Below are 288,358 nucleotides of genomic sequence, written 5' to 3'. Positions count from 1 at the left end.
GGAGCCCCTATCTTATATATTTTTTAATGTTTATTTTATTTTTGAGAGAGAGAGAGAGAGAGAGAGAGAGAGCATAAGCCAGGGAGGGGCAGACAGGGCAGGGGACAGTGGATCCAAAGCAAGCTCCACGCTGACAGCAGCAAGCCTGATGTGGGGCTCAAACCCACGAGCTGCAAGATCATGACTGGGGCCAAAATCAGATGCTCAACTGATGGAACCACCCAAGCACCCCAGTTTTTATACCTTTTAGACAGAGACAATAAATTTGTGAAGAATTGAAAAGACAGGGGCGCCGGGGTGGCGCAGTCGGTTAAGCGTCCGACTTCAGCCAGGTCACGATCTCGCGGTCCGTGAGTTCGAGCCCCGCGTCAGGCTCTGGGCTGATGGCTCGGAGCCTGGAGCCTGTTTCCGATTCTGTGTCTCCCTCTCTCTCTGCCCCTCCCCTGTTCATGCTCTGTCTCTCTCTGTCCCAAAAATAAATACAAAACGTTGAAAAAAAAATTAAAAAAAAAAAAAAAGAATTGAAAAGACAAAGAAGTGTGGTCTCAGAGTAGCAAATTCATGAAGAAATAACTAGGTTTGTTTCTATAAACTTCTTGGCCCAGAATATCTTATCTCTGGCAATAAGAATCGTTTTCTACCCTCCAAATGCAAGGAGAGTATGCTTCACATGGGGAATTGTTTTCCACCTTTAGAGGGACAGAGGATCAGAGTCTCTTTCTTACACTGGTTGTTTCTTAAGTAACTTTAATTCAAAATAATCAAGATGCCAAAGTGGTGTATTTGGGGGCAGCGTGCCCCAAACCCTATCAAGTCTTGTGCAAGTATGAGGCCAGAAAATTTGCAGCAATCTTAAAAACCAGCCTAAGTAAGAGACTGATACAAGGAAGAGAACAGAGGCGAGAGAAGGGAAATGGAACTGGAGATACTTTAGGTCAACCCTGAAGCCCATCCCACCTCTGGATTTCTGATTTGGGAACCAAATGTTGTCCTTACTATTTCAGCCTATTTGAGTAAAGTTTTATGCTGCTTGCAGCCAAAATAATTCTAATTGACATATTCATCTAAATAGGTCCCTTACTGGCACCACATTCCAAGATATCTAGAACTGAATTCATCAAATTTTCTCCCAAACCTACTCCTCATTTTGTATTTCCACTGTTGCTTAATGGACTCATCATGGACATGATCACTTAAGCTAGAAATCAGTTATTTGGGATTTCTCTCTCTTTCACAACCATATTGTTCTGTAGTTTCTGCCTCCACAGTCTATCTCACCTCAGCTCCTTCTTTTCATCCCTTATTGTCATCTCCCATGGCCATCACCTGTGACCTACAATATTGTAATACTTCCTAACTGGAGTTTCCCAAGTTTTATCTTTCCTCTTCTTTCAATTCATTCAACACGTTTCTTTCTGCCGGTAACTTTTAAAGTAGAGATAGAGTGGGGAAAACATTTTTAAAAATAAAAAAAAATTGATGCCATAACTTTGCAGAAATTCCAATGAATTTCCATTACCTATAACAGCATTTTCTAAAATGTGTTCCACAGAACAATAGTCCTGGGGAAATATCAAAGAAAGGGTTTCGTGATCAAATACATTTAGGAATTTCATCTATGGGAGCCAAATTCTGAGATAGCTCTCAGTGATCCTTCCTGTCTCTGGGTACTTATTTCCTTCTGTGGTGCCCTCCCACACTGTATCAGGGTTGGTTTACATGAACACTAGAATATGGTAGAAGTCATGGTATGTCACTCCAAGGTTAGGTCATAAAGTCTAATCTCTCTGTTGGTCTTTCTTGGATCATTCATCATGGGGAAGCTAGTTGCCATTTCATGCAAAGAGGTCCATGTGGCAAAAAAACAAGGCCTTAAACTAACAGCTAGAATCTACTTGATGGGCTTATATTCTTTTTCTACTGGAGTGTTTAAAAGAACAATGGTGGAAGAGCCCTTTCCTCCTTACCAATGCAGATTAAGACAACAGACTCTGGTGAAATAGAGAAATAACTATTTACAAAGGAAACTATAATATACAAGAGGCAAGAGTTAACATATCATCTAACTTGAGCTTTCCTTTGCATTCCAGAAGGGAAAGCACCCAAAGACTTCATTTGGATAGAGACTTCATGGGGCCCTTCCCTTCATTCCGAAAAGAACAGTCCAGCCTCTTACCCCTGCCTCTTCAAGATAGTCCTACAACCCCATACTATCCTTGGGAGAAAACCTGTTCCTGCTCCTTCCATAGGAAAAGATTTCTCCCCCTGGAACTTTCTCCCTCCATCTGCCTCAGTCTGCCTATTATTTCAAAAAGGGACTGTAAGAGTAGAAAGAAGTCAGCACAAGTCACTATAAAAAGGCTGATAATATTGCATATCACTACTTACCTGCTTCTGTTAGGCAAGAATTTTTCACCAATGGGGTACCCAGTCTTATTGACTCTGGTCTCAAGTAATTTTCTGAACTTCAACTAAGTGAGCAGCAACACTGCCAGTCCCTTATTTATAAGGGTCATTTATAAGGTAAGTATGTCTCCGAAGGACTTGCATTAATGGTTTTTCCTGAAGATATCAAAGTCTAAATTCATACCGAAGAAAGAATGTGTCCTCTATTATCAAGACTCCCCATTGTGTTGGTTGCCTGGGTGGCTCAGTGGTTAAGCATATGACTTTGGCTCAGGTCATGATCTCCCAGTTCTTGAGTTCGAGTCCCATGTCAGGTGAGTTTGAGGCCTGAATTGGGTGAGCACAAGCCCTGCTTTGGATGAGCCCCACTTCCCTCTCTCTCTCTCTCTCACTCCCCCTTCTGGGATTCTCTTTCTCTCTTCCCTCGCTCAGTTGAGCCCTCTCTCTCTCAAAAATTAAGATATAAAACATGATTCTCTGAGAGTTCATAGTTTGATATAAGATTTATTATTGAGAAATTGTTTGGCCAGGTGTTCTAACCCTGCAGGCTAAACCTCAATTTGCTAAATGAGCCTCTTTGATTTCCTAGTCCTCAAAGCACAATTAATAAAATTTCCTCAGAGTCTTGAGCCATGATTTCCTGGGCTCTTAAGCATACAATATCTGATTTGGAAAAATATGTGATCTTTAATTCCTGTTTCCCTCCCTAAATCAATTTCAAAGATAGACTAATAGAAGTCAACCTCAAGATCCTCTTTAAAACTAGTTCAAATCCTAAGCAGCCAGCTCTATGCCATCTCCTCCTGGTTTTCCTTTAATTGCCAAGAATTAAAAGGTTCAGAAGGCGCTTTTTTTTTTCCAGAGAAAGAGAGAGAAAAAGAAAACAAAATTAACAACAATTGAATCTCAGCTATTGTGGAACCTAAAATCCCAAGATTTTAAGAAAAAGAAGGCTCTAGGGGCACCTGGCTGGCTCAGGAGAGCTCGGTAGAGCATGTGATTCAGGTTGTGAGTTTGAGCCCCATGTTGGACGCAGAGCTTACTTTAAAAAAAAAAAAAGAAAGAAAAAGAGCATCTAACCAAATAGTCCAGGCCAGTCTAGTTCTCCATCATTCAGATTCCCTTCAATTCCTTAGTAAGTCTCAACCAAGTGTTCAGACATAATCATCTAGTGAGGCATAAGCAGAACATTTGTCTACCCCCCTTCCTACCAACCAATACTGTCGAATAGTATTTGCACTTCCATGGTAACTCCAGCCCCGCCCCCCTTGTCCTCCCTCATTATGGATTTGATGCATTTCCAGTTTCTTTCTTGTAAGGTACAGTTGAGAGAAATAGGATGGCTGAGATTGGAAAGAAGAGCCAGTACAGACCTACAGAGCCACTGATTAATTATAATTAGACTTTTTCAAAGTAACATGATGGAGAGCCATGACATGGAAAATAGTTCCCATATATTATGTTGTACAAAATAAACTTGCTTTGACCTCATTTTCTTCTCATTATCCCTTTTTTTCCTTTATCACTTTTTGCAGGTTTTTGTTTCTGTCTTCTTTTTATTGGATTTACATTTTTCATTGTGTCCTTTATCTTGGCAGTTCTCCTTCCCACCACCACCCTTTTTTTTACACTGCTTAGTACACTGTAGAAATGTATATTTCTAAATTTGTTATACTGCACTTTTTGTTCTTGAATAGATACTGGGGAAGAGGAGTTCAGGATATGAGAAATTTGTGTTATGTTCATTTTCTGCCTCAGTAGAGAAATAGTGCCTTCTAGTGTTTGCAGTAACGTTTTGTATTTTCACCATTTCCATTCTGAAAAGTAAACCAATGCTTTTACTTTTTGTATTTCTCCTCTTTATTAAATATATTGATAATATTATCATTTTTAGTTTAGGGACTTAAAATTCAGTATCATAAAACATTTATTTAATGAGATGATGATATCCAACTAAGTAAAAGGATTAGAAAAAATGTATTTTACATAGTGCATTCCCCATTTAGCCGCCAGCAGTCACCAACAGGTGAGGAAACAAGTCACAAAATATGATTCATGATACTGCCAAGCCACAAATAAAGAACTGCAAAAATTCGATGCTTGAGGGCCCGTGAACAGGAAATGTTACAGAGAGGTTATTCAAACTTTCTATTGCTCAAGGCAACCCTTTCAGGAGTGATTTGATTGACATGTCTTCCTTGGTTCTGCTGCTCCTAAGTCACCTCTATTTCTCCTAGAACTGGCCATATTCTTTGGGAGAAGAGCTGTGCTCTCAGAGAAACAGATATATACCTTAAGAGATTCATCAGTTGTGAGAAGTTACCCATTGTCCAGTATTTCCCAACTTCCTATGGTTGGATAAGCCTTCCCTGAAATGGATTCTCACTTGTTAACTTTTACGAAAATGTGAGGATAAGTGTGTGCATGTGTGTATCCATGGTATTTTTTTTTTTTTACTGTTTTATTTATTTTTGAGACAGAGAGAGACAGAGCATGAGCAGGGGAGGGGCAAAGAGAGAGGGAGACACAGAATCCGAAGCAGGCTCCAGGCTCTGAGCTGTCAGCACAGAGCCTGACGCGGGGATCCAGCTCACAAACTGCGAGATCATGACCTGAGCAGAAGTTGGACGCTTAACCGACTGAGCCACCCAGGCGCCCCATCAATGGTATTTTATTGGGGTTCTCTAGATACACAGATACAGATATAGATATACAGATATCTATACATATATAGTTACATGTGTCTATATATGTATCTATATAAATACATATCCTAAGAGTTGTTTCTATATATTTATATATATATATATTTTTTAATTTTTTAATGTTTATTTATTTTTGGGAGACAGAGATAGAATACCAGCAGAGGAAGGTCAGAAAGAGAGACACAGAGTCTGAAGCAGGCTCGAGGCTCTGAGCTGTCAGCACAGAGTCTGACGCGCGACTTGAACCCAAGAACTGGGAGATCATGACCTGAGCCGAAGTCGGACGCTAACCAAATGAGCCACTCAGGCGTCCCTACATATTTCTATTTATAAAGAGATTTATTATAAGCAATTTGCTCATGCAATTAAGGGGGCTGACAAGACCCAACATCTGCAGGGTGAGTTAGCAATCCGGAGACTGGGGAGAGCCAATGGTAGGGTTCCAGTCCAAGTTCAAAGGCCTGAGAACCAGGAGAGCCAATTTTCATTTCCAATTCAAAGGCTGGCTGGCTTGAGACCTAGGAAGAGTTGATGTTTCAGTTTGAGTCTGCAGGCATAAAAAATTCTCCTTCACTTGAGAGAAAGTTAACCTTTTTGTTTTAGTCAAGTCCTTCAACTGATTGGATGAGAACCACCCACATTTGTGTGGGAATGTGCTTTACTTAGTCTATTGATTCAAATGCTAACCTCATAAGAAACACCTTCACAGATACACCCAAAATAATATTTTACCAAATATCTGAGCACCCCAAAACTCAATCAAGTAGATACATAAAATCACAGGTATTATCAACATATATAAATTAAAATACGTTTATTTCTTTGTCCTCCCTACTCTTTAAAATGTTTATAGTATCATTGTTCTAGAACAAATATATCGTTTCAGTATTTGTTATTTGAGTCTTATGAATTTCTTTTTCCAGTCTCTAAATGAGTTATTGTAGACAGTGTCTTTATTTCACAAATAACTGGAAAGAATAGGGTGATGATATTTATCGAGTACCAACCATTTATTTAGGATTAGCTATATACTTATACATTTAATTTTCACAGCAATCGACTGAAGTACGTAAGATTACTACCATTTTAGAGATGAAGAAGCTGAGACTCAGAGAGGTTAAGTAACTTGCCCCAAAGTGGTAGAATATGCCTCTAGAAGTAGAAACAAATCTTAAAATGTCATATTCTTTTCGGGCATGTGGGTAGCTCAGTCACTTAAGGGTCAGGACTCTTGATTTTGGCTCAGGTCATGATCTCACAGTTTGTGAGTTAGAGCCTTACTTGGGGCTCCATGCTGTCAGTGTGGAGCCTGCTTGGGATTCTCTCTCTGCCCTTTCCCTACATGTGTGCTCTCTTTCTCAAAATCAATAAAATAAACTTCAAAAAATGTCATATTCTTTCTACTCCAACTTATTATCATTAAAAAGCTATATGACTGAGGCAAACTAATTTTGTCAGGCCTCAGTTTTATTTGCAAAATGAGTACAAACTAGATGATTTCCTTTTCCTTTAAGATTTTATTCTTTAAGTAATTTCTGCACTCAGTGTAGGGCTCAAACTCACAACCTCAAGATTAAAAGTCATCTCTACCAACTGAGCCAGCCAGGCATCCCTGAACTAGAGGATTTCTTGGGTCTCAATTGTTAGAGTTCATGGCAGACATTTAAAATTATCTACCCAATATCCATTAGCCTATTCTTCCTTGCCAAAAGAATAGGGACAAATTCATTTAGCATACTTCTTTTGGCCTTTCACGTTTACCCTTATTCTTACCTGAATGCAGACATGATACTAAAAGAGAAACATCATGTCCCAATTCCTTGGTGTAATGTTTGTTTTCTACTGTTCTTCTAGATAATGATCTTTTCAACTTCATCCCAGGATCCAGTGTTGACCTTCAAAGTACAATGTGTCTACTCAAGGATAGAAGCAAAATGATTATAGTTGTGCCAAAATAAATATACATATATTTTAAAACCATAAGTTTTTCCTTAGTACAGGGAAAACTGTACTGATGTAATTTGGAAAATATAGAGAAATTGGAAATAAGAAAAAAATAGGAAGCCTATTATTCCTTAATCAAGAGAAAGAAGGGGTGCCTGGGTGTCTCAGTTGTTTAGGTGTCTGACTTGATTTTGGCTTAGGTCGTGATCTCATGGTTCGCAAGATCGAGCCCCACGCCAAGCTGTGCGCTGACAGCATGGAGCCTGCTTGGGATTCTCTCTCTCTCCCTTTCTCTCTCTGCCTCTCTCTTTCTCTCTTTCTCAAAAATAAACTTTAGAAAGAAGAAACCAGAAATTTTGCTGGTCATCGTGGAATAATCAAGTGTAAAACTGCAATAAACATATTCAGCAACTACTTTCAGACAGTGTACAATTAATTGCATAGACTGCAGTTTCTCAGAGAAAGAAAATTCATGAGGTGAGTCTCATGATTGACCAGCTCTCTGCCTAGGGAAAACTTCCTAACTTTAGTGCAGATAGCTTGAGTCTGAGCAGAGCATAGGAATCCTACTGAACTGAGGAGGCAAGCATGAGAATGTGTGGCCTCTGAGTTGACTAAAATCTCTGAGTTGGGGTGAAGCATTGGAAAGGAACAAACTGTACAGAAAGGGGGGTTCCAGATACATCTGTATCTATATCTAGCTATACCTATCTCTATCTATATCACTATATATATTTTGTTCCATTGATCTATACAGTGCTACATGCATATACATGCATATTTATACATATATATATAGAGAGAAAGATCTAGATCTAGGTATACAAATGTATATAGCTATATGTCTCCTGTCTATCAACACAGAAAAAGCATTTGGTAAAATAAAATAACCATTCATGACATAAATTTTCATCAAATTAAGAATAGAAATGTTCATAGTCTAAGTATAAATGTACAAAAACTACAGCTAGTAGCACACTTGTTGATGGACACAGGACTGCTTTCCCTCTAAGACTAGGCATAAAGATAGGATAGCCACATGCAACACATCTAGTATTATTGTATTAGAGGTCTTAGCTAATGTAACAAGGCAAGAAAAAAAGATACAGAGATTCAAAAGGAAAAAGTAAAACGGTTTCTTTTTTTTTTTTCTTTTTTTTTTTTAGTAAAACGGTTTCTATTCACAGATCACTTGATTGCTTGCTTGCATAGAGAATCTTAGGGAATATACCGAAAAAGTGCTATAATTAATAAACAAATTTAGTAAGGAAGCACAGTTAAAGAATCACTTGTATGTCAATATACTAGCAACAAACCACTGGGGGAAAAAATGTAATGCTATTTATAATAGCATTTTAAAATAACATAATTATTAAACTAAAAAAAAATATAACATAATTAGGAACAAATTTAACAAAAGGTATCCAAGGCTTCTTCACTGAAAAAAGGTAAAGCCTGGGCGCCTGGGTGGCGCAGTCGGTTGAGCGTCCGACTTCAGCCAGGTCACGATCTCGCGGTCCGTGAGTTCGAGCCCCGCGTCAGGCTCTGGGCTGATGGCTCGGAGCCTGGAGCCTGTTTCCGATTCTGTGTCTCCCTCTCTCTCTGCCCCTCCCCCGTTCATGCTCTGTCTCTCTCTGTCCCAAAAATAAATAAAAAACGTTGAAAAAAAAATAAAAAAAAAAAAATAAAAGATATTTGTATAGTGAACAGTCCCAAAAGAAAGATAAAGGGGCACCTGGGTGGCTGAGTCATTTAAGTGTCTGACTCTTGATTTCAGCTCAGGTCATAATCTGAGTTCATGGGATGGAGCCCCTTGTCAGGCTTAGCACTGACATCTAGAAGCCTGCTTGGGATTCTCTCTCTCCCTCTCTCTCTGCCCCTCCCAACCCCTGCCAGCCTCTCTCTTTCTTTCAAAATAAATAAATGAACTTAAAAAAAAAAAAAAAAAGAAAGAAAGAGATAGCATTTTCCTCTGGGACAGAGGGCAGATTTATTTGATCTGCAATATAGTAAGAAAATAATGTAGTAATGACACCTTCCAAGGCAAAAGTAGGGTGGTTTGCTTGCAGTCCATTATAAAAGATTGGGAGTTTTCCTAAGCTCAAAGTCCCTCAGCTGTGACACAAACCCATTACATATGTAGCACCCATCCACCTGAGTCTACCTCCATGCCACCCCTGTGGGATTTGGTGGGGGTGGGCATGAGAGCAAAGGAAATGTATGAACGTGAAGCTCATGCTGCCTGCTTACGCTGTGAGAAATAAAGTTCTCTATCTCTAACCTGGGTATCTTATGTCTTCTGCCGGATGCATGAACTGTGGCAGATTTTTAAGAGGGCAAAATCTGGAAAATGTAGTCCCAGTTTAGCTGAATCGACACAACACAAATCCACTGCAGAGAGACGAAGGGAGAGAGCAATGAGGGGGGTGGGGAGGAAGGAGTATGTGGTAAAATGTTAACAATTGGTAAATCCAGATGAAGGCTATGTGGGTATTCACAACACTATCTTTCTTTCTTTCTTTCTTTTAAATATGTAGTGATTTCTTTTTTTTTTAATTTATTTATTTAGAGAGAGAGAGGGAGAAAGCAAGTGAGCACAAATGGGAGAGGGGCAAAGAGAGAGGGAGAGAGAGAGAGAATCCCAAGCAGGCTCTGTGCTGTCAGTGCAGAGTCCAAAGCGGGGCTCGAACCCACAAACCATGAGATCATGACCTGAGCTGAAACCAAAAGTCAGATGCTTAACCAACTTAGCTTTCCAGGTGTCCCTACACTATTCTTTCAATTGAAATTTTACAAAGTAGAAAGTCAAAAGGGGAAAATCACCCAGACCGCTATACGAGACAGAAGAGTGGGAAGAGTTGAAGCAGGGATATTAGTTAGAAAATCTTAAACACAAACCACAAACCAGAAATCTAGGAGCCATTTGACCAACTTCCTTTCCCACATCTAAACTATTACCAGGTCACAGAGGCAATGTAATCTCCTCATCAGCTTAAATATTGACATAGTCTCTTTTTCACTACCAATACTTAGATTAGGGCAAGACTAATAAAACAGCCTCCTAATTGGGGGTCCTGCCTCCAGTCTAGCCCTCTACAAGCAATCCTCCATATTGCTGTCAGGATAATCTTCAAAGATCTTTTCTGACCATGTCATTTCCCCACTCAAAACCCTCTGCAGCCGGGACAAAATTCAATCTCCTTTACACAGCCTACATGAGATCATGATCTGCACCCCACACTTAACTTACACATGCATCAGAACAATGGTCACATCTTTGTTTCCCACGCACATCATCCTCTTGTACATGGTATATCTGCTGCCTGGAATGTCCTTTCCACCTTGGCTTCTTGCTGCGTACCTAGTCATCCTTTCATATTCGGTGACTGCGACATTCACTGGTGCTCTGAGACACTTTCCTAAACCTCACAGTAAGAATTTCCTCCTCTGAACTATTTCACAGCCTTGCACATGCTTCAGTTGTTTCACACAGCACACACTGTTATATTATTTATTGGCATGACTGTCTTCCCAACGAGGCCATGAGTGCCTTACAGGCAGAGACTGACTCATAGTTGTAATCCAATGCAAAAGACAGAGACGACATGTGGCAGGTGTTCTAGAACAGCTCATTGAAGCAAAGTGAAAATCCTGCCACTATAAGAGAATTTAGGAAAGGCAGAGAAAATATGAAATACTGAAAATGCCAAGCATAAACTTTGTGTGGCTGAATTCTAAGATGCCCACCCAAAGAGTCAGCTCTGAGTCACTTCTTTTGAAGTTTGAAAACACAGAAATGAAGCAACTGAATGTAGAATTTTAACCACTTACTTTGAAAGAAAAGGTTTCTTGCTAGCTATTTGAAGAAATACAAAATGATGGCAAATATCTTTTTAATAAAATATCTATGGAAATTCAAGTCAAGTATTAAAACATAAGGCTAGTTCACCTCCCCAGAGGGAATGAATAACTTGGAAGAGGGAAAATGGTATCAACAAAATTTCTATTGTTGTCTTTTTCCTGCATTATCATTTTGTACTTTTTTTTTTTTTTTTAATTTTTTTTTTCAACATTTTTTAATTTATTTTTGGGACAGAGAGAGACAGAGCATGAACGGGGGAGGGGCAGAGAGAGAGGGAGACACAGAATCGGAAACAGGCTCCAGGCTCCGAGCCATCAGCCCAGAGCCTGACGCGGGGCTCGAACTCACGGACCGCGAGATCGTGACCTGGCTGAAGTCGGACGCTTAACCGACTGCGCCACCCAGGCGCCCCCATTTTGTACTTTCTGAGAGATGGGACTCAATTTCTATTTCTACCATTTAAAAGGTCCTCCATAGTAATCTAAAAAAGCTAAACTCAAAGAAACAGGGAATAAAGTGGTGGTTGCTAGGGGCTGGGGGTTGGGTGGAGGAGGAAGTGGGGAAATATTGGTCAAAGGTACAAACTTCCAGTTATAAGATCGTCCAGTTCTAGGGGCTGATGTACAGAATGGTGATTATAGTCAATAATATCATATTATATGCTTGAGAGTTAAGAGAGTAGATCTTAAATGTCCTCACCACAAAAAAGAAATGGTAATTAAGTGACAGGATGGAGGTGTTAGCTAATTCTTCGGTGGCAATCATTTTGCAATATATAAGTGTTTGTACACCTTAAACTTATGCAATGTTATATGTCAGTTATATGCCAGTGAAGCTGGGGGGGAAAAGGTCTTCATTTTAACAATAAAGCTGTTGAATTACTGCCTGAAACTCTACATTTTAGAAGAAACGTTGTAAATAGGATACTTTATAGTTATTATGTTTATGTAGCAGAACAGCTCTAAAATGCTTTGAAATAGGCAAAATAATTTTTAAAGCAAGGTTTTGTACTAAACTGTCTATGATGTATTTTAATAAATTAATCTAAAAATACTACCTTGTAATAATAGTGTTCAACAGCACCAATACATAAAGGCAGTGTCAGGAAAATTGATGTCCTCAGCAAGAAGAACAAGGAACAGAAGGTGTAATGATAACAGATGACAGAGGACAAAGCAGAATTCATCAGCTCCTACTTGGCTTACATTTTCCATCACAAAGAATTATCCCCAAATTAAGAAAGGTAAGAGCTATATGTGAAAGACAGAATTTTATTCCAAGGCAGGTGAAGATGTAAGAAAGCATCCAGCCATTTACTGCAACTTCACCTCTCTGGTTTAGTGCCAGAACTTGAAATGTGGTGGTAACTTTGTTGGGAATCGGAGAGGTGCCAGAAGACTTGAGATGGACAAATGTCCTCATTTTCTAAAAGAAGAAACTATAAGCCTGTGAACACATTTTTTCCTTGGCGAAATTCTGGAATGGAAAATTAGACAAATGGTTTGTGAATCTCTAAAAAAGTGGTGAAAATAAGGCACAGCATGAATTCACTAAAAAATAAGTGGATCTAAATGAAGTGTTCTACATTTCTAATAGGGTCCCTACTCTCCCCAGTCTGACCCCTACAGGGTGATACAAGGGAAGAAGGCAGAACTCCAAGTGGGATGAGACTGAATTCCATTCCCAGCTCCCCCACTTGCCAAAAGTGAGACTTGGACACTCAGACTCTTGGAGCCTGTCTTGTAACCCAAATGTGACCGAGCTTCTTCAGGCTAGCTATGCTCTTACCCAGGGACTTACTTGACATCAATCTCACACATGGGGTCTTATTACAAAACAACAATGATTCAAACTTTGAAAGTATTGATAAATAATGGGTATTATGTTATACATGACACAGCAAAACTTCTTAAAAATCCCCTTATCTAGGGGCGCCTGGTGGTTCAGTTGGTTAAGCGTCGAACTTCAGCTCAGGTCATGATCTCACCCTCTGTGAGTTCAAGCCCTACATCAGGCAGCTCAGAGCTGCAACAATGGCAGCTCAGAGCCTGGAGCCTACTTTGGATCCTGTGTCTCCTCCTCTCTCTGCCCCTCCCCTGCTTGCACTCTCTCTCTTTCTCTCAAAAATAAAATAAAAACATTTTAAAAAAATCCCTTATCTAACCTCTTTCCCTAAAATTCTTCCTCTTGAGGGGTACCTGAGTGGCTCAGTCAATTATGCATCTGACTCTTTATATCCACTCAGGTCATGATTTCACAGTTCATGGGATCGAACCCCACATCAGGTTCTGTGCTGACAGCGTGGAGCCTGCTTTGGATTCTCTCTCCCTCCCTCCCTCCCTCTCTCTCTCTCTCTCTCAAAATAAATAAATAAGCATTTTAAAAAAGACAAATTATTAAAAAAAAATTCTTCCCCTTGAGAATCTACACTATCTCCTTCACTTCTAACTCTCTCAAAGCAAACAAACAAAAAACAAACAAAATTTAAAAAAACCCACTATGGTCTCCACAGCTTCTCCAGGTATGCTTCTGCTTTCCTACCAGTCGGTAAAATACCAGTATTTAGAAAAATGAATATGTAGTTAGCCTAAACCAGACCACACTTACATGTACCCTAGGGAGCCTGAATTCTATCACATCAAAAATTAAAATAATAATATCTATATCAGAGACTTTTGAAAGGACTAAACTAAAAGTTATATATGAAAAAGATTTGGGGGACACCTGGGTGGCTCAGTCAGTTAAGCATCCGACTTCAGCTCAGGTCATGATCTTGCAGTTTGTGAGTTTAAGCCCCACATCGGGCTCTATGCTGACAGCTCGAAGCCTGGAGACTGCTCTGGATTCTGTGTCTCCCTTTCTTTCTGCCCCTCCCCTGCTCACATTCTGTCTCTCTCTCTCTCTCTCTCTCTCAAAAATAAACATTAAAAAATTTTTTAAAAATTTTGCCTCATCACTCAATAATGAGTAGGCATTATTATTCATCACTACTCTCATTTCTGTAGAGAGCAGGAAAATGGTATGGACCTTGTAGATCCTTATTTTGTCAAGGCATTTGACAAATCTTCATGGACAAGGAGGGCTGGATGATAGTACAGTTTATTAGAAGTTGGAACAGTTTATACAAAGGTGAGATAGAAGTTTCTAGTCATTTGTTAAAGACCTCTATGGTTCTATCCTGTTAAATATTTTCATGAGCCATTTAACATAAAGGAGCATATTGGACACATGGTAATCAAATTTGTAGTTAATACAAAATGGGTGGTGATTCATAGATGACAAGTTTAATGACAAAATGAAGAATCTAGAAGATCTAAAAAGGCTGATACAAAAAGTAACTTAATATGTGTTAATGTAAAATTGAATTTCCCCCAATGGTTACCTCTCACATAATTATAGCACAATAACAAAACCAGGAATTTGACATCAGTACAAGGTGTGTGTATAATTCTATGTCACTTTGTTACATGGGTAGATTTGTGTAACCACTGCTACAATCAAATTCACTGGTGTTGACATTTTACCTTACTCCTTTTATGCCCCTTTATTCTCCTGAATTTGTAATATAATTGTTTTAAATATTTCTTCTACATACATTGAGAACCACATTAGACAGTGTTATAATTTTTGCTTCAATGGCCAAACATAGAAAACCCAAGACAAAGAAAGTCTATTGTATTTACCTATATTTTTGCTCTGTGTTCTTTCTCCTTGCATGATGTTACAAGATTCTTTATCATTTCCTTTCTGTTTAGAAGAGAACTTACTTTAGCCACTCTTTTGATGTAGGTCTAATTTGGTGAATCTGGTGTCATATTCTTTTAGTTTTCCTTCGCCTGTGAATGTTTTGATTGATTCTTCACTTCTGAAGGATATTGTCTCTGGATAGAGTTCTGGGTTGACAGTTCTCTTTCACAACTCCAAAAATGTTGTGCCATTTCCTTCTGGCCTCTGTGGTTTCTGATAAGAAGTCTGCTAATATTTCAATTGTTTTCTCCCTATAGGTAATATTTAATTTCTCTGAGTGCTTTCAAAATTTTCCTGTGTCTTCAGTTTTTAAAAGTTTACTATGAAGTGCCTTGACATGAAATTCTTTAAGTTTATCCTGTTTGGAGTTCAGTCAGTTTCTTGCATTGTTTATGAGTCTTTTGGTCTGTTTGCTTGTTTGTTTTGCCAAATTTGGGAACTTTACAGTTACTATTTCTTCAAATACTTTTTCAGCCCTGTTCTTCCTCTCTGTCCAGGACTCTGTAGATACGACTATTAGACTTTTTGTCATAGCCCCACAGTCCTCAAGATTCTGTTCATTTTTCTAAAAATCAATTTTCTCTCATTGTTCAGAGTGGTAATTTCTGTTTTTCTATCTTTAGGTTCACTGATTCTTTCATCTGTCCTCTCCATTATTCTGTTGAGCCTATCCATTAATATTTTTATTTTGGTTATTGAATATTCTAACTCTAAATTTCCATTTCGTTCCTTATATATCTTATTTCTTTCCTAAGACTTCGTTTCTTTGCAAAACTGTCTATTTTTTTAAAGCATGCTCATAATTGCTTATTGAAAGATATTTATGATATCTACTTTGCAATCCTTACAAAATAATCCTAACATCTGTGTCATTTTGGTGTTGGCGTCTGTTTTTTGTTTTGTTTTGTTTTGGTTTTTTTTGCATCTGTTGTTTTTTTTTTTCATTCTTTTTGAGATCATCTTGGGTTTTGGTATGAATGATTTTTTTATTGAAACCTGTGTATTTTGGGTGGTATAAGACTCCAGATCTCATTTATTTTTTAAATGTTTGTTTATTGTTGAGAGAGAGTGTGCACATGTATGTACGTGAGTGGGGGAGGGGTAGAGAGAGAGGGAGACAGAGAATCCCAAGTAGGCTCCATGCTGTGACCGCAGACCCAGACATGAGGCTCAAACCCACTAATCAGGAGATTGTGACTTGAGCCAAAATCAAGAGTAGAACGCTTAACTGACTAAGCTACCCAGGCGCCCGGACTCCAGATCTTATTTAGATTTTGTGTTTTAGCAGGCCTCCTCCACTCTGATGGGTAAAGAGGTGTGCTACCTCATTATTGCCAGGTAAGAGTGAAAGTGTTAGTTCTCTTCTATGATACCATGGGTGTAGGAAGGAGCATTTGATTACTGTTGAGTAGGGACAGGAGTTCTGGCTCCCTATGTGGCCTCCGCTGACACCATGGAGGTATTTATGGCATTGGTACCACTGACAGGTGGTGAAAGTCCTGACTCTATTAGGCCTATCCTGACACCAGTGACAAGGAGAAGGAGTGTTGTGGGTGAAGATGGAAGTCCAGGCTCCCCATATGGTCTCCACTGACATCACAGGGAATCCTATGCTCTTAACCACCAAGCAGAGATGAAAGTCATAGCTCTTCACTTGGCTTTCTCTGACACTTACCCAGGTAGGGGGATTGGGATGACTCATTGGGATGACTGGAAAAAGTGGAAAGGCTCCCCACGGGGCCTTTGCTGGTGATTGTGTGGGTGGAGCCACAGGTTGTTTTCTGTGATGTTTGCATAATGTAGAGCAGTTACTGTTTAAAGGGTTTTTTTGTCTAGCAAACTATTCCTTTCCTGGTCCTTTGGCTAGAAAGAACAGGCTTTTCTTGGGGACATTCTTTTTTAAATCAGTGTCCATTGGTAGTTCCAAGGTGCTGGTTTTTCTAATATCCAGTCTGGAATATATGCAGTGGAAAGAAAACCTGGGAACTCAGCACCATGTTATTCCTTTGTTCCTAACATCGTTAACTGGTCGACTTTCTCCTCTCCATGTATCCAGCAGTTTTAGTTGCACTCAGTGGAAGGAATAGGGAAAAGTACATCTATTCCATTTCTTCCTGGATGTAGAAGTCTATGCTAACTTTTAAAATCCTCTAACTTTTAAATACCTCCATCAATCTGAGGAGGTAACTACTATTATAGCCGTTTCAGATCTGGAAAGTGAGTACAGAGAGGTTAAGTCATTTGCCCAAGATCACCCAACTAGTAAATGGGGATATGAGATTAAACTGAAGCAGTCTGGTTTGAACCCATGCTCGTGACCACCACATGGGCTTCTGACAACCATTTGTTGATTGATCACTCCATTTTGGTCAAAGTATCATCACATTTAATTTTATTCATTAATTCAAAAAATATTTATTGAGCACCAATTATGAATCACTTTGTACTAGATATAAAGATACAACATAAAAAGACATGGTCCCTTGGGGCGCCTGGGTGGCTCAGTCGGTTGAGCTTCCAACTTCGCCTCAGGTCATGATCTCATGGTCTGTGAGTTCGAGCCCCGCGTTGGGCTCTGTGCTGACAGCTCAGAGCCTGGAGACTGCTTCAGATCCTGTGTCTCCCTCTCTCTCTGACCCTCCCCTGTTCATGCTCTGTCTCTCTCTGCCTCAAAAATAAATAAACGTTAAAAAAAAAATTTTTTTTAAAAAGACATGGTCCCTGGCCATAAGATGATTACAGTCTAGTAAAGGGCATAGAAATATGAATAAATAATCATAATAGAACATTATGAGTGCAATAGTAGATATATGTGGTAGATACGGTGGCTGCACAAAAGAAGACATGAGTCTGTTTGGAGAAGGAAGGAAAGCTTCACAGATGTTTAATTTGGATCTGGAAAGAATAGTATTTCAGTAAATGGATGAGGTAAAGAAGGAATTCCAAGCAGAGAGAACAACGTACACAAGGCATGAAAGCATGAAAATAGATAACATCGCATGGTTGGGAAGCAGAAAATAGAATGACATAGCTGTTGTTCATGGTGCATTGTTGTGGGGTAGAAGGTAGCATTTTTTTCCCCAAATTATCCTGACACTATTTATTAAATAGTTCATTATTTCTCTACCAATTTGAAATGCCACATGTACTGCATCCCAAATCTTTATGAACTGTTGAATCAGTCCATTCTATCTATACTACCTATTCAGAAAAATGTTTTGATTCTCAGCAGCTTTAAAGTATATTTTAATATCTAGTAGTGTCTTTCTTTTCCAAAGATTCTTAGATTTGGGATGAAATGGTTCAGCTGAGAAAAAAAAGTCCCCTTAGAATTTTAGTTGGAATAGCATTAAATTTATAAATTATTTTAGGAATAATTACTAAGTTGTTAATAATTTATGGGATAAGATGCGAAAATCATTAAAAATTTGAGTCTTCTAATAAAGAAATGTGTATTTTTTTGTCTTCTCAATAAAATTTCATGGTTTTTCTTAATGTGCTATGTAATTGTAGTGTTTATTGCTAATTATTTTAGTTTTATCTTGTGAAAACACAATTCTGAAATTGATTTTTTAAATTATTATCCAAATACATAGTGAACTCATGTCAAAGTTTTGTTTAATTCATTAATGAGAATATCAGTAAAATTCTGAGCTGTTTCAGAAAAGGAGAACTAGGGGTTCCTGGCTGGCTCAGTTAGTAGAGTGTGCGACTCTTGGTCTCAGGATGTGAGTGTAGAGATTACTTAAAAAAAAAATCTGGGGTGCCTGGGTGCCTCAGCTGGTTAAGCATCTGACTGTGGCTCAGGTCATAATCTCACGGTTCATGAGCTCGAGTCCTGTGTCAGGTTTTGTGTTGACAGAGAGGGGCCTGCTTGGGATTCTCTCTCTGCCCCTCCTCCACTTGTACTTTCTCTCTCAAAATAAATAAACATTAAAAAAATAAAATAAAACCTTTAAAAACAAAGGAAAAGGAGAACTAGAAACATACAGCTAGTGGAAAATGGAATGCTGAAATAAGAACACTAAATTAGATGCAAAAATGGTCAGTGTGCTAAAGGACAATAAAATATAATCTTGGGCTTATCCTCACTACCAACAGAAAAAAAAAATCATTGCACCCTATTCATTCCTATGCATTCAGTTCAACTATTACAGTAAAAAATCTGGTCCCTAATCAATTAATGGTCAGAGTTACAATTTCTGAGTCAGATCATCCTTGGGCAGCTTATTTTAAAATGCATTTCTTAAAATGCTGAAGCTCAGAATAGCCGACATAGTATGAAGAAGAAAAACAGGGGCACCTGGGTGGCTCAGTTGGTTAAGAGTCTGACTCTTGATTTAAGCTTGGGTCATGATCTCATGGTTTGTGAGATCAAGCCCCACATCAGACCCTGCGCTAACAGCTCGGAGCCTTCGTGGGATCCTCTCTCTCCCTCTCTCTCTGCGTCTCATCCCCCCTCTCAAAATAAATAACTAAACTTAAAAAAACAAACAACAACAAAAAAAACCAAACATAGTCTAACCATATACTTAGGATATAACCTAGCAATTAGTCTCTTAGGTATTTACCCAACACAGTTGAAAACTTATGTCCACATAAAAATCTGCAGGTGGATGTTTATAGAAGTTTTATTCATAATTGCCCCAAACGAGAAGCAACCAAGATGTTCTTTAGGAGGTGAATGGATAAACTATGGTACATCCACACAATGGAATGTTATTCAGTGATTAAAAGGAGATAGCTATCTGGGGCGCCTGGAAGGCTCAATCAGTTAAGGATCCAATTCTTGATTTCAGCTCAGGTCATGATCTCATGGTTTGTGGGATCGAGCCCCACAACAGGCTCTGTGCTGACAGCATGGAGCCTGCTTGGGATTCTCTCCCTCTCTCTCTGTTCCTCCCCAACTTGTGCTCTCTCTCTCTCTCTCTCTCTCAAAATAGGTAAACATTTAAAAAATTTTTTTTTAATTTTAAAAAGGAGATAGTTATCAAGCCAGGAAAAACCACAGAAGAATCTTAAATACATATTGTTTAATGAAAGAAGTCAGTTTGTAAAGGATACATACTGAGTGATTCCAACTACATGACAACATGGAAACAGTGAAAAGGAGACAGTGAAAAGATCAGTGGTTACCAGGGGTAGGAGAAAGAGGTGGAAGAGGGATTAATAGGTACACTACAGAGGAATTTTTAGGCAGTAAAACTCCTCTGTATGATACTGTAATGGTGGATACATGATATTGTGCATTTGTCAAAGCCCGTACACACAAAACCCCATATATACACAGAGTAAACTCTAATGTGAACTATGGACTTCAGTTAATAATGATGTATCAGGATGTCTGGGTGGCTTAGTTGGTTAAGCATCCAACTCTTGATTTTGGCTCAGGTCATGATCTTAAAGTTCATGAGAACTGTTTAGAACAGGTTTAGAGAAAATTCAGTAAATACTACGGAGAGTTCCCATATTACACTTTCCCCATCCCTCACAGTTTCTTCTACTATTAACATTTTGCACCAGTGTGGCACATTTGTTATCCTTGATGGACAAAATATCCTTTGCATTATTTCTTAAAGTTTATAGGGGCACCTGGATGGCTCAGTTGGTTGAGTGTCTGACTTCGGCTCAGGTCATGATCTCGCAGTTTGTGGGTTTGATCCCCACATTAGGGCTCTGTGCTGATAGCACAGAGCCTGCTCGTGATTCTCTCTCTCCCTCTCTCTCTTTCTCTCTCTCTCTGCTCCTCCCCCATATACACTGTCTCTGTCTCTCTCAAAATAAATAAATTAATTTTAAAAAATTCTCAAATACTCGTTATTTCTGGAGCAGTGGTTCTCAAATGTTTCCCTGTCCCAGAATCACCTGGAGGATTTATTAAAACATAGATTGCTAAACTCCAATTCACAGTTTCTGATTCAGTAGCTCTGGGACGAACACCAAGAATTTGCATTTCTTTTTTTTTTTTTTTTATTTAAAAAAAAATTTTTTTTTCAACTTTTTTTTTTTTAATTTTTGGGACAGAGAGAGACAGAGCATGAACGGGGGAGGGGCAGAGAGGGAGGGAGACACAGAATCGGAAACAGGCTCCAGGCTCCAAGCCATCAGCCCAGAGCCTGATGCGGGGCTCGAACTCACGGACCGCGAGATAGTGACCTGGCTGAAGTCGGACGCTTAACTGACTGTGCCACCCAGGCGCCCCAAGAATTTGCATTTCTAACAAGTTCCCAGGTGATGCTGATGCTACTGTGAACCACTGTTTAGAATAGCCTAACCTAAGTAGTCTTCCCCCTTCCAGTTCCTCTCCATTTCATTTCAGGTTACTGAGAGCTGCCAGTATCAATCTTTCTAAAATGCAGTTTCCATATATCACTACCTTAATAAAAAACCTTCAATAATTCCCTAATGCCTCAGATATAAAAACTCACACTCTTTTGCATAGCATCAGATAGGATTCTACAAACTTAAGAGAAACAGGTCATTTGATCCAAACAGTAGTTCCTTTTGGATTACAAATTAGTGTCTTTTTTTTTTTTTAATGTTTATTTATTTTCAAGAGACAGAGAGAGACCGAGCAAGAGCTGGGGAGGAGCACAAAGACCAGGAGAAACAGAATCTGAAGCAAGATCTAGGCTCTGAGTCATCAGCACAGAGCCCAATGTGGGGCTTGAACTCATGAGCTGTGAGATCATGACCTGAGCCGAAGTAGGATGCTCAACCAACTGAGCCACCCAGGCACCCCATCAATGTATCTTTTATTTCTTTTTAAATAACTGCTTTACTGAGGTGCAGTTTGTATACAATAAAATTTACATTAAAATTTTTGTTTTTATTTTGGAGAGAGAGAGCATGAGCGAGGGAGAGGGACAGAGGGAGAGAGAGAATCTTAAGCAGGCTCCATGAGTGTGGAGACTGACAGAAGGCTTGATCCCATGACCCTGGGATCATGGTGAACTGAGCTGAAATCAAGAGTCAGATGTTCAACTGACTAAGCCACCCAAGTACCCTCAAATTTACATTTATTTAGGAGTGATGAGGCTGGGGAGGCTATTGTTTTTTAAAATAACACCTTTATTGATATATAATTTATATACCATACAATTCACCTGTTTAATGTGAACAACTCCATTGTTTTTAGTATAGTCATAGAGTTGTGCAATCATCATCATAATCCATTTCAGAACATTCTCATCATCCCAAAAAGAAATTCTCAATTCCATGCCCGTTTGCAGTTACTTTCCATTCCTCCCTCCTTGCTTCCACCCCTCCCCTCCAGGCCTAGGCAACCAATAATTTATTTTCTGCTTGTATAAATTTATCTCTTCTCAATATTTCATATAAATGGAATAACACAATATATGGCCCTTTGTAACTAGTTTCTTTCACTTAGCATGATGTTTTTAAAGTTCGTCCATGTTGTAATATGTGTCAGTACTTCATTTCTTTTAATTGGTGAATAATATTCCATTGTATAGATATACCACATATTGTTTATCCATTCATCAGTTGATGGACATTTGCACTGTTCCCATTTTGGGGCTATTATGAATAATGTTACTATGAACTTTTGTGTATATACTGATTGGTATCTTAATATTTAAAATTAATTCCTAAAACCACAGCCTCTGAACTCCCAACACGTGTAATTTCTGTGCCACTTATTTTTATTTAATTGTGTTTTAAAATTTTAAGGTTTTTTTTTTAAGTTTATTTATTTATTTTAAGAGAGAGAGCGGCAGAGGAGCAGAGAGAATCTCAAGCAGGCTTCGTGCTGTCAGCTCAGAGCCCAACTCAGGGCTTGAACCCATGAACGCTGAGATCATGACCTGAGCCAAAATCAAGAGTTGAATGCTTAACTGACTGAGTCACCTAGGTGCCCCTATTTTATTTTATTTTTTTAAGGGAAATTTTTAATTTTTAGAGGAAGGGGTTGGTGTTAATTTATCTTTGAAAGAGAGAGACAGAGCATGAGTGGGGAGGAAGAACAGAGAGAGAGGGAGACACAGAATCTGAAGCAGACTCCATGCTCTGAGCCATCAGCCCAGAGCCTGACATGGGGCCCAAACTCAAGAACTGTGAGATCATGACCTGAGCCAAAGTCAGATGCTTAATAGACTGAGCCACTCAGGCATTATCTCTCTCTCTCTCTCTCTCTCTCTCTCTCTTTAATGTTTATGTATTTATTTTGAGAGAGAGAGAAAGAAAGTGGGAGAGGGGCAGAGAGAGAGGGAGAGAGAAAATTCTAAGTGGGCTCCACAATGTCAGTGCAGAGTCCGATGAAGGGCTCAATCTCATGAACTGTGAGATCATCAGCTAAGCTGAAATCAAGAGTTGGACACTTAACTGGCTGAGCTACCCACGTGCCCCAAGATTTTATTTTTAAGTAACCTCTACACTTAACATGAGGCTCAAACTTAGAACCCTGAGATCAAGAGTCACATACTTTACTGACTGAGCAATAAGGTGGCACTTATTTTTAAACTACCATATGCTATCTTGTATTTGTATGTATTTTAATGAGATATTCTACTTCCCCCAATAAATTGGTAGTTTCATGAGCAGAGTCCACATCTTATTCCTCTATGTATCTCTAACATCTAATATAGTTACTTGTATACTCATAAATGGTGATAATAGTGGCTTTTATTCAAAGGTAAGCTTTGCTTGGGAAGAAAGAGAAGAATAATCCTCTGCAGTTAAAATCTTGAGATGATCCCTCACATATATGGTCAAATAATTTTCAACAAGGGCCAAGACCATTCATTGGGGAAAAGACAATCTTTTCAACAAATCATGCTGTGAAAACTGACATCCACATGCAAAATAATGTAGTGGGACCTTACCTTATACCATATTCAAAGATTAACTTAAAATGGATCAAAGACCTAAAAGTAACAGCTAGGGGCGCATGGGTGGCTCAGTCGGTTAGGCGTCCGACTTCGGCTCAGGGCGTTTTCTCAGGGTTCATGAGTTCAAGCCCTGCGTCGGGCTCTGTGCTGACAGCTTAGGGCCTGGAGCCTGTTTCAGATTCTGTGTCTCCCCCTCTCTCTCTGCCCCTCCCCTGCTCACGCTCTGTCTCTCTTTCAAAAATAAAGATTTAAAATTTTTTTTTAAAAAGTAACAGTTAAAACTATAAAAGTCTTAGAAGAACTTTTTAAAATAAATAAATACTCCCTACAACTCAACAAAAACAAAACAAACAACCTGATTTAAAAATAAGCAAAAGAGGGGAGCCTGGGTGGCTCATTCAGTTGCGCACTCAACTCTTGATATTGGCTCAGGTCATGATCTTGCTGATTGTAGTATCAAGCCCCGCATCAAGATCCATGCTGAACATTGAGTCTGCTTAGGATTCTCTCTCCCTCTCTCTCTGCCCCTCCCCAATCCCATCTTTCTCTCTCTCTCTGTAGATAAGTAAATAAACATTTAAAAAAAATAAGCAAAAGACTGGGGTGCCTGGCTGGCTCAGTCAGAGAAGAATGAAATTCTTGATCTCTGGGTTGTGGGTTCAAGCCCCATGGTGGGTATAAGATTACTTAAAGAAAAATAAAATGTTATAAAAAAATAAGCAAAGGACTTAAATAGATATTTCTTCAAAGAAGGTATACAAATGGCCAATAAGCACATAAAAAGATGCTTGACATAACTAATCATTAGAGAAGTGCATATAAAAAGCACAGTGAGATACCACCTCACAGCTGTCATGATGGTTATGAACAAAGACACAAAGTAAGAAATGTTGGCAAGGATGTCGAGAAGTTGGAACCCTGTGCACTGCTGGTGGGAATGTAAAATGGTGCAGCTGCTGTGGATAATTTTGTGGTAGTTCCTTTAAAAATTAAGTGTGTTGGGGGGGCACCTGGGTGGCTCAGTTGGTTGAGAGTCCATCTTCGGCTCAGGTCATGATCTCACAGCTCGTGAGTTCGAGCCCTACGTGGGGCTCTGTGCTGATAGCTCAGAGCCTGGAGCCTGCTTTGGATTCTGTGTCTCCCTCTCTCTCTGCCCCTAACCCACTCACATTCTGTCTCTGTCTCTCTCAAAAATAAATAAATATTTAAAAAATTTTTAATAAATAAACACATTAATTAATTAATTAATTAATTAATTAATTAAATATGGGGGCGCCTGGGTGGCTCAGTCAGTTAAGTGTCTGATTCTTGATCTCAGTTCAGTTCATGATCTCATGGTTCATGGGATTGAGCCCCACATTGAACCCCACATTGGGTTCTGTGCTGACAGCATGGAGTGTTCTTGGAATTCTCTCTCCCCCACTGTGCTCTCTCTCTCTCTCAAAATAAATTAAAAATAAAAATTAAAAGTGCCTTTTTTAAAAAAAAATAAATACGGGGCACCTGGGTGGCTCAGTTGGCTGAGCATCCGACTTCAGCTCAGGTCATGATCTCACACCCTGTGTTGGGCTCTGTGCTGACGGCTCAGAGCCTGGAGCCTGCTTCGGATTCTGTGTCTCGCTCTCTCTCTGCCCCTTCCCCTGCTCACGCTCTGTCTCTCTCTGTCTCTCTGTTGGCGCCTCCCCGAAAAAAAATTTTTTTAAATTAAATATGGATAGGGCACCTGACTGACTCAGTTAGTAGAGCATGTGACTCTTGATCTTGGGGTTGTGGGTTCAGGCCTCACATTGGGGGTAGAGTTTACTTTAAAAAAAAAGTTAAAAAATTAAATATGGATTACCAAGTAGCCCAGTAATTTTACATCCAGGTACAGACTCACAAAATAATTGAAGCAGGGTCAAAGAGATAATTTGCACACATGTTCCTAGCGGCAGCCAAAAGATGAAAACAACTGAAGTGTCCATAGATAGATGATGAATAAACAAAATGTGCCATATATATACAATGGAATAATATTCAGTCTTAAAAAGGTAGGAAATTTTGACACATGCTACAACATGGATGAACCTTGGAAACATTACAAACGAAATAAGCGAGATACAAAATGACAAATATTGTATGATTCCATTTACTTGAGTACTTAGAATAGTGAACTTCACAGAGACAGAAAGTAGAATAGTGGATACCAGAGGCTGAAAGGAAGGAAGAATGAGAAATACAGAGTTTCAGTTTGGGATGATGAAAAAATTCCAGGTGGTGATGGTTACACAACAATGCGAAGATAATGCCTTGAACTCTACACTTAAAAATGGCTAAAATGGTAAATTTTATGTTATGCATATTTTACCACAACTTTTAAAAATAAAAAATAAAAGGCTTGGAGCACCTGGGTGGCTAGTTGATTAAATATCTGACTTCGGCTCAGGTCATGATCTCGTGGTTTTTGGGTTCGAGACCCGTGTTGGACTCTATGCTGACAGCTCAGAGCTTGCAGCCTGCTTTGAATTCTGTGTCTCCCTCTCTCTCTGCCCCTCCTTAACTTGCACGTACCCTCTCTCTCTCTCCCTTCCTCCCTCTCTCTCTCTCTCAAATAAATGAACATTAAAAAAAATTTAAAAATAAGAAAAAAATTAAAAGCTTGAGAAGAAGTGTTGTAAGGAAGCCTAGTGAGAGCCTGGTATAAACCCTTGGTACTTAGGTTTATATAATGACAGAAATCTAAAAACCTAATTATCTGGTGTAGAAAATAAGGTTTTATTGTTTTTTAAAAAATAATATTATTTATCAATAAGTGTGCTTAGACTACTTACTACTGCAGATATATTCAAAGCTCTAATTGTGGTAGTATCTAAGTGCTTTCCTGCACTTTTCAGATGGGAAATATGGGAATGTATGTTTCTTAATCAAATACACAAAATTGTGGAATAATAAATTATCAAATTTTTAAATTATGCTATTTAAACTATTTTTATTTAAAATTAACCTTCTGGGGTGGAGGGGAAAAAAGAAAATTAAAAACACAAAACTAACCTTCCTAATGTTAACTTAAAAATATATTATACTATTAGGTTAAAAATGTATAAGAATTCACAACATTGTTAATACATTGACATCATAAAAAGAAGGATAAGATGTAATTTGTAATTGCATCAAATCCTGAGCACAGTGCTTTTGCTGAGATGTTCACATGATAAGTCTTCCTCCTGCTACTTTGGATTATGCTTTTCATTACAGCTCTCTTACGCAGAGAAGCCTGGCCTCTGTAGGGTCTCCTGAGAGTGCCTAAGTCATGCTGCTCACTAGCTTCAGAGGGCACAGGGGGAATCATTTGCATAATGCTCCCCTAAATCTCTCGGAAGAGACACTAAAAGCTGGATCCTTCACCTTGGAAAGGAGCCATTCCCTGGGATGGTGCAGTTGAATGCTCAGCTACAGACATCTGCAAGTGGCTATGAATTTCTACTCCAGGAAGCACCAAGAAAGGGAAAGATATTTGTCTATTATTCATAGAGCAATACCTGAAGTGGTCACTTTCAGTTGGTCCTTCTGAATTAGGTCATCACCCTGGTGGGGAAAGTTGGAACACTGGCCTCCTCTAAGTAATCCTAATGCAGAGGCTACAGAACAGTAGAGACAGAGTGGCAACTTTCCTCAATAACAGCAATATCCAGGAAAGTAAGAAATAATGGTTATACCTTGGTATATCAGGCAGGGCCTTGGCAGGAAGCAGGTGGTTTATCAGAAGAGTTTGTTAAAGATACTATAAAAGTTACAGGAAGCTGACAAAGGCTAACAGTAAGGACCACATGGTACCTCCAGGTTTGAAAGGGTAAAGGGAGCAAGATTATCAGAATCCTGGAAGAGCAATAGCAGTAGCTATAGCTGAAAGGGAGCTCATGGACAGAAACTTTAGCCTTTGGTAGCCACTACGGCATTGGTGAGCCTTGGCCTCATCTCCTGCCAGAGCCTCCCATCCATTGACCACATTCAAGTGAAATCCAGAAGATAATGAAGTCTTATTGATGTGAAGACAATATTATAGATCATACTTTCAGGTTCTGGGGGCACAGAGTAAAGAATGTTGGAGAGTAGATTTGTAGAAAGCAAACAAAGACCAGCTGACCAACTTAATGAGGCTGATATGATTTATGAAATTCTGTATTCTAAATGAATAATAAATAATTGACATAATTGACATAATCAAGTAGGTAGAACTAGTTGTGGATTTTATTCAGTGGGAAGTTCATGGTCTTTGAGGTGACCAAAGGAAGGGGATTTTGAAGAGTGGCTTCTAAAGGATTAGGATCTTTTCACTGGAGCCCCAGAAATTCTAGGCTCTAAAATAAAGGACTCTGGTGTAGAGGACAGAAAGAAATTAACCAACTCAGCAAAAACAATTGAGATGGTCAGCAGAGGGTAGTCTATGGGAAAGGTGGATAGTGTCTTAAACATGAAGTATGAAGGCCCTGTAGCCTTGTCCCAGTTGTAGCTGCATATTCCTTGGAAAGAGTGAAATGATAAAGTCCTTCCCTTAAAAAGTCTCACCTATAGAACCTCTGCACCTAACAGGAAACAAATCAGTAACTTAAGACAAGGAAACATATTCTATGCTATTAAAATCAGCTTTCCACTCCATGCTGCAGATATCCTGAAAGCCATAATGGTGGGAGTTATGTTTTATTCTCTAAATTTAGAAAAATACAGTGTGCATTACAATCAATACTGTGGTGCCCACTGGCCTGGGGCTAACTTTAGAAGTTCGACTGTGGATCTAAATGCTGCTTTCCACTCTTGCTGCTAGAGCTCCTCACCCCAGCTGGGGCGGGTAGGGGAGAGAAGCTAACAAGATGGGAAGGGCAGAATTCAGTGAAAGAAAAAAGGCAAAATGACCTCAGAGTTATGACTGGGTGTTTCAAAAAAAAGTTAAATGAGAGGCTTGAGTAGAACAGGCAGTGATGAGAGAAAGAAAGGAAAAAAGCTGGCAAATACAAGGTCAGAAAAGAGCAGTAGGGAAAAAAAATTGCTCTGCCTTCTGAACAACAGGAAATTTAAATCTGAAGAGCAGTAATAGTAACTAGCAGGAATTACAAAAAGGAAGACTGGCTATTATTATCAGGAGTTAGCAAAGCACTATAATGCCTTACTTCATTTTTTTTTTTTTTTTTACGTGAATCAACACATCAAAACACATTGTTCTGTTAGACGTAATGGAAGAGTTACTAGATTAACTCCATTAATCTGAAACCAAGTTTACAAATTTCACATATATAACAAGTTTATGTAAATTATATATTCTTTTTTTTTTACAGGAACTTTTTTTAATTTTAATTTTAATTTTTAAATTTATATCCAAGTTAGTTAGCATATAGTGCAACAATGATTTCAGGAGTAGATTCCTTAATGCTCCTACCCATTTAGCCCATCCCCACCTCCCACAACCCCTTCAGTAACCCTCTGTTTGTTCTCTATATTTAAGAGTTTCTTATGTTTTGTCCCCCTCCCTGTTTTTATATTATTTTTGCTTCCGTTCCCTTATGTTCATCTGTTTTGTATATTAAAGTCCTCATATGAGTGAAGTCATATGCTTTTTGTCTTTCTCTAATTTCGCTTAGCATAATACCCTCTAGTTCCATCCACATACTTGCAAATGGCAAGATTTCTCTTTGATTGCTGAGTAATATTTCATTACATATATATGTATATATATATATGTACATATATATACATACACATCTTCTTTATCCATTCAACTGTCAATGGACATTTGGGTTCTTTCCATACTTCGGCTATTGTTGATAGTGCTGCTATAAACATTGGAGTGCATATGCCCTTTTGAAACAGCATACCTGTATCCCTTGGATAAATACATAGCAGTGCAATTGCTGGGTCATAGGGTAGTTCTATTTTTAGTTTTTTGAAGAACCTCAATGATGTTTTCCAGAGTGGCTGTACCGGTTTGCATTCCTACCAGCAGTGCGAAAGAGATCCTCTTTCTCCGTATCCTCGCCAAAATTGGTTGTTGCCTGAGTTGTTAATGTTAGCCATTCTGACAGGTGTGAGATGATATCTCATTGTCATTTTGATTTTATTTCCCTGATGATGAGTGATGTTGAGCAGTTTTTCATGTGCCAGTTGGTCATCTGGATGTCTTCTTTGGTGAAGTGTCTATTCATGTCTTTTGCCCATTTCTTCACTGGATTATTTGTTTTTTGGGTGTTGAGTTTGAGAAGTTCTTTATAGATTTTGGATACTAACCCTTTATCTGATATGTCAGTTGCAAATATCTTCTCCCATTCTGTCAGTTGCCTTTTAGTTTTGCTGATTGTTTCCCCCACTATGCAGAAGCTTTTTATTTTGATCAGGTCCCAATAGTTCATTTTTGCTTTTGTTTCCCTTTCCTCTGGAGACATGTTGAGTAAGAAGTTGCTGTGGCCAAGGTCAACGAGATTTTTGCCTGCTTTCTCCCCTAGGATTTTAATGGCTTCCTGTCTTACATTTAGGTCTTTCCTCCATTTTAAGTTTATTTTTGTGTATCATGTAAGAAAGTGGTCCAGGTTCATATTTCTGCATGTCCCTGTCCAGTTTTCCCAATGACATTTGCTGAAGAGACTATCTTTATTCCATTGGATATTCTTTCCCGCTATGCCAAAAATTAGTTGGCCATACGTTTGAGGGTCCATTTCTGGGTTCTTTATTCTGTTTCTCTGATCTGAGTGTCTGTTTTTGTGCCAGCACCATACTGTCTTGGTGATAACAGCTTTGTAATACAGCTTAAAGTCCGGAATTGTAATGCCTCCTGCTTTAGTTTTCTTTTTCAGGATTGCTTTGGCTATTTGGGGTCTTTTCTGGTTTTACACACATTTTAGGATTGCTTGTTCTAGCTCTGTGAAGAATGCTGGTGTTACTTTTTTTTTAATGTTTATTTATTTTTGACAGAGAGAGACAGAGACAGAACATGAGTGGGGGAGGGGCAGAAAGAGAGAAAGACACAGAATCTGAAGAGGCTCCAGGCTCTGAGCTGTCAGCACAGAGCCCGACGAGGGGCTCGAACTCACAAGCTGTGTGATCATGACCTGAGCCGAAGTCAGACGCTTAACCAACTGAGCCACCCAGGTGCCCCAAAATAGTGAGGGTTTTAGGGGCATCTAGATAATTCAGTTGGTTGAACATCTGACTCTTGATTTTGACTCAGGTCATGATCCCAGGGCTGTGGGATCAAGCCCCGTGTTGAACTCCCACCCCCACCGGCACTGAGCATGGAGCCTGCTTAAGATCCTCTCTCCCTTCCCACTCCCACCCCCACGTCGCACACACAAGCATGCACTCTCTCTCAAAAAAATAAAAAAATTGAGGATTCCAAACAGCATTATTTACATAAGCTAAACAATATTTGTTAGAAATTAAAACAAAATAAAACAAAACAAAGAAATTAAAACAAATTATTGGAACATATATTTAAACATATATTTAAAATAACTATAGGGGCGCCTGGGTGGCTCAGTGGGTTGAGTGGCCGACTTCGGCTCAGGTCATCATCTCGCGGTCCGTGAGTTCGAGCCCCGCGTCGGGCTCTGTGCTGATGGCTCAGAGCCTGGAGCCTGTTTCCGATTCTGTGTCTCCCTCTCTCTGACCCTCCCCCGTTCATGCTCTGTCTCTCTCTGTCTCAAAAATAAATAAACGTTAAAAAAAATTAAAATAACTATAATAAACCTATTACATACTTACATAAATATCTTTAGTGAGAAATAGGCTATATTTTCTAAGATAAAATCTCTTTAATGCCTGACTTAATAGAATGCAGCTGGATTTTCATATATGCTTTTGCATTCAGTATGTTGCATATATTGTTTTGGTTGAAGTATATGAAGAAAATCCAACCTCACACAGATATGTAGTTGGAAAGGGAAGAAATACTTTAATAACTTTTTCAGATATTTGTGGATCTTATTCTTCAGTACTACACTAAATCCAGGCAAGGGGTCCTTCCTCAAAGGTTAGTTGCAATGTGGAATCTGAAATATTACCAGTGAACTTTTTGTACTCTGTTATATTAAATCTACTGGTCTGTCTCAAACCTTGAACGGATGCTTTACCCATGCATGATTTTGTAACATCATGCCTTGGTCATTTGGAAAATATTGGTTCACCGACTTAGTGCGGATCTTCCAAATATGAACACATTTCATTGTACAATTAAAAGCATTCATATTTGTTACAATCACCACCAATTTAATCAGAAATATCTTTGGGGCGCCTGGGTGGCTCAGACAATTAGGCGTCTGACTTCTGCACAGGTCATGATCTCACGGTTCTTGAGTTCGAGTCCCGCGTGGGACTCTGTGCTGACAGCTCAGAGCCTGGAGCCTGCTTTTGGATTCTATGTGTCCCTCTCTCTCTGCCCCTCCCTCACTTGCTCTCTCTCTCTGTCTCTCTCTCTCAAAAATAAATAAACATAAAAAAAAAAGAACAGATGACTTCTAATTAAAAAAAAAAAAAAAAGAGGGGAGCCTGGGTGGCTCAGTCAGTTAAGCATCTGACTTCAGCTCAGGTCATGATCTCCCGGTTCCTGAGTTCGAGCCCTGCGTCGCACTCTGTGCTGACAGCTCAGAGCCTGGAGCCTGTTTCAGATTCTGTGTCTCTCTCTCTCTCTCTCTGACCTTCCCCCCTTCATGCTCTGTCTCTGTCTCAAAAATAAATAAATGTTAAAAAAAATTATTAAAAAAAAGAAATATCTTTAAGTGTATTGGGAAGCTGTCAAGTCACAATGGCAAATATATTTTCTAAAGCTCAAATTTTCAGTTGAAAGTTTAACTTTTATCATTGGCAAAAAGTTCTGCCAGTTATGTTCCTTGAAGTGACAGGCTTACCTAGTTCATTTTTGATAAAATATTGCCAAATACCCAACCCTTGATAAACATAGTTTGTCTCAATCATTATTTTAAGTAAAAATGGTATTCCATGGAAATAGTGTCTAATTTAGTTCACAACTCAACCAATTTCACAGATTTACCATGTGCCTTATGCAGAAGTGCTTTCTCTATCCTTCCCATAAATCACACAGAATATGAAGAAGGCATGTATTCAAAAGTTTAAGTTTAATAACATCAACATTTTCTGCTGCTTCATCAAAGGCATTCTAAAGTGAAACTGGTTAAAAAAAAAATAAAACAGGGTGGGGGTGGTGCCTGGCTGGCTCAGTTGGAAGAGCATGAAACTCTTGTTCTTGAGGTTGTAAGTTCAAGCCCCATGTTGAGTGTAGAGATTACTTAAAAATAAAATCTTGGGGTGCCTAGCTGGCTCAGTTGGTTCAGTGTCTGACTGTTGATTTTGGCTAACGTCATGATCTTATGGTTTATGGAATCAAGCATCAGGTTGAGCTCTGTGCTGACCACACAGAGCCTGCTTGGGATTCTCTCCCCCGCCAACCCCTCCCCAGCTCACTCTCTCTCTCAAACTAAATAAACATTAACAAATAAAATAAAATATTTTTTAAAAAGTGAAACTGGTATTTTTTTTTTAAAGTAAGTTCCATGCCCAATGTAGGGCTCAAACTCATGATCAAGAGTCTCATGCTCCACCGACTGAGCTAGCCAGGTGCCCCTAAAACTGGTATTTTTAACAGTGAGTGTATGATATTAATAAAATTATTACTAGTACAGTAATTGTTTTTGTCTACTATTGCTTTTATATCATCAGTGCAAATGTCAACACAGTATAAGGCAAATAATGCCTTAGTTGTACTAAGATTATAGTTTGGTCATTGCAGACTGACCCCTGAAAACATCTCAGGGGCCCCGACATTTCTGTGGATTACACTTTGAGATGAATTCTCCCTATCCCTGACAAAATGTAATTCCTGCAATTCCAGAGGTGTTCTGTTTCTTGTTCATTGATACACCTTTAGGGCCTAGATCATGCCTGGCACATAGTAGACACTCAATAAATAGTTGATTAATTAATTTTTAATGAAGTAACCAACCAGAACTACATCATAATAATGAAGAGTTTATAATCTGCATTACTGGAAACTCATTTTTTTTTTTTTAATTTTTTTAACGTTTATTTTTATTTTTGAGACAGAGAGAGACAGAGCGTGAACAGGGGAGGGGCAGAGAGAGAGGGAGACACAGAATCTGAAACAGGCTCCAGGCTCTGAGCTGTCAGCACAGAGCCTGACGCGGGGCTCGAACTCACAGACCGTGAGATCATGACCTGAGCCAAAGTCAGACGCTTAACCGACTGAGCCAGCCAGGCGGCCCTGGAAACTCATTTTTAAAAAATTAGTTTTGAATAGGTGAAATATACAAGAGGTTACATGGTGAAAGTCTCCCATTTTGCTTTCTCCAAGGCATTTAAGTTGCTTTCTCAGAGATAACCAATACTGTCAGTTTCTTATGCATTTTTCCAGTGATATTTTGAGGATTCACAAACATTATATACACAAGCATATTCATTTCTTCCCTCACATACATGGTAGTATACTGTACACAATATATCCTGCATAGTGCTTTTTAAAAAGTAAACTTTGGGGCGCCTGGGTGGCTCAGTCGGTTAAGCGGCCGACTTCAGCTCAGGTCATGATCTCATGGTCTGTGAGTTCGAGCCCCGCGTCGGGCTCTGTGCTGACCGCTCAGAGCCTGGAGCCTGTTTCAGATTCTGTGTCTCCCTCTCTCTCTGCCCTTCCCGTGTTCATGCTCTGTCTCTCTCTGTCTCAAAAATAAATAAGTGTTAAAAAAAAATTTTTAAAAAGTAAACTTTTTGTGGGGTGCCTGGGTGACTCAATCAGTTAAGTCTTCCACTCTTGGTTTAAGCTCAGATCATGATCTCACAGATCATGAGTTTGAGCCCCACATTGGGGTCTGCACTGATAGCGCAGAGCCTGCTTGGGCTTCTCTGTCTCCCTCTCTCTCTAGCCCTCCCCCATTCGCTCTCTATCTCTCTCTCAAAAAATAAAGAAATAACTATAAAAGTAAATTTTTTCTTTTGGAATAATTGTAGATTTATAGAAAAGTTTCAGAGATGCTTATGTACTCTTTACTTACTTCTACTAATGTTAAGTCTTACATAACCACAGTACCATGTCAAACTGAGAAATTAATATTGGTACAATACTATTAACTAAGTTACAGAATTTATTTAGATTTCACTAGTTAAGTCCTTTCAGTTCTAGGATCTAATTCAATACACCACATTGCATTTAGCACGGTGGTTTTTTTGTTTTTTGTTTTGTTTTGTTTTTTTACTTAAAATGTACTTTGGGAATTATCTCATATCAGTTAATATGCAGTTGCCTCATTTTCTGGAAGGACTGTCGAATGATTTTCTAGAAGTAGAATATCAGGATCAATGATTATGTGTATTTAAAAATTACCTAGCCTCTCTCCCCCAAAGAAATGACCATACTCTTCTAAGTAGACCGCTCTGTGATGAGTGCTGCCAAGTTTCTTTGAAGTCCAAGATTAAGATTAGGGACTGAATGAAGCTGATAAATGTAAAGTACTAAAACAGTTTTTGCACACTTCAAAATAATTACTTTTAGTGTACCAACACAAATACACATAAAAATTGCATGATTTACATTACACCAATAACTCATTGTACCATGACCCACATGTATAGCTGGTTCCTCTTAGGACCACTAGGGGGCTCTGCTAGAAGGGTTTTTATAATTTATGTTCGTCCACTCAGGGAAATGTTTCCAAATGATGCTTTAGAATTCTGACATCTTAAAACCTCAAAGACATCATATAGTCCAGCTTCCTTATTTTGCAGATGAGGAAACCAAGGTTGGCTAAGATAGCTAGCATGGAAGAGAGCTGGAATCAAAAATCCCCTCTAGGTTCGTGTGGCAGAAGTTCAAGAATTTCTTTTCCATGTGCCTCCACTTGAATGATTCACTGCTAATGGCTATTTCCTTACTGTTGCCATAACTTTAGTAATTTTTGCTAAGACTGTATTTGTGATATTGTTCTAGGATACTTTACTAATTGATTAGGTGAACGGAGTTCATGAAATGAAATAAAAACTTCTAAATAACCTTTTTTTAAGTTTAGAAAAAAATTTTTTAATTTTGTTTTATTATTGAGACAGAGAGAGACAGAGCATGAGCAGGGTAGGGTCAGAGAGAGAGGGAGACACAGAATGTGAAGCAGGCTCCAGGCTCTGAGCTGTCAGCACAGAGCCCCACGCGGGGTTCGAACTCACGAACTGGGAGATCATGACCTGAGCCGCAGTCGGACGCCCAACTGATTGAGCCACCCAGGCACCCCTAAATAACCTTTATTACTTATTTTGGAATGTTCTACTTAAAGTACCTCTCAGCACCAAAACCATATTGCTTACTGAAACCCTAGCAACCACTTTCAAATTGCCTTTCAAACTTACTTTCCACTTAAAACATTTTACTCTTATCTTCATTTGTTCATTCAATATTTATTGAGTGCTTACTAGTGCCAGACACCGTCGTAGGCCCAAGGCTTACAGAAGTAAAGCTGCCCTTTCCACGCCAGAAGCATGTATTTCTCCATTTTTCACTTTAATATACAAACTATTTTCACATGCTTTAGTGTAGTGGTTCTCCTAGTGTGGTCCCTGAGTCAGCAGCAGGGGCAGCAGCACTTGAGAACTTGTTAGAGATGCAGGCAGATTGTTAGGCCCACCCCCCACACTAGGGATGGGGTCCAGGAATTTTTTTCTTTTTTTAAGAAGCTCTTCAGGGACTCTGATGTACACTCATGGTTAGAAACTATTAAAAGTCGGGATTAATTATCTAAGTAGTTCAAAGATCAACATCTGACTTCTAAATCCATCTCAGGCATATCCAATGAGTACCGGTTTCAAATACACCTGCTGGGACCCAACAATGACCACTCTTAATTCAGTGATTTGTAGTACCTGGAATGATCGTAATAATACTGCCACCACAATGGCTTCGGAAGGAAAACGAGCGCAGTGGATTTTCTGGGCTTATACCAACAGCAAATGGGCCAGATCGAGTTCTGGAATGGTGTTTTTATAGACTAGACACAACCAGGCACATTAAGCCCGTGGGTTCTGGGACTGGCTGAGTCAGGACGGCGCTCACAGCCGAGTGGGGCCGCGTGAACCCGTTAGGTCGGGCTCAGCCTTCAGTCAAAGGCCACGGCTGGAAGCGGCGACCACACCACAGAGGCTCGAAGAGGGGCGGAGGCACAGGAGAGGACCCAAGAGGCCCGGGCAAGGCTGGCCAGCTCGGAAGCCGCACCCTCCTGGCCCCAGACGCCGGCAGGGCGGAGCCACGCGGCCGCAGCTCCAGCAGAGACGCGCTGCGCGGCGCGGCGCGGCGCGGCGCGGGCTAGCGTTTGAGGCGTATGGGGCTACAACGGGAGCGGCTGCGCCGCTCGGCCGGGTCAGCGTCTTGCGCATGCGCGGACCCGGCGCCATTTTGGTGGCCGGGCGCGGAGGTGATTCCACACTGAGGAGAGCGCGGCGGCCGGGGTGGCGGTGGCAGCGTTCGTGTGCTCGGGTGTGAGTCGCCGAGGGAGGAGGCGGTGGTGGAAGAGGTGGCGGCGGTGGCGGTGGTCGTAGCGGTGGCGGAGGAGGCGGGTACGAATCAGCTGCGGGCGGAGACATGGCCAACATCGCGGTGCAGCGAATCAAGCGGGAGTTCAAGGAGGTGCTGAAGAGCGAGGAGGTCAGAAATGAACTCCCGGACATCCCCCACCTCAGCCCAGGGTGGGAGGGTTCTTCCAGTAGCGACTTCAATGTCCCCGGTAACCCCTGGGTGGCCCTCCTTGCGGTCGCCCATCTGCCTGTGGGGAAGCAGCAGTCTCCCCCTGCTTCCGTCGCCTTCCCCTCCCCTCCCCGGGCCCTGGGATGGACCGTCTCGCGGGCGGGTGGTCTGGAGAGGAACACGGTTTGGGGGGCAGATGGAGAAGGGGGCACTTCTTGGAGGGGTGTGGGCTCTAGAGAGAGCCCTGAGGCTGTGGCAACAGCTGGAAGTGTGGCTGTAGGGTGTGGAGGGAGCAGGCCGAGCCTGAGAAAACCCGGGAAGTGGGTTGGGGGAAGGGGAAAGGTGGTAACTGGATCCGGAGAGCCGCGCTGCTCAAAGGCCCACACTTTTAAGGGTATTCTACATTATAGCCTGTTTGGCCTCCACTGTCCTTTCCTTAGGGAAGGAACGGTAAAGGATCTTAGGTGTTGATGAAAAGAGGACGATCAGAGTTACTCCTCTTAGTTCGGTGTTGGGAGAGAAGAGGAGACATAAGGAATACTATTTTATTTGAATGGGGGATAAGGGAATTTTCACCTGAGGTAGGAAATTAATTCCAAATTAGATTATCTCGTTTTCACGCTCTCCTCCCCCCCCCCCCCCCCCCCAATTCCTAGGCCTCTTTTCTGTTGACATCTAAACCTTTTTGACTGGGTGAAGGCAAGTTGCTTGGTGTATTAAAGGCATTTAAATATTTTTCGTTAGGAAAAAATAATGGAGAGTAGAAGTAGCTTATTTCAAAATACTGTTTACAAGTTACATATCAGAGTCTCTCTTAACACAATGCCTCTGTGACTGTTGGGTTGTGCCATGAAACTTCATTATGATGTCCCTCATAGTTAACTTCTTACTTTTGAAAAACAGCCCTATTTAAAACATGGGATTTCACCAGATATTAGTACATTATTATATCTCCTTATTGAGTAGGTTTATCCCAATGTAACCTGAAATTATTTAAAAAAAAATTTTTTTTTGTCTCAAGCTGTTTATGAGTCCTGAGGAATTTAAATACTTTAGTGTTGGCCATATTTATGTATATAACATATTCACAACATCCTAGTGATTTGACTCAAAACTATGCAATTATCAGTACAGTTTTTCATACCCAAATCAACAAGAATGTCAAGTTTTTCCTCCTTGGATTTGACAGAGATGAAAAAGTAATACTGAAATAGTTATTTTCAAGATGTCACATACCATTATAGAATGTATCATTGCTATTTGTATTTTTCTTATGTTGAACTTTGATAATCTCAAAGATTTGTGAAATTCAGCATTCTAAGTATGTGATGAGTAATTAACATAAATGATAACACTTGAGCTTTATATCTGTCACTGATTCTACAGTTATTATCTTTCCAATTAGACTTGGAGAATATAATTCTTTAAAATTACTTAAAAATAACAAATACTAGCAGATTTACTGGAGGTTGTAGTATATAAATAATGATCTGTTTTACAGAGCATGTGTATGAACTCTGACCTCTGTATTTGTTCAAGTGCCAAAACTCTGAATGGAAGGATGACTTTGTATTTTTTGTGATACAGTGCAGAAATAGGGTCATAAATGTCTGTACTGATAAACGTGAAACAATGATTCTAACTTTTTATTTGCAAGAAAATATATTCCAGCACAGTTGACATATATGTTCCTAGTGAAAGATTCATCTAATACTGTTGCCAACAGCCTAAAACATTTTTTCTATAAAGTTGTACATGCCTGAAACTTAATGTAAGACTTCTAATGCTTTATTTTTTATTACTTAAAAATGGTAAGTTGCTGCTTGTAATTCATATGGTCTCTTTGCTTTATATGAGGAGGCTTTCACCATATTTTTAGTACTTCCAATTAAAGCTTAAAAAAATCTTGTATTGCTCTCGTAATGCTTATTGTTAAAATAATACTGCTCTTTATATGTAAGGGATGATGAGGGCTGGCTTCAAGTAAGCATTATAGTTTTTCAGACGAAGAGAACAGGAAATGCAAACACAAATTATTTTAAGAAGAGTGCCTTTATAAATTTGGAAGGAAACTTCTTCCAGAAAAGAAGTTGCAAAGAACATTAAGGAAAGGGTCAAATAATTTAAACTGGATTATAACCAATAAATAGCTTTATTTTAACCAATATTGTATTTCATCCTATTTTAGTAGGCCCAGTTCTATAAGTGTATTATGTTGGTTTTTTATTTGGAGCTCTTTGAAGGACTTGTACAATCCACATGTTTCCTTATTACGTGTGTAAATGCAGTATTTTGAGCGTCTGGTCAAGTAATCAAGTATTTCATCATGTCATCTATGTAAATCTCCAGTTTTCAAAGTTTGTTTCATATACTTGTATTTACTAAGAATACTGACTGATTTAAGGGCTTTTTTTTTTTTTAAGTTCTTTTATAAAGATAGCTGGTATCTGCTGATTCTGACCTTAAGAAGTTATAAGTGGGCATTCTTGGAGTGTGTTAATTAAAATATAGCCTCCAAGATAAATCAAATGTGAAAAGCAAGGTGCAGAATAGTGTGGAGGAGGCCACTATTTGTGTTGGAAGAAGGGGGAAATACGTGTATTTGTCTCTGCAGGTGAAAGGATTAATGAGGAGAAATTGCTAAAATTAGTTATGTATAAAGGATTGCGGTGTCTGGGGTAACTGGCATCAAAGGATCCCTTTTGAATTTTGAGACATGCAAATATGTTATTTACTTAATAAATAAAGGCATCTAGGCCTTTTTTTCCTGGAGACTGTTTGGAAATCCATCCTTTTATGTGTCAGACATTAATTTTAAATCTGTGTGAATTTTAAGTAGTATTTCAAATTGCCAGGAATGGGAAATTGATTAAAGTACCTTTTATAGTTACTTTATGAGTCGAATTACATAAGTGTTGATTGTGAGGATATAATAAAACTATAATCTATATTCACAGATTGTGTTATTAATTATTGCTGTTAACAATAACCACTATTTGTAGAGTGGCTCTCAGTACCATTTATTTATGCATTATTGCTAATTTTCAAGAACAATTCTTTTTTTTTTTTTTTTTTTTAAATTTTTTTTTCAACGTTTTTTATTTATTTTTGGGACAGAGAGAGACAGAGCATGAACGGGGGAGGGGCAGAGAGAGAGGGAGACACAGAATCGGAAACAGGCTCCAGGCTCCGAGCCATCAGCCCAGAGCCTGACGCGGGGCTCGAACTCACGGACCGCGAGATCGTGACCTGGCTGAAGTCGGACGCGTAACCGACTGCGCCACCCAGGCGCCCCAAGAACAATTCTTTAAATTAGATTTCTTATTTCTTAGATGAGGAAATTGAGATTCAAAGAAGTTAGATAATTTGTCTGTAAACATACAGGTTTTGGGTTTGGATCTAGATCTCCTAGTTTCTATATTGTATCACACTGTCATGACTTTCCAAGGATAGGCATACTTTAATTATTTAAAAATAGTTGAGACTGGTTTGTGTTACTGGTTAAAAGGATTTAAACCAATCTAATAGTTTAAACATTAAAATAAGTGTTACCTGTAATTAAAGACTTACTTGCATTTCAATACGCAAAATCCTTTTAAATTTGAAGCTCAGTGAAGTAAAATGCCCTTAGGTCAATGCACGTACTGTTGTTTGTGTTATATATTACCTGTAGTTTTTTCATATTGTAGCTGCACTTTGCTAACATTCTTTTTAGGATTCCAATAGGGAATATTTAAATCTGTGGCATTAAAAATTGGTTTCATGAAAACTGTTACTGTGTAAGTTTTCTTTTAAGTGTTTAAATGGATTTTGTATTAAGTGTCATTTTAAATTTAATATATTTTATATATAGAGCTAGTAGGCAAATCTTTAGAAGTTAAAGTCTTGATTACTGTAGACCATAGTTCCTCATTTTTGGCACTGTTGACATTTTAGGCTGATAATGAATTCTTTGCTGTGGGTGGCTCTCTGAGTTGTAGGATGTTAAGCAGTATCCCTGGCTTCTATCACTGGTGGCCGGTAGCATAGCCAACCCTCTTCCCTACCCTCCCTGCCAGTTATAAACTAAAAATGTCTGCAGACTTTGCCAAATGTTGAGAACCACTGCTATAGAAAAAACTCTTTAGAAGAACGTTTCAGACTATTAACTATGTAAGATGTGTGGTATAATTTATTGAACGGATGAATGAACAGTAAAGGTACAAAAAAATGTTATAACATGGCTATTACTAGCTTTGAATGTTGTTTTGTTTTTAAGACTTTGAGTTTTTCCCTTTGTAAATTAATGATCATCTTTTTCTTGTAAACTTTTTCCTTTTTGATTTAAAGAGAAAGGTGAAATTCCCTGCTGAAAATGAATGTAACCAGAATTTGAACGATATTTTTAATAAGAGTACAAAAGTGGTTTGCTTTCACAGTTACATAAGTTACAGCTCTGTATAACTTAAATAGTGTGCGTTATGGGGTTCTCTGTGTGGATTGAGTGAGGAAAGCTTTTGATTGGGTAAAAAAAAAAAAAGGAGTCTGGTTCAATAATACTGTTTCGGTTGCATTTCTTGTTTTATTTCACTATTATAAAGATTTTGATCAGGCATAGCTTAAAATTTTTTTTTAATGTTTATTTATTTTTAAGAGAGAGACAGAGCATGAGTGGGGGAGGAGCAGAGAGAGGGGGAGACACAGAATCCAAAGCACGCTTCAGGCTCTATGCTGTCAGCACAGAGCCCGACGTGGGGCTCGAACCCACGAACCATGAGATCATGACCTGAGCTGAAGTCGAGCTCCCAACTGACTAAGCCACCCAGGCGCCTCTGATCAGGCATAGATTTAAATGCATAGGGGATTCCCTAGCATGTCACCGTTTTGTAAAGAATATGTGTTCTTATTTTCCAGTAAATAATGATATTAACAGTTATTGAGCATATTGACCATAGCCCCAAGAGACTTGGTTGGAGATAGATTAAAACTTAAATACAAAGGGTAAATGTTATGGGAGTTCTGAGGGTGTGTGTATGGAGGGAGGGTTTTTTTTTCTTTTTTTTTTTTAAGTTTTCATTTTAATTCCAGTTAGTTAACATACAGTGTTATCTTAGTTTCAGGTGTACAATATTGGAGGGAGGTTTTTGAGCTAGGGTCCAAAGGAAGGTTAAGACCTCAAATTTCAGAAGACAGTGCCAGAGGAATTACAGGAATACTGGAATTTATAAGTACATTTTTTTTTCTGTAGGCACCTGAATTGGAACTAGGGAGCAGAGATGATTGGCGAAAATTAGGCAAGAGACACATTTACATATTTTGAAAGATTGCATACACAGCCCTGATATACTGAAAACACGGTTGTGGAATTAATACCTAAGTATCTTCACTGTTATCTTTAGGAAAAAACACCTTTTTCATATCAAAGTAAAATTTAACAATAAGGTGTGACCAGCACCCAGATCAGATCTGAAACAATATTGTAAGCACCATAGGAACCCCCAACTGCCCCTTTCTAGTCACTTTCTGACTTGTTTTTTGAGAGAGCGATGGAGACAGAGCATGGGAACAGGGGAGCGGCAGAGAGAGAATCCCAAGCAGACTCTACACTGTCAGTGCAGAGCCCGATGCAGGGCTCAAACCCACAAACTGGGAGGTCATGATCTGAGCTGAAACCAAAGGTCAGACACTTAACCGACTGAGCCATCCAGGCGCCCCACTTTCCTGACTTCTAATAGCACAGATTAACTTTAAATATGTTTGAGTAAAAGAATAGACACAAGTGTATACTATATGTGTTTTAATTTTGAAGGTTTTCAAAAGATAACCTTTAAAATATTTGTTCAAAAAATATTTAGTGGTGTGTGTGTATATATATATATATATATACACATACACATACATAACGTGTACAACAGACTATTGGCAATGAAAAAGAATGAAGTCTTGCCATTTGCAACAATGCGGATGGAACTACAGTGTATTATGCTAAGTGAAGTGTCAGAAAGACAAATACATGATTTCACTCAAGTGGAATTTAAGAAACAAAACAGATGAACATAGGAGAAGAGAAGGGAAAAGAAGATAAAAACAGAGGGAGGCAAACCATGAGACTCTTAAATACAGAGAACAAGAAATTGAGGGTTACTGGAGGGGAGGTGGGTGGGGGGATGGGCATTAAGGAGGGCACTTCCTGGGATCAGTACTGGGTGTTGTATGTAAGTGAAGAATCACTGGGTTGTACTCCTGACACCAATACTACACTGTATGTTAATTTGAATTTAAATTAATAGTGTACTATATATATCTACTCATATATACTATATACTACATATAATAGTGTCTTAGAAAACATGTTAAAATGCATGGAGTATTAGAATTGAAAGACACCATACATCTAGGCCAAATTCCTCATCTATAAGATCAGGAAACAGGCCTAGAGAGAGATTGATTGTTGTTCAGTGACACACATCTGGTTAACGAACCCAGGATTTTTGCATACCAGTCCATTCCACCCTTTATATATGGTCACTTTACTGGACTTTTTTTTTAATGTTATTTTTGAGAGAGAGTGAGGAAGGGACAGAGAGAGGAGAGGAACAGAGGATCCGAAACAGGCTCTGTGCTGACAGCAGCGAGCCCAGTGGGCTCCAGCTCATGAACATGAGATCATGACCTGAGCCAAAGTCAGATGCTTAACCAACTGAGCCACCCAGGTGCCCTGGTACTGTTTTTTTTTCATGAATAATACTATAAATGCTAATAAAACTTCAAGTAAGAGTGACAATTTAATATTGGCTATTGTATTTAAGTATATCTTGCTTTTTTTTCCCCTCTCGGTGTTAGAACTTAAATTTGGGAGGAGGCAGAGATATTTCACTCCTTAAGCATGATACAGTAAATTTAGCTTAGTAATTAAGAGCATGGGCTTCAGAATTAGATTTGATTTGAGTCCTGGCTTTTCTACACTTAACCTGCAGCACTGACTCTGTATCTTAGTTTTCTTATTTGTAAGAATGTAGGAAGATTAAGAGCATCTGTACAGTGCTTAGATCAATGCCTAGGACATATAAATGAATAGCCTATAAGATACCAAAGTTAGTGATATGTTCATATTCTGCTTATTGTTGTTCTTGGATCCTTCAGTGGTGTAGTGATAGCTCTATGAGAATTTGCCTCAAGAAAAGATTTAAGATGAAGGAGCTTTAGTACTTCTGATAGTGATTCTTTGTCATCTGTGTGCAAACAACCTGTGGCCAAGGGGAATTCAGAAAAATATATCTGGGTTTTGTTCTCAAGGTGTTAATCTTTCTTTAGGAGACAGTTAAAAATTGGGGAAGAGTTTGTTAAAATGTGATCTTTTTAAGTGAAAAAGAAATACATTATTTGGAAGCCTTTCAGATAATACAGTGGATTATTTGGGATTTCTTGATATGGCTTTGGTTGCTTTGAACTGAACTAAGAAAACCAGATTCTAATTCTATGGTCTATGTAATCTTCAATCTCTTCGTAAAATTCCTAATTTATTTTAAATTTATTTATTTTTTTAAATTCCTAATTTAGGGGCTCCTGGGTGGCTCAGTCAGTTGAGCGTCCGACTTTGGCTCGGGGCACGATCTCGCGGTCCGTGAATTCGAGCCCCGCATCGGGCTCTGGGCTGATGGCTCAGAGCCTGGAGCCTGCTTCCGATTCTGTGTCTCCCTCTCTCTCTGCCCCTCCCCCATTCATGCTCTTTCTCTGTATCAAAAATAAATAAACATTAAAAAAAATTTTTTTTAATTCCTAATTTAAAATTGGGTCTTGGAAGCTAGAAAGTGGCAGTCACATCCATCTAACATCCGTGGTGGTCTCTTAGTAATTCTGAGATGAGAGACCTTCATTTCATCCAAAATTCTTGCCCTTTTTCTTCCTTTAGTTCTTTGTTTTTATTACAAATTTAAAATAATACCTATAATTGAATGCATGCTGTCTGCCATTTTATGTGTATGGCAGCCTTATGAGATTGGTGTTATTCTTGTTTTCCAGATTAGAAAATTGGAGCTCTGAAGAAACTAAATAATTTACTCAGTATCAAGCAATTTATTGGTGGAACAGGGGTTTGAAACTAGGTCTCTGACTCCCAAACATTTACTGATTAAGGTGTAAAAAAGAGTGTACAATCATATCTTCTGCTTGCTTCCTGCTCATTATTTTTAAAGATTTTTTTAAAATTATGGAATATTTTACACTTAGAAGTTTAGAAGACAGTCAGTCGGTGTGAACATCTTTTATGTCCATGGTATAGATTTAACAGATCTTAACTCTCTTATACTAGATTAACTTTTAACTCTCCCCTCTCCCCCAAGAAGTTAAACAAACATACAGATGAAGATCACTTTGTAACCTTTTCCCTATTCCATTCTTTTAGAAGTAATCACGTGCAGAAGATGGCCTATATCCTTTCCATTCATACTTTTGTTTTTACTATTGAAACCATAGTATTTTTGAGTGTAAAAATACTTTTTAGTGTTTTTTAAAAGTTTAAAAAATTTTTTTCATAGTTGACTAATATTCTATATCGGCAACTTTTCTTCTTAGCCTTTTTTTTTTTTTTTTTTTTTAGAATTTGTCCATGGCAATGCATATTGCTTTAGTTCTTTAAATTATGTAGAATTCCACATCAGGTTTTGTTTGTTTCTTTATTCATTCTCAATGGGCAGCATGAACTTTGAACATTTAGCCCTTTAAAAAAAGAGAAAAAGAAAAAATCAAGTATCATTATGTTTTCTTGGGCACATAAGAATTTTCCTAGGAAGTAGAATTGCAGGATCCGTGTGTGTTTTGCATCTTTTACATCACTGGGTGTTGCTTCATTGTTCTATGGATGATTGTATCATTACACTTCTCTAGTGGTGTATAGGTTCTGGTGACCTGACATTTGTAAGACTTAGATTTTTGTCAGGGCCCCTGGGTGGTTCAGTTGGTTAAGCGTCTGACTCTTGATTCCAACTGTTAATTTTGTCTCAGGTCATGATCTTGGGGTTTGAGAGATTGAGCCCCATGTGGGGCTCTGCTCTCATAGTGAAGAGCCCACTTAAGATTCGTTCTCTCTCTCTCCCTCCCTCTCCCCCCCTTCTCATACACACACACACACACACACACACACAGCATAAAAAAAAGGACTCAGATTTTTGTCAGTCTGATGGATGTGGAATTGTAGCTTATTCTAATTTTAATTTCCTTCACCGGTAGAGATATTAAGCATATTTTTGTGTTTATTGGCCATTAGGCGTTCTTTTGTGAAGTTAGTGTTTTCATTCCTTACCCATTTAAAAAAATTTGGATAGTTTGTATTTTTCTTATTGATTTGCAGAAATTCTTTATTTATATGTATTTACATTATGTGACTTTTTTTAACTTTTGTGCTCTTTTTTTTAAAATTGTGGTATGCTATACATGTAAAACTTAAACATCTTGTATATTTTTAAGTGTACAGTTTTAATGGCATTCGTTAACATTGTACAACCGTTACTACCATCCATTTCCAGAACTCATTTCATCTTGTAAAACTGTGAAATTCCCACCAAAAACTCTTTACTTCTTTGTTGCCCAGTCCTGGAATTCATCACTGTACTTTTTGTCTATGAATTTGACTATTACATGTTATTTGTCCTTTTATGACTGTCTTATTTTGCTTAACTTTGTCATATTATCTAACTGAAGTTTAATTTTTAAGTAGTCACATTTTTGGGGCGGTACCTCTGCCTCAGTTGAGTGTGCAACTCGATCTTGGGTGAGTTCAAGCCCCACATTGGGGGTAGAATTTACTTGAAAGAAAGCAAGAAGTCACATTTTTCTATCTTTTCCTATATGGTATGCTTTTCTGGTTTTCCTTGAATACTATCGTTTATTTTTTGTTTTTGAGAGATCACACATGCACTCGAGCAAGGGAAGGGGACAGAGGAGCAGAGGGGGAAAAAGAATCTTAAGCAGGCTCCCTGCCTAGTACAGAGCCCGACTCAGGGCTTGATCTCATGACCATTAGGTCATGACCTGAGCTGAAATCATGAGTTGGACACTTATCCAACTGAGTCACTCAGGGGCCCCTGTGTCACTACTCTTGGTAAGTTGATTTCTTCTCCCATTCTCCATTTATCTTCTAAGTCTTTGTTTCCTCTTTTACATTCCTTTTAAACACTCTAGGTCAGGTTTGCAAAGCTCAGATGGGCTATTTATAGTAAAACTGTTTGCTTATTTACACTTACTTCTCTGCAACCTCTGTTCAACCCTCCTAGTGCCACGCCACAGAATTTAATTTTTAAAATATGATCTTGTCGTTTTCCTTTAGGTTTTCTACTGCCCATTGTACAGTCAAAACTTGCATACTTTTGTTCTAGTCTATCTTTCCTGACCTATATCCTGTCAAGTCTCAACACAGTTGCATGCCTACATGTACCTCACTCACTCTCTCAGACCTTCAGCTACACTAAATTGCATACTGTTTAGTGCTGTGTCTGCCTGGGATAAGCTCTTACCTCCTCCTTTGCCTTTTGAAATTTACTTACCCTAAGATGCCTTTCCTCATAAATCTCTCATGAAAACACAGTTTACTTTTGTTCTCCAGTGTCACTTAGTCAGGATTTTGTTAGAGCAGTTACTGTGTTGGTAACTGTACATATGTTTTTCTGCTCCTACTCGATATCATTGAGCTCCTTGAGATACTTACTCATCTTTATTTCTTCACCTTGTATAGTGCCTGGAATGTAGTGTGGGCTTAGTAACATTTAAAATAAGCCACGGTGCTTGGATGGCTCAGTCAGTTGAGTGTTCAACTCAACTCAGGCCATGATCTTACGGGTCTTGAGTTCTAGCCCCACCTTAGGCTTTGTGCTGGCAGCATGGAGCCTGCTTGGATTCTCTGCCTCCCTCTCTCTCTGCCCCTCCCCTGCTCATGCTTACTCTTTCAAAAATAAACATTAAAAAAACATTTTAAGCCAAAAAAAACTTTGATAGGCACCTAATATTTTTTTGGAGCTGCTGTCCAAAGTGCAAAACCTTTGCATAGGTTTAGGGCAGGCCTGTTAACTCGGTTAATTATTTTCAGCCTTTTTGCAATTACATATTTTTCTAGTGATTACAAATGCAGGACTGGTATATGTAACCTTCTCTCAAGTGACTGGGTATTTTTAGGTTTCTTTGTTTTGTGTGGACTCTCCTATTTGGGATTGGCATACTCAAGTGTAGATTTCTGATACTATTGCTTTTCAGCAGTGATAATACATTTTGTGCTTCATTTTTCTTAAATCATTTTGTAGTAGTTCCTTTTTTCTTTAAATATATAGAATATACTGAAGTTTATGCATCTGTTGAACATTTGGTTATTTTCCAGCTTTTGCTGGTGTACATGGGTAAGAATTTGGGGTGTGTATCTTAGAGTCATTGGGTGTTTGAATGAGGTATTAGGTGGTTAGATGTGTCAGACATTGTATCTATAGGCTTGCTCATACTTTGGCTATATCCTTAGGTGTTTACTTAGGTGCTTTATCTCTATCTGCTGGCTCTTAGGAACTGTGAGTGTGAGTCATTGAAGGCAGAGACTTATCTTACATTTTCAGTTCTCCATTGTTTAGCACACTGCCAGGTAAGCAGGAAGCACTTGTTTTCCCACATGAGTTTAAGGACTTTTTTAAGTGCCAGGGAGCTCATCCCCAATCACTGTAAAAGTAATACTGCTTATTCTGATTCTGAGACTAGGGACTATAGTATATTGATAAAGGTGGCCTCTAGACCAAGTTGGGTTTCTGTTTAAGTGTTGATAATGTAGTCAGGTTGTGATTTGGGGTAATAGTCAAAGCCAAAAACTGGGAAATAAGATGGTGGAAAGGCAATCTATTTTTGTTTTATTCTGTAGTTTTCCCTGTTAAAGATTTCAAGGAGCATCTATTCAATATTATATATGACATCGTCTGTATCAGTGTGGGTTAACTCTTAAGTTTACATTTTCTCCACTTATTCAACAAATATTTATTGAATGCCACCTATGTTTGTTAGTAAGATATAGTCTATGCTATTATGGACTAAATTATGGTCTAGTAAGGCAGTGACACATTGACAATTGTATGTATGTTTGTTGAGTTTAAATAAGGAGAACTGTGGGGGTGAGGTAACCTAACCTCAGGGAAAGAGTTCCTTGGGAATAACCCTTAAACTGAAACTTGGGAGGATAAATTGGAATTAACTTAGTCATACATTAGGATCATCAATTCTTATATGCCTATAGAAAGCACTAATAATCATTATACAGTCAAGAATGTAGAACCATTTAATTACTTTTCCCTTTTAAATAGCCAATTTTTGTGAATACAAAAGTAACACTTGCTTATTGAATTTTGGAAAATACATAGAACTATAATAAAGTAAAAATTATGTGTAATCCTACCCCTGGGGATAATCCTTTTCTTATGTTCTTGTTTTGTTTGTGATATATTTTAGATATACAGAGAAACCTCTTAATTTTGGTTATTTCCTTCCATTGGTTTTTAATGTGTGTTCATATATACACGTATTTAGAAGTTTTTTGTTTTTTAAGCGAGGCTTTTTTTTAAATGTTTATTTTTTTTTAATTCTTTTATTATTTATTTTTGAGAGAGACAGGGTGTGAGCAGGGGAGGGGCAGAGAGAGATGGGGAGACACAAAACCGGAAGTAGCTCCAGGCTCCGAGCTGTCAGCACAGAGCCCAACATGGGGCTTGAACTCCCAAACCATGAGATCATGACCCGAGCTGGCTGAGCCACCCAGGTGCCCCTAATGTTTATTTTTGGGAGAGAGACTGAGACTGAGCGTGAGCGGGGGAGGGGCAGAGAGAGAGGGAGACACAAAATCCAAAGCAGGCTTCAGGCTCTTCTGCTGTCAGCATGACGTGGGGCTCAAACCTGTGGACCGTGAGATCATGTCCTGAGCTAAAGTTGGATGCTTAACCGACTGAGCCACCCAGGCACCCCCATATTTAGAAGCTTTTAAAAGACCTTTGAATATAATTCGAATTTGACTTGCATCCCAGATTTGTAATTTTTAATGTCTTTTAGTCATTTGAAGCTGTCTTTCTCTACTAGAGTCCCTACTCTTGAGAAGCTCTAAAGTAAGCATCATGGCTCCTCTTTGTATCATCAGTATCAACACGTCTTTAATTTAACAAATATTTGAAGGCTTCCTTTATGCTAGGTATTGCTATGTGCTGAGAATATAGTGATGAGTGGGGCAAGGTAAGACAGACAAGTGATAAAAGTGCGGAGAAATATGTTGTATAGATGAAATTAATTAGTTGGGTTTTTTTTAATGTGTATTTTGAGAGAGAGCATGTGTGCTCGCAGGTGGTATGCGCACTCGCAGGTGTGCGCACAGGTGTGAGGGGGCAGAGTGAGGGAGACGTTGAATCCCAAGCAGGCTCCATTCTGTCAGCGCAGTGAGATCATGACCTTAGCCTAAATCAAGAGTCAGATGCTTAATCGACTGAGCCATCCAGGAGCCCCTAACTGGTTGTTTTTGATTGTATGTTTAGAAAAGGCCTTTTCTAAGACTTTAGACTTAAATTGAGATCTTAATGATAAAGATTGTTTCTAGGGGAAGAAAATTCCAGATCAGAGGAAATAGTTAATACAAAACCCATAAAGTAGGAATGAGTTTGATATGTTTAAGCAAGCAAAAGGAGGTTATTGTAGCTGGAGTACTGTAGGTAAGAGGCAGAGAATGACGTAGGCAGGAGCCAGATGACATAAAACTTCTAGGCCCAAAGTAACAAGTTTGTATTTTAAGTGACTCTAAGAGCCATTTGAGGATTTAAAGAAAGAAAAGAACAAAATTTTTGTTTTTAAAAGACCACTTTGATGCCTTAAACTTCTGAGTAAGAAAAATAACGATTTGGGTGATGCCTGAATCCTCACTGCTAACGTGAGATGAGATGAATTTCTGAGTGGGTAAAGGTTGCCCCTAAGGTGACCTGCCTGTTTTGTGGGATCCTTGGGAGTCAGGATCTGCCTGTCCCCCCTTTAAAAAAAAAAAAAAGACCACTTTCGCTGCTGTGTGGAGAATGTATTAACCAAAGATGTAAGGAAGAAGGATTTAGGAGTTAGGGGTTGAGTTTGGCTGGATGTAACCAAAGAAATGGTAGTAGTGGGTTAAACAATAGGTAAAGTCAAGAGAGAAGTATCCTAGAGTTTCGTGGTTAGAGGTTTTAAGGTGTTAACAGACTACTAACTTTGAATTTACCAGTAGGAGTTTGACCCTTGTCCTTAAACTCTTCAAAATGCCTGGCAGAGGTTCAGACAACATTTCTGAATTTTCAGAAAGGGAAACGCATTACCTACATGTCCAGCTGAGTTCACCCTTTTTAAAGAGCTTTCTGAGAAATCCCATTCAGTGACTTCTGTTTTTATTTATTTTTTATCCAGGATTGTGTCATAATTTCTTGGTTTAAGGAAGACTAGGAAATGTTTTTAGCGGAGCACATTGTTCCCCAGTTAAAATCAGTGTTTCATTAGTAAGGAAAAAGAAAAGAAAATTGGTTAGGCATTTTGTCATGTGGGGGTGGGGAATAGCAGGAATGAACTTAGGAAGATTATTTGGGAAGCCTTTCTAGATAGCATAGGCAAGAGATGATTGTAGCTTGGGGTTATGATAGAATAGGAGGCTGAAGAGAAGTATTTGGAATATGTTTTAAAGGTAGGGTCACAAGAGCTTGCTGATGTTACAGATGAAAAGTGAAGAAATGAGAAAAACACCTAGACTTTTGTCTTTAGCAACCAGACAGATGATGCTGCTAATTTCTGAGATGAGAAAGAGTGGGAGGAGCACATTGAAATTGTCTGGGAAGATTAAGATTTTTGCTTTGTTCTTGTTAAGTTAAAGCTTAGACTGGATGACTTAAGTCTAGGAGAATTTAGTTAGAAAAGGAGGGAGTCTAGGACAAAGTCCTGGTTTTTGTCATGGACCCCTAGTATCTTTTGAAGTTGAGCCTAGAAGAAACAACAAAAGATAAGAACAGTGAACTATTAGTGATATATTAGGAAAACCAGGGAGTGTGGTATCATTGAAACCAAGAGAAGACAGAATTCCGAGTGTGGTCAACTTTATTATGGTGCTGAGTGGGAGAAATGACATTGAATTTGAGATGCAGTGATTATTGATGACCTTGACTGGAATATTTTCATTGGAATGCTGAAGACGGAGTTATGATTGGAGAGAGTTAGTAAAAGAAAATGAGATAAGGAGCTGACACCTTAGAAAGCTAAAGCAACTTTTTTAAGGCTTTGCTTTGACAGGAGCAGAGAAGAGGGGGAGCTGCAGAAGAATATGACTTCAGAGATCTTTCTCAAAAATAAAGAAGCATTTAAAAAAAATATAGAGAGAGACACAGAGCGAGAGTGGGGGAGGGGCAGAGAGAGGGAGACACATAATCCAAATCAGGCTCTAGGCTCTGAGCTGTCAGCACAGAGCCCGATGTGGGGCTCGAACCCACGAACTGTGAGATCATGACCTGAGCTGAAGTCAGACGCTTAACCGACTGAGCCATCCAGACGCCCCAGCTTCAGAGATCTTTAAAAAAAATTCTGAGGGGCACCTGGGTGGCTCAGTCAGTTAGTCCTGCAACTAACTCTTCATTTCTGCTCAGGTCATGATCTCACGGTTCATGGGTTCGAGCCCTGCATTGGGCTCTGCACTGACAGTTCAGAGCCTGCTTAGGATCCTCTCTGCCCCTCCCTGCTTGTGCTCTCTCTCTCTCAAAATAAATAAACTTAGGGATACCTGGGTGGCTCAGGCGGTTAAGCGTTCGACTTCAGCTCACATCATGATCTTACGGTACATGAGTTCGAGCCCTGCGTCGGGCTCTGTGCTGTCAGTTCAGAGCCTGGAGCCTGCTTCGGATTCTGTGTCTCCCTCTCTCTCTACCCCTCCCCCACTCACGTTCTATTTATATCAAAAAATGAATAAATGTTAAAAAAATTTAAAAATAATAAACTTAAAAATTGATATTGATTATATTTATGTGTTGATGGATGGGAGAAATTGATTATGCTAGAGAAAGGAGGAGTAATTGAATGTGTAACGTTCTTGAGAAGAACGGAGGGGTGGTATCACTAGCATAAATGGAGGAGCAAAGACACTTAGGGCAAATGTTAAGTTTTCATTTGGGATTTGTGGTCTTCACTTGAACATGAGACCAATTAATGATGGTTGTGTGTTATTGTCCCCAACCCCAGCAGTGCTGCTTCAGGCAGACACAGAAAGGATTTTTGTTTTTTGTTTTCAAGTTAATTGGGGAATAAGTTTAACTAGCAGTGGGGCTTTGCCTTATGAGTACCTCGAAGGAACAAAAGCACCAAGGTTTGCAAGGGAGTGATTGATAATGAGGGAGAGTGGTGATGTTCGATTAAGCCAGCTAGTAGCTGGGTTTGGAGTACTAAAGTGAACTTGATTTCAAGAATTTTGGAATCTGAGAAACTTGAAATGGATTTCAGAGAAGGTGCAATTTTGGTGATGACAAAATCGAGTGTATGGCCATGGGTTTAAGATCTTATGGTCTGTAAATATCAGAAGCACAGTCTTTGTTTCTTTGTTGTTTTTTGAGAATTTAGAAATGTACAAAGATGACACATGTAAGCAACAATCTCATCAGTCACAGATATCTGTTGCTATTACCATCCTTTTTTTCTTTATACCAAATCAATGTCTTGGTTACATACCAAGTATTGTTTTGTACTTTTTTCTCTTAATATATCTTGTATTTTCTGTGTGACATTAAATATTCTTTTAAAACGTTTACTTTTAGGGGTGCCTGGCTGGCTCAGTTGGTGGAGTATGCGACTCTTGATCTCGGGTTGTGAGTTTGAGCCCAAATTTGGGTGCAGAGATTACTTAAAAATAAGATCTTTACCTGGATAGCTCAGCGGGTTAAGTGCCCAATTCTTGATTTCAGCTTAGGTCATGATCTCATGGTTTGTGAGTTTGAGCCCCATGTTGGGCTCTGTGCTGATGGTGCAGAGCTTGGTTGGGATCCTCTGTCCTCTCTCTGCCTCTCCCCTGCTCATTCTCTTTCTCTCAAAAATAAACTTTTTAAAAAGTTTAAAAAAATATAGGGGTGCCTGGGTGGCTCAGTTGGTTAAGCATCTGACTTTGGCTCAGGTCACGATGTCACAGTTGGTGAGTTCCAGTCTTGTGTCAGGTTCTGTGCTGACTTGTGTCAGGCTCAGAGCCTGGAGCTTGCTTTGAATTCTGTGTCTCCCTCTCTCTCTGCCCTCCCCTGCTCACACTGTCTGTCTCTCTCAAAAAAAAGCCATTAAAAATTTAAGTAAAAATAAATAAAATCTTTAAAACAAAATGTTTACTGTTTAAATATTAAATAGTATTAAATGTTAATAGTAAGTTACATATTTAATATTTGGTATTGCCTGACTAAACCATCCTTTTTTTTATTATTATTATTTTTAAGTTTTATTTAAGTAATCTTTACACCCAACATGGGGCTCGAACTCCCAACCCCAAGATCAGGAGTTCTATGCTCTTCCCACAGAGCCAGCCAGGTGCCCCTAAACCATTCTTTTGTTGAACATTTAAAAGTTATTTTTTCCACTGTGTGTGTGTAGAGAGAGAAAATGGAATATCTTTACATAATTTTTATATGAGTTTATTTTCCTAAGATAGATTTCCTGGAAAAAAGTTACTGGGTCATAGTGTCTGAACTTTTCATATGCTTATGACCAAAGTGCTTCCCAGAAAGTTTGTTGTCAATTTCTGTAGTACTGGCACTGCATGAGGCAGCCCATTTCATCATATTCTCACCATTAATACAATCTTTTTTTAAAGTCAAATAGAAAAATCAATTGTCCAATTTTATTTTTTTATTTAACTTTTTATTAAGAAAACTTTTGGGGCACTTGGGTGGCTCAGTTAGTTGAGTCTGGCTTTAGCTTAGGTCCTGGTCTCGCAATTGTAGGTTCAAGCCCCACATCAGGCTCTGTGCTGACAGCTCGGAGCCTGGAGCCTGCTTCAGATTCTGTGTTTGTCTCTCTCTCTGCCCTACCCCCGTTGTGCTGTCTCAAAAATAAGTATTTTAAAAAATTTAAAAAATTTTTTCAAGTGGAAATTTGAAATATACTTACATTCTCACTACCTAGGTTGAACAATTGTTAATGTTGCTGTTATGAAGATAATTCACTACCAAAATCTTGAGCATATATCTCCTAAAAATAACATTCTTTTACGTAACCATGGTATCATTATCCTACCTAAGAAAATGTTAATTCCTTGATATCTAATATTCATATTACCTCAGGTAACTAAAAAATGTTTCATAGTTTTTTGGGGGGCGGAACAGGATCCACTTACAATTTACAAATTGCATATGGATGTAATTTTTAGTCTTTTAAAATTTACACTGGTTCTCCCCACACACCCTTCTTTTTTTTTCCTCTTTTTGACACTGAAAATCCTGGAGATTTCCTTATGGTGGTGCTTTTTATATTTCTTATAAACTGGGAGTTTATGTGTAAAGCTTTGACTAGGTTCAGTTAGACATTTTTGACAAGTATAGAATATAGTTCATACTGAGTCAATTTAATAGATCTGTAATAATATCAGGTTGTTTAGTGATGCTAGGTCAGTTGGATCTTGCCCGAGTCAGTTATTTCATTGGGGGTTGCAGAAATTTGGTTTTCCTAATTACCAATTTTACATTTGTATAGCTAATTATATATATATATGTATATATATATATATATATATATGTATAATACGTCTATATATTATATATACGTATATGCACACACAGTATTCTTTTAGAAATGAGTTTTCTGTCACCAACTGGAATGAAAATTATTATTAAAGATTTGGTATAATAGTCATCTCCACTGGCAATAAATGGTTTTCCCCTTTTTCTTTTTCTTTCTTTCTTTCTTTCTTTCTTTCTTTCTTTCTTTCTTTCTTTCTTTCTTTCTTTCTTTCTTTCTTTCTAAGTTCATTTATTTTGAGAGCTAGAGAGAGAGTGTGAGCAGGGGAGGGGCAGAGAGGGAGAGAGAGAGAATCTCAAGCAGGCTTGGCACTGTCGGGGCAGAGTCTGACTCAGGGCTCTAACAAACTGTGAGATCATCACCTGACCCCAAATCAAGAGGCGTTTAACCAACTGAGCCACCTAGGTGTCCCATCCTCTTTCTCTTTGTTTCTTATCAGTGTGTGGATGTCTTAGTCCACCTGTGTTACCATAACAAAATGTCATAGACTGGATGGCATAAACAAGAATTAATTTTCTGACAATTTTATTAGAGTTGGAGACTTCCAAGTCACAGCTTCAAAAGCAATTTGAGATTTGTTTCAGTTGTTTGAAATTTTTGTGGTTAAAATAACATTTATGCAAAATAAATTCATATTGAATTTTATGAAAGTGTTTGTGTTTAGGGGTGCCTGGGTGGCTCAGGGTGTCCAACTCTTGATTTCAGCTCAGGTCATGATCTCACAGTTCCTGTGATTGAGCCCCACCTTGGCTCTGTGCTGACAGTGTGGCACCTGCGTGGGATTCTTTCTTTCCCTCTTCGCCCCACCCCTGCTTGGTGCACAGGCACTCTCTCTCAAAGTAAATAAACTTTAAAAAAAAGTGTTTAGATGGAAGGATTACTCTAAGTGGTAGAAGTAATAGTATAGTTTGTCTTTCCCTTTTTTAAGAAAACTAATTTTGTCTCAATTTTAGATACATATTCTTTTTTTTTTTTTTAATTTTTTTTTCCAACGTTTTTTATTTATTTTTGGGACAGAGAGAGACAGAGCATGAATGGGGGAGGGGCAGAGAGAGAGGGAGACACAGAATCGGAAACAGGCTCCAGGCTCCGAGCCATCAGCCCAGAGCCTGACGCGGGGCTCGAACTCACGGACCGCGAGATCGTGACCTGGCTGAAGTCGGACGCTTAACCAACTGCGCCATCCAGACGCCCCTAGATACATATTCTTTGTCAAAGTAAAGGCTGTATTTGTCAGATTAAGGCATTTCCAGATACCTTTTTGATAAAAGTTTTCATGGAGTGAAGTCATTCTTGAATTCTTAGAATAAATCCCTCTTGGTCATAGTGAATAGTACTTGACATTTGTAATGGTATATTAACCAAGATTTTACTCAGAGTTGTATATCTTTTCGGTGAGACTTGCCTGTATTTGTTCAGAATTGTCCTGATTAAGTTTGGGGGCATCAAAGCCATATTTATTTTACAAAATGTGTTTATGATTGTTCTATCCATTTCATTGTTTTGAAACCATATGGGATTATTCTTTGTAAATTGGGGTGGATGTGTGTTTGAGAACCAGGTGGCTTTTTAGAGTGGTTGCTGAAAGGCATATTTTTTGTGAATTTTTCTTTTTCTGTGTTAATATTTTGTTCACATTCAAAATGTTTGTCAGTTTAGGTGTCTTTTAAAAAAACCTTTTCCGTAATACATCTCATTATTTATGATGTTATTAATGTGTAAGTAAACTGAGGGCGTGGTTTGCCTCAGTTTTTAGTTTCTTTTCTTTTTCCTGCCTTTAGTTTACCTATTCTTTGTCTTAACAGTTGAGCCTGTGACTTTTCAATTTTATTTTAGTTCCATGTTTCTCTTTCTTTTTGTTTCAGGTTTTTTTGTTTGTTTGTTTTTTACTTATTTATTTTTAGAGAGAGAGAATCTTAAGCCTCCATGCTCAGTGTGGAGTCCAAAGCAGGGTTCGATCCTACCATCCTGGGATCATGACCTGAGCCGAAATCAAGAGTGTATGCTCAACTGATTGAGACACCCAGGCACCACATGTTTGAGATCTTTAGTTTTGTTAGTTTTTCTTTTTTGCTGTCAGTACGTTTTATCATTTAAAGTTCCTTTGGCTTTGGGGCACCTGGGTGGCTCAGTCAGTTAAGCGTCCAACTTCGGCTCAGGTCATGATCTCACGGTTTGTGGGTTCGAGCCCTGCATCGGGCTCTGTGCTGACAGCTCGGATCCTGGAGCCTGCTTCTGATTCTGTGTCTCCCTCTGTCTGCCCCTCCCCTACTCACGCTGTCTGTCTCTCAAAAATAAATAAATGTAAAAAAAAAAAAAAAAATTAAAGTTCTTTTGGCTTTTTTTTTCTTAAAGCTTCTGTATTTTGAGAGAGAGAAAATCCCAAGCAGGCTCCACACTGTCAAGAGTTGGGTGCTTAACAGACTGAGCCACCCAGGTGTCCCTTAAAGTTCCTTTTTGACTTTTCTTAATGATACAGGAATTTGGGTGATTAAAAAAAAAAAGTTGTTTTAAATTAAGGATATAGTGTCATTGTGAAAAATTTTTTAGTACAGAAATAATACAGAGTAAAATTTTTTGATACTTACCCTTTCCTTCCTCCCCTGAGTCCTCATCTTCTCTTTCAGAGGGAACTTTCAACAATTTTTTTCTATGCATTTATATATTTAGTAAATACAGGAACTCTCAGTTTATGAATTTCCATAAATAACAAGGGTATAGCCACACTAAAAGCATTTTAGCTCTGTGTGTGATGATAGTTGTTGTAAAGGAAAGCTTGTGCAGTATCCCAAGATTTAAGAAGAGCAACTTTTTTCAAAGTTTTATTTAAGTAATCTCTATACCCTATGTGGGGCTTGAACTCAGTGACCCCAAGATCAGGAGTTGCATGCTTTCCAACTGAGCCAGCCAGGCGCCCCCAGAGTATTTTCGTTGCTCTGGAAATCCTGTGTCATCCTGTCCATCTCCCCACCACCACCACCACCACCACTGCTGACCTTTCTGCTATCTCCATAGTTTTTTTTTTTCCAGAATGGCCTATAATTGGAATTGCACAATATGTAGCCTTTTCAGATTGGCTGCTTTCACTTAATAATAGGCAGTTAAGCTTCCTCTGTATCTCTCCATGGCTTGATAGCTGTTTCTTTTTATTGCTGAATAATATTCCATTGTCTGGATTTACCACAGTTTATCTATTCATCTACAAGTATGTCTTGGTTGCCTCCAAGTTTTGGCAATCATGAATAAAGCTGCAATAAACATCCACATACAGGTTTTTGTGTGGACATAAGTTTTCAACTCCTTTTGGGTAAATAACCAGGGAGTATGATTGTTGTATTATATGGTAAGAGTATGTTTAGTTTCTTGAGGAACTAACATTGTGTCTTCCAGAGTCACTGTATAATTTTGTATTCCCACCAGCAATGATTAAGAGTTTCTGCTGCTCCACAGTTTGCCAGCATTTGGTCCAGATTTTGGCTATTCTATTAGGTGTGTAGCGGTATCTCATTTTTTCTTTATATTTGTTTTGAGAGAGAGCTCGGGCAAGCGGAGTGGCAGGGGGAGAATCTGTAGCAGGCTCAGTTCTGTGAGCATAGAGCCCAGTGTGGGGCTAGATCCCATGAACCATGAGATCATGACTGGAGACAAAATCAAGAAATCGAGTCAGATGCTTAACCCACTAGGCCACCCAGGTGCCTCATTATCTCATTGTTTTAATTTGCATTTCCCCCATGACATATGAAGTGGACCATCTTTTCATATGCTTATTTGCCATCTGTGTATCTTGCTTGGTGTGGTGTATGTTAAGGTCTTAGCTCATTTTTTAATTGTGTTGTTTGTGATTGTTGAGTTTTTACGAGTTTGTTGTGTATTTTGGGTAACAGTCCTTTATCATATGCATCTTTTGCAGATACTTTCTCCCAGTCCCTTTTTCCTTCATTCTCTTAAGATTATCTTTTGCAGATCAGTTTATTTTTAAGAAGTCCTACTTATCAATTATTTCTCTTATGGATTGTAGCTTTGATGTTAACATGTAAAAAGTCATAGCCATACCAAGTTTAATCTAGATTTCCCCATGTTATTTTCTAGTAGTTTTACACTTTTGTATTTTACATTTAGGTCTGTGATCCATTTTGAGTTAATTTTCTTTTTTTTTTTTTAAGTTTATTTATTTATTTTGAGAGAGAAAGAAGCCAAGCAGGGGAGGGGCAGAGAGGGAGAGAGAGGATCCCAAGCAGGCTCTGCACTGTCACCACAGAGCCCAATGTGGGGCTCGAACTCACGAACCATGAGATCATGACCTGAGCCAAAATCAAGTGAGACGCTTAACTGAGCCACCCAGGCACCCGGACCAATACCATGTCTTGATTACTGTAGCTTTATGCTAAGTCTTGAAGTTGGGTATTATCAGTCCTCTGTTTTTTTAGTTCTTTGATACCATTCATCAGAACTTGATGGTTTTCCTCATAGTTTTTGTTTTGTTTTGTTTTAATGTTTATTTTTAGAGACAGAGAGACAGCACAAGCAGGGAAGGGGCAGAGACAGAGGGAGACACAGAATCCATGAAGCAGGCTCCATCCAGTCTCTGAGGTGTCAGCACAGAGCCCGACAGGCTTGAACTCACAGCAAGATCATGACCTGAGCCAAAGTGGGATGCTCAACCAACGGAGCCACCCAGGCGCTCCACCTCATATAGTTCTTTTACATATTTTGTTAGATTTATACTTCAGTATTTTAGGTTTTTTGGTGCTAATGTTAAGTGGTATTGTGTTTTTAATTTCAGATTCCACTTGCTCATTGCTGATATATAGGAAAGTGATGGACTTTTGTATATTAATCTTATATCCTTTAACCTTGCTATAATTGCTTACTAGTTCTAGGAATTACTTTTGTCATTTCTTTCAGATTTTCTACATAGATGGTCATGTCATTTGTGAGCAAAGACAGTTTTATTTTCTCCTTCCTAATTTGTATGGCTTGTCTTTTTTTCTTATGGCATTAGCTAGAACTAGTATAATGTTGAAAAGGAATGGTTAGAGGGGATATCCTTGCCTTGTACCTGATCTTACTGAGAAAACTTTGAGTTTCTGACCATTCAATGTGATGTTAGCTGTAAGTTTTTTTGTAAATATTATTTATCAAATTGAGAAAGTTCCACTCTACTCCTAGTTTACTGAGTGTTTTTATTGTGAGTTGGTTTTGGATTTTGTGAAGTGTTTTTTTTTTGCATCTGTTGATATGAGTGTGGTTTTATTACTTTAGCATATTGATGTGGTTTATTACATTAATTGACTTTTGAATGTTGAACCAGCATATATACCCAGGATAAATCCCACTTGGTCATGGTGTACAATTGACCCTTGAACAACACAGGTTTGAACCACACAGGTCCACTTTTACATGGATTTTTTTTTTTTTAAGTTTGTTTGTTTAGAGAAAGAGAGCATGAGCAGGGGAGGAGCAGAGAGAGAGAGTGTGTGAATCACAAGCAGGCTCTGCACTGTCCACGTGGAGCCCAATGTGGGGCTCAAACTTCCGAACAAATCTCAAGATCATCACCTGACCTGAGATCAAGAGTCAGACCCCTTGACTGACACTTAACACTTAACTGACTGCACCACCCAGGTGCCCCTTGACTTTTTTCTCATACGTATATGCATTCAATGTGACTCTTCCTCAAAGCACTACTTTTATCACATCCTGCAAATTTTGATAAGTTGTCTTTTTTTGTTTTCCTTTAGTTTAAAATATTTTAAAACTTAAATTAAGGTGTCTTCTTATGTGTTATTTAGAAGTATGTTGCTTGTTTATATTTAATTTTTTATTTAAATTCTAGTTAACATATAGTGTGATATTGTTGTCAGGAGTAGAATTTAGTGATTCATCATTTACATACAACACCCAGTGCTCAACACAAGTGCCCTCCTTAATACCCATCACCCATTTAGCCCATCTCCAACCCAGCCTCCCTCCATCAACCCTCAGTTCTCTATTGTAGAGAGTCTCTTATGGTTTGTTTCCCTATTTTCCCCCCTTCCCATGTGTTCCTCTGTTTTATTTCTTATATTCCACATATAAGTGAAATCATATATTTGTCTTTCTCTGCCTGACTTATTTCACTTAATATAATACACTCTTTCATCAGTGTTGTTGCAGATGGCAAGATTTCATTCTTTTTGATGGTTGAGTAATATTTCATCGTGCATATATACCACATCTTAATCCATCAGTCGACAGATATTTGGGCTCTTTCCATAGTTTGGCTATTGTTGATAATGCTGCTAAAAACATTTGGCTACAGGTATCCCTTCAAATCTGTATTTTTATATCCTTTGGGTGAATACCTAGTACTGCAGTTGCTGGATCACAAAGTTCTATTTTTAACTTTTTGAGGAACCTCCATACTGTTTTCCAGAGTGGATATACCAGTTTGCATTCCCACCAACAGTGTGAGAGAGTTCCCTTTTCTCCACATCCTCACCAGTACTTGTTGTTTCTTTTATTGTTATTTTTAGTCATTCTGACAGGTGTGAGGTGGTATCTCATCATGGTTTTGATTTGTATTTCCCTGGTGTGTGATGTTGAGCATCTTTTCATGTGTTGTTAGTCATCTGGATGTCTTTGGAAAAATGTCTTTTCATGTCTTCTGCCCATTTCTTCACTGGATTATTTGTTTTTTGGGTGTTGAGTTTGATAAGTTCTTTATAGATTTTTGAATTCTGGCCCTTTATCAGATATGTTATTTGCAGATATCTTCTCCCATTCCATAGGCTGCCTTTTAGTTTGTTGATTGTTTCTTTTGCTGTACAGAAGCTTTTTATCTTGATGAAGTCCCAGTAGTTCGTTTTTGCTTTTGTTTCCCTTGCCTCCAGCAATGTGTCTAATAGGAAGTTGCTGTGGCCAAGGTCAAAGAGGCTGCTGCCTGTGTTCTCTAGGATTTTGATGGTTTCCTATCTCACATGCAGGTCTTTCATCCATTTTGAATTTATTTCTGGGTATGGTGTAAGGTAATGATCTCACAGTTCTTAGGATCAAGCCCCCCATGTTGGGCTTTGCACTTCTGTCTTATCTTTTATTGAGCATTTTATATGACTCCATAGTGGATTCATCTGTTTCTCATTATAGTTTTATTGTTATTGCCTGATGTATTTTGAAATTCGGTTCTTAATGCTCATTGACATCTATCATTATGCTTTTTATCCCTGGTAATCAATTCTTTCTTGCTTGCTTGCTTGCTTTCTTTCTTTCTTTCTTGCTTTCTTGCTTTCTTGCTTTCTTGCTTTCTAGCTTTCTAGCTTTCTAGCTTTCTAGCTTTATTTATTTAAGTTCTCTACACCCAACATGGGGGTCAGATTTATGACCTTGGGATCAAAAGTTGCATGCTCCTCCAGCTGAGGCCATCCAGGTGCCCCTATTCCTGGTAATTTTTCTTGCTCTGAAATCTACTTTGTCTGAAATTGAAATGACTACTCCAACTTTTTTTTGATTACTGTTAACATAGTGTATTTTTCTCCATCCCTTTATTTTTTCCAAAATTGTGATAAAATACACTTACCATTTTATTATTCACATTGTCGTGCAACTAATCTCCAGAATCTTTTCATCTTTCAAGATTGAAACTCTCTGTCTATTAAACAATAACTCTTTATCCTCCTCTTCCCCCAGTTTCTAGCAACTGCCTTTTTACTTTTTGTATCTGTAAGGGGACTCATACAATATTGTAGTTTAGTGACTGGCTTATTTCACTTAGCGTAACATCCTTAAGGTTCATCCATGTTGTAACATGTCAGACTTCTTTACTTTTTAAGGCTGAATAATATTCTATTACGGGTATGTACCACATTTTGTTTATTCATCTGTCAACAGACACTTGAGTTGCTTCTGCCTTTTGGGTTTATTGAATAACGCTGCCATGAAAGTGGGTGTGCAAATTATCTTGAGACCCTACTTTTTAAGCATGTACCTGGAAGTGGAATTGCTTGATCATATGGTAATTCCATTTTCAGTTTTTTGATGAACAACCATACTGTTTTCCATTGTGGCTGTGCTGTTTTACATTCCCACCAGCAGTGTACTAGGTTCTGGTTTCTCCACGTCCTTGCCAACACTTGTTATTTTCACCTTTTTTTTTTTTTTTTTAATAGTAGCCATCCTTGATAGATCTGTGTGTCTCATGACTTTGATTTGCATTTCTGTAATGCTGTTGAGCATCTTTTTATGTGCTTGTTGGCCATTTGTATATCTGTGGAAAATGTCTATTTAAGAACTTTACCCATTTTTTAAAGGGTTTTTTTTTGTGTGTGTTTTTAAAGTTTGTTTATTTTTTGAGAGAGGGGAAGGGGCAGAGAAGAAGAGAGAATCTTAAGCAAAGCTCCATGCTCAGCATGGAGCCCAATGTGGGGCTCAAACTCACGAACCATGAGATCAGGACCTGAGCCCAAATCAAGAGTCAGACACTTAACTGACTGAACCACCCAGGTACCCCTACCCATTTTTTAGTTGGGTTCATTTTTTGTTGATTTTAGGAGCTCTTTTATATATTCTAGATATTAATCACTTGTCATTTATATGATTCGTAAATATTTTCTTCCATTGTATAGGTTGCCTTTTGACTCTGTTGATTGTGCTCTTTGATGCACAGGAATTTTTCACTTTGATGTAGTTCCAGTTAATTTTTACTTTTGTTGCCGGTTTTGTTTGTGTCATATCCAAGAAATCATTGCCAAATCCAGTTGTCATGAAGCTTTTCTTTTATTTTTTTTTTCTTAGTTTTATAGTTTTACCATGCCTTTTCCTGTTAACATGTTTTTGCCTTTATGTATAAAAATGAGTTTTGGGACATCTAGGTGGCTCAGTTCGTTAGGCCTCTGACTCTTAATTTCAACTCAGGTAATGATCTCACAGTTCTTTTTTTTTTCTTTCAACTTTTTTTTTTTTTTTTTTTTAAATTTTTGGGACAGAGAGAGACATAGCATGAACGGGGGAGGGGCAGAGAGAGAGGGAGACACAGAACCGGAAACAGGCTCCAGGCTCCGAGCCATCAGCCCAGAGCCTGACGCGGGGCTCGAACTCACGGACCGCGAGATCGTGACCTGGCTGAAGTCGGACGCTTAACCGACTGTGCCACCCAGGCGCCCCAATGATCTCACAGTTCTTAGGATCAAGCCCCCATGTTGGGCTCTGCACTTCTGTCTTATCTTTTATTGAGCATTTTATATGACTCCATTGTTTCTTCTCTTAGCATATTATTTGTGCTTTTTTTAAAGTTTATTTATTTAGAGAGCACACATGAGCACACAAGCGGGGGAGAGGCAGAGAGAAAATCCCAAGCAGACTCCGCACTGACAGCATGGAGCCCCATGTGGGGTTGGAACCCACAAACCGTGAGATCATGACCTGAGCCAAAGTCAGGAGTTGGAGGTTTAACCGACTGAGCCACCCAGGTGCCCCCATTTGTGCTTGCTTGCTTTCTTTCTCTTTCTGTTCGTTCGTTCTTTCTTTCTTTCTTTCTTTCTTTCTTTCTTTCTTTCTTTCTTTCTTTCTTTCTTTCTTTCTTTCGTAGTTGCCTTTGAATTTGCCATATACGCTTATAAGTGCCCTTTCACATAACACTGTACTAGTTCACAGGTAGTACAAGTACTTGGTAACAAAATCTACATTTCCTCTCTCCTGTCCATTATAACATTTGGCATTCATTTCACTTACACATAAGGTTTAATCACCAGGTACTTCGTTGTTACTGTTTTGAACATAATTGATCTGTTAGATCAATTAAGAATAAGAAAAATCAAAGATTTTATTTTACCTTTTTCCTCTAATGCTCTTCCTTTCTTTATGTAAATTCTAAGTTTCTGATGTGTTTGTTTTTCCTACTTCTTGAAGAATCTCTTTTAATATCAGTTTTTTTTATGTTTATTTATTTTTGAGACAGAGAGAGACAGAGCATGAACGGGGGAGGGGCAGAGAGAGAGGGAGACACAGAATCGGAAGCAGGCTCCAGGCTCTGAGCCATCAGCCCAGAGCCCGACGCAGGGCTCGAACTCACGGACCACGAGATTGTGACCTGAGCTGAAGTCGGACGCTTAACCGACTGAGCCACCCAGGCGCCCCATGAAGAATCTCTTTTAATAGTTCTTGCAAGATAGGTCTGCTGGCAACAAATTTCCTATTTTTTTAAAAACTTTTTTAACGTTTATTTTTGAGAGAGAGAGAGACAGAGCACGAGCGGGGGAGGGGTACTGAGAGGGGAAGACACAGAATCTGAAGCAGGCTCCAGGCTCTGAGTTGTCAGCACAGAGCCTGACGCAGGGCTCAAACCCACGACAATGAGATCATGACCTGAGCCAAAGTCGAAGTCGGATGCTTAACCGACTGAGCCCCCGAGGCGCCCCTTCAATTTTTATTTGAGAAGTCTATTTATCTTTATGTCTGAAGAGTAATTTTGCAGGATATAGAATTTTACATTGGTGGGGCTTTTTGCTTTCAGCATTTTACGTTTATTTGTTTGTTTGTATGTATGTATATTTGTACTCAGTATCTTTGCTCCTTTATAGGCAAGGGGTTTGGTTGGTTGGTTGGTTGGTTTTCTGGCTCCTTTCAAGTTTTTCTCTGTTTTTGATTTTCTTGAGTTTGAACATGATATGCCTAGCTATGAATTTTGGTGGATTGATCCTGTTTTATGTGTTGTTGTTGTTTTTTAAGTTACTTATTTTGAGAGAATGTCTGTGAGCATGAGTGGGGGGGAGGGGCAGAGAATTGCAAGCAGGTTTTGTGCTGGATTTTAAGAACCTTGAGATTATGACTGAGCTGAAATCAAGAGTTGAACGCTTAACTGACTGAGCCACCAGATGCACCGGGATTGATCCTGTTTTATATTCTCTGAGTTTCTTGGATCTGTGATTTGGTGTTTGTCATTAATTTAGGGAAATTCTTAGTCACTATTGATTCAAATATTTCTTCTTTCCCTTTCTTCTCCTTCTGGTATTCCATTACTTGTATGTTACACCTTTGAGTATTCTGTTTTGTCTTTTTCATTTGCTTTTCCTTTGCATTTCAGTTTTGAGAGTTTCTATTGACATTTCTTTTAGCTCACGGATTCATTTTTAATTTTGTTACAATTTTTTTTTTAATTTCTAGCGTGTTCTTTTGATTCTTTCTTAGAGTTTCCATCTCTCTGCTAACATTACCCATCTGATTTGGATGTCAAATTTTTCCGTAATAGCACTTAGTATATTAATCACAATTTAAAATTTTTAGTCTGATTCTAGCGTTTCTGCCATCAGAGTCTTTTTTTTTTTTTTTTTTTAAGTATGCCTTATAATTCTTTTCTTGAAAGCCACACATGATGTACTGGGTAAAAGGAACTGAGGTAAAGAGGCCTTTGGTGTGAGACCTTCTGTCTGTCTGACCAGGGATTAGTCTCTGTTTGCTGATTGCTGTAGTGTAGATGTCAGAATCTAAAATCTCCTCTGATACCCTTGTTTTTGTCTCCCCTGTTGCCTTTGGGGTTCTTTAAAGACTTTTTTTTGTTTGTTTAGTTTGAGAGACAGAGAAGAGGAACAGAGAGAGGAGAGAGAATTTAAAGCAGGCTCTGCACTGTCAGCACAGAAGCCTATGTGGGTCTCAAACTCACAAACTGAGATTATGACCTGAGCTGGAACCAGAGCTGGATGCTCAACCAATTGAGCCACCCACCATCTTTAAGTAAGGTCTGAGACCTGCAGTTCTTTGAGTTATAACCCCTGTTATTGCACAGGAACCCTATTGATGTGGTGGCTGGGGGAGGGAAAGCACTTTATAGTCCTGTAATTGGGTCTCAGTCTTTTTAGCTGTGATTTTAAATGCTTCTCAGTCCCCTTCCGCCCTTAGATGTTACTGGAAGTCTGGAGGGATTTGGAATCGGATATTTTCCCTTAGCTTAGGTTGGTTAGATCTGTTAAAAAAAACTCTAGTTGGTTAGGGTCTGGTGAAAGTTTCTCTTGAGGAAAGGCCTTATTAGGCAGAATACCCTGGGTGTAGAGGCACCTGGGTGGCTCAGTTCGTTGGTCTGACTTTGCTCAGATCATGATCTCATGGTTTGTGAGCTCAAGCCCCACGTTGGGTTCTGTGCTGACAGCTCAGAGCCTGAAGCCTGCTTTAGATTCTGTGTCTCCCTCTCTCTCTGCCCCTCACCCATTCACACTTTGTCTCTCCCAAAGAATACCCTGGGCTTATTTCAAAATGGCTTCTTTCCCCTTCCTCCTGCCAGAAGCATGAGGGCATTTTCTCTTATCTTCACTGTGTAAACCTGGTAGGGATCCTGGAGGTAAAAACTCAACAAAAGTGGGAAGGCTCCTTGGGAGTTTTTCACTTTAAAATTCATCCTGATTGTGTCTCTAGCAGTTTGTCAGTTACAGTTTAGGTTTTCCTACCTGAGTAATGGTTCATGCAGAGATGCTTGTGAGCTTTTGCCCTGGTAAGTTTTGAATCTTATTTTCTGTCTTCTCAGTTTTGGGGGCAGCAGTTTGCCCTGAGACTTCAATTCTCTGGTGGATTTAAGAAGAGTTGTTGGGGGCGCCTGGGTGGCTCAGTTGGTTGGGCGTCGGACTTTGGCTCAGGTCATGATCTCATGGTCCGTGAGTTCAAGCCCTGCATCGGGCTCTGGGCTGACAGCTCAGAGCCTGGAGCCTGTTTCGGATTCTGTGTCTCCCTCTCTCTCTGACCCTCCCTTGCTCATGGTCTGTCTCTGTCTCAAAAATAAATAAATGTTAAAAAAAAAAAAAAAGAGTTGTTGATTTTCAGTTCCCTTTTTTCCTTCTGTAGGTGGGAGTGATGTCTTCCAAGTTTTTACATGTTGGATTGGAAACCAGAAGTATACTCATTTATTTTTGTTTGTAGTATTCTCTATTAAATTGCACCATAATTCCTGTGGACAACCCTCAGTTAATGGATACTTAGGTTATTGTTTTTCATTATATTTAATGTTTCAGTGATTACCATTATGGTTATATATTTTTTTCTACCTATAATGAAATTATTTTTTTACGCAGTTTCTAGGAGTGGTAATACTGGGTTAAAGAGTGTGACAAATTGTATGGTGTTAATACTTCTTGTATTGCCATTAAATGGGTTTCTGAGCTTTATTGGTATCCCTTCAACTTTAACTAGTATTGGATATTAAGAATTTTGACAGTTTAGGGGCACTTGGGTGGCTCAGTTGGTTAAGCATCTGACTTTGGCTCAGGTCATGACCTGGTTCATGAGTTCAAGCCCCACATTGGGCTCTGTGCTGACAGCACAGCACCTGCTTGGATCCTCTATCTCCCTCACTCTCTTCCCCTCCCCTGCTCGTGCATGCTCTCACTCTCAAAAATAAACATTAAAAAAAATTTTTTTGAAGAATTTTGCCAGTTTAGAAAATGAAAAATGTATGATAAGATTACTTTGCATGTGGATGTCCAACTGATCTAGCACTGTTTTTGTTGAAAATATATTTTTTTCTCTATCCAGTTGCCCCTTTGTCAAAGATTAGTTGACTACATAGGTATGAGCCTTTCTGAGTTTCCTATTCTGTACCATTGGTTTGTCTTTCCTCTTACCAATACAATGTTGTTGATTTTAGTAGCTTTATAGTAACCCTATCAGAAGTGGGATTTAATCCAGCCAAAAAATGGGAAAAGGAGTGACTGTTCTCATACAAGGTAAGGTGAAGTAGTGTACAAATGTGGCTGTGGATATCACCTTTGTTTTCATATTCTGATACGATTGTAAACATTAGAAAGTTTTAATCCAGGCATGTTTTAATTCTGGGCATGTATTTCTTTTATAAATTAGAGCTTGTTTAAGCCAGTTCTGGAATGTATGGAGCCCTTACTATGTGCTAGGTACTGAATTAAATTTAGACCCTGTTCTTAAATTCTCGCTCCCAGTAAGTGACTTTTAAAAGACTATTCTTGATCAGGATGATTATGTTAGGAATCACATCCCAGACTTAATTCCTGAAGATTGTTAAATAGTTCACACTAGTAGTGTGGGAAAAGGTTAGAATTTCATTGAGGATAGAAAAATGAGACCTACACAGCTTACATTCACATAACTTTCTCTTTGAAGTGTTCTTTATATGAGGTCAGTCATTTATTTTTTCATTCTGGATTTCACCCATTCTTCCCCATTCCATCTTGTTCATTACATTATCTGTCATCCTTTATTTTACTTGTTTTATTTGAAGATTTTATTTTTAGGGACACCTGGGTGGCTCAGTAAGTAGAGCATCTGACTTCTGCTCAGGTCATGATCTCAGATCATGATCTCTGTCAGCACAGAGCCCGCCTCGGATCCTGTGCCCCCCTCTCGCTCTGCCCTTCCCCCATTTGTATGTGCATATGTTATCTCTCTCAAAAATAAACATTTAAAAAAAAAGATTTTCTTTTTAAGTAATCTCTATACCCAATGTGGGACTCAAACTTCTAACCCTGGCATCAGCAGTCACATGATCTACTGACTGAGCCAGCTGGGTACCCCTGCCATCCTTTATTTTTACCCTCTCCCTCTCTACTATAGCTATCTCACTAGCATTTAAACTTACTATTTAATGGTTATGTTAAGAAAACTTGTCCTTCTACCCTCTTTCTCCAACTTCTGCTCTACTTCTCACTTACTCTTTATAACCAGAATTTGTTCTCTGTATGGTCTCCATTTCCTCACTTCTCATATACTACCCAATTATAGTGGATAAATTACCATTTGACTTTTGTAAGGACCATCAGTCTTTTTAACGTGTTTTGCAGAAAAAATTCTTTATGTGTTTAGTTTTCAAACAGTACCTTGGTCTCCCATTTACCCCAGATCCATAGTTCTTAGTTTTACTACGCTAAGCAAACCACTATTGCCAGTTTCTTATGTATGTTTCTGGAAGGTGTGTGTGTGTGTGTGTGTGTGTGTGTACACATTCAGGGCTTTCAATGTGAAGAAAATAACTATTTTGCTTATTTTTTCTTTATGCAGTCTTAAGAGTGATATTTGTAAAATCTAAAATTTCTTTGAGTAAGTGTAAAATAAAAATTCTAAATGATAAAATATTGTGTTATAGTGTAAATAAAAGTGTTTTTTTCTTTTTGGCATATATCAGGGCATCCTGTAACTGATGGTATCTTAGAGTCAGTGAAATAAAATGTGTATATCTTGGCTCACGAGTCATTTTTCAAACCCGGCTTCACTAATTATTAGCTCTGTGACCTCCTTGTATCTCAGATTCCTTATTGGTAAATACATAAAATTGTTAATGAGGGTTAAGCGAGTTATTACATGTAAGTCGAGATGCTACTTATAAGGTGTTACATAAGTATTAGCTATTATTATTATTACTGTGAGCAACATTAACTTACTCTCTCCTTAAACATTTTTCTTCCTTTGGTGCCAGTGATAACAGACTATCCTGATTTTTGCTGTCTTGCTCATCCTCATATCTTTAGCCCAGATCACTCCTGAACTCTAGACCTGAGTTTTCAACTATGTACTTGGCCCTTAGGATATTCAGTTCTCAACATGTCCAGAACTGAATTTTTTATTTTCCCTTTCCCCAAACTCTGACCTCCCAATTTCTTGTTTATCTTAGTTTAATTATACTATCATCTACTCAATGGAAAAAGCAAGCTGTAAGAGTGATCCTTGTTTCTTCTTTAAGAGGTTATACACTTTGTTTTAATAGCTTAGTCCTAGAACTCTTACCTCTCTTCTCTCTCTTAATTAATTTACTTCTTTTCATCTAAGTAGATTTTTCTCTCTGTTTCTGCTTTAATCTACCTCCAGGCTTTTTTCCTTCCCTATAGTTGGTTATTCTTTAAAAGAATCAAATCTCATTGTCAGGTTACAACTTTCAGTGTTTCTCATTGTTTTTCATGACCCTGCATAATCTGGCTCCTGCCTACCTTTTTTGCTTCATTTCTGCTCCTTTATTCTGTGTATTCTAGGCACATGGGTGGCTTTTCAATTCTTAAACATGCTAGGTCCTTTTTTGCTTCTGTTTTGTACAGGGTGGACTTTCTACTTGAAATGCCATCATTGGCTTTACCAGATTAAATCTTTTAATGGTAGTTTCCTCAGGGAAGCTTTTTCTTACTCTAAAGATTCCATCTTTGTTAAATATTACTCTCATGATATCCTGTACTTCATTTAATAATATTACAAATTATTGTTTAATACTTAAGAATAAAGGCTCTGTGGGAATAGGGTGGGTTAGAGAACATTTCTGGTCGATCATTTTTACCACTCAATCCCTGTTAGCCTTGTGAATAGTGTTAGCCTTATGAATAGGATACTCAGTAAAATATTCATGGGGTTAATATGTTCAGAACTTTTAAAAAAAAAATTTTTTTTTTTTAACGTTTATTTATTTTTGAGACAGAGAGAGACAGAGCATGAATGGGGGAGGGGCAGAGAGAGAGGGAGACACAGAATCGGAAGCAGGCTCCAGGCTCTGAGCCATCAGCCCAGAGCCCGACGCGGGGCTCGAACTCACAGACTGCGAGATTGTGACCTGAGCGAAGTCGGACGCTCAACCGACTGAGCCACCCAGGCGCCCCAACCTTTTTTTTTTTCTTAAGTGAGAGTGCTAGCAGGGGAGAGGAGCAGAGGGAAGAAGAGAGAGAATCTCAAGCATACTGAGCATGGAGCCCAGTGGATACTCAGTGCCATGACCCTGGGATCATGACCTGAGTTGAAATCAAGAGTTGGGTACTCAACCAACTGAGCTACTCAGGTGTCCCACTACTTGTGATTTGACTAGGACACAAATTAATAGTTTCTTTACTGGATATAAGAATTTATCTATAATTTTAGGGGTAATGTAGAGCTATATTGGTTTATCTAAATTTAGGTTGAAATTTTTAGAGTAAATTTTCCAGAGTAAATACAAGTAAGACTAATGTGACAAATTGTCCTTAAAAAACATACAGTATTTGCTTTCGTGGAAGTTTTCTGCTCCAACATCATTGTTAAAAGTCAACATATTACAGTGTTAAATGACTATACATTCAGCATTTACTATATGGCGGGCATTGTTTTATATACTGTATTAGTTCATTAAATTCCCCCATGAACTGTATGTAGTAGGTACTTTTATAATCCCCAGTTGACAGATGATGAAACTGAGGTACAGAATGGTTAATTAACTTGCTCAAGGTCACATAGTAAGTTTAAACAGGTTAAATAATAATGTACTTAGAGCTTGTTTATGTATGTATGTATGTATTTATGTATTTAGAGGCAGAGACCGTGTCAGTGGGGGAGAGACAGAGAGTGAGACAGAGAATCCCAAGCAGGCTCCACACCATCAGCACAGATCCCGATGTGGGGCTCGAACTCATGAAACCATTAGAACATGACCTGAGCCAAAACCAAGAGTCAGACACTTAACCAACTGAGTCACCCAGGTGCCCCTGTACTTAGAGCTTTTATGATAAAATCTTTGTTTTTAGTTTTTCCTACTAGAATGTAAGCTCCAAGTGGGCAGGGACTTAGTTTTGTTCACTAACGCTTGATATATCTTTCTGGCATATAGTAGAACCCAGGAATTATCTGAAAGAATTTTGTGATAATGGTATCAATTCACCAAAAGTCTTGGCCTTGGAAATCTATTAAAACTGCTTTAAGTCCGCACCATTGCAAATTGGCAGTAATGTTAATTTACCACATCCAAATTACGTTCAACATTATGTGCTATTTTGCATATTTTCTGTTATGTTTTAATCTTTACTAGGAACTGTAGTTCTATTCATCTCTTTTCCTTTTATCTGTTAGAAATGCATTGGAGCAGCAAAGGGACATCAGAAAAATCAAGACCAGCAGAGGTCCCACTGTGTGTTTAGTTGAGTTGGCAGAAGAAGGTATAGAAAAGCAGTTTTGCAGGTGTTCTCATAAAAAAATGTAGTACAGTGATAACACATTTCTTCAGGGTTTCATCCAAAAGCCTTAGCATTCCTGGTCATTAAAATGAATAACACACTGTTTTGTTATTTATTTTAAGAAACAACATTTCCATTCTTAGACTGGAAACACAACTGTGAAATAAATTTTATAAAATAAGGCTTTGAAAGCAAAGGTTTTTATAATTGATACTGTCACTTCTATCCACAATATTCTCATTTAAATTGGGTATGTATTCTCATTTTACAGTAATAAAATTGAGAGATACTAAGTGACTTTGCTGAATTAATGCCACAAGTAAGTGGTAGAACTAGGATTCAACTCACATCTGTCCGACTTCCATACTTTTTTAAATACTGTCATTTTTTACCATTTTCTATCTTCCTTACAATACTTGAGTCTTAAGTGGGATTTTAAGTTAGTTTGCTGAGGGCACTGGGATCAGAATTTTGGATTGTGGAATAAACTGGATATTAAACTGTGGAGGTAACGAAGGGTAATTGTTATGTGATGGAAAAAGTAAGCTGTGAAAAATCTGTCTTTAACTTTCCATTTTCTTTTTATCTTTGGTTATCTGCAGCTAAGGACCTTACTCTAGACCATATAGGATGCTTCTTTATAATGGATTCATCATGGTGATTGTATTTTTTTTAGCTAATTTAGTAAAATTTTCATACACTTATAGTGTACTTTCTCTAGAGAAAAGAAAGAAAAAAAAAGACCCATTTTCTTCTAATTATAATTTGGGGGTAATGAGGACAGAAATAGGACAGAGGTATACTAATAAAATTAGTAGTTTTTATTTAGCATTTTACTAACTCAAGAATTGGTGGCAATCCAGAAGGCCGCTTTTCTAATTTCTGTTACCTCCTCTTTTCCTCCCAAAACTTTAATCATGTCCTTTACTATCCTGACATTTTAGGGCTATTTACTTCTTTTTGGAAAGGGAGTACTGTGGGAAGCTATAAAGAACTTAGAAAGCATTGATGATGTGCAAGATCTAATTACTCTTATTTTACTTAGAACTGTCAGGGGAGAAATGGAAGTCCGTAGTTCTACTTGTGGCTTCTTAAATTGGTTATTGAAAGTGTATATGGCACCTCTGATTTTCATTTTAACATTATTCATTCCTGTGCATACTAGACGAAGTATTTTATCATTGGTAAAATTGTACATTTCATCTTCTGCAAATACCAAGCATGTTAATGATTTTTTAGGGCATAGGATAGAGTTTGCCATGGTATGTTTATAATTAATTTTAATTTTGGTATAAAATTAATTTCAGAAAAATATGAAATACTTTGATCCCAAATATTAGAAGGTTATTAAATAAACCTAATTGTAATGTTTTTAAAATGCATAAAGGTTTAAAATCTTATTAAAAGATAAGATTAATTAGGAGTCATGTGAAATCTTTTAACATTTGGGTTTTAAGTTACAGATTTTTTTCAGTACTTAACATTCTGTATTAAAACTGTTTAGCACAGCAAAAGAGTAAAAATGGTATTTTCTGTTGGAAGTTGGGGGAGGAAGGACCTTAAAACAGTAATTCTTACATTGTCATCCATTAACAAGTTTAAGAAGGTAGGTTTGAAATAAAAAAAATTTATTATTGAAATCTTGTGAGGCTTTTTCCATAAGAGCAGATATATTGTGTCACTTAGGTAACATGTTACTTAAGTAACAAAATATGAAGTCCTAACCAAAAAAATGAAAACATAACTGATATATTAAGGATTTATGTTTTTAACAATTGAGAAAAGGAGATTTGCCATATTAGGAATATAGACCTAGACTAGTAAAGTGTAGTGTAGATTAGAAAATATAAGTGGAGAGCTCGTTTGCAGATGAGTACTTTTGAACATGAATGTGAATTCCACTGGAGGGTTTTCTGAATCATTTGAAGGTCACCGTTGACTCAGAATGGATTGAGAAATTGAAATGATACTATAGATGTGAAAGGACTTAGAGAAATACAAAGTGGGAAGTAAATAGATGTAGATAAATTTAAAAGTCTGTTTTGAAAAGTAGGTAGTTGCCACTGAAGTAAACTAAGCAGTTTAGCTTAGTTTAAAACTAAGCAACTTAAATTGAAGAAGGCATTAGATGATTCTAGTGAGGCATTGATGCTTCAAGAATTTTCATGGAAAGGGAAATTAGATGCTTGGAGTTTTCACCATCTGGGTAGATGGTATATTATTTCAGTTAACCTAAACATCTAGAGTTGTGGTTAGTTCAATTGAGACTTTATACACTAAATGGCTTTTAGTGACCTTGAATTTTCTGTTTATATGTATAGAATCCATGTAACCTGGGTTGTAGTATAACAGCATTCATCTACAGATGAATAGATGGATCACTTTGGACTGAACATACATGAAATAGGCAAATGTAAAATAGGTGTCTGCTATTTTTGTCTAAACATTCCAGTAAAGTCAACAAGCCATTGTACTGTTCAGAGTAGTGTTATTTCATTAAAAACATTGAAGTGAAAAATTGTTAGCTTTTTGGTTTTAAATATTCTTAAAACTGGCTAATTAAATCCTAGAAAAGCACAGGCAATTATTTTTACTAGAGGAGATAATCAAGTTTATGAAAGAGGGTCTTCAAAATTTTTTATAGGTAATACTTTAAAATAGGCTTTTTTCTTGCTGATATGACTAACATTTATTTTCTGTTTATTTTTAAGACGAGCAAAAATCAAATTAAAGTAGATCTTGTAGATGAGAATTTTACAGAATTAAGAGGAGAAATAGCAGGACCTCCAGACACACCATATGAAGGCAAGTACTTTTTTCTGTATCAAAATATTGTGTGTATTAGAACTTGTCTGAAACATTAAATCAGAATAATCTTAAGCATCCTTAAACTACATGGAAGGTAACTTCATTTGGCTTAGGGTATTACAAGAATATTTAAATAATAATTTTAGGTATTTATATAGACTGATTTTTCTTACTGAATTTTAGCTAATTTTTTTCTTTCCCCAACATAGATTTAGTTAGGGCCAAATTACAGGTTATATAGTTAGAATTTAACAGGGGAAAACATCTAGCATGTCAAGCCTCTAATTTACATGGTTATCCTTCATATGGTATCTATAACAAACCTTGCCTTAAATTTCTGACTGATAAAATATTTATTAAAAAAGCTTCCCTCCCCTGTTTGTCATTTAGCATTTCATTCATTCATTCGTCTTCGTACAGGCTGTATTCCAAATATTTAATTTTCTTTATTCAGGAAAGCTTTGAGTGATCGTTTCAAGACACATAGAAAAGAAAGGAGGCAACTTTGCTGAACTTTGTGTTCACAGATTTAGTCTGTAGTTACTTTAGACAGTGGAATTGGGTGGTAAGATAGAAGGAAGCTTTATAGCTTTTTATTTCCTCATTAGGCAAACCTTCGGTAATGAATATTATTATAAATTTGGGTTATATAGCATAACCAAGGTTCTTGCATATAATAGGCACTCAAATGTATGGTTAACAGAAATCGTATAACAGAATTTGTAGTAGTAGCATTTATTGACTTCTTATTTTTAGAGCTTTACATGTATTTTCTCATTTAATCCTTGCAACAAACCTTATGAGGTAAGTAGTTATCATTGTTTCATAGATGAAGAAATTTAAGCTCAGAGAAGTAACTTGTTTAAGGTCACACATCTAAATGGCACATCTGGGATTTGAGTCCTAATAGCCTATGACTTCAAAGCCTATGTTTCTAATTACTTTCTGCTTTCGAATGAATGAAGATTGACTGAATATTGGAAGTGGTGGTTATGTCTATTTTGATTGGGGCAGTCTGTAATGAATAGTTAACCAGAAGTTATCAGAAAACCAAAAGTTATCAGAAAAATTCAATATTCTAGAATATCTTTCAATTTTCATTTAAATTTTTAAAGACCCTAGGATGTCTTTAGCATATTCTACCAAATCTTAAATAATAAAATTTTATTTTCTGTTTTATAGTTCATAATTGCCATTTCTTGACCTCATTTAGTTTTAGATTGTTTATTGAGTGCCTCCTATATGCCAGGCCTTGTCTGGATGCTTTCATGGATGTTATTCACTTAGTCCTTTTGGCAGTCATTAGGTGGAAAAGAGATCTTTCGTTGTCTTATAAAAATCAAGTTTATCTTAATAGTAGGTGTTGTATGTAATGATGCACTAGCTTCTTCTTAAAGGCAGGCATTATAAATATTCTTGAATTTTTTAGGTTGTTTAGGATAAAAGACAGTACGGCAGTAGCATTATCATTCTAGAACTCTTCCAGCAAACTGGTATTTATAAACAAGGCACCTCCTGAACCAAATTAAATAGGTAGAATGTTCATTATTCTCTTAGCAACCCTTAATAAAAGTAGATGAATTTTTAGAAATTGGATATAATACTCATTTGTAGTAATAATAAGTTATATGTATATATGTGTGTGTGTATATATATATGTATGTACATATATATACACACACACAAAACATACTCTTTATTAATTGGAAACAAGTTTGGTCATATTTAAGTTTATTTCTGCTGCTGCCACTAAGTGAGACATTAATGTTGATAAGACTGGTTGGTTTGTATTTTTGTTTGTTTTTTGATAGACTAGTTTTAATATGCTTTTTGTATAAATTGTATTCTTTTTATCATAAAACTATTGAAGAAAAGCACTGAATATTCAAGGGCATAAACTTAGACACTATTTTTGAGACATGAACATGAGGAGTATTTTGATAATATTTATTGCAGGGTTGATAGTTTTTGATAGTTTTTGTTTTGTCTTTTAAACCTCAATAGCTAAGGCAAGTGTTTCCATGTAGAATGTTAAAACGTTTAATCATCATTAACTAATGAGGCAACTATGTTGTGTTAGAAGTAATCAGATTGAAAAGTAGAATACCCATGGAAAAATTACTGTATTGCACATGTTATTTAACTCTCTTTTCTTCTTTTGCCTTAAGAGCTGAGTGGCAAAGGAGCAATTTAGTTCTTGAGCCTTTTTTCCTAAGAGGAGTTGTGAGTTTATGGAATAGTTGTTGATATTTTAAAAACCTTACCCCTTCCCTGTCTTCCTTTTAGATTAAGTTAAATTTAAAGATTATAAAGTTTTAATACCTAAAGCTGTTCTTAAAGAAATGATTTATAGCGAAAACTTTTAATATGAATAATGTAGTTATAAAGTTAGTTCTGTCACTCTGATATATTTATATATATCCAATAATATTATGATTAGTGCAGTGGTTATATGTTGAAAGTTGTCAGAAAATAAGGCAAGACAGAGCATATAAATGGCATGTAGAGTAAAAATAGGATTGGGAGACTCTAGTCCACTATTTACATAGTATATCTGGGCTCTCATGCCCCTAAGAGAGAGTTTTGGACATTCAAGAAGGAACAACTTTATATGAAAGGTTATAAAGACACCATAATCTAGAATTTATCAGAAAAAGTAAGATTCTTAGGAAAAAGAGCCTACACATTAATCAGGACAAATTTATTATACTTCTATTTGAAGCTAGCATTTGTAACTGTAAATATAAATATAAACAGGTGTATCTATATACACAAAACTTTCTCAGGTACTCTTCTCTTACCTATCCTTGTTTGTTTCTTTTGTTTTGACTACTTTCCTTTATGTTTATTTCACTGTTGCCATATGCTTTGTGATTTCAGGCACATGCATCAGTTCAACTCATGCATCAGTCATTATGGGATTCCATTAAAAAGAATTAGCAAGAAAAGGGCTTGAAGAAAGTGGTTACCAAGTGAATTGCTCTTTTGTTTTTCTCCCAGATCCACATTCATCTATTCTTAACAATGGAGGAAGTGGATTTGAGAAAATCCAAGATATACTGAGAATGGAATGTATGAAATTTTGAAGTTAATAATGCTAGTGCATAGTTTTTGTTTTATTTTACTTTCATTATAGAAAGTTTAAGATACATACAGAAGACAAATGGTATAATGAATCCTTGATATACTCCTAATCCAGCTTAAATAACTATCAACTCAGGGCCAGTCTTTGATCTTATCCATCCCTTGATTATTTTGATGCAAATCCTACGCATAGTTTCATATGTAAATACTTCGGTAGCACAGTTTTACTATGTTTTAGAATAATGAGTATTCTACATTAATGGGTCATAAAATCTTAGGATTAGAAGGTTCCTTAAAGTTAGGATTCAAATTCACCCTCTCATCTAGTGGAAGACTTCCTCTCCAGGGTTTTTTGAGAGACCATTATCTTCCCCTTGAATTACCCCAGTTAATGGGAAGCTAGATAAACTTCTTTAAAATACATATTTGGCTGCTAGTTGCTCAAGATAACTTCAAAACAGAAAGTTGCCTTCTGTTTATATATTACTGGTTAGAACCACCTCTTTTGTTGTGTTTAAATACCTATTTAGAGGAAGATAATAGCTTTTTGTCTTTATGCCTACCTGTTACTGTCGAATTTTATTTTTTAAATTTTAACAAGAAGTGTTGGCCTTTAATTTAGGGCACAAGTTAAAAGTTTGGGGCATTTCTGCATGTGAGAGAACCAGTTAGAAGTAGATTTTTTCAGTTTATGACATAACCATATGTCCTTTTTCTCTGTACCATCTCTGCCTTTATACCTCCTTACCGTTTTATTTTTTTTGTTTGTTTTTTTTTTAATTCCTTCCATATTGTTTGTTATTTAGCAACTCTTCTCAATGTGGACTAGAAGAAACAAAAGGAGACGGGACCTGTCCGTATTACCTAATTGTTCCAATGAAGCATTGGATTGTCTGTGGATTTAATGTATTCATCTATCTCCAGTCCTATTATTCACTGATAAGCTAATATAGTTATATAAAATGGCTATTTTATATGCTTTAAATAACCTTTAAAAACTAGTGTTTTTTTATTTCCTTTTTGGGTTTCAGTGTTAAAATGAATTTGTTGTAATTGAACATAAAGTAGTACATGTTTTGAGATGTATCACTGTATTTGGCTTCACAAATTTGACATGAGCAGCATTCTTAACTTTCTGTTTTCCCTGTTTTTTAGGAGGAAGATATCAGCTAGAAATAAAAATACCAGAAACATATCCATTTAATCCCCCTAAGGTATTGTAAGCCTATTTTTTGTGCATGAACTTCTAAAATTTTTTTTTACCCATTTAATTTATATTTTGGTGCTTACTAAGATTACAGCTTTTTGAGTTGTATGTGTAAATTTAGTGTGGACAAGATTTCAGGTAATGGCAGATGGTTTGCTTCTGGAATTAGAATGGAAAGCAAGCTTACTCAGAGACAGCTAGTAATGGCTCTAGACAGGAATAGGAGTTTCATCTGACAATGGCTTAAATTCTAGGTCTGGAAAAATTGGCAGTGTTTCCAAATTTAGCGAACCCTTATACAAATTCTTACTTGCCTTGAAGAAGTATTTTTTTAGGGAAGAATATATTCTGAATTCATTCAGTAGTTATTTGAATACTGTGTGCCAGTATAGCAATAAATAAGACATACTGTCCTTCCTTTCATGGAGCTCACATTCTAGCAGGAAAATAAAATTACGAACAAACAATTGTAACTGGTGAATGTTAAAAGACGAAACAGCCTGGGTCATGTATAACAAGGGGAACTGAATTAAAACTTATTTTTTCACTAAACAGCTTCCTTTATTTTATTTAAAAATTTTTTTTAATGTTTATTTTTGAGAGAGAGAGAGAGACAGAGCGACAGAGAGACAGAGAGACAGAGCGTGAGTAGGGGAGAGGCAGAGAGAGAGGGAGACACAGAATCTGAAGCAGGCTCCAGGCTCTGAGTGTCAGTACAGAGCCTGATGTGGGGCTTGAACTCACAAACTCTGCGAGATCATTACCTGAGCTGAAGTCAGACGCTTAACCAACTGAGCCACCCAGGTGCTCCTGAACAGCTTCCTTTTAATCTTTTGCTGTCATCACTTTAGTTAGGCATTCAACTTTATTACTTTTCCTGTTTTGCCTATTTAATCACCTTTCTATCTCTGCCACTCCTGTTCATTCTTTGCACTGCTGTAAATCTTCTTAAAGTTCAGTTTTGATGTTTCTTTTCTTTCTTTGTTAATAAAGTCTAAACTCCTTAGCTGGGCATTTAAAACCTTCTGCAGCTGGACCCCAATCATCATGTTCTGGAATTTATTCAACCTATTGGTTGTTCCCATTTAAGAAAAGACATGGTAATGGAAGTTCCAGGATGCGTTGGGGTCACCTACCGAGTTTGGAGCGTCTATTATTCTGTTGCTTATGTACATCTATTTTCTGATAACACCAGTTTGATTTTTTTTAATTGTCATAAAATACACATAAAATTTACCATTTTAACCATTTCTTTTTTTATGTCTTTTTTTTTTTTTTTTTTAATGTTTGAGAGAGGCAAGTGGGGGAGAGGCAAAGAGAGGGGACAGAGGATCCAAAGTAGGCTCTGTGTTGTCAGGCTTACAGCAGCGAGCCCATTGTGGGGCTCAAACTCATGAACTGTGAGATCATGAGCTAAGCCAAAGTGGGAAAGTCAACTGGGCACCCCCCATTTTAACCATTTCTAAGTGTAATTCAGTGGCATTAAATATAGTCACGTTGTTGTGCAGTCATCATTACCATCCCATTTCCAGAACTTTCTCATCTTAATCTGTTAAACAGTAACTCCCTATTACTTACCCCATGCCCACAGCTCCATAGGCAATGTTCTACTTTTTCTGTATGAATTTGACTATGTGAGGTACCTCAATTAAGTGGAATCACACAATATTTGTCCTTTTGTATCTAATTTCACTTCATATAATGTCTTCAAGGTTCATCCATATTACATACAGCATGTATCAGAATTTCATTCCTTTTTAAGGTTAAATAGTATTCCATTCATATATGCTACGTTAAAAAAAATTTTTTTTAACATTCATTTATTTTTGAGAAAGAGAGAGAGACAGTGCAAGCAGGAGAGGGGCAGAGAGGGAGACACAGAATCCAAAGCAATCTCCAAGCTCTGACCTATTGGCTGAGAGCTCATGACCTGAGCTGATGTTGGATGCTTAACTGTCTGAACCACCCAGGTGCCCCTATATATGCCACTTTTTTAACCATCAAGGAAGGAACATTTTGGTTGTTTCTACCATTTAAGCCTGGTTGATTCTTTTTTCTTGCTTTTTTTTTTTTCTAGTATAAAAGTAGTTTGCGCTTTTTGTAGAAATTTGAGAAAATTACATATTGAATTATTTTAAAAAACATTTTTCAATATTAGCACTTAGAGATGACCACGATTAAGTTTTCATCTTATATCTGTGACTTAATTTTCATCCTCATCCTGGTTACCCTCCACTGGTTTCAATCTAGGTTGCAGTGTTATCATTGGAATGAATAGTCACTTGAGGATACTTTAAATTGTTGAATACCATAAATTTAACAGAAGATTTTATTTTTTACTTTTTTTTTAAAGTTTATTTATTTATTTTGAGAGAGAGACAGCGTGAGTGGGAGAGGGGCAGAGAGAGAGGGGCAGAGAGAGAGGGAGGGAGGGAGGGAGGGAGGGAGAGAGAGAGAGAGAGAGAGAGAGAGAGAGAGAGACCGAGACCCAAGCAGGCTCCACGCTGCCAGTGCAGAGCCTGATGTGGGTCTCAGACTCCCAAAACCATGAGATCGTGACCTGCTGCCACTTAACTGACTGAGCCACCCATGTGCCCATAAACAGATGTTAAACGTTTAGTGATAAGGTTGCCCTCATAGCCTACAAAAACTTTTTAATGGAAACAAGGAGGAAGAAAGAAAGAAAAGACCTCAAAAGAGACTGCCCTCAACCACTATATTTTTTACCATTAAATAATGGCAGTAGCAGCTGTCACTTGGTTTGTGCCGAGAATTTTATATGCCTTTCCTGCGACAGTGTTTATAATAGTTCTAATAAATGAGGGAACTGAGGCCTAGAGGTTAAATAGAACGCAAATCCCATAAGGCCCAGTGTGCTCCACTTTTTTTTATCTTAATGAGGAAGGAGTGAGTCATAATCTCTAAAACAGTAAATATGACTCCACCAAGAACAAGAGCAATTCACTGAAGTTCAGATGTACTTCAGCCATTTAACTGGCTTTATGATTTATTTTAAGTAATCTCTGTGCCCAACGTGGGGATCAAACCACAATCCTGAGATCTAGAGTGGCGTGTTCCAAGTGAGCCAGCCAGTCATCTCTATCAAACATTTTTTCACATATTTGATACATCTGACATCAAGATACACCTTTCAGTGGATGTGATGTCATAATTTAATTGGCAGAGTTTTTTTCTTAGGGTACATAATCTAATGGTGTATTAAATAATTCATGGTACCTGAGATTTAATGAAATAGTAGTACTTAACAACTATGCCTACACAAAGTAAGCATTATGTAAATATTAGCATTAACCAGCGACTGCCACTCTAAAAGGCCCTTCTTGAAGCAGTCTGTTGGCTTCCCTCTGTGACATCATTTGAAAATTCAGCATTGACACTTAAATTTCCTGTATAAATTGACATTCTCATTCCTTGTTGGAGGGAATGTAAAATGTTGGAGTTGCTTTGGTACATAGTTTAGTCAAAATGGTTAATACAGGGTTAGCTTATTCTACTTTTAGGTATCTACCCAATAGAAGTGAAAACATCTGTCCACATAACTTGTACATAAATGTTCATACCAGCACTATTCATAATGACCCAAAAGTGGAAATGACATAGATGTCCATCAACTGAATGGATACACAAAATGTGGTAGGTTCATGCCATGGGATATTATTTGTGTTATAAAAATAAATGAAGTACTGATAATGTGGTACAAGATAGATGCACTTTGTAAACATCATGCTACATGAAAGAAGCCAGACACAAAAGGCCACACATTGTATGATTTCATTTATATGAAACATTGGAAGAAGCAAATCCATAGAGACAAAAAACAGATAGGTGGTTGCTTAAGACTGAGAATATGTGAAGAATGGGGAGTGACTGCTGATGGTTACATAGTTTCTCTGTGAATATGCTAAAAACCATGGGGTTGTGCACTTGAAATGGATAAATTGTGATCTCAGTGGAAGTGTTTATTTCCCTCTATAGTCTTATATAGCTCCAAAGTGATTGCGTAGCCCTGGCTCTGTTTCAGGCACTTGATATTTTATTTAATCATTGAAATCACTGTTTTATAAGTCCTTTTCTTATTAGCACAATGAAAAAAAAAGACTCATAATCTAAGAACAGAGTTCATGTTGCTCTTCAGACCACAACTGTCCTAATTCCAGCCATTGCATATTGGGGTACCTTCAAGATTTAGAAAAGTCTTCCTTCAATCATTCAAATGTGTTCCCTCTGGCTTCAACTGGTCAGTTGTAGTTATAATTTAGTATTATTTTAAATATGGTACTCATTTATGGCATTAAGCTTTCGCAGTAAATGTTAATGAACATATAAATGTGTTCTAGATATGTACCATATTGATTTGAATTTTTACTGATGGGTAAATATAACAAAGAATGGAGTTATATTTGTAAATTTCTGGCTGGATTATGTTCACATATGTTTAATATTGTGGGCTCATGCTTAATTTTAAGCCTCATGAGATAAAAGTATCAAAGGTAGCTGGCTAAATTCTCTTACTGTGCAGGTAAAATCGTCCAAGATTGAAACTTAGATTGAGGAGCGCCTGGTTGGCTCAGTCGGTTAAGCGGCCGACTTTGGCTCAGGTCATGATCTCGCAGTCCATGAGTTGGAGCCCCGCGTCGGGCTCTGTGCTGACAGCTCAGAGCCTGGAGCCTGTTTCGGATTCTGTGTCTCCCTCTCTCTGACCCTCCCCCGTTCATGCTTTGTCTCTCTCTGTCTCAAAAATAAATAAATGTTAAAAAATAAATAAAAAAAAGAAACTTAGATTGATAGCTTAATAGTGGTCACAGAGTATTTCTTATTTTTATTCTGCAATAAATTACTAACCTGAAGAGCAGAAAGTTTGCTTCTAGACGGAGGAGGTATATCTTTGAGTCAGCTGAATATAGTGTAAGAAGAATTTTATTCAATGCATACAATCAGTGTTATTTCTGGAGTGAACTATAATGAAAAAACTCATTAAATTAGGAAAACTCTAGCTCAGTGATTTGTCCAATTATGTATTGGAGATTAGGTTGTGAATTTTCCTCTTTCGCCTTGGCATTATAAACATAGTTTTTATATGTGAAATTAAGTATAAATACCATTGCTAATAACCTTTTAAAAAATTTTTTTTTTAATGTTTATTTTTGAGGGAGAGACAGACCATGAGCAGGGAAGGGACAGAGAGAGACACAGAATCTGAAGCAGGTTCCAGGCTCTGAGCTCTCAGCACAGAGCCCAACATGGGGCTTGAACTCACAAGCCATGAGATCATGACCTGAGCCAAAGTTGAATGCTTAACTGACTGAGCCACCCAGGCTCCTCTCATTGCTAATAATTTTTAATGGGTCTGCCCACCTGCACAGGCATATTTAAAATAAAATAGTATTTTCTTTTGTACAATAAGTTAGTTAAAGTTGGTTTAATATTGTTTTGTGATCAGGGTCAAATATGACTAAAGTAGGTCATGGTAAGTGTCATTGTATTGTTACTTTTATACTTCATCCCCTCCAAGTTTTTTTGACATTTTTGTTGATATATAACAGAGATGTTAGCACTATGGGAGAAAGTGACGAATATAGTAGATCTGAATTGTGTGTACAGAATAATAGGACAAAATTCTGGACACCTGTGGATACCATTGGTGATAGTAAGGCTTGAGAAAGATAAAGACATGAAAAATCTGAGAAAGGAGGTAGTTGATAAAGAATAACAAAGAAGAGAGGAATAGGGGAGAAAGTGGTAAACCACAGAAAAAACTACTAGAACATTTATTTACATCTATACTAGTGGATAATCAGTGTCCTATTGAAAAATTTTTTATTATATCATTTTTAAATTCAGAAGTATTTATTCTAACTGTAGGTTATAGTACAAGTAAGAGTTTAATAATTTCCTTGATCTTGCATATATGCATGTTTGTCTTCGTATGTCTATAGAGATCATGGTTTGAAGATGACTCTTTAAAAAGCAAGATACCTTAGATCACTTGCCTACACCATAAACATTCTGACAACTTCAGCAGTAATTTAAAATTAATTTTCCAATCTTGTTGAAAAGATTGAACCAACTTTTGTTTTAAAGTCACAAAATGCTATAATGTCCTTGAGTTACAGAAATTATGGCATCTGGTTATTTTATATCTTTAAAACATATCTGATTCATTACTTAAGGCTCTTTAATGACTTCTCATTCCCTTCATGTAAGCCCGCTTTCTGAAACCAACCTTAGCCTATCTCTCATGTCATCTTTTTTTTTTTTTTTTCAACGTTTTTTATTTATTTTTGGGACAGAGAGAGACAGAGCATGAACGGGGGAGGGGCAGAGAGAGAGGGAGGCACAGAAGTGGAAACAGGCTCCAGGCTCTGAGCCATCAGCCCAGAGCCTGACGCGGGGCTCGAACTCACGGACCGCGAGATCATGACCTGGCTGAAGTCGGACGCTTAACCGACTGCGCCACCCAGGCGCCCCTCATGTCATCTTAAAAAAATATATATATATTCAGTTTCAGAAGTCTGGCTTACATGAAGGGAATGAGAAATCATTAAAGAGCCTTAAGTAGAGTAGTGAATCAGATATGTTTTAAAGGTTACTCTTGGGTTTCAATGTGGAGAATGGATTTGAGGAAGCAAAACTGAAGGTAGTAAAGTAATTAGAATGTTTAGTAACCAAAGTGTAGAATGATGGTCTTGTTTAATGAGATTGTGATTCTGTGGATGTCATCTTTGAAAGCAATAAAATTATTTTAAGAACAAAAAAAGGATCAGGGCATGGAAAGAGCCCCTCAGTTTTAGGTATTTTGTTGAAGTGCTTTTCCAGCATATAAGTTAATGAGTAATTAAGTGAGGAAGTAGTAACAGGTAGTATAGGCAAATTGAATCACAAGGAGAAAAGTGGAAGCTATCTGTTTAGCTTCTTTCCATAAATAGCTTAGATTTGAAGCATATATTGATGAGTCAATTTTTGGAAAGTACTATAAGCTTGGCTTTTATAGTAATTAATCTATTAGGTGTAAAGGAGTTTTGACTCCGGTGACTATTGTAACCTGTTAGATAATAACAATAATAGGTTCCCTCCCCTCCCCCCAATAACAGTTGGTCCACCCCCCAAAAAAAAAAAAACCTCATAAGTAAGAGACGATGAACTACATTTCATTTCATGGTGATTTGTTAGAGATAGCATTTTCACTTTGTTGGTTTCTTACTCATCAGTGCTGAGACAAATAGGCAATTGGAGACTCAGAATCTGAAATGAGATTGTGTAAGTGTGTGTGTTGTTCTATTGCTGGCTAGTTTGATTTTGGATAAATTTTCTTTTTTTTTTTTTTTTTTTTCTTCATTTTATTTTAAAAAATTTTTAATGTTTATTTTTGAGAGAGAGAGAGTGTGAGTGGGGGAGGCTCAGAGACAAAAGGGAGACACAGAATCTGAAGTGGGCTCCAGGCTCTGAGCTGTCAGCACAGAGCCCAGCCTAGGGCTTGAACTCACGAATGGTAAGATCAGACCTGAGACAAAGTCAGATGCTCAACAGACTGAGCCATCCAGGCATCCCCTGGATAAATCTGTTAAACACTAAGCCTTAGTGTCTCCTCAGTGCCAGTATCTTCCAAATGTTTGTTGAATTATTTTTTTAAAAAGAAATTGAGGGGAAAAAAATGTTGCAAAATATTAGAAGCCATCTTACAGGTACTTACTACTTAAATGCTTCCAAGCACTGATTTTACTTACTTTGTCCTTCACACCTCTTCTGCATCCTACTTGACACTAAATAAATTGCCATTTACTATCTGTATTAATTTTGATTTTATATTACTTCATCTACCTAAGTGGATTTTAGTCTATGTTGTAGTTATTACAGCATGGAATATTATGCTAGGTAAATTATAAACACCTAATAATTGTTGGGTTTCTTTAGAGGCAGAACATTTATTAAAAGGTTTAAAAATAATGTATGTCAGTGACAACATTCAGCTTACTGAATGCTTTGTCTTCCACACCCCTCCCTTCAGGTAGGCAAAATGATGGTAATGTAAGTATGGACATTTTTTTTTAATATGAAGATTTCATTTTCCTGTAGTTCTATTTGAACTATATGTGTTTTATTTCTGTTACTTAAAAACTCAAGTGTGCTTTATATTCTAGGTCCGGTTTATCACTAAAATATGGCATCCTAATATTAGTTCCGTCACAGGGGCTATTTGTTTGGATATCCTGAAAGATCAATGGTAAGAGATTTTGAATTCACCTTCTCCCCTCTCTCATATGAATTCCAAACTATATTTAGAGTGTTACCTGTGTAATTGCCTCAGAACATAAGCATATATTATACTTTCTCCTATTTGGGCTGTAATTTTGAAACTTTATAAAGTCTCTTAAGTGCATAATCAAAAATGTGGTAGATTTGAGATCACAATCATTATTTAAATAGTGACTTATTAGGTAACGTTAGATACTAGCTCTTACATCTTGAAAAGCTTTGATTTCATTTATTTTGGTAAATTTAGTTCTTGCTATCTCTGAAAGATGTTTGTGAAAGACTAACATAATTAAATATTGAAGTAATCAGCTCTGACTTGGATGTAATATAGGCAACAAAAATATTGAAAGTTGTGTTAATTGGACAGAGTTAAGGTTCTCAGATTTGAAGAAGGGAGTGCCTTTGTAGGTGATATCTTCATTTGTATGGCACTTTATACTGCTTTCACATGTTTTGTCTGATCTGATTTTAGCACAGTGTTCTTACCCTTTAAATTCAAACCTAGCTCTGCCATTTACTGAACTGTCTTCCTGAGCAAATTACCTAGCTTTTGTGCCTTAGTTTCCTCATCTCACAAATAGGGTTAACACCTGCTTCATAAGGCTGTTAAAAGTATTACATGAATTGGTTTATGTAATTTTCTTAGAGTAGATCCTGGCATAGTCTAACAACATGGATGGAAAAAACTAAAACAAGTATAAAAAGACATTGGAGTGGGAGAAAACAGTAATAAGTTTATGTGTTTGATTTGTTAAGAAATGGAAAGAATAGAACCTGAACAGGATGAAACAGGAATGACAACATTTAGTGTTTGGATGATTTGGTTTATTTAGTAACTGGATAAACAGACAAGAGTTGTTGGTTTGGTTTTTCTACTCTTTTTTTTTTTTTTTTTTTTTCCAATATTTGTTTATTTTTGAGAGAGAGAGACGAACAGACAGACACACCATGAGTGGGGGAGGGGTAAAGAGACAGGGAAACACAGAATCCGAAGCAGGCTCCAGGCTCTGTGCTATCAGCACAGAGACTGATGTGGGGCTTGAACCCATGAATGGTGAGATCATGACCTGAGCCTAAGTCAGATGCTTAACCGACTGAGCCACCCAGGTGCGCCTTGTTTTTCTATTCTAATAGCACATCTGGGTAAAGCCGCCTCCCTCAGATCATCTCTTGGGATCTAGTTTCTTGATATATATTCCATACTGTTAAACATTGAGTAGTGTGGAATAGACCTAATCTGTCCTTCTTTTAATTTGTAGCTTTTTGCAATTTATAGGACTCAGTATTTTTATCCATAAAGTTATCTGAAAGGCCCAGGCCCCTTATAATAGCTCAGTCATTCAGTGGTACTAAGGAATATTTGCAGACATTGTACTTTTTATTCACTTGGTTTCTGGGATATTAGGTCTTCTATTTTCCCCTTTCCTATGTCCACTCCCAGACTCCTTGACTCCTTAACTAGTTTCTCCCTTTTCTCCTGGAGCTTTGCACATGACAGTACTTGAAAGCTAAGTCTTTACCTATGCTCCTCTTCATCTATACTCACTTTCTTGGTATGCTTATCTGATTTTATAACTTCACTTTTTAAATACCAGCAACTCATAAATTTATCTTTCTTGAACTCCAGGCTCATATCCTGCTACCTGCTTAACATCTTTACTTGACTATGTATATAGTAGACATCTCAAACGTAAACATGTTGAAAACTGAACTGATAATCCCCTAACCCAAAACCTGGTTCACCCCATCTAAGTTATTGACAGCTACATCCTTGCATTTGCTCTGGCCAAAACGTCCTCATGATCCTTGGTTCTTGTTTCTCTGGTACCCTGTATACCCTGTTTGCAAATTTTGTTGGTGAAACCACCAAAGTCTTATAAGCAGTTGCACTGCTACTAACTATCTGGCCCACATCACATTACTTCTTTCCTGGATGATTACAGTAGCCTGCCCCCCTGTTTGTAACTTTGCCCTACTCAGCAATTCTCAGCAGCTAGAATGATACACTCTCCTCCCTGTTCCCCCCGCCCCCCTTTTTAAAAACAAATAAAGCTCTAGACTGAAATTTTCCACCGACTTCCCTTTTTGCTCAGAGTTAAGCCAGCAGTACTACCACATCTGATTATCTCCCTATAGATAGTTGAAAGAAGATGGTGAATGTGTAGAGAGAGAACTTGAACTTTTGTACTGAAACGCTTTGTGTCAACTATTCTCATTTCCTTAGGCAGGTGTGAAGTAGCTAAATTTAGTCTCATTTCATATCTATATAATTGAAATGTTAAAAAATAATATCAGATAAAATAGGTGAGATTGGATATACATGGATAATCCTACCTACCCTCTCCCCCCCACCCCCCCATTTATTGAGGTATAATTGGCAGTCAGTGGATATTCATGTTTAGGCTTCAGAGCTGGAATTTGGTAAAGAAAACTACAAGATAGTAATCTTCAGAAAAATAAATTGAGTAAACATTGAATAATTTGGGATAGGTGTGCTAGAAGACAGTTTGTTAGTCTTGGTCTTTTATTAGTATATATGGATGGCGATTTACCTTTAATATTTAACAACTTAATGTTAGTATGGTTTATTTCTTAACTATACAATGTGTTGTATGAAGAAACTATTCTCTGGTGTTTTTCCACTGACGCCTATTCTGAATATAGGGGATAGGAGAAAATAACTACACATAAAAATTGCACTCAGTGAAACTGCCCTTCCAAAAGCCATAAACAGGCATTAAGAGAATATTTAGATGACTGATAAGCAATACTCAGTGTCATTAGTCATCAGGGAAATGCAGATTAAAATTATAATTAGATACTACTACACACTTATAAATAGTTCTCTTGCATTGATGGTAGGCATATGGTTCAACCACTCAACCAGCAGTATCTACCAAAGCTAAACATACACCTTTGATATGGCATAGCAAATCCACTCCTAGGTCTATATCCAAGAGAAATAAGTGCATGTCCACCAAAAGACTTGTACAGGAATATTTATAGCACATTTAGTCACACCATAACAACCCCATATATATATATATGTCTATGTAGATCCTATATATGTCTATATAGACATATATATATATATAGACACACAAATAACATGGATTATTCTCACAGGCATGTTGAGTGACAAAAGCCAGACGTAAAAGAGCATGTACTGTATAGCTTTTTATAAAATTTAAGATAAGCCAAAACTATGATAGAAATTAGGACAGTGGTAGGGGTAGATGAGGGTTGTGAAAGGGAGTTGCATGAGAAGGCTTTTTGGAGTGCTGGAAGTACTCTATATTTTGATCTAGGTGATGATTTCATGGGTGTTGTATACATATATAAAAATTCATCTAGCTGTATAACTCTGCTTATTATACTTTAATAAAAAATTAAAACAAAAAAGTTGCCATTTTTAAGTAGTTGTCAGTGTTTTAAATAAACATCGATTATGTTGATGGTCTTCTGGAAGACCGTTAATAGAAAATAACAGTCAACAATAGAGACAGTTCACATGGCTATTGTACATATTGAAGGCCTTACTCTGTATGCATGAATATATATTTTTAATTTTATTTAATTTTTTAAATTTATACCAAATCAGTTAGCATACATATAGTGCAACAATGACTTCAGGAGTAGATTCTTTAATGCCCCTTAACCCATTCCCCCTCCCACACCCCCTCCAGTAACCCTCTGTTTGTTCTCCATAATTAAGAGTCTCATGTTTTGTCCCCCCCGTTTTTATATTATTTTTGTTTCCCTTCCCTTATGTTCATCTGTTTTGTCTCTTAAAGTCCTCTTATAGTGAAGTCATATGATACTTGTCTTTCTCTAATTTCACTTAGCATAATACCCTCCAGTTCCATCCACCTAGTTGCAGATGGCAAGATTCCGTTCTTTTTGATTGCTGAGTAATAATCCATTATGTGTGTGTGTGCGTGTGTGTGTGTGTGTGTGTGTGTGTGTGTGTACAACCACACATACATATATATACATACAACCATATGTATGTATGTATATATATGTATGTATGTATAACCACATCTTCTTTATCCATTCATCCATCGATGGACATTTGGGCTCTTTCCATACTTTGGCTATTGTTTATAATGCTGCTATAAACATATGTCCCTGTATGCATGAATATTTAATTTGCCATCTTAACTGTGTTTCTGTGATCTGAGCAAAATTGATTTATTTAAGATAGATTTGTAAGGTATGTCAACCACTGATTATTAAAATTAGCTGACACAAGTTGAAATTTCATAATCCTGTTTACCTGTTAGGATTTGTTTTTTACATACTAAATCCTAAAAATCTCAATGCATTGTGTATTTAGTTAGTACTGTGTAAAACAATAAATGGAATGAAAGATTGTATGTTCAGTTGTATGCTTTTTTTCACATTACTATGTTTAGATTTAAAATTTAGAGCAGTCAAAAAATTCATATATTTCTTTACACTATCAAAGATGTTATAATTTCTATAGTACTTAGAGCCAGAAGACTAGGTTTTGTTTTGATAGTAATTTTATTACAACTAAATTAAAACAATGTCATTCTTTACCATTAATTTTCTTGTCTAGCTTTTTAAAACTTTATATTTAGAGTGGTTTTTTTCCTCTATCATTCATTTTTTAAAAATTTTTTATTGGAGGGGTGCACCTGGGTGTCTTAGTCAGTTAAGCATCTGACTTCAGCTCAGGTCATAATCTCGCAGTCTGTGAGTTCAAGCCCCACATCAGGCTCTGTGCTGACAGCTCAGGGCCTAGAGCCCGCTTCAGAATCTGTGTCTTCTCTCTCTGTCTTTCACTCTCTGCCTCTTCCCCAGTCACACTCTGTTTCTCTCTCTCTCTCTCTCAAAAATAAATATTAAAATTTTTATTTTGTATTGAAGTATAGTTGACATACAGTATTAGTTTCAAGCGTCATTTATGTTTATTTTTAGCTAATTTTTTTTTAATTAAAAAAATTTTTTTTAAGTTTATTTATTTTGAGAGAGACAGACAAATTGGCAAGTGGGAGAACGAGAGGGAGAGAGAGAATCCCAAGTAGGTACAGAGCCCAATGCAGGGCTCAAACCCACATAACTGTGAGATCATGACCTGAGCCAAAACCAAGAGTTGGTGCTCAACCGACTGAGCCACCCAGGCGCCCCTAGCTAATTAATTCTTAATGATTTATAAATACCTCCCCCAACATTTTATTATGAAAAATTTCAAGCATGCAGAAAACATAACGTTTTCTCTTTAAGATTGTTATGAATGAAGTCTAAGATTTTTTTCTTCCATATTGAGAGCAAACTATCCCTTCTAACATGTTCACCTTTAGGTCCTTAGTTTCTGGTTTTGAAAGTGGTCATTTCAGAGGTCTATTGTAGTAGTTTGTGTCTTCCCAATAAAGACAGTGGAAATAAAGGAAAAGTATTTTTAAGTATTTATATTAAGGACTTATGACTCTCAAAGAGAAGAGCTTCTCACTTTAAAAAATGTTTTTGAGGCTCCTACATGGCTCAGTCTTGAGGGTTCAACTCTTGATCTCAGCCCAGATCATGATCTCACGGTTTGTGAGATTGAGCCCTGTGTCGGATAACAGCACAGAGCCTGCTTGGGATCCTCTATCTCCCTCTCTGCCCCTCCTCCCACACATTCTCTCTCTATCGCTCTCGCTCTCTCTCAAAAACAATGTTTTTATACTGTAAAATGCATATGACATAAAATTTACCGTCTTGGTGTTTTTAATTGACCTATAACATGGTAATCTTAGCTGTTTAAAATAAGTATACAGATGAGTATTATTAAGTATATTCACATTGTTGTGCTACCAGTCCCCAGTCCCCAGGTTTGTTTTTTTTTTTATAAGACTTTATTTTTTTAGAGCAGTTCTAGGTTCACAGCAAAATTGAAAGAAAGGTATAGAAATTTCCCATATACTCCCTGCCCCCACACATGCATAGCCTCCCCCATTATCAACATCCTCCATCAGAATGGTACATTTGTTATGGTTGATGAACCTACATTGACCTATCCCAATCATAGTTTATATTTTGGTTCACTCTTAGTGTTGTCCATTCCGTGCATTTGAAGAAGTGTATGACATGTATCCATCATTGTGGTATACTGAGTACTTTCACTGTCCTAAAAATCCTCTGTGCTTTGACTCTTCATCCTTCTACCACACCCCCTCCCCACCCTTTCATGTTTTGAAACTGAAACTCTTCACCTCTACACTTATTTCCCATTCCTGTCTTGCTCCAGCCTATGGCAACCACCATTCTACTTCATGTCTCTGTGAATTTGGCTTTTCTAGGTACCTCATGAATCATAGTATTTGTCTTTTTATTCCTGGCTTCACTTATTAATTTAATGTCATCAGGATTCATCATGTTGTAGCATGGGTCTGATTTGTCTTTTTAAGGCTGAGTAATATTTCATTGTGTGTAGATAGATAAAGATCACATTTTCTTCATTCATGGGTTGATGGAAATGAGTTACTCTCACCTTCTGGCTATTGTGAGTAATACTTGTTATGAACATGGGTATACTAGTATCTAAGTCTCTGCTTTCAGTTATTTTGGGTCTGTATCTAGAAGTGGATTTGTTAGATCATATGGTAACTCTGTGTTTAGGTGTTTTTTTTTTGTTTGTTTTGTTTTTTGAAGAACTGCTATAGTGTTTTTTGTAATTGTTGCTCCATTTTGCATTCCCACCAACTATGCCCAAGGATTCCAGTGACTCTACATCTTCACCAGCAATTGTTATTTTTCTGTTTTGTTTGAGAGTAGCCATCCTAATGGATGTGAAGTAGTGTCTCATTGTTTGGTTTCCTTAACAATTAGTGATGTTAAGCATCTTTTCATGTGCTTATAAGCTATTTTTATATCTTCTGTGGAGAAATGTTTGTCCAGGTCCTTATTTTTTGAGTTTTTGTTGTTAACAGCAATTCTTTATATATTCCAAACATTAACCCTTTATCAGATATGATTTGCAAATATTTTCTCTCATTCTGTGGGTTGCCTTTCACTCTATTGATTTTATCCTTTGCACAGGTTTTTCTGTCTATACAGTTAACTTGGATGTAGTTACACCAGTTTCTCCAGTTTTCCTATTGTTGCCTGTGCTTTTGATATCCCATCCAAGAAATTCAACCCCAATTGTGAAGCTTTCCCCCTATGTTTTCTTCTAAGTGTTGTATGGTTTTAGCTCTTATACTTAGTTCTTTGATCCTTTTTTTTTTTTTTTAAGTTTTTTTAAATTTATTTTTGACAGAGAGCATGAGTGGGGGAGGGGCAGAGAGAGGGAGGGAGACACAGAGTTCTTTGATACATTTTGAATTAATGGTGTAAAGCAAGGGCCCAAATTCATTCTTTTGAAAGTTCATCAAGTTTTTTTTTAACATTTATTTATTTTTGAGAGAGAGAGAAAACTTGCAAGAGTGGGGGTGGGGGCAGAGAGAGAGGGAGACAGAGGATCTGAAGCAGGAAGCTCTGTGCTGACAGCAGAGAGCCCAACGTGGGGCTCGAACTCAAGAACCAGGAGATTGTGACTTGAGCTGAAGTCGGATGCTTAACCAACCAAGCCACCCAGGCGCCCCAAGAGCTCATCAAGTTTTAAAGAAAAATGTTTATTGCCTTGAGATAAAAATATAAATCTATCTATGTAATGTTATTAGGGTTTTGCTAAGATTTGTGAGATTTTTAAGTTTATTTATTTTGAGAGAGAGAGAGAGAGAGAGAGAGTGTGCAGGGTAGGGGCAGAGAGAGAGAATCCCAGGCAGGCTCTGCACTGTTAGTGTAGGGGCTGACATATGGGGCTCAGTCTCATGAACCATGAGATCATGACCTGAGCTGAGATCAAGAGTTGGATGCTTAATTGACTTAGCCACTCAGTTGCCCAATGATTTGTGAGATTTAGACGGCTTTTATTTTACATGTTTTCATTGTTTTTATTACAAGTTAAAATTATAGTGAGTTTAATAATTGTTTTAGTATGAAATATTCCTTTGAGTGAAGATTTATCTTTAATATTCAGATAACTTTCCTTGAAAGAAATAATTATATTAATTAAAAATTATGTAACTTAAGATTTTGTTTAATGTCACGGATTTTTTCACTGGTGTGCTTAAATAAGTTCAATGGAATATTAGAGTAGCCAGCTTAACTTTATATATCCTATTTCTGTGATAATTTGTATTTTTGTCTCTTCTGGATGATTTTCAGGTGATGGAGGTGAGCTTTATGCTGATACATGTAGGCAGCTTTTGATGTTCACGTACCTTTAAACATTCTCTTCAAAATTACCCAAATAGAGGGGCACATGGGTGGCTTAGTCAGTTAAGTGTCCAACTTTGGCTCAGGTCATGATCTCACAGGTTCATGAATTCAAGCCTCACATTGGCCTCTTCTGTCAGTGTGGAGCCCACTTCAGACCCTCTCTCCTTCTCTCTGCCTTTCCCCCAGTTGTGCGTGCACACACTCAAAAATAAACATTAAAAAATTTAATTACCCAAATAGACAATGAAAGTAGTGTATTTTTTTTAATGTTCATTTACTTTGAGACAGAGTGTGTGAGCAGTGGAAGGGCAGAGAAAGGGGGAAAGAGAGAATCCCAAGCTGTCAGCACAAAACCTGACTTGGGGCTCAATCTCACCAACTGTCAGATGATGGATGACCTGAGCCGAAATCAAGAGTTGGACACTTAACTGACTGAACCACCCAGGTGCCCCAAAAGTAGTGTACTTCTAATTAAGAAAGATTTCACCTTGTCACAGTGATAACGGCAGGACAAGAATGAACATTTAAGCGCTAAATACCGATTTTTATGCTTTGATTCCTGTCTTAAAAGAATATCCATTCTAAAGATGGTGTACCTGTTGGTTGAAAGTAACTTTTGTAAGCTCTTAGGAAATATAGAACCTTATTATTATTATTTTTTATGTTTATCTATTTTTGAGAGAGAGCACATGCAAGAGAGGGAGGGGCAGGAGGGGGGGAACAGAAGCAGGCTGTGCACTCTCAGTACAGAGCCCAGTGCGGGGCTCAGACTCAAAAGCCATGAGATCATGACCTGGGCCAAAGTCAGATGCTTAACTGATGAGCCACCCAGGTGCCCTGGAAGTTTAGAACCTTGGTTTAGAAAAACAATCTCCATTTTTCCAGCCCTGTTTCAGAATTAGAAATTTCCATTACATAACCATATATAGTGGTTTAAAAAGCTTTTAAAATCCTGTTCTCTTTAATGCTAGTTTAGCATTTCAGCTAACTTTTGTGTCATAACCAGTCTCTTCCTTTTCTGATTAAACTTCTCAAAAAGGTAGATTGAGAAATAAAAATTTTTATTCTGGTAGCATTTTTTTTTTAATTTTTTTTTTTTTAACGTTTATTTATTTTTGGGACAGAGAGAGACAGAGCATGAACGGGGGAGGGGCAGAGAGAGAGGAAGACACAGAATCAGAAGCAGGCTCCAGGCTCTGAGCCATCAGCCCAGAGCCTGACGCGGGGCTTGAACTCACGGACCGCGAGATTGTGACCTGAGCTGAAGTCGGACGCTTAACCGACTGAGCCACCCAGGCGCCCCTCTGGTAGCATTTTTGATGATTCATTTGTGATGCAATTTTTCTCTCATATATAAAATACAGAACTACAGTTTTGATATTGATTTTATTATATTGGTTTAGAGTAGCCCTTCTCAATTAGCTCAGGCTGTAATCCCTTAAAACAGTATTTCTCAAACATTAGGTTGCATCTGAATCACTTGGAGTGGGGTGCCTGAGTGGCTCAATCAGGTGAGCATCTGACTCTTGATTTTGGTTCAGGTCATGATCCCAGAGTCGTGGGATTGAGCCCCATGTCAGGCTCTGCACTGAGCTTGGGATTCTGTCTCCTTCCCCCTTGCTTGTGTACTTGCTCTCTCTCTAAAATAAATAAATAAAAGTTGTTTTAATTAAAAAAAAAGTGTTTTAAGATGTTAACTAAAAAAACATCACTTGGGGTACTTGTTAATCCTACCCTGGCATTTCTGATTCAGGAAGTCTGGGATGAGGCTGAGAATTTTCATTTCTTACAAGTTTCCCAGGTGATGTTGACACTACTGGTTGGTGAAACTACACTTTGTGGGATACAGTGCCTTAAGGCATCTATTGTTGGTTAAGGCCTCCATTATTGGTAATAAATTAACCTTTATTGTAATAGTCAAAGATGGTACCATTCTTGGGAAAATTGAGAAAATAGTCACTTGGTAATTTTCTCTGTTCCGTGGTTAAAATGAGGAACCCAGTTGAAAAAGATTGGATTAGAATGATCTAATTTGTGTGGTTAAAATGGGCTTATTATTTAATGCTCCTTCAACTTTTTAAATATTTCACTGTTGCATTTATTATATTTATGAATATTTCTATACTGGTCAGACAGCTTTTTTAACAGAAACACGAAGAATCCTTGCTGGTTATGTAGATACCATTTTTTTTTTTAATTTTTTTTTTTTTTTTTCAACGTTTTTTATTTATTTTTGGGACAGAGAGAGACAGAGCATGAACGGGGGAGGGGCAGAGAGAGAGGGAGACACAGAATCGGAAACAGGCTCCAGGCTCCGAGCCATCAGCCCAGAGCCTGACGCGGGGCTCGAACTCACGGACCGCGAGATCGTGACCTGGCTGAAGTCGGACGCTTAACCGACTGCGCCACCCAGGCGCCCCATAGATACCATTTTTTTAAATAAATACTTGCTTAAAAAATACATTTAGAAGCATGAATTTAGTGGTGATATATTTTAAGTAAACTTGGTCTGTTTCAGAATGTTATGGAGTGCTTTTAGGCTTTCTTGAAAATAAGGGATATTTGCTTGATGGTATCTTATATGTTTTTGGAGTGGCATTGAAAGAAAGTTACACATACTAGTTTATCACTTCATGTGTAGAGAAGTGGGTAGAAAATTAAGTCAGTGGATAAAGTTGACTAGAAGGATATTGCCAACAAAAAGAAAAGGCCAGTTCAGGACCCTTTGAATTGTCTTAAGAAATAGACTCCATTCATTTTAAAGTCAAGAAGAAGAAAAATATGGTAGGTAGATATATAAATTTCTACAGTTTAGCTACATGATTAAGATAAAATCTAAATTATTTTTATCTCCAGTTTTTATATTTTATTCAGGAAACATCCACTTTGGTTTTTGTCATGCAGTGTGTTCTTAACTGGAATATTTTCCTGTTTGAATTTTAGGGCAGCAGCAATGACTCTCCGCACGGTATTATTGTCATTGCAAGCCCTGTTGGCAGCTGCAGAACCAGATGATCCACAAGATGCAGTAGTAGCAAATCAGGTAAGGTAGCTGCTTTTACAAGACCTTCCTATACTTACCTATAATTCTTTACTACCATAGTGGTTTGCAGTGTTAACACATGAGCATAGTTCCATTGAAACTAAATTTGGAAATGGTTTTCTTTCTTGTGGTAAGATAATTTTTTCAGATATAATAGTGAAAACTTAATTTACTGATTTTTAAAATACTAATTTAATTGGATATGTGATAGATGCTTTTTTTAAAAAACACATCAGTGGAAATTTTCAAACGCACAATGTGAAAAGAATTACACAGTGAACACCCATAGTCCTGCCTACATCTGGATTCTGTGATTATTTACTGTACATGCTTTATCATGTGTGTATCCATCTCTGTCCTTCAGTTTAGTGATGATCCCTCCCCTGATGATCATTTTAACCAGCTCTTGCTATAGCTGAAGTGGCATGGTAAATGTTACCAAGGATCTTAACAGAGGACAGTAAATTACAAGTAAATAATGTTTTATTGCCACACCCCTTTGTTTACTTTCCAGCCACAAAGTGGCAGAGTTGAACAGTTGGAACAAAGACGGTATGGTCTGAAAATTGAAATAATTATCTGGTCTTTAGAGAAAGTTTGCCAACCTCTAAGCCATTAGGATTTACTGAGCTTTTTTTTTTCCCCCATCTAAAAATTTTTCTTCTCTTGACTTGAGATACAACACTCTCTTCATCTTGGTAGTTATAGTTGTTCCTTCTTAGTTTCTACAATTATTTCTCTTTTTCCTCCCTCTTAAATATGGTTCCTTGGTTTTGACACTGTTCCTTTTATTTTCCATTATATATGGTAACTTTGGTGATCATATCCATACTGATACAATCACCTGTAAGTTGAGAAAATGTTTAGGCTTTGACCTCTCTCTGAGCCCAAGAGCCTATTCAGAAACAGGATAGCCCTATATGAATGTTTCACTGATACCTCAGCACAGTATTCCCAAAACTGAACCTAGAATCTTAAATCCTGTGAACTTTCTATCTTTATATTATACTATCATCAATTTAAATGTCCACATCACAGACTTGGAATTTCTTTCTGTCTCCTTTTCTTTTGTTGATTCCATTCCCAGTATCTCTTTCATCATACTTCTCTGATTTGCCTTAGTTCACATTTTTAAAAATGTCTCCATTCGACTGCTCTTATACCTGCCCCTTCTTCGGCCTCTTCCTTCCCCCATCTTCTACATTGATACCAGTTAGCTTTGTAAAGTACAAATCTTATTTTACTTTACTACTAAAAACCTATTGGAAGCTCTGCTATTACCTACTTGGTAAATCCAGATTCTTTAGTTTGCAGAGCTTTTCCATGATTTGAACTGTCTACAAACCCAGCTTATCTCATCTAAATTCTTACTGTTCCTTGGATTCCTTGCCTTTTCAAGATGGGATTCATTTATACTGGTTATTTCCCCCAATTTGTCATGTTTCCTCTGCCTGAGGAAACTTTCCTCTTAGTAAAACCTGTTCCTTTCCCTTGAAAAGCTGTTCACTCCTTGTTTAATGTATATCCTTGTTAATATGGTCTGTTGTTTGTCTCAGAGTGCTTAGAATTAGGGTTTTACGTGCTACATATATACACTGTTCATTCCCTCTGGGTAGTCAAAACCATAGCTTGAGTCTCAGCTTTGAGTTCCTATTGGAGATCTGAGCCTCAAAGCCTGAAGTTGGTCTAAGCACTTTCTTCTTGTTCCTAAAAGAGTTCAATAATTTGACTTATTCTCTTATTAAGAATTAACATGGTAGAAACTAGGTTTTTCATTTTAATATACAGTAGAAGCTTATCAGTCTTAAAATATTCAATACTTTTAAAAGAAATATTAAAATGAATTGAATAGTTATTTTAAATTTATACGTCACTTGTTAAGTAATGTTGGCCTCAGAGTATTTGAGAATAAATTTATCTCATTCCAATGAGAATGGGAAGTATTACATTTTAAAAGTACTTTATGGTACTTTTAAGAGATAAGTTCATAAACCTTTCAAAACATGCTGTAAATCAGGGCACCTGCCTGGCTTGTTCGGTGGAACATGCGACTCTTGACCTCATGGTTGTAAATTCGAGCCCCAAGTTGGGTGTAGAGATTACTTAAAAATAAAATCTTTTTTTTTTCCTTTAAGTAGTTTCCATGCCCAACATGGGGCTTGAACTCAACCGCATGATCAAGAGTCCCATGCTCTCCAACTGACCCAGCCAGGTGTCCCCAAAATAAAATCTTTAAAAAAATAAACAGGCATTGCACATGGCATATCCTTAAATCACTGTATGCTAATACAGCTCTAGCAAAACAGTGAAGTCTAGTTGTATTCTGTCCTGAACTATGGTTAGTACAAAGGTCAGTTACATTTATTAGTGAATGTCCACCTAGTTTTAGAAGCAAATAATTCTGTTTAGCTGTATAATGTTTGACACTTCACGTCCAACTTCAGCTCTGGTCATCATCTGGAGGTTCATGGGTTCAAGCTCCACACTGGGCTTACACTGGCAGTGCAGAGCTTGCTTGGGATTCTCTCTTTGCCCTTCCCCTGTTTGTGCATGTGCTCTCTCTCAAAGTAAATAAACTTCAAAAAAGAAAAGAAAAGAAACAAGTTCTTAGGCAATTAAGTATTGAATACTACTAATGTATTGTCATGTCATTTGATTTTTTTCTCCATATAGTACAAACAAAATCCTGAAATGTTCAAACAGACAGCTCGACTTTGGGCACATGTGTATGCTGGAGCACCAGTTTCTAGTCCAGAATACACCAAAAAAATAGAAAACTTATGTGCTATGGGCTTTGATAGGGTAAGTATATAAAAGCATACTTATTTTGATACATTTATTGATTGACTTAAAATTGACTTAAAATTATTGCTGCAAATCCTTGGCTGACAAAAGTGTTTCAAAGATACTCTCTAAATCTAGTTTTGATAAACTTTCTTCTGTTATTATAATCAGTGATTTTTCTTTTCCCTTTGCTAATTCCAGTCATTGGTTTAGGAGCTTTTTATGCACTACAAATGCCAGGCAACTTAAAAAAAAAAAAAAAAGAAAACAAGGTGTGATTTCTCAATATAAAGATAGTGCATGATTCAGTATTTTAAAAATATTTTCTTGAGATTTGATTTTTTTGTGTCCCCTTTTCTTCTCTACAGAATGCAGTAATAGTGGCCTTGTCTTCAAAATCATGGGATGTAGAGACTGCAACAGAATTGCTTCTGAGTAACTGAGGCATAGAGAAAGAGCTGCTGATATAGTCAAGCTTGCCCTTTCTTGAGGAGCATCAACATCTGTTATTTTTAGGATTCTGCATAGATTTCTTTTAAACTGGCATTCTTGCCTAATGATGTTATCTAGGCACCATTGGAGACTGAAAAAAAAATCCCTGCTCTGTAAATAAAGCTAATTAAACGTCTGTGTAAATTTAAAAAGGGGAAATACTTTAATTTTTTTCTTAATAGTGTAAAAATTCTTTGAGCTAAGCTGAAACCATGGAAAAAACATGCTACTTTAGTGTTTAGCAGTGTACCAAGACTAGCAAGAGTTTGCTTCAGGATTTCGTTGAATAATTAAGATAATATTTTGAGTGTGTCAGGGCCATTCAAATTGTTGGTGTTGCATCACAGCTACCTTAACTGTTTTTAACATGGATCCTCTGTGCCTGTGAATTTACTTGCATGCTTGTACTTGACTTCTTAGGATGGGTAGCTGAAAAGACCACCATTTTAAGCATTTGAGAATTCTTAAATATGAGATTTATCCAGAATTGAAGATGGTGACCTATTCAGAGCCTTTTTGTCCTTGTCCACAGACTAGGACACCGTATCTATTTTTCCCCCTCTTACCACACACAGCTAATATTCTGATGGTAAATTTGTATTCTGTATTTGTTGGGGAAATAATGCCAAGGGGCATTACCCCTTGCTCCAATTTTAGGTCGTCCATTTGGAATGTTTTGTTACAATTCTCCACTCCTAAAACTTTCCTGTGTGAGTAATAACGTAAAAATGGAGCTGCCAATTTTGTTCCTCTTGCAGAAACAGCAAATATTTGATGTTGCAGTATTCCCAAGATTTAATGAAAGAACCCAACTTAGTTTTTCAGTGAATTTGACATCTTTCTATTTTTAAACTGATGAAATTTTCTTTGAGCTCTTCCAAGGATGCAATCAACTATTTGCAGTTTTTTAGCCTAATTTTGGCTTTATAGAGATTGCTTTATCAGGTACTTTAAAAGTCACTCTTGCTTGCATTTACCCCTATTGACACATGAAAGCTGTGTGGTGTTTTACTGTACATACTTCACATACACATAGGAATAGAAGTGTGTTATAAATCTAGCTTTCTTTATGATGTTTCTGATAATATGAGAATTGAAAACTTTACCTTTTCTTGTACATAGTCAGACTTTCTATTCGTATTAAAGTTACATTTCATTCTAAGTTCAAAAGTTTGAAAATTATTAGTTTTGCAAGCTCAAACACTAATGTGACCATTTTATGAAGACTGAAATGGACTTATGCAGTCAGTTCTATACATAGAAACACAGTTCTTATTAAATTTTCAGGACCAATGCAAAATAACAAAAATGTAATGGAATGAGAATGAATTAAAGTAAGGCTGTATATTGAAAGTCATTTTATAAAAGGTTTGCTTTCTTCAAGTGTTATTTATCCTAAATTACAATCGTTAAGTGTTTGCAAAATAATTTTGAACCATAAATTCAGCATAATTTCATTTGACTTCTCAATAATCTTAGAAGCAATAAAAGAACCATTATTAAATATATTGTAATGTTAAAGATGTGAAGGTTCTTCCAAAAACTTGTAAGGCTTTCCTAATTAATAGTAAGCTCTTGTAGTTGATATTATTGCATACTAAACACAAGTTGGTATGTTTTTTTCCCCTATGTGTTTGCTTAAGTATAAATTCCTTTATACAATCACCTCCTTTAATTGTTATAGTTTAGTTACTTTCTAAGATGCCAAAGGAAATAAGATTTTTCTTTATTTATTTTAAATAGCTAAAACCTTGTACTTTATATTTTGAAGTAAGGTTGGGATTGTGTGAAAATGTGAACAGTTTTGTTCTACTGTTGGTTAGAATTAACTTTTTTTTTTTTTAAGTGGAGGGTGGCTTGGTAATACTTGGATTATTTTAAATATCAAACACATCTACCCAATTTACTATTTGCCTGTATTATCAGGGTATATTTAATTCTCCTGTGGTTAGACAAAAGAACGAACTCAGAGATTACTAAAGTCAAGCATTACATACTTAGCTCTTGGAGGCAGCTATACCTTTATACCTTGCCTTTGATTTTTATGCACATTAACCCCATCTACTCCTCTAACTACTCAGTGCCCAGGAAATTGAAAAGTACAATATTTGGTATGAGAGGTTCTCCATAATGCAGTTTTCACTTCAAAAATTTATTTACCTCATTTACATTAAATGTGATAATTCCTCTTTCTGATGTATTTCCCACTGCCCTTCTTCTTTTTTATTTCTCTACAGATAGATGTATTTCCCCAAACAGAGAAATTAAGGCAATTGCTTTTTTTCCTTTGGTCTTACATGTTTGGGAAAAGGACACTGAAAGTGCAGGTCTAGGGGAAAGGTACCCTGGTAGAAATTATTTTTATAATTCTCAGTTTTTTGTGATTCGTCGGTTGTAAAGGCCTCAAAAATTATGGTTAAATATATATATATAAATTTATATATATATATAAATTTATATATACATATATAAACTATATACAAGAATATATATATATATATTCTTGTACATAGTCAAGAATATTTATATATATAAAATAGTATCTCATTTAGAGCAGGCAGATTTGCTAGAGGTCACTGATAATCTAGTAGGCTTTTATTATAATTGGGTCTATTTCCTGGGTATGTGCCCGACTTTTAAAAGGACAAATACTTGTATAGTATTTCACTACAGATTACTGAATGAATGAATAGCAATTTGTCACCCAAATAAGTATACAGTAGATGGTTTATAAATATTTGAGGAACTTTGTACTAAATTAGATTCTGAGTTGGCTACCCAAAATATTTGGAATTGTGACTGTGGTTTACTTAAACACATAACACATAAAAGTATGTATATGTTTGGATTCTGAGTATTTTGCTTTTGAGGAGAGTAATCTATGAAATGAACGTAAGACTGACTTTTTTCTTTTTGGAAGTATTTCACATTTGTGATTGTTGGTGGCGCTTAAAACTATGCAAAAATAATTTTTTTAAAGTAACTCTAAGAAAGAATTGGCATTTAAAGTGGATATTGCTTATTTTATGCACTACAGAATACAACATATTGTGTTACTATTTAGGCTGCTTATTAATAAGTTTATCGATGTGAAAAAGCAGATCTTGGCTATAAGTGTATGCCTGATTTGAGCTTTTAAAACTCTGCAATAGGGGTATGATTATGATTCCACAATACAGGAAATTATAGGAATACAATAAAGCATTTTTATTGTTTTAAAGATTTAAGATGGATTCAGGCACGGAAGGGTTGGAGCCAGGTATACTTTCTTGTACAAAGATGGAATCAATGTTTGGATGTGAAAAAGGAAGCTGTCTGTTTACAGTTAATTTTATTTCATGGACTTTAGAAAATGATGTTGTATTAATCACTTTTTCTAGTTCAAGAAATTTCAATTCCAGGGTACAAACCATTGATTTAAAAAATTTGCATTTCCATTCCTTTAGTACCAGTTTAAAATAAATGCTTAACATCAACTGTTTGCTATCACTGGGGAAGAAGGCAATTTGAAGTACTTACTGATAAATGGCCTTTTTCTCAAATGTTACTTTTCTGCAGTGTCTAACACATAATGTCACATGTTCTGTTTGCACTGTTGCAATATGGATCAAAAATCTTGTGGCATAGGGATAGGGGAATGTTAGTATCTCCCTTGTCCTGTTTGTTCTGTTACTACTTTATTGGACTGATCTACCCTCATAAACCTGTGATCACCTAAATGTAAGTTGTGAATGTGTCACCTTTTGCTTGGTTATTTCAACCATGCTGCTATATATAATCAGGTGTGGCACGGTTTATCAGTTTGGTTCTAGGGGGTGAGTGAATACAAATCATTGCACTGTGCTGTTAAACGATCCTTGTGTGCTTGCTGTTACCTACTTTTTACAGGCATCATAATAAAAGCTAGACTATTTCTTTGGGGGGAAAGAGACTTATTTAATGTAATTTAAAGACTTTTCCAATAGAAAATGAAATACTATTGAAAATATCTATTTTTTAGCTTTCAGCAATTGATGGTGCTTTGTTGTGGTGTCTGCTGGAAGTCTACTGCCATTATAGGGATTCTCATTAACCTCACTGAGAAAGAACCTTGCTTGTTAGCTTCTCTAGATCTCTATTCTAAACAATCTGTTAGTGATGATAAATTCTGTAGGAGGGTCTATTCTGAGCCATTAACTTCCTGTAAGGGGAAAATGGGTGGGTTAACCAGAAAGACCATTGAAACAGGGTGGGTTATGGGTGGAGGGTCGGGTATTTGTCTTGAGAATTAAAAGCTACGAAACACTTTTGTACACAACTGATTTTTTAAAAAATAAACACATTTTTAAAGATGTTGAATTTTTTTTCCCCCTTACTGGGAATTCTTAAAAATAAATGCATGCATGTTTTCCCCTGAAAATGGTTATATCTTCTTTCTGGGTACTCCTCTTAGGGATAGGCAGTTAAGCTTCCACATTGCTTTGAGCAAGAAAAGAACCAAGTAGATAGGTCTCTTAGACAAAGTTCATAGTGATGAGCATATGATGATAAGTGGAATAAATTATATTGGGTCTTTGAATTTAAAACTGCATTGAAACTGTTGAATTCTAAAGTTATTTATTTGAAAATAGAACATTGGTTAGGTTCAAATCCAAAATTTAGAGTAATCCAGAATGAATCTGTACTGAAAGTAATGTTTGTTCTTTTTTTATATATGCACAGAAATCATTCTGGAAATGAGGGTGCCTGTTACCATGGAAAAAAACTGAATTGTTTCAGAAAGTCCTGGGTTACTATCCTTGGATTACCCCCTACCTCCAATTCTGATAAGAGAGGCTATGTTGGTTAGGGTTTGTACTAGTTCTTTCACAGGGTGAATCTGATTGTTACTTTATGTCTCTAGGGCATTCATAACCAGCTTTCAGCAGACCTATGACTTTTCTGTAGCCTGGAGATGGAATTGCTCCTGGCTGGAATACCAGCATGAAGTTCTCTTTTCATGGAGCAAGCTGAATCTTTACATATTAAATCAAGAATAACAGATGGAATTCAAGTGAGCTCTCATACCCATCCCTAGCAAAGGATGGTCAGTCAGGTTTAAAGATTTTCAGTGAAAAGCATGAAATTTACTGATCCCTTTTAGAAGTATATCCCACAGTAATATATCTGCTCATGGATTTATGTAATGTTCAATTTACCCCATTTAATTTCAGTAAAAAGACATTAAAGCACAACTTAACTCTATTTAATCTTCCTATTGTAAATTATCTTTTAATTAGATACAGAACCAAGGTCAAGAAAGCCAAGCTGTTTAAATACTCTGTACAATATTTGTAGAGCCTTTTTTAAAGTATACATAGGTAAAGCAAAACAAGTACTATAAAAGTGGACATTGGAGAAACCCAAAGTATATTTTAATTCTTACAGAGTTGATATACCTAATACTGTGTTTCTCATTTACAGCATAAAAGCTTTGCTGCATATGCAGAATATACCTACCTTGATTGAAGGGCAGCTAGCAGTGTCTTTTCTTCACATACACCGCTAACATAGAGTTGTTTAGTTATTGTATTTGTTCCTCAGTTCATTTTTAATATGTGAGATCTATATATTCCTTTTGGTACACATTATTATTTGCATTAGATGAGTGACCTTTGTGTCTTGAGCAATATTGAGGAGCAAGAGTAATGACATTGGCATTGCACTGATACTCTTCTAACAATATAGAATTCTAGAATTTTAAGGAGAAAGGGTGACCTTACAGTCTCATTCCTTTATATATATGTAATTAAATGAGTTAGATACCCAGAGACATGGGGGTTTTGTTGTAAACCCATCATACTGTTATTTATATGTCCCTACTAAACTTGGTAGCATTTTAAGACCTGTAATGCTATTCTTGTTTTCCTTAAAAATAGGAAATATGGAGGGATCATTTGCAAGCATGAAAAGGAAAACCAGTTCAGGTGGGAGTAAGGTCTTCAAGGAAAGTGTACCCAAACCAGTCAAACCAATGGTATGAATTAAACAGAATGTTTTGGTAATTTCAACCGTAATTAAGGTTCCATGACTTCTGCTGATGTTGCTTTACATGTACCAAACATACTTTTTTTTTCTGTTTTTGGAATAAGAAAATAGCATTCTTTGTTTATCAAACCCATAAAAAATGACCTTTTTAAACCATAATATCTAATTGACCCTAAAAACTATTTCATTCCATTTTTTTATTTTAATATTTTGTTCCACCTCAGTTACTTCTATAGTTGTATGTCATACTTCTGTGTATATGAGGAGAGCTGTAGCTCCTTTCAGGTCAGCCTTAAGATGTCATGGCACAGAAGTAGTCAGAAGGCAACATTTTTTATAAAGGAACGAATTTGGAGTGCCTTGCTGGCTCAGTTGGTAGAGCATGCGGCTCTTGATCGTGGGGTTATGAGTACAAGCCCTACACTGGGCATAGGACTTACTTCTCCCCCACCCCAACCCCCATAAAAGAAAGAGAAATGAATTCAGGGTAATAGTAATTAGCATGGTTGATTTTCCTTTAAAAATGTTTTCCAAATGATAAATGTGTATTTTTAACAACCATCAGTAGGGAAGAGTTCATAGTGGAAAATCTATAATTCTTTTCCTACCTGTAGTACTAATCCATTGAGACCATAGCTTTTAAATGTTTCTGGTGGGTTTTTTAAATAGTATTTTTAAGTTTACTTAAGGAACTTCTACCCCCAAAGTGGGGCTCGAACTCAGGACTCCAAGATCAAGAGTTGCATGCTCTTCCAGCTGAGCCAGCATTAGAAGCACTAAATGTTTCCGGTTTTTGTTTTTATTTTACCTGAGCAATGTACTCACCTCTCTGTAAGTAACTCTAGGCTTTGTTGTTAACACTAAGTTAATTATATTTCTGTGCCATCAATTATACCTACTATCTCTTGACCTCCTTATTTTTGTCCCTAACCTTCACCTTCATTTAGTACAGATGGTCCCTGACTTAGAATGGTTTGATTTACTTTTTTTTTTTTAACTTTATGATGGTGTGCAAAAGCAATATGCATTCATTAGAAGCTATACTTTGGATTTTGGTCTTTTCCTGGGTTAGTAGTATGCAGTATGATATTCTCTTACAATGCTGGGCAGTAGAAGTGATCTGCAGATGTCAGCCACATGATTATGAGGGTAAATAATGATACACTTAGAACCTTTCTGCACACATATAGCCATCCTGTTTTTTATGGTTAGTGCAGTATTCAATAAATTACATGAAGTATTCACTTCATTATAAAATTGACTTTGTGTTAAATTATTTGGCCCAACTGTAAGCCAATGTAAGTGTTTTGAGAATGTTTAAAATAGGCTAAGCTGTAATGTTAGGTATATTAAGTGCATTTTCAATTTATGATATTTTCAGCTTACTATTGTTTTAATGGTACATAACTCCATTGTAAATTGAGGAAGATCTATAATGGAATTTAGGTTGAGGGAGGACTGTTGCATACATGAAAGCATTGAGAAAGTAGGGTGACTTTGGGGCCAGAATATGTATAGGTAAGGGGCACCTACTCAAATAGAAATTGCTTTGGAACTGATGTAGAGTTAAAAAGTAAACTGAAAACAAGGAAGTTATATCTAGATTGAGGTAATAATTAGAAGGTGAAGATAGAAGGAAAAGACTATGAAAGGAAGGAAAGGCAAAAATGATGAAAAGGCACAAAGATCAAGGTTTTAAACCTGAGAAGGGCAGGGTAGGAAGGGAAAAGAGTGCTGTGTGGGAGGGAAGACATCCATGTAGGGACTGCAACCAAAAACCTTATTCCTAAATGGTAATCCTTTTAATGTGCCCACGTTGCCCTTCCAACCTTCTATCACCAACTCTCTCAGCTTAATTCAGTAGATTAATACTTTGTTCACTGGGCCTTTGAGGAGCTGCTTCTTTTCCAGACATAACTCCTTATACTCTTTGTTACTTTCCATAGGTCTTATTTAGATTTTTTACATCACCCAGCAGTTCTTTTTCCCAATACCTCTTTCCATTAAACTGTTTATGCTTTTTTTTTTTCTCTTCTGCCTATTTCACTTTCTGTCATACTTAACAAATGCTGCTTCCTGAATAGTTTACTTCCTTGACCTTTTCTTTAGTCTTTAACTCTGGCAGTTTAGGTCTGGCTTACATCATTAATATGAAAATTGGTCTGAAAATTCTGCAGCCTTTCGAATTACAGATAACAAAAAAAAAAACGAGCACTTTACTTGTCCAGAGGTAACATGATGACTGGCATTGTCAGACTGAGAATATGGGTTTGCTAGCCAAAATCTTTCTTGTTTTATTTTAAAAGCATTTTGTGTGTGTGTGATAAAAATATGCTCATTCAGGAAACTTAGACTTAAATTAAGTCCTAATCCTATTTCCTAGAATTTACTTAATATTCTGGAGTATTCTTTAATGTACTGTTTTTATACAACTAAGCCAATACTTGTCAATATTCAGCTTTTTAAAACAATCACAGCTCTTTAAAATTTTTTTATGTAAATATTTTAAATGGCTATAGGTAAGCCATTTTACATACCAGTTACCCTACTAGAGGTGTAGATTGTTTTGGATTTTTCTCTGTTACACATTATGCTGCATGGGCTTCTGATTAAAAACATGATGGGTGCCGCAAATGCTTTAATACTAGCTTCCTCCTAAAACTGGACTGAAATGACATATTTTTAAAAGTAGTAATCTATAGAGACGAAGCATGGAAAAGAAAACAATGCCAGAATACTTTTGGAAGATGGAAAGCAGACAGAGGAGTAGAAACTGATTTAGTAGTAGAACACATGTAGTTCAAACCTAATTGTCTACAGGAGTGTTTATTTTATCTAAATTTTTTTTTCAACGTTTTTTTAATTTATTTATTTATTTTTGGGACAGAGAGAGACAGAGCATGAACGGGGGAGGGGCAGAGAGAGAGGGAGACACAGAATCGGAAACAGGCTCCAGGCTCTGAGCCATCAGCCCAGAGCCTGACACAGGGCTCGAACTCACAGACCGCGAGATCGTGACCTGGCTGAAGTCGGACGCTTAACCGACTGCGCCACCCAGGCGCCCCAGGAGTGTTTATTTTAAAAGCAAGATGATTTGTTCCTTAAGACTCAAAGACCTAGAGCTAGGAGAAAACAGACCTTGCAGAATGTGGGTATGAAATGTTGGGCTGAGAGTGGGGATTGGTTGACAATGTATTTCCTTCTACCCAGTAAGGTAAGTAGCTAGGTTACTACTCTGTCCTTACCATGGAAGTAGAAGTACTCTTGAGAATTTAAAACAAGTCTTCAGATTGAGATACTGTTATAGATTGGAAATGGAGATCAATTAAAATTCTGTATACTTGGATAGTAGATTCCTGGTTTCTAGAATGCTGACAGTTAAGTCTCAGGGAAAAGGAGACAGGATCCTTTTCTGTAGAAATTCCATCATCCCAGAGAAAAGACCTTCAAAGAGATTCAGACATTTGGAGATTTTCCAATGAGAAAGCAAAGTTCCCTACCCAGTGAACCTCAAAATACGAACAAACTCAAGAATTACCAGATTTAAAAAAAAAAATTTTTTTTTTAACATTTATGTTTGAGAGAAAGGAGACACAGAATCTGAAGCATGCTCCATGCTCCAGTATGTCAGCACAGAGCCTGACATGGGACTGGAACTCATGAACCACGAGATAATGACCTGAGCCGAAGTCCGATGCTTAACTGACTGAGCCACCCCTCAAGAATCACCAGATTTTTGAAGATTGCTCCACCAGTAATGACCAAGACCAAAACAGGATCAATACAGGGAGAAGAAAATCTGAAAATATAACTGTCTTCAAAGATAAGATATTGCATCCATGAGAAAAGTACGGAATGCTTTATATAAAGTAGATTTTGTAAATTATAATTCACATAAAATTTAGTTAAAACATTTGAAGTTTAAGGAGCACAATAAAAATTTTAAAATACAGAATGTTTGAAATTACAAGACCACTCCAGAAGGTTCAACATCTGGCTAATGGGACTTCTTAAAATGGAATGAGGCAAAGTATTAAAAAAATAATCAGGGAGGGGCTCCTGGGTGGCTCAGTGGTTATATGTCTGACTTCAGCTCAGGTCATGAACTCACTGTTTGAGCTCTACACTGGGCTCTGCGCTGACAGTGTGGAACCTGTTGGGATTCTCTATCTCTCTCTCTCTGCCATTTAAGGACACTCCTTTCTACTTTGAAAAAGCCTACTGCACACCCCACGCAATGAATGAAAAAACACCCACAGCGGGCCATATTTTGTTTCAGAACATTAGGAAAATGAGACAGCCCAAAAAATGGAATTGGGTATAAGAATTTCATCGTTTCTTAATGATACGGGAAGCTAGGACAATGAAGCAGTGACTTAGAAGTTTTGAGTCAAAATTATTATTTTTTAATATTTATTTTGAAAGTGAACAGGGTAAGGGTAGAGAAGACAATCACAAGCAGGCTCTGTGCTGTCAGTGCAGAGCAGGACTTTGGGCTCAAATTCAAACCATGAGATCATGACCTGAGCTGAAATCAAGATGCCCAACTGAGCTACCAAGGCACCTGAGTCAAAATTATTTCTAAGTATTCCCAGCTGAGGTGTCTGTAGACTAAAGATACTTTCATATATTCAAGGTCTCAAAACATTTTCGTCTTTCATTATCTTTTTCCTGGGAAGCACCTAAATGATACACTCGCCAAAATGGAGGAGTAAGCCATACAAAAGAAAGACAGCTACAACATAGGAGCTGGTTATGTCTGAAATGAGTGAAGAGAAATCCAGAATGTCAGCTGTGCAGCAAGCCTAAGCAGCCATTCCAATACATAGAGGACCAGAAGGATGAAATAGTCTGGAGAAGATCAACAAAATGAAAGGAGCTGATATATTATCTAATATATTTTTACCATGTATAAAATTACATTGCAATTAACTGGAATGCAAGGAAAAAATTAATATTGGGTACATAGAAAAGTAATCAAAAAGAAAAAAATGTAAAAAAGAAGGTATGGTCTTTTGGCAATCAGTAACCATATGGTCCTAATGTAAACTATTATATCAGAGTTGTCAAATACTGACATGAAGAAAGGAAATGGTCTGTATTTATGTTTTAAATCAGTGAATACAAATGTAGTAGAAGTTTTCATATTATTTTGAAAATGTCTTTATAGAATGCAATGAGATATGTGTGTCAAGATATGCTGTGTGCTTTTAACAGACTTGCTGAGATGTAATCACATACCATATTATTCACCTATTTAAAATGTACAGTTCAGTGGTTTTTAGCATATTCAGAGTCAGGCATCTGTTAGCTCGATTTTAGTCCATTTTCATTCCCCCAAAACAAAACTCTGCAGCCTTTTACTAGTCATGTGTTTTTTAACAATCTTTCAGGGGGCACCTGGGTGGCTCAGTTTGTTGGACGTCTGTTGATTTCCGTTCCGGTCATGATCCCATGGTTCAAGGGTTCGAGCCCTGCATCAGGCTCTGCACTGACAGTGTGCAGCCTGCTTGGGGTTCTGTCTCTCCCTCTCTGCCCCTACCCCGTGCTCTCTTTTTCTCAAAAATAAATGAATAAACTTTAAAAAGGAATCTTTTAGGAGCTGCTGGGTGGCATAGTTGGTTAAGCGTCGGACTCTTGATCTCATTTCAGATCTTGATCTCAGGGTCGTAAGTTCATGCGTCACTTTGGGCTCCGCACTGGGAGTGAAGCCTACCTTAAAAATCATTTAGTAATAGTTGACTTAAAATCTATACTTATTACTTTGATAAAATAAAAAATGTATCAAACTACTCTTTTTTTCCCCCTTAATTAAGGACAATCTACAGAGGTTTGCTTTATTGCTAAAATACTTTCCTGTGATGTACTAATAAATAGTAACACTAACATGTGAAAGTGTCACCCCACTCTTGCTGAAATTTATGAATTTGTTTAAAATACTTAATGTGAACATGCAAGAAATGTGGGTTTTTAAGATGTGATGGGGGCGGGCACCAGGGGGTGCTCAGTTGGTTAGGTGTCTGACTTTGGCTCAGGTCATGATCTTGCAGTTTGTGAGTTCAAGCCCCGTGCTGGGCTCTCTGCTGATAGCTCAGAGCCTGGAGCCTGCTTCAGATTCTGTGTCTTCATCTCTCTCTGCCCGTCCCCTGCCTGTTCTCGTTCTCTCTCTTTGTCTCTCAAAAATAAACATTAAAAATTTTTTTTAATAAATGAAAATTAAAAAAAAAGATACACTGTGATTGGGAAACTTTCAAGGGCTGATTTGTATTGGTATGCTTCTCTGTTCAGGTCTCTTGTTCACTTGAATTTTGCAGTCTTAATTATTTCTTAAGAAATTAGAATACTTCTTAAGATGTACTTTTTAAAAATTATTTTCATTTTACAATTGAAGAAACAGGATGGGCAACAGACCAGGACTCAATGAATAGTAACCTAACTGAACCAGATTTCAAACTTAGACATTTCTCACATCCCTACCTATGTTCTTATTTTACCATCCTATTAAGAAACATCTTAGTTATTTTCAAAACTATATTGAACATCTGATTTCCCTTTAGCATTTCAGTGCTGACTTCTGATTAAAACTAAAATGGATTGGCACATTTATCCCTCATTTCTCCTAAAGACAACATATAAAGGAATACAAGATAATTATACATATAAGCTGACAGCAATGAAGAAAAATAGGATAGACTCAATAATGAATAAAAATCCTGCAAAGTAGGAACCAAATGGGTATGCACTAGAGCTATATAAGGAAAAAACTACAGCTTAGGTAAAATACAGAGAGCTTTGAACTGTGGAGAAGGATGGGCCTTGAAGGAACTAGGCGTTGTGTGAAGATATAAGTTGGATAAGGGGCTAAAATTGGGAATTAAGTGAAAATGAGGATATATAACTTTCATTTGGTGGGGGGAGAGCAAGAGACAGTGTGAGCTTAAGGATCTTAAGGCACCCCTAAGATTTTAAGTAATCTCCACACCCAACGTGGGGCTCGAACTCACAACCCTGAGGTAAGAGTCGCATGCTCTTCTGAGGGCCAGGCACCCCTCCCTCCAGGATTATTTTAAGAAGAAGGCTGGCATTCAATAAACTATAGTCATGGTACTCTCAATCATCTTTCAGTGTCTATTAATCATGTGCAGGAAACTAAGTAAAAATTTGAGAAAAGCCTTCAACATGAAAGAGAAGCCAATGTGAAAAGAAAAAAAAAAAATAGCCTGGAGGAAATAACTTAGAAGTTAAAACAGAGATCAAGGTATTGATGTTGAAGAATTCATTGCACCCACCCAAAACGAACAGGATGCTATGAAAAAGAAACTTGGGGTGCCTGGGTGGTTCAGTTGGTTAAATGTCCAATTCTTGATTTAGGCTCAGGTCATGATCTCATGTTTGGTGGGATCAAGCCCTGTGTCTAGCTCTGCACTGACAGTGCAGAGCCTGCTCGGGATTCTCCCCTCTCTCTCTCAAATAGATGTTAAAAACAAAACAAAGAGCTCTTAGAAGTTTTAGTGATTACAGAGGTGCTTGGGTAGCTAGCTCAGTCAGTTAAGCCTCCAACTCTTGATTTGGGCTCAGGCCTCCTCTCACAGTTATGAGATAGAGCCCCATGCCTGGTTCTGTGCTGGGCATGAAGTTTGCTTCCCTCTCCCTCCCCTGCTTGTGCTCTCAAAATTTTTTTTCAATGATTACAAAGTTAAAAAAATTTTTATTTTATTTTTTGTTGTTTATTTTTGAGAGAGGCATGAGTAGGGGAGGGGCAGAGAGAGGGAGACAGAATCTGAAGCAGGCTCCAGGCTGCCAGCTGTCAGCACAAAGCTTGACACTGGACTCAAACTCAGGGATTATGACCTGAGCCAAAGTCAGACACTTAACCGACTGAGCCACCCAGGTGCCCCAATTTTCTCTTGGTTTTAAGGGCCCCCCAAAGCATTCCTTTTAATAATGATAAGACCACTACCTTCTGGCACCCACTTTATCACAACAAACTGCTTAAGAAACCAGTCCCAAGGAGGAAGCTGTAATCTTAACTGATTACTCAAACTTCTAAGACTCTTCAAGGCCTAATCCCATCATGGTGTGTGTGTGTCTGTGTCTGTGTTTGAGAGAGAACATGCACCTGAACAACAGAGAGGTGAGAGCGGGAGAGAGAAAAAGAATGAATCTTGACTCAACGTGGAACCCCATGCAAAGCTCGATCACACAACCCTGGGATCATGACCTGAGCCAAAATCAAGAGGCAGAAGCTCAGCCAACTGAACCGCTCAGGAACCCTGCCTCAATCATACTTTTGATCTTGGTCTACTTTATTCACCCAATTCAAGACTCAGGGTTATTTGACAACACCTAAACTTTTAACCCTATAAAGCTATTGCATGATCTAACCCAGTCTAACTGGCCCTCTCTTCACCTTCTTCCACCATGCCCTAATTCTTAGAATTGTCAGGAACAAAATTGAATCTTTATTACTTCCTGAGGCCACTCTTTCCCCCAGAGTCTCCTCAACTGGTGTTTATATTTTTTTGTTTTATCCTGTCATCTTTGAACAGAGACAGTTACACTTATCTTCCAACTTGTATTCTGTTTATGATTGCCTAATTGTTCTCAGTGTAATGTTGAATGAGTGTTGAGAGAAGAAATTAATGTAATTTTTAAATTTTGAACTAGCCTCATATTCTTGGAATGAACTCCACTTGGTCATGATATATTATCCTTGTTATATGATGTTGGGTTCAAGTTACTAATATATTTTTTTAATGTCTATTTATTTTTGAAAGAGCATGAGCAGAGGAGGGGGAGAGAGAGGAGGGGACAGGGGATCCAAAGTGGGCTCTGCACTGACAACAGCGAGCCTGGTGTGGGGCTTGAACCCATGACCTGAGCCAAAGTTGGATGCTCAACCGACTGAGCCACCCAGGTTCCCACAAGTTACTAATATATTTTGTTGAGAGTTTTTGCATCTGTGTTCATGAGGGATATTGCTCTGTAGTTTTCTTGTAATGTCTTTGGTTTGGCTGATGATAGTCTTATAAGATGAATTGAGAAACTTTCCCTCCTGTTTCATTTCTTGAAGACATTTTGTAATACTCATATTATTTCTTTAAATGTTTCACATAATTTGCCTGTGAAACCATCTGGACCTGGGGTTTCTTTTTTGGAAGATTTTGGGTACAAATTCAGTGTTTTTAATAGATATAGAACTATTCAGATTGTCTCTCATTTTGAGTAGATTTGGGGCTTTTCAAGGAAGTGGTCCATTTCATCCAGAATGTTAAATCTATGGGTATAGATATTTCTTTTTTTTTTAATTTTAATTTTATTTTTTTAATTTACATCCAAATTAATTAGCATATAGTGCAACGATTTCAGGAATAGATTCCTTAATGCCTCTTACCCATTTAGCCCATCCCCCCTCCAACAGCCCCTCCGGTAACCCTCTGTTCTCCATGTTTAAGAGTCTCTTATGTTTTGACCCCCTGCCTGTTTTTAGATTATTTTTGTTTCCCTTCCCTTATGTTCATCTGTTCTGTGTCTTAAAGTCCTCATATGAGTGAAGTCATAAGATATTTGTCTTTCTCTAATTTCACTTAGTGTAACACCCTCCAGTTCCATCCATGTAGTTGCAAATGGCAAGATTTCATTCTTTTTGATTGCTGGGTAATACTCTATTGTATATATATCCCACATCTTCTTCATCCATCGATGGACATCTGGGCTCTTTCCATACTTTGGCTATTGTTGATAGTGCTGCTATAAACATTGGGGTGCATGTGCCCTTCAAAACAGCATACCTGTATCTATTGGATAAATACCTACTAGTTCAATTGCTGGGTTGTAGGGTAGTTCTATTTTTAGTTTTTTGAGGAAACTCCATACTGTTTTCCTGAGTGGCCGCACCAGCTTGCATTCCCATATGGGTATAGATGTTTCTGTAGTATTCCTTTATTGTTCTTTTAATGTCTGTGGGATATCTAGTGATAGCTCCTGTTTCATTCCTGATATTGGTAATTTATATCTTCTCCATTTTTTTCTTACTCATTCTGACTAGAGATTTATCAATCATTGCTTTATGAAAAAATCAGCTTTTGGTTCCATTTATTTTTTTTACTATTTTTTTTAACTTTCATTAATTTCCCTTTAATATTTATTGTTTACTTCTGTTTGCTTTGGGTTTAATTTTTGCTCATTTTTCTTAGGGTGGAGACTTCAGGTACTGATTTTAGATCTTTTTTTTCTCATGTAAACATTTAATGCTAAAAATTTTTCTCTAAGCACTGCTTTAGATTTATCTCACACAAATCTTACTATGTTGTATTTAATTTTCTTTCAGACTAAATTGTTTTTTTTAATTCTTTTGAGACTTCCTCTTTGATCTAAGGACTAGTTTATTGTTTAATACCAGATATTTAGGGATTTTCTAAATATTTCTAATAATTGATTTCTAATTTAGTTCTCTTATAGTCTGATAACATGTTTTTCAGATTTTTGTTAATTAAATTTGTTAAGATTTGCCATATGGCCCAGAATATTGTCCATATTGGTAAGTGTTCCATGTGTACTTGGAAAGAATATGTAATCTGATATTTTTGGGTGGAATATTCTGAATGTCAGGTATGTCAAGTTGGTTGATGGCATTTCTCAGGTCATCTCTATCTGTACTGATTTCCTGCGTACTTATCAATTACTGAGAGCAGAATGTTGACCTCTCCAATTATGTTTATGGTTTTATTTTTTTATATACTTTTTTTTTTCATCTTTTTGCCTTGTGTATATTGAAGTTCAGTTAATTTAGGTGCCCTGTGTTGGAGATTTGACATCTATCATTTTCTAATGTCCCTCTTTGTCTCTGATAGTATTCCTAGTTCTGAAGTCTATTTATGTGAAATTAACTATATACTCCAGCTTTCTTCTGGGTAGTGTTTGCATGATATATTTCTCTCTATCCTTTTACTTTTAACATATCTGTGTCTTTATTTTTAAAGTAGATTTCTTGTAATTATCATATATACAATTGGATCTTGCTTTTTAATCCAGTCTAACAATCTTTTTATTTTTTAAAAAAAATTTTTAAGGTTTACTTATTTTTCAGAGACAGAGATAGCATGAGTCAGGAAGGGGCAGAGAGAGAGGGAGACATGCATGCTTCACTGACTGCACCAGCTAGGCACCCCCTCCCCAACCCTTTTTAAAGATTTTACCTACAATCTCTTTTAATTTGTGTGTTTAGACCATTTACATTTAAAGTGATGATTGGGGCACCTGGGTGGCTCAGCCGGTTGAGCATCCAGTTTCAGCTCAGGTCATGATCTCCTGGTTCACAGGTTCAAGCCCTGAGTCAGGTTCTATGCTGACAGCTCGGAGCCTGGAGCCTGCTTCATGGATTCTGTGTCTCCTTCTCTCTCTGACCCTCCCCCGCTCACACTCTGTCTCTCTCTCAAAAATAAACATTTAAAAAAAGATAAAAAAGTGATCATTGATATGGTTAATTTAAAATTCTCAGTAGCTTTTTTAAATTTCACAGCCCAGATTCCTGAAGTTTAGACATGTATACTCCTTGTTATTCACCTTCTTCTTTACCCAACCTAGATTCTATTAACCATCATAATTATTCCTTGTCCCTTGCTTCCTGATCTTTGCAAAGTCTCATGTGTCTGCCTACTCAATTGCTATACCTACATAGCAGAATTTACCTGGAGAAAAACACACAGTTATGCTGAATGTTCTCCCTGTGAGCTGATAACCACTATTTTCAAGTGTGCTTTTAGCACTTAGCTTCAATGTTATATCTCGCTAATCATTTCAGTTTTCCATTCTCTGATTTGACTATGACTATTGTACAGCTTACTTGCTTCAAATTTCCAACAGCTACTTCTAATTTCTCACAGCTAATGAACTAATTTATTTTTTTAACTTTTTTTTTTTTTTTTTTTTTGAGAGAGAGCGCAAGTGGGGGAGGTGCAGAGAGAGAGGGGGACAGAGGATCCAAAACAGGCTCTGTGCTGACAGCAGCAAGTGCAATGCAGGGCTTGAACTCACAAACCATTAGATCATGACCTGAGCCTAAGTCTGATGCTCAACCAACTGAGCCACCCAGGCACCCCTGAACTAATTTCGTATATTATTGAGAGATACAAGCAAGGAGCACTGCATCTTTTCATTATCAAGTGTAGTGGTCTACTGGCATCTATTATATACTATCTTCTGTCTTATCTGTTTTCAGATTTTCCTCCCATCTTTTTCTCTTAACATTATTTCTCCCTTTTTACTTCAACCTGGAAACTTGTAATATCTCCATCTTAAAGAGAAAAAGGAAGCCTTTAGAGGCTCCATACCCTGTCCAGTCCAGGATTTGAACTCATGCAACCGTCTCCATGCTTTTCACCCCTGTGCAGAACATTTCAAACTTAGGTTTAAAAAAACAGAATCTTTGCACTCTCTTCACCTCCACCCAAAACTGCTGCTTCCTCCATCTTTCCTTAGGTATTTGAAAGGTATTATCATTCACCCTGTTGCTCAAGCCAACCACCCCCCAAATCATCCTTCACATCTATCTCTGCCTAATGGCCCATATTCATTAGCAGCTCTTATTAGCTCAACCTTTAAGTATGCAGTTGACCTTTGAACAGCACAGCTTCTAACTGTGGGTCCACTCTGTGGATTTTTTTTTCCACTGAATACAGTACAGGTACTGTAAATGTATTTTCTCTTATGATTTTCTTAATGTCCTTTTCTCTAGCTTAATTATAAGAATATAGTTTATAATACATATAACATACAAAATATTTGTTAATCAACTGTTTATGTCATCTGTGAGGCTTCTGGTTAGTAGTAGGCTACTAGAAATTAAGTCAAAAGTTATATGTGAATTTTCAACTACCCATAGGTTTGGTGCCTCCAACCCCCACAGTGTTCAAAGACAACTGTTCCGTTCTGATTTCTACCTACTGCTGTTGCTACCTGCCTAAGCAAGCCACTTTCACATTTGCTTTGACTATTAGACATCCTCCATCCTTCCACTCTTGAGTTTCTATTGTCCGTCTGCCATGTGGCAGCCAGAATGTTATCTTTTTAAAGTGATACTTTCAGCTCAAAATGAATTTTAACTAAATTTAGAATAAAATCTGTTTTCTTACCATGGCCACTACACTTTGTTACCTTACTGCCTGCTCTGCTTCTGACTATTCCTCCAGGTTTATCCCATCTCTCCCTTGCTCACCCTCTTCTAGACATACTAGCCTCATAATATTTGTCAAGAACTTCATGCTTCTTGCAAGCTCTGGTCCTTGGAAAACCCTGTTCTATCTGCCTGGAATAGTCTTCCCCCAGATCTTCACATATGTTGCTCAATCATTTTATTCATGTTGAAGTTCAAACGTCAGGCCTTTCCTGACCATTCTAAAGAAAACAACATCTGCTTCCATTCCCCTGTCCCTCTACTTGTTAATTTTTTAATGGTATTTACTATTAACCTTTTTATTTATTTGTTTGTTTGCTTTAAAGTTTATTTATTTTGAGAGAGAGAGAGGGAGGGTGAGCATGGGGGAGGGGCAGAGAGAGAAGGAGAGAGAGAATCCCAAGCGGTCTCCTTACTATCAGTACAGAGCCCGACATGGACTTGAACTCATGAACTGTGAGATCATGACCTGGGCCAAAATTAAGAGCCAGATGCTTAACTGACTGAGCCACCCTGGCGCATCTAACCTTTTAATTTTGTCCAACGTGAGGATTGAGATTTGTCTTATTTGCTACTTTATCTCCAATGCCTAGAACATTGCCTGGAACATAGAAAAATATGTAGGACAGTCACCAGTAAATATTTGTCGAGTAAATGAATAGTAAATAAAGTAGAATATGTGTCAATGAGGGTCAAAAAGCAGAAAATAGAAGCAAGAATATGAAGCATGTACTGGCATGTACAGAAGTTCAGCTAATCCCAGAAAGAAAACAAACTATCAATGGAGAATAGAAAAAATGTGGGATTATATTACCAAGTAAATAGTACAAGAACATCTCAGGGCTGTGTCCTGATTTCAGTTTCCAGATTGAAAGATTTACCAGTTTAGTGCAATCAATGAAAAAAAACATATATCTTTGTCAAAATTTAGAGCCCTGAGCAGAAACAGTGATCCTAAAATGTCCCTTGAAAGAAAAGAGCAAGAATCAATAGCATCAGATTTCTTAAAAACTCACTGTATTCTAGAAGACAGTATAACAGTTTTTAAACACTGATAAAATTATTTTCCATCTAAGTTTTTTTTTAACTTTTTATTTTAAAATTATTTTTATTATTTTTTTTTAATTTTTTTTTAACAGTTATTTAATTTTGAGACAGAGAGAGACAGAGCATGAACAGGGGAGGAGCAGAGAGAGAGGGAGACACAGAATCTGAAACAGGCTCCAGGCTCTGAGCTGTCAGCACAGAGCCCGACGCGGGGCTCGAACCCACGGACCGTGAGATCATGACCTGAGCCGAAGTCAGACGCTTAACCGACCAAGCCACCCAGGCGCCCCTATTATTATTATTTTTTATGTTAGAGTGCAAGCAGGGAAGAAGGACAGAGGGAAAGAGAGAGAGAATCCCACTATCGGCATGGAGACTGATGCAAGGCTCAGTCCCACAACCCTGGGATCATGACATGAGCTGAAATCAAGAGCTGGTTGCTTAACTGAGTCACCCAGGCACCACCCCTCCATCTAAATTTTCATTCATCAGTCATTTGGGATGGAATAAAACCTTTTGTTTTTAACATGCAAAGAGTCAAAAATATTGTACACACCATTGTAAGAAGTTGTTGATACTCTGCTGTAGGAAAATGGAGTATATCAAGAAATAAAGATACACAGAGTCAAAGAAATAGGACCTAATCCAGAAAAGCAATAAAGGAAGAACCCATGGTAACAATATACAAAGCTCCAAGCTTTATTAGAGCAGGATAGGTGGCTTTGGGTGAGAGGACTCTTAGAAAGACAACTTGATAAAATACTTGATATAGACACAGATTGCCTTATTTCATAACCTCATTTATTACCATGTAAGTCAGGCCCTTGCAGTTGTACACTTCATGTCCTATGTGGATGAAGCAACTGAAAATGCATAAGAGAAAGACCATTGTAGGTACTTTAGGACAAGACCCTATAGTAATAGGAATAGTTAACTTTGTTCTTCCTCTTCCTCCCTCTCTTCCTTTCCCTCTCTCCCTTTCTCCCTCTTCCCCTTTCTATTTCTCTCTCTCCCCCTTTCTTTCCTCCTTCCTCCCTCCTTCTATCCCTTCCTCCTCCTCCCTCCCTCCCTCCCTCCCTCCCTCCCTTCCTTCCTTCCTTCCTATGTATACTAAGTGCCCATAATTGTTCTGAGTACTTTTTACATGTATTAACTCATTTAATTTGATATTACAACAATCCTGTAGATCCTGTCCTCATTTTACAGGTAAAGAAATTGACAGATTAAATAATTTTCTCAAAGTTAACACAGCTAGAAAGTGCCATATTCAGAGTTTGAACTTCAGTACGGCTGTAGAGCTGATAGTCTTAACTAATATTCTGTAGGTCCACTTAAAGGACGAAATATAATTAAAATACACAACTTAGCTCTTTATGAGCCAAACACTTTCAAGGCAATAAATACTTGATAATCAATTTAACGAAATGTAGTGATAAATCTATATTGCAAGTTGGGGGGAGTTCTAAGAATGCCACATTTTTATTTCTTTTAGAGCAGATGGTAAATATATCCTGAATTTATAAAGTAAGAAATACTATTCAAAGCATATTATTTAAAAATACGGCTACTCTGAAGAAACGGTTTATATTACAAGATATTTTATTTCCTAAATGTTTCTCTAAGTACACATTGTGCTTCCTGCCTCTATGTATCTAAAATTACTGTTTCTTCTTTTGCATATGATTCTCTTCCATTTCTATACATTGAAATCTTATCCTTCAAGTCTACCCCCAAATGTTGCCACCTCCAAGAACCTTCCCAAATCTCTCAGAAGAACCCTTCCTTCCTTCCTTCCTTCCTTCCTTCCTTCCTTCCTTCCTTCCTTCCTTCCTCCCTCCCTCCCTCCCTCCCTCCCTCCCTCCCTCCCTCCCTTCCTTCCTTGTCTCCTTCCTTCCCTCCTCTTCCTTCCTCCCTTCCTCCCTTCCTCCCTTCCTCCCTTCTTCCCTTCCTCCCTTCCTCCCTTCCTCCCTTCCTCCCTTCCTCCCTTCCTCCCTTCCTCCCTCTCTTCCTCCCTTCCTTCCTTCCTTCCTTCCTTCCTTCCTTCCTTCCTTCCTCCCTCCCTCCCTCCCTCCCTCCCTCCCTCCCTCCCTCCCTTCCTTCCTTCCATGTGAGTGGGGGATGGACAGAGAGAGGAAGAGAGAATCTTTTTTTTTTAATTAACTTTTTAAAAATTTAAATCCAAGTTAGTTAACATGTAATATTTCAGGAATAGAATTTAGTGATTCATCACTTAGATATAACACTCAGTGCTCATCCCAACAAGTGTCTTCCTTAATGCCCCTCACAACTTTTAGCCCTTCCCCTGATGCAACACCCCTCCAGCAGCCCTCAGTTCTCTGTATTTAAGAGTCTCTTAGGATTTTCTCCCTCTCTGTTTGTATATTGTATTTGCTTTCCTTCCCTTATGTTCATCTGTTTTGTATCTTAAATCCCACAAATGAGTGAAATCATATGATACTTGTCTTTCTCTGACTTATTTGGCTTTGGATAAATACACTCTTGTTCCATCCAGTTGTTGCAGATGGCAAGATTTTGTTCTTTTTGATCACTGAGTAATATTCCATTGAATATATATACTACATCTTTATCCATTCATCAGTTGATGGACATTTGGGCTCCTTACATACTTTGGCTGTTGTTGATACTGCTGCTATAAACGTTGGGATGCATGTGCCCCTTTGAATCAGCACTCCTGTGTCCTTTGGATAAATACCTAGTACTGCTATTGCTGGGTTGTAGGGTAGTTCTATTTTTAATTTTTTGAGGAACCTCCATAATGTTTACCAGAGTGGCTGTACCCCTGTGCATCTCCACCAGCAGTTCAAAAGAGATCCTCTTTCTCCACATCCTCGCCAACATCTGTTGTTGCCTGAGTTGTTAATTTTAGCCATTCTGACTGGTGTGAGATGGTATCTCATTGTGGTTTTTATTTGTATTTTCCTGATGATGAGTGATGTTGAGCATTTTTTCATGTGTTGGTTGACCATTTCGATGTCGTCTTTGGAGAAGTGTCTATTCATGTCTTTTGCCCATTTCTTCACTGAATTATTTGTTCTTTGGGTGTAGAGTTTGATAAGTTCTTTATAGATTTTGGATACTAACCCTTTATCTGATATGTCGTTTGCAAATACCTTCTCCCATTCCTGTCGGTTGCCTTTTAATTTTGCTGATTGTTTACTTTGCTATCCAGAAGATTTTTTATTTTGATGAGGTCCCAATTGTTCATTTTTGCTTTTGTTTCCCTTGCCTTCACAGATGTGTTGAGTAAGAAGTTGCTGCAGCCAAGGTCAAAGAGGTTTTTGCCTGCTTTCTCATCTAGGATTTTTCTGGCTTCCTGTCTTACATTTAAGTCTTTCATCCATTTTGAGTTTATTTTTGTATATGGTGTAAGAAAGTGGTCCAGGTTCATTCTCCTGCATGTCACCGTCCAGTTTTCCCAACATCGTTTGCTGAAGAGACTGTCTTTTTTTCTATTGGATTTCTGCTTTGTCAAAAGTTAGTTGGCCATACATTTGTGGGACAATTTCTGGGTTCTCTATTCTGTTCCATTGACCTGAATGTCTGTTTTTGTGCCAGTACCATACTGTCATGATGATTACAGCTTTGTAATATAGCTTGAAGTCCAGAATTGTGATGCCTCCAGCTTTGGTTTTCTTTTTCAGAATTGCTTTGGCTATTCAGGGTCTTTTCTGGCTCCATACACATTTAGGATTGTTTGTTCTAGCCCTGTGAAGAATGCTTATTTTGATAGGGATTATGAGAGAGAGAGAGAATCCTTATCAGGCTCCACACCCAGCCCTGAGCCCAACTCAGGTCTCCATCTCATGACTGTGAGATCATGAGCTGAGCCTAAATCAAGAGTCAGACACTTAACTTACTGAGCCAGCCAGGCGCTCCCCAGAAGAACTTTATAAGTATTTCAGTACATATATCCATTATACTTTATGTTCTTGCTAGTCGTTTACCCTAGTTGGTTGTGAACTCCTTAAACACAATCTTGGTGCTTAATAAATGTCAAATGTGCATTGAAGAAATATCCAAAGGAACAGAGGAAATGGGACTAAAAATGGCACTATTAGCAACATTAATGGCATCAGAATGATGGAGCAGATGAGAACTAGTCATTGCATATTGGCAATAGTTTCAGCATTTTGTTAGTTTTCTTCCAGTAATCTGAGCGGTTTTGATCAACTCATGGAATTAGCAATCAGTTTAGAAGTTAGAAAATGGTGGGGTGCCTGGGTGGCTCAGTCAGCTAAGTGTCTGACTGTTGGTTTTGGCTTAGGTCATGGTCTCATGGTTCATGAGTTTGAGCCCCACATTGGGCTCTGTGCTGACAGCACAGAGCCTGCTTGGAGTTTCTCCTCCCTCTCTCTTTGCCCCTCCCCAATTTGCTCGCTCTCTCAAAAAAAAAAAAAAATTAAAAAAAATTTTATGTATGTATGTATATATATGTGTGTATGTGTGTGTGTGTGTGTGTGTGTGTATATATATATATATATATATATATATATATATATATATATATATATAAAGAAGTTAGAGAATGGTGAGCCAAAATGGAAAAGTTTGGCTGTTAAAAAGGGAACTAAAATAATTACCAATAGAGTCAGGTGAAGGTTTGCTTTCTAAGGTAAGAGAAACTTGTGCATGGGCACATTTTGTGACAAAAGGAGAAAAGCCACTGGGGAGAGAATTGAAGATGCTGGGGAAATGGAAAATAATCTCTTGGTCAGAAAAGTGGGATATAGAACATATATAATCAATAAGTATATAAAGGGGTGCCTAGCTGCCTCAGTTGGTTGCAACTTGATCTTGGGTTTGTGAGTTTGAGCCCACAGTTGGATGTAAAATCTTTTTTTTTTTTTTAAAGAAACCTATAAAAATTGATATAAAATGCAATTTAAACATATTTTTAAAATTTTAATGTATTGTTACTATTTTGAAGGAATTATTGTCTGGAGTTAGATGGCTGCAAATATACACTGTCAGTAGGAGGAGCCATAGAGATCTTTCAGGTAAATCTCATTTTGCTGGTGAGAAATTCAAGCTGAATTGTGATTTGCCTAAGGTCATCTATACACTGCTAATGAATCTTGTAGCTGGGATTTGAACTATTTCCAAAACTATATTCTCCCCATTTCTCTACCCAGTTTAGAATACGTATCGGCTTCCTGATGAAATCCTACTTAACTAAATGTCACTTTTCTGAAACCTTTTAAGTTTCTTTGAACTCCCTCTCAGGCACAGTAAATTTTTTCTAGTCTCTTATATTTTTTGTGTAAACTATTCTTATATAGCACAATTAGTACAATTTGTTGTCATGTCGGTCATTTCCTCTTTAAGGGTTGGAATCCTGTCTTTTTACCTTTTTTTTTTTTTTTTTTTTTTTTAACTTTTATCCCTAGTGCAAAGACTGGCAGAGAACTGGTGCTCAGCAATGTTTTCAGATTGGAATTCTTATTATGAATCATTTTGGTCTGCGGAAATAGTCCCACAGGTGCTATTTATAAACCATGCCAAAGAGATCCAGGCAGTTTATGCTTATGAACAAAATTTTGAAAACATAAGGCATCTAAATAGCCAAATAGAAATGTGAGGTGTCTCAACTCAAAAGTCCCAAATGACTTGGGTAATTCTAGTGATTGGAATTTGAGGCCTCTGTAAAAGCAGGCTAAGGGCTATTCTAAGAAATGAATTGGAAAAAAAAGGAATATGAATTGAAAGCTTTGTTTATAAGGGTTGTATATTGATTATAATTTTTCTTTTAAGGGTCTATTACTACTTTACCTCCTTCACATATTTCTTATCCATACCTTTTAAGGTATATATAAAAAAAGATTTGAGGCAAGTTGTAAGAGCAAGTAAAATTAATTATAAGTAAATTAATTGTATTAGGTCTAAGAAGAAGAGAATAAAGAGTGAAGACCAACGGACAAGAGGACTATGCAAGCATGAAATTGTTATGCATCCCAAAGTGCTTATGCCCTCTAAAAGGGGCCAAATCAAATACCATTAGTACTGTGTCCTGGCCAAAGTCCAGGGTCTCTGGGTGATGTCTGTTGCTCTTCTTACTCTGATCCTGTCTGGATACTATGTAACTTGTGGACTAATTTGAAAACTTAACTGCATAACCTACTCTATATAAAATAGTGCAGAAAAGTGGAAAATAGCTTAAAATATATAAATATTTCTTATTTAAACATTTAAATTTTATACAAATTACTGAAATATATAAATGTTATTCAAATCATATAGCAAAATGTAGTTCATTGCTGCTTCTTATATCTGCAACTGGTCATGATGCAGTAGCTGATAAGTGTCACCATTATGATTTTTCTTTATTACAAATTCACTTTTAATTAGCTAACACCTCAATAGATTTGGTTTTTAAAAAATTTTTTTTAATGTTTTATTTTTGAGAGAGAGAGACAGAGAGATGGAGTGGGAGTGGGAGAGGGGCAGAGAGAGGGAGACAAAAAGTCCAAATCAGGCTCCAGGCTCTGAGCTGTTAGCACAGAACCCGACGCGAGGCTTGAACTCACTAACTGTGAGATCATGACCTCAGCCAAAGTCAATCAATTGAGCCACCCAGGTGCCCTGAGGTTTTGTTTTGTTTTGTTTTGTTTTGTTTTGTTTTGTTTTGGAGATTACTATTTTCCCCAGATTCCCCCACATCCCTTACTGCCACTGTTGTGGAACAGTAGTAATACAGATCATTCACCCCAATCAGTACTGTAACATTTTTTCTGTCAGTGACATACCCACTGTATTTAACACCTGGGGTGAATCATTTTTGAATACCTTTTATGCTACAAAATTATTTTCAGAAATCATGAAATAAATACAAAAAAACCTGAAAATTTTATTGAACATCATATATATATAATGTTCAATAAAATAAAATTTAATGTTCAATAAAATTTAAAGTTATATATATTTTAATATATATAATATATAATATACATATAATATACATATTATATATTAATATATATACATATATATTAAATATATATTATATAATACATATATATTATATGTATATAATATACATATAATATATATATTATATGTATATTATATACATATAATATACATATTATATATATACATATATAAAACATGCCACCCATGTTTTAAAATTTTGCAGTACAAAAAAGGAAAAGCAGGGGTGCCTGGGTGGCTTAGTTGGTTAAGAATCCAATTCTTGGTTTCAGCTCAGGTCATGATCTCATTTTATTTCTCTCAAAACAAATAAATAAACAACAACAAAAAAAGAAAAGTAGTAGACTATGGTTTTTTTTAATGTTTATTTTTAATTATTTTTATTTTTGAGAGGAGGGGAGAAGGGCAGAAAGAGAGGGAGGCAGAGGATCTGAAGTGGGCTCTGCGCTGACAGCAGAGAGCCTGATGCTGGGTTCAAACTCAAATCATGAGATCATGATCTGAGCTGAAGTCAGACACTTAACTGACTGAGCCACCGGCATCCTTTTTTTTTTTTTTTTTTTTTTTTTAATTTTAGAGAGAGATGAATGAACAGGGGACAGAGGCAGAGGAAGAGACACAGAAAATCTTAAGCAGACTCCATGCTAAGCATGGAGCCTGACATAGGGCTCAATCCCACAACCCTGGGATCATGACCTGATCTGAAATCAAGAGTTAGAAAATCAAGTAAGCTACCCAGACACCCATCTCTTGCTGCATTTAAAGTTCTCTCTTTGTTGTTGCCTTTTGTCATTTTAATTCCTATGTATCTTGGTGTGGACCTCCTTGGGTTGATTTTGTTGGGGGGGCTCTCTGTGCCTCCTGGATCTATATTTCTGTTTTCTTCATGATTTGGGAAGTTTTTAGCTATTATTTCTTCAAGTAAATATTCTGCCCGCCTTTTCTCTTCTGGGATTCCTATAGTGTGAGTGTTAATGCTTGATGGTGTTGCTGAGTTCCCTTAGTCCATTTTCAAAGTACTTTTTTCTTTGTCCTCTTCCATCTCAATCACTTTCTGTCCTCCGGGTTGCTGACCTCTTCTGTTTCCTGTAGTCTACTATTTATCTATGCTAGTGTATTTTTGATGATTCTTCCCCCCCCCCCATTTTTAAATAAGTTATTTCTGCACCCAACATGGGGCTCAAACTCACAACCCTGAGATCAAGAGTCACATGCTCTACTGACAGCCACTCAGGTGCTCTATAGTGTATTTTTCATTTTAGTTATTCTTCATATTTGATTTTTTTTATGTTTTCTATCTGTTTGCTGATAGTCTCACTGAGATCCTCCACTAACCCTGCTACTCCCAGGACAATGAGTATCTTTATGACCATTAATTTTTTAAAGTTTTTTTGTTTTGTTTTATTTATTTTTGAGAGAAAGAATGTGAGTCGGAAAGGGTCAGGGAGAGGGGGACAGAGGATCTGAAGTAGACCCTGCACTGACAGCAGTGAGCCTGATGTGGGGCTTGAACACATTAACCATGAGCCATGACCTGAGCTAAAGGTGGTCGCTCAACTGACTGAGCCACCCAGGCGCCCCATTATGACCATTAATTTAAATTCTCTGTTAGGCATGTTACTTATCTCTGTTTCATTGAGCTCTCTTGTTGACTTTGTCCTGTACTTTCATTTGGAACATACTCCTTTGTCTTCTCATTTTGTCTAACTCTCTTTGTTTCTATGTGTTAGGAAAGTCAGATACATTTCCTGCTCATGAAAGTAGCGGCCTGGGGCAGCTGGGTGGCTCAGTAGGTTAAGCATACAACTAACTCTTAATTTTGGCTTAAGTCATGATCTCACAGTTGTGAAATTGAGCCCCACATTGGGCTCCACACTGGGCATGGAGCCTGCTTAAGATTCTCTTTCTTCCTCTGGCCCTCCCCCACTTGTGCTCTCTTGCTCTCTCAGAAAAAAAAATAATAAAAGAAAGAAAGTGGCCTTATGAAGAGGAGGTCCTGTAGTGCCCTGCAGTGCATTTTCCCTTGTTCACCAGAACCCAGCACTTAAAGGGTGTCTCCTATGTATGTTGCATGCACCCTACAATTGTGGCTGAGCCACATTTGCCTCAGTCCAGTCGTCTGCAATGGTTCTTTTTGCCTTTTTGGGCAAGTTTTGGTCCCTCTGTTGTTAGTGGGCTTGAGTTGAGTCAGACCAGGCATTTGCCAAGCTTTGGTAGCACTAAACTACAGGGCTCCCTCCTCTGTTGTCCCCTGAGAAGCTCCAGTTGGTGGGTAAGGCATGCAGTCAGACCAGGTGTTTGCCCCCCAGCCACTGCTACAGCCACAGTCTGACTGGTGTGAGTGGTTATCTTCCCTTCTCCCTTTGGAGGGAGTCACTTTGGAGTGGTCCTGACCACTCTTGAGGCTACTTACACATTGCTAGGCTTGTGGCACCACTTTGGATGGACTCCTGCTAAGGGCATGTTGTGGGGGCAGATTGTTAGGGTAACGTGGGGGCAGGGTGCGTGGTGCCTGCAAGGTCCTCATTGGTCTGCTGTGGAAGAGAGCTTGCAGCTGCCTGGAAAAAGTGCCCAGGCTGGGATGGAGGGGACATGTCCACAGGAGAACATAAGGTAGAATACACTGTTAACAAGCTAGGTGGAGAATGTTTGTGCTGTGCTGGTTCCTATAGTGTCCATGTATCTAGGCTGGGAGGTGTGAGAGGGAAATGGCACCTGCCAGCTGTTTTGTTCTTGGAGGAGTCTCCCAAAGATCCCTGCCCCTCTAGCACTTGCTATGAGATTAATAAATAAATCTTCTCATATACTGCGGGAGTTTTTCAAACTGCAGCTTGTATGCTGTATCTCAGTGAGGGTGTTTGTCTTGAAGGATGGGGACTCAGTTTCCTGTCACCCTCCTGTCTCTCCCAGAGCCAAACCAGTGATTTTTTTAATTAAAAAAATTTTTTTTAATGTTTATTTTTGAGAGAGAGAAAGAGCATGAGCAGAGGAGGGGCAGAGTGAGACGGAGACAGAATCTGAAGCAGGCTCCAGGCTCTGAGCTGTCAGCACAGAGCCCAACTTGGGGCTCAAAGTCAGGAGCCATGAGATTGTGACTTGAACAGAAGTCTGATGCTTAACCAACTAAGCGACAGAGGCGTCCCTCCCAGAGCCTAAACCAGTGATTTTAAAATTCTAGGTGTTGGGACACTTGGTCCTGACTCTTGATTTCAGCTCAGGTCATGATGTCACTTCTTGTGAGATTGTGCCCACATGGGGCTCTGTGCTGATGGTGGGGAGCCTGTTTGGGATTCTTTCTCTCCTCTCTCTGTCTCTCTCTATCTCTCTCTCTCTCAAATAAATAAACTTAAAAAAAATAAAATTCCAGGTGTTAAGCCCTACTGCTTGTAAGCACTCATGCAGTTAGGCCCCTAGGTTTTTCGAAGACAAATGTTACAGGGTTTTGTCTTTACAGTGCTGGTTTCTCATGCCTGGGGGTGGCTGTAGTGGGTCAGCTTCTCTTCCCCTCCATCTTCCCAGAGTCCCTCCCTCCCACACAGAGTCCTGTGGGCCCATTTGGAAACTGTGTTTCCACCCTTCCTACTCTTTGATGTGGCCTCTTTACATTTAGCTGTGCTGAATGTGTTCTGCCCATCTTCAGTTCATTTTCTGGGTTATTTACACTGATGTGGGTGTTATCTAGGTGTATCTGCGGAACAAGGTGAGCTGAGGAGCCTCCTACTCTGCCATTTTCTCTGAAGTTCTCTCTCAATTTTTTTTTTTTTAATGTTTATTTCTGAGAGAGAGTGCAAGTGAGGGAGGGGCAGAGAGAGAGAGGGAAACACCGAATTTAAAACAGGCTCCAGGTTCCAAGCTGTCAGCACAGAGCCTGACACGGGGCTTGAATTCAGGAACAGAGAGTTCATGACCTGAGCTGAAGTCAGACGCTTAACCAACTGAGCCACCCAGGTGCCCCTAAATTTCTGTTTTTTGAGCATTAAGTCCTTCAAATTTATTAATGATATTGTCACAATTTTTTATGTTCAAAAAGTGGCTATCCCCAGATTTGTCATTTATTCTCACTAGTTAAGTGAAGAACACTATTTTAATTTTTGAAAAGTATTGCAAAGAGATCAACAAATTGTAGGACAAGTCTTAAATATAATTTTTTTAAATGTTTATTTATTTTTAAGACAGAGAAAGAGCACGGACGGGAGAGGGTCAAAGAGAGAGGGAGACACAGAATCTGAAACAGGCTCCAGACTCTGAGCTGTCAGCACAGAGCCTGATGTGGGGCTCGAACTCACGGACCATGAGATCATGACCTGAGCTGAAGTCAGACGCTGAACCGACTGAGCCACCCAGGCGCCCTGGAAAGGTCTTAAATAGAAAGTTTAAAGTTAATGTGTGTCAAAATTTCAGAAAGTCCCACGTCACAGTATATTCCAGAAACTGCAATACTGTCAGTGTTTTTGCTTTTCAGGATTGATTCTGGCAATTTCAGTAGAGAAAAATTCAAACACACAAACTCCCCAAATTTTCATAAAGAATGACAAAGCTGAAGTAAATGAGGCTTATCAGTTTATCTGATTATTTTGAATCTAGGAGCTTCTGTCTTCTGCCTAGAATGTGAAGAAAGCTTTAAAGAGGGTGTTTACCACCCTAACACGAAAAAGCCAGGGGCACCTGGGTGGCTCAGTCAGTTAAGCATCCCAACTCTTGACTTCGGCTCAGGTAATGGGCCCAGGGTAATGGAATTGAGCCCTGTGTTGGCCTCTGGGCTGAGTGTGGAGCCTGCTTAAGATTCTCTCTCCCCCTCTGCCCTTCTCCGCTGCTTGCAACTCTCTCTCTCTAAAATAAAAAAATCTAATAAATTCTTCATATAATAAACATTAAAAAAAGAAAGAAAGAAAAAGCTAGATAATCTACAAAGTCATAAATTTTCTTGAACCCATCAGAGAATTGAAGTAACCAAATGGCCTGAAATCTAAACAAAAGTGCCTCAGGCACAAGGGGAGTTTTCATCTACTCAGGTGCTTCTACATGGTCATTCATTAACACTCACAAGAACTACTGGGCACAGGTGGAGCCCAGAGACAAACCTTTCTTGGTAGTGCAGGCCTAGGAAGGTGAGCAGCTGTTGCTGTGCAAAAGAAACCAAGCCCTGGACTCTTCTTCTGTAACAAAACTTGTAGCTGCTGGGGAAGGAAAGCAACTGTCTACCTCAGTGTATAGGTGAAGATCAGATAAGGTTGGGGAAAGAAAAAGAAATCCCTGTTCCCTGGGGAAGGGGCAGAAAACCATCCTGGAACCAGACTGGTAGAGGCTCCTACTGAGGGGGAGAGGTCACGATCACCAAGGAAGCCATCCCTTAGGGCTTTCTTTTCTTTTCTTTCTTTCTTTTTTAAATGTTTATTTTTTGAGAGAGACAGAGAACAGGACCAGGGGAAGGGGAGAGAGAGAAGGGGAGAGAGGATCCAAAGCAAGCTCCTTGCTGTTAGCAGAGACACCGATGCGGGGTTCAAACTTGCAAACCATGAGATCATGACCTGATCCAAAGGCAGATGCTTAACTGACTGAGCCACCCAGGCACCCCCCCTTGGATGGTCTTCTACTAGCAGATCCATTTTCTAGTGAGGCCTTTCTTCCTGGATCTTCTCACTGTGTCCTTAGGTGGCCTTTCCTCCATGTGTGGACAGAGCATGCACAAGTGAGTTCTCTGATATTTCATAAGGACAGAAACTCAGAAGGAACTGACCAGTCATGATGAATGTGTTGGGCTCTGGTTTACAGTCTTTTGTGTCCTTGGTTAATAAGGTCAGCTGTGGCCATGGCCATGATGGAGAAAGTGGTTTCCAGATCTGTCTAGCTGAGAACCAGACTGACTCCAGCAAGTAACCCTGTGATGAGTGGAGCTCACTGATGGGAAGAGCGCTTTGCTTGTAAATTCAATTATTATTAGTTGTGGTGTGTTTTGTTTTTTAATAATGGTGTTTTTGACATGATGTGGATTTTACAGTCTGGTACTTAAGTAGATACTGCATTGTTTTGCATAGTTAAATATTTTTTGGAAGATGTCTCATCTTTTTTTTTTTTTTTTCTTTTAAGTGACCTCTACACCCAATATGGGGCTCAAACTCATGACTCCGAGATCAAGAGTCACATGCTGACTGAGCTAGCCAGATGCCCATGTCTCATTTTTCTTAAACTTTATTGAGGTATAAGTTATCTTAAATATATAATTCAGTGGTTTTTAGTAAATTTATTGAGTTGTGCAACCCTCACTATAATCCAGTTTTAGTACATTTCCATCACTCTGATAAAATCCCATGGGCACATTTACAGTTATTTGTTGCTCTAGCTCTTAGCCCTACCCTCAGGCAACTACTATTCTATTTTCTGTGTCTATAGATTTGCCTTCTCTGGATATTTCATATAAATGGAAGCATATGATATGTAGTTCTTTGTGTCTGGCTTTTTTCACTTAGCATAATGTTTCTGGGATTCATCTATGTTGTAGCATGATTAGTATTTTCTTCTTTTTTATTTCTTAGTAGTCCATTGTATATATACATTTTGTTTATATATTTGATATATATGTATAGATCAAATTTTGTTTATCCATTCACCAGCTGATGGAGTCATGTTTATCTTCATTTATGCATGATATTGTTTGCTGAAGATGTACATGGAGGCAATGGAATCCAATAGGTAGTCTCATCTCAACTTCTCCCCACTGTCTTATATTCATTATCTGTTTCCTTTCTTGCCCATATTTCAGTCACCATCAAGTTTCAGAGCCACTGTTGGCCTCTCAGCAATCTGGTGGAAAAGCCTAAGCCAGAAGAACTGAGGGGCACCTGGCTGGCTCAGGTGGCAGAGCATGCAACTCTTGATCTAGGGGTTGTAAGTTCAAGCCCCACATTGAGCACAGGGTTTACTTTAAAAAACAAAAGTCACTGAGTTATGTAGTCAGACTGTTTGGGTTTAAACTCCTGATTTTATTTTTTTATACCTTAATTTTTTGTTACTTTTTTAAAAATTTGAGAGTGAGAGAATGCACACAGGTGAAGGAGGGGCAGAGAGAGAGGGAGAGAGAGAATCCCAGCCAGGCTCTGCACTGTCAGCACATAGAGACCTACATGGGGCTTGAACTCACGAAGAATTCAGGAACCGTGAGATCGTGACCTGGGCCGAAACCGAGTCAGACATTTAACCGACTGAGCCACCCAGGCGCCCAAACTCCTGGTTTTAAACTCCCCCATTCTTGCTGAGGAGACTCGGGCTTATTGTTTAAGTTCTCTGAGCTTCAATGGCATGTGTAAAATAGAGATAAACATAGTAGATGATTTATGGGCTTATTATGAGGATTAAATATGCCAGTATATGTACAGTGCTAACCTTTGTTTTTTCTTAAATGTTTATTTTTGAGAGAGAGCATAAGCGGGGGAGGGGCAGAGAGTGGGGAACAGAGGATCTCAAGCAGGCTGTGCTCTGACAGCAGCTAGCCTGATGTGGGGCCTGAACTCAGTAACCATAAGATTATGACCTGAGCCAAAGTCGGATGGATGCTCAACCAACTGAGCCACCCAGGCACCCTAAGCTTTTTTTTTTTTTTTAGGTTTATTTTTTTTTTTGAGGGAGACAGAGGGTGAGGGGCAGAGAGAGAGGGAGAAAGATAGACTCCCAAGCAGGCTCTGCACTGTCAGTGCAGAGCCCGACACAGGGCTTGATCCCATGAACCATGAGATGAAGACCAGAGCTGAAATTAAGAGTCAGATGCTTGGGGCACCCGGGTGGCTCAGTCGGTTAAGTGTCCGACTTTGGCTCAGGTCATGATCTCGCAGTTCGTGAGTTTGAGCCCCATGTCGGGCATCTGTGCTGATGACTTGGATGCCTTGGCGATGGCTGAGACTGCTTCAGATTCTGTGACTCCCTCTCTCTCTCTCTGCTCCTTCCCCACTCTCAAAAAAGAAACATAAAACAAAAAAAGTTGGATGCTCAACCAACTGAGCCACCCAGGTGCCCCTACAGTGGCTAAGCTTTGATAAAAGTTATTTTCATTAGCTTTGAGTGTGGGATAGGGGACTAGATCTTCGGTAGAACAAATTTCTTCTGTGCCTCATTTTCTTTATAGTTAAAACAGAGCCAGGTGAGACTAGGCAATCAAGGACCAGCAGTCTCTGATCTGATGGTTAGTGTAGGAAAAGTGCTTAGTGGCCATTTTCAAGAAACCTAACTTATCCTTGCCTCAGGAAGGAAAGAAAATGAGGAAAATGAGAAGCATTTCAGTGGTTCTTTCCTAACTAGGAAAACATTCTGGTTTCTTCTACACAACCAGTTCCAACACAAAAGAAGGCCTGTGTGCCAGGCTGAGATCCTACAGTACAAGTCCCCTTCGTAGCCTCTAGAGTTCCCTGACTGGGCTTCCCTTGGAGCACTTGCCCTTCTGAGTATCTAGGAGAGGTGGTAATACTTCTGAGGAACCCTATTCTCCAGCAGAGCCAGGTTTGCCCTCCTTACCTCTGCATTTTTTTTTAAGTAGGCTTCATGCTCAGCACAGAGCCCAGGAGCCCAACACAGGGCTTGAACTCACAACACTGAGATCAAGACCTGAGCTGAGATCGAGTCAGATGCTTGATCAACTGAGCCACCCAGGTGTCCCTGCATTATTATTATTTTTTTCTTAAAATTTATTTATGAGAGGGGCGCCTGGGTGGCTCAGTCGGTTAAGCGTCCGACTTTGGCTCAGGTCATGATCTTGTGGTTCGTGAGTTCAAGCTCCGCATCGGGCTCTGTGCTGACAGCTCAGAGCCTGGAGCCTGTTTCAGATTCTGTGTCTCCCTCTCTCTCTGCCCCTCCCCCGTTCATGCTCTGTCTCTGTCTCAAAAATAAATAAACGTTAGGGGCGCGTGGGTGGCGCAGTCGGTTAGGCGTCCGACTTCAGCCAGGTCACGATCTCGCGGTCCGTGAGTTCGAGCCCCGCGTCAGGCTCTGGGCTGATGGCTCGGAGCCTGGAGCCTGTCTCCGATTCTGTGTCTCCCTCTCTCTCTGCCTCTCCCCCGTTCATGCTCTGTCTCTCTCTGTCCCAAAAATAAATAAAAAACGTTGAAAAAAAAAAAAATTTGACAGCTCAGAGCCTGGAGCCTGTTTCAGATTCTGTGTCTCCCTCTCTCTCTGACCCTCCCCCATTCATGCTCTGTCTCTCTCTGTCTCAAAAAACAAAAAAAAACAAAAAAAACAACAAAAAAAAAACGTTAAAATTTATTTATGAGAGTGTGCATGTATACAAGCTGGGGAGGGCCAGAGAGAGGGAGAGAGAATCCCAAGCAGGCTTTGTGTTGTCAGTGCAGAGCCAATGCAGGGCTCGAACTCAAGAACCATGAGATCATGCTGAGCCAAAATCAAGAGTCTAACGCTTGGGGCACCTGGGTGGCTCAGTCCGGTTAAGCATCAGACTTTGGTTCAGGTCATGATCTCACGGTTCGTGAGTTTGAGTCCCATGTCAGGTTCTGTGCTGACAGCTCAGAGCTTGAAGCCTGCTTCAGATCATGTCTTCCTCTCTCTCTGCCTCTCCCCCACTTATGCTCTCTCTCTCTCTCTCTCTCTCTCTCTCTCTCTTAAAAATAAATAAACATTAAAAAAAATATTTAAAGAGTCCGATGCTTAATGGACTGAGCCACCCTGGCCCCCCACCCCCTGCATTACTTTAAGGCACATTTCCATCACCACTTTGTTGCTACCTTGTTGCTCTTGTGAGGTACTCAACCCAAGCCTTGTAGGGTTCCTGCCTGAATTTACAGAGCATGTTTTCTTTGCCTCTCAGCAATCCATGCTCTCATGATTCAGCTTTCCTAAGGGGCAAAGATTCTAGTTGCAATGGCAGCCCTTTCTGAGCCTCTTTGCTCAACTATTATTGCTGAAAAATATTAATCATAAGCAGGGATATTAAAATGGAAGTGAACTCAGGCAGAAATCCTTCTAATCTCTTCCTTCCCACATTCAGAACACTATTCTCCTCAAAGCCAAATGGCTGTAAAGGCCATGTTTACACAATGGCTTTCTTCCTGTCTCCACTCATTGTTATGGATACTTGTAATTCCTTCATCCTTCCATTGGACTGTAATATTTAGGTAGTTGTCACTCTCAAAACAAAATGCCAAAATTATCAGTAAGATAGAAATGCATCAATGAAGATCAGGTCTTTGGACAACGAACACTTTGTTAAAGCCATTTATGTTGTCATTGTCACGAAAAGGTGCAATCAGCAAGAGAGTAGAGATGATGTAATATTTGGTTTATAAAATCTTTGTTAAAAAGTTTTCCTCTGGGGGCACCTGGGTGGCTCAGTCAGTTGAACATCCGACTTCAGCTCAGGTCATGATCTCGCAGTTCGTGAGTTCGAGCCCCGTGTCGGGCTCTGTGCTGACAGCTCAGAGCCTGGAGCCTGCTTCATTCAGATTCTGTGTCTCCCTCTCTCTCTGCCCCTCCGCCACTCACACTCTGTCTCTCTCTCCTTCAAAAATCAATAAACATTAAAAACAATTAAAAAAAAAAAGTTTTCCTCTGACTCAGCCTTGGAGACTGGGACCTGCTTGACTACTAGGGCATGGTGGATGCCTTGTGATCAGTACAAGATTCTAGTTGTATTTTTGGAGACAGAGAAAGCAATGGGATCTGCCTAGTTTTGATCCCAGTGAGCTATGGTTTCTAAAAAGGGGCCCTGCTGTTCATAATTATGATTCCATGGGCAGACCAAGCTGCCAATGCCAGATGGTCAATAAATGCAAACCCTTACTTACCTCCTGGACCTATTCTACATGTGACATTTAAAATGGGGCGTCTTGTGGCACAGTTGGTTAAGCATCTGACTCTTGGTTTGGCTCAGGTCGTGATCTTGTGGGTTCATGAGTTGGAGCTCTGTGTCTGTCTCTGTGCTGACAGTGCGGAGCCTGCTTGGATTCTCTCTGCCCCTCCCCCTGCCCTTGTGCTGTCTCTCTCAAAATAAGTAAGTAAATTAAAAAAAATAAAAGAACCTGTGTAAAATGGTTACAAGTAAGGTAGTTCTAGGGGTACAGCCTTTTGCCTTTCAGTTCTTAGTCTGAGGTAGGTTGCAAAAGGGCAGGGTCCTCTTGTGTTTTGAGGCGGACCTTTCTCTTGAAGGGTATACTCCATTGTAAGCCAGGTGAAACCAGATGGCAAAATTGCCAAACCTTTTTGAGGAAAATGGTCACAGGAACTTTTTTGGGATGGGGAGGGGGGGTGTATGGCTACCAGGGTGAGTCTCTTCTAAAAAAGCCTGAGATCAAAACTAAAAGGGGTGCTTCAAGGGGTCATGCTTGGGTCTCCACCAGAATTCAGTTCTTGGAAAGAGCTTTGTATACATAGTTTGTGCAAAGAAGGCACAGGAATTGCCAGCACACTCAAATTTGCTTGGGAAGGGAGTGCATTCAGGACAGTGGGTGAGCAAGTTTGGGGACTGGGACCAGGTCTTCCAGAGTTTGCAGATGGAGTAATGATTCACTCATGGCAAGTGCTCAAGGTGTGTTTGCACTGCTGAAATAGCAGGCTTCTTTCTGGTCCTTCCCCAGTGGTGGGTTTGTCTTCCCTTAAGATCACATCTGCCCAGGAGGTTCTCAACGTGGAGAGCCACCCCTGCATCAGATCTAGCTCATCCTGAGGCCGAGGTTTGCTTTGCCCACTTTTTTAGGAACCTACGTCTCCTAATACTTCTCAGAATTACACTTCTATTGAAAAGGTAGAGATTTTCTGCTTCTACAGCATCTATCAGGGCTCTGAAGTCCAGACAATGACCTGAAGCAGTCATATCTGCCTGTGTTGTGCTATTTGCTTTATATTGCTAGTCCTTCTAAGGCCCCCAACTTAGTGTTTTTAATGTCAGTCCCTGGCATTGTGCCTAGTCTGGACAGATTAAACAAATACCTATAATGAGGAAAATCGCTACCACTTATCCTTTAATTTTCTCACTGGCTTCCAGACTTGGACCTTACTCCTTACATGTATAAATGACCCCACTGATTGTTTTCCAAACTTCTCCCAGGAGAATGGATACAGTGCTGTTTTCTAAAAGGAATGGCTCTTATTTAGAATGCATGGTCTTTCCTAGGAGTCACTAGAGAACAAAAAGGAGGAAAATGCTGTAAGTTGACAATCAATATTGATAAATGTTATTTGAGAAATACCCCCAAATAGAAATCCCAATCACCAGCCTGGCCCAGATTCCTCAGAAATGAGACCTTATACACGTTCCTGTTGGCCTTTCAAATAAGACATGAAATAAAGGTTTATTACTGATATGGAAGTGAAAATGTAGAACTCTGGTTTCTAGGCTGAGGAGGTGTGTGATTATGCACACTTGCTTCCGTTGATCTACACTGTTGCTGGTTTATAGCCAACTTTTAACTTCTTGTGAGCAATGCCATCATTATGAGGCAGGCAGCAAAGCCTGTTGTCAGACTGTTAAGAGACTTGTTGGTCTCCAGTAGTTTCTACAGTTTATCTGTATGAATGGTGCAGACAGAAAAGTCTTGACAATGCAAATATCAAAGTGTAGAATGATAATCTCACTGAGAGTAAAATACAGAACCAGGCATTTTATTCCAGATACATTAATGTAATCTGCTTGTTCTGAAGTAGTCCTTAAACTAAATGTGCATGTCCAAAATTGGCAATAGATGTATCATAGTATAAATGGAAGGCCACTTTTAAAAGTTAAAAAGCAACTTCTAAAGTTTCCCAAATGTCTATCAGAATTTATCATCTATTATGTTCTCCCTCAGTCACTGTAGGTCAGATCAGAGTATGTAGCCAGGAGGTTTGATTTGATTTCGTTATGATTACATTCGATTTCTTATAAGGAGATGCAGACTCCAGAATCCAAACAGAAAATATGCAAAGATATTTTATCAGCTTGTGACATACCAGGGGGTACATGAATATTCAGGGTTCCACACTACTATATAATGCTGCATTTCTTGGTTTTATTTGAAACAATGCATATTTTTAGCATTTTATGGTAGGATTTTACACTCATCATTTACACAAATTACAAGGTTCTGCTTCAAGTCTTTAAAAAATTTTTTTAAAAATTCAGCCCATGTGCAGCACAAGAATATGCAAAACTACTTTACATTATACACACTTTTTATCAAAGGAGATACAAAATTCTGGCTTGTAGTTTTAGACAAATACAAGAAGCTTCAAACTAGACACAAAGGGTTAACATTAATTCTCAAATATAAGTCTGCACTTTGTGTTGTGTTTCTCTGAGATGTGAATATCAAATTCCTAAGGGATTTAACTCTTTCCTTTTTCAAAGGAAAACTGACAAATGTCCCTTATATGTCCCTCCCCTAGCATCTGAATCTTATCCTATTCTCCCTTCCCTTAGTGCCAGACACTTGCTTGCATCACATTATGAAATTGGGGGGGGGGGGGGCATTTACATACACCTGTGGACCAGATCCTTTTAGCTAACTCCTCTCCTGCAAAAATCTAAGCAGCCACAAACAGATGCAAATGGTTCTGCTACATTATGTTAAATATGAAGTAACCCTAGATAATCTAGTCGGCTGTGATGCTGAGTAATCAAAAGGAGAAAGAAGGTCCCTACCAGTGTGCTTTTTATTGGTGATATGATTGGTGGCCTTAAGAATCAAGTTGTCTGATGCTAAGAGCACTTTAAAATCTTACTAAATATACATGTCCACTGTTTCCTTGAGGGACTTCTCTGATGCTTATGCATAGATATTCAGCATGTTGGAGGCAGTATTTTATACTTTCCTTCTAAAGGGTTATGAAGAGGCAATAAGGAAGAGAGGGCTTTTCCTGCCCTTTTAAAAGATACTGTTTTCTATCACTTGTATCCGTTGTTCCCTAACCATTATCCGATACCTAAATGTGTGTACATGCATATTTGAAAGAATGACCCATCTTTCACTGGGTCAATATACAGCCAACTCTTGATTATCTAGGAGATCATAAGTGACATTTATTACCAGCAAATCTCACATTTAACATAATCATTCTTTTTTTGACACTGTTGCACATCCCTCAGAGGCTATCAAGACCAAGTTCTAATGCAAATGTCGTTTAATGTCCTCTAACCCTCACTAGGAATGTGCAAGGAAACCAAATGAACACATTCAGTTAGAGCTCCGGGAAAGAGCCTAAAGTACAGAATGGGGGGCAGCTACAACTCTGCGTGTGAGAAAGGACAAATTTCAAGTTCCTCCTGAGTTAGCTCTTGTAGTATACTTGCCTTCGTTATTTTGATTTAAATTGTTATGACTGCAAAATTCAAAACCTGAGGCATAGTCACTTTTATATAGATAATGGAGAGTTGACTGTAACATGTTTCTTTATGACTTTAGCCCTTTCACATAAAAAGAAACTCACAATATGATAAAAAGATTAAAAAAGACTACCGTATGACATCTAGAAGCATTTATTTTATGCAAAAACTTAAATATGATGATGTGTACAGAGTGTACACACTACCTATGCTGAACAATATGCCAAGAAACAATATATTGATGCAACAGTCGTCTTCTAAAATAAACATAAAAACTGAGCCCAGACCGGCAGACAAAAGCAAAATACTTATTTCCCAACAGCACAATGCTGAAAATTGATAGCAATCCTGAACACTTCCAACTTTCCTTACAAAGCTGCCAAAGTCCAACTATTTTAAAAAATTGACTTTTTCTTTACATCAATAATAAAAATCTGGTGACAAACATTATAAAACCAAATGCTGGGCAGTCTTTACTCCTTTAAAATTCCAAATATTCCAACATAATCACAGGAGTAAAAACCATTTTAAAGTGATATGCTTTACGAAACAAACAACAATATGTACATTTATTGCAAATTATATTAAACTAAAATGGAGGGGAAATCAAAATATGAAGTGATATGAAATCAATAATAATTTTAATTATTTTCTCACTCTGATAAAAATCAGAAAGCAACATTTATAAAATTGCCACCACATCACTTTTCATAGCAGGGAACTGAAATCTGTACATCTCATTTTTGCAGAAAAGTAGGCAGGCAGAAAGAATTATACATAAAAGTTTCCAAAAGGAAAAACAAAGAAATATTTAATCTGATTTCTTTTCTTCTAAAAAATTAATTCAGTAGACTTCTATTTTTTTTCTTGTGTAACACGGGAATTCCTGGCTCTAAAATTGATGAATTTTCAGTGTCAGTGTAAGGACATCCTGTTACTTTCTTTAAAATAAAAACTGCAGCATGGAAATTAATGGTGTATTATGCCTTTAAACTCCAGATATGCAGGAACTGGAACCAAGTGTTAAGCAATTTGCTTAATTATTGACTTCTCCTAAGAAAAGTCTGAGGGGAGGGTAGGATAGAGTTGCTTTTAGCCTCTCTCTCAAGAGTTTCTGCTGTACATTTCCATCAAAGGACTTGTGGTCATGTGAAAAGGAAGTAATAGTTTCAGTTTTCAAGGCAGAAAGTGTGTTCTGAAGTTAACTTCATTTCTGTTCAGGGACATTTTGAATCCAAGTTTTTGCAGAAGCTGGAGTCTGCTTCTGTTTGGCCTTCATTTTCTCCCTTTGCAAGTGAGTTTTCTTTTTACCTTGGGGATGGGAGTAGAAGAAAGCAAAGTTAGAAAAGATGTAAACAGGAAAATAAGCCAAACCAGAATTATTTCATTTCTATAGTTATTATCTAAAAATCTCAATTTTTTTTCCATGTTTCACTTGAGGCTTGTTTTAAGAAATCTTTCTATAAACTATATAAACACAAAATACCAATGAAAAATTTTCATTTTTAGTCATTAGGTGCTGCTACTCAGTGGTGGATTTGCTTACAATAATAAAACAATAAGAGCTATTTATTTGAAATAACTGCATGGGGCACCTGGGTGGCTCAGTCGGTTAAGCGTCCGACTTTAGTTCAGGTCACCACCTCGTGGTTTGTGAGTTCCAGCCCCGGGCTAGGCTCTGTGCTGACAGTGCGGAGCCTGCTTGGGGTTCTTTGTCTCTTCCCCTCTCTCTGCCCCTCCCCTGCTTGTGCTCGCACTCGCTCTCTCTCTCTCTAAAATAAACATTAAAAAAAAGTGAAATAACTAATTTGTTATTAGTATTATTTCAAAATGGTATTACAGAAGAAAAGTTACTGGACACTATGGCAAAATGAATTTATAAGCAGTGAAGTTCTGACTTTTGAACTGGGTGAACTTACATTTTAGTATACTAAAAAACAAGGAGAAAGATTTAGCTTAATTCTGTTAAGAGATTAGAGGAGTTGAATCCCCACCACTCCTATTGCCCTAATAAGGAGAGACATTCTGATATCTGGAAGCAAGAGCTTCTCCTCTCACCTAACTCCTCCTTCAGAGGAAGAACCCATCTAATAGGTGAGGGGCGGTGAGGTGGGAGGACCTCAGCGTGCTGGGCTTGTCCTCTCCTAGATTTGTTTTTTGCCTCCAAAAAGAGCCATTCTGGTTAGTTTGTGGTTGTTCAATTTAGAGGCAAGACATTAGTAGCCACCTGGCCTGTGATTTCCATGTTGTAATCAGCCATATTAGGATTAAGACTATTTCTCCTTCTCAATGATTCCAAACTTGGGACAGAAAGATAAGTGAGTTGTTTACTTATATTCCACTAATATATGTTTTATAAAGGTAACGCTTAAACAAGTGATTGATTCTTAGAGATTATTAATTTGTTATAATATACAAACTTAATAATGTGATATCAAAGAATCCTCTACAAGCTGCCTGGTGCACCTTCAGGAAGCTTCCGTGTACTAGCTCTGAGTCTTCAGTATCTTCCTGGCTGCTCTCACAGATAAAAAAAAGTCTAAGTAAGGCTCTATACCCAGTGTGGAGTCCAACATGGGGCTTGAACCCACAACTCAAGACTTGAGCTGAGATCAAGAGTTGGATGCTTAACCAACTGAGCCATCCAGGAGCCCCTGCTCTCACAGATTTTTACATTTTTTAAAAATTATTTTTATTTTGGGGTGGGGTGGGGGGGGGGAAAGAGAGAGATTGAGAATCCCACCCTGAGCCCCTGAGCCCTGATGTGGGGCTCCATCCCATGACCCTGGGATCATGACCCGAGCTGAAATCAAGAGTCAGACACTTAACTGACGACTCAGCCTCCCAGGTGCTCCAATATACAAGTATTTTAAAGCACTCTGTTATACAAGTTTTGTATGTATACGTAATGCCTTAGAACTAAGAGTTAATTTTACCTTAGAAGTACAATACAGCATGGTAGTTACAAACTCTGGAGTGACACTGGGTTTTAATCCTGGCTCCATTATTTTAAAAAAAATTTTTTTTTCAACGTTTTTTAATTTATTTTTGGGACAGAGAGAGAGCATGAACGGGGGAGGGGCAGAGAGAGAGGGAGACACAGAATCAGAAACAGGCTCCAGGCTCCGAGCCATCAGCCCAGAGCCTGACGCGGGGCTCGAACTCACGGACCGCGAGATCGTGACCTGGCTGAAGTCGGACGCCCAACCGACTGCGCCACCCAGACGCCCCTATCCTGGCTCCATTATTTATATAAACAAAGACACCAAAAGCTACATGGAGCCTCTATGCCCGGGTTTCCTCTCCTTGTACCCTAGGAATGATGATAGTACTTACCACATAGAGGTGTTCTAAAGATTTAAAAGGTTAACAAAGAGCTTAGAAATGAGCCTGGCTCATAATCAGTACTGTATTAGTGTTAGCTATCATTATTCCTATATAGGAATTTTTTTATTGTAAAATTTTTATGACCTAACACTTGCCATTTTAACCATCTTTAGGTACACAGTTCAATGGCATTAAGTATATTCACACTGCTATACGATCACAGCCTTTCATTTCTAGAATGTTTTCATCTTCCCCAAATGAAACTCTGTACACTGAACACTAATGCCTACTTACTCCCTCTCCCTCCTCCCTGGCAACCACCACTCTTTTTGTCTCTATGGATGTGATGGTTCTAGATACCTCATATAAATGGAATCGTACAGTATTTGTCCTTTGGGGTCTGGCTTATTTCACTTATCATAATGTCCTCAAGGTTCACCCACATTGTAGTACGTGTTGGAATTTCATTGTTTTATGTAGTAAACTAAAAAAAAAAACCAAAAAACTCTTATACTTTTTACTGTGTCAGTCAACAGACCGAATGTGAAAGTTTTCTGTTCTCTTCTGGAGTTGACAAGCTAAGGAAATCAACTCTTTGAGGGCAAGAACCTATCCATATTGGATACATTTGTATTGCCAACACCCAGCATGATGCTTATCACTTTTATTAAGTATTTGTTAAAAGAACAAATGAGAAGTATCAGGAGCAATACTGATGGGCCTATAAGGGATTCAATTCTGTGCAAGAGGGCATCATGAGCACTTTAGTTTCTGGAGTAAGTTCGGTTTCACTGAAGAGTACATCAGGATTCCAAGCTTAAGTCATAACGCCAGAATATAAGGACAGAGTTGTGTATTAGGTTTAGGAAAAGATAAAAGGAAGCTTGGGAGAATGTTTCAGAATGCACTTCGATATTTTGCTAAGTTAGTGTGAACAGTTCAATCAAGCTTCTGAAATATGTGTGCAAAATACTTGATCTAAAGTACTGAATTAACAGTACAGCGTTATCATGAACATCTAATTTAACCATCTAACTTCACTGAGAATACAGAATCATCACAGAACTCTGTGTTTTGGCTAACACATGCCCCCTGTGACCTACTAACCAGCATACTTGAGACTTCTAAGGTGCTTTATCACTCAAGACATTTTTAGTTTTTGAATAAGGCTCAATACTATTTTTTAATCAAGACCAGTCTCTGGCAAATAAGCCATTTTTGTTGGTTTGTTTAATGATGTTGGGGCACACATGGTGCAGCAAACGTGTAGCAATGGGTTTTATAATGCCCTAATCAGAGACAAGGTCTGGATGCTACTGACAGTGTTTTCAGGGACTAAATATGTACCTGGATGTTTTGGTTAGAAGGCAAAAGGATAGTTAACGACAGGTAAGTCAGGTGGCTCAAGTGGCCTGTGTGTGATCACACACAGTGTAATGGATGTAATGTAATGATGTGATGATCACATCACAGTGTAATGGAACAGCTAGAACAGAATTTCAGAAACCCTTCAGAAAACTCTTGGCAATCTTTTTTTTTTTTTTTTTTAATTTTTTTTTTTTCAACGTTTTTTATTTATTTTTGGGACAGAGAGAGACAGAGCATGAACGGGGGAGGGGCAGAGAGAGAGGGAGACACAGAATCGGAAACAGGCTCCAGGCTCCGAGCCATCAGCCCAGAGCCCGACGCGGGGCTCGAACTCACGGACCGCGAGATCGTGACCTGGCTGAAGTCGGACGCTCAACCGACTGCGCCACCCAGGCGCCCCAACTCTTGGCAATCTTGAGGGAAACTGTTCAACTTTTGTATGATTGAAAAGTATAGTAAGGGACAGAGAAACTAGAATTAAATAATTAAAAATGGTTACAACAATTACTGAGCATTTACTCACTATGAAAGGCATTTTGCTAAGTACTTTATGCTTATTAATCTATTTAATTCTTAGGACAGTCCTCTGAAGAACGTATTATTATACTGTCTTACTGATGACAAAGAGGAGGCTGAGGTTATAAACATGTTCTAGGTCAAAGGTGCAGATCTGAGGAGAAAAATGCTAAATTTGCCCCCAGTATCTTTCATTACTGTATTTATTAGTCCATAAAACTAAAAAGGAGTAGGAGAAACACTCATTACTTAGATCAGGTTTGGGCCTGGATCTGCTACTATGAGATGCTATCTAGAGGCAGATAAAATATAGGAAAATTTAACAGCTCCAAACTTCAAATTTCATGAATGGTAACTTAAAAAATGTACTTGTAAACATACATGCTGCAGGCAATACGGTACTTTATGAAAATACTGAAGCAGGATGGTAGGGTATCCTGAGATGATCAAAACTGTTTCTTTCCTAGAAGGAATTAAGAGGCTTACAGTCTAATTCAAGGGGAGCTGAGTTAGGTACCAGTATACAAGGAAAAAAGAAGGGGGGTAGGGCTAAGTTCTAACAGGACACCAAATATGAAAGGAGCCAACTTTTGGAACTCCAGCTGAAACACCACCATTACAGGGGAGAAAAGCTGAAGTCCCAGCCCAAGAATGAGCAAAGATGAACAGCTGTTTCAGTGAGAGTGAGGTTGTTTCAGTGGAAAGTGAAGGAAAAGGTAAGTTGTTGACTTATATTAAAATTAATTGTAACAAGAGGAATTAAAGAGAAGGAAATACCTGTTTGTGTGTCATGACTTCTGTCTTCTCCATTCTGAGACTTTTTTACCCAAAACGCAGCCCTTTACATTAAGTAAAGCCCATGTAGTTATGTGAAGGATACCAAGCAAAACTTAATATTGTCCTTGCTAACAAGAAATATTAAAATATGATATCCTAATTAAAAATTAATCAAAGGAGGTGTACCTGGTTGGCTTAGTCGGTTAAGCATCCAATTCTTGATTTTGGCTCAGGTCATGATCTCTCAGTGATAAGACTGAGCCCTGCATCTGGCTGGGTATGGAGCCTACTTGGGATTCTCCCTCTTTCCCTCTCTCTCTGCCAGTCCTCCCACCCCTGCCCACATACTCTCTCTCTCAAAATAAATAAACATTAAAAAAAAAAAAAAAAAGCGCTGGTGTGTCTGTCTGACTCTTGGTTTCGGTCCAGGCCACGATCTCATGGTTTTGTGGGTTCAAACCCAGCCTCGGGCTCTGTGCTAGCAGCACAGAGCCTGCTTGAGAGTCTCTGTCTCTCTCTCCACCCCTTCCCCACTCACACTGTTTCTGTCTCTCTCAAAATAAATAAACTTATAAAAAAAAAAAACAACAAAGCATCAACTTCGGCTCAGGTCATGATCTCACAGTTCGTAGGTTTGAGCGCCACACTGAGCTCTCTGCTGTCAGTCTGCAGCCTGTTTTGGATCTTCTGTCTCCCACCCCCCCTTCCGCCCCCCTACACACATGCTCTCTCTCTCTCTCTCAAAAATAAAATAAACATTAAAAAAAAAAAAAAAAAAGATAAAAATAATTTTTTTTTTAACGTTTATTTTTGAGACAGAGTGCCAGCAGGAGAGGGGCAGAGAGAGAGGGAGACACAGAATCTGAAACAGGCTCCAGGCTCCGAGCTGTCAGCACAGAGCCCGACGTGGGGCTCGAACTCACGGACCGCGAGATCGTGACCTGAGCCGAAGTCGATCGCCCAACCGACCGAGCCACCCAGGCGCCCCAAAAATAATTTAAAAAAATTAACCAAAGGGAAAAAGGAGATCTCTCTTCAAATTGGTATCCTGGAGGTTATGAGGTAAAAGCAAATGCCATTATAACCTACTCAGGAAAACCAAGGGCAGTTTTCATTCCCAAGTGCCTAGGTGCTTGGGGGTGATTGGCACATACTAAGAATAAAATAAAATGTCTAAACTCGGGGCGCCTGGGTGGCGCAGTCGGTTAAGCGTCCGACTTCAACCAGGTCGCGATCTCGCGGTCCGTGAGTTCGAGCCCCGCGTCAGGCTCTGGGCTGATGGCTCGGAGCCTGGAGCCTGTTTCCGATTCTGTGTCTCCCTCTCTCTCTGCCCCTCCCCCGTTCATGCTCTGTCTCTCTCTGTCCCAAAAATAAAAAAAAAAAAACAAAAAAAAAAAACGTTGAAAAAAAAAAAATGTCTAAACTCAAAGTTCAGAAAGAATGGTGTACATTACCTTTGTAAGTCAATTTGTCTCTCTGCTGGTGTTGCCTTTTTGGCTATGTCTTGCAGTTTGGGTGCTTTGGCATTACCTGCTTCCAGACCCCCAGGGCTTTCCTGACTGACTGCAGCTCTCTTTCTTCCTTTGCCAAGAGGTTTATTTATATCATCATTTTTGGTTGCATTGCCCTGAGATTCAGACTTCGGTCGACGTCCTCTCCTGGGTTTTGAAGGGGCAGGTGGTCCTGATTCATCTACTTTCTCATCTGTTTTTTGTTGAATATTCTCTGCACCAGCTGCGGTTACTGTTCTTTTCTTTCCTCGGTCACTGCTGATGTTGCCCTGGGTAGTCTGATCAGAATTAATTTCCTAAAAGAGCACAAAACAATTCTATAAACACAAGTTCCTTAAATATCAATGATCTATACTAGAAAGAAGTATTTTGAAAATATTCAAAAGGAGCTGGAATTCCATGGCTTTTTTTTTTTTAAGTTCCATACCCAGTGTGAAGCCCAATGTGGGGCCCAAACTCACCACCCTGAGATCAAGACCTGAGCTGAGATCAAGAGTTGGACACTTCATCAACTGAGCCACTCTTAATTCCAAGGCTTCTAATCCATTGCTTATATCCCTCGAGGAATGTAAACTCCTTGAGGGCAGGGCCTGAGAGCAGTGCCCACCATGGTACTTGGCACATGTACTGTACACAATAAATGCTTATTAAATAATATGCACAGATGGTATATATAAAGCGGAGAAAATCTACTTGGTTTTGCTATCACCCTCATTCTAAAGGAAAAGGTCTTCTTAAAAAATTTTTTCCTTTTTAACATTTATTAGAGAGAGAGAGAGAGAGAGAGAGAGAGAGGGAGAGCGTGCACGCACGTGCAAGCATGAGTCGGGTAGGGGTAGAGAGAGTGTGAGACACAGAACCTGAAGCAGGGTCCAGGCTCTGAGCTGTCAGCATATAGCCCAATGCAGGGTCCGAACTCACGGGCCAGGAGATCATGACCTGAGCTGAAGTTGGATACTTAACTAAGCCACCAGGCGCCCCAAAAAGGTCTTTTTAACCAATGGTATGTTTTTTTTTTTTTTTTTAAGTTTGTTTATTTATTTGAGTGGGGGAGAGGGGGAGAGAGGGGGAGAAAGAGAATCCCAAGCTGGCTCCATGCTCTCAGCATGGAGCCGGATGTGGGGCTCCAACCCATGAACCCTGAGACTTGAGCTGACTGAGCCACTCAGGCGCCCCTCCCCCTTTTAATGTTATTTTTGAGAGGGAGAGAGAGAGGGGGAGAGGGAGAGGGGGAGGGAGAGAGAGAGATAGAGATAGAGGAGAGAGATAGAGAGAGAGAATATGAGTGGAGGAAGGGGCACAGAAAGAGGAAGACAGAGGATTCAAAGCGGGCTCTGCATGGAGAGTAGAGAGCCCAAGGCAGGGCCTGAACTCAAAAACTGCTAGTCATGACCTGAGCCCTGTCGGCCACTTAACTGACTGAGCCACCCAGGTACCCCAATCAATGGTATATTCTAAATTTATCACTTTTTAAAAAGGATAGCATGTTTTCATAATTGAGTATGTTTTCTCTTTTTTTAATTTTTTTTTAATGTTTATTTATTTCTGAGACAGAGAGAGACAGAGCATGAGTGGGGGAGGGGCAGACAGAGAGGGCGACACAGAATCTGAAGCAGGCTCCAGGCTCTGAGCTATCAGCACAGAGCCCGACGCGGGGCTCGAACTCACGGACCGTGAGATCATGACCTGAGCCAAAGCCGGACGCTCAACTGACTGAGCCACCCAGGCGCCCCGAATATGCTATTTTCTTTATGATGCATTAAATTTCTGTAGTTCTGTGCCATGAAGTTCTTCAATTTCTCACTCCACTTACACATTCTAATTTTTGTCATTTTTGCTGCAATCATTAACCTACTTTTTTCTGAAAAAAAATTTTTTTTGTTTACCAAATATATTAAATCCTCTAAAATGTTAAAGTAATAAAATCCCATTTTAAAATGTATTTTATTTTTTATTTTTGAAAGAGAGAGAGAGTGGGAGTGAGGGAGAGGCAGAGAGAGAGGGGCAGAGGATTTGAAGCAAGATCTGTGCTGAGAGCAGAGGGCCTGATGCAGGGCTCAAACTCACAAACCATGAGATCACAACCTGAGACAAAGTCAGACACTTAACCAACTGGGCTACCCAAGCACCCCACCCCAGGAATATTTTTAAAACAGTATCAAAGCAGGACATTCATCAAGTGAAAAGTGAAGGATTGTACACAGAGAAAAGAGGGAAAGAGCTTGGAAGATATAAGGAACTTGGACCATAAGGAGTGATGGGAGAGTGGTATGGGACAAGGTAGGAGAAGCAAGCATGGACCAGATCATGAATGCCTTACAGGACAGGTTAAGAAATTTGATTTCATTCTAAGTGCTAATGAAAGTCACTGAAGGACTTTCAAGACAGGACAAACATAATTCAAATTACATTTTAAAAAGATCAAATTGGCTGCTGTATGGTGACTGGACTGGAAGGGAGCAAGAATACTAACAAGAAGGTTAAAACTACTACAGCATGAGAAGTTGAGTTGGGTCAACACCCTGCTGGGTAGCAATGTCAAGTGTTCCACTTTTTCAAGGAAGCAATATGGAAATATCTAATCTATAATACACTTTACTCTTTGACTCAGCAATCCCACTGCTAGGAATTAAGCCCACAGAAATAAAACTATCAGTATATGTTTAATGCACATTTACTATTTAAGGCAACATTGTAGTGGCAAAAAAAGGGGAAAGATTTAATGTATATACACACACATGAAAATGATAAGAAAAAAATTAACAAAGATTAGGCTTTTTAAAAGGAAACAAATATTGCATTAAAAATCATGTACGCGACTTGGGGCACCTGGTGGGTCATTTGGTTAAGCGACTGGTTCTTGATTTTGGCTCAGGTCATGATATCACGGTCTGTGAGTCTGAATGCCACACTGGGCTCTGTGCTGCTGGTGCACAGCCTGCTTGGGATTCTCTATCTCCCCCTCTCTCTGCCATCCTGTACCCTCTCTCATAACTACATGACTCTCTACATGACTGTATTTACATATTTATGAACATTATGTGCATATGTCTAAAGAACTCATATAAAAGGCAAATGAAAGAGGAAATCCATTGGTCAGCCATAGGTATACAGAAAATGAAGACTCCTAAAGAGGAATACTGGCAGCATCGCCTGCCTGAATCCATGGGACGAGTCTTGCTTCTTTTAACTACCTCCCTTACTCATCTTTCATATTATAATTTGATTTGCCTCTCAGAGTAAATAACAGGAGAAAATGTCCTGATTTGTTGACATGCATAGTTTGCTGGATAATTTTTATATACATAATAAATTGGTTTATGCATTAATTTCTTTGAAAAATTGGGTTAGCAAGAAACACTCTCTTAGATCTTTATCTTCTTTTAGTATACCAACAAGATAGTTTTTTGAGACTACAAGACTTTTGACTCAGACCCCCTGGAAAGAAATAACATCAACTTATGGGAGATCTGACTGGTAGGTGATTAAGTTTTGTCAAAATACAAGCCCTGTGTGTTCAAGGTGACAGCAAGTTTGTTAAAACATTCTTTGGAAGTGTGAAAAAGTTAAAATAAGGGTTTGGAACAATATAGCATCAGAGATTAATTAGAAAGTAACATTTTGGCTTCTCAAAAATTAGAATTTAAATGTTGTTTACTGTTTCTATTTTTAAAAAATGTTTATTAAAAATTTTTTTTAAGATTTATTTTGAGAAAGAGAAAGAGAGAGAGAGAGAGAGAGAGAGAGAAGGGGCAGAGAAAGGGAGAGAGACAATCCCAAGCAGGGTCTGCACTGCCAGTGTGGAGCCTTGATGTGGGGCTTGAACTCATGAACTGTGAGATCATGAATTGAGCTGAAATCAAGAGTTGGATGCTTAACTGATAGGCCACCCAGGCGCCCCTAAATGTTCATTTATTTTTGAGAGCACACATGCTCATGCAAGTGGGAGAGGGGCAGAGGATCTGAAGCGGGCTCTGTGGTGACAAGAGAGAGCTTGACACGAGCTTGAACCCATGAACCATGAGATCATGACCTGAGTGGAAGTTGGACGTTTAACCAACTGAGCCACCCAGGCAACCCTATCTTTTTCCATTATAAAGTATAATTGACATATAACATCAATTTGTATCTTACACAGAATTTGATGTTGGGGCGCCTGGGTGATTCATTGCTTAAGTATTCAACTTCAGCTCAGGTCATGATTTCACAGTTCGTGAGTTTGAGCTCTGTGTCGGGTTCTGCACTGGCATCTCAGAGCCTGCTTCAGATTCTGTCTCCCTCTCTCTCTCTCTGCCCCTTCCCCACTTGTGCCCTCTCTCCTTCTCTCATAAATAAATAAACCTAAAAATAAATATTTATTCCTATACCACCTCTTAATGCACATGGTAAGTATGTTTAAATGGATGTCTGTGGCAATATGCACTTTTGTATGTAAGTCTCAAGACTGTTTAATTCTAACAAGAACCCCACAATACTTAAGTCTGTTGGCTTCTGAATTCCAACAGTTCTGACAGTGAGAGGCTCCCTGTTATCTGAATCTACTGAAATACTGAAGTTCTGATAATAAATAGGAAGAGGTTGAATAGTGACTGATATAAAAATGCATCCTCATCTATTCAGCTTGAGTTGGACAGTTCAGTTATTGTGGAATAACTGTACAGCCCTGTATTTTATGTACCTGAGAGGGATTCCTAAAACCTTTGAAGAATACTGTGTGTGTGTGTGTGATGTGTGTATGGTGGGCAATAAAAAGTAAATGTGTCAAGAGTATGATTCTGTGGGAAAAGAAACAATAGTATTTCCGTGCCATTCCTACTGAGGTAAGTTAATCAATTTCATTCTACAGTTTAAATGGAAGCCCAGAGAAGTCAAGCAATCTGCCTAAGTAAACACACAGCTAGTGACTGGCAGAGCCAGGTCTGATTTTCCTACCAATGTTTCTCTCCTGCTACAACTGTTAAGAAAATTAGGTGCCCTAATTATAAGGTCAACAATGAAGAATGCAGCTGTTAATAATGTACACACTCACCACAGGAGCCAACAAACTCTTGAAAGTAAGATCTCAAAAACTCTCAATTCCTAGTCTTTCAAGTTTTGAGAGCAGAAGTGTGGGAGAAGGATACTGTTATGGGTGACCACATAAACTCTTGAAATGAGCGGATATAGGAAGACTGATTTTCTGGAGAGTGAAGCACAATAAATATAGCCAAGAGGTGGTATATAAAATGTAGAATATGTAGTATAGGGGCGCCTGGGTGGCTCAGTCGGTTAAGCGTCCGACTTCGGCTCAGGTCATGATCTCGCGGTCCGTGAGTTCGAGCCCCGCGTCGGGCTCTGGGCTGATGGCTCAGAGCCTGGAGCCTGCTTCCGATTCTGTGTCTCCCTCTCTCTCTGCCCCTCCCCCGTTCATGCTCTGTCTCTCTCTGTCTCAAAAATAAATAAAACGTTAAAAAAAAAAAAAAAAAAAAAAATGTAGTATATATTAACTTGTCCAGTGTGGGTTTCTTAACCTCTACCATGAAACTGTAATAAGAATCTCTGGGAGAAATCCACTTGTTAAATTTTAAAATTTACCTTATTCTTTACCGGATCAATATTCTTTACAGGAGTGACAGAAATAATTCTCACAGGGTTCTCTTCATTTTCACTAACTCCAGTTTCTACTGCCTCTGAACTCTGTTCCCTGTTGAAGAAAAATAAACCAAAGCTTCTTTATTTCACCACTTGGACAGAAGGTTTACCCTCCCACTACAGCAATAAGGAAACAGAAGTTCAGTCAAGTGAAGCAACATTAGCAAAATTCAAATCTTCTGTGGTTACAGACTATTGGTCTATTATATGGTGTTATTGGTGCCATTTAACCTTACTAATGAAAGACACAAATGGCTGCCTAAAACCACCCGAAAGAAAGATTAGTTATCAAGAAATAAAATAACAAAACTATTCTAAGACTTTCTCTCGTGTGTGGGAAACCCTAAAACAAAACAAAAATACAGTGATAGATGAGTGTATAGTATAGTTGTTTCCAGTCTTTTTTTTTTTTTTTTTTTCTTTTTAAGGTTTTATTTTTAAGTAATCTCTACACCCACTGTGGGGCTGAAACTTACAAACCCGAAATCAAGGGTCAGTCAGGTGCCCCTCTGGTCTGTGTTCTTAATGTTCTGCAAGGGAAGGAGGCTGGAAGAACAGGCCAGAGGGGAGGTGTCTGGAGACCCACCATTTCTGTAAACCACAGATGTTCCATGTTAATTTACTTTATATTTTGGGGTTCTACTGCTAAAAATGTGTTTAAAACAATACCAACTGAGTTTATACTTAAAATTTCAGGAGTAAGAATCAAATCTTTAAAAGCTTCAATTTCTAGTGTTTTTAAGAGTAGCGCCTGGTGGAAATACTTATGTAGTAGCTAACATGGTAAAAATGTGACATGTTAAAATAAGCATGGAATATTCTTAGTCCTTAGAAATGTCATAACAATGTTATCTTAACCCATGCTATATTAATTTGAATTAAAAATTAAAAAGCATAAAAATTCAATTTATTTAACGGTTATATATTCATAGTTTTCCTGTGTTTTCTTATATAAACATTTCCATATACATTAGTAATAATATATTAGAAATTCTTACATTTGTTCCATTTAACTTTTTTTTTTTTTTTAATTTTTTTTTCAACGTTTTTTATTTATTTTTGGGACAGAGAGAGACAGAGCATGAACGGGGGAGGGGCAGAGAGAGAGGGAGACACAGAATCGGAAACAGGCTCCAGGCTCCGAGCCATCAGCCCAGAGCCCGATGCGGGGCTCGAACTCACGGACCGCGAGATCGTGACCTGGCTGAAGTCGGACGCTTAACCGACTGCGCCACCCAGGTGCCCCCCATTTAACTTTTTTACACTTAGAATGTTACATGGTTTCACAAGGTAATAATACACTGAATTTCCATCATTAATTATACTGAAACTCAGTGCCATTATTTTATACCAAAATGTTTCTTAAAGTCCATTTTTGTGATATAGTGCTTTAGGTAAAAATTAAAAGATCAACCAAGTATCAAAGCCTGGAGCCTGCTTCGGATTCTGTGTCTTCCTCTCTCTCTGCCCCACCCCCACTCGTGCTCTGTCTCTCAAAAAATATATAAACGTTAAAAAAAAAAAAAAATCTTTTAAAAGATGAACCAATTAGTGAGTGATAGTAACACAAACAACTGGAGAAAAAAACTTGCCTTGATCGGTTTCCGGTTGAAGGGTTCAGCTCTGAATTTACATTAATGTTGCTTCCAGTCTCAGCTCCGGTGCTTCTAACATATGGTTTTCTTCCTGTTGCTGATAAAGGCTTGTTTACTGCACCTAGTACTCCAGCAGGTTTTGGCTAAAAGTTACACATATGCATGTTATTTTATACCTTACTATAAGGCATTCATATAAATTTAGACACATGTAAAAGAAACTGTTTAGCCTAAGCCACGGAATTGTTGTTACTTTGGAAAGTTAAATCCTAAATTTATTAGAAATGATAATTTTGCAAAATTGGGTTTGAATACAAGTCACAAGCATTACTTCTACTTAAAAATAACTAGGCAATTAATTATTCCTTATTGCTCAATCAAAATGAAAAGTGCCCCTGAAACAATGCGAAGTACATAATAAATAAGACATAATAAAATATCTTACGAATAAACAATTAAATGTATATAGTAGTTTAGGCACTTTTTCTCAAAAGTTAAATTTCTCTTCTCTTTTATGTTAGGTGTCATGCTACTTTTATAGAATATTAATTGTCTAACTCATTAATACTCTAAAATTATTTCTTTCAATATTACATATCTAAATTTATTATGACACTTTTCAAGAAAATCTGCTTTGTGGATTCTAAGTAACTTGAAGCCTACTAGTACTGATGAGAACACATGGCCGTAATTCAAAAGGGTCATTTATGGCAGAAGAAAGCCTGAGAGTACAAATGCCTTAGATGCTATAATTCACAATATGATCCCTAAGAATCAGGAACATAAAAATCCATGGGACATTTAAAGGTTATTTCTAAGAATAGCAGAAATAATATACCCATGCAATAAAGATTTCCAAATTATCTACTACATAATACCTTTCCTGTTAACAGAAGCACTCTGGTCTCTTCTGAAATATAACTCTTGTCATTACAGAAGTCCTATCAAAAAAAAAAAAAAATCAAAGTGAATATGTCTATTTTTACTGTCCAAGTAAGACTTCTCAGGCATTGTGTCTTACAATAACAATTACATTTGGGCTAGCATATATATATCAGTTGTTCAAATAAAGCATATTAAATGAACTACATCATTAGGTCTAGCTTTAATTCAATAGCACATTAAGAATATCAGAATTCAATTACTTAAATCATATTTTAAATAAAACACACTTTTTTTTTTTTTCATACAGTCCAGGGCAAACAAGGCTCCAGTTTATTAACTGAACTACTTTCTCTACTCTATTATAAAATCGACTTCTTTTGGGATCCCAAAACATCCAAAATGGTACAGAGCATATTTCAGGCACTTAATATTCACTAAAATCACTCCTCCCTGGATCTCAAGAAAGTTATCCTCGTTGAAAAAAAAATCTGCCACTTGAATTAAAACTATTGTGTTTCTTGGGGCGCCTGGGTGGCTCAGTCGGTTAAGCATCTGACTTCGGCTTAGGTCGTGATCCCGCGGTCCGTGAGTTTGAGCCCCGCGTCGGGCTCTGTGCTGACAGCTCAGAGCCTGGAGCCTGCTTCGGATTCTGTGTCTCCCTCTCTCTCTGACCCTCCCCCATTCATGATCTGTCTCGCTCTGTCTCAAAAATAAATAAAACATTAAAAAAAAAATAAAAAAAAAAAACCAAACTACTATTGTGTTTCTTAGAACCATAAGACTGTCCAAATCACATAGGTATATATACTGTCAAAATATCATTCAGTGAATTGTCCACCTAATGTGGACACTGATGGACTCCTGAAAGTTTTATCTACACAGAACTTAAGAATCCTTTGATGCTTCTGTTAAATATCCTGGGAACAGCGCACAAATAAACCACAATGATGTCACATAAGTAAAATGATTTACTATGACCAAGAAGTTCATTATTTAAAAAAATTTTTTTTTCAAGTTTATTTATTTATTTTGAGAGAGAGTGAACATGAACTGGAGAGGGGCAGAGAGAGAGGAAGAGAGAATCAGAAGCAGGCTCTGTGTACTTCACAGAACCCAATGTGCGGCTAGATCTCACAAACCATGAGATCATGACTTGAGCTGAAATCAAGAGTCTGCCACTCAACTGACTGAGACATTCAGGTGCCTTGAAGTCTATTAATTTGTTAAGCAATATCACTTAAAAATTATTTTTTCTTTTCTAAGTTTACCTTCATACTAGTGTCACAGGAAAGAACAGATGGCTTAAATGTGCCTATAAAGAAGTCACAATTTTGGCATGTGTTCCAGGCAAAGTTATTATCTTTTTTTCTTTCCTCCCTTCATTTTTTTTTCCCCCCACAAAGGCTTTTATGCAGCTACAAGAATCGTTACAAAGCCTAGGCACCAAAGTTCATCCACTTTATTCACGAAGATATACTATAGCCTCACTAGGCTTACTATCTTAATATGCCTAATCTTCTAGTGTTTGAATTTATACCAGATTAAAAGCAACATATTAGAAAAGGAAATGAGAGGGGCGCCTGGGTGGCTCAGTTGGTTGAGCGTCCGGCTTCAGCTCAGGTCATGATCTCGCAGTCTGTGAGTTCGAGCCCCACATCCAGCTCTGTGCTGACAGCCTGGAGCCTGCTTCTGATTCTGTGTCTCCCTCTCTCTCTGCCCTTCCCCTGCTCACACTCTGTCTATCAAAAAATAAATAAACATTAAAAAAAATTTAAAAAAAAATGAGAAAAGCTGTTCACTGAAACCAGAAAAAACTAGTTCTTTTCAAGAAGGCTAAAAACACTAAGTTTCAGATATCAAAACAAAAACAACTAAAGTTAGGTATAGTGACAAACAGCAATTTAATTCTTTTTATTTTTTATTTTGTTTAAAGTTTATTTATTTTGAGAGAGAGAGAGAGAGAGATGGGGGTGGGGTGGGGATGGGAGGGGGAGAAGCAGAGAGAGAGAATCCCAAGCAGATCCCGCCCCACCAACCGTGAGATCATGACCTGAGCCAAATCAGATATTCAACTGACTGAGCCACCCAGGAGTCCCTTTATGTTTTTTATTTAAAAAAAAAGTTGGCTTGATCTCATGAATCACGAAATCATGACCTGATCCAAAACCAAGACTTGGATGCTTAACCAGCTGAGCCACCCAGGTGCCCCATCTCTCTCTCTCTCTCTTTTTTTTTTTTTATAAAGTAGGCTTCATGCCCAACATGGGGCTTAAACCCATAACCCTGAGATCCAGAGTCCCCCGAGAGCCAGAGTTGAAGGCTCTACTGAATGAGCCAGCCAGGTGCCACACAACAATTTAATCCTTGTTCATGGGATAGTTATTGTATGAAGATTATATCTGGGTACTATTCTTATCACGATAGCCTTAGGTCAACAATAAAGTAAATTTAAATTCAAGAGCTCACATACGATTATTTTTTGAAATTTTATTTCATTATATCTTTAAATGTTTATTTTAGAGAGAGAGAGGCAGAGATAGAGGGGGACAGAAGATCTGAAGCTGGCCCTGCACTGACAGCAGAGAGCTTGATGCGGGGTTCGAACTCACAAACTGTGAGATCATGATCTGAGCTTAACCAACTGAGCCACCCAGGCACCCCTTATATATGACTCTTTATAAAAACCAGTAAATTCAATTAGAGGGCAATAACTTTGCAATCTTTATTATTCCTAACAAAAACCAGGCACAGTAAATGCTGAATACTAAATCATTAAAGAAAATCTGTTTAAAATTTTTGGCAAAGTATGGCATTCAAAGTAGGAAGCTCCATTTCCTGGTATGTTCTTCTGTAAAATACTCTTAGGAACGGTATTACCCTGAATATTCTGAAGCATATCTTCAGGTTTGAAAATGCATAAAAAATTTTTAAATGTCGTATTTTTTCCAATTAAAGGTACTTAGGCTTCTGGGCGCACCTGGCTGGCTCAGTCGGTAGAGCATGCAACTCTTAATCTCAGGGTTCTGAGTTCAAGCCCCACAATGAGCATGGAGACTACTTAATTAAAAAAAAAAAAAAAAAAAAAAAAAAAGATTCTGTTTTTTAAACAAAGCACAGGAAAGTTAAAACTTCAAAATACTTCCTCAAAGAAGGAGGTAAATAGAAGAGTTAAAAAAAAAAGTTTTTAAATTCCGATTCAGAAAAACAAAGAGCTTTAGTTAGCTGGAAAATTTACTTACATGGAAAACTTAATTTGTTGATAGCAGAATAAATATACTGTGTATTAGTTATTACTACTATTTGTTGAATGTTTACTATGTGACAAACTCTTAAAAACCTAGATGTAATATTAATAATCATATGTATTATCACCTGCATTTTAGACAGAAATTGAGGCTTAGAAGAGTTAACTTGTCTAAAGTCCCTCAAGTTAGAAGCAGTTGATTAGAATACAGGTTTATCATTTGCCAAGGCCAATTCCATTAATGCTAACATTTTATTTCATATACAGATGTATATAGATTTAGAATGTCTCAAACATTTGGTTTATTCCTTATCTGACAAACTAGTTTTAATAAAGTGAGATTAAAATAATTTAAGATCTGAAAATTCCTCTTACATACTAGAAATATCCAAAAGGAATAGCTCACATAAGAATACTACCACTAAGCTTGATTTGCATTCTCCTACTCTGTAAGGTGAGAATGATACTTGTTCATTGGCTTTGGAAGACAATCCCCCATTCCTTGATACAACTACAAAGAGGTATTTTTTATACTCTATACTCAAGACAATCCAGTATATGCCACTAGAGTTCATGGTAACTGAAATTTAAATCAGTTTAGTGTGGGGGTGCCTGGGTGCCTCAGTTAGTTAAAGCATCTGACTTTGGCTCAGGTCATGATCCCACAGTTTTTGGGTTTGAGCCCCATGTTGGATTCTGTGCTGACAGCTCAGAGCCTGGAGCCTGCTTCAGATTCTGTGTCTCCCTCCTCTCTCTCTCAAAGATAAACAAACATTAAAAAAAAAAAAAAAAAATCAGTTTAGTGTGGTAGAACAATGAGGAGAAAAAAATTACCTTTTCAGGTTGTGTAAAAAATTTCATTGGGAGGACTGGATCCTTTGGTGAGTCTGCATTGCACAAAGCACTTTTACTATTTATAACACACAGAGCCACATCACATACTGTATAAAGTTTCTAGGGAGGAAAAAAGAAACATCATATGTAACTTTCAGTAGTACAAAATAACCACAAGCACCAATTCTAGCCAATGTACAAAATGAAGTAAAAGAGGGATCTGTGGGTATTATTTATTCCTTCAACATTTTACATTTGTGTCAGGCACTTCTTATGTAGCCTCCTGGTAAACAAACAAAAAAACCTTTACCTTAATTAACATGAAGTCCAAGTATGCATTAAAAACAAACCTCCTAAAACCATTATTATACTATATGTTAACTAACTTGGACTTAAATTAAAACAAAAAAACCCAAATAAACCAAACCAAACCAAAGGAAAAGGAATATCTACTTGTGTATAACTTACTAAAAGGTTCATAAGATAGCAGAGTAGTAAGTTTTATTAATTTTTATCCCCCTACTCTGTAGAAGTTTTAATGTCCTTCTTCAGGGTAATAAACATTCCTCAAATAATAGAACTCAACTGTAACAAAATACAATAAAACTGACCATAAATATATATTTTTATAAACATTCTGTAATCTAACATATATTATGTAATAAGAAAAAAAATGGGACAAGGACCATCATATTTTTTCCTATAGTGATCTAAATACCCACTAGCCTAACACATATCTTACTTCATTTGTCTTGGATTCATCTGGAGACTGGGCATCTTTTGTTAACTTGATGTTCTCTGCCATCTTCTTCATAAAGGCATGGCTATTGTTTTCATTCTTTGTCATTAAAACTTCAAGCATGAACCACAGGCACCTAAATGATAAACATTTGCCTATTAAAAGAGACTAAACGTAGGTGTTTTGTTTAATGGACTAAATATTTTATTGGGAAGGTCTGTTGTCTGAAAATAACAAAATAAACATAAAATATAAATAAACTAAACCATAAAACAAAACATTAAAAATGAAAACATAGCTTAATATGAGAAAGTTTGACAGTTTCCTGAGGCATGTAAAGATTCATTCTACAGGTATTTGATAAGCGTTTAGAGGACTTCACATGTGTCATTGCCCAGCAATGATGAGGAAAGCAGGGGACAGCAAAGTCTTCCCATTTTGACTGTTTACAAACTATGTAGGTCTAGGATTTGCATGTAATTCTGCTGTGACATGGCTGTGAATTGCATGTGCTATGAGGCTGATATGCACACTAACCAGGCATTCAGCTAAGCAGTCACATCTCAAACTATTTTTGCTGTTTTCCACTTGTTACTGTATATTCATTTAATACACAAAATATCTGAAGGGAACACCCAAATTTCTCAGTAAAAGTGAATCTCAAATCAGGATGAACATTAGAATCACTGGGAACCTAAATCGACATCTAGGGTAAGTTCTGTTTACAGTAAGTTCCTAGGATGATTCTCAAGCAGGCAATGGACTTATTGCTTTACTGCATCAACAGGGGAGAAAACATATGATGATAATATATGCATACTTCTTTGCCTATATTCTATGTAAATGTTTTAAGAGACTACTTACAAGGGGAAAATTTAGCACTAGGTTAATGAGTTCACTTTTAGTAGTCCTGTTTTAAAAGAACTATTAAACTGAGTCCTTTAAGGCTAAAATAAAAGGACACCAGACAGTAACTTAAAGCTGTAAGAAGAAATAAAGAACACTAGTAAACACAACCACATAAGTAAATATAAAAGCCAGCATTACTGAACTTTCAATTTGTAACTCTTTTTTTATAGGATTTTATTAAAATTTTTTTTAATGTTTAATTTTGAGACAGAGAGAGAGAGAAAGAAAGAGGAAGAGACAGAGAGAGTGTGAGCAGGGGAGGAGCTGAGAGAGAGGGAGACACAGAATCCTAAGCAGGCTCCAGGCTCTGAGCTGTCAGCACAGAGCCTGACATGGGGCTCAAACCCACAAACCGTGAGTGAGATCATGACCTGAGCTGAAGTCAGATGCTTAACCGATGAGCCTCCCAGGCACCCCTTTACATAAGACTTTAAAGGTATCAATGTATGACAGGAAGCCATCAAAATCCTCGAGGAGAAAGCAGGCAAAAACCTCTTTGATCTTGGCCGCAGCAACTTCTTACTCAACACATCTCCGGAGGCAAGGGAAACAAAAGCAAAAATGAACTACTGGGACCTCATCAAAATAAAAAAGCTTCTGCACAGTGAAGGAAACAATCAGCAAAACTAAAAAGCAACCTACAGAATGGGAGAAGATATTTGCAAACAACATATCAGATAAAGTGTTAGCATCCAATATCTATAAAGAACTTCTCAAACTCAACACCCAAAAAACAAATAATCCAGTGAAGAAATGGGCAAAAGACATGAATAGATACTTCCAAAGAAGACATCTAGATGGCCAACTGGCACATGAAAAAATGCTAAACATCACTCAGCATCAGGGAAATACAAATCAAAACCACAATGAGATACCACCTTACACCTGTCAGAATGGCTAACATTAACAACTCAGGCAACAATAGATGTTGGCGAGGATGTGGAGAAAGAAGATCTCTTTTGCATTGTTGGTGGGAATGTAAGCTGGTGCAGCCACTCGGGAAAACAGTATGGAGGTTCCTCAAAAAACTAAAAATAGAACTACTCTACGACCCAGCAATTGTACTACTAGGCATTCACCCAAGGGATACAGGTGTGCTGGTTTGAAGGGACACATGCACCCCCATGTTTACAGCAGTACTATCAACAATAGCCAAAGTGTGGAAAGAGCCCAAATGTCCATCAATGGATGAATGGATAAAGAAGATGTGGTATATATACACAATGGAGTATTACTCGGCAATCAAAAAAGAATGAAATCTTGCCATTTGCAACTATGTGGATGGAACTGGAGGGTATTCTGCTAAGTGAAATTAGAGAAAGACAAAAATCATATGACTTCACTCATATGAGGACTTTAAGAGACAAAACAGATGAACATAAGGGAAGGGAAACAAAAATAATATAAAAACAGAGAAGGGGACAAAACAGAAGAGACTCATAAATATGGAGAACAAACTGAGGGTTACTGGAGGGTTTGTGGGAGGGGGGATGAGCTAAATGGGTAAGGGGCACTACAGAATCTACTCCTGAAATCATTGTTGCACTACATGCTAACTAATTTGGATGTAAATTTTAAAAAATAAAAAAAATAAAATTTAAAAAAAAAGAGAGAAAAGGAAATGAAACAAACAAGAAAAAAAAAAGACTTTATAGGCATTAAATGCACAGAGTAACAATTACATCTATGTAAATGGAAATAATGTAAAAAGACAGAATTGCTATGAATAACAATTATTAAAGGGAGAGGGATAGAGATTATAGGAGCACAGGGTTTGTATACTATTGAAACTAAGTTGCTGTTATTCAAACTAGGTTGTTACAAATATTATTTGGAATCTCTAAGATAATAACTAAAAATTCACACAAAAAAGGGAGTAAGAAAGGTTCACTACAAAAAACAACTAAATACAAAAAAGAGAAGCAGTAGTAAAGGAAGTTAAGTAACAACATATATAACACAGAGAAAAACAGCTATATGGCAGAAATAACTCTTTCTTTATTGGTCATTATGTCAAATGAAAACAGATTAAAACTCCCAATTAAAAGGCAGAGATAAGCAGAATGGGAAAAAAAAAAATCTACCTACATCTATCTATGAGAGATTCACTTTAAACATTCTTTAAATTTTTTTCTTTTTTTTTGGAGAGAGAGAGAGAGAAGGCATGTGTGTGAGCAGGAGAGGGGCAGAGAGGGAGAGAATCTCAAGCAGGCTATATGCTGTTCAGCAGAGAGCCCAATGCAGGGCTTGACCCCATGAACGATGAGATCATGACCTGAGCCAAAATCAAAGTTGGACTCAACTGAAAGTTGGAGTATCTGAAAGTAAAAGGATAAAAAAATTTTTTTCTTTCATGCAAATAGTAACAAAATGAGGGCTAGTAGCTATTTTATGATCAAACAAAATAGATTTAAAGTAAAAAAAAAAAATTATAAGGGGCACCTAGGTGGCTCAGGTCATGATCTCACAGTTCATGAGTTTGAGCCCTGCATCGAGCTCACTGCTGTCAGTGCAGAGCCCGCTTTGGATCATCTGTCCCCTTCTCTTTCTGCCCCTCCCTTGCTTGAGCACTCTCTCTCTCAAAAATAAATAAACATTAAAAAAAAATTTAAAAAAGATTATAAATAAATAAAAAAAGATTATAAGACAGCCAACTACAATGATAAAAGGTTCAATCCAGCAGAAGATAAGATTATCATAAAACACATACAAACCTAACAGAGCCTCCAAATTTTATGAAGCTAAATCTGACAGAATTGAAGAGAGAAACAGATTAATTCTGCAGTAATAAACAGAGATTTAAAAAAAAATTTTTTTTAAAGTTTATTTATTTTTGAGACAGAGAAAGACAGAGCATGAACGGGGGAGGGTCAGAGAGAGCGGGAGACACAGAATCGGAAGCAGGCTCCAGGCTCTGAGCCATCAGCCCAGAGCCCGAAGCGGGGCTCGAACTCACGGACCGCGAGATCGTGACCTGAGCCGAAGTCGGACGCTTAACCGACTGAGCCACCCAGGTGCCCCATAAACAGAGATTTCAATGTCTTATTTTCAATATTGGACAGAAAAGACCGAATAAGAAACAGAGAACTTGGTCTGGTTCAAGATGGTAACATAGTAAGACCCTGAACTCACCTCCTTTCAGGAATATATTGTATCTACAGCTACATATGGAACCAATTTCCTCTTTAAAAACTTAAAAGGCTGACTGATGACTACACATTAGGCAAACAAAGAAATAAAAACATATCAAAGTGGGGAGGAGAGACTGGGATACAATCTCGCCATAAACCCCACCCCTGTTGCTGTGACCCATAATTGTGAGGGAACGGAGCTTCTCTCTGAAGAGTGAAATGTTAAAACCCCACACTGGGCACCCAACTTCTAAGACATGAACTTGAGAGAGGAGTCCCCAAAATATTCTACAGATACTGGGACCCACAAGTCTGCAGCAATCTGAGAAATGCCTCTTAAAGGGTTCATATGCTGGAATGGACCCACTCCAGGGCCCAACTCACAGGCAGCTCAGAGTAAAGAAAGCTAACCTGCTTATAACCTCGACTTGAGGGGCAGGCATCTAATGTAACTTACATACCTAGGAGGCTGCTGGAACACTCTCCAGGGACAGAGACTGGTGACTGCCATCTTTGCATTCCCCCTTTGCTGTGCTCTAGAGGACCAGTAGCTCCCAGAAGGGAACCTTTACAATTTGTTTTGTGCCTTTTGTGGGTGCTGCCCACGGGAACATTTCTAGAACACCTGGCTCTGGAAGAACAGGGGGGCTTGTGTTTCTGGTCACAGGGGAATGTAATAATCACCCAGAAAGAAGTTCATAACCTTTGCTGGCGCCCCAATTTTTGTGACTGCTGCCAAGGGACAGCTCTACATCAACTAACTCTGGTGGCCAGTGGGGCTTCTATTCATGAGTCCCAAAGGACGGTAGCCAATGTGCTACCAGCTACCACCCCACAGGGCACAGCAAGAGGCCACTGACCCAGGAGCTGGGTCTTTCTGAGAAGTAAGCCTATCAGCTAATCATCATAACTGTGGCCTAAGGGTCAGGCTTCTAAACAAAGCAATCATCTAGAGGCTGACTGAAATCCTTTCCAGAGACCTCAGAGGGCAGGAGCTATCTTCAGACTCACCCTCCACCAGTGTTTCCTGGAAGAGAGCTTGGAGTCTGGTGCCTGATGTTTGGGGGACAACCCTTAATCACCCGGCTCTGTTGGCTGGAACAGCTTGCATTCTTGGGTCCCAACGGACTGTGGTAATCGGAGGGACTGCCTTTGGCAGGCTACCACCCTCAGGACACTGCATAGGCAGCAGACTGAGGTATACTCTCAGTTTTTCTGTGAAGAGGCCACTCTGCCTGTACTGGAGCTTTGGACTAGAGGCAGGACTCAGGTCTGGCCTGCATTTAGTGGCCTATGGTGCTTCCAAAGGAACTCAGGCTATCAATGCCACCCTGGTGCTCTTTAGTCCTTCTCCAGCTTGTCGGTATCTCCCAGAAAGGTGCTCATACACTCGTTTAGAACCCGACTTTTTGCCACCTAGGGGACATACCCTAGGATTGCTTGGCTCTGGTGGTGAGGTTTATGCTTGTGGCTCCTCAGGACTGGATATATCTGCATGCATTCATTCAATTTTATTTAACTTTATTTAATTATGTATGTATGTATGTATGTATGTATGTATGTATGTAGGCAGGCTTCACACTCAGTGCAGAACCCAATACAGGGCCTGAACTCATGACCCTGAGATCAAGATCTGAGGTGAGATCAAGAGTCAGATGCTTAACTGACTGAGCCACCCAGGTGGCTCTGTATCTGTATACTTTTAAATAAAAGCAGCTGCCTGAAGGTCTGGCTTCCAGTCAGTCTGAATCTAGGTACAGTGTCTCCATTATGGGACACTGACAGATCTTGGCACATCCTTAACTACTGGGCGCTATTAAAAATAAAACAGGTTGCTTGGACAAGCACAAAGTTTTGAGAGATGATCAAGAAATGGGGTAGAGCTGAATGAAAAGGTTCAACTCCTCCATAAGGTAATTCCTTCAAAACTGGAAGAGATGTTGTTTCATATACTATACAGAAACCAATACAGAGGGTCAAGCAAAATGAAGAAATTCAGGAATATGTTCCAAATGAAAGAGTAAGATAAAACCTCATAAAAAAAGCCTTATCCAAAGGAAGAGAAGTAAACTGATGGAGTTCAAAGTAATGGTCATAAAATGCTCACCAAACTGGGGAGCAGCATGGATGAACAGTAAGAACTTGAACAGGGATGAAATTATAACAAAGTACTAAATAGAAATCAGAGCTGAAGAATACAATAAAGGAATTGAAAAATACAATACAGGGGTTCAACAGCGGACTAGATATGAAACAGAAAATATGGATCAATCTAAAGATAAGGAGGAGGAATGCACCGCATCAGAAGAGCAAAAAGAAAAATAAATGGAAAAAAAAAGTGAAAACAGCTTAAGGAAATTAAAGGATATCAAATGGACTAATATTTGCCTTGCAGACCTTCCAGAAGAAAAGGAAAGAAAGGCAGAAACCTTTTCTGAAGAAATATGACTGAAAACTTCCTGAATGTAGGGAAGGAAACAGACACCAGATCCAGGATGCCTAGCGTTCTAAAATATTTGAACCCAGAGGCCTACACCAAGACACATTACAATCAAAATGTCAAGGGGCGTCTGGGTGGCTCAGTTGAGTAAGCATCTGGCTCTTGATTTCGGCTCAGGTCATGATCCCCAGGTCATGGAATGGAGCTCCACACTAGGCTCTGCACTGCGTGTGGAGCCTGCTTAGGATATTCATATTCTTTCTCTCTCTCTCTCTCTCTCTCTCTCTCTCTCTCCTTCCTCCCTTCCTCCCTCCCTCCCTCCCTCCCTGCCTCGCCCCTTTCCTCTCCCTGGCTCTCGTGTCTCTAAAAAAAATTTTTTTTTTTTAAATTAAAAAGTTTTGGGGCACCTGGGTGGCTTAATTGGTTAAATGTCTGACTCTTGATTTCGGCTCAGGTCATGATCTCATGGTCTTGAGATCAAGCCCTGCACTGGGTTCTGCACCAGGCGTGGAGCCTGAGATTCTCTCTCTCTCCCTCCTTCTTCTCCTCCCCCACTCACATGCACTCATGCTTTCTTTCTCTTAAAAAACCAAAACAATAAAACAGAGTCTCCTGGGTGACTCAGTTGGTTCAGCATCTGACTCTTGGTTTAGGCTCAGGTTATGATCTCACGGTTTGTGAGTTGTAACACCACATTGGGCTGACAGTGCAGAGCCTATTTGACATTCTCTCTCTCTCTGCCTCTCCTGAGCATATGCACTCTCTCTCAAAATAAATAAACTTAAAAAAACAAAACAATAAAGTGTCAAAAGTTAAAGAAGAGAATATTATAAGCAACAAAAGAAAAAAAAATGTTACATATAAGGGAACCCCCCTATAAGACTATCAACAAATTTTTCAACACAAACTTTCCAGGCAAGGAGGGAGTGGCGTGACATATTCAAAGAGCTGAAAGAAAACAACTTCCAACCAAGAATACTCTACCTGCCAAGATTATCTTTTGGAATGGAAGGAGAGAGAAACAGTTTTCCAAAAAAGTAAAAGCTAAAAGGAGTTCATCACCACTAAACCAGTAGTGAAAGAAATGTTAAAGGGATTTCTATAAGTAGAAAAGAACCCTAATTAGTAATAAGAACACATGTGAAATAATATCACTGGAAAGGTAAATAAATAATAGAGGTCAGGTAGTAGACTAATTACTTATAAAGCTAGTATGAAGGTTAAAAGATGAAAGTAGTAAAAATAAATGATTCAATAATTAGTTAAAAGATATATAAGATAAAAAGATGCAAAATGTGACATCAAAACATAAAATGTAAGGAGGAGTTAAAACGTTGAGATTTAGAATGGAATCAAGTAAGTTGTTATCAACTTAAAACAGACTGTTGTTAAGTTTTTATATGTAAGCATCATGGTAACTACAAAATAAAAACCTATAGTAAATACACAAAAGATAAAGGGGAAGGAATATAAGCATACCACTAAAGAAAGTCATCAAACCACAAAGAAAGTAAGTGAAAGAAAGGAACAGAAAGAAACTACAAAAACAGTCATAAAACAGTTAACAAAATGGCAATAAGCACATACTTATCACAGAATGGCTGAACGGATAAAAAAACAAGACTCATCTATATGCTGCCTACAAGAAACACATCCAGTGAAAGTGAAGAGATGGAAAAAGATATTACATGTAAATAGAAACCAAAATAAAGCTTTAGTAGCTACAATTGTTATCAGACAAAATACACTTTATTTTTTTCAGTAGGCTTCACATCCAGTACGGAGCCTAACATGGGGCTTCAACTCATGACTCTGAGATCAAGACCTGAGCTGAGATCAAGAGTTCGACATTTAACCCAATGAGCCCCCCACACAAAATACACTTTAAAACAAAGACTGTAATAAGACACAAAAAAGGGTGTTACATAATGACAAAGGGGCCTTTGTAAATATTTATGTACCCAACACAGAAAGACCTAAATATATAAAGCAAATATTAGCAGACCTAAAAAGAGAAACAGAAATACAATAGTATTTATATAATTATTACAATTCATAATATATAGGGACTCTAATACCCCAATTATATCAATGAATAGATCATCCAGGCAGAAAAACCAATAAGACGACATCAGTCTTAAATGACATGTTAGACCAGATGGTCTTAACAGATATATTTACAGAACATTCCATATAAAAGCAACAAATACACATTTTTCTTAAGTGCACATGGAACATTTTCCAAGTTAGATCATATGTTAGGCCACAAAGCAAGTCTTTTTTTTTTTTTTTTTTAAATGTTTATTTTTCAGAGAGAGGGAGAGAGAGTGTGAGTGGGGTGGAATGGAGAGACAGGGAGACAGAGGATCTGAATTGGGCTCTGTGCTGACAGCAGTGAGCTGTCTATGCACCCTGACACAAATAAGGCTTAATGCTATCTATGCACCCTGACACAAACAAGTCTTAATGAGTTTAAGACTGAAATGGTATCAAGCATCTTTTCTGATTACAATGATATGGAACCACAAAATTACACTAAGAAAACTGAAAAATTCACAAATATGTACAGATTCAACAACATGCTATTGAATAACCAATGAGTCAAAGAAGAAATCAAAAGAAAAATAAAAGATCTACCTTGAGACCAACAAAATGGAAACATACCAAAATTTCTGGGATGCAGCAAAAGCAGTTCTAACAGGGAAGTTCATAGCACTAAACGCCTACCTCAAGAAACATAAAAGTCACAAACTAATTTTACACCTCAAAGAACCAGGGGAAAAAAGAACAAATGAAGCCCAAAGTTAGAAGTAAAGAAAATAACAAAAATTAGAGCAGAAATAAATGAAATAGAGAAAATGACAAGAAAAAAAACTGATGAGACTAGAGCTGGTTCTGTGAAAAGATAAACAAAATTAGGGCACCTGGGTGGCTCAGTCAACTGAGCATCTGACTTTGGTTCCGGTCATGATCTCACAGTTTGTGGGTTTGAGCTCTGCGTTGGGCTCTGTACTGATGACCGTTTGGAGCCTGGAGCCTGCTTCAGATTTTGTGTCTCCCTTTTTCTGCCCCTCCCACGCTCTCTCTCTCTCAAAAATAACTAAAACATTAAAAAAAAAAAAAAAAAAAAAGTAAACAAAATTGACAAACCTTTAGCTAGACCGACCAAGAAAAAACAAAAAAGAGGACTCAGAAATGAAAGGAGATTTATGACTGATACCACAGTGATACAAAGGATCATAAGAGAATGCTATGAAAAATTATATGCTAACAAACTAGACAACCTAGAAGAAATGGATAAATTCTTAGCAATATACAACTTACCAAGACTAAATCATGAAGAAACAAAACGTGAAAAGACCAATTACTAGAAAGGAAATTGAATTAGTAACTGAAAACCTTCCAACAAGCAAAAGTCTAAGACCACAGAGCTTCACTGGTGAATTGTACCACACATTCAAAGAAGAATTAATATCAATCCTTTTCAAATTTGTCCAAAAAAGAGGAGGAATCTCTTCCAAAATCAGTTTACAAGGCCAGCAATTATCCTGATACCAAAACCAGACAAGGATGCCACAAGAAAGGAAGCTACAGGCTAATATTCCTGATGAGCATAGATGCAAAAATCCTCAATAAAATATTAGCAAACTGAATTCAACAATACATTAAAAGGATCATACACCATGACTGAGTGGGATTTATTCCAGGGATGCAAGGATGGTTCAACATCCACAAGTGAATCAATGTGGTATATCACATTAACAAAATGAAGAATACAAATCATGATCATCTCTAATTGATGCAGAAAAAGTTCTTAACAAAATTCAACATATATTTATGATAAAAACTCTCAACAAAGTGATTATAGAAGGAACATACTTCAACATAATAAAGACCACATATAACTTCATACTCAATGGTGAAAAGCTGAAAGCTTTTCTTCTAAGATCAGGAACAAGACAAAGATGTCTTTACCACTTTTATTTACAAAGTATTCGGAAGTCCTAGCCAGAACAACTAGGCAAGGAAAAGAAATAAAAGGCATCCAACTGGAAAAGAAGTAAAACTGTCATTAGCTGCAGATAAGATGATATTATACATAAAAAACCCTAAAGACTCCATCAAAAAACTGTTAGAACAAACTAAAGTTGCAGAATACAAAATCAATACACAAAAATCTGTTGCATTTTTTACACTAATAATTATTAGAAAGAGAAATTAAGAAAACATTCCCATTTATAATTGCATCAAAAAGAGTAACAACCAGGAGTATAGTTAGCCAATAAGGTGAAAGATTTTTTTTTTTAATATGCCAACCACTGTTTGATTATTTTACACATACTATCTCCTTCAATCAATCCTCACAACTTATTATAATTTTATAAATATGAACATTAAAGCATAGAGAAATTAAGTGACAGGAAGTAAATTCACACAACTGGTAAAATGGTAGAATTTGTGCACAAATCTATTTGGTGACACAATCCAAGCTCAAATCATTATGTAATACTGCATTTCTTAAATTTTTTTAATGTTTATTTATTTTTGATAGAGAGAGAGAGAGAGAGAGACAGAGCATGAGCAGAGGAGGGGCAGAGAGAGAGGGAGACAGAGAATCTGAAACAGGCTCCAGGCTCTGAGCTGTCAGCACAGAACCTGATGCGGGGCTCGAACTCACAGACTGCGAGATCATGACCTGAGCCGAAGTCGGATGCTTAACTGACTGAGCCACCCAGGCGCCCCTATAATACTGCATATCTTTAATACAGCAACTGAAGAGTCTCAAAAATATAAGGATGAATTAACACAATTCCAGTTAGAATACATAAAATTCTCCCAACTAATCCCACACAATGTAAAACATCAGGACATTTTCTCACTCTTTTTCTTAGGGATAAGGAGGTGGTTAGGGATCATTTTCTTTTTTTTTTTTAAATTTTTTTTTTTAATGTTTTATTTATTTTTGAGACAGGGAGAGACAGAGCATGAACGGGGGAGGGTCAGAGAGAGAGGGAGACACAGAATCCGAAACAGGCTCCGGGCTCTGAGCTGTCAGCCCAGAGCCCGACGCGGGGCTCGAACTCACGGACCGCGAGATCGTGACCTGAGCCGAAGTCAGCTGCCCAACCGACTGAGCCACCCAGGCGCCCCTATAATACTGCATATCTTTAATACAGCAACTGAAGAGTCTCAAAAATATAAGGATGAATTAACACAATTCCAGTTAGAATACATAAAATTCTCCCAACTAATCCCACACAATGTAAAACATCAGGACATTTTCTCACTCTTTTTCTTAGGGATAAGGAGGTGGTTAGGGATCATTTTCAAAGTAAAATAATAGTAATACCAGGTTGCCTAGGTGACTTAGTCAGTTAAGGATCAGACTTCAGCTCAGGTCATGACTTCGTGGTTTGTGAGTTCAAGCCCTGGGTCAGGCTCCGTGCTGACAACTCAGAGCCTGGAGCCTGCTTCGGATCCTGTGTCTCCCTTTCTATGCCACTCCCCCACTTGTGCTCTCTCTCTCAAAAATGAACAAACGTTAAAAAAAAAAAATAATAGTAATGCCAAGGAACTGAAACTTCTAATGTTAATGTTAAATATATTGTAACTAAAATATGGCAAATGAAAAACTTAAATTGTCTTTTGTAACTCAAATAAATCTTTCTGATTCAATTAATTCTTAAGAGTCCATAAAGAGATAAACACTCTTGTTATTCAAGACTGACTGATTCCCAAAACAGTATAATGGTTATTGATAGACTGAATTTAATCCTATGTATTTTAAAGTATGGCTATATATCATTTTGGTAAAGAAGAGAATAAAAAAGTATTATAAAGGGAATAAAAAAGTAATTTTGATAGATTATATGACCCCCCTCAATTTTTCATGTTATAAAGCTATCTTTTCTTTCTTTAAAAAATTTTTTTTTAAATGTTTTTATTTATTTTTGGAGAGAGAGAGAGAGAGAGAGAGAGAGAGACTGAACATGAGTGGGGGAGGGGCAGAGAGAGAGGAAGACACAGAATTTGAAGCAGGCTCCAGGCTCTAAGCTGTCAGCACAGAGCCCGATGCGGGGCCCAAACTCACGAACTGTGAGATCATGACCTGAGCCGCAGTTGGATGCTTAACCGACTGAGCCATCCAGCCTACAGCTATCTTTTCTTGACCACAGTCATGCTTCTGACCCATACTGAAAACTAGAAGACATGAAAGATACTGAAAATGCACAAATAAATAGAAAGATATTTTGTGTTCATGGACTGTAAGAATATTGTTAAAATTTCCAAGCTATTCACAGCAACCTACAGATTCAATACAATCCTTATCAATATCCCAATGGCATTTTTCACAGAACTAGAAGAAATAATTCTAAAATTTTTATGAAACCATAAAAGATCCTGAACAGCCAAAGCAAATAGCGACACAACAAATTAATAATTTCCACAAAGTTAAATAACCAGTTTGAAAAACATATTATTTAACACTTCAATTTACATGGAAACTTAAAATAATTGCTTAACGATATTAAAAATGTTGCATACTAGACAGAACAAAAAGTGCCAGTGATTTCAATTCTAACTCCAATTACTTCTTGTACATCAGTACTCTCCTTCCCATATTATAGCTTCTTCTCTTAAGTCTAGTCCTTCTTTCACATGACTGCTTTGCAACTGAAATACAGCTAAAACGTTCTCTGACATAGACCTCACGTTCTAGGCAAACACATACATCAGGTTTTTATTTTATGGAAGTGTTTTCTGGGAAACCCCAAACTCAAAGTTTTTAAAGAAAAAAATTGTAAATACAAATGTAAACAATTAAAAATAAGCAAAAATTAGAATTAGAAGACATTTTAGGAGTTAATCTATTTTATCTCCTTCATTTTATGAATAAGGTAATTGAAGGCCAGAGAAGTTTTTAGTTACAGAAAGACGGTATTACTGGAATAATGTGTTGGAAGCAACAATAATGAAATGACAAGGCTTCAAAATGTAAGGAGCTCATAGTCCAATGTTTAACAGTAATGTTGGACAAGATAACATCTCTTCCAGTTAAGATACTGACACAATTTCAGTGACAAAAGCTATAGGAGGCATAGATAAATGTTGATTACAACCTTAAATAAGATTAGGAATAAGGTTTAATGACATACATACAAAAATCATAATACTTTTATTATATTTTTTTAATGTCATACATACAAAAATCGTAATACTTTTATTATTATACTTTTTAATGTTTATTTATTTTGAGAAAGAGAGAGACAGAGAGCAGGGGAGGGGCAGAGAGACAGGGAAACAGAGAATCCCAAGCAGGCTCCTCACTGTCAGCATGGAACCCAATGTGGGGCTTGACCTCACAACTGTGAGATCATGACCTACGCAAAAATCAAGAGTCAGATGCTCACCTGGCTGAGCCACCCAGGTGCCTCTCAAAAAAGCCATACTTTTATTTAAAAAAAAAAAAAAAAAAAAAAAATTTTTTTAAATGTTTATCTTTGAGAGAGAGAGATAGAGTGTGAGCGGGGGAGGAGCAGAGACAGAAGGAGACACAGAATCCGAAGCAGGCTCTAGGCTCCTAGCTGTCAGGACAGACAGAGCCCAACATGGGGCTCAAACTCACAAACCGTGAGATCACGACCTGAGCTGAAGTCGGACGCTTAACTGACTGAGCCACCCAGGCACTCCAAAATCATAATACTTTTTATTTATTTTTTTGTCAATTTTTTAAATATTTATTTTTGAGAGAGAGCACGTGTGCAGGAGGGTGGGGCAGAGAGGGAGACACAGAATCCAAAGTAGGCTCCAGGCTTTGAGCTGTTAGCACAGAACCTGATGCAGGGCTCGAACTCACGAACTGTCAGATCATGACCTGAGCTGAAGTTGGGGGCTTAGCTGACTGAGCCACCCAGGTGCCCCCAAACCAGCCTATTTTAAAGACACAGCTGACAGCAAATAGGAAACAATCAGAAGAACCAAAAAGAGCTTGTTAGATGGAAAAATTTTCTAAGATGAAACAATAATTTATAAGAAATAAAACCACAGAGAAGTTTTTATTCTAATGGGAACAGTAACAGGAAAAATATTCGGTATCTTATTAAAAAGTAAAAATAACTTCTAGAATTCTTGAAATTCTACATGACTTACTCTTTAATATCACGAAGCTGGTCAACATCTTGTGATCTTGTAAAATCTGGATCATGGGCTAGCAGGTGAATCATGTATGGAACTACATATTCAGGCAACAGTGATAATAATTTCTCTAAAGTGAAAACATTATTATCAACAACAGTAATAAGAGCTTTTATAAAATCCCTCTCTGGTTTGCTTTCTATCCACTTCAGTTTCCATCTTTTTCCTCATTTATTTTAAAATTAGAGGCAACATGGTATCTAGAGGATACTGAAACACTTTTATTTCAATGTGGAAAGCTATTAAAGCCAAAAGGATAATTTGAGATTATATAGTGAGTCCTTGGTAAAGCTAGGAAAGTAATTCTTTACTCTCTGACATCTGAGCAATGTGTTTAAATCAAGCCACACTGCTGATCCCGTAAGAAAAATGTTATGTTAAGTACATCACAACTATAGTGACAGCATCCTTTAAGAATCCTAGTGTTATTATTAACTACAATAGAAATATGGGAAATAAACCCCCTGCACCCCCCAAATTGGTACATTGACAAGATATGTTTGCACACTGAGAGCTTTCAAAATTACTTACCAGTAGCCATGGGATTCTGTTTAATGTACTCCCTGCGTATACTGATATTTTTTAGTAAACACTGTCGTGCATGTGCTCTTCTCTCCTTCACAGGATCTTTGGCACACAAGGCAAAGATCGCCATGTACTCCAATGGGAGTAGTAACTTCACAAGTGCCTTATGCAACTTCTGAGCAAATATCTGCCTTACTTGGTAGCACTCATCCTACAGCAGCAGAAAACCAAAAATACTTAAATAAAAATACTAGTACCTTTAAAACTGTGACAAAATAAACTCATTTCATTAAGAAAAAAAATTGGCAAACATTTACCAAACAGCAGTTTATTCTGAATGCCTTCATTAAAAAAAGATCATAGTTATACTGGGGGAAATAAATAACAATATGTATAAGATACTTAGTTAGAATAGTTGTAATACAAATTCTGTTTGTGCACACAGTAAATGGATCTGTATCCATAGAAGGTAAATGTACTTAACTTTGAAGGGAAAGTAACTGAAAAAATAAGATGATTACTTACATTAATAACAAGTGCACAGAGCTGAAACTGTTCTGGGGTTATAATTTCATGGTAACAAGGTTCCTGAGCAAGCTTCATTATGGCACTACCAGCAGCTAATCGCAAGCGAGACATATCAGATTTACTATAAACAAACAAAAAAGAAATAAACATTTCCTATAACCATTATCATTCATAACAATGCTTTGGTCCCTTTTTGAGTGTTATGATCTTTAGCATAACTTATGCTTAAAATGACATAATATATAAATATGGGAAAGCTACTTTTAGTTCTTGAACTCAACACAGGGAAAAAGGCTCAAATCATTGTGACTAATAAATTTATCTGCCTTCATTTTTAGTTATGTTCTAGCCTAGATCCTCTACCATACATAGACAAACAACCCTGCTTACGATTCACAACTACACTAAGTGTAATGCTGGGAAGAACCATTTATATCAGGAACAGTATTCCTCATTTTAAGAGGAATACACATTCATTGTAGACAACTGATTAAACCACCTATCATATCAAATCTATTTCCCACAGTTTTTAAATGCATATGTAGCCATTAGGAGGTGATTTATACCATGGAAAAGGAGGTAGCAGACAAGGGAAAGGATATGAGCTGAGAGCCAGTGTCTAATTGGGGTACTAGTCTCTGGGGCAGACTTCGTTTTGTAGCAAAAAAACCCCAGGAGGTTGAGCACTACCAACCCGCCCAGTAGTTTATTTCCTAAATGGTAAAATGTGACAATGGATGAGATGAAAGGACAGTCTTCTTTCAACTTCTATGTGAAACATAGCATGGTTATGATATTTAAAGACTTTAGGAAATGAGGAAAGCTGGCTGAGTCCATTATTATCGTACAAGAAAATGTCGCACTCTTGGACAGGAGGATTGTCAAAGTGAACACTGGTATTATTATTATTATTATTTTATTTATTTATTTTTTTTAAGAGAGAGAACATGAGCTGGGGAGAGGGGCAGAGGAAGGGAGAGCAAGAATCTTAAGCAGGATCCACACTCAGCACAGACTGATGTGGGCTCGATTCCATGACCCTGGGATCATGACCTGAGCCAAAGCCAAGAGTTGGACACTCAACCGACTGAGCCACCCAGGTGTCCTGAACATTGGTATTTTTGAGAGAACTTCAAATGGCTTCTGACTCAAATGATTCAGGGATTAAAAAATAAACAAACAACTACCATCTGGGTACTTAACTCTGTTAGGCAGTGAGTGAATACTTCACAGGCTTTATTTAATTTTCACTCTATGAGGAAAGTGAGGTTTAGAAAAGTGATTTATACAAGTTCACACAGCTAGTAAATGGAGTATAGAGTTGTATAAGTTTCTGATTCTAGAGCCCAAGCTAAATTTACATAGCATGGTTACATTAGTGTATAATTAGCATAGGATATGTAACACCTAATTTAGATCTGCCTAATATTTCATGACATGTGTTCTGTAGTTAACCATTCCCCTATTTTCTGTGATGATAAAAAAAAAATGCTGAAAAAATGTTCATATACACATTTTTGTATGATTCTCTTATATTTCATGAGTATAAAAATAGTCAAAGGGTAACATTTATAGGGAACTATACCCAAAATGCCAAACTGTCCTGCCAAGACTGTGCTAATTTATATTCACAGGAGTAAGGAGGGAAGCCATTTCCCTGATCCTGTGAAGCAGTGATGACTTTAAAAATTTTTTTGTTGATTTGACAGGCAAGAGGTATCACCATGTTTAAACTGCATTTATTATATTTAGTGATGTTAAACATTTATTTTTATTTTTTAGAAAAGTTTTGCTCATGTTATTTGAATGTGGGTAAAAGGAAAGAGTGGGGAAATAGAAGAGAGAAGTGTCCTTTTCCTAGTGAATATAAATGATTAAAAAAAAAAATGTTTTATTTATTTTTGAGGTAGGGGGAAGGGAGGGACCAGAATCCCAAGCAGGCTCCATACAATGTTAAACATTTTTTTTTTTCAACTTTTTTTTATTTTTTTTATTTTTTTAATTTATTTTTGGGACAGAGAGAAACAGAGCATGAACGGGGGAGGGGCAGAGAGAGAGGGAGACACAGAATCGGAAACAGGCTCCAGGCTCCGAGCCATCAGCCCAGAGCCTGACGCGGGGCTCAAACTCACGAACCACAAGATCGTGACCTGGCTGAAGTCGGACGCTTAACCGACTGCACCACCCAGGCGCCCCTCATTTTTAAAAAGGTAAACTGATAATTTGTAGTCTTCATCTCTAGTGGGTATCCTATTTATAACTAATTTATAAAGAGCTCATTATTAAGCCTTTGCCATACACTGTACATAGTTTCCCCCAATTTAAAACTTCTCATTATTGCTAACTTAGCTCTAATCTTCTAATCTGTTCCTACAAAGCTACCCTTGGCTTATTCTATGAGAAAGATAATTTCTCATGGTTTTCTTCAGTTTATCAAACCATTCAGCATCTCTACTGAAATTGCTCATTTCCTATCTCCTCCACTAGAATGCATATTCCTTAGAAGGAGAGATTTTATACCTTTAAAACAAGCATAGCAGTACCTAGGATGACAGTGCTCAATACTCAATGCATACATGAATACTTAAATCTGTCTTGTAATAAAACATTTTAAAGTAGGAAAACATCACAAGTAGAACCCTGTAGTTTTATTTGCTGGTACTCCTGGACTGTAGTAAATCAAGAATTGAAACAAACACGGATCATGAAAAATCTGGCTTTTATTTTCATCTTAAAAGGAATATGGGGCACACGAGTGGCTCAGTAGGCTCAGGTCATGATCTCATGATTGTGAGATGGAGCACTGCAGCCGGCTCTGTGCTGGGCATGGAGCCTGCATGAGGTTCTCTCTCTTTCCTTCAGCCCCTCTTCCCCTCTGGTGCTTTCCCAAAACAAAACAAAACAAAACAAAACAAAACAAAACAAAACAAAACAAAACAACAAATAGAAAGAAGCAATAGTGATTTCACAAAGTGAAAATGTGTAGAAATGGAAACAATGTGTATGTGGCTTTTGGTTTTTTTTGCTTTTTTTTTTTTTTTTGCGTTTGCAGAACCTTGTATAATCTTCTGCAAACCACCAGGAGGGCTGTGACTTTTCCTCCTTTGAACCTCCACTGAAACTTGCATTCATTTCACAGTACTGTCACTCCACTTGTTCCATCACTATAATACAGGGTGAAAGGTAGAAACTGAATCTTATGTTTTCTCTGCAATGCTTTTCATGTGTTTTGCAAAGAGCAGTATTTCAACAGGTATTTGCTTAAGTGAACCAAATGTTGAAGGCAACTGTAATACATAGTGATTATGACTAAAAGTTTCCTGGAAAAAGTCTGGTCTTTAAAAGTGAAAAGAAACATTCCATTATGCTTGAGATGTAAACCTGGAGTACATCAGCTCTGACCCCAAAGCATATGGTACAATTACAACATTCAGTATTAATTAGGCAAATAATTCCTATGTAAGTTCTACTAACATTTTGAGCTGTAAAAAATTGGAAAGGAAGAAAAATCTCACCTGATTCTCTTTTGCTCTGTCAGGTCACCCTCACTAACCAACATCGCTGATAATAATCGAAGAGTTGAATTGGCAGATTTAGACTGGTTGTTTTTCATACCCAACAGCCACCTTACCAGAAGTTTAATTGCCTGTACCTATAAAATATTAACATGCTAAAAAAAGAATGGAACTTAAAATTTCAATTAAAGGGAAGATTAATTTATGTTAATTAGATTAATGAGGTTGCTTAATTGCTGGTAAATATGTTTTATGAAACAAGTCTGTAGGATAATAACCATAGCAATAAGAATATTTATCTTGTTGAATCTGTAATAGGCACTTTTCCCAGAGCTATAAATGTTTTAACCTATTTGATGTCCCAAACAATTCTACAAGGGAGGTATTTTCATTTCCAACAAATAAGGCAACTAGGACACATTACTATAATAGATAACTTGCCCAAAGTCTGGCTCGATCTCAGGCTTTTCACATTGCCCCAAAACTTCAAATTATTTGAAAATACATTTTTAAAAAATAACTATTTAAACTATACCTGTTACAGTGATTAAAATGTGCCATTTAGATAGACTTTAATATTTTTTGTGGTACTGAAAAAACTATTTTGAAGAAATTATGAAGTGTGAGGCTGTGTGACTATCCTGAAATATAAAATTAGGAGATTCCCTAATTATTTGTGGTCATAATTACTTGGAGGTTTACACTCAAAAGACTGCTACCAATACACATGGAAAAATTAGCTAAAGCATCTAGGTGTTATTTACAGTATTTATTGACAACCTGGAAAAAGGAATTGATGGAACATGACTATGAAGCCACAAAAGGTGAAACAGATTTTAAGATAATGAAGACTTGTTGTCAACCCAATACTACCACTTTAAAAGTTAGCTTTATTGAGGTACACTTTGCAACTATCAAAAGTTACCAATTTGATGACAGCTATCCACTTTTGCCAAGTTAATATTCATATTTTTGTAGAGAGTGGTAGTAAGGCTAGACCTGAGATGCTTCTGAGCATCAATACCCTACAAACAATTTCTGTGTAAAACAGCCTCATTGAAATTATTTCACCAGGCAGGAAGTTCAATGGAAAATGCTGACATATATGTAAGTAACTCCATGAGGACTACAATTTCTTTGAGAAACACAACTTTTGATACTCATTTAATGTCAAGTTAAAGGGTATCTATGAATGTTCATTATTTCAACATAAAAGTTATCAAGGCCTACACAAATTTACCTTTGCTAGTACTTCAGGGGAAACCTCTTCATCTGGAGACCATAATTTTCCATTCTTCTCACCTGTTGACTATAGACAATTAAATATATTTAATTCTTAGAAAGAATTTTGAAGTTTCCTTCATTAAGTTTTTCATGCTGAATAATGCAGTGCTCTAGGAATCCTACAGGAAAGTCACCAGGGCTTGAAAAAAAACAAAGTTGGAGGATTGAGCTTCCTGATTTCAAAACTTACTACAAATCATACACCAGTGGAATGAAACAAAGAATGCAGAAAATCCTCAACTATATGGTTAACTGATTTTTAACAAGGGTGCTGAGACCAATTACTTCAACAAATGGTGCTAGAAAAACTAGACGTCCAAGAGCAAAAAATAAAGATGCATTGTTACCTTATATTCAAAATTAATTCAAAATAGATCAAAGATCTTAATTTAAAAGCTAAAACTATAAAACTCTTAGAAGATATAGGAGAAAATCTTCATGTTGTTTGATTTGGCAAATATCTGACAAGGGTTTAATAGGATATATAAAGAATTCTGAGAACTCAGAAACGATAAACAACCCAATTAAAAGTGTGCAAATGACTTTAAATATCCAAAGATACATAAATGGCCAAAAGCACATGAAAAGAAAAAAAATACCCTGTACATTGTTAGAAGGTCTTCACATTGGTTGCCAGCCATGTCTATCAAATCATTAGTGAAACACAAAACAAAACGATGAGATACTACTTTATACCCACTAGAATGGCCATTATCAAAAACACAGAAAAGAGTAAGCATTGGCAAAGCTGTGAAGAAACAACACAAAATGGTATAGACACTGTGGAAAACAGTTTGGCAGTCCCTCAAAAAGTACAACATAGAATGACCTTGGGAGCCAGCAATACCATTCCTAGGCATATATCCAAAAAGATTTGAAAACAGGGATGCAAATGTTCATTTCATCATTATTCACCAAAGTCAAAAGGTGGGAAAAAATCCAACTGTCCATCAACAAATGAATAAACAAAATGTAGGCTACACATACAATATTATTCTGGCATAAAATGAATGAACTTCTGATACATAACACAAATGAACCTTGAAATGATTATGCTAGTGAAATACACCAGGCACAAAAGGACAAATATTGTATGATGAGAGGTATCTAGAACAGGCAAATTCAGAGTCAGAAGAAAGTACAACAGAGTTTACCAGAGGCTGTGGGGGTTACTGGTTAATGAATGCAGAGTTTTTGTCTGAGATTAAAAAGTTCTGGAAATAGTGATGACAGTTACACAACAATGTGGGTACATATTTTAGGTGGTGGCTTGGGTCATTTTGGAGAGTTATTTGGCTTTCCTGGGTATTTCCCATGTATACAGGAGGCATACATGGTATTAAACTTTTTTTTTTTTTTAGTGTTTGTTTATTTATTTTGTGAGAGAGAGCACAAATGAGCAAGGGAGGGGCAGAGAGAGAGGAAGAGAAAGACAGAATCCCAGGTAGGTTCTGTATTATCAGCGTGGAGCCTGACGTGGGGCTTTAACTCATAAACCCCGAGATTATAACCTGAGCTGAAAGCAAGAGTTGGACGCTTAACCAACTGAGCTACCCAGGTGCCCCTCAACTTGTTTGTTTCTTAAAAAACAAAACAAAACAAAAATACCCACCCAACAACAAAAACAAGAATGCTGGTGTGTATGACGTAAGTGAATTGTACACTTAAAAATAGCAAAATTGCCAAAGTTTAAATCATGCATATTTTAGCACATAAACAACAAAAAAGAGCCACCTTAAACTACAATCTATCAACAATCAAGTCATTTAAGAGGGGTCTTAAATTTCACACTGGTTACCAGCCACATCTATCAACAGTGCAAAACACAGCCTGAATGTGTTAAGTGGGAAATGACACTTTGGCTATGTTCTTCTATCCTTGTCTATTACATCTAAATGGGGGAAGGGAGAGGAAGGAATGCACTAAAATGTCTTTCTTTTTAAGTTTGGATATCGAAGGCTCCAAGACTACTGGATCACGTGGAAGGAATAGGTAAGCTGGATAAAATAGCACTCCCTTGAAAGTCATCAACAATGATCCAGCAGGATTGTTGGATCCTGTTGGAAAACAGACTTGTCTTCATTCAACATTCATTTTTAATTTAGATATACTTGGTAAAGTGAATTCTTAATCAGGTATATGTTTCAGGAATCTCTTGGGGAGCCTTTTCAAGCTATACATTCCTGGGTTCCAGCCCGGAGCTAATAAATTAGCATGTGCACACACACACACTGTGAGCACCTACCCACCCACACACTTCAGCAACTAGAACAGAGTATGAGTCTAGTGCCAAAACTGCAATGTAATTATATTCCGAAATGCTAAATACAATTCAAAATGTTAAATACAATTCTACTTATATTTTTAACAACATTTGATAAAATTCTAGCACTCCAGTAAATTGTCCTTCAAATGTTAGGATAACAGCATTTGATTTATATTTTTTACTTAATGATTCATTCATCTCATGTTCTCATTTTTTCTTTCTTAAATGTTAAGTTCTGGTAATACCTATACTGAAGTCAGGATGTCATTTGGAAATTTAAGTAAATAAATGAAGGAAAACACGCAATAATTTAAAAGGAAAAGAAAATTAAATAGAGAGGCAGAAATGTTTCTGTGATGAAGATATAAATAGTTTTAGTCTCATTATTCTAAATTTAATTAAATTAGAAACTTACCCTGTCATTCATTAGCAGATCTTTCACAATAAAATTTGCTACTACAGATTTCATTGGGGAAGCAAATTGATCTGGTGCTAACATAGAAATGTGGCCCAATGAAACTAATGGAGTTATAAGTTGTTCTGGTACATCAGCATTCAGACTCCTACTGAGTGGCTATAAAAATAAAACAGTCAAAATTACCAATTTTGTTTTATAAATATCTACATTCTATGGAAACAGTAAATGCTCCTGACCCTCCTGAATTTATTGTGCCCAAACAAATCTGTTCTAATGATATGATCAAAAGTAACTTCAGCCATATCAGACACTTGATTCTTATTGTACTTACTGAAATTTAATAAGATAAAGGATTCAGAAAAAAGAAAAAGAAAACAAAAGCCCATGTAAAAGGCAGAAGTAAAAACAAGAACATTTCTGCATCATCAAATCAGCATTATTTTCAAGCCATTTACAACAATAGGCTTGTTATGTTGGTGGATTTCTTATCCTGTGGGGACATTTTAAATGCCCATGGACCATAAAAAATAAGGGTTCAAATGGTTTTGTTGATACTATATCCAATTTACAGAAACAAGAGTACTTTTCCAGTAGTGGAATCAGGCCAAGGATCATACATAAGAAAAGGCAAACAGGATTAATTTTCAGGTAGGGTTGATAGGTACTTTAAACTGGGTGGTTCAAAGTTATCTACTAATACTTTCTGAGGATAAGTGGACCACCGAGCCAATAAAGTGAAAATTAAAATGTTCTAACACAAACACACAAAATATTCTTCTAAATGTAGTATTTGAACATATAATCTGATGTAAAGTTTGTGAATACAGTGCTGGAAAAAGAGTGTCCCTGCTCCCATGGAATATATATACTAGGGTGAAACTAAATAGCCAAAAAAAAATTTACCTTCCATCTTCAACAAACCACACAGCATAAGAATAAAAATCAACATAAACACATCCTATATACATATATATATATATATATATATATATACCTCAAAAATCTGTGCAAGCTGGACTTCCTTATTGGTGAATATGGCATGTATACAATGAACAGCCTGTTTTGCTTGGTGTGGAGTACCTCTCTTTGCTTTCTGATGTAAAATGGGAATTAAGGTCCTGCAAAAAAAAATACCATAATTAAAAAAAAGCCCATATACTACAAGTAGTTCTCCTGGTTGTCTCCTGCTTCCTCTCCCTTAACTGCTTGGATTTTTGCTGGTAGAGAAGCCTCTCTTAATTTTTAAGCTGTACGTATGTATGTATATGCGTGTGAGTTATATATACGTGTGTGTATATATATATATATACACACACGTATATATATATATATACACACACGTATATATACGTGTATATATATACACACACACACACACACACATGTGTATACACATATATATATACACACACACGTATATAATCTCTACACCCAATGTGGGGCTCGAACTCACGACCTGAGATCAAGAATCCACCAACTGAGCCAGCCAGAAACCCTGATAAGACTCTGTTAAAAATTACCTCATCTGCAGAAAGGTTTAAAGCTCCTTCTCTATCCCCAACTATAATACAAGAAACGTCTCAAGAAAAAGGCTACTGCAGGAGATAATTTTTATTTTAAAGCCACCTCATGAATATGGAGAAATAAACAAACCACCCTTAATTTATAATCTAAAACTTGCCCCATGTTATATTTTTATATTTACCTTCCAAGTACATATTCCTAATTTCCCACTTCCCTTTCACAATCCCTTCAGTTATTAAAAATAATTTTTTTCATGTTTATTCATTTTTTGAGAGAGAGAGACAGACAGAGGACGAAGTGGGGGCAGAGAGAGAGGGAGACATAGAATCCGAAGCAGGCTCCAGGCTCTGAGCTGTCAGCACAGAGCCCGACACAGCGTGAGAGATCATGACCTGAGCTGAAGTCGGATGCTTAACTGACTGAGCCACCCGGGCGCCCTTCCCCTTCAGTTACTTTATTTTTTTATTTTTATTTTTTTTACATTTTATTTATTTTTTTTTTAATTTTTTTTTCAACGTTTTTTATTTATTTTTGGGACAGAGAGAGACATAGCATGAACGGGGGAGGGGCAGAGAGAGAGGGAGACACAGAATCAGAAACAGGCTCCAGGCTCCGAGCCATCAGCCCAGAGCCTGATGCGGGGCTCGAACTCACGGACCGCGAGATCGTGACCTGGCTGAAGTCGGACGCCCAACCGACTGCGCCACCCAGGCGCCCCAACATTTTATTTATTTTTGAGAAACAGAGTGAGACAAAGCGTGAGCGGGGGAGGGGCAGAGAGAGAAGGAGACAGAATCTGAAGCAGGCTCCAGGCTCTGAGCAAGCAGTCAGCACAGAGCCCGATGCGGGGCTCAAACCCACAAACCGTGAGATCATGACCTGAGCCGAAGTCGGACGCTCAACCGACTGAGCCACCCAGGCGCCCCCCCCTTCAGTTACTTTAAAGCAGCCATGGAAGGGCACATGGGTGGCTCAGTCAGTTAAATGTCTGACTCCTGATTTTGGCTCAGGTCATGGGTTCACGGTTGTGAGATCAATCCCTCTGTCGGGCTCAGTGGAGAGCACGGAGCCTGCTTGGGATTCTCTCACTCCCTCTCTCTGTCCCTCCCCTGCTCAGGCTCTTTTCCTCTATCTCTCAAAATAAATAAATAAACTTTAAAGTAGCCATAGACAAAAAGTAGCAAAAGGTCAAGTTTTACTAAAAAACAAAGTATGCAAGGATAACAACACATATATATTGGTAGAAGAGTAATAAAAACATCTAACGATTATTGAGTACTTGTACCAAGCACCATTCTAAGTGTTTTTATGTGGATTAATTCAATTAATCCTCATAGTCACCCAAATAGGACTATTACATTTATTAAACAGATGAGGAAACTAAAGCACAAAAATATTATTTTATTTAAGCTTCTTTTTTTTTTTTTTTAACGTTTATTTATTTTTGAGACAGAGACAGAGTGTGAATAGGGGAGGGGCAGAGAGAGAGGGAGACACAGAATCCGAAACAGACTCCAGGCTCTGAGCTGTCAGCACAGAGCCTGACGTGGGGCTTGAACTCACGGACCGTGAGATCATGACCTGAGCCAAAGTCAGACGCTTAACCAACTGAGCCACCCAGGCGCCCCTATTTAAGCTTCTTAAGGTGATGGAGCTAGGAAATGGTGGAGTTGGGATGTGAAAATGTGTACTTCTTTTCCAAAATCCATGCACTTAACCTCCATACTGACATTGAAGGTCAAAGTAAAATAATAGGACAATATGGAAATAACACATTACAGTCTTAAAGCATTAAATGTTGATATAAGAAAACATTATATGAAGATGTAAGTACCAACCTATAAAAGAACAGGTATACACAGCAAGTAGATAGACAAAATACTCATAAAGAAATATCAAAATGTGGATAATGACTCTTTCTCTCCCTTATATTTCCTAAAGTTTCAGCTTGCTTTTTTTTTTTTTTTTTTTTTTTTAAAGAAAGAGGGAGAAAATGACAGGGTAGGGCAGAGAGAGAGGGAGAGAGAATCTTAAGCAGGCTCCATACTCAACACAGAGACCAATGGGAGGCTCCATCTCATGACCCTGAGATCATGACCTGAGCCAAAATCATGAGTTGGATGCTTAAGTGACTGACCACCCAGGTACCCCAAGTTTTAGCTTTTTACAATGAACATTTAAGTATTCTTTTAATCAGAAGAAAAGCTATTTAAGGCAAAAAAAAAAATTTAAGGAAAGATACTTGTCATACATTTAATGCAGTGGTTCTATTTTATAGATTATAAGGTCAGTGGTATCAAATACAATGATGACAAAAGGTCCTCTCATGAAAATGGGAGGCTAGACATTAAAAGCAATACCCCAGATCCCAGGTCATGCACCTCAACCAAAAAACTGGGATGAATATATGCTAGTCAGTATAAATCTGATTTGACACTTACGAATATGACCCATTTCTCTGTGTGCAGATTTAGAATTGTTAAGAGACAGATTTCCATGGCCCAGTAGCCTCCTTAACTGAACACTGTTAAAGTCTTTCTCACAAACTCATTTACCAGAGTAGCAGTTCTTGTAAATAACACAAGTAACAAAGACGTAGTGTTGATCAACCTGTTGTTAAATGTGTTACTAATTCTTCTTAGCCTAATGAAATGATTACACAAAAATCAACTTTAACCTTTTCCCTTGCTTTTCTAGTGTACTATATAATCCGATGATGTCATCAGGGTTGTTTCTGAGGCTTGCATTGTTTTTGCTCCTCTGCTTTTCAATGATTTTCTCCTTCCTTCCTTATTAGTCTTAAGAACAATATGTTTTATTCCTTGTGTCCAAAGTTAACTATTTCTTTTTTTTTTTTTTTTAAATTTTTTTTTTCAACGTTTTTAATTTATTTTTGGGACAGAGACAGACAGAGCATGAACGGGGGAGGGGCAGAGAGAGAGGGAGACACAGAATCGGAAACAGGCTCCAGGCTCCGAGACATCAGCCCAGAGCCTGACGCGGGGCTCGAACTCACTGACCGCGAGATCGTGACCTGGCTGAAGTCGGACGCTTAACCGACTGCGCCACCCAGGCGCCCCCAAAGTTAACTATTTCACCTACCCCCATTTTCCACTGCTTCTGCTGGGATAGAATTCCTTTAAGAAGAAATCCTTTACCTTAAAATAGGTTTTCCTACCTTGAAAAACTCACCAGAAACTTTACCCTAGTGTGTCAATGATTTTTTTCCCCAATGTACAAGTACAAAGATTATGATTTCTAGGCTATAAACACCTTGAGACCAGGGACTAAGTGTGGTAATTCTTTTATATTAGTACAGTTCTGAGAATGAAGAGAATGTACAATAAATATTGACTTATTTCTCAAATTAAACTATCAGCTTACAAATTTAATAAAAACTTTAAGAATCAGGGGACGCCTGGGTGGCTCAGTCGGTTAAGTGTCCGACTTTGGCGCAGGACATGATCTCACGGTTCGTGGGTTCGACCCTAGTGTTGGGCTCTGTGCTGACAGCTCAGAGCCTGGAGACTGCTTTGGATTCTGTGTCTCCCTCTCTCTCTGCCCCTCCCCTGCTCATGCTTTGTCTCAAAAATAAATAAAACATTAAAAAAACAAAAAACCAAAAACCAAAACTTTAGGAGTCAGTAGTCCTCTTGTCCTATTATTACCCTGTAAGGAAAAACGGTTTGATTTGGATATATCCAGAACTATTTGCATATACCCTGAACATCTGACTCAACAGCTATCAACAATGTGTTTTTCCTTCAAAAGACCTCTCCCACATTTTTTGTCTAAATATAAACTCTCAGCACAAGTTTGATCCTAAGGCAACCTCTTTATGATGTCGAAGTAAAAATATCAAAATGTATTTCATTCTTATGATGAAAGAGAAAAGGTAATCTTGAGGGAGAGATCAAAATTATAAAACCACCACTGCCAATAACCAGGCAACTAATAAGGTATGCTGTTAAACACACTAGTTGATTATCCCATTCTTTGGTGAGACAGGTTAGTAGCAGCTACTGAATTTAAACCAGTTGGAGGGAAGAAAATGTACATAGATAAGGAAGAAACGCTAACCACAAATTTGCTAACCACAAATTCTAAATTCTGTGATAACTTTTGATTATTAATATTAATATTCAAAAATAATCTTGTTATAAACAAAGTTTCAGTTTGTTCCTCTAATTTCTTTCTCAGTTTGTTCTTCTAATAGTAGGGGAGGAGTATAAGGCAGAGAAAGGATAATACAAAGGATACAGAAAAGTTGCTTCTAAGTAAAAGTTGTCTTTCCTCTCCCCTCTCTCCTATCTTCCTACATGAAAAAGAAAAATGACTGGCTCCTACACTTAAAACACTTTTGTGTTTACCATGAGAAAAAATATACTCACGATCGTATCTGGGGTAGGTCTGTTTCTATTTTGTGGCCTGTATTTCTAAAAATTTGTATAGCAGCTTCTGCTACCTTGTCATCTTCCATTCTGAGGCACTGTAACAGGGACTCATATGTCTCTGCAGAGTGGAACGAGGTAGGATGTGTGAAAGACAGAACCTGGAGGAATAGATATAGCTTTAGAAGTACAGACAATGGTTTTCATTCAAAGAAGAAAATTATTTTCTACTATAAATACAATTCAAAATTATGGGCTGCATATGCTAGCTATACAGAATAAAGATTTTATTTCATAGTCTCCTTTGTAATTTGTTGTGTTTAATGACATGTGAAAAGACATACTGTGCAGTAGACTCCTTATGAGAGTTGATATATAGCCTTTGCCCTATTTTCTTCTTTACCTCTTAGTCTGTTCTGAAACTGGGAATGCAGAAAATGTGGCTCTTTTTTTATGGACTGTGATACTGTGATGTAAACAAAATGTTAACACAGAGCTTTATTTCACTGGCAAAACGATAGTCTAAAAGGAATATTTTAAGTGAAATCCATCACAAAATTCCACTGGTCATAACTATAAACAAAGAAGCCATAACTGTGAACTTTTAGTCACGATTAAAAACATGTACATTATTACTCCTTTATTTATTACTCTAGAAGTCCCAGTCTATCCCTAAGGAATTTATAGCAAGTTGGACATGTCTACAAAATTTACTTTCCATGAAGTGGAAACAACTTAGTTAGCATAATATCAGAGATAAAGGCTACAAGTGGAGAGGTGTGGGTAGGGGATGGAGTATGTAATCTTCATTAACTTACTTAATAAGCATTTATTTAATGGGTTATAAAGTAAAGAGATGGTCCCATTCGGTGAGATTCTTGCTGATAATATTTAGATAGTATGTTGACATGTTAGTAATAGGGTTGATAATATAAAACCTTGTAAATTTTACTTACAGAAAAATGGAGAATCAAATTTGAAAAAATGAATTAAAACTATTAAAAATGCTTATCTTCAAGATTTTACTCTTAAAACTATTTAAAAATATCTCATCATTAAAAATACAAAATCTTTCCATGAAATTAAAGACCATTCCAATACAATCCCATCACTCTCTTTTCTATCTAATGTCCATTGCACTGGTTTGTCTCTTCTCCCTCAGTTCATACATTATAGTTATCTAAATATCTCTTTCCTTCAATTTCCTCTTTACTCCATCTGATGAAAGCTCTGTTAAGTGCCATGCCATAATGAAAGCCAGAAGGAAAGACCCTGATAATACCTTTCTGCTCAAAGAACATTACCAATCTAAAACCAACCCTGTATCCCGTTATTCCCCAAAGCAATCCTTTTTTTTCAGTTAGGCTAGACTCCCAACAATCCCTAAAATATGCCAAGAATTATTCTCTTTCATGATGCTGTGTTACCTTAGATTAAGCCATATCTTGTCCACAAAGTCTTGCCTGATCTGCCTCTTACTAATTGCTCTATTCTCTGAATTCTTTGGCATAATATGAGTAGCAATTGTTTAAAAATTTCCTGATAAGACAGATACTGTCATATAATTCCTGTCATTTAGAACATACTGTTACAAGCACGTTGTTAAATACAGGTATGCAAATGAGGAATGAAATAGCAAATCATCAAAACATGATTTTATAATGTAAAACAATTACATTATTGTAATGTGAAAGACATACATTTTTATAAAATATGATTTCTACTACAAATGTTTAATTTTTCAGTTTCCAATGAAATAAAGCCCAATCCTTGCATATCCTTAAGGGAATTGGAATTAAGACTGGAAATTCATGGAGACAGAATTATTTTAAAAGTACCTTAAGAAGTTCAAGTCCTGAACGAATAGCTGTATCTGGACTTACACCCTCCTCTTCATCATCTGCTGTTCCCTCTATTGATTTATTCATCAGTTTTACCAGTGCACTATTAAAATAAGAAAATCTAAATTAGCCACCTTAGTAGATCAGTAATTCCTAACTACATTGTGGTAGAACACATACAGAACCTAAACATTAGCTACAAGTACGTTCCTGGAGGAAAAAATTATTTTGTGACTTAAAAAAAAATGTTTATTTTGAAAAAGAGACTTTGTGCGTGAGTGGGGGAGGGGTAGAGAGAGTAGAGAGAGAGGAAGAGAGAGAATCCAATGGCTCCATCCCACGAACTGCTGAGAGCATTACTCAAGCCGAAATCAAGAGGAGAATGCTTAATGGACTGAGCCACCAGGCAACCCTATTTTGTGACTTTTTAAACTTTGCTCCCAACTTGACAGCTGAGATTTTTACTTTATCTACCCACAACCTTGCCCAAACTCCATGTACAACTCTACTGAAAAACAACAAGATTAAAATTAAATGATATGTACTGGAAATATAATTTAACATTGATTTCTATATATAAAGAGATTGTTTACAACAATAGAAAAACAATAGATGGCAGTTGCTAAATGAAGAAATGACAATTCACTCAAAAAACAAATGCATGGACAAAGGAGTTTAAATTAATCCTTGGTGATTAATTTACTGAATCAGTAATTCTATTCCTAAAGATTTAGAGAAAAGAAGTTCATGAGAAGCATCATGTTATATTCATAAACAGATTCATCAATAAAAAAACATTTAATTGTCCAACATTATGGAATTAGTTTTTCAAACATACCTAACCACTACAAAACAGAACATTACCTGTGAATAAAAATCAGACTATGTAGCAACATGGTACTTTCAATTAATTTAATTAATTAATTAATTAATAAGCAAGGTGAACACTTTTTAAAAATATTTCTTTATTCTTGAGAGACAGAGATGGAGTGCAAGTGGGGAAGGGGCACAGAGAGAGGGAGATACAGAGTCGGAAGCAGGCTCCAGGCTTTGAGCTAGCAGCACAGAGCTGGGCATGGGGTTAGAACTCATGAACTGTGAGATCATGACCTGAGCTGAAGTCGGACACGTGCCCAATAGAGCCATCCAGGCGCCCCTGATTTTATTTTTTAAAATGTTTATTTATTTATTTTCAGAGAGAGAGAGAGAGAGAGAGAGCGCGCGTGCGCAGGTGAGCACATGCACACACAGGAAGGGGCAGAAAGAGAGGGAAACAAAGAATCCCAAGCAGGCTCCATGCTCAGCATGGAGACTGACGCAGGGCTCGAACTCACAAACTGTGAGATCATGACCTGAGCTGAAATCTAAAGTCGGAGGCTCAACTAACTGAGCCACCCAGGCGCCCCAACGTGGTATTATTTTAAGTAAAAACAAATATGATTTTTTTAAATCCTTAATTTAAATTTATTTTAAAGTTTTAATTAGTTAATATACAGTACAATATTGGTTTTGGAAGCAGAATTCAGTGATTAATTACTACGGACAACACTCGGTGCTCATTACAACAAATGCCCTTTTTTAAAAAATTTTTGTTTCCCTTCCCTTATGTTTATCTGTTTTTTAATTTTTTAAAGAATTTTTAAATGTTTATTTAGTTTTTAGAGAAAGAGTGTGAGCAGGAGAGGGACACAGAGAGAGGGAAACACACAATCTGAAGCAAGCCTCGGGCTCTGAGCTGTCAGCATAGAGCTGGACATGGGGCTTGAACTCACAAACTGTGAGATCATGACCTCAGCTGAAGTCGGGACGCTTAACCGAGCCACCCAGGTGCCCCACAACAAATGCCCTTCTTAATACCCATCACCTACCTAGCCCATCCCCCCCCCCCCCCTTCCCTCCATCAACCCTCAGTTTGCTCTCTATCGTTAGGGGTCTCTTGTGGTTTGTTTCCCTTTCTTCTTCTTTTTCTCCCCTTTCCCTATTTTCATTTGTTTTGTTTTTTAAATTCCACATATGAGTGAAATCATATGATATTTGTCTTTTTCTGACTGACTTATTTCACTTAGCATAATATATTCTAGCTCCATCCATGTTGTTGCAATAGATGTGATTTTTGGTTTTGAGGCTGTTTCCTCATCAGTAAACTGAAAAAAAAACCAACAACCCTTATTTTGGGGGCATTAAATTATTACAGCAAATGACCTAATACATAGCAAATATTTAACAAATGGAAGTTAATCGTAACTGTTTCAGGTTAAAATTTTTCCCTTGGAAAAATACACATATTTTAGTCAAACTATTAAAAAATTTTAAGTATAAAATACATAAGGTACACAGATACATCTTCTATATAATTTAAACCACTTTTAGTACTTTTATTTCCCTTTTAACATCACAAGAATAATTTAAAAACTTCCTCAGTATCTTCAATTGATAAAAAACATTTTTTTAAAAAACAAATTAGGAGTGTATTAAACACTAGCTGGAAATATAATTTATGTATCATATAACTCACCTATTTAAAATGTATAATTCGGTGGTTTTTAGTTTATATTCACAGGGTTGTATAACCATTACCACAATCTAATTTTAGATTTCACCCCATTCCCCAAAAAATCCCTTTTCCAATAGGAGTCACTGCTGTTCACTTGTATCTCCTCTATTCCTAAGTCATTTACTAATTTGCCTTCTGCTGCTACACATTTGCCTATTCTGAATATTTCATATAAATAGACTCATACGATATATACGTAGTCTTTTATGAGTGACTCCTTTCACCTAGCAAACTGTTCTTGAGGTTCATCCATGTTGTACTATGTATTAGTATTTCATTTACTTTAATCCTGAATAACCTTCTAGTATATGCATATAAGACAGTTTATCAGTTGATGGACATTTGAGTTTTTTTCTATTTTTTTTCAGCTATTATGAATAATGTTTCTGTAAATATTCATATCCAGGTATGGACATATATTTTCACTTCTCTTGGGCATATATTTGTGAGTGGAGTTGCTGGGTCATATAGTAACTCTGTTTTAACTTTTTTTTATATTTCAAGTTTATTTATTTTGAGAGAGAGAGAGAGAGAGTAAGCAGGGGAGGGGGCAGAGAGAGTGAGAGACAGAATCCCAAGCAGCCTCCATGTTGTCAGCACAAAGCACAATGTGGGGCTTGAACTCACAAACTGAGATCATGACCTGAGCTGAGATCATGAGTTGGACACTTCACCGACTGAGTCACCCAGGCACCACAAATGTTTATTTTTGAGAGAGAAAGAGGACAAGTGTGCATGAGTGGGGCAATGTGCACAAGGTGGGCAAGGGCAGACAGAGAGGGGGACAGAAGATCTGAAGTGGGCTCAGCACTGACAGCACAGAGCCTGATGCGGGGTTCAAACTCACAAACTGAGAGATCACAACATGAGCCAAAGTCACACGCTTAACTGACTAAACCACCTAGGCACCCCTCTATGTTTGAACTTACTGAGCAGCTGCCAAACTGTTTTCCAAAGCAGCTTCATCATTTTATATTCCCACCAGCAATATATGAGGGTAACAATTTTTTGACGTCTTCTCCCACTCATCTTTTTTATTATAGCCATACCAGTGGGTATAAAGTGGTGTTTCATTGTGAATATATATATATTATATATATATATATATATATATATATATATATATATATATATAAATATTCCCATCTCCACAAAAAATTGCCTTATGCCCCGTGTGGTCAATCTCCTTTTTCCACACTGGCAATCACTGACCTGGTTTCTGTCACTATAATTTTACCTTTTCTAGAATTTCACGTATTTTGCGTCTGACATCTTTTATGTGACATAATTCTCTTGAGATTCCTCTACATTGTTGCATAGAATCAATAGTTTAAAAAAAAAAAAGAATCAATAGTTTGTTCCTTTCTATTGCTGAGAAGTATTACATTGTATGGATTTATCACAGTATGTTTATCTAATTACCAACAGATGAGCTTTAGAGTATTTCTAGTTTAAAGATATAAATAAAGCTGCTACAAGCAATTAACTTGAAGTCTTTATGGGAATTTAGGTATTCTTTTTTTGTAGGCAAATATCTAGTACTGTCATTCCTGAGTTGTATGGTAATATTATATGTATACTTAATGTTACAACAAACTATCTCTTGTATCACCAACACCTGGTTCAGTCAGTCTGAAATATCATCAATACTTGGTATGGACAGTATCTTTAATTTCAGCCATTCAAATGGGTATGTAGTGGTTTCTCACTAAAATTTGAATTTATATTTCCCTAATGAGTAATAATGTTGGTTGTCTTTTCCTGTGCTTATTTCCTATTTGTATATCTTATTTGGTGAAGTCTGTTCAAATCTGTCCCCTTTTTTAAAACTGGATCATTTATTGAGTAGGATGCTTAACTTAATGAGTTACCCAGGTGCTCCATCATTGTTTATGCTCTGACATATATTAAAAATAAAAGTTAGGGGCGCCTGGGTGGCGCAGTCGGTTAAGCGTCTGATTTCAGCCAGGTCACGATCTCGCGGTCCGTGAGTTCGAGCCCCGCGTCAGGCTCTGGGCTGATGGCTCGGAGCCTGGAGCCTGTTTCCGATTCTGTGTCTCCCTCTCTCTCTGCCCCTCCCCCGTTCATGCTCTGTCTCTCTCTGTCCCAAAAATAAATTAAAAAACGTTGAAAAAAAATAAATGAATAAAATAAAAGTTATTTCCAATTTGAGAAGAATATCTGAAGTATGCTTTCTATTTGGACAAAATCCTGTAAAATGATACACGAATTTAACAAGATTACAAATGTGTTTGAAAAAATTTATGAGTGTATCTAATTATTTTTAAGAGGTTATGGATGCATTTATTTAATAAGTATTTACTGACCACCTATTATGTGCCAAGTCTTAGGGTCTATCCTGGAAATACAGTGCAAAACAATACAGTGCATCATCTCTGCCTTCATTATAATGTGGGTGGATCATCATTATGAGTGAATAAGCTGTAAGAGACCCAAGTCTTAAAACCAGGACCGCAGTCCTTTCTCTTATAAAAGTATTTTCGTTTCTAAATTAGAGAAATAATACATACTCCATATGCTTCATAGGGGTATCATGAAGCAAAAGATTATCACCAATTCAAGTGTCTGTTCAAAATTGCTTGGGAAGTCTTCTATGTGTCTCTTTCTCTTTTAATTTGTATAACAACTGTTATAAATCTTCACTATTCTAACTCAGGTCTAAATTCTTCCACTGAGCAGACTATTTATATTACTTTTAACCTGACAGAGAATAAAGGAGGCCATGAGTGAAAACTAATTTTCTATACCCTATCTTCTAAATTCCTCTAATTTGTATCTATCATTTTTTCATATCATGGAGAAGATTTTCTTCTTTCTGCTCTTCTTCTTTAGGGATGTTGCATTATAATTCTACCCCCCTTCCCCCATCTTCAGCCTCTCTTCTTTTCTATTAGCACCTCTCAAAGGTATTTAAATATTCAAAATTTCTTCATTAAAAACAACAAAAGACCCTTCCTCAGGCTTACTCTCTTTCCATTATCTAATTTTTCTCTTTAACATTTTATAGCTAAACTGTCCACAGTGGCTGTCCTACATCCCAATTTACCTCCTAAAGCAGACTTTGGAAGTGTAACAAGTTATTTATCCCTTGGATTTTCTCCTATCTCAAGGCTGCAGAGTGGACCCTATTAGGATCCTGTTGAGCTAAGTCAATCACCTCTGGGCTTGAGCAGTCTTCTCTGCTCAATTTTTATCATTTTCTCTGTGTACCATGATGTGGATGTTGGGAAGGGCTATCTTATGCTCTTCTCAATCCTTGGTAAACTGGGCTTGCCCCTGATACTCCAAAGAAACTATCCTGGCCATAGTGACGTTTTTCCTTTTTCTAAATCCAATGGATGATTTTTAGTATCTATTTTACTTCTGGATAGCATCTGACCTCTCCAACTTTTAGTTAACCCTCTTTAGCTTCTATGTTACCACTCTTTCCTGATTTTCCATTTAAAATTTTTTAAAAAAATGTTTATTCTTGAGAGAGAGACAGAGACAGAGTGTGAGTTGGGGAGGGTCAGAGAGAGAGGGAGACACAGAATCTGAAGCAGGCTCAGGGTTCTGAGCTGTCAGCACAGAGCCTGACGCGGGGCTCGAACTCACAAACTGTGAGATCATGACCCGAGTTGAAGTCAGACTCTTAACCAATTGAGCCACCCAGGTGCCCCTGATTTTCCACTTTTGACCATGCCTCCTTAAAAACAATTTTTTTTTTTTAAATTGAAGAATTGACATACAATCTTATATTAGTTTCAGGGGTAGAGGAGGGTGACTTGATATTTATAAACATGAAATGGTCACAATAAGTCTAGTTACCATCTGTCACCATACTGTATTGTCAAATTTTTAAAAAATTTAATGAATTCCTTACCTTGTAGCCAACCTCTTAATTAATTTTCCTTAGGATTCAGTCTTCAACCTTTTTCTTTTAAAATTTTACCCTCTCCCTGAAGGTAAAATTTTACTCCTCTCTCCCACTATTACAATCACTACTTCACTTTCAACCACTATCTATGGATAAATAACTAACTGGAGCACACATATGTGTATTTGTATAAACACAAGTCTGGGGAAAATATACTAAAGAAAAACTGGTTATATTAAGGATGATTTTCTACTATCCTCATTCTTTTCTTCCAAAATCCTTCATTATGGTTAAAGCACATACAACTTTCTAACTACTTCTTAATTGCCTTTGTTTTTGTCTATTTATTCTTCCTAGAATAGCTACTAAAGTTCATTTGGTAATTACTATGTGCGAGGCACTGTGCTAAGTGTTTTATATATCCATGTTATTTAAGCCTCTCAACAATTCCAGTTGTTATTTTATTGCTGTGTATTGTTATTGTATTGTAAATGTATTATTATCCTTATTTTAAAGGTGAGGAAATTAAAGCTCAGAGTAGCTTAAACAATCTACCCAAGGACACAGGGCTAGTGGCCTGTTCTTCTGCAATCTCCACCTGACTACTCTCCATAATTCCTACTGATCTTTCACTACCCATTTTATGTGTGATCTATTTCAGAACCTGCTCTAATAACAAATTCATCCCACACAATTTGGGTTAAATAACTATCCTTCCCTAGTTACCCAATGTATTTTACAAATTGCTCCATTAAATGTGTGTTAAATGAAGAAACAAACCCTCTATTCACAATAGTCCATAAAGATTTGGTTACACAGAAAGAATATTATATGACATATTTCTCATTAAAATAAACTAGAATTTTGCATGAAAGTAGTCTCTCAGAAACCCTAACCATAAGTTGATTTCTCTGAGCCCAAACATGATGCTACTGAAAAAGCAGTGTTTGGTCTGTTAAGACTGGAGATCAACCACTAGCTTTACTATAATTTACTAAAGTAATGAAACCCTGTAAAGCCTCATGGAGACAAAGAGCAAATGCCATTATATGTATCTTTCAAAGTCAATACGCAAAGGCAGAGTACTATCTACATGTACTATATCCTGATTTACCCCATTAAAATCAAATGGCATAGAGCAAAGGACACTGACATCAAAAATAATAAATGTGTTGGTGGGAATATAAATATATGATATGGCCACTGTGGAAAATAGTAGGGAGGTTCCTCAAAAAATTAAAAACAGAAATATATGGTCCAGTAATTCCACTACTGGGTATTTACCCAAAGAAAATGAAAACACTAATTTGAAAAGATATATGCATCCCTATGTTTACTGCAGCATTTTTTATAATAGTCAAGACATGGAAGCAACCTAAGTGTCCAATGGCAGATGAACGGATAAAGATGTGGTATGTGTATGTATGTATGTGTACACACAGGAATAATATGCAGCAATAAAAAGGATGAGGTCTTGTCATTTGCAACCACATGGATGGACCTAGATGACATTATGCTAAATGAAGTAAGTCAGAGAAAGACAAGTATGATTTATGATATTTTTGATTTACTCATGTAGAATGTAAAAAAACAATGAATAAACAAACTAAAAGCAGAATCAGACCTATAAATACAGAGAACTGATGGTTGCAAGAGGGAAGGGGGATGGGCAAAAGGGGTGAAGAGGAGTGGAAGATATAGGCTTCGAGCTATGGAATACATCATCGGAATAAAAGGTACAGTGCAGGGGATATAATTAATGATATTGTAACAGCATTGTATGGTGACAGATGATAGTTATATTTGTGGTGAGCCATAGCATATGGTATAGAGATGCCAAATCACTATGCTGTACACCTGAAACTAATTAACATTGTGTCTGAAATATACCCAAATAAAAAAAATTAAAACAGAGGTGCCTGGGTGGCTCAGTTGGTTAAGTGCCTGACTCTTGATCTCAGCTCAGGTCTTGACTCAGGATCGTGGATTCAAGCCCTGCACTGGGCTCTGCATTTGGTGAAAAGCCAATTAAAAAATAAGTAAAAACAAAAAAATTAAAATAAAATTACTTCCATCCTTTGGAAAAATAAAATAAATCTAGGGTTTTTGTCATTACCCAGCTGTGAACAAACCACTTACTCTCTGAAAACCTTACTTTTCTAAGCTCCAACTCTTAATTTCAGCTCAGGTCATGATCTTGTGGTTGGTGAATTCGAGCCCCATGTCAAGCTCTCTGCTGTCAGTGCAGAGCCCACTTCGGATCCTCTGTCCTCCTCTCTCTTTGCACCTACCCCACTCACTCACTCTCTCAAAAATAAACATTAAAAAAAAAAAGAGAAAAAGGTAGACAGACATTGCTGTTATAAGCTGAATTGTGTACCCCCAAATTAAATGTTGGAGTCTAATCTACAGTACCTGATAATGTGAGTATATTTGAAAGTAGGGTCTTAACACAGATAATTAAGGTAAAATGAGGTGAAATGTGTGAGCCATTATTCAATATAATTATTGTTCTTATAGGAAGGGAAGATTAGGACACAGATAAAGTAAGACCCTATAAGGAGACAGTGAGAGGAGGCCATCTGCAAGTCAAGAAGAGAGGCTTCAGAAGAAATCAAACTTGATGGCACCTTGATCTTTGACTTGTGGCCTCCAGAACTGTGAGAAAAATTAATTTCAGTTGTTAAAGTCACTTCAGTCTGTGGTATTTTGTTATGGCAGCCCTAGAAAACCAATACAACTGGCATTTCAATACAACCAAAGCAGTAATTCACATACAGTGAAATAACTAATAGCTAGAATCAGGTCTCCTAATCCAAAGCTATTTAAAAAGAAAACCAATAAAGGTTGCCTGGGTGGCTCAGTTGGTTAAGCATCCGATTCTGGCTCAGGTCATGATCTCGTGGTTCGTGAGTTGGAGCCGCATGTTGGGCTCTGTGCTGACAGCTCGGAGCCTAGGGCTCCGCTTCAGATTCTGTGTCTCCCTCTTTCTCTCAAAAATAAATAGACAATAAAAAAGAGAGAGAGGGAAAGAGAGAGAGAGAACCAATAAAAACAAAAGAAAACTGGGGCGCCTGGGTGGCGCAGTCGGTTAAGCGTCCGACTTCAGCCAGGTCACGATCTCGCGGTCTGTGAGTTCGAGCCCCGCGTCAGGCTCTGGGCTGATGGCTCGGAGCCTGGAGCCTGTTTCCGATTCTGTGTCTCCCTCTCTCTCTGCCTCTCCCCCGTTCATGCTCTGTCTCTCTCTGTCCAAAAATAAATAAAAAACGTTGAAAAAAAAAAAATTAAAACAAACAAACAAAAAAAAAAAACAAAAAAAAAACAGAGAGAGAGAACCAGTAAGTACTATATAGTGACCCAACATGAAAAGGAAGATATACAGCTTGTCTACAGGAAAAATGATTAGTGCAAGGGAAAAGTATTCACAGAAGTTTACAACAGAAATCATCAGAAACAACTGAAATGCATGAAATTATGGAAAACACTTAATAAAAAACAATAGCTGTTAATGTCTATTGTGCCAGGCTTCTTAGTTTTTATGTTATCTCTAATTCTGACAATCATATGACAAGGAGATGTTATACACATATTAAAGTTAAAAATAAAATTAAGAATTCAGATAGATTACCAGGCTTCTTCAAAGACACAAACTGGTATGTAGCAGACACATGCTGTGACACCAGATTAGTCTAATGGCAACTTGTTCTCTTTTCAAAATACTATTCTGTTTTCACATATCTCAACTGAACAGTGATACAATACATACTACAGGAATGTTGTGTGGCCATCAAAATGGCTAAGAAAACTCAAAGATTGACTGACAGCCTATAGATTTAAAATTTTCTTCTTTTTCCATTTTTTGCATTCTAGGGTTTTCTTTGATGAGCACAGATAGGCTAAAAATAAAACACAAGAACTCTAAAAAAATTAAAATCATTGAAGTAAGTCAAAGACTAGAAAATGAGTAAGCCCTTCTTTCAACTTGAATGATATATTAAAAAGGTATACAGGGAGACTTTTTAGGTTTTCTTAGGGACCCAGAATTTAAACTTACCACACTGTGGTTTCAGACCATATGCTATTTTTGAGTGGATAGATTTCCTGGCTTACCTTATGGCTTCTGAATCAATGTGCACAGGTGCAATTCTTTCCAACAGAAATTTGACCATCTCTAGAAAAGGGTTTGTTGGCTGCTTAGGATTTGCAAGTTTTCGAGCTATTTCTCTCTATAGAAGGGAAAGATTTTACCGTAAGTATGATTCACATTCATATTTTTCAAAATAAAAGTGACTATAGGTATCAAAAGCATTTAAAGATTCAAAACCAGCAGAATCTGCTTTAGACTTGACTAAATTTCTGCTTTAGACCCTGACTAGAATTATATACTCATTACGTTATCACTGCAAAATCTGTACTGTGGAGGACAGAAAGGGGATAACATTGTGTGATTTATGCCTTTTATCCTATATTTCTCCCATGAAATTATTGCTTAGTAAACAATCTTTTTTAATGCTCTTTCAAAAAGTTAACAATTAATACTTTCATGGGTATCTTTTATTAGTTTATTTCATAATTTGACAGAATATTATGCTTTCAGTTAATGATTTGTCTTTTTAAAGAGGGGGAGATTCATAAGTACGTAATTATTTATAAAATTTTTAGTTCTGGAAAAACATAGGTGATTCCAAAGATGGTGGCATTACATCAAATAGTTCCTACAAAGAAAACATGTTATTGCTGGAGTTTCTAAAGAATATATTGGGACTTTATTAGAGAGCCTGATTCTCCCAAAGACAAGGTTAAATTCACAAAGTGCTGGGCACTGGGGGAAGTTTAATCACAAATTTAATCAACACAATTTAATCAACATTTAATGAATATTTCTGCTGAATAAATATAAATTTTGGGTGAGAAGATAATGCATATTAAAAGTACATCCCAAACTATAAAGCAGTAACAAATAATAGTCACTTTATATGTTTTTTCATAAAAAACATAAAAAAATATATATTCAGGGGACAAGGGAAAAATGAAACAATTTCTACTATAGTTTCAGTGATATCTTGACACAAGTTAATTTTATAAAGACAATATTAAATTGGATACCATCCATGTTTCTCATTAGAGTGTAAGTCTCGGGAAAACTTATTAGTCATTAAGAGATGCTTGATTTATTTTGCAAACTATAATTAACTTAGCAAAACTTTAGCATTTGAGAAAATAAAAATAATTTAGTCAGTGTTCAGTCCTTACATACTTTGCTCTAACCCACAGGTATACATTTTAAATCTGAATTTAAGTACAGTTACTATCTTTTGAAATCAAATTTGTTTTGTGCAGGTCTCCCCAAAAGGGGACTTTTTTTTTTTTATCCCTAGCATAAAATTTAATTGCTTTAACCTAAAATAAAGTCAGTGATCATTTAATAACAAATAAGCCTACTGGAAAATTGCTAGGCAAACTATACTAGTCAGTACCCTGGAATAGGTTACAAAAAAGAAAAAAAAAAACTAGGCATTAAGAGAGACACTTATGGTACTAGAGACAAGCATAGAAAAAATAAAGGAAATGCTAAAGGGAAAAAGAATAATTCACAATTACATAAACCTAGTAATAATACCATATAAAATACACCTATGTACATAACAACACTAGATATAATTAACTTTTAAAACCTAATGTTTTTATATTCCAATATAACCTTACATTTAAGTAATCTTTCATAATAATTATTGTATTTGATAATCTTAAGTGATACTGGGAATACGCAGCAAGCCAAATTAGTTTGCGGCAACAAAAACCAACTAGTTTGTAGCTTTGTTTTCTTTATGCAATTAAGAAAAAAAAAAACACCCACACATACTTCCAATGCACAAACAGAAACATCTAAGACCAACAAGAAGTTTCATAACTGACAAAGCTTCAAACAGAAGTAATCATATGTAATCATTTTAGGAAATGACAGCAGAATGAATAAAGAAAATGAATTCTTTCTGCATCTCTGACAATGTTTCCAAAATTTCTCATCAACTATGCTAACACTACAGATTGATATTATTACTGATACATATTTACTAGTTACAGAAATTGTTTAGTATATTAAGCACTCTTAAAGAATGTCAAACAAATAAATAGTCCCTATTCTCAACAAGCTTATAATTTTTTAATCCTATTATTATAACACTAAAGAGCTTAAAAATTCTGCATTTATATATCTCCTTTGTTCTTCATACTTTTTCTTTCTCATTTTGACAATAAAAAATATAAATGTTTGTTAAAAAAAATTGTACTCTTTCACATACACAGTAAGTATCTCCTCTCATATACTTTGCTGTTTTCCTAATCAAAATGTCTCCTAGATTTAACATTATCAATTTTCACAGTTGGAATCAGTAAACTAGATAAAGCATAATTTCTCATAAGAAGCAGCTCCTAAAGGTTTAACTTTCATGATTCAGTGACCTGTTCTTTTCAGTTCCTAAACATAATTCCAATGTGTGTGTGTATGGAGGGCAGGGTGGACCTCCCCCAATCAACAAGCAATTCTCCAAACACCAGCAGGGTGTCCTACAATTCAACTCAATTCCGACACTGTCTATCCAAGATAGGATTGGTTCCCACAGGTTAAGGGTTCAGTCTTAAGGGACTGCCTCCCACCCCTGCCCCTGCCCCTGCCCAGGTGTAAGCCCAGGTAGTTACCTATACTTCCGACCAACTGGCTGTAAATCTAGGTTCCCATAACCCCCTCCTTCCTTGGGTCTGATTAACTTGCTAGAGTAGTTCATGTAACTCAGAGCAATATTTTACTTATCAGATTACTATAAAAGGATATCTAACTAAGGAATAGTCAGATGAAAGAGATGCATAGGGCAAAGTATGTGGAAAGGACAGGGAGCTTCCATTCCTTCTGTGAGTCTGTCACTCTCCCCAAATCTCTACATGTCCACCAACCCGGAAGCTCTCTGAACTTTGTCTTTTTTAGTTTTTATGGAGGATTCAATACATAGGTTGATTGATCAAATCATTGGCCACTGGTGACTGACCTCAGTTTCCAACCCTCTTATCATGTAATTGGCTCCAGAGGCAACCAGTCCCCATCCTTAGGCCTAGTTGCTAAAGGCACCACATTAACATAACAAAAGACACCTACGTGGCTTTCTGCACTTCGGTAACTTAAAGGGTTTTTACTTCTGTACCAGAAATGGGGGACAAAGACCAATATATATTTCTTACTATAAATCACATCACTCCTGTATATCATTCTAACTATAGAAAGATTAAATTAAAAGAAAACAGGAAACATTTGATGATTGTTACTAAATAGCATGCATTAGCATCTCTCTCCCTTTCCATTCTTTTCTTTACCTCCTCCAGGAACTATACCAACCAGTCTTGAATTCCAGACTTCTAAACACAACTGCTGAGAGGCCACACATCATTATCTTTTTCTATCCCTCCAATATCTTCTCCGATATCCAGTTACTGAGGCTAGAAATACAGCCAGTCATTCTTGATGTAGTGGTCTAATCCCTACTTACATAATTGTTAAGATTCAATTCAGGAACCACTTATTCTCGAATAAGCTATTCCAATTTCCACCCTGGCCTGGAATGGGGGCTGTTCCTTTGTGTTACAAAGGACACGATTCTTTCAGAATACTTACCACGCTATATTCTCTACTGAAATATTTGTCTGCCTCTGTCACCTAAACTACAACCTCAGTGAGAGACTATGTATAATACAATTTACTAAATTATGCAGTGCATTATAATGGTGTAGGCTTGATCAAGGGACAACCCAAAATTTGGCCTTCATAAGATACAATGCATATTCAGATAACCCTGTAGAAGGGTTTTTTAAGGTGTGATCTGTGAAGTACTCTAGCAGAATCACTTTGAGACCGTTAAAAAGATGGAGATTTGTGATCCCTTTCCACTTATTTTAAGAATTGCCAGTTATGTATATGTAGTACCACAAAAATTACCATTTATTTACATCTTATGGGGTAGCGCAAGGGTCTTATTTTAAGTCATACACAAAATTTCATTTCATCTTACTCTAACAATCTCATGAGGTTGATAATATTTACAGATGAAGAAAAGGAGGCTCAGAAATACTGAGTAACTCACTAACAGTCACAATGGTAGTAAATGGTACAGCTGGAATTTAAACCTAGGACTGTCTCAAATGCTCCATTAATAAGCTTCCTGGAAAATCTTGAAATTTAGGAGCCATGGTCATGCTAGAGCATCAAATAGCAAGCAGAGCTCATGCTATAGCAAATATGTGATCCTTCTCTAGAATAAAGGTGTGGAAACTCAATACCTGAAGTCCAAAGGGAAAGCAAACCTGAACAGCAGACACTGCAATACCACTGCTCATCCTCTCTCACTATACCATCGTGTATATATGTATTAAGCCATAGTATGGGTCTATTGTTATTCCTTGCTCAAAGTATTAGATCTCCATTCCTACAAAACTCTTGTTACTGAGTAATGTTCACTTCTTGAGAAGAAGTGATTGTCATTTAGAAAAAAAGGAAGTGGTGATACATACACATTAGTAGGGGATAGAGAGAAATTCTGAGAATGAAAGCTACACAGAATGACAGAAACTAAATTTTGTGTATTTCTTTATTCTTTTCTTCTATTTCAGAATGAAAGCAGCAGGAAAAAAGAATGTGATAATAGAGGATGTATATAACTAATACCAGTAGCCCTTGGGGAGAAGGACAAAAGGATATAGATATTCTGGAAAATGGCAAAAACTAACAATGGTGTTTTCCTGAGTGTTTAAAGAGTATTATAAATCTTATTTTATACTCAATATACAGATAAGTTAAATAATGTGCTCAGAATACACAATGCTCATGTAAAAGCCAGAAAACAAATTACTGTGAAACCATTCACCAAAGAAAACAAACTAAAAAATGTGAAGAGTCTTCTAGAATAGACTTCTGTTAGCTATTCTGTGGACCATTGCCTAAAACATCTTCAGAATAATTTCCCCTCCAAAAAAGTATCATCACCTTGCTCTTTCCAGTGCAACTGCAGTCCTCATCTCTACTTTCCTGGTTGCTAAAATCAGGAGCACTGATTGGCTACACTGCATGGCTGTGGTATTCATCCTGAGATATTTTGGTTACAAACATCTGTTTTGCATATACTTTTTGGATTTAGAAACTTTTAAATATTTATGGTCTGACAAATAGTAGGAATTCATGTTATTGCCATTTTTTCAAACTCAAGCTTAATTTCTGTTTCTCTCAGACCAAAAACACCACCTGATTGTTCTTTCTCAAGGTGCACATTTGTTGAGCAGTACTCAGTTTGAACTGGCTCTTCCGGTAAACAATGGAATGTATAGAAAAAACACAATTGTGGACTTATGATAGATCTAGACTCTATCTGAAGCTCAGCCACTATCACCAGATGTAAAATACTGGATAAGAAACCTTAAAATTCAATGTCTTTATTTGTAAAATCAAATGCTTAAACCAACTATTTCTAAGGTCTTTTCAAGCTATTTCATTCTATGATCCAATTATATTAGTTGATGCCCTGCAGGACACAGCACTCTGGAGCTAGAATTCTAAATCCCAAAGAAGTAAATGAAACCTTTAAATGTTTTCAGCAAACCACTCATTCAGAAGTGTAAAGGTTGAGGGAGTCTGGGTGGTTGGTATATCCATATTCCCAGACCCAAAAGAAGAGTCCACTGTTCTCTTCCCTAACTTGGCTTCCCCTCATCTTTTCCTAATTCCTGGTCTTTTTAGATCCACTTAAGAGACCCAGTATCCCTAGAATGAATAAAAAATACCTATACCATGCTTTCATACCGTTTCTTATACACATGTATCATAGTCCTCATCCCTTTATTACATAATTATCCCACTCTAATTCTTTCTAGAACAAAGTTAGACATAAGTATCTGAAATATTTTTTTTCTCTTATTCATCTCTGTAAGCCTAGTCCCAAACACAGCAGTTGTAATATATGTGCTATACCACAGAAATACAATGTATTTAAATCCTAAAGGGCCATGTATTAGGACACACAGTCAGTCAGTCTCTCTCTCTCTCTCTCTCTCTCTCACACACACACACACACACACACACACACACACACACACACACAAAATCTTCTAACAATCCTGTGAGGTTTTCACACATAGATGAGAAAAATGAGGCTACAAAATATTGAACTTACTAAAGGTCACACTGGTAGTAAATGGTATAGCTGAAATTCAAACACAAAACTCATAAAATGCTGAATAAATGAATGGATGAAGTTCTTTCCTGATATTTTCAATGAATACTGGTTTTCTATAAAATACAGAATCCAGGAATAGAATGAAGACAAAAGCCTAAATGGGAAATTACCTTCTCAATAAATGTATATATGACAATGTAACTGTTGCTAATTTATTGACAAGGGTTATCTCCATCCTAATACAAGTGAAGAAAATGTATGCACACACAAGGATTTAGAAAGTTCTATTTACATTAACAAATGTCTACTAAATGCAAAGCATACTGTCTTGCTCAATTCCTAGGACCAATCTCCCTAGCTTAGTTCTCTAGTGTTTTCCCTGGAATTTGGCTGAACACTGGTGAGACAACTAAGCTGATCACAGATATACTCCTGAGTAATTCAGAGCTCACATTATAGTTAAATTAACACAAATAATTTATGTAAGGCAGGTTTTAATGAAATATAAATGTCAATAAGCAAAGCTAAAAGAACAAATGTACAAGTATAATTTACTAACCACACAAACATCTGCCTGTTTGCAAGAACAGGTTGGACTGATTAATAACTCCAGCTGAGACCGCAATTTCTCATCATCACCGAGAACCTGGTTAAATTTCTTCACAAAATCTTGTGCTTTCCCAGGGTCAGGCAAATTCTCTAAAAAAATTAAAGAGAATCAGTATTATAAAAGAAAAACTACTCTGCTAAACTAAGAGCAAGCTCTCTTAAAAATTATGCTGAATTATTTTCTCTTACTTGATATTAAATTGTCCCATTGGGTAAGTTATTTGCCTGTTTTGATGTTTATTATGTTATATATGGAATGAATAAGCAAACTCACTTGCTATGGTCATCAGTTTTCCAAACATGGCAGAACAGTTAGCCTCTGACTGAAATTTAAAACAAAAAGAAGTCATATGAACAAATTTCTGTAAGAAAATCCAAACTCAGTATTATACATTTTTTAAAATTAAAAAAAAAAAAAATCATCACAAACCAGCCACCAGAAAATCTATACCAGAAGTTGATAACAAAGAATTGTGGAGTAGCAACAACTATTAAGTTAGGACAAACAGAAGGAAAGGTGATGTCAGAAGGAAGGTATTTAAAAATTAAAAAAGGAATATACGATTTCCATAGAGAAAACATCTTGCCAGAAGATTGAACTGAAGATAACTGAAACAATTATACCAAAATTACTGTGAAACCATACATCAAAGAAAATTAACTAAAAATGTGAATAGGAAAAAAAAATTCTTCCTGAGTAGTTCTATTACCTATTTTATGACCTATTACTAAAATAACCTCAAAACAAAACAAAAAAACAACTCAGAAAATCACCTCCTTTCCAAAAAGTACTTCTGGTGCTCGCTTCAGCAGCACATATACAAAAAGTACTTCCGTATTGTCCAACACAATAAAGTATGAAATATGAGTAATTGGATCAGAAATTGGTAAACTATGGTCCTACAGACCATTTGTTTTTATTAAAGGTTTGCTGAAAACACACACTGTTTATTTACATACTGTCTATGACTGCTTTTGCAATTTTATAAAGGCAGAGTTGAGAAGTTCACCAAGACTTTATGGCTGGCAAAGCCTAAATTTTTACAACCTCATCAGTTACAAAAAAAGTTTGCCAACCCTTGCTTTAGCATCAATAGATCTTTGAAGGGTCTCTGTCTATGATTCCCTAGTTAAGAACACCTATTCTAGCAACACATTGAGAAATATATTAAGAAATTATTCAAGTTTCTTTCCCCCATCTTCCAGAAAACATTGGGCAGAATTTTTTTGTTAATTTGACTTTGGCATATTTATAGGATTGGCACTGGATTTGAAACTGACTCTATATTGAAGGACCAAAAAATCATGGAGTAAAAAAAAAAAACCATGACTTTATATAGAATTTTATCTTGAGACTTAATTCTAATTATTTGAAAACTGATGAACTATGTATAAACGCTTAGTATCTAAAATGATAAACTAGATATCACCATTTCTTTGCTCATGCTAGAAAATAAAATTTTGTTATATTCATTTACAGTGAAAATGTTGTTTAGAAAACTACAGAAATTATGCGTAACTGACATTTGGAAAATACTCAAAATACTTTTTGCTTGCTTCATTATATGTAACTAGAGAAAAACTGAATAATGACCATAACAAACTATTAATTTAAACAAATCATGAACCTACTGTAGGTTGCTTGTGCAAATCCAATAGTTCTCGTACATGACTTCTAAGCATGTTCTGACACTTCCACATTTCATTGAGAGCTCTGTTAATAAAGTTATAAGCATGAAAAAGAGATAACGTAATATAACAATTCTGGTAACTACTCAACCATCTTACTTTTCTTGTTGCCTTGTATAAATACACCATGCTTGTATATCTACCTAAAATTTCAAGCACCAGCACTGACATTTATTTATTAGGATTAAGACAGGTTAGTTTAAAAATTTTTTTAAACATTTATTTATTTTAGAGAGAGACAGAGTAGAGGATGGGCAGAGAGAGAGGGAAGAGAGAATCCTAAGCAGGCTCTGCTCTCTGTGCTCCACTCTGTGAATGCAGAGCCTAATGTGGGGCTCAAACCTACAACCCGGGAGACCATGACTCGAGCCAAAATCAAGACTGATGGCTCATGACTGAGCTACCCAGGCGCCCCAAGACAGGTTAGTTTAAAATGGTAAACGTAAACCTTATGAGAGAAAATATTTGAGAAGTTTAGGAGGATGAAAAAAATCTTTCCAGGTAAATGAAGGGACTGAAAGACATTCTAAGCAGAGATAGCTAGAATGTTCTGGCATAAAAGATAAAATGTCATCAAAATGCCTGCAACAAAGGAAACTTAAAAAAAATTTACAGATTTGGAACACAGACTATGAATGGAGTAGTATCAGGAAGCTGGAACATACTGTAGAAAAGGATCAGATTGTAAAGGCTTTTCATGGCAAGCTAAGACATATGTATGAAAGGCTGGAAAAATGAACTTCTTAGAAATGATGTAGATTCAAGGAACCAAATTTAACTTGAGTGTGTTTACTCTAGACTACTCTATGAAAGCAGATTTTCTTCTCTCACAAACACAGTCCATAATTCCAGGTGTCTAGAGGACCTCTGAGATATTAGTCTATCTTGGAGTATTGTTTGCCAATATTCTGAAATATAAACAGAGACTAAACCTTAGGCCAGGAATTTACTATCTACAGTGAGCATTAGGAATCACTCACAAATTAAAAACAAATGATGGCTAATGCCTCCTTACACGATGCACTAAGGATACTACGTTACTTCTGTAGAATTTCTGCTGAAAATGTATAAACTTAATCTAATAATGAGGAAACACTAGATGAACCCAAATTGAGGGAATATTCTACAAAATAACTGGACTGGACTATGCAATACTCTTCCCCAGTCATCAAAGTCCTAAAAGACAAAGAAAGAGAGAGCAATGGCTTCAAGTTAAGAGACCAGACACATGACAATCAAATGCAATCTGTAATACTACAAAGGGGGAAAAAAAAACAAAACCCAATAAAGCACATTACTGAGACAACTGAGGAAATTTAAATACATATTAGATTAGACAATAATATTGTATCAATGCTAAATCTCTTGATTTGTCAAGAATACTCTGGTTATATCCTATTCTTAGGGAATATACATTGAAATATTTAGGGGTAACGGGATCTAATGTCTGCAAATTACTCTCAGATGGTTCAGAAGAAAATATTTATGTAGAGATAAAGAAAAAGTATATGCAAATGGCAAATGATAAAGCAAATGATGAATCTGGGTATAAGGACATCATAATGCTCTGTACTATTCCTGCAGTCTTTCTGTAAATTTGAAATTATATGAAAGTTAAAAGATAAATATACACATATTGTAATAAACACACACACACACACACGCTGAGGTTCTTTTCAGAAGAACCAGGTATCTCAACAACAGGACTTATTTACTTTTTAAAAAGCTTTATTACAGTGGAGTGACCACATATCCCAGTGGCCTAGGACAGTTAAAGTTTATATCAACTGTCTGATCAAAAATATTAATAGTGCCTTTCAGTCTCAAAAATATCCCAGTTCAGACTACCAATCATATGGTCATTCTACATAGAGGTGATCTGGATATACTCTCTTGCTAAAGAAGTAGTACTTAGTTCTTAGACATAGTATTGTAAAGCTCCAATAGTGTAATTTAGACTCTAGTCAACAGGCAGACAAAAGTAATTTTGACATGGGGATTTCTTTGAATCCCTGAAACGATATATGTATCACGGACTCAGGTGCCAAAATATTATCTATGTATATAGGAATATTTTTGCTTTTAAATTTACCTGAACTTGTGAAATTTTTCTCTATAAATATTTACCTGAGGTTCCTGGTTCAACTAGAAGAAGCAACAACCCCATCAACAACAATTAGATAAGGTGAAGTAATTTTATAAAATCTTTACTCCAAACATTCATTTAAAAAGTAACTTACTTGACAGCATTTGGATCCAAACTAGCATATAAATAATATAAGCATTTCATTCTCTCTTCTGTTTCCAGGTTGTGGGGGACAAGATACTGAGCAAAGATTTTCTCTACCAACAGTCTATGAAACAAAAAATACCCACCAATAATATAATTACTCTATTTTTTAGAAGCAACAGGCATTTTATATGTTAACCATTTTATGCAAAAATATCAGACCTATATGTGCAAATGGTGATGCCTATATGTGCAAATACAATGGAAAATATTATTATGTGACTGGTTGTCACAGTTGTGGAGTACAGATGTGGGTTGGGTTTTTTTTTTTTTTTTGAGTAATCTCTATGCCCAACATAGGGCTCAACCCATGAGATCAAGTCGCATGCTCTACCAACTGAGCCAGGCAGGTACCGTGGACTAGTTATTTTTAAACTTACAGCTAGTTGCGATTTGTGACTTTACTTTTTGTCAGTGTGGAACATTTGTTCTAAAAGGGTCATACATTACTCCTAAACACAAGGTGCTAGGCTGTTCCACCTATTCTTCTTCATCAGTCCTGATCTATAATAGTAAATTACTTAACACTACATATAAAGCTAACAATCAAGAACAGCTAATTGTCAAAAACAAAAACATTAACTTCCTCTAGTTATAGTTCAACTCTTTCCCCGTGGTGTCATTACATAAAATCAGAAGGATCTTCCTTCATATTGCTTCCTGAAAAGTTAGCTTTTCCTGGGCACATCTGATCTCTCCTTTCTCCACAGTCTAAATGCCTTACCAATACTGCAATAGCTTTCTTGCTAAGCTTATATTTATTATTCAATATCACTGGAATAAGAAAATACAAGAGATCCTCATTTATCAATGAAATGCACAGCCAATGATACCAAAGTAGTCAGTCTAATGCAACAAAACATTGCAAGTATTCTGCAAAAGCCAAAATCATCACTACAATTCAAAACAGAATTACAAGTAAAACTTGAAAAATGAAAACCTAAGTCCTTATCACTAGAAAAAAAAATTGTAACTAAGTTGCCATATCGTGATCTTTTCCCAATATATACAAATATAGAATGTTATACACACCTGAAACTAGTATGCTATGTATCAATTATACCTCAATAAAAAAAACACCACAGTACTACCTCTATTAATATTTACAGTGTTTCAAAAAAGGAAGCATAACAACTAGCAGTTACTGAATAGTGCTGTATTGCCAGGCATTGGGCTAGGGAGCTCTATGTTCATTTTTTTATTTAATCTACATTACAATCTTGTAAGGAAAGCTTTATTATTACTCCTTTTTTTGGATAAAACCAAGATATACAGAAGACGGTTGTGCAAAGACACACGTCTAATAAGGGGCAAAATGAACATCTGGCCTCTGTTCTGACTCTGAAGCCTATGTCTATTTCATTAATTATGCTACTTGACAATTATTGCTAGTCTTATTTAAATATAGTATGTATAAATACAATAAAGTGATTTCTAAATTTAGAAATAATTATAAAATAGAAGTAAATTATGTTAAAAAAATTAAAAGCATTTTTATATTCAACCATTCTACCAACATATTAGACTCACTTGTCATCGATGCTATTCTGATAATAAATATGCAAAAGCTTGTCCTTTATCCAGCTGACTTTCTCTGCAGCTTCTTTTCCTGCTTCACCATGAAGACAGTATTTCTTATAAAGCTGAGCAAGACCCATCATAGCTTCTTTTCTTACTCGCCACTAAAAAGTATAGTTTATTGAATGAGTGAGATACCAAACTTTAGAATGCTAATCTGTAAAAAACTGCCATTTTTTCAACTAGGTTGTACAATCAGACTTACATGTATATAAACTAGCACAATATTTATTTTCCTAAGCAACAAATTGCTTTACCAACACTGAACAGGTTCTTATTTATAAATCTGACTACTTTAAAAATTGTCTAATGCAAATACTACTACATCAACCTACCAATTTATTTCCCTCACAGCCAAGCCATCAGTAGTAAATCTCACAGAAGACTTCATTAGATTCTGTCTAAAAAAATGTGCCCAAGTTTTAGAAGTGATTAAAAGGTAAAAGAGAAAGTGTGTGATTTACTCTGCAACCAAAAGCCCTATGATCTGGAATCCTGTATCCTAATTAAATTTCTTTTGTTATTAACTCAGAATAAGAAGAGCAAAATTTAGTATCAAGATCTTAGAATTACAAAGTTGGAAAGTACCTTAGCGATCATCTTAAGTGAACTTCCTTACTTTATAGATTAAATGGGCAAATGATTTACCTAGCCACATACTACTAGTTACTGGAAGACTCTTTGGGACTTCTAGAGACTGGAACGGTTTACTAGGAGGAAAGAAAGGTAGTAGGAGGAAGGTAGATAAAAAAGGAGACTATAAAAACCTACAGTTAGAACCATGATAGTGAGATGTAGTAAAACAAAACAACAAAACAAAACAAAACAAAACAAAACCAGAAAAGATATTTATCCCAACAAGTCAGAACATATTATCTTTGGTTTATTTACATTAATATTTCTTTATAATTTTTTGTACAATTTCCTCATTTTTAGGCTATTTAGTAGATGAATGAAACTCTGTCCCCATACAATAAGTAATGGAGGTCGTGTGACATTTCTCACATGAAACCGAAGACTGTAAGCAGTGAAATCTAAAGATTAAGTCCTGTCCTCACATTTTATAGAAGAGAAAACAAATTTCAGAAAGGCTATACCCAGGGCCATCTAATTTATTACACCAAAATCCAGGTCCTAAAATGTCTAGTAGATGCTATATGACCATACCATGCACCCTCAGGAAGATTAATTTATTTAACTCCTTCGGAAAGTATAAACATTTACAGAAGCTGGAGCGAAATGTTACTAAAAGGAGGAAATAACACAAATGGTAATACCTTAAATCAAGTGTGTGTATGGGGGTGGGGAGAGAGTTACCAGCTAATCACTAGGTAGAGTATCATTTCATTTAAATTAAAGCCAAGAGGAAAAACTTGTTCAAAGTTAGAATTACTGATACAGTTGAATATGTTCAACAGTGCCCACTTTACATATTTGCCTCCTCTATTTTAAAAGAAAGAATAAATACCTCTTGCTATATTTCATATCCAAGAAATGTAGTTTTACTCTGAAATTATTACTAAATGACACTGGTTTCAGGAGGACAGTGTGTTTTAAACTATGCGTCAAATAAAATAGCACACTGCAAAGGCAACCTCTGTTAAAGATGTTAGTAAGAAGCATGTCTAATCAGCCTGCCTTGCATGTCTGTCTCTTGCTTATAGTTGACACTATTCCTTAGGAACCACTTTTGTTGTTCTTAGTACTACTCTTATCAACCCATGTTTTCAACTGTAACCAGAAAGAGGAAATCACCCAAAAAAGTAACTAAAGAACTATCATTTCTGCCCTTAGCTTAGCAAAGCAATACAGAAATATCATTTTCATATAAAGTAACATATTCTTTTAATTCAATGAGTGATAGACCCAGCTAAGTTTATATAACATGTCAATTTTGAAAATGCTAACTATAAGAAAAAAAAAACAAACATAGGTGATCACTATTCTTTTGAAACTCATCATATAAGTGAAAAGGTAAAATAAAACTTTAATTGAGCTGCTCTTTTTTATAAAGGTAGGCTAGAAGACAAACCCATGCCTAATATCTGAAAAGCTATAGAACTCAATGTATTCATTTGTAAAGGTAATTAAAAGATACACAGAAAACATAAAATTTTTAGATTTTTACTTAGTACTGTATTGTTTTGAACTTCACACATAAAAGTTTTAGGTATACTAGGAATAATTCCTATTGTATTTAACAAACACTTTAAATATAGCAAATTACAAAAGAATAAAATTCCTCAGATTTTACCCGTTTATCCAGTGTTCTTTCCCTTACAAAGCCAAGTAGCTGATCATTCACTAAGGCAAGGTCTCTTTTGGCAGCTGTTATTATAGTAACAATGACATCATGACGAATTGCTTCTTCTGGATCATGTGATCTAACTTTCAAATATTCTGTAATATAAGAAAAAAACTAAAGCTAAATGTTAGCTATGATATTTGTCATGTTCAGAATGACAGAAAAAACCAATGCTTTATGTTTTTATCCATACCAAAACAATGTTTGTAAAATATGGCATGAATTAAAATAATTTTATTTTTGAGGAGGCAATACCCTACATAATCACAAAATAAACTAGACCACACTAGGTAGCTATTACTGCAAAGTCACATCTTAATAAATAACGTATTTTACCTCAACTACTCTGGAAAAGTCAAATCACAAAGCAATATCTGATTTATATAGTTCAAAACTTAAGTTACAATACCTCTTTTTTGGTAAATACCATTTTGATAAAAGCATTTATTTACTAACACTAAATAAGTGAGTTCAAATGCTCTAAGTTCAAGTGAAGAATGAGAAATTCTAGTCTACTCCAGAAGATACTTTCCCACTTACTATTAGATATGTTACTATATTTAATTATCACATAGGTATAATTATTTGTGCCAAATCCAATGTCTACTTCCTCAAATTACGATTTCCAAAAAATTCCAAAGGATTACAATATGAAGATTTCAAATATAATTTTATTGTACAAACATAAAATCATTTATAGTTCGTGACTGATAGAAATCTGAAATAATGTCAGAGTTAAAACCTATTCAGAAACTAAATTAAAGATCAAAGCTCCCATCTAAATGTATTTGTGTAATTGCTCCCATATTTGTAATAAATCAGCCAGCTTACCTGTGAGATCCTTTGCTAAATCTGGATGATTCATTAAACAGTGGCTGGCAAATTTCACACTTTCTAATCTCACAGGAACGTGAATGTCATTAAATCTACATGGAAAAAGTTGCTAAAGATTAGTTGTAAAGGCAACATAATTACTGTCAAATAAGGTATATCCACATTACATAAATGGCTGTTAATTATTATGACAGTTAATGGGTTCTGAAGGTAGAATATAAAGAAATACATATTTTCACAAAAACATTTTTGAAAACAGAATGTTTACCACACCAAAACAAACAAAAGTATAAACATATCCCTCAACCCACACTATCTAACTCTGTAGTGCTCCAAATTTAACAGCCTAAAATGATACAAAACAAACAAAAAATAAATATTTAAAACCTAGAAAATCTACATGAAAAAAGTTTATGGAGGGAAAATACTAGGAGGAATAAGAGGTAGAAAGCAAGAGAGAGGCAGATCCAGAAGTTCAAAGATGATTTTATAAAATGCTTGTGTCATGCTGACTTACAACAAAAAAGTTTCAAACCCTGCGATAAACTTGTATTTAAATGCTCTTTTAAAAGGTCTAGTACATTGTAAAATTGCAGTAAGTATGAAACACTTCATGTAGATCCACAAATGTAAATAAAGAGTTAAGCTCAGCAATTCTCAAATTTAAAATTTATTATGGGCAATTTAAAAACATTTATTAATTATAAATAAAGTGATTCTAAAAAGCAAGAAATATTTTTATTTTTGAAGTAATCTCATAAAATAACCAATTAAAGTTATTTAATAAACATTTTACGTCCATGGCCTTTTACTTCCTTAAACAATTTTACTTTAATAAATCATGCATTTAGGATTTATAATTTTATTTTTAAAATATTTTAAAAATATTTATTCTGAGAGAGAGAGAGAGAGAGAGAGAGAGAGCGAGCGCACAAGTGGGGGGGATGGGGTGCAGAGAGACAGGGAGAGAGAGAATCCCGAGGCGGCTCCGTGCAGGGGTCAATCTCACAAACCATGAGATCATGAGTTCGGCGCTTAATTGACTGAGTCACCCAGGTGCCCCTAGGATTAATGATTTTCTAACTGCCAGAAAAAAATGAAAACATTACCATTTATGATCAAGTAAATTACAAAGTATCAAAACACTTACTGCTAAATAGCTAAGGTAAATAATATGGTAAAACTGGTAATACTACTTTGTTTCTATGAATCAGAGACTGATTATTAGATATAGCAGTGAATGTAAAATTATGAATATAAGAAACTGCTTACAGCTGATTTAGTTTTTACAAGTGATTGTTTTGCTATAAACACTGAGGCAATCACAAGGACAAAAATCACTCTTCTGTTTACTGACAAGTACAGTTGCTTCATTATCTCTAAGTTCTCATAAAATCAAGTTTAATTATTCAAAATAGCATTTAAAGACCTTCAAAATGGTCTGTTCTGGGAAAGTAACTTAAGACTGTCATTATGTCAGTGTCAGAGATTTCTCAGATTTGTTTGTTATACAGTAATATTTAACTTACAATTATTATAATGAATTTATCTTAACATAATTTCTAAGCCCACCTTCTGAACCAGTTGAATTGATAAATCTAAAATGTTCTCCAGAATACTAACAGTAAAAACTGGCTTTTCATGGTTTGAAGCAAAGCAACATGTACAGGGAATGCAAGAGGGAATCTGATAAATTTCATATTTTTCAACCTTACCATCATGTTGAATAGAATCTAGTAATTCTAGATTCTTGAGAAAGAACATTAAAGGCTATCTGAATTGGGTGCCTGGCTGGCTCAGTTGCTCAAGTGTCCAACTCTTGATTTTGGCTCAGGTCATGATTTCATGGTTCGTGAGGTCGAGCCCCACATCTGGCTCCTGCGCTGACAGCACAGAGCCTGCTTCAAACTCACTCTCTCTTTCTCAGCCCCTCCCTGCTTGTGCACTCTCACTCTCTAAAAATAAATAAATAAACTTAAAAAAAAAAAAGCTATCTGAATGAAGAGCAATTATTTTCAATTTCAAAGTCATACAATACCACATTAGTTCACAACATACATGATTCAATTAGATAAGCTACAAACCTAAAAGATAAACACTAGTAAATGAATACATTGCTGGACTGAGGAATGGCATGGCCTGGATCATTATGTCTTCAGTCTCATGACTTAAAAATCTTAAGACTGAACATTTTCAGATGTTGCCTAATGACATTATTTTAGCACAGATTAAAAAATGTTATGTGGTAAATAAAATAATAAGCATTCTTCATAAAAAATCGGATCTACAATTTGTTCTCCAAGAAAGACAGCAACATAGATACTAAAAAACAAACGTATCAATTGAAGTTTTGAAATGTATGGTTTTAATCAAGCAGACCATACTGACTGGCCTCTGAAACGTAAAAATTAGAATCCATAGAACTATATGTTCTCTTACCGTCCAAGAAAACATTGCCAAAGAGGACGATTCTGTGTTGCCAAATCAGAATCTTTAGAACCAAACAATTTAGCTAAAAGTCGAACAACAGCTAATCGTTCTTCTCCATCATTGCTCTAAGGAAAAAGAGAAAATAAATGAAGTCAAGGTTTATTCATCAGATTATAGAAAACAACATGATATATTCCCAAGAAGCTATAATTTCCTATTTCTGCTTACAATGACGAGAATTTTAAAATATCATATGCTCATATGCTCTTATTTACTATGTAGAAATTGATGTGAGTCCATGTTAGATCATTTGGTTCTTTGCTCTTATTTCACACCCCCTACAACTGCTAATTTATGGCCCCTCCAACTGCTTGTTTGCAATCTATAATGTAGAAATATGAAGATAATCATTCAATTCTAACATTCCCTAAGAGTTTGAGAAAAAATTCTGTGAAGGGAAAAGCTGCAAATAATTCCCACCCTAGTAAGTTTTCTTGTAAGAAATCTTTCCTGCCATTTGAGCTCCAGGGTAAACTCATATCAATTAAAATTTTGATATATGAAATTTTAAATGAGGATCCCCTAACTTACTGGAGAACAGGACACTGAAGAATGTCATGATTCAGGAAAACTCATTTTAATGGAAGAGCAAGAATTTTTAGAAGATTTAAAAGGTCAGGTGAACTGAACGCTACAAAAAAAAATCAAAACTTAGTTTGAAGTTGTTTTTCGATAAAGGCCTCCAATTTTCTTATCCTAAATCAATATATGCTATGAATTCTGTTCCAGTTTCACTAGTGATGTCACATCTTAATAGAAATTAAATTATTCTGAAACCATATGGTATGTGAAACTTTAAAAATCACATATTCATGTGCTCACTTCGTTTGGCAGCACATATACTAAAAATCACATATTCACTAAGAAAACAAAGACAGTAACTAAAAGCAATTGCTAATTTTTTTCAAACATTCAAATTGTTTTTGAATACCAGAAATACCAGTAATACCAGAAATCAAATAAAGAAATATTAATGGAAAAAGATACTACATTAAAAAAATAAAGGCATGGGATATGGTCTTTGTTACGAATGGCTTATCTTTCAGGAATAGGGGTTTTATGGGTAAGAGAGGCACACTTATCAAACATGTAAAAATGAAAACTATATCAAGCTTTAACATTTATAATCATAAAAATGATTTTCTTTGATGAAGTTTTTCTCAAGCAATGTGACAACAATACAGATTAGAATCTTTTAGTAAGCCCAATCAACTAATTAACATGATTTATTTTTTTAAAGAAAAATCAATCTATCTCTTAAATGTCAAAAACTAAAATAAGTGGAAGTTTTATTCTACTGGTAACTACTTCAGTAGTTTACTGATTACTTCAAATGATGTGACATTTCATATCTATATTTTTAACTACTGAAACTGAATGAAAACTTGCCCCCCTACCTTTTTAAAATTTAAAATATATTCCTTGAGTGAAGTTGGAATATGGTTATAGTGATGGTAAATTTTTTTTGGTGCAAAAATCACTTGGTGTCTCCCTCAGTTAATTTAAGTCCACACAAAGAAACCTAGAAATCTAGTTCTTAATTCCTTCCCACCATCTATCATGGCAATCTTGTTTAAGGATTGAAGAGGTGTGAGTTTTCATATTCAGACTCTATGAAGAGATTGAGAGAAAAAATTTTAATGCCTTATACCTAGAAATAATTTGATATGGGAACATCTTTAGGCTGTGGTTAAATTCTTAATATTAAAAAATAAAACAAAACCTTGTTCTTCATGTGATATTTTCCACATAACAGGGTTTTTAAATTTTTTTTATTTATACCCCCCCCACCCCACCAAGATATAACAGAGTTTCTTAGAAGCTTGGTACGATGTCCTTTTATACTATAAATAATGAATATTTATAATAAAGACAATATGGACAATTCTTAATTATCATGTACACGTTTTTTAAAGAATCTAAAAATTGGAGTTCTAATCCTAAATCTTTTTATTTTTTTCTAATGCTTATTTTATTTTTGAGAGAGACAGAGCATGAGTGGGAGAGGGGCAGAGAGAGGGAGAACAGAATCTAAAGCAGGTTCTAGGCCCTGAGCTGTCAGCACAGATTCCAGGGCAGGGCTCGAACCCACAAACCGTGATGTGAGATCATGGCCTGAGCTGAAGTTGGACCTTAACCAACTGAGCCACCCAGGTGCCCCTCAAATCTGTTTTAACTGTGTAATTGGGCAAAATACTTCATCTTAAGGTTTTCACTTCAAAAATCAAAACCATAATGTTGGTCCTAACTATACCACAGTTTGATTTAAGGATCAAGTAAGATACTGGATATATAATAAAGCCCTTCAAAAAGTCCAGAATATTAAGCAAATATAAGCTGTTATCTCCTATAGTGTGATTGGGATAGGAGATCAAGTGTCAAGTTTTCATATATTTGAGGAGTTATGAATTCCTTGTTGAGTTGGCCATAAAAAAAAGAGTATGCCCTAAGTCATACAGTAAAATTTTTGTCCTTGATTTATACCATGGAAGGTTCATACAGTTAAATCAAGACTCTTTGAGCACTCAGTTTGAAATCTTTTGAAGTTCTTAAACATACCTACATAATAATAAATACTATTTAATAACAATATGTATTGTAAGGGATAATACCATTTTGCATACCTATTATTTGTGTCATTGTGTTTATCAGAAATTCAGCAACTAGGAGAGTTATAATTTTCTAGTATAATTCTATGACACCCAAATGAGAGAGACTGTTTTACTGAAATCATTAAAAAATGTACACCTTAACTAAATGTAAGAAGTTGAACTCACGTTTTATTCTTTTATATAGAACAACTATATTTATATCTTTTACAGTTATATATAAATTTTTCTCTTAAAGCTTAAAGGGCTTAAAAATTATAGTCAGTCCTACCTTTAGTTTGAATTCAAGCTGCGGCATGACAGATAATAATAAATGCGGATCTATCGCAAAAAGTTCCTGAATCAGATCAAATACATGTTCTGACAAATCACTTACTGACGATCTTCCCAGCACCAGGACTTGATTGAAAAACTATAGGAGATAGTAAACAAAAATAAAACATCCATTTAATTAAAAAATTTGACATATTTTTTATACACATGTGTCTAAAAAACATAGATTTAGGCATTACATATATAACTGAAGGGGATGAAACAAAACAGGTATTTCAATTACTAATATATGATAGAACAGTCACTAAAATAAACCTCTAAATATCAAAATAGGAATGTCCAGGGAGAAAGATAAAAAAGATTAGCTTTCTTCCAAATTAAGATAGCATTTCTAGGAATCTTAACTTTCATAAAAACAAAACAACTTAGTTTTGTCACTCATTATAAAGAATTTTACAGAGAAATTTCTTTAAAACAGAAAAATTTTAAAGACAGTCTTTTTGTTTTTTATTCAAATCTGACTAATTTTGCCATTAGTTTAATAATAGAGAATACTTAGGGGCACCTGAATGGCTCAGTCAGTTGAGTCTGACTCTTGATTTTGGCTCAAGTCATGATCTCACAGTTCATGGGATCAAGCCTCGCGACGGGCTCAGTGCTGTCAGCACCTGGGGTTCTCTCTTTCTCCCTTTCTCTGACCCTTGGGTAGAAAGGGTCACGCTGGCTGTCACAGGACTCTATCTCACAAACTGTGAGATCATGACCTGAGCCTAAATCAAGAGTCTGACGCTTAACCCACTGAGCCACCCAGGCACCTTGAATTTTTTTTTTTTTTATAAAAAAAAATGTATTTGAGAAAGTCAAATACATTTGGATTCAGAGGACCAAGTGAAAGAAAAGGTGATGATATAAAAGCTAACTGATAATTTAAAAGAATGCTGGGAAGAAACAAAGACTATCAAAAGCACAAATTAAAAGAGACCTCTACTCCCTGCCAACATACATAACACACTTATAAAAAATATATTTAAAAATGCTAAAGAGGAAGTTGCACATAACTGACCTAAGTATATTTCTGGTAGTATCATCAAACAATATATATCCTTTGAAAAGCAACATACATGAAAAGTTAGGTAATATTCATACTTATTATACAGACCATAGAAAAAGAATTAAAAATAGTTTTAACAAGTTAAAAAATACACATACACAAAAAATGAATAAGCACAGAACAGTAATTCTGGAAGGATATATGAAAGTCTATTGGTAGAGGTTATTTATGAGAACTAAAAAAAGGGTATTCAGGGTTGAAGAGAGACACTTTTCACTGTATATTCTTTTGTGAAAAGAAACTTAGTTTTACCATATTTAAATATTAATTTAGTAATATAAACAATACCTATAATCCATACCACTGAATATACTCCCACTTGGGTTTTTTTTTTTTTAATGTGGAAAATAACTCAACAATAGATAAATGCTACATTCACGAAGATAATTAATTACTAAAAAGAAAACATTGAACAAAATCTAAATGCAAGATAATAAGGAAATGGTTAGGTAAATTATGGGTATATGTCAGTTCAAAAAACATTTATAGTCATTTCTATTATAAATAAGATAATATCAAAATATAGAGATATATATAAATACAGACAATTCAAAATTTTATATAGCATATTTGAAAAAATAGAGGGGTGTGAGCACATGTGCAACAGTGGAATTAACTGATACATTAAAAGAATTATAAATTACTCTAGATAAGTGATTTTTTTAGGTAAGAAAAAGAACAAACTTCCATTCAATAAAGTAAAAGCAGTATTCTTATTAATATGTAACAACTATTTAAGACAGAAACAAAACAGTTGAGAGGAATGACCCAGAAACATAAACATAAATGGACACAGAGAGCCAAAGGTAAAGAAAGGAGAAAGTAAGAGAGATCAGCATATTGGGGAGATAAAAAGATAAATATAAATACAAACGCAATAAAAGGGGTGAAGTTGTAGACAAGTTTTCATAAAATATCTTCTATCTTATGCCATTTAAAAATGTCAAAGCTTATATATGTATTTTATATTTGGTCACATCTGGATATATCAGTTCTTTTATGTATTTGTTTTAAATAGGTGAAACTGTTTATAGGCTAAATAAAACTATATGTAAAAGATCCCAGTAAGTTAGTACAATGGATTAAGAATTATACAATTATAGAGTAAATATAAACAGAAATACATACATTGGCAATGCATGCCTCAATAGTCTGGACTGTCCTTTTCAACAGGACTTTTGCAAGGTCAAAGGACTGTTTATTTAAGTTCTGAAACACAATAAAAATATGCAAAGTTACAAAGGAGTTTGTGAATTTATGAGACAGCACCATAACGCTATTATCTTCAAATCTATAAACTATAAAGCAAAAAATATCACTGGATCTCATTTAAGGTTTTACCCAATATTCTCTAGACAAGTGGTCTTAAATGCAGAAGTTGCAAATAGTGCTGTAATTCAAAAACAAACATACATTAGTTAGCCAAAAGCTCAACCCTATAGTATGTTTAGTTTTATTAAATAGAAAATGGACCTTAGGGTTTTTGGGTTTGTTAACCAGTTTGAACTATCAATTCTACCCCTGAATCCTAAATGAATACACACACACACCCTAACCCATCATCCTAAGTATTTCACTGTCTAATCAATATGTCCTCTAAGAAAGAGTACACCTGCAAAGTATCTCAAGAAAAACAGCTGGTCAATTATACTTGTGAAATGTTGAATACTGTGTTTGCTCCTCAAGATTCCCTGTACACTGTAACAAATTAAAGGGTCTGAGAAAGATCACAGAAAAGACATATTTAATTTTTAAAAACTTACTTGGAATGGATTTCTCATTTTAAAGAGTACCTATCAATATTTCTATACTTGGGAGTTTTGGACCAAACTGAGATTCATTCACCATCATCCTGCACCTCTCCCAAAAAGATGCTAGGAAACTTTTTATGCAAAGAGCCAGATGGTAAATATTTTAGGCTTTTTGAGTCATACAGTTACTGCTGCAACTATGCAATTCTGCTGTTGAGCACAGCCACAGGCAAAATGAAAATGAATGAGCATGGTTGTGTTCAAATAAAATTTTATTTACATAAATAGCTAGTAGGCCAGATTTGGTTCACAAGCCACAGATTCTTGACCCTTGCTCCAAGATTTTATTCTACTGGCCAAAGGATAAGATTAGCTCAAAATTAAGGCAACCTTTCTATTTCCTAAAAGGATATATATATTTCTTAATCATAAAAATACTAACTAGAATATAAACACCAAATATGCTATCTATTCCTCAGAGTTTTTCCTTTCTTATTTTGCCTGACATATACTTCCCCCTGTTTGCCATACTCTCAAAATTCTGGCCAATTACAGATTCATTTGAATTAATAAAATGCAAATCATATTTAGAGGCAGGAGAAGAACTTATAATAATTAACTGTGTTATTAGAGAAGTGTAATTAGATACACCTTTCATCTAACATCTGATAATAGATCACTGAACCATTAGAGGAAAAGAGCAAGAAGGTGAATATCACTAAGGTAGACTGAGTATGGCCCTGTGGTAGAGTCTGGGGAAAGCTAAGTCCTTCAGTTCCTTAGGAAGACTTAGCAGAGAGAAACAGAAAAAGGAACCATAGGGAGAAATACACAGCTCTGAATCATCTCTTTCCCCTTAACATTAACCATATAGTTCCTGCTTCTACCAAATCTCTTTTTCTGAAAATGTCCAAGAAAAATGTAGGATATGGATTCTGAAAAGAAATACAATTCCTATGTTCCACGTCTATGTTACAAAGGAGGCAATATTTTTTTTCTTTCCATAAAAACCCATAAATCACCCCCCCCACCAACCAAAACCTAACCAAGATAGTACTGTCACTTCTTTTAATTCCCACATTAGATATGAGTGGTGAATGTGAAAAATTCTTGTTTTCCAGAAAATAGGCAGCACTTCACTGAATGAAAATCTTCTACCATTATAATATGTTAATCAGTAAACCTTCTAAAAACAATAGCTACAAGACTCATGTGTGTTACATTATTTTATTTGGGACTGGAGAATGATAGTGGGAATAATTACATGACATTGCAATCAGTGAAAAACAACTATTTTTAGTTGTTAAACAACATTAACCTTTAATATCTTCATACTATACAGACCTTATGTGCAGGAATGAGGTTAATAAGAATGGAGTCCAATAATTCTTGAGTAACTCCATCACCTTCCATGATGATAGAACTCATCAAGTCTAGCATGTGCATTTGTACCTTTTTATTGTGGCTATTGCTTAAAAAAAAAACAGAAAAGAAAAAAAATCGGGCTTACAAAAAGAAAATTATATTTCCCAGTTTAAAACAACTATCTCAGATATAAAAGAATTTTCCACTTGAGGGAACCATGCCAATAATGGCAAAGAAATTTTGATTGCTCTATTTACTTTCTCCCTCAGCTGTATGGTACCGTATTTTACAAAACCAAAGACCTTTAAAATGAATTAAGTCGCTATACAATTAGGATTCAGAGTGAGTTAAATTCAACCAAACAAAAACATCAACTTCAAAGAAAGGACATCTTTGCTTACATGACCCCATATTCTAGAAGGTGATAAAATTTCAATTAAGAAAGTACAAGATAATGAAAGCAGACAGTCTTTCATCCCTTGTATCCTTTTAGATCTTAATGTATTTCCCAAAATAAAACTTTATATAAACACCAAAACAGCCTCAACCAATACAAGTAATTTTTGCTATAAATCTTTGTCACTAGAGATTTAATTTACCAATACTGAAATCAAAAGTCTGATATCAAATGTTTACCAGAATTTATGACTAGAAGTTCTGAAAACGTCAGTAGGTATCTCTCAAAGAATTTCAAATAAATGAAAAATCAAGCCTAGAGTCACTTTTACTCCTACTTCCTTAGCCAGTGAAGAGTCAAATGTAGGCTTCCTCAATAAATGTCTCTACCGCTGATATAGTGCTTATCTAAAAAGACTAGCTATAAAACCTTTATAAGTGGTAGAACATCTAGTTTTCTCTCCTTCTGACTGCATCTTAACTAAAGACCTGACCTGTCTACTTTCACATTTATCAGATATATACGTAAAGACAAATCAAAAGAAATGATATAATTTAGTTATACTACTATATACAGGGAAGTTTAAATCAAGACCAAATTTTAATATTATTTACATATCTCTTAATTAAAAAAAATAATAACATGAAATAATGTATAGGAGACCTGTGGAGCACTTGATGGTAAAATGCAAAGATGACAATTTCTTAAGTTGGTAGAAAAATTATCATATTACATACACCATTTCCTAGAACTTTTGGAAAGATACCCCATTGCATGCCTTCTTCCAAATATCCTGTCTACTAAAGGATATTAGATCATGATGAATCAACTATATAGTGTTAAGAGGGAGTGTGTGTAAGGGGGTTAAAAAAAAAAAAAAAAGAAATATTCAGGTTGACACACACACACAAAAAAAGTGAAGAGAGTAGTTAACTCTCAGACCCAAATATACTTTGGGATAGGAAAGGACTAAAGTGAAGACGGTTTCAACAGGTTCTAGTCAAGATGCAATAGCTGGGATAGAATTTACCTTCCTACCTGAAACAACTAAAAAACTGAACAAAATATATGAAACAACAGTTTTCAGACATTGAACATCATGCACGTGTTTCTGAGAGAGGTTGACAATTTTCCCAGCTTATTGACTGGTAAGTTTCCAGTGTGGGTAGGGAAGATCCTGACAGAGACTAGTGGTTTTCCTGAGTCCGGAAAGACTAGAGTTTGCAGGGGAAAGACTAGAATATCAGAGGGGAGAGACCTATTCAGAAAGCAGGTTTGTAAAGGGTATCCCCTGAATCTTCAAATACTTAAAGACCAGGACTTGCATGTGAAGAAATTTCTTCAGTTTAGGGAAGATACTACCTGAAAGGAGGGAGCAGAGTGAAGAATCCTTGGAACTTACAAAGATCTTAGAATAGTGCATTTTCCAATCACAATAGAAAAATCTCACAGTTCACAGAGCATCTCGTAGTCAGAAGGCTAAACCTACATATCCAAGCCTCAGTAAGTCTCAAGCACAAGAAGAAAGAAAACTTCACGATGGTACATCATAATCAAATTGCTTGAAACCAGTAATAAAGGTAAAATCTTAAAAGTGGGTAGAGAAAAAAAGATACATTGTGTAGAGAGGGACAAAGATTAACAATGAAAAAACTTCTCATTAGAAACAATGAAAACCAGAAAAAGATGGAGCAACATCTTAAAAGTACTGAAAGAGAGAAAAAAAAAGAAAAAAGCCTATCAACTTAGAACTCTTACCATGAAATAACTTTCAAAAATGAAAGTGGAATAAAGATATTCAGACACATAAAAACTGAAAGAATTCTATCAGCACCAGACCTGAACTATAGAACATGTTAAAGGAAGTCCTTCAGACTGAAGAAAAATAATAGCACACAGAAATCTGCATCAACACAAAGAGATGAGGAGCACCACAAATGGTAAATGTGTCAGTAAATACAAATCAATGAGCTTCTCTTTCAAAAGGCAAGTCTTTTACTCATACCTCATTGTGAATTAAGTAGATAGATAATGAGGTCAACAATAAACTTAGATCTTTAGGTTCAGGAAATAAAAATATTAATGGATCAAAGAAAGGTGTGTGTATGTACAAGTAATTGTGAGAGGAAAGAAGTGTAAGGGCAGAGTGCGAAATGGACTTAAGGGGATATTTAAGGTCAATAAGATGGGCAGACTGATGGCAGTTTTAGGAGTTTTTAAATTTTGTTGATTTTAATTTTAAAAGAAAAAGTTGCGAAAATGTGACAGGATGCACAAAATGGCCACAAATTATTCTCATCTCTGTATTCATATGCCTTTAAAATGTTGTTCCTCCCATGAAGATATGGAGTCTAACCAACCTTTGTGTCTGGGCTTGATTATGTGCTTTGTTTGGCCAATAAAATATAAGTAAACATAAAGTGAGTAGAGGTTTAAAAAGTGCTTGTGAGGTAAATCATGCTTTTTCTTGCTACTTTTGAAACCTAGTCAGCATTTGAAAAGTCCTGGGCTACCTTGCTGGATGATGAGAAGATGAGAGAGACACATGACCTAGTTGTCCTATTTCTCAGCCAACTGCCAGACGTCTTGCCAACTGACTGCAAATACATAAGTGAGACCACCCCAAACCAAAAAGAATTGCCAAGCAGAATCATGAGCTAAATAAGATGGGGGCTATTTTAAGCTACCAAGTTTTGGGCTGTTGTGCAGCAAAAGCTAACTAACACAAAAGGTAAAGTTTATATATTTTACCATTTATTTACAGGCCTTCAGTTAGTTGCCACAGGAAGCTTTTTTCTCATGCAGTCTCTTTATAAACGTCTATTTCTATACCATTCCAGTCCAGTCCTTTCCTGTTTATTCCAGGTTAAATTCTATTCCTACCATTCTATCTAAGGAAATACAAAACATGATAGTATTCATAAAAAACTACAGAAAACCCTAGAAATGTGCTGTCCAATATGGAAGCCATTAAATAATAGCCACTTGGCTATTAAACACTTGTAGTATGAACAGAACCACATATTGAAACAATAATGCTTTTGGAGGGGCGATTAGGTGGCTCAGTTGGTTAAGCATCCGACTTGGGCTCAGGTCATGATCTCGCAGCTCATGAGGTAGAGCCCTGTGCTGGGCTCTTGTGCTGACAGCTGACAGCCTGGAGCCCGCTTCAGATTCTGTGTCTCCCTCTCTCTCTGCCCCTCCCCTGCTTTCTCTCTCTCTCTCTCTCAAGAATAAATAATAAACATTAAAAAAAATTTTTTTTAAATAATGCTTTTGGATATTGTGGGATAAAGTATATTATCAAAATAAATTTTACTTGATTCTTTCTATCTTTCTAAATGTGGTTCCTAGAAAATTTTAAATTTAGGGTGCCTGGGTGGCTCAATTGGTTAAGCATCCAACTCTTGATTTAGGCTCAGGTCATGATCCCATGGTTCATCAGTCTGAGCCCTGCATCAGGCTCCAAACTGACAGTGCAGAGCCTGCTTGAGATTTTCTCTCTCTCTCTCTGCCCCTTCCCCACTTGTGCACATGTTCTCTCTTTCTCAATAAACTTTATAAAAAAATTTTAAAATTTATGTGAGATATGTTTGTATATAGTGCAATGCTATAAAACGTATCTCAGAAAAATGCTTGGTTTACTGTACAAAAAAACAGAACAACAAAACACAACACTGGACTGAAATCAAGAGCTTGGGCTCTCCTGTTCAGTGATGTGTCCTTGGGCAAGCTACCACACTCCTTTCCCTGTGCATTACGGTCCCTACTTATGTAAAGAGCAATGCTTAAGATTTTTTTCTAGCTCAAAAATGGGAGTCAGTGTGCTTCCACTGAAGTACTATGATTTCCAGCACTCACTAATGGTACTTAAATACTTATAATTTCCACCTCATAACTTAGTACTTCATTATATAAGGTCTCACACCATTTGCTTTATAAGATTCAACCAATATAACTGATACTATAATTTCAAATGGTAGTATGAGAGCAAAGGCAGCTTTCAGACAACAGATCTTATTTTCCTCTTCATTTCAAGACTTCTAAGGAAAACAGCTTGTTAAAAATCTAAAAGATCTTAGTTACAGGCACAGTACACAGTACTCCAATATATGCACAGCAAGAAAAAAAGACAAACAAATGCTTAAAAAATAACTTACTTGATCACTGAGAAGAGAGTCCTAAAAAGCTGAATAAAAATTTCATTGCAATCTTCCAATTCGAAGCAGATGTTATATGATTTAACCCAAGCTAAGTTCTTAAATAAATAAATAAATAAATGATTATTTACACATGCACAGAATAATTACACAAAAGCAAACTCATTACCAAAATTTCATTTTCAGAATTACAAATGTATATTAAAGCTTATGAAGATCCAACTATACAAAATTAAAGTTGCTAAACTTTAGTTCTTCATATACTGTGACCTTTAAAAGACCTCTATCTGTTAGCATTATCCTTTAACTGAAAAATACTAAACTGTTAGATATTAGTAGACATATACACATACTATATATAAGGAACAGTGAAAATTAATTCAACTTAATCCCTCTTCAGATTAGAAGAGAATAAAAATAGAAAAATGAAACAGAGTTTCAAATAGAACAGATTTTCCAGCAGAATATACTTCATCTTAAAAAAGATATTTTATTAAAGGGGATTTGTATAAAACAAAAAAAATTCACTTTACACAAGAAAGTTACTAAAAGGAATTTATTACACGAATAGCATGATATTTATTAAAATTTTTTTTACCTCTAATAAATAAAAGTATCTATTAAACTGTGGACTCTTTGTATCCTCCAAACCTTTTAATTGTCTGGTAATAAACAAAAATATGTCCTGTTAAAACAAAATGATAAAATACATTAGTTTAGATACAAATACTTAATACTCTTTCTTTCACAATACACTAATAATAATCTGTATATATATTCTCTATTACATATTATAAAACACAATTCTCCTTTAGCTGAATGACTTGAGTGAGACTGGTTTAGTCCATTATTCCAAATAATGCGAACAGAGCAAATCATATAAAATTATATCCTTTAGAAATGATAAAAAAAAAAAGTTTACTATTGCCATAAATCTTTAGGCTTTCTCATTCTAGGAGAAACATAAGTTCTGTATCTTATTACCCTTTCTTCGACTACAGAACTTCTACTTACTATCTTCATCTTGCATTATGCCAAACAACCATCTTCATTTTAAGAATCTGCACAAGAGTCTTTCCATTACTATTTCCTACATGTAAATAGTGATTTTTAATATCTAGCTTGAATCTGTTGTGCAACTACAAATTTGTGTGGAACAAAAATAATAACAGACTGGTTTAAAGGTTGTACTTTTCATGACAATAGTGTGCCATTTCTTAATAAGCTTTCTTTAGAAGTTTTAACCCAAAATAGAATCAATATGCAAAAAACTGACTTGAGGACTATTAAAAAGAAAGCAGCTCAAAGTATTAAAATTTGCCAAGAATAAAATTATTCAGAATATGAAGTGAGCTCAAGAGGAACTGAAAAGAATTCCTCAAACATTCCAAACAAAGGCAGAAATCTCCAAGATGAGCATAATGTAATTTTGCATGTAACTTGCAGGGGGAAATCATCATTTGAATATGTAAATTCTGTTACACTACTGTTTTAAAAGTGTCATTAATCCACTATTTATCCCTACAATTCAGCCATCTGGGCTTTGTGATGGGTTATCATGAAGGTTACAGATGAGGAAACAGGGACTAGTTTTGATCTAAACCCTAAATGCCTCATAAAAATACCATTTTTGTGGATATACAAAGAATTTTAATTGAATGAATAATTTGTTTTACAATTTATGATATAATCTTATGATGATAGGTGAATAATAATAAAAACTATGTCCCTAAAGGTAACCTAAACTAGAAAAGTAATTCTGTAAAGACTATATTTACCTTAAGTTTATCGTGGGAAGTATACGGAGCTTCTGGGGCATAGATTCGAAAGATGTCAGCCAAACAACATGCTACAAGGAGACGCACATCTTTATTGGGATTCCTGAGGAAAAATTCAGATGCAAGATGCAAGGCTAGTGGGAGATACTGCTGTTTTTCGTCTTCTGAGTCCTGATCCATATCCATAAAAGTTTTTACTACCATCTGAAAAAATGTATGAAAGGAAAAAAAAATACTCAACTCCTAATATTTAGAAATTAGTAGAGGATATATATTTTTTAAAACTCATGTCCATTACAACACAAACTAGTAATCACTATCAGAGGATTCATAATCAAGTGTAGTACGGACACTTTTAACAATATTCTTCAATCCTTGAGCCTGGATTCTTCGTGAGAGTCATTTAAGACTGTTATCGTTTTACACCTACCCCAGGTAAAAAGTTCTTAGCTTCATATGAACAGCCAGATTCATATGATATCTTGTAACATCATCAATTATGTTTCTTTTATATTTTATTATAAAAGCTGTCTTGACTTAGCCTCTTTTATTTTTAAGTATTTAAAAAAAATTATTTATTTATTCTTGGGGGTGAGGGAGGGAGCAACACATGAGCAGGAGACGGGCAGAGAGAGAGGGACAAAGAGAAAAAGAGAATCCCAAGCAGGCTCCACACTGTGAGCATGGAGGCCCATGCAGGACTCGAACTTAGAATCACAAGATCATGACCTGAGCAGAAATCAAGAGTCAGATGCTTAACTGACTGAGCCACCCAGGCACCCCACCCCCTTTTTTTTAAGTTTATTTATTTGAGAAAGAGAGAGAGATCATGTGTGTGCTTGTGTGCAAGCAGGGGAGGGTAAAGGGAGAGAATCCAAAGCAGGTTCTGCACTCTCATCATAGAGCCTGATGCAATGCTGAAGTCTCACAAATTGGGAGATCATGACCTGAGCCAAAATCAGTGTTGGAGAGGATGTGAGAAATAGGGGACCCTCATGCACTGTTGGTGGGAATAAATTGGTGCAGCCACTGTGGAAAAGTGTTGAGGTTCCTCAAGAAATTAAAAATAGAAACCATACACCCCAGTAATTCCATTTCTGGTTATTTACCTGAAGAAAATAAGAACACTAATCAGGAAAGATATATGCACCCTGATGTTTACTGCACCATTATTTACAATAGCCAGGATATGGAGGCAACCTAAATGTCCACCAACAGATAAATGGATAAAGGTGATACATACACACACAAGAGAGTATTACTCAGCCATAAAAAAAGAATGAAATCTTGCTATTCATGACACAGATGAACCTACAGGGTACTATACTAAGTGAAATAAATCATACAGAAGATGACATTATCATATGTATTGAATTTTATCATTTTTTCTGCACCTACATATTTTCCTAATTCTGTGAAAGTAAATCCCACTGACTAGTCTTCTAATTTTATTTTTTTATTTTATTTAATTTTTTTTTTTTTAACGTTTATTTATTTTTGAGACAGAGAGAGACAGAGCATGAACAGGGGAGGGTCAGAGAGAGAAGGAGACACAGAATCTGAAACAGGCTCCAGGCTCTGAGTGGTCAGCACAGAGCCCGATGCGGGGCTCGAAATCACGGACTGTGAGATCGTGACCTGAGCCGAAGTCGGACGCTTAACCGACTGAGCCACCCAGGCGCCCCTAGTCTTCTAATTTTAATCCAAGTTTCTATTCCTAAAATCTAATTTTAGTCCAAGCTTCCATTTTAAAATAAAGCCAACTAGGTCATAGCATTTGTATACTTCTAGATTTGAGATGCTATTATTTCAATTTTTGCATTTCTATTCATGAAAGAAACTGACCTATAACTTTAAGACAACTTGTCCATTTTAGCAATGAGGTTGTACTGGCTTAAAACAAATAGAGAAGTGATCCTTTCTCTTCTACCATGGAAAGTTTGTAGTAAGACTGGTTTTATCTTTCTTCCTTAAATATTTAGTGAAGTTCAACTCATCAAAGAAGGAATCATAAAGGAATTTAGAAAATACTCTGAACTGAATGACAATGAAAATATAAATTATCAATACTTGTAGGATGCAATTAAAGCTGTATTTATGGGAAATTTATAGCCATAAAAGTATACATCAGAAGAATGAAAAATCAGTGATCTACATGTCCATCTCAAGCAGTTAGAAAAATACCAAGTTAAATAAAAAGGTAGAATCAAAAGAGGAAAAATTAAGAACAGACACCAATGAATTGGAAAACAAACATATAAAAGAGAAAAACCAAATAATGCCAAATGTTGACTGTTGAAAAGACTGATAGAATTGACTTGCCTCTACAGGAATAAATCGAGGAGAGAGAGAGAAGTCACAAATTACCAGTATTAGGAATGAAAAAGAGGACATATTACCCATTCTAATAATAATAATAATACATGGTGGGGGGGCTGCCACATGAAATACACTATCTGAATAATCCTCTTTTTTTTTTAAGTTTTTTTTTTTGAGACACAGAGAAAGTGCATGCATGGAGGGGGAAGGGTGGGTGCGGGGTGGGGTGGGGTGGGGAGGTGTACTGGGGAATCCCAAGTAGGCTAACTGTGAGATCACGATCTGAGCCAAAATCATGAGTTGGACACTCAACTGACTGAGCCACCCAGGTGCCCCTTGTGGGGAGGTTTTTAATTTCAGATTCAGTTTCTTTACACAGAAACAGGACTATTCAGGGGCGCTCGGGTGGCTCAGCCGCTTAAGTGTCGAACTTCAGGGTCTGACTTCAGCTCAAGTCACAATCTCATGATTCATGAGTTTGAGCCCCGCATTGGGCTCTGCGACAGTGCAGAGTATGCTTTGGATCCTCTGTCCCCCTCTCTCTCCGCCCCTTCCCCACTTGTGCTCTCTCTCTCAAAAATAAATAAACATAAAAAAATTAAAAAAAAAGAGGTCGCCAGTAAATCAATGTCTCACTCACAAGGTTGATGACTCCTTCAAAGCTAATTCAGCCAAACTTTGAAGTCATTTAGAAATATCTTACTAAGTATTCTGAAGCAATCTGAGCAAATTCAGTTGCAGGTGAGAGTTAAAGTAAAAAAGGCAAATTGTACTCCTAAATGCCATAACTAAAGAGTTTTATATTTTATTATACATGAAATTGGGAGTCATCAAAAAATATATGTCAGGAGAAACGTATATGTATTTGTCATCTACTGCTATGTGACAAAATACCCCCAAACTCCATGCCTTAAAACAACAAACATTTATTTGTCACACAGTTTCTGTGGAGGCAGAATCGGAGAGTGACTTAGCTAGGTGGTTTTGCTTGAACTCTCACATGAAACTGTAGCCCATCAAGGCTACAATCATCTGAAGGCCTGACAAACCTAGAGGATTTGTTTTGAAGGCAGATCATTCACATGGTTGGTAAGTGGGTACTGGCTTTGGGCAAAAGGCATCAGTTCTTCTCTATAGGGGCTCTCTGGACAGGTGCTTGAGTGTCCTCATGGAATGGCAGCTAGCTTTCTCCCACTAGTGACCCAAGAATGCAAGCTGTAGACAGCAATCTTTTTTTTTGTTTTTTAATATTTATTCATTTTTGAGAGACAGAGCGTAAGTGGGGGAGGGGCAGAGAGAGAGGGAGACCTAGAATCTGAAGCAGGCTCCATGCTCTGAGCTGTCAGCACAGCAGCTAATATGCAGGGCTAAAACCCATGAACCGGGAGATCATGACCTGAGCTGAAGTCGGATGCTCAACCAACAGAGCCACCCAGGCGCCCCATAAATGGCAATCTTTTATGACCTACCCTCACAAAGCATATACTTTCATTTCCACAATAGCTTATTAATTACTCAGGAGAGTCCTATTCAGCTGGAATATAAGGAAAGGAAGATCATTCAGGGCCATCTTGGAGGCTACCTACCATAGTATGTCTCCTAATATTTTCATCTTGTTTGGTCCTCTCTCACAAAGACTCTGGGTTTGAGCTCACGACTTACTTTGACCAACAGGACATTAGCAAAGATAAAGCAAGGAGAGGCCTGATAACCACTTGCACACCGGGGCTGGAATGCTTCCTGCTGGAACCTAGCAGCCACACTTAAGAAAACCAGACTATCCAAGAAAGAAGAGACCACACGTACAAACCTGGAAGATGAGACAACACACAAAGAGGCAGACTATGTGGAGAACTCAGAGCTCTAGCTGAGCTCCCAGCTAAATTTAGCTTGTAAGAGTAACCCCAGCTGATACCACCTGGAGCAGTCAAATCACAGAACTGTGAGAAACAATAATTTTAACCCACTAGGTTTTTACACAACAAAAATTAACTGAAACCGCATCCATTCTGCAGTTTTTTAAATATGCCTTTCTGTACTGCAGAGGCAGGAAAGCTAAAAACTATATATCCTAGGTTCCCTTACAATGGGGTTACAGTTGTAATTTTGGTTTAGTCAATCACAAGTACTTATTCATGATTTTGTAAGTGGAAGTGTGGAAGAAGTTGTATTACTATTGCTTCTACTATTATCTCTATGTAGATATAGATATATATTTTTTGGCTGGCAACTGTGAAGTAAAGACATTTTGTGGTGTAGAGTAGCAGCAGTAGCATTAAGCTTTGAAGAGACAGGAAGGATGCATCCATTTTGTGCTGGTACTGAACTATTAGGTGTGTGAGGCTCTAGAGCAATCATTATGGCAAAGGTTTACTTATGACAATATTTCCTAGAAGTAGGTACTATTATCATCTAAGTTTATGGATAAGGTAGGTTGTGCACTCTGGATCACAAAGTCCCAGAACAAGATCAATACCAGCACAGAAGGAAGGGAGAGAAGAAAATAAAGAAACTATTAGAGTGCGTCACATATGATAAGGTTATTATTTAGTTCAAATCTGGTTTCCGATTAATATCACATACATGGCTGTTTGAACTGGAGAGCACAATATAAAGTATTTCTTAACATAGGTTGTAGTAAAAAGTATTTTTTGAAAGCTATGATAATGCTTATTACTTCCTTGCCAATATATTACATCCTATTTGGACTGACATATAATTTAACTTTTTTAAAAAAAAGTTTTTATTTATTTTTGAGAGAGAGAGTGCGTGCGCATGCACATGCGTGGGTGCATGAGGGGGGAAGGGACAGAAAGAGAGAGGGAGACACAGAATCCGAAGCAGGCTCCAGGCTCTGAGCTGTCAGCACAGAGCCCAACACAGAGCCCAAACCCACAAACTGCAAGATTGTGACCTGAGCCAAAGTCGGACACTTAAGCGACTGAGCCACCCAGGCATCCCATGTATGATTTAACTTATATGAAATATCCAGAGTAGTCAAATTCACAGAGACAGAAAGTAGAACAGTGATCATCAGTGATTAGAGGGAGGAGGGAATGAGGACTTAGTGTTTAATGGGTACAGAGTTTCCGTTAGGGATAACGAGAAAGTTCTGGAGATGGATGGTGCTGATAGTTGCATAACAATGTGAATGTACTTGATGCCACTCAACTGTTATCAAAAATGGTTAAAATGGGAAATTTTATATTATGTATATTTTGCCACAATTTAAAAAATCGGTACAAATGACTTCTAAAACTGGAGAAATATTTTTCTTACTTACATGTTAATTAATGTAACAACCAAGCGAAATAAACACAAATATATCAAAATACGAGTTAAGAATATAAAGTTCTAGATGAAGTAATAACAGTGTAATAAAAAAAAAAACAAACAGAAACACAAAAGAACATTTGGTCCTTAGGAATAGCTAGTTAAGTCTTCAAGAGAGGAATGCTATCATATATACTGTCATTAAATATAGACAACTACAGCATGAATGACCTAACCTGGCAAAAACACAGATGTGGATGACCGAACATCACCGTCCAGATGAGCCCAAACACAAACATCAAGAATGGCATCTTAAAGAACTGAATGTAGTGTTTTTGTTATAAATGGCTTTGTGCTCATATAGGGCATGGGAGTAGGGAGAGAGGAAAAGAGGAGTAAAAATGGAAAAAGTTAACATCTGGAGAATAAAGAAGGCTCTTTTTACGGTTCTTGCTGCTTTCCCAAGTCTGAAGTTTTATCAAAATAAAAAACTAAAATTAAGAAAGAATATTTACCATAAAATACAGGACAAACACACATATACTAATAGTTGAAAGTTTCACCAAACAAGACTTGTCTGAAAAAAAGTTTCTGATTTTAATAGAACATATTTATCATTGCATTATTAGCTTGACATAGAAATGTCAGATATGGAAATATAATTACATTTACAAAGTATTCTAATTCTACTTTTAAAACTAAAAAATAGGGGCCTCTGGGTGGCTCAATTGGTTAAGTCTCTGACTTCAGCTCAGGTCATGATTTCACAGTTCGTGAATTAGAGCCCCATGTCAGGCTCAGTGCTGACATCTCAGAGCCTGGAGCCTGCTTCAGACTCTGTGTCTCCTTCTCTCTCTGCCCTTCCCCCACCCTCTCAAAAATAAACATTAAAAAAACTTTAAAAAATAAATTGCACACTTCTTTCACCTAAATTTTGTTAGGAAAATAATTTTTGTCTGTTAACAGCTATATCCTTACTGATTAGAACAGTGACTGGCACAAAGTGGGCATACACTTTTTTTTTTAAAGAATATTAAAATTCATGAAATGAAGGCACCCCTCAGATTTCCTCTAACCTAATCACCTAAACAGCTACCCTAATCACTTTTTAGATAATATGTAAGATTTCAGAAATTTCAACCAAGCCTGGGTGGCTTAGTTGGTTGGGCATCCAACTCTTGATTTAGTTTCAGGTCATGATCTCCCATTTTGAGATCCAGTCCCACATCAGGTTCTGTGCTGACAACACAGAGCCTCCTTGGGATTCTCTCCCTCCCTGCTCCTCCCCTGCTCATGCTCACGCGCTCTCTCAGAAATAAACATTAAAAAAAAAAAATTCAACTCCATTTAAAAATAAGGGAAGGGATGGGGCGCCTGGGTGGCGCAGTCGGTTAAGCGTCCGACTTCAGCCAGGTCACGATCTCGCGGTCCGTGAGTTTGAGCCCCGCGTCAGGCTCTGGGCTGATGGCTCGGAGCCTGGAGCCTGTTTCCGATTCTGTGTCTCCCTCTCTCTGCACCTCCCCTGTTCATGCTCTGTCTCTCTCTGTCCCAAAAATAAATAAAAAAAAAACGTTGAAAAAAAAAAATTTAAAAAAAAAAAAAAAAAAAAAAAAAAAAAATAAGGGAAGGGAGCAGCGCCTGGGCGGCTCAATCAGTTAAGCCTCAGACTGTTCATTTCAGCCCAGGTCATGATCTCCTAGTTCATGGGTTTGAGCCCCACATTGGGCTCCACACTGACAGTGCAGAGCCTGCTTGAATTCTTTCTCTGACCCTCCCATACTCATGTTCCCTCTCTCTCTAAATAAACAAATAAACTTAAAAAAAAAAAAAAAAAAAAAAAAACAAGAGAGGGGAAGAAGTGGGAGAAGGGGAGAGGAAGACATACAGAGAGAGAAATGGAAAACTAGAGATATTAACTGAAGAAATGAGTTAATGGTAGGTCTAGTACTAAAAACTAAAACCTCCATCTCAGGATTACTAATCTAGTATCTTCCTGAACACCATTTTAACTCTCACATGCCAGGGTTTTAAGTTCTCAAAATTTCCTTCACTTTACTTTTATTATTCTCTTTCCTCACTAGGACTTTTAAATTCTGCAATGGCAATAAAATGTATTCATTTGTGTAGTCCAGAATCTATAAAACTGTACTGATACATAGCACTCTACTTGTTGAATTATGAATGTAACAACTAGTTCAGACAATCTCTAACGTATGCTAATCTTTAAACAACAGCAAAAAAAATCCACCTTTCAGAGGTGAAAACGTATACACATGGTAATTAAATAAACATAATTTTTATACTAAAATGGTGGCTCATTCACTGAGTATATACATGGACCACCAGATCAGAATGAGCACTGAGCTGTTTGCCAATATGTATCCCTTTTCCAGTTTCATGTGATTATTTAAACATAAATCTCTCTATCTAATATACAGCTGAGGTGAAACCTGAAAGAGCAAGTGAGGCAGGAACACAGTTAATGCATAAACCATTAGAACTACAAAAATAAGTCTATCTAATGCATATTCTAATTTTGGAGTTCAACAGATTAGAGCAGCCTTTGGGCCTAAAGCTCAAAGTTCAAGTGACATAGTGACCAAACTTATCAATTATTGTCTTTTCATTGCACGTAGATTCTAAATCTCCTTCAAGAAAACTTCAATATTCTTTTTTTTTAATTTTTTAAAATGTTCATTATTTATTTTTTGTAAGAGAGACAGAGCACGAGCAGAGTAGGGGCAGAGAGAAAGAGGGAGACACGGAATCTGAAGCAGGCTCCAGGCTTCGAACTGTCAGCATAGAGTCCAACGCGGGGCTCAAACTCACAAACCATGAGATCATGACCTGAGCCAAAGTCAAACACTTAACCAACCAAGCCACCCAGGTGCCCCCAAAACTTCCGTATTCTTAAGAGCCCCGACTAGTTATCTCAAAAATGAGTTACTTTCGGGGCGCCTGGGTGGCTCGGTTGAATGCCCCAAATAAACATTAAAAAAAAAAAGTGAGTTACTTTCACACTGAATACAGTTTATAAAACTAACATTTCTTCTTATACCCTTCTTACATCATACCCTATTTTAGTCTAATTCTCAAAATCAAACTCAGTGCTTCTAAGTTGTTCTTAAAATATCTATTTTAATGTTACCACAATTCAAACCATGGTTCCCATCAACCAACATCTTACAACATTTTAAAACATAACTCATACTTTTATCTTACTTTTATGCATGTATATATACCTGTATGTATACATATGTATATACAGATGGTATGTGTATTTATGTGTACATGTACACATATGTATATGAATATACTTGTAAATATAAAGTGCATATTGATTTCAACTCTTCACTGTAGTCAAACTAGGATTGTTTATTATCTTCCAAAAACATCCTGAGCATCTTTATGGCTTTGCACAGAAATAAGAGCTCAGAGAGCTCAACACTTAGTAAAGAAATATATGCATATATCTTTGAACTGCTTCTACCCCTAACCATACTCCTCACCTCAAAATACACTCTTGATTAAAATATTACCTGCTCTTCAAGTTTCTGCCCAAATTCTACTTCCTCTTCTTGAAGCCCAATTTGACTACCCTAGTCTGAAAGGATCACTGACTCCTTTGAATTGTAAACACTTCATCAGTTACAAAGCATCACCTTGCTTACAGCGTAGCGTCACCTTGCAATGGTTATTAATGTAAAAACTATGAATCCTCAAAACGATGTTTTTAAAAAATTTTTTTTTCCAACGTTTTTTATTTATTTTTGGGACAGAGAGAGACAGAGCATGAACGGGGGAGGGGCAGAGAGAGAGGGAGACACAGAATCGGAAACAGGCTCCAGGCTCTGAGCCATCAGCCCAGAGCCTGATGCGGGGCCCGAACTCACGGACCGCGAGATCGTGACCTGGCTGAAGTCGGACGCTTAACCGACTGCGCCACCCAGGCGCCCCAAAACGATTTTGATCTAAGTTCTAGGGGCCGCATTGTGTGTATTCTACACAGGTCCTATAAAGTAAGATATAAATGTGTAATGTTTTCTGAAGGAATGAAACATACTAGAATAATCTTGATGTGCTCTACACTTTAGTGGTCGACCAAGTCTGAGAATGGAAATCTCTCTGAAATTCTGATTTGTCATTAACTGTGCAATCAATATACATTTCAAGACTAAGGGCTAATATTAAGATAAAACCAAAAAATAAAAATAGAACTACCATATGATTCAGCAATTCTACTTCTGAGTATTTACCTGAAGAAAACAAAAACACTAACTTGAACAAATATCTACACCCTCACATTCACTGATGCATTATTTACAACTCCCAAGATATGGAAACAACTTAAGTGTCCATAGAAGAATGAATAAAGAAATTGTGTTTTACGTACACGCACACACACACACACACACTCACAATGGAATATTATTCAGCTACAAAAAATAATGAAATCTTGCCATTTGCACCAACGTGGATGAACCTCAAGGGTGTTATGCTAAGTGAAATAAGTCTGAGAAAGACAAATACCATATGATCTCTCTTTTATGTGGGATCTTAACAAAACAAAAACAAAAACAAAAACAAAACACCAAGCTCACAGACACAGAGAACAAACTGGTGGTTGCTAGAGGTAGGGGGTGGGAGAAATGGGTGAAGGGTTTAACTTTTTAGTTTAAGTTGAATAATTTATAATTGAAAAAGAAAAGAAAGAAACCCTGTACCTGGGCAAGAGGGGAAAAAAATCCCACAACAAACAACAACAAAGCACCAATATACCTATTTCATTCCACTTCAACAAATTAACTTATTCTTTGGGAAAAAATTAATTGTCTTAGTAGGTTTTGTAGGTTTTAGTAGGTTTGTTTTGTTACTAATATATTTACTTAATGTTAGAGTTAAAAAACATGTATATTTAGGGGCGCCTGGGTGGCTCAGTCAGTTAAGCATCTGACTTTGGCTCCGGTCATGATCTCACAGTTTGTGGGTTCGAGCCCTGCATTAGGCTCTGTGCTGACAGTTGGAGCCTGGAGCCTGCTTCTGATTCTGTGTTTCCCTCTCTCTCTGCCCCTCCCCTGCTCACGCTGTCTCTCTTTCTCTCAAAAATAAATAAATGTAAAAAAAAAAAAAATTAAAAAAAATGTATATTTGAGAGAGAGAGACAGAGAGAGAGCGAGCGAGCATGAGCAGGGGAGGGACAGAGAGAAAAGGAGAGAGAGAATCCCAAGCAGGTTCTGCACTGTCCCAACTATGAGATCATGACCTAAGTCGAAATCAAAAGTGAGACACTCACCCAGCTGAGCCACCCTTGCGCCCCAACGTTAGCATTTTTTAATGAGATAAGGTTATCCTCTCATACCTAAATTGTGTGGCATAGAAAAGTTAGATGCTACACCTATCACTATCCTCTTCCTGAACTCCAAACCCAAATCTATTCTAAAGGTCCATTTTATCAGTCCCAAACCATTTAATAAGCATATACTACAAAACTACAAATGATTCCTGCAAGTTTCTAAATTAGAGGGCATGTTTTAAGGTAACCTAGTACTCCTAGGATTCTAAAAATAACCTGGACACTGACTCTAACACAGGCAGTCATCACAGAAGCTATTTTAGCTTCAAGGGAAATTCATAAGGTCCTAAAATATGAGTAGCCTTAAAGCCTGCGAGTCTCATACTGAGGCTTCAGAGGTGACTTTCGTTTTAACATAATCTTAGAGGGGCCCCAGGTGGCTCAGTTGGTTATGCATCCAGTTTCAGCTCAGGTCAAGATCTCACAGTTTTGGGAGTTTGAGCCCGCATCCATTCTCTCTTTTTCTCTCTCTCTCTGTCCCTCCCCTGCTCGAGCTGTCTCTCTCTCAAAAATAAATAAAGGGGCACCTGGGTGGCTCAGTCAGCTAAGCGTCAGATTTAGGCTCAGGTCTCGCAGTCTGTGAGTACAAGCCCTGTGTTGGGACTCTTGGCTGACAGCTCAGAGTCTGGAGCCTGTTTCAGATTCTGGGTCTCCCTCTCTCTTTGCCCCTCCCCTGCTCACTCTCTCTCTCAAAAACAAATAAACATTAAAAACAAAACAAAAATTTAAAAAAAACCAAAAAAAACATAATCGTAGATGTTCTCTAACTTTGGGGTACTTGTGAGGCTGAAAGGCAAAATGAGTTAAGGCAACATTATACAAACCCATTAATTATTCTACAGTTTGACCTTCATATAATAGAGAAAATTGTCAGTGAAAGCATATTTTTTATAGGTAGAATATCTGTATTAGTACTAACAGCTCTCATTTGAGTTTTTGCTATGTGAAGGCATATTTCATATTTCAAGCTATTTATTTATTTATTTATTTATTGAGAGGTGGGAGGGGCAGAGAGAGGGACAGAAGACCCTAAACGGGCTCCATGTTGTCAGCCCAGAGCCCAATGTGGAGCTTGAATTCATGAACTGTGAGGTCATGACCTGAGTGGAAATCAAGAGTTGGATGGTAAACCGACTGAGCCACCCAGGTGCCTATCTAGTAATTGAAATGTACTATTAACTCCTCTAATACAATGATTACTTATGGAAGGGCATTAACAGCTCCATTTAACAGATGAGGAAACAGGCTAGGTAACTTGCTCAACAGCATAAAAATTCAAGTCCAGGCAGTATGGCTTATCACTCTCATGTCTCAACCTATATATTATATAGTATAGTATAGCAGGATGAGTGGTTATCCAAAATGGCTACAGAAAAATAAAATACTTACACATAAAGCAAGTATACTATAGAAACTATACTGTTATAGGCTATAAATACTAACTGGTTATGTTCTCAGGCCACCTCAAAAAGCCTACTTTTCTCAGTGTATTTAGGTGAAGACTACAGTAAATAATTTAGATGGGGGCACATGGCAGCTTAATAGATGTCACTGATGTATTACTTTAACTTCAAGCTTTCTAACTTTCCTTTTCCTAAAGGTGGATTATTTGCCCTACTCTTTAAATGATCAATCATTATTCAAGATCTTTCTACTCAAAAGTGCAATGAAAAGCTGCTGGCTTATCTTAAGGTTAAGTGGATTCGAATTTAGAAGAAAGAAGGAAAAGAAAAATGAGGTTCAAGCAGACAAGTGTATATATGTGGGGAAAAAACAGATGGAATTAATTATGGTACAAGCAGTGAAAGCCAGAGGATAAGCAACAGCAAGTACAGGGAATTTCTCCAGGGGTAAGATGAAAAGGGAATGGTGGGAAAAGAGTAGACAGTGGCAGGGAAGCAGAACTGGGCAAAGACTCCTATATCAGTTGCCAAAAAAATACTTCTGCCCAGGAGAACTTGATGATTGCTACTGAAAGGGAAAATCAAAAGCTGGTTCTTTGAAAAGATCAACAAAATGGACAAACCTTTAGCTAGGCTGACCAAGAAAAAAGAGAGAAGACTCAAATAACTGGAATCAGAAATGAAAGAGGGGATATTACTATCAATCTTACTGAAGGTCATTATAATAAAAGGATATACATATACATTATAATATAAAGGAATACTGTGATGAACTGTATGCTAATAAATTAGACTACTTAGATGCAATGCATAAATTCCTAGAAAAACACAAACTACTCAAGAAAAAAATAGAAAATCTGAATAAATCTTTAACAAATGAAGAGACTGAAATACCAATAAAAAACTACAAAGAAAAGCCCAGGCCCAGGTGGCTTTACTGCTAAATTCTACCAAACATTTAAATAATTAATGCTAATTTCCCCCCAACTCTTCCAAAATATAAAAGATGGTGAAAACACTTCCAACCCATCTTACGAGTTCAGTATTAACCTAACTCCAAAACTAGACAAAGATATCACAAGAAAACTTAGACCATTATCTTTTTAAAAATACAGGTGCAAAAATCTTCAACAAATACCAGCAAACAAAATCTAGCAACATATAAAAAGAATTATACATTATGATCAAGTGGGATTTATGCCAGGAATACAAGGTTGGTCTAACATTTGAAAATCACTTAATGTAATACATCATATCAATAAAATAAAAAACAAAAATCACATAGTCATCTTAGTAGATGCAGAAAAAATATTTCACAAAATCTAATACCCTTTGATGATAAAAATATTCAAGTAATTAGGAGTTGAAGGGAAATCCCTCAACATGATAAAGGGCATTTACAAAAAACCCGCAGCCAATATCATTTTTAGTGGTGGAAAACTGGTTGCTTTTCCACTTAGGAGCAAGGCAAGGATGTCTGCTTCTTACCACTTCTATTTAACATTATTATACTGAAGGTTCTAGACAGGACACAAGGGCAAGATAAAGACATGAAAGTATCCAGATTAGAAATGAAGAAGTATAGTTATCTTTATTCACAGATTACATGATCTTATTTACAAAAATGCCTAAGGAATTCATTAAAACCAATATGAATAAATAAGTCTTACAAAGTTGCAGGATCCAAGGTCAGTAAACAAAACTCAAATTTCTAAATACTTGGGGAAAAAAACAATCTGAGAATGAAATTAAGAAAATAATTCCACTTACAGTAATACAAATTATATTTAGAATTTAACAAAGGAAATGTAAAACTTAGACTCCGAAAACTACGAAATATTGAAGAAATTAAAGATCTAAATAAATGGAGAAACATCCTATGTTCATAGATGGGAAGACAACCCTAAGATGGCTGCGGTTCCCAAACAGATATGCACATTCAATAACATGCTGACATGCTGATTGTGAAATTCATACGGAGTAGCTAAAATAATGCTGAAGAAGAACAAAGTAGGAAGATCCACATTTCCTAATTTCAAACCTTACTATAAAGCAACAGTAATCATGATGGTATATAAAGTTCTTATCACAAGGGAAATAAAACATTTTAGTATCTACACAGGATGATGGATGTTAACCAAATTTACTGTAGTAATTATTTCACGATATATGTAAATCTAGTTATTATGTGGTACACCTCAAATTTATACAGTGTTGTATATCAATTATATCTCAATAAAACTGGCGGAGGGTGGGAGGCAGTGTGGTACTGGCACAAGGATAGACACACAAATCAATGGAACAGAATTAAGAGTGCAGAAATCAACCCATACATCAATGATCAACTATTTTCAACTAATTTTCAACAATGATATACCAGAGTCATCCAAAGGGGAAAGAACAGCCTTTTCAATAAATAGTGCTGGGATAACTGAACATTCACACGCAAAAGAATGAATATGGACCATTACACAATACACAAAAATTAGCAACTCTTTATCAATTTCAATTTTTCAGTACTTTGATAGAAACAGAGCAAGGACCTAAATGTAAGAGCTAATACTATAAATTTCTTAGGAAAAAACAGGCATATATCTTTGTGACAATCATTTTTAGATACAACACCGAAAGTATAAGTGACAAAAGGAAAAAAAAAGATAAATTAGACTTCATCAAGATGAAATATTTGTACTTCAAAGGATTACACAGAACAGGAGAAAATTTCTGCAAATCATATACCTGATAAGGAGCCTATATCCAGAATATATATAAAGCACTCTTATAATTCAGTCATAAAAATGACAAATAACCTAATTTTAAAAAGGGCATAGAATTTGAACAGGTATCTCTCCAAACAAGATACACAAATGGCTAATAAGCACATGAAAAGATCAATATCATTAGTTACCAGGAAAATGCAAATCAAAACTCACATGAGATACCACTTTAGATAATTACAACTGTTGAAAAGAATGTGGAGAAACTGGAAGTCTCATATACTGGTAAAAATATAAAATGGTACACACACTTTGGAAAAGTTCGTCATCTCCTCAAAATGACCAGTTTCCCCGTAATTCCACTTTTAAAACAAGATGTATGGCCACACAACGATTTGTACACAAATGTTTATAGCAGCATTATTCCTTTTTAAAAGTTTATTAATTTTGAGAGAGAGAGAGAGAGAGAGTGAGCGAGCAAGCCCAGGAGGGGCAGAGAGAGAGGGAGAGAGAGAGAATCTCAAGCAGGCTCTCCACTGTCAGCATGGAGCCAGATGTGGGGCCTAAACTCACGAACCATGAGATCATGACCTAAGCTGAAACCAAGAGTTGGACACTTAACTGACTGAGCCACCCACGCCCCCTGTATAGCAGCATTATTCCTAATAGCCAAAAGGTGGAATCACTCCAAATGTCCATCAACTGACAAACAGATAAACAAGATTTGATACAACCATACAACAGATTGTTATTTGGCCATAAAAAGAAATGATATACTGATGCTACAAAATGGGGGAACCTTGAAAACATTGTGCTAAATTAAAGAAACCAGTTGTGACAGACCACATGTTATATGATTCTGATTATATGAAATATCCGGATAGGGGAAATGTACAGAGACAGAAAGTAAATTAGTTACTGCTTAGAGTTGGAGGGGCATAGGAAAGCAACAACTAAAGGATACAAGATTTCTGAGGTGATCAAATTGCTCTAAAACTGACTGTGGTGATGGTTTCACATATATATCTGTAAATATACTAAAACCAGTGATTGTACACTTTAAATGGGCGACTTCTATGTGAATTATATCTCAATAAAGCTGTTAAAAAAAAAAAAAAAGAAAATATGAGGCGCCTGGGTGGCTCAATCGGTTGAGTGTCCAACTTTGGCTCAGGTCATGATCTCGCAATTTGTGAGTTCCAGCCCTGTGTTGGGCTCTGGGCTTACAGCTCAGAGCCTGGAGCCTGCTTCGGATTCTGTGTCTCCTTCTCTCTCTGCCCCTCCCCAACTTGTGCTCTGTGTCTCTCTGTCAAAAATAAATAAAATATTTTTTTAAAAATTAAAAAAAAAAAAAAAGAAAATAGGAGCGCCTGGGGGGCTCAGTCGGTTAAGCATCTGGCCTCAGCGTCATGATCTCGTGTTCTATGAGTTCGAGCCCCACATCAGGCTCTGTGTTGACAGCTCAGAGCCTGGAGCCTGCTTCTGATTCTGTGTCTCCCACTCTCTCTGCCCCTCCCCAATCATGTTCTGCCTCTCTCACTCTTAAAAATGAATAAATGTTTTTAAAAAATTTAAAAAAATATATAGATCAATATAAATGAATTGCAGAGCTCTCCTAAAATCCTCATATTTTTCTACAAAACTATTCTTTTAAATGTTAAATGTATAGTTCCTTTAAGGCAATGAAAAAGATTCAACTGACAAAACTATGATTCATAAACCACCTTCTGACATTAGGAAAGAGAATAACTAGAAGGGAAGACCCATAATTGCCCTAGACCATGTAAGCCAAACAAGCTAACCATGACTTTTCCTATATAATCCCTGGAGACTGACATCTATACCATATATTACTCTTCCCCTAACAAGTTCTTTTGAGAAACTACAGGAGACTGCAAAGGCTCAAAGACAGGACACTCTTCTGCAAGGCAGAGTGCTTTCCTTCTATTAAGAGTAAAAGGCCTAGGGAATTATCAGACAATATTGTAATACCACCAAATTAAAGAGGGGTGGGGAGGGACACATTAGATTATAGTGTGTGTACTATATAGCCCTTTACTATAAATGTGGAGGAGGGAGAAAGAGAAAAGATTCTACTTACATTACTTGTTGAGTATCTGGGATTTAGACATCAATCTTCAGATTCTCAGTTAAGAATTCCCAGACTAAGAGTTTAAATTTACAATTCACTCTAGGTCAAAGATCCAATTAACATCCTGGCATTATATTTCCTTATTCACAGAGGGACCATATACCCCAATTTGCCTCAGATAGCCGTAGTTCACAACTGTTATCTCAGCATAATTACTAAAAGTACCTCTCATCAATTTATCTCATCAATGTTTTTCATCTTTATCCTGCTTGAACCCCCTCATTAGAAACTTTTATTTCTAGGGGCACCTGGGTGGCTCAGTTGGTTGAGTGTCTGACTTCAGCTCAGGTCATGATCTCACAGTTAGTGAATTTGAGCCCCACATCAGGCCTGCTGCTTGCTGTCAGCCCATCAGCATAGAACCCCGCTTTGGAGATTCTGTCCTCTTCTCTCTGTCTCTACCCCCGCTTGCGCTCTCTCAAAAACATACATTAAAAAAACCCAGAAACTTTTACTTCTAGTATCCTTAACTGTAAAATTTCCTTTTTAAAACATTCTATCTCCCAACTCCTCCATTTTTTAGTCTTACTAAATCTACCATTTGCCTTTAATCTGAACTCTAAATCTTCAATCATACTCTATACACCTGCCACCTCCTCCTTGCTTATCTTTATCTTCCTGTTGGCCCACACCCAAATGTACCATTTCAATCATGCTCTAACAATACTACACACACCCCCATCCTGGATTTGGTAATTCTTGACTTTCAATCTCCAATCCAGAGTGGTATCTATTGGCTGAGTCCACCAGGCCAGCAATGCTAATGATTGATGAGCATATATATCCACTCTACCTTAATCTCTGAAACAGAGGTTTCCCTTACAGCACAGAAAGAATACAAATTAAATTTGGATTTATTCAGACCACAGGTGTGAATCTTATTCTGCTTCTTAATGCATATGCGACCTGAATAAATTAGCCTTTCAGTGTCTGTAAGACAAAAACAAGAATATCATCCTAAGAGATTGTGATATTTCAGATAACGAACATGAAGTTCCCAGCCTACTATCTAGCATACAAGGCTCTGTGATTAATAATTAGTGTATTTTATCAATTCTAAGACCCACTTTTAACACATCTGATATAGAGATGTGACTTAAAATTAGTGGTCTTACAGAAAGTGACAGCCAGAAGTCATTGTAGGAGAATTGTTGTTGCTTGCACTCATACAAACTTCAGTTTGAAAACTTTACGCTACGATAATGCCTGAAAACATCTACTAAACACTAGCACCAAATCTTGCAGCATTAAGTGTTAATGGCTTGGAAGAACAACTCAAAAACAAAAATGGAGCACTCTTAAAAGATATTCTGCATAACTAATATTTTTGATGAAAATGACATATGGAGAAACATAAATGTCAGTATCTAGTCAAAAAGATTTAAGAGGGCCAAACTCTGAATATGAGCATTTTCAGAATGACAGCCAATTTATTTCATTTTCCTTTATGAATGTGAAAATATGAAAAAAAAATTGTTATCTACATGAGCTCTTTCAACAAGGTAAAAATTTCTAGCTGTTAAAAAAATCATCAGATCATAATTTAATTGGTAATCTTTTTTTTTTTTTTGACAGTGGGCTCACATTCATGGAATTGATCTGCCTTCTACCTGTCTTATCACTAACAGCTAGCTTTACAGTGCAGTGGAATGGTTTACTGTTATAATACCATGGGAGAAAACAATGACCTGAAAAGGTGAGGTTCTCTTTTATAAAATGTGACATATGCTCTAAATTTGTGACCAATAAATTATGCTACTTCCCTTACAGTACATGGGCCTGGAATTTGAAGGCTGGAAATCAGAGTGCTTCCTCTATTATATCTAACACCTTACATTACATTCAAAGAATTTTTACACTTATCCCTAAAACTTTTGGTCTGTAGAGATTTTGGTTTCCATAAGAATACTTCTTTTATAGGACAGAATGGTTACACTAAAGCTGAAATTGCCACCTGCCCATCTGGGCTATTCAAGCCACTGAAACAACAGGTAAAGAGGTTACTATGGGGAAACTAGGTTGCTACTATGCAATCAGAATAGGGAGAAAAAGGTTTGAATTAAGCAGATGGGCCAGGACAGTGTTCTCCATCCAGTGGTGTGAATAACTAACCAGTTGTGGCTCTTTAAAAAATTCCAATACAATTGTAAAATACAAAATAATGCGCTTAGATGTTGTAGCAACAGAAAATAGGCAATTTTAGAAACATGTTTCTAAATGTTTACCCTCAATTTCTGCCTTTACCCTGTTATGCAGTGGTACCATAATCTCAACAGCTAAGGCACTTCTTAGGATTTGTTGTTGTTTTTTTTTTTTAATGTTTTTAAATGTTTGTTTGTTTTTGAGAGAGAGAGAGAGAGAGAGAGAGAGAGAGAGAGAGAGAGAGAATGGGCGTGCACGAGTGGGGGACGGGCAGAGAGGGAGAGGGAGAGGATCCCAAGCAGGTCCCACACTATCAGTGCATAGCTTGAACCCACAAAGCATGAAATCATGACCTGAGCTGAAATCAAGATTCGGATACTTAACCGACTAAGCCACCCAGGTGACCCTTAGGATTTCTGTGTGCAATATTAAAAGTTCACAGGAAACTACATTGTCCTAATAAAGTCAAGGGTTTCAGTCAGATCACTTGAGGATGAAGTTTAAGGACAATCTACCAAGTTAAAAATAAAACCTGACCAACTCAAGCCGAAGTACTGGGTGAAGGCAAAAGAAACAGAATGGGTTATGGAAGAAGGTTATTAACTAAGGCCCTATATAACCAGTACAAAAATGAGGGCTGTAAACAGCTATGCAATTCTGGTGTCACTGCTTGTTAAGATCTGTGTGTTGGTGTATTAACTTATTTTTCTTTTCCTTCTATCTAATTACTTTATTTTTATTTTTTTATTTTATTTTTTTTTAATTTTTTTTTTTTTAACGTTTTTATTTCTTTTTGAGACAGAGAGAGACAGAGCATGAATGGGGGAGGGGCAGAGAGAGAGGGAGACACAGAATCGGAAGCAGGCTCCAGGCTCTGAGCCATCAGCCCAGAGCCCGACACGGGGCTCGAACTCACGGTCCGCGAGATCGTGACCTGAGCCGAAGTCGGACGTTTAACCGACTGAGCCACCCAGGCGCCCCTATTTTTTTATTTTAGAGAGAGAGTGCATGCAAGTCAAGCAGGGAAGGGGGGGAGGAGAGAGACAGAGAGACAGAGAGAGAGAGAGAGAGAGAGAGAGAGAGAGAGAGAGAGAATCCCAAGCAGACGTGTGGCTTTGATCCCATGACACTGGGATCATGACTGGAGCCAAAATCAAGTATCAGACACTCGACCGATTGAGCCACCCAGATGCCCACCCCTCCTAATTATTTTAGATAAGAACAGTCAGTAGTGGTTTCCAATATATGTGCTTAGGGGACTGATAAACTTTTTCTGTAAAGGACAAGAAAGTAAATGTTTATGGTTGTGTAGGCCACAGGGTCTCTGTCATAACTACTTAACTGCTATATTAGTATGAAAGCAGCTACAGATAATATGTAAATGAATGAACATAGCTGTGTTCCAATAAAACTTTACTTATTGCCTTTGAAATTCATATTCCATAAATCTTTCAGGTATTATGAAATATTATTATTCTTTTGATTTTTTTCCCCAACCATTTAATATAAAAACAATTCTTTGATTCTAAGTCTATAAAAATAAGCACCAGGTCAGATATGACTAACCCCTGAGTTAGACTATACAGGTGGATTAGTGTTTTAACTAGAAAAGCAATTAACACCCAGAATTGGGTATATTGTCACCCAAAGATTGGCTAATGTGACTACTGAGAGCATCTGGAAAGAGATGAGAGCATCCTCATTTCTTAAAGACGGATAGTTGTACCTTTTAAATGAAAGCATGAAAATAATTATTCTTGTTCTGTGGAAATTCAAATATCAGGAGAACGGTGTGCTAATTATTTACATAATGTCTGTCAACTCCAAAACCACTCTTCTATACTATGTTCTCTGATGATGAGACTAGGATTCTGGAAAATACATTGCACAGACTTCTTTTGACAGGAAGCAAAGTGATAGGAGAGCAGGAAGAGAGAAAAAGGACTTTCTTCTTATTTTTCTTGCTATTCCTGCCAATGTCACTCCAGTAGTCTTCAGCTTCTTTCAGCACTCATAGCCCTTGGTTGTATTTGTATAGTAGTACTTGTTGTTAGTATTTTTATTTTTTTAAATTTTTTAATGTTTATTTTTATTTTTTGAGACAGAGAGAGAGCAGAGGAGGGGCAGAAAGAAAGAGGAGGACAGAGGAACCAAAGCAGGCTCCTTGCTGACAGCAGACAGCCGGATATGGGCCTAGAATTCATGAACCATGAGATCATTACCTGAGTAAAAGTCAGATGTTTAACTGACTTGAGCCACCTAGGAGCCCCTATTGTTAGTATTTTTAAACACTGAATAGCTTTAGAAAGGAGCTCTGGCTGCAGACTGGGTGATGTTTCTCCATGAATTCAGCTATAACTGAAGGATTGTTAAGCACTTATATGTGAAGCTCACACATTAAAGTAATTTCAACAACTAACATCAGCTGAATTACAAGAAATGTCAAGCTCCTTCTTCCTGTGATTGGCAAAAGTTTTAACAAAAAGTGAGAGCTCTATTTCCAGGCTCAAACTCCAATTCCAGCAGCATTTTTAGGACTGTAGTGCACATGCACAAGAAATTTCCACATTTCAAAGCCCATTTCAAACTGTAACTGAGGAGCTTCCATCTACCCTATAACTGGAAGCAATTAATCTACAATATAATGACATGTTAAAAGGCAATTATCAAGAGAAGAATATAAAAGAATTCTATAAATGCCTCCCAAACAATGAGTATGCTCAATTAAATCATATGCTCATAAACAGGTATCAATCAATATTTGGGAATGTCTAGCTCTGTGAAAAAACACTTTTAAATGAAATACACAAAACTGTATTACAAATTAGCATTAATAGGTGAACATCTGAAATCAATTCTGGTGATAGGGAACACAAACTTTGAACCTCAATTAAGTAAAATGTTAGTTCTACTCCCCACCCCCCCAACAATTCACTCTTCTCATTAATAGACCTGTATTACAAAAAAATGTACTGAATCATTATTCTTTAAGTTTTGTAAAAAAAAAAATCTTGTGGAGCAATCCCTACCAAAATAACACCAGCATTCTTCAAAGAGCTAGAACAGACAGTCCTAAATTTGTATGGAACCAGAAAAGACCCCAAATAGCCAAAGCAATCTTGAAAAAGAAAACCAAAACTGGAGGCATCACAATTCCAAACTTCAAGCTGTATTACAAAACTGTCATCATCAAGACAGTATGGTACTGGCACAAAAACAGACACTCACATCAATGGAACAGAATAGAGAACCCAGAAATGGACCCTCAAATGTACGGCCAACTAATCTTTGACAAAGCAGGAAAGAAGATCTAATGGAATAAAGACAGTCTCCTCAGCAAGTGGTGTTGGGAACACTGGACAGCGACATGCAGAAAAATGAATCTGGACCACTTTCTCATACCATACACAAAAATAAACTCAAAATGGAGGAAAGACCTAAATGTAAGACAGGAAGCCATCAAAATCCTAGAGGAGAAAGCAAGCAAAAATCTCTTTGACCTTGGCCACAGCAACTTTTTTCTCAACACATCTCAGGAGGCAAGGGAAACAAAAGCAAAAATGAACTACTGGGACCTCATCAAAATAAAAAGGTGCACAGCGAAGGAAACAATCATCAAAACTAAAAGGCAGCCGACAGGAATGGGAGAAGATATTTGCAAACGACATATCAGATAAAGGGTTAATATCCAAAATTTCTAAAGAACTTGTCAAACTCAACACCCAAAAAACAAATAATCCAGTGAAGAAATGGGCAAAAGACATGAATAGACACTTCGCCAAAGAAGACACCCAAATGGCCAAACGACACATGAAAAAATGCTCAACATCACCCATCATCAGGGAAATACACATCAAAACCACAATGAGATACCACCTCACACCTATCAGAAGAGATGTTGGCGAGGATGCGGAGAAAGAGGATCTCTTTTGTACTGCTGGTGGGAATGCAAACTGGTGCAGCCACTTTGGAAACCAGTATGGAGGTTCCTCAAAAAAACTGAAAATGGAACTACCCCACGACCCAGCAACTGCACCACTAGGTATTTATCCAAGAGATACAGGTGTGCTGTTTCGAAGGGGCACATGCACCCCAATGTTTATAGTAGCACTATCAACAATAGCCAAAGTATGGAAAGAGCCCAAATGTCCATTGACAGATGAATGGTAAAGATGTGGTATATATACATAATGGAGTATTACTTGGCAATCAAAAAGAATGACATCTTGCCATGTGCAACTACGCAGATGGAACTGGAGGGTATTATGCTAAGCAAAATTAGTCAGAGAAAGACAAATATCATATGACAGATATCATATGACAAATATCATATGACAAAACAGATGAACATAAGGGAAAGGAAGCAAAAATAATATAAAAACGGGGGGGGACAAAACATAAGAGAATCTTAAATATTGAGAACAAAGAGAGGGTTGCTGGAGGGGTTATGGGAGGGGGGAATAGGCTAAATGGGTAAGGGGCATTAAGGAGTCTACTCCTGAAATGCTATATGCTAACTAACTTGGATGTAAATTTAAAAATAAATTGTAAAAAAAAAAAATTGTGGAAATTTGTCTTCCCTTATTGTGTAAGTACCTACACAGTACCCTTCGGACTCACAAAGCATAAAATATCTACTATCTGGCCCTTCAAAAAAATCTACTTACCTAAGATAAAGGAGTCCTTGCCTCTACCCAAAAACCACATACAGTGTTTAAGTACTGTTATTCAGAAGAGCAAAAAAACTATTAACCCAAACACCTATCAACAAAAGTATGGATAAATAAAAGAAATTACCGCACCTCATAACAATAAGGTTGAATCTCAGACATGATACTGCATGATTCCATTTGTATCTAGTTTGATGGCAAAACTAATGTATTTTGATAGAGATCAGAAGAGTGTCTATCTCTGGAGAGGAAACACTAGTCAGCCTGCTACAGTGCCAGAAATGTTCTGCACTTTTGTCTGGATAATGATTGTGCGTAAATACACATATAAAACTTAACAGAATATTACATTTAAGGTTTATGCACTTTATATAAATTATATACATTTTTAAAAAGAAAAAGACACATGTTAATGCCACACAGATCATCTCCCAAGTCCTTGAGACTTTACATTTTTCAGGCTGTACATATGGTTGAAGAGGACATAAGAAAAAGTAGGTAAACTTGAAAATCAATAGGAATTATCCAATTTAAAGAACACAGACAGAAATGATTGAGAAAAAATAGAGCTCCAGTGATCTGAGGTAAACATTAAAAAGTCTGACTTGGGGCGCCTGGGTGGCGCAGTCGGTTAAGCGTCCGATTTCAGCCAGGTCACGATCTCGCGGTCCGTGAGTTCGAGCCCCGCGTCAGGCCCTGGGCTGATGGCTCGGAGCCTGGAGCGTGTTTCCGATTCTGTGTCTCCCTCTCTCTCTGCCCCTCCCCCGTTCATGCTCTGTCTCTGTCTGTCCCAAAAATAAATAAAAAACATTAAAAAAAAAAAAAAAAAAAAAAAAAAAAAAAAAAAAAGTCTGACTTGTGTAACTGGATTCTACAGAAGAGAAATGACCAAAGTGTTCTTTTTTTTTTTTTAACGTTTATTTTTGAGAGAGAGAGAAACAGAGAGAGAGAGAGAGAGCATGAGCAGGGAAGGGGCAGAGAGAGAGAGGAAGACACAGAATCCGAAGCAGGCTCCAGGCTCTGAGTTTTCAGTACAGAGCCCGATGTGGGGCTTGAACTCACGAGCCACAAGATCACAACGAGCCAATGTCAGACACTTAATCGACTGAGCCACCCAGGCGCCCCCCAAAATTTTCTACATCTGGTTAAAGACATACATTTACAGATCCAGGAAGCTCAGTGATATCAAGGCAGGACAAGTATGGGAGAAACACACCCTTTGAGACATCACAGTGAAAACTGCTGAAAATAAAGAAAAAGAGAAGTACCTTGAAAGCAGTTAGAAATTGCAGATTACATACAAGGAACAAAAAATACATATAATCACTGACTTCTCATCTGAAACACTAGAGAACACAAGATGATGGAATTATGTCTTTAAAGTACTGAAACTCATGGGGCGCCTGGGTGGCTCAGTCAGTTAAGCATCCGACTTCGGGGTGGGTCATGATCTCACAGTTCATGGGTTCGAGCCCCACATTGGGCTCTGTGCTGACAGCTCAGAGCCTGGACCCTGCTTTGGATTTTGTGTTTCCCTCTCCCTCTGCCCCTCCTCTGCTCACACTGTCTCTCAAAAACAAATGTTAAGGGGCGCCTGGGTGGCGCAGTCGGTTAAGCGTCCGACTTCAGCCAGGTCACGATCTCACGGTCCGTGAGTTCGAGCCCCGCGTCAGGCTCTGGGCTGATGGCTCGGAGCCTGGAGCCTGTTTCCGATTCTGTGTCTCCCTCTCTCTCTGCCCCTCCCCCGTTCATGCTCTCTCTCTGTCCCAAAAATAAATAAAAAACGTTGAAAAAAAAAAAATTAAAAAAAAAAAAAAAAAACAAATGTTAAAAAAATTTTAAAAATAATAAAGTACTGAAACTCTCAACTCAGAACTTTATATCCAAAAAAATAATATCCTTCAAAAATGGAGGCTAAATAGACATTTCCAGACAAATAAAAACTATATAAAATTACCTCAGCAAATCCTCACTAAAATATACTAAAGGAAAGTTGCTCAAGCTGAAGGGATATTATCATCAGGTGGAAAATCCAATATTTGGGAAGGAAATGAAAAACCCAAGGAATGCAGTAAGTGCAAAAATATAAAAGTCTATTTCCCTGCAATTTATTTAAAATACACAGAACTGTTGGAGCACCTGGGTGGCTCAGTTGGATGAACATCCAACTTCAGCTCAGGTCATGATCTCACAGTTTGTGGGTTCGAGCTTCACGTCAGGCTTTGCACTGACAGGATGGAGCCTGCTTTGAATTCTCTCTCTCTCTCTCTCTCTCTCTCTCTCTCAAAAATAAACATTAAAAATTTTTTTCTTTTTTTTTTTTTAACACACAGAACTGTTGGGGTGCCTGGGTGGTTAAGCATCCAACTTAGAAGTTGTTTAAGCATCTGACTTCAGCTCAGGTCATGATCTCATGGTTGGTTCATGAGTTCGAGCCCCACATCAGGTTCTCTGCTGTCAGCGCAGAACCTGCTTCGTATCTTCTGACCCCCACAATCCCCCCACCCCTCCCAAGCTCATGCTCACACATATGCGCCCTCTCTCTAAAAAAAAATAAACATTAAAAAAAAATACAATACACAGGGGCGCCTGGGTGGCTCAGTCAGTTAAGGGTCCGACTTCAGCTCAGGTCATGATCTCACGGTCCGTGAGTTCGAGCCCCGCGTCGGGCTCTGGGCTGACAGCTCAGAGCCTGGAGCCTGTTTCAGATTCTGTGTCTCCCTCTCTCTCTGCCCCTCCCCTGTTCATGCTCTGTCTCTCTCTGTCTCAAAAATAAATAAACGTTAAAAAAAAAAATTAAAAAAAAAATACAATACACAAAACTGTTTAATGTGGGGTTTACAAATATATCTTTCGCATAAAGGGAGGGGGATAAATGGACCCATACTGATAAAAGGTCATTACATTTTACACGAAGCAGTATAAAAAAGTCAGGGGCGCCTGGGTGGCGCAGTCGGTTAAGCGTCCGACTTCAGCCAGGTCACGATCTCGCGGTCCGTGAGTTCGAGCCCCGCGTCAGGCTCTGGGCTGATGGCTCGGAGCCTGGAGCCTGTTTCCGATTCTGTGTCTCCCTCTCTCTCTGCCCCTCCCCCGTTCATGCTCTGTCTCTCTCTGTCCCAAAAATAAATTAAAAAACGTTGAAAAAAAAAAATTAAAAAAAAAAAAAATAAAAAAGTCAGTAGACTACAAAAATTAAAAAATGTGTACTACAATCCCTGTGCAACCAGATATAGATGCAGAACACAAAAGTATGCCCATAAAGCCAACAGATAATTAAAATGGAATTCTAAAAAAAAAAGCAAATTAAGATAGAAGACAGGAAAGGAGAAAAACAAACATAAATAGAATCAGTACAAAATGGTAGATATATATCCAACCACATCAATTAAATATAAGTGACTTACACACTCCAATTTAAATGCAAAAATTGTTCAAATGGATATAGCAGTTTTAAAAAATTTAAAAAGCATGACCCAATCATAAGCTGGATGCGTTTTAAATATAAAGACATACAAGTTAAAAAAAATTGAAAAATATATAATGCAGACAAAAACTTATAAAAAAGGTGGAGCTTAGACATCAAGAACATTTCATAAGGCTAAAATGCCAACTTATTATGAAGGTCTAACAATCATAAAACCAACAATATGTGCCTTAGAACAGAATTATAAAATAAATGAAAAAATAATCAATAGAATTAAGGGAGAAATATACAATTCCACAATCACAGGTTGAGGCTTTATCACTCTTTCTCAGCAGTAGAACCAGGCCAAAATTTGTAAAAATCAGTAAAGACTTAGATGATGAATAACCATTTCAATCCCCTGACCAAAAGGACACTAACTGACCTTATAGAACATTATGTCCAACAAACAAAATACACATTCTTCCCAGGTGCAAATGATATGCTTGCCAAGTGAGGCCATATTGCTAGGTTAAAAAAACAAAACTTAATACATTCCAAGACTGTAATCTTATAGAATATGTTTTCTGATCACAGAAATTAGAAATCATTAACAATCAGATACTTACAAATACTTCAAATATTTGGAAATTAAATCACAAATTTTAAAGAACTCATAGGTCAAAGAAAAAAATCACAAAGAAAATGAGAAAACATTTCTAACTAAATGGTAATGAAAACATCATAACTAGTGAGATGCAATTAAAACAGTGTTTTGCAAGAAATGAATAGCTTTAAAAAGCCTATTTCAGGACAGTGGTTCTCAAACCAATTGGTGTTCCCCCCCAGGAGACATTTGGCAATGTCTGGAAACATTTTTAGATGTTTTTACTGGGAGGTATGGGCCTGGAACTGGTATCTAGTGGGTACTTTTGTAGGATGCTGCTAAACATCCTACAATGCACAAGACACCCCCCCCCCCCCACAACAAAGAATTACCTGTTCTAAAGTGTCAAGAGTGCAGAGGTTGAGAAAACCCTGTTAGGAAACCCAATCTATATTAAAAAAAGAACTGAAATCAACAGAAAACAAGAAATAGAGAAAATTATCAAAACCAAAAGTGAGATCTTTGAAAAGAGTAACAGATTTAACAAACCTCATCCAAGACATATCAATTTTAAAAAGAGAACCAACATGAGGAATGCAACAGGGGAGTATTACTACAGAGCCTATAGACATTAAAAGAATATCAACTTTATGTGGCCAAATAACTTAGAAGAAATGGACAAATTCCTTGAAAATACAGTATTACCATACACTGTTGGTGAAATTGTAAAACAGTACAACTATTCTGGGAAAAAGACTAGCAGTTGCTTACTAAATTAAACATAACCTATCTTATGATCCAATGACTACACTCATAGGTACTTATCCAATATAAATAAAAGCATATGCCCAATACAAGACTTATACAAAAATGTTTATAGCACCTTTATTCACAATAGCCTAAAGTACAAACAGTCCAAATTTCCATCAATACAAGAATGGTAAAACAAACTGGAATATTCATACAATGGAATAGTATGGAGCCATGAAAAGATACAAACTAATGATACATGGGTGAATCTCAAAAACATTATGGTGTATGAAAAAGGCCTTGCACACAGGTAAATACATACTATGTAGTTCTTATATGAAGTTTTAGAAGAAGCAAAACTAACCTAGATTTTAAAAAACTGTAAGTGTGGTTACCCCTATGGGGGTAGTAAAGGAGCAGGGATTAACTAAAAGGGGGCATGAGGGAACTTTATGGGATGATGTTAATGTTCCATATCATGATAAGAGTTTGGGCTGGGGTGCCTCCGGGGCTCAGTCGGTCAAGCATTGGACTCTTGATTTTGGCTCAGGTCATGATCTTACAGTTGTGTGCATCAAGCCCCACGCTGGGATCTGCGCTGGGCATGGAGTATGCTCAAGGTTTTCTCTCTCCCTCTGCCCCTTCCCCGCTTATGTGTGTGTTCCCTCTTTCTTTTTTTACCTCTCAAAAAAAACAACAACAAAAAAAAAAACCCTAAAAAAGAATTTGGGTTATACATGAACAAGCATCTATTAAAACTCATCAAACAGTAGTTAACATATGTATATTAATTACCCTCTCACACAAAAAAACTATACTAACCGTGAATTAATGATACTCATGGTAAAGTATTTAGGGGTAAAGTATATGATGAATGCAACTCACTTTGAAATACATTAAAAAACGATGGATGGATAGATGTATTCATACACACATACACACAGACAAAAAAGCAATATATAGCAAATCCAGTTCAATTAGATAAGAATTGATTCAATCTCTAAAGCTAACAATCTGACAAAAGAGAGATGTTTACTTCTGTGCATAAATATTATGTGCCTCAGTCTGTTTTTTTTTATACATCATGTCCAGCATTCAATCAAAAAAGATGGGGGGTAGGGGAGATAGTTCCATTGTCAACAGATAAATAAATTAGTAGAAGCATACTTAGAAATGGCCCAAATGCTAAAGCTATCAGACAAGTACTTTAAAATAATTATAGTATGTTCAAAGATATAATAGAAAAGGTGGACAACATGCATTAAAAATGGGGAATTTCAGCATGTAAACAAAAACCGTATGAAACTGCTGAATATTACTGAACAGACTGTAGGCACAGTAGGAAAAGAGAAAAAAATGAAAAGAAATATTTCAAGAGATAATAGTATTTTTCAATAATGAAAGATAAACTATTCATCCAAGAAACTCAGAGAACCCTATCCCAGATAAATCCAAAGAAATACATAAAAGATACGTAACAGTCAGAAAAAGAAAAAAATCCCAAAAGCAGCCCTCTTACTAAAGGATAGGGTGATTTGCTATTTGAAATGTTTTATTTAATTACTATCATATATTTCAAGCACTGCCAGTTTGCAAATAATTAAAGTGACGTGATAAGTGATAAAGCCATAAACACTGTATTCTTGATGATTCAGAAATCCCACAAGAAAAAGAAAAAAGTCCCACAGGAATCATATCACACATGTAAATAAGAACAATTAGTTTTGGAATGCCACAAACTATTGAAAATGCAAAACAGATCAATGCTTACTGACCCTTCTATTTTGGAAAAAGTACAACTCTCATTAGTAAAATATATACAAATTATCAATTTAATTTGAATTTTTTAAAAACTCCAACATGCTATATTTGTAGCCATCAGCTCAAATTAGAAAGACTAGATTAGAATGAGACTTCATTTGGAAACCCAGAATGTCTGCTTTCATAAGTAAATAAACCCATCAAATGAGCTTGTAAGCTAATTACCCTTAGGGATTATTTTTGCTAGATTAAATTCGTATAACTACTAGTAAAATTGTATAACAAAATGTGGATTAATAAGAGTTCTAAATAATAGACTTCCACCAAATAAGGTAAAAGAGGTCACGGTATACATAGTTGTGTGCCTTCCAAATAAATTCAAGTGTTTTCAGGATAGAGCTAAGTTTAAAATAATTAGGGAGTAAAGTTTGTTTCTGGGCAGAATTTAAGCTTAATGTAAAAATCCTAGAACTAATTCTAAAAATCTTCTTTAGATAAAATTTTTGAGAATAGTTAATATGAAATCTAGCAATAAGTAAAATATCTTTCTGGGGTTCTCAGTGCATATTCTCTGTATCAACAACACTGGAGGGACTAAAAATATAGGGGGAAAAGTGCAAAAATTGAGCCCACCTCTAAGCTACTAAATTGGGGGTGGAGGGTGGGAGATTACCACATAATCTAATTTTTTTAAGTTTATTTATTTATTTGGTGGGGGAGGAGCAGAGAGAGAAAGGGAAGGGCAGAGAGACAGAATCCAAAACAGGCTCCAGCAAGGCAAGCGTTGAGCACGAGAAGGTGGGGCCCAAACTCAAGGACTGTGAGATCATGACCTGAGCCAAAATCAGAAGTCAGGAGCTTAGGGGCGCCTGGGTGGCTCAGTCGGTTAAGCGTCCAACTTCGGCTCAGGTCATGACCTCCCAGTTCGTGAGTTCGAGCCCCGTGTCGGGCTCTGTGCTGACAGCTCAGAGCCTGGAGCCTGCTTCAGATTCTGTGTCTCCCTCTCTCTCTCTGCCCCTCTCCTGCTCATGCTCTGTCTCTCTCTGTCGCAAAAATAAATAAACATTAAAAAAGAAAAAAACAATTAAAAAAAAAAGAAGTCAGGAGCTTAACCGACAGAGCTACCCAGATGCCCCTCTAATTCTTTTTAAAACCAGGTATCTAATTATTTTTAATGTTTATTTATTTATTATGAGAGAATGAGATTCACTTTAAACATTTTTAAAAAGTATTTTTTGAAAAAAATATTTTTTTGAGAGAGCATGCATGTGTATACACATACATGAGTGGGGGGGAGGGGTAGAGAGAGAGGAAGAGAGAGAATCCCAAGCAGGCTCCTTACTGTCAGCACAGAGCCCCATGCGATGCTGGATCCCACTAACAGTGAGATCATGAACTGAACCAAAATCAAGAGTTGGACACCCAATTGACTGAGCCACCCAAGTGCCCCAGGTAATATTTAAGAATTCTACAAATCTAAGAACCACTAATGTAGATTAAAGTATCCTCATTATCTCCAAGATTTAAAATCTTCTGCATCCACCCCACTTTGGGTGAGCATGAGTCCTGTTTTAAAGCGGGTGAGCCCCATTTCTCTCTCCCTCTGCCCCTTGTGGGCTTCTCTCTCTCTTCCCTTCTCTCTGCCCCTTGCTCACTTATGCCCTCTTTCTCTCTCAAAACAAACAAACAAACAAACAAACAAACTTCTGCATCCAGTTAAAATCAGTAAATTTGGCACTCAGAGTTCCATTTTGGCCAAGTAAGAGAAGTCAAAATAAGGAATATTAAGAGAACAATTCAACTTAGATAAAAAAAATAAATAAATAAGTAATACATAAATAATAAACATTTGAGATTTTCCATGGTAAAAAATATATATATGAAGGGGGGAAGGATATATAAGCATGGCACTATTTTATTTTTTAATTTACATCCAAGTTAGTTAGCATAGCACAGACAATTTTTAGGGCACTGAAAATACTCTAGATGTTATTGTAAAGATGAATACATGTCAATATGCATTTGTCCAAACCCAAAGAATGTGCAATGCTAAGAGTAAACCTAAGGTAAACTATGGACTTTGGGTGGCTATGATGTGTCAACATGAGTTCATTGTTGATAACGAACGTACCATTCTGGTGAGTAATACTTATAATGGGGGAAGTCATGCATGTGGGGGGAAGGAGGTACAGTAAAACCTTGGTTTGTGAGCATATTTCATTCCAGAAACATGTTTGTAATCCAAAGCACTAGTATATCAAAGCAAATTTCAAGAACCACTGGCTCAATTGTGATCATGTGACATTCATATTGCCAGACATCCCTCGTTTATCAAGTTAAAATTTATTAGAAATGTATGCTCATCTTGCAGAACACTCACAGAACAAGTTACTCACAATTCAAGGTTTTACTGGATTTAGTGTATATGGGAAATTTATACCTTCCCTTCCTTCAATTTTGTTGTGAAACAAAAATTGCTCTAAAAAATAAATTCTTTAAAAAATGTTTTAAGGGATTATTTAATAATATGGATATACTCATTCTGTATCATTCAATGAAAATGAAAACAATACATTTATAATATAATCAAAATTTTATTTAGAAAAATTTTAAAAAGGAATATGGACTCTGGGTGATGATGATGTGTTAATGTCCACCAGCCATAACAAAACATACTACTCTGGCACTAGATGTATGGGGAGGAAGAGATGGGGAAAAGAGGGGGGGATAGGAGGGCAGACAAAGTTGTTGGGAACTCTGTATTTTTTTTTTTTTATGTTTATTTTTGAAGGAGAAAGAGAGTGTGTGTGCTCACAAAAGCAGGGGAGGGGCGGGGAGGGGGGGACAGAGGATGCAAAGCAGGCTCTGTAGTGCCAGCAGCAAGCCTGATGTGGGGCTTGAACACATGAACTGTGAGATCATGACCTGAAGAGCAGTGGAATGTTCAACCAACTGGGCCACCCAACTCTGTACTTTCTATTTAATTTTGCTATGAACTAAAATTGCTCTTAAAAAATAGTCTATTTAAAAAAAGCATTAAGTGATTAATAAAAAAGTATAGAAAAATATAAAGAATTGAGACAGCAATAGTATGTTATAATTTTAAAAATTTGATATCACCTAAAAGAAATGAATATAATAAAATTATTTAACATTACTCCCAAGAGATCTAAAATCAATTTCATTTTATTACTGCCTGATGATTTCTACCACTTTTTTCAAAGCAATTTAGGTACATGCTTCAAGAAGAAAACCAATTTCTAAACTTCTGCCAAAAACAAACTAGTCTTCTTATACATGCTCACTCATCCTTTAAACATTTTTATTCAATGATTTTCTTTCTGTACAATGAAAAATTTACCTCTACTTATTTTATAATGTCTAGATGAAGGATATTTAATTCAGACATTTGAAATTATAGGACAATTACACATTGCCACTGAACTTACTTTTCAAGTATTAAACTTAATAATTTGGCATCAATTTATTATTAACATTTGAGGACATGAGCTAAGTGAAATAAACCAGTCACAAAAAGACAAATACTGTGTGATTGTACTTATATGAGGGATCTAAAGTAGTCAAACTCTTACAAACAGAAAACAGAATGATGGTTGCCAGGGGCTGAGGGGGAAAGGAGTTAAGTGGGTACAGAGTTCCAGTTCTGCAAGATGAAAAAGTTACAGAAATCTGTTGTACTAACAATGTGCACATGGAAGGGGCAGAGGGAGGCACACAAAAAATGCACAGGGGCACCCCTTGATTTTGGCTCAGGTCATAATCTCACAGTTTGTAGGTTCGAGCCCCAGGTCTGGCTCTGCACTGACAGTGCGGAACTTGCTAGGGGTTCTCTCTCCCTCCCCCTCTCTCTGCCCCTCGCTTGCTTTCTCTCTCTCAAAATAAATATATATATATTTTAAATGCACATAGTTAACGATGCTGTACTGTGGACTTAAAAAATGATTAAGATGATAAATTTTATGTTATGTGTTTTTCAGTACAATAAGGAAAAATCAAGCAAAGATTACATTTATCAGTGGAAATAAAGAGTTAAGTTATATATGTATGTATAAAAATTGAATACAAACAGGGGCACCTGGGTGGCTCAGTCAGTTGAACAGGAGATTCTTGATTTCGGCTCCGGTCACAATCCCAGGGTCACGGGATCGACACTTGCATCAGGCTCTAAAGATTCTCTTTCCCTCTCCCTCTCCCTCTGCCCCCTCCCCTGCTTGTGTTCTCTCTCTCCTAAAATAAAAACTGAATACAAACAGAAACCAAGTGTATATATATAAAACTGATAACATAATCAATCATACAAAAGAATTCAAATTCAAGTAACTAATAAATATGGTACTCTGTACAACCCTAGGGGGACAAAAAAACTGTAAAAAAATCTTGCAAGGGATACTGGTATAGCACTGAATTTTTTCTTGAGCTTAGATTAGGGTAGTACAAAGAAAACAAATTTATCAAAGTTAAGGGAAAACAGGGTTTATACTGTAGGAAAAGGATGATACAAATAGGAAATGGAGGGGTGCCTGGGTGGCTCAGTTGGTTAAGCATCTGACTTCATCTCAGGTCATGATCTCATATTCTATGAGTTCAAGCCCCACGTTGGGCTCTGTGCTGACACCTCAGAGCCTGAAACCTGCTTCAGATTCTGTGTCTCCCTCTCTCTGTGCCCCTCCCCTGCTCGTGCTCTCTCTCTCGCTCAAAAATAAACAAACATTAAAAAAAATTTTTAAAAAGCAACAAATAGGAAATGGAGAAGTTTAACAAAAACTGCAGTGCTGGGGTTTTTTTTCTTTTTCTTTTTTAAGTAAGCCCTGCACCCAAGGTGGGGCTTGAACTCACAATCCCAAGATCAAAAGTTGCATACTCTAAGGGTGCCTGGATGGCTCAGTTGGTTAAGCACCCAATTTTAGCTCAGGGTCATATCTCATGGTTCATCAGTTTGAGCCCCCCATCAGGCTCCACACTGGCAGTGCAGAGCCTACTTGGGACTCTCTCTCCCCCGCCTCCCCTGCTCATTCTCTCTCTCTCTCTCTCTCTCTCTCTCTCTCTCTCTCTCAATCTCTCTCTGCTTCTCCCCTACTTACACGTGTGCTCTCTCAAAATGAATAAACTTAAAAAAAAAAAAGTTGCATGCTCTATAACTGTTCCAGCCAAGTGCCCCTGCAGTGTTGGATTTTAATTAAACAGAATGAATACATGGTTTAAAGTATTTATGTGCATTTCTTAGGTCTACACACTGAAAGGGCCTGGATAAATTAAATCCTACTACCAATGTGAACATGATGCCAATGCTTAGACCTTGGTGTATAAACACCACTCTGTACTGAAAACGGAAATAGGCCTCTCTGGAAAAAATGAGCTATCCAAATCTGGGGCAAGAAAGCACAAGGTGAACAACTTGTACCAGAAAAAAAAAAAAAAAGGCGTGCTGAAAGACTCAGAGAGACATGTCAAAAAGATACTAGATGTTTCAAAAGGATACCAAAGCCAGCATGCTCATTTGGGATAATTTGTCTCTCAAAGAGAATAAAGATAGTAATATATTATAATGCATTGAATGAAGAATCCATGACTATTTTTTTTTTAAATATTTAATGTTTATTTATTTATTTTGAGAGAGAAACAGCGAGAGAGAGAGAGAGAGAGAGAGAGAGAGAGAGAGAGACAGAGAGAGAGAGACAGACACACTGTGGGGGAGGGAGAGAGAGAATCTCAAGCAGGCTCCACACTGTCAGTACAGAACCTGATGCAGGGCTCAATCTCATGAACCATGAGATCATAACCTGAGCTGAAATCAAGAGTTGGACACCTGACGGACTGAGCCAGCCAGGAGTCCTCATGAGTAATTAAAGGGGAGTGGGGGTAGGCTCTTCTCTACGGATGTAGAAGGAATGATAGAATCTACACATGTAGAAGGAGTGATAGAATCAAAAAAGGTGACATTTTATAACAACCAAAGTAGATGCTAAATCAGATAAGTAATTGCTGGAAAACAAATCAAACTGCCACCATAAACATTCCTTATTAATTGCAAAGTGGGGAAAGGTACATTTACAATGTAAAGAGTTGACCAACTGTAACCAAGTGATCAAATTTAGCATAAACCAACTGGATAAAATGACATTTTACACCTCCTGATGATGCAACTAACTATACATTACCACTTGCGTGGTAAAGTACTTGCTAAAAAAAGTTCAACCTGAATCTAAGCATGAGGCAATGAGACAAAAATAGACTATGGAACTCCTATAAGGCAAATGCTTCAAAAATGTCACATCGTAAATAACTCTCCCCTCCAAAAACAGTGACAGAACTTTCTAGATTAAAGTAGACTAAAGAAACATTACAAATGCAAATGATCCTATACTGAAACTTGGATGGAGGAAAAAACCCAACTCTTAAATAAAAGTCATTTTTAGGGCAACTGGGAGAATTTTATTATGGACAGTATAACAGATAACTGTACCAATTTGAGTGTGATAATGATCATTATTCTAAGAAGAATGCTGAAGCATTCACAGGCAGAATGTCATGATTTCTGCAGGTAGCTCTCAAACAAAAAGTGTAGGTTTGTCTCCCTCTGTGTGCATGTATATGGAGAAACATAAAAGCAAACAAAAGTAACAAAATGTTAACAATTGGTAAATCTAAGTGAAGGGATATGGGTGTTGAAGGTACAATTTTTTCCAACTCTCCAGAAGTCTGAAATGTCTCAAAATAAAAAGTTGAGGTAAATCTTTTTCTTTTTAAAAAGAGAAAGAGAGAGCCAAGTTGGGGAGAGCAGTAGAGGGAGAAAGAGAATCTTAAGCAGGCTCCAGGCTCAGTGCAGAGTCCAACCTGGGGCTCAATTCCATGACCCTGGGATCATGACCTGAGCCAAAATCAAAAGTGGGACAATCGACCAACGAAGCAACCCAGGCACCCCCCAAAAAAGTTGAGATAATTCTTTTTAGATAATTCCTAAAAAGGGGGTAGCACTGGAAAAATCATCATCATAATTAGGCAGAAATACTCTCTAATAAAAATTCAAATAAAAGAAACAGGATTTTAAGATCAAATCATGAGACTCTCCCATAATTTTTCTCTAGCACATACAATTTTTTTTTTTAATTTTTAAAAATGTTTTATTTATTTTTGAGAGAGAACGTGAGCATGGGAGGGGCAGAGAGAGGGGGAAACAGAGAATCTAAAGCAGGCTTGGCACCGTCAGTGTAAAGCCCAATGTGGGGCTCAAACTCAAGAACCGTGAGATCATGACCTGAGCTGAAGTCAGATGCTCAACCAACTGAGCCACCCAGGTGCTCCCCATTTATTAAAAAAAAAAAAAAAAAATTCTTACAAATTTTTCCTACAGTATTTAAAATAAACTTTACAAATTTAGCAAGTTGGCTGCAGATATATACTACTGTTTTTGAAATTAAGTGTTTTTCAGATTTATGAATACAGCTACAAAGTTTGTAGTTAGCATACTCTAATTTGTCATAAGAGCTCCTGTGGTAGATTAAAGATGGCTACAAATTCCTTTCTTCTTCCATTGAGAAGCAATCATTTTTTCTCCTATTGAATGTAGATTGGGCCACAACTACTTTAACCATTAAAGTAAGGTAGACATGACATTGCCAGTTCTGAACCAAGCCTTTAAAAAGTACCGGCAACTTCCTCCACAGTGTCTTAGAGCCCTGAAACCATGCAGAGAAGCCCAAAGATTACATCATAGATAGGAAAAAAGAGCACAGCGGAGTTCAGCCTTACAGCTGTTCCTTCCAAGGCACCAACTGTTTGAGAAGTCAGTGTGGATCTTCTAGACCAGTCTAGACACCAGCTGAATACTACTGAATGAGCACAGTAAGCCATGTAGAGAAGAATAATCAAGCTAAGCCAATACTTACCCAAATCCCTGATTCACAAAATTGTTAACAAGAAAATTTGCTCACAGATGTCAAAAGGTAGAAGCAACCCAAGTGTCCACAAATGAATAAACAAAAGTGGTTTCACACATACACACACACACAAGACACACACACGTACACAGTGGAATATTATCCAGCCTTAAAAAGTAAATTCTGATACATACAATGTGGATGAACTTTGAAGACATTATCCTAAGTGAAACAAGCTAGTCACAAAAGGACAATATTGTATAATTCTTATACTAGGCTCTTAAGAGTAGTCAAATTCAGAGACACAAAGTAGAAAGGTGGTTGCCTAAGCTGGGGGAAGGGGGAATTAAGGAGTTACTGTTTAATAGATACAAAATTTCAGTTAGGGTACATGAAAAAGTTTTGAAGATGGACGGTAGTGATGGTTATACAACAATGTGAATGTGCTTGTTACCACAAAACTGTACTTTTAAAAATGACTGAAATGATAAAATTTATGTTATATGTATTTTGTCCCCCACCCCCTACTTGCTCTTTTAAACACTAGGTTTGGGGTGTTTGTTACACAGCAGCAAATGACCAGACTAGTTCCTCTATGCAAATGGAAGTCTAAAATAAGAACTGTGCTACAGTTAGTATTACTTCACAAATACACATTGGCTATATTTTAGGGGTTCATTTTAAGAAATCTTGCCTATTTTTTTAAATATTTATTTACTTATTTTAAGAGAGAGCAAGTGCACAAGCAGGGAAGGAGCAGAGGGAGAGAAGGAGAGAGAAAATCACAAGCAGGCTCTTTGCTATCAGCACAGAGCCTGATATGGAGCTCGATCTCACAAATGGTGAGATCATGACCTGAGCCGAAATCAAAGGAGTCAGACACTTAACTGACTGAGCCACCAGGCACCCTGCCTATTTAATTTTTTAATTTCTTAGCAGAATCTTTTGCATTAAAACAAATATTAAAATATGATATATGGACAGAAATGAGACTAGAAGTTACATACTGAATTATATGTAAAATTAGCATCCTATGTGGCATTTAGGAATAAATAAAATTCTTTCATGGAAGTGAAAATAATTATAACCAAAGTATGTATTTCTGGGGTCCACCTGGAGGAAAAGAAAGGAAAAGATTTCATGGCCTTCCTGCCTCTAATCTATTCTTCCCCTCTCCCAACCTACATTTAATGAGAAAAGAGTGATGCTCTACCTTAATCAAGCACTCTATATCCTAATTCCTAACTATATCAAACAAGGCATACTACAGAAACCAAAAGTGAGAGTGTGGGGCAGAGGGGAATTGTGGACACATAGAGGAAAGTGACAGAAAAATACAAAAATACAGAAATAAGAGCTGGTGGGAGAAAAATGGGGGACATATTCACAACAATAAAACCCTATTACTTAATCTTTCCTAATTCTTAGCACCAAAGTAATAAAAATTTTGATTTCTGTGAAAAAAAGAATATGGCAGATTTGGGTATGGAGTTAATAGCCAGAGAACTGTCTGGGGGTACCGAGCTCTTAAGACCAGGTAATAAGAAATGGACATAAGAAACGATCTTTGAGGGGCGCCTGGGTGGCTCAGTCGGTTAAGCGGCCGACTTCGGCTCAGGTCATAATCTCGCGGTCCGTGAGTTCGAGCCCCGCATCGGGCTCTGTGCTGACAGCTCGGAGCCTGGAGCCTGTTTCAGATTCTGTGTCTCCCTCTCTCTGACCCTCCCCTGTTCATGCTCTGTCTCTCCCTGTCTCAAAAATAAATAAAAAAAAAAAAAAGAAAAAGAAACGATCTTTGGGGCAGCTGGCTGGCTCAGTCAGAGAAGCATATGACTCTTCGATCTTGGCACTGTGAGTAGAGATTACTTAAATAAATACATACATACTTAAAAAGGAAAAAAGAAAAAAAAAGAAACAATCTTTAACCTGCCCGCCCCTCTCTCTAAAAACCAAGCCTTATCAAGGACTTCCCATTTCCAAAAAAGCAAGTAATGAACAAAATGTGAATAGCATGTAGTTCTGTGGTAATACATGATATGAGACAGACTGCATATAACAAATTGTGGGCAGAAGCACTTAATGGAACTTTGTACAACACTGTTTATAGGTGTATTTGAATATGTTATAAAAGTTATCAGACACGACTGCTACATTAGTTTCAGAATCCTTAACTATATAGAAGGCAGGCCATTTGTGAACTATTGATCTTGATGCTTAATGTAACCTTAGTAGTAAGCTACCTGCTATCCTTTCTAACAGATAACTAACTTTTGTACAGCATATAATTGTACCATATGTAAGCAACAAAACTGTTTTTTTTTTTTTTTTTAAGTAGGCTTCACACCCAATATGGGGCTTGAACTCACAACCCTGAGATCAAGAGTTGCATACTCTGAGGTGTCAGGTGGCTCAGTTGGTTAGGTATCTGACTTTGGCTCAGGTCATGATCTCACAGTTGGTGAGTTCAAGCCCTGCGTTGGGCTCTGTACTGACAGCTCAGAGCCTGGAGCCTGCTTTGGATTCTGTGTCTCCCTCTCTCTCTGCCTCTTCCCACCCCCCGCCCACAATTCTGCCTCTCTCTGAAAAATAAATAAAACATTAACAACAACAAAAAAGAGTTGCATGCTCTACCAACTCAGCCAGCCAGGCATACCCTAAATAACAAAACTGTTAATGATCATTTTCAGCTTTCTGTAACTAGGGTTAGTCACAACATCTCAGACTCCATTTCTTCATCTGGAAAATCGGGACAAAACCAAATAACCTCTAAGCTACCTTTTGGTTCTAAAATTCTACATCTCTACATTATCATCTCTGGTATATAATCTCAGATAAAAAGTTGGTTGCCATTCACAATATTTTCAAACTATCTTATTTCAAAAACAAAATTATTTCTCTATTCTATTACTATCTTTTCTAATCCAACATTCATTCACTGAACAAGTATCTGTTGGGCACCTATGTTCCAGGCATTAAATTTGGGAGTTGGCAGGGTATAAAAGTAAACAGACATGGTCCTTGTATTCACAAAGATTACATATAAGTTGGGGAGACAAACCCAATACACATATGCATAAATGTATACCATAACTGTAATAAGTGATACGAAGGAATTAAAAAAATACGTAATGGGAAATCTAAGAGACCTCCTCTAAGAAGAACAAATGAGTGACAGAAGAACAAATGAATGACACATGAAGTTGAGACGGGTACACATATGGATCACATAATGTGGAATCAGTTTAGGCAGAAATGAACATGGCATGTACAAGGAAGTGACAGAAGGCCAGTGTGACTGGACATAAGAATATGTGAATTCCTTAGAAGCTGAAATTAAAACTTTTTTTTTTTTTTGAGAGAGAGAGACACAGAGAGAGAGAGAGAGAGAGAGAGAGAGAGCGCGCACATGTGCCAGCAAATGGGAGAGGGTGAGAGGGAGAGAGAATCTTAAACAGGTTCCATGCCCAGCGCATAGCTTGAAGCCCAAAGCAGGGCTCAATCTGACAGTGAGATTACAACCTGAGCCAAAATCAGAGTTGGATGCTTAAATGACTGAGCCACCCACGCGCCCCTGAAATTAAAGTTTCTAATGTATCTAAGTGTTTTAGCAATTCCAAAGACCTACTCTAAGAACTACTTTCAAGAAAGTTTCAAAGCATCATAATACCTTCTAATGTTAAAAAAGAATGCTGTCCTACATCTTGCAAAACAGCAAATTAACTTAGACTCCTTTCTCTTTTCACTTTACCATTTTCAAATGCATAATAAAAATCACAACTTCTTAGTTCTACTCAGTTTAGATTCCTTTGAAGGAAATCAGCTATAAGAATGAAAATAAATATGATGCTATTGTTCTGGCTCTGCCATTTAGTTGCTCTATGACTGATCTTGGTGCATGTTACTTGGCCACTTTGGGCCGAATTTTCTCTTCTGTGAAATATGGGGAGTTCCAAAATTTCTTTTAACATCTTTGTAAGTCCACAATTATGGTTCTCTTGTAAAAATGCTTGTTCCATTCTTAAATACTGAAGAGAATGGACCAAACATCTCTGAATTCCACTGACCAAGATTTTACCATACAGCATTTGAACATTGTTGCTATAATAAAAAAAACTAATGAATTTATAATACTGGTGCATAATGGTCTAATAAACACAAAAATTATCAAAAATAGTTAAACACTGTTAAAAATCTCCACTTCCTATGAGACAGTACTACTTTAACCAACCAGGGATTCCTAGAAAGTACAAAGTCAAAACAGATTTAGAAAAAACAGGGGAAAAACAAAATCATAAGACTGTTGAGAAAATTTTTAAAAAATTTTTAAGATTTTAATGTTTAATTTTTTTGAGAGAGACAGAGTGTGAACAGGGCAGAGACAGAGAGAAAGGGAGACACAGAATCCGAAGCAGGCTCCAGACTCTGAGCTGTAGCCTGACTTGGGGCTTGAACTCAAGAACCTGCAAGATCGTGACCTGAACCAAGAGTGGGCATTTAACTGACTGAGCCACCCAGGCACCTAAGAAAAGCAAAATTTTAGCAGGATATTCAAAATGGTTCATATGTATGTTAATTTTAACTTCCAAAAGAACTCATAAGAAATAGATATCCTAACCCAGGAGCACCTCAGTGGCTCAGTTGGTTGAGCATCGGACTTAGGCTCAGGTCATGATCTCACTGGTTGCTTGGTTTGAGCCCCATGCTGGGCTTTGTGCTGACAGCATGGAGCCCAAATTCTGTCTCCCTGCCTCTCTGCCCCTTCCCTGATCATGCTCACTCTCTCTCAAAAATACACTTTAAAAAGAAAAAAAAAAAAAAAGATATTCTAACTTAATGTTCATTGTAAACTTGGTCATATGCCCATTTATATAACAGTATTTCTGACAATCTAACTTCAAGCACAAAAGTATATATAGTTGTAACTCCTTTTTTTTTTTTAATGTCTATTTATTTTTGTGAGAGAGAGAGAGAGAGAGAGAGAGAGAGAGAGAGACCGGGAGCGGGGGAGGGGCAGAGAGGCAGAGAGAGAGAGAGAGAGAGAGAGAGAGAGACAGACAGACAGAGAATCCGAAACAGGCTCCAGGCTCCGAGCAGTCAGCACAGAGCCCAACTTGGGGCTCGAACCCACAGACTGCAAGATCATGACGTAAGCCGAAGCCAGACGCTTGTGGTAACTCTTTTTTAACCAGATTATCCATCACCAGAAATCAAGATTTCAATATTCTTAATATGAAAATAAAAATTAAAAGATCTATTACTTAACAGCTTTGTATTTCATAATTTTTCAGCATCTCCAAACATTCAATATAACCTTAAGGAGCATCAATCAAGCACCTCACTTCACACATACCTAGTATCAAGTTTATTTTAATGGAAGCTATTGTGTCCTCTTCCTTCCCAAGAGGCAACAAATTGCAGAATCTAATTAGATTTTAAAAACTAAGCTACAGGAATACTTTAAATATTCATTAAACACTCACAACATTGTAAACACTTACTAGGCACTACACTAAGCTCTAAGAACAAAGGGGCAAGATGATTCCCTAAAAATACACTTTATCAAGTTGCCCAAGATAGAAATACTATCAACATTGTTTCTTCCCTCACCTCCCACCAAGTCTAATTGATTTCTAACTAGGAAACATTTCTTAGATCCTTCCCTACCTCTCTTCTCACTAAAACAGCCCCACTTCAAGATTTCAACATCTTTCACCTATGTTCCTATTAACAGTTTCCTACCAGGACTCCCTGCCTCAAATCTTTCCCTTTCCTTGCTCCAACGTAGCCCCAGTTGTGACAACCAAATGTCTCCAGGGTGGGAGTGGGGGTGGGGTGTCAAAGATGCCCTGGTTGAGAACCACTGCATCAAGTTGATCCCTTGACAAAAACAGCACTTATCTTGTAAGGCTGTGGGCAAAATCTATGTCTATGCAACAGAAAACAAAAAAACTGACCAACCTAAGCTGAAACTTACAACTTTAATCTTAGGATCATTATGCTTTAAATAAGCTAACTTTATTAAAAAGAACTAAAATACTCTCTCTTGAAAACCCTTTTCAACATGTGGACCTAAATCATCACCTTACTTCAATTCTGAATTTTGAAGTCAGTACATTTTGTCAAAGTTTAACCATACTAAATACATATTTAAGTTTCTGGATATTAGAAAATTGTGACAATTTAATAAAATGCCCTTGTGATTAAATCAGTCTCCTTAGAAGCTGATGAAAACAGGAACTTTCCTAGGCAAACTATTGCCTACATTTAAGGTTGTAATCTACTATGAACAGTATTCCCATAAATATTTCTAGAAAAAAGTTATAAAAACACTTAAATTCTTATGTTTGAAAAAACAGGCACACTCCTTTTAATTTCCCATAATGATTATGTCTCTACAGAACTTACTACTCAAAGATATAGCCAAGATAGAACAATACTTCTCGGAGAGAGTAAAAAAGGAGACTATAAGATACCTAAGAAAACCTGGTAGGTGACACTGTAAAGGCCAGGCCTAGCAGTGCAGTAACAGGAGAGAGCACTTCCCACCACAGAGGTCTAAGTGTGAACACTGTGTCCAGATGCTTACCTTCAGTCGCTTGATCATTTCATCCGTGGTGATCTTGTCGGTGATCTCCTTTACCCCCGGCGGGTAAGCGATCTTCCCATCTGCACTTACGACGCCACAGAGGGCAGTGGCAGGCTTGGGCTGCGCGGTGAAGTCCATCCTGGGGGACAACTTTTCTTTCACAGTCCTCTACCGGCCTCTATCGGTCAGAAAACAAAAGTTCAGCGAGAAAGGGGAGACTTTGTAACCTCTTTTTTCATTTCAAAAATCTCTAATCTGCAAAGGGCGCTTTCTCCAGGGAGGCCGGAGACTCGGCTGCGGCCCCGCCGCTCCATCCTCCCGGGCCTGGACCCTGGTGGCCGCCCCGCCGCCCCCACTCACGCGGGCCCCGCCAGCCCCGGACCCACGGGGCTCTCCAGCACCAGCCGCCGCGGCCGCGGGAAGCGCCAGGCAGCGCCAGGAGTTTCCCATTCCACCTTTCACAATGAAATCCACCCCCAAGCACCGAGGTCCGAAGTTTGGGATCCTCCCGAGCCTGGCGAGGCCCCCAAGGCTCCGGCTCGGTCGGAGAGAAACCCCGAGTCCCCGCCCGGTCGGTCCCCTCCGGGAAAGGAGACGCGAGGCCTATAGGGCTCGGCTTAGGCCGCAAAACTAGGGACCCAACCGGACCCACACGCTACGGCGGCTCCGGGAGACGAACGCCTTTGCCGGGCCGAGCTTCGGGACCCCGGGCGTCCCCGCCACGCTCCCGCTCCTCCCCTGTCCCGCGGGAGGGGAAAACAAGCCGCCCTCCACCCCAAACCCCACGCCAGGAAGCGGCTGACGCGGCTCTGCACTTCACATTTTGTTCCTTCAACTTCGGCTGAGGGACCCTGGCGGCTTCTCTCGGCTCCGACTGCTCGGCGCCGTCCGGCGCTGCCCAGGCCTTACTGTACCTCCGGGCAGCCCCGCCGGGCCTAGGTCTCGCGCCCCCCCCCCCCCCTCCGGTCTCCCCTTCCGTCCTCTCCCTCCACCAACCGAGGGCGGGAGCCGAGCCGCCGCCGCCGCCGCCGCCTTTACCTCCTCCTCCTCATGCGGGCGGAAGGTGCATCGAGCGCCCGGGCCTCTGTCAGGTGGTTGCGCCGCCGCCCCTCGTCGGGCTGCACACAAAGCGGCTCCGCGGGTCCCGCCGCCGCCGCCGCCCGCCCCGGAGCGGCGCTGGGGCTGGCGGTGCCGAGGAGGAGCAGCCGCCGCGGGGGGAGACGCGGGGCGACTGTGCGCTGGGCGGGGAGACACTGCCGCTCTCCGTCTGGCCGAGGAAGAGCAGCCTCAGAGAAGGCTCCTCCGGGAGCGTGTGCGCCTGTGTCCGCCCCGGACCCCCGCGGCCCGCCCGTCGGCACCTAGCGCCGGCCGGGTCCGCCGACCGGGACCCGGACGCCCCTTGCAGCGGCGCGCGCCCGGCCGTACGTGCCCCCGGGAGCCGGCGCTTCGCGCACACACCAGCCGGTCACGCGAGCGGTGCGAGAGCACGCGAGAGCAGGGAGCGCGCCTCGCTCCCTCCCCTTCCTCCGCCGGCCGTGCCTCCGCCTCCCTCGGGCCCCGGGCGGCCGCGCGCGGGGCGGACAGCGCCGCCACCCGGTTGGCGCCAAGACTTGCCGCGCCGAGCGCCTCTGGGAGGATTGAAACCAAAGGGCAAGCAGAGGAGGAGTCCCTGTGGCGGGAAGCGAACCCGGTCCTGGCGGTCCTGTAAGGGCACGAGGGACGAAAGGAGCTTTACGTTGTGCCGTGGAGATGAGCTCATGACTTTTGGGGATCATGAGAGACTTGACGGAACTGGTTGAAAGACTGTTAATTACTCGGTGAAAATGAACGGATTTCCTCCCCAGGGACAGAAGATCTGCAAACTGAGGAAAAGTTTTACAATATAGCACAACATGAGCTACTCAGTCTTGTTTCTTCGGACAGTCACTGGAGTTTGCCCTCCCCTCTTTGGATTTCTAAAATTAATATTTTGAAAGTTGCAAAAAATGAAATAGCATTGAGTCGAGTAGTTCTCAACGAAAGGTCTGAAACGTAGGTTTCCGGACTCCACTCTCAAACCTAGAGAATAAGGATTTCTGAGAATGGCACCCAGAAGTGAGCATGTTTACAAATTAGCTAGATGGTTTTTGTGAATATGGGGAAAAAATAATATGTTTAAAAAATGTTCTAAGTATACCCAGCATAACTTTTTCTTTCATCCAAAGGAAAACCCAATGCTGCAGGTTTGAGAAGTTTAATGTATTAAAAAAAAAAAAAAAATGAAGCAAATGAACCTCAGATGCGCACACATCAGAAGAGGAAGTTGAAAAAAGAATGCAATAATATGAAATAGCATTCAGCTCTTGAAACTGACCACTACCAAAGTTTAAAATTATATTCGATTATTATTTCTGATGGATGTCCATTGGTGTTTACTGGGTCTGAAAAATATTAAAGGTACTATACTCACTGAATTGTTTTTCAGATATATTACTCAAGGGAGTGATCATCTTGGAATAGAACTGGCCACTGTTGCTGATTTGCTAGGACTGCCCCAAAGTCAATGCTTTGTTCTTGGACATTTAGAGTACCAGACAATCCATTGAACTTCAATGGTCATTAAACCACATCAAAGTCTACTCCCTCTCAAGGTGTTTTTTTTTTACCCTGTCACATTTAAATAAAAGAGTGGTGCTTTTCATTTTTATTCTTTCTCTTGAGTAATTTACCCATTAGTAAGTGGAGTTTTGTATATGCTCATAAATTTTAATTTTACACAACTTATGACTTTGTTAATATTGTTTGACTTTATGAACACTCACAAGATAGTAAGTCCTAAGGATTACAACACATAAATAAAACTGAATTTATACAGTTCTAAAATTCAGGAATTCTGAAATCTCTGCTTTTAACCTCTTTCCTTAAACTTTATTTCCACTTGGAGTAAATGAGAAGGGATATGTTTATTTGTGCAGCAATTATTTAAAGTGCCTGCTAGCAAGGCTTTGTTTTGGGCACTGAGAAAAAAATTGATAGTGGGGAGAGGGACCAAAATCCCTGCCTGCCCTGGCGGAGCTTAATTCATTTGGGGAGAGATACACAAGAGAATAAATAAATTGCTATGGAAGAAAATGAGTATAGGAAGAATGCAGATCACATCTAGCCTTTTAGGCATTTTGGTCTTTGGAAGGACTTTGGCTTGTACTATAACTGAGATGGGGAATTGCTGAAGTATTTTAAACAAAGAAGTAACATGATATGTGTTTCATGAGCCAGGCAACTTTGGGCAAATTACTTAGTCTTTCTGTGCCTTATTTTCCTCATCTGTAAAACAGGGATAATAGTTTCTCTCTCAGAGGATCTTTGTGAGGAGTAAATAAGTTGACATTTGTAAAGTGCTTAGAGTAGTAACTGGCACATACTAAACTGTACATAATTTATATACATACACACACACACAAATATATGTACATATAATATGAAAGAATCATTCTAGCTACTGGGTTGGAAACAGCATAGAGATGCAAGTGTAGTAGAGTAACCAAGTATAAGACAACTACAAAAAACCCGAGGAAAGATGTTAATAAGGACCAGGTAATAACAGTGAAGATGATGAAAAATGTGACTATACGACATTTGAAAAGTGGCTAATGCAAACAGGGAAACAATTTTAAAATCAAAATAGTGACATATGGCTAGTGACTATTGGACAGTACAGTTCTAGAGTACAGAGTTTGGAAGAGTGATTGACAGAAGATGAGGGTGGAAAATAAATTGTTCATACTAAATGCTACAGATGTTGAGCAGGATGATAGTTTAAAAGGATGAACTGGGGTAATAAGAGAGTAAAGCTGTGCATAGTGAAAGTGGACTAAAGTAAAAATATAACCAAAGATAAAAATATTCAAGATATTTAAAGCAGTTCTTAAGAATATGTTTATTCCATTTACTTGAAATTACTTATTTGCTTTTCAATTGGAAATGTAACTAGCTAAATCTGTCCTGAGTAATTTCGCAAGTTATAAATATGAATCATCCCTGTACCTCTGGTCACATAGAAATTAACCATCTGCATAATCACTATGAAACTTGAACAAAATGGTGCTTTATTTTAGTGTTTTTCCAGATATCACTGACATCTTGGCTTAGATTTGCTAAAATTTAGTATTTAGGCATACAATAGCATATCTACAGTGAACTAAGTAAGTTTGACATGTTTCACTAATGACTGATAAAGACAAAAAATATGAAATCTGAATCATTTCGGTCTAGTATGACCAAGATGTTAATGATTAACTTGTTTGTCATAGTAATTTAAAAACTTTCTTTGAATTTTGTCTAATATCTTAGTCTCCATGCACATCTCTCTTCAGTTTAAACTGTGAAGGCTGATCTTCATTAGTTACATTAACTTTCTTAAACTTGTATAATCAAAATTAAATATTATTTAACTAGCAGGGACAACAAACTAAAACTAAATATTTTCAAAACATGAAAGAAACTACAGGTATAAACAACATGAGTAAATTTTAGTGACATAATATGACATCTTGTTTATAATATTCAAAAGCAAAGTTCAAGGTAGTGGTTATCCCTGAAGTACAAAGAGAAGCAGGAAACCCTGGGGAAAAAGATGGGAGAATGAATGCACAAGTAGATATATTCTTGTTGAAGCTTTCGTCTTGGGAAGAGTGGTGGCTTCACATATGTTCTTTATATGATAAGTGAATGAATGTATAAATGAAGAAAGACAATCCATGTACCAATGAAGGATGTGTTTTTAACCCAAGGATTATG

General features: G+C 37.3%; 2 protein-coding genes and 1 non-coding gene across 5 annotated transcripts; 2 read left to right on the top strand and 1 right to left on the bottom strand.

Moving 5' to 3' along the window:
• The first annotated feature begins 37,025 nt into the window (after window positions 1-37,025).
• On the top strand, window positions 37,026-107,717 carry UBE2K (ubiquitin conjugating enzyme E2 K). 2 transcript variants are annotated; one of them, XM_058722800.1, is made up of 8 exons: window positions 74,457-74,498; window positions 75,346-75,447; window positions 76,553-76,646; window positions 80,889-80,947; window positions 89,100-89,182; window positions 100,429-100,528; window positions 103,202-103,330; window positions 103,681-107,717. In XM_058722800.1, exons 1-8 carry the CDS (start codon window positions 74,472-74,474, stop codon window positions 103,753-103,755), a joined length of 669 nt encoding a protein of 222 aa, XP_058578783.1. In that variant the 5' UTR covers window positions 74,457-74,471; the 3' UTR covers window positions 103,756-107,717. The 2 variants fall into 2 exon arrangements, with proteins under 2 accessions (XP_058578784.1, XP_058578783.1); XM_058722801.1 differs by lacking the exons at window positions 74,457-74,498; window positions 75,346-75,447 and adding an exon at window positions 37,026-37,185.
• Window positions 51,064-51,217, top strand: LOC131508297 (U12 minor spliceosomal RNA). The gene has a single exon (XR_009259972.1). It is a non-coding gene; the product is annotated as a U12 minor spliceosomal RNA (small nuclear RNA).
• Window positions 107,718-143,939: 36,222 nt separating the features above from the next.
• PDS5A (PDS5 cohesin associated factor A) lies at window positions 143,940-284,956 on the bottom strand. Of its 2 annotated transcripts, none has more exons than XM_058722798.1 (33): window positions 284,621-284,956; window positions 283,583-283,760; window positions 238,549-238,752; window positions 237,369-237,455; window positions 236,771-236,868; window positions 232,193-232,319; window positions 230,226-230,306; window positions 227,985-228,125; window positions 225,054-225,169; window positions 222,612-222,706; window positions 221,730-221,875; window positions 219,428-219,579; window positions 217,848-217,961; window positions 215,551-215,632; window positions 214,193-214,241; window positions 213,869-214,008; window positions 207,209-207,324; window positions 196,665-196,770; window positions 194,827-194,987; window positions 189,906-190,029; window positions 188,909-189,067; window positions 186,184-186,252; window positions 184,944-185,080; window positions 181,426-181,549; window positions 180,907-181,111; window positions 180,331-180,445; window positions 165,703-165,835; window positions 164,961-165,080; window positions 160,876-160,938; window positions 159,995-160,140; window positions 158,346-158,454; window positions 152,715-153,067; window positions 143,940-146,583 (listed from the first exon to the last, which is right to left on the bottom strand). In XM_058722798.1, exons 2-33 carry the CDS (start codon window positions 283,718-283,720, stop codon window positions 146,580-146,582), a joined length of 4,014 nt encoding a protein of 1,337 aa, XP_058578781.1. In that variant the 5' UTR covers window positions 283,721-283,760; window positions 284,621-284,956; the 3' UTR covers window positions 143,940-146,579. The 2 variants fall into 2 exon arrangements, with proteins under 2 accessions (XP_058578781.1, XP_058578782.1); XM_058722799.1 differs by lacking the exon at window positions 284,621-284,956 and adding an exon at window positions 284,579-284,599.
• Window positions 284,957-288,358: the final 3,402 nt, after the last annotated feature.

The sequence above is a fragment of the Neofelis nebulosa genome, chromosome 3 (genome assembly GCF_028018385.1).
Source record: "Neofelis nebulosa isolate mNeoNeb1 chromosome 3, mNeoNeb1.pri, whole genome shotgun sequence".
In the NCBI taxonomy this organism is placed as follows: Eukaryota; Metazoa; Chordata; class Mammalia; order Carnivora; family Felidae; genus Neofelis; species Neofelis nebulosa.
This window is presented reverse-complemented; position numbering and strand designations above follow the sequence as displayed.

Bases quoted from the DNA above. Each gene is read 5' to 3' on its own strand.
- PDS5A (XM_058722798.1), bottom strand. From the start codon at position 283,720: ATGGACTTCACCGCGCAGCCCAAGCCTGCCACTGCCCTCTGTGGCGTC. The intron at 217,962-219,427 runs GTGAGTCTAATA...TTTGTTTCATAG, and splicing joins CAGAATAGCATCGATGACAA to ACTGTTGGTAGAGAAAATCT. The intron at 181,112-181,425 runs GTAAGTAATCAT...CTGCTGCTGTAG, and splicing joins TCTGTGCACTTGTTATTAAT to GATGAGTGCTACCAAGTAAG.
- UBE2K (XM_058722800.1), top strand. From the start codon at position 74,472: ATGCTTCTTTATAATGGATTCATCATG. The intron at 76,647-80,888 runs GCAAGTACTTTT...CCTGTTTTTTAG, and splicing joins TCCAGACACACCATATGAAG to GAGGAAGATATCAGCTAGAA. The intron at 80,948-89,099 runs GTATTGTAAGCC...TTTATATTCTAG, and splicing joins ATCCATTTAATCCCCCTAAG to GTCCGGTTTATCACTAAAAT.